Consider the following 288,358-nt stretch of genomic DNA (forward strand, 5'->3'; position numbering starts at 1 on the left):
TGTGTGAGGGGGGACCCCTACGTGAGTAGGACCTCTCTGCAACCTTCGTAAAATCGTTACTGGGTTGTTTGTAGTGTAGCCATACCATATACTCTTAACCGCATTATAAGTTATTGCGTCATCGCTGTAACTTGGGAATGGCTACACAGAACCATATCGTGTTTGGTGTCAAACATGAAGGAATCATACCCCCAGTCCAGCCATGGGCATGAGGGTACGATTCCCCCTTGCTAGAAGGGTGATATGGGAAAAGCGGTAGAATTTAGACACCAATTTAAAAGTGCACATGTACCACAAAATGGCTACTGTCCGCCACCTTCACGACTCTGGCTGGCTGTTGCTGGGGAAAACCCCAGCCTCGCCATCTGGACAATAGGGCTCCTGTGGCAGGGAGGTGCCAGCACCTCCCCAGACAGGATATGTGGATTGTAACAGGGTGGGTGCACCAAATGTCCTTTCAGAGTTGCACGTAGGCAGCTGCACAGCCCCAATTCTGCATACACCGCCTAGAACCGGTTCAGGGGCATCCTGCCCCTCGCCCAGGCGGGAAACACACAAAGGGGAGTGGGTGTAGCCACCCTTTCCCGCCTCTACTCTGATTGGTAGGCTCTATTTTGGACCATCCCCTAATCTTGGGGATATATGGGAATAACTTTGCCCTAGAGCCTTAGATTCGTCCAGACCTTCACAGAACTGACCTTCGACGAGCTGCTGCCCAGCTGACTGAAGAAATCTCCCTTGGGATAAAGGAGTTATCCCCCTGCTTGGCAGGCACCTAAAAGACTGCAAGATACCCGGTTGGAACTTCGCTGCTCTCACGAACTTCGACGCCTTCCATCAACCTTGAGGTGGGTCTCCAGTGCATCCCAGAGTCCTGTGAGCGTGCCCAGCAAGCCTGAGCACCGGGGACCACGTGGGTGCCGAGATCCCTTCATACCCCGAGACCCCGGCCATCTCTTGCATAGCACCCGACCCCGAGCAGTGGGGAAGTGGTGCTTTAGCCCATTTCTGAGCCAACCTTCCAGCAGCATCTGTGCCAAAGCTCAGCTCCCTAGCCCGCTCCGGTGGCCCGTGGGAGCCCTTTTACGCACTCCATTTTGCTGCCCTCCGCGGTCCCTTGTCTCTCGACTTGTGGGCCCTGACGGAGGAAAACCTATCTTTCCAAGAGTTCCCCTGGTTGCTCCAGGCCTGCTCTACGCTCCCTGCAAAGGAGAGCACCCTCAGACCTCGTGGGTCTGCACCAGCAGCTGCTTTGTTCATCTTGCGTGGGTTGTGGTTGCCAATGCTTAGTGGATCCAATCGGGACACTAACACCGCAGCGACCCTCAGCCGACGTGGGACAGTCGCCCTCCAGAAGCTGGCCTTCCTTGAAGCCTCCCGGAGCCCGTGACTGCAGAGCCCAGCTGTACCTTCAACACCTGAAGCACCCGACATCCACGAGCTCCTTCCTGTGAGCTCCCTGGTCACTTTGCTGTGACCCAGACTCTGTCCCCTCTGCTTTCAGGTTCATCTTTATCTTCTCTTCAACTTTAATCTTCACAACTTCAACGACGCTTTCAGCTAGCAGCAGTTTGGACTACTTTTCCATAGAAAATCAGCCCGCGACCCGACACCAGAATCGACCTATGCACCCGGCTTCCCTGGGGCAGGTAACAGTGGTACTTCGGTACTCCAGTGGTGGTGGGCTCTCCAAAGCCTTTAGTCTCAAGTCTTAACTTTGTACTGTTGCTAGAAGTGTCCTTAAACTTTAAATATTCAACCGCGACATTCTCCATAGGCTAACATTGCGATCCCGATAGCAGCTCTTTGCACTGCACGCGTCTCCCGTGGGTCCCCTTCCTCTTAACTGTGGGTGGATTCTGAAGGGGCAAGCGATCCGGAATGCCCTAGGCATTTCCTGTAGAATTGTCGTGGTTCTTATACCACTATTTTAGTATATGGTTTGGTCCCCCCCGGGGCCCATTGATTTCTGTGCTATTTATTGTGTTTATAAATGCTTGTTTGAATTGTAACTTTGCCACTAGCCACATAAAGTGACTGTGGGATTCTGTCTAGAATAAATACATATATTTTATATATATACCTGTGTGGGCTACTCTTTCATTTGGTTATTCAAGAGGTTATTATGGTAAAACAATAAGCTTAACACTCCTTCAAGACTTAGCCTGAAGGCTGCTCTCCACAGCAACCACTAGGATAGCTTTCTTTAAAGGTTGTCTTAAACCTATCATCAATAGGAGTCGAATTGGACTGGTGCAAGGTGTCCCTATAACTAGGAACAGCATATGCCAGGCCAACTTCTCACATTGATGTGCAGCGGTTGGATTCAAGCTTGCCATTGTTTTACCAGATAACAAATTGAATTTCTAAAGTGAAAGCCACTAGGTACCAAAGGTACATATAAAATTCAAGCTAGAATACAATAAGTTCTACTGAACTTAGAGTTGTGTGTAGAGGGTTTAGCACACCTTGACTACAACTCAAGAGAGGGTTCAGTAGGCCACACTCAGTGTAGGTAGATACACCACTATCACTACACTAGACATGTCTTCAGGAGCAGGTGCCACTAAGGCTCTGGAAGGACCCCAAAGGGTCCCAGTAGATAAGTATGACCATCTCTCCTTTGCTGAGCTCAGGGAGATGTGCACCCTTAGAAAACTGAAGACAAACAAAGGTGCCAACACCCAACGTCTCAGGGAAATCCTGCTCATAGCAGACTTTATGGAGTCCATAGGGTCCAGTGGGGTAGACAGAGTGGGTGGGCATCCATCAGAAGAGGACACTCCCAGAGTGGACTCTGATGAGGATCAGGAAGAGGATGAAGATCCTGACCTGGAAGAAACAAACCACTCACAACATGGAGGTGATGGCTCAAGAGGCACTCCCTCCACCCTTAAAAGGAGAGTGGTGGATCCAAGAAAGAACAGATCCCCCTCAGTGGGATCCAACCATTCTGAGAGATCCAAAGGGTCCTCTGCCTCTTCTCAGAGAAGAGAATCCTCTCATGAGAGGAAATGCAGACTGATCAAATTTGAGCAGGCTACGCTTCAGCTTAAAAGAGAACAGTTAGCTTTGGACAGGGAAGCCCTGGAGCTTCAGAAAGCTTCAAAGAAGTGGGGTCTAGAGACCCCTGGTGGCAGTGATGAAACCCCTAGAGTTAGAGAGAAAGTCCCTGACAATAGGAACCTCCATAAGATTGTGCCCCCCTATCAGATTGGGGATGATATCCACAAATGGATATCTGCTCTTGAAAGGGCCTGTAGAGTACAGAGGGTCCCAGTAGAGCAGTGGGCAGCAATCCTGTGGCTCTCCTTTTCAGATAAAGGTAGAGACAAGCTCCTCTCTGTAAGAGAAGAGGATGCTGATGATTATTATATCTTGAAAGCTGCTTTAATAGATGGGTTTGGCTTAACCACTGATCAATACAGACTTAAGTTCAGAGACACCCAGAAAGCACAGAATCAAGATTGGGTAGACTTTGTGGATTGTGCAACCAAGGCACTGGAAGGTTGGTTAAATGGCAGTAAAGTTAATGATTATCAAGGATTGTATAATCTCATAATGAGGGAGCAGATTCTTAATAATTGTCAGAACCAACTTTTACACCAGCACCTGGTGGACTCTGATCTGACCTCTCCCCAAGAATTGGGAAAGAAGGCAGACAAATGGGTCAGAACCAGGATTAGGCCTAAGAACCAAGTGGGTGACCAGAAGAAGGATTCCACTAAGCCCAAAGAGAAAGGTGGGGATGATAAACAAGAAAAGTCCTCTGAAGGGCCCCAAAAACCCAGTGCTGGGGGTGGGTCCCAAAATACTTCCTCTAATAACAAGAAACCATATTGCCATGTGTGTAAGCAACCTGGCCACTGGAAAACTGACTCCAGCTGTCCAAAGAATGGCAATAAAGAAAATGTTCCTCCAAAAGCAGCTCCAACACCTCCTGTTGCTACTAGTAGTAATCCTCCAGGTGGTGGGAGTGCACCCAAAAATTTAGTTGGTATTTCTTGGGGAACTCAGGGGGACTCTGGCCTATCCAGGTCCCCTACTCAAGCAACTATGGTCTGTGATGGTGGCATGGGGTTTGCCAACTTTACCATGAGCCCCAATATTTTGGGCAGGTACAGACAAGAACCAATAATCAATGGTCAGAAGGCTGTGGCCTATAAGGACACAGGGGCCAGTGTCACCATGGTGACCAAGAGGCTAGTGCCCCTAGATCAGCTTTTACCTGGGTTTAGCTACCAGGTGACCAACATAGATGGAATCAGGACAGACCATCCCATGGCAGTAGTAAATCTCAGCTGGGGAGTGGTCACTGGCCCAAAGAGAGTGGCAGTGTCCCCAAACTTGCCTGTAGATTGTCTACTGGGGAATGATCTGGAAATCTCAGCCTGGGCTGAGGTTGACCACAAGGCCCATTTGAAAATGGTAGGAATCCCTGAGAGAGTGGATGAGACCCTGAGGGCCTCACCTCCACCCCAGGAGAAAATAGAAAGAGTGAAGCCTGAAACTATGGATCACTCTACCCAAACAGAGAGCATAGGGGAAGAGGAACAGTCCTCCCCCCACCAGACTACAGGTAAGGGTCAAGTTTCTCAGGGAACTGATCCTGCCCCTTGTGAGGTAACTGCCCCAGAAGTGGACAGGCCTGGCCTGCCCACCTCTCTGATGGCAGGGGACCCTTCCAAGGTGGTACCCAGTCTGGAGCAGGTATCCTGCCCCTCTCTACCCTGCCTCAGTCAGCCCAGGGCTGCAGAGGTCATGGAGGTCAGTGGACCCTTACTGGGCCCCTGTCCAGAGGAACCCCCTCATCAACAGATTAGGGACACCCAGCAGAGTAGTTTCAGCCAGGTTAACATTCCTCTACAAACTGAGGGATCCCCCTTACCCTTAGGTATAGACACCCCTCAAATGGATGTTGTTGGGAATAGGGAAACCTGGGGCCTAGTTGCCCCAAACCTTCCAGGACCCTCCACTATTCCAGCCAAAGGGATCCAACCCCCAGCTGTAGGCAGCCAGAGGTTGACCCTTAGGGCCAGATATGACACAGTCATGGGCAGAAAGGCTTCCATAGTGGCCAGTGATCTGCCGAGGTTGAGACCAACCCAAGTAGGGCCTCACTTCCAGACTCAGACACCCCACCAGCCCACCTCTGACCCAAAAACCAATACAGGTAATTTCCCTAGACCTTGGAGAAACTCTAGAACCCCTTGGGGTAGGATTTCCCAAGTGGACCATGACACAGGGAGCAACCATGTTAGTACAGGTTCTTCCTTATATGGCCACTCAGGAAATAAAGGCTTATCTGGACAAGGTTAGCCTTATCTCCTTTCGTTTGGGGGGGGGGGGGGGTTATGTAGGAGAGTGGAATCTGACTAATGGTTGCCCCCAACTTTTTGCCTGGTATTTAAGTGGTTTTTGACTAGTCTGGCTGGGATCCTGCTATCCAGGACCCCAGCCTATCTGCTTTCTCCCTAAAACTGATGTAAAGTACTCTAGGTACAAACCTAATTGGATGCTGGGCATGCCCTAGCAGTCCCTTGTAGATGGTACCCTAGGTACCCAGGGCATGGGTGCCCCAGTAGGCCTACCAGGGCTGCAGCACTTATTGTGCCACCCTGGGACAGCCACCCAAACTGACACCACCAGACCACTACTGTAGTCTGGGTAAGGTGGTGCTAGCACCCCTTACAGGGATGTAGGTACCCTATATCCTATACCATTACAACACATATGCTCTCATAGGTCACCCCTATGGCAGGCCCTGGTAATCCTACAGGGCTGGGTGCTGAGGTATGTGTGAGGGGGGACCCCTACGTGAGTAGGACCTCTCTGCTACCTTCGTAAAATCGTTACTGGGTTGTTTGTAGTGTAGCCATACCATATACTCTTAACCGCATTATAAGTTATTGCGTCATCGCTGTAACTTGGGAATGGCTACACAGAACCATATCGTGTTTGGTGTCAAACATGAAGGAATCATACCCCCAGTCCAGCCATGGGCATGAGGGTACGATTCCCCCTTGCTAGGAGGGTGATATGGGAAAAGCGGTAGAATTTAGACACCAATTTAAAAGTGCACATGTACCACAAAATGGCTACTGTCCGCCACCTACACGACTCTGGCTGGCTGTTGCTGGGGAAAACCCCAGCCTCGCCATCTGGACAATAGGGCTCCTGTGGCAGGGAGGTGCCAGCACCTCCCCAGACAGGATATGTGGATTGGAACAGGGCCCCAATTCTGCATACACCGCCTGGAACCGGTTCAGGGGCATCCTGCCCCTCGCCCAGGCGGGAAACACACAAAGGGGAGTGGGTGTAGCCACCCTTTCCCGCCTCTACTCTGATTGGTAGGCTCTATTTTGGACCATCCCCTAATCTTGGGGATATATGGGAATAACTTTGCCCTAGAGCCTTAGATTCGTCCAGAACTTCACAGAACTGACCTTCGACGAGCTGCTGCCCAGCTGACTGAAGAAATCTCCCTTGGGATAAAGGAGTTATCCCCCTGCTTGGCAGGCACCTAAAAGACTGCAAGATACCCGGTTGGAACTTCGCTGCTCTCACGAACTTCGACGCCTTCCATCAACCTTGAGGTGGGTCTCCAGTGCATCCCAGAGTCCTGTGAGCGTGCCCAGCAAGCCTGAGCACCGTGGACCACGTGGGTGCCGAGATCCCTGCATACCCCGAGACCCCGGCCACCTCTTGCATAGCACCCGACCCCGACCAGTGGGGAAGTGGTGCTTTGGCCCATTTCTGAGCCAACCTTCCAGCAGCATCCGTGCCAAAGCTCAGCTCCCTAGCCCGCTCCGGTGGCCCGTGGGAGCCCTTTTACGCACTCCATTTTGTTGCCTTCCGCGGTCCCTTGTCTCTCGACTTGTGGGCCCTGACGGAGGAAAACCTATCTTTCCAAGAGTTCCCCTGGTTGCTCCAGGCCTGCTCTACGCTCCCTGCAAAGGAGAGCACCCTCAGACCTCGTGGGTCTGCACCAGCAGCTGCTTTGTTCATCTTGCGTGGGTTGCGGTTGCCAATGCTTAGTGGATCCAATCGGGACACTAACACCGCAGCGACCCTCAGCCGATGTGGGACAGTCGCCCTCCAGAAGCTGGCCTTCCTTGAAGCCTCCCAGAGCCCGTGACTGCAGAGCCCAGCTGTACCTTCAACACCTGAAGCACCCGACATCCATGAGCTCCTTCCTGTGAGCTCCCTGGTCACTTTGCTGTGACCCAGACTCTGTCCCCTCTGCTTTCAGGTTCATCTTTATCTTCTCTTCAACTTTAATCTTCACGACTTCAACGACGCTTTCAGCTAGCAGCAGTTTGGACTACTTTTCCATAGAAAATCAGCCTGCGACCCGACACCAGAATCGACCTATGCACCCGGCTTCCCTGGGGCAGGTAACAGTGGTACTTCGGTACTCTAGTGGTGGTGGGCTCTCCAAAGCCTTAAGTCTCAAGTCTTAACTTTGTACTGTTGCTAGAAGTGTCCTTAAACTTTAAATATTCAACCGCGACATTCTCCATAGGCTAACATTGCGATCCCGATAGCAGCTCTTTGCACTGCACGCGTCTCCCGTGGGTCCCCTTCCTCTTAACTGTGGGTGGATTCTGAAGGGGCAAGCGATCCGGAATGCCCTAGGCATTTCCTGTAGAATTGTCGTGGTTCTTATACCACTATTTTAGTATATGGTTTGGTCCCCCCCGGGGCCCATTGATTTCTGTGCTATTTATTGTGTTTATAAGTGCTTGTTTGAATTGTAACTTTGCCACTAGCCACATAAAGTGACTGTGGGATTCTGTCTAGAATAAATACATATATTTTATATATATACCTGTGTGGGCTACTCTTTCATTTGGTTATTCAAGAGGTTATTATGGTAAAACAATAAGCTTAACACTCCTTCAAGACTTAGCCTGAAGGCTGCTCTCCACAGCTACCACTAGGATAGCTTTCTTTAAAGGTTGTCTTAAACCTATCATCAATAGGAGTCGAATTGGACTGGTGCAAGGTGTCCCTATAACTAGGAACAGCATATGCCAGGCCAACTTCTCACAACGGCACATTTTCCTTCATTGCAAGGTGCGCCCAGCACAATGAAAGAAAATGTGCCGCATTTATAATACGACCCCTGGCGGATTTGCAGACGCATAGGAACCCCTTATAGGGCCTACACCTGAACTGCCTTAAACCCCATTTGAGAGGTCTGAGGTGACCATGCTCTTGGCTACTGATGAAGTGGAAGAGGAGAGTGAACCTCTTCCTGACCTCCTGTCTGCCCAGGAGCAGGATGGGGAAGAGGAGGCTGTGATCCTCTCCCCTACACTGACCCTAGTGCAGCAGAGTGACTGTCGCCGGTTGCTGGGACAGTTTGCAACTCTGTTTTCACTCATCCCAGGAGTCACCCATTAGTGCACTCATGACATAGATACTGGGGATAGTGCACCTGTGAAGCACAAGATTTACAGGTTGACTGACAGAGTGAAGGTTAGCATTAAAGAAGAGGTTTCCAGGATGCTAACCCTAGGAGTGATTGAGCCCTCCAGAAGTCCTTGCCCAGTGGTCTTGGTTCCAAAGCTGCCCACCTGGTGTCACTCCTGAACAGTGATTCTGCATGGACTACTGTGATCTCAATGACGTCACATAGACTGACGTGCACCCCATTCCCCAGAGCTGATGAGCTTATTGATCGGCTGGGAGCTGCCAAGTTCCTAGTATGTTTGATTTGACGTCTGGGTACTGGCAGATTGTCTTGACCGAGGGGGCACAAGAGAGGTCAGTGTTCTCAACACCAGAAGGGCACTACCATATCCGGGTCAATCAGGTAGGAATCGGCCAGGTGGCGCCCCTACAACCCAAGATTGACTTTATTCTGGCTTGGGCACCCCCCAAGACCCAGACAGAGGAGAGAGCCTTCTCAGGCCTCACTGGGTATTACCGCAGATTCGTCTTGGGATATGGCACCATTGTTCCTTCCATGACAGAGCCGACTTCAAGGAAGCAGCCACATCAGGGGAACTGGAATGAGGCATGCCGGACGGCTTTTAACGTCCTGAAGGCAGCCATGTGCTCAAGGCTCCTGACTTATCCAAGGAGTTTGTGGTGCAGACTGATGCCTCAGAGCATGGTGTGGGAGCTGTGCTTTGACAGCTGAATGAAAAGAGACTAGATCAACCTGTAGCCTTCATTAGTAGGAGGTTACTCCCCAGAGAACAGGGGTGGAGCACGATTGAAAGGGAATCTTTTGCTGTGGTCTGGGATCTGAAGAAGCAAAGACCATTCTTGTTTGGGGCTCTGTTAGACTTGGCATCTTTTGGAGTGTTTCCCATGAGTTTTTGCTTGCTGACCTCCAGGTTTTTACTCTGTTTTTGCTGGTGTAATGATTGTGCGCACTTTTCTCACTGCTAATCAGGGGTAAAGTACAAGTGCTCCTGTAGTAAAATGTGTTATGGATTGGTTTTTCCATGATTGGCCTATTTGATTTATGTGCAAGTCCCTAGTAAAGTGCACTGCGCGTGCCAGGGTCCATAAATCAAATGCTGTTGGTGGGCTGCAGCACTGGATTGTGCCAACCACGCAAACAGCCCAAAAAGTGTAACTCTGGCCTGCGATTGCAGAGCCTGTGTGCAGCCTGGGACTGCCATGTCGACTTGGCAAGTGCACACACTTGCCAGTCCCTAAACCTTCCCTTTTCTACATGTTAGTCGCCCCTAAGGTAGGCCCAAGGTACCCCTGTGGGCACGGTGCATTGTATGTGAAAGGTAGGACATGCCCTGGTGTGTGTGGCATGTCCTGATAGTGAACTACAGCCTACTTCGTTTTCCACTATTGCAAGGCTACCTGTTCCCCATAGCCCAGAATGGGCAGTTTTATTATAACATCCTATAATCCTAACTGACCCAGGGAACAAGGTAGAAATTCGAGTTTAGTATGCCTGAACTCAGAAAGATAAAATACAACTTTTAGTGAAGATGGTTTTAACATCTGTGTTTGAAAATACCACTTTTAGAAAATAGGTATTTTCTTACCTAACCATCCAGCCTGCCTCTGCTAGGTTGTGTATAGTCTGTCTGGTTTGTGAGTGACAGGGGCTGGGGGAGACTCCAGGAAACAGGGTGAGTCAGCACAGGGCTGAATAGACCTATCTGCATGTAGATGGGCAGGAGGAGTAGCACCTGAGTCTTAATAGGGCTGTGCCTACCTTCCACAATGCTGGCTCCACCTCCTGTGGTGCGTCTGAGGACTCTGGCCCACACTGACAAAGGAAGAAGGTGCACACTGGCAGGATGCACCCAGAACTGGTTTGAAATAGCTACAGGACCCTCTGCCTGCAGAGGACAAAGGATTTACTAGTATAAATATTGGGGCCCAGACCCCAAGATTTCAGAACTCTTTAGGATCACGAAGACTGCCAAAGGAAGAGCTGGAGAAGCTGTGAGGAGGAACTAGCACTTTGCTGTGTGCTCTGCTGTGTTGACCTGCCGTGGCTGTTTCTGTCTTGGGCAGTGAAAGGACTGGACTGAACTTTCTGCAATCTACTTTTGTGAGTTTCTCCAAGGGCTTGAGGTAGAGCTTGCCCCCTGTGCAAGAAGTCTCAGGAACAGCAAAGACTTCAAGCTCGACGCCGTCTATGATGCTGCTGCCGACTCAGTGTCCTGAAGGCACCGCAGAGGGCACTGTCGCAACGTCGCACAGCGACCCTGGTCTCACCGACGACGCCTGCTGATGCCGCCACCGAGCCGCTGCTCGCACCGCGACCTGTGGGCACCGCACTCCGCACCGCCTTGCTTCACAACGACACCTTGTTATCCCCGACAGCGACGCCGCTGCTTGCACCGTGGTTCGAGGGCACCGCTCATAAAGTTACACAACGCACCGCCCTCATCCCACACCGCAGCCTTGGCCTACCGACACTGGTGCCATCGACTCCAGTTCATCAGCCGATGACAGCGCTCCAGCCATGACAACGCCGCTGCCTGCACGGTGACATGCCAGCACCGTGACGAGCACCGCCTTCATCTCACACTGCGACCCTAGTCTCACCGACGCCGCCATCTGACGCCGCCACTGAGCCGCTGCTCTCACCACGACCTGAGGGCACCGCACGCCGCACTGCTGCACTTTGCACCGCAGCACCCGACACCTGCTGACGTCAGCACTCCTGACTTCAGAAAAGAGGAGTTTGATCTGCAACGCGTATGACTTCGAGGGCCCCGACGACTCCTGCACCGACCTCCGGAACGGGCGCCTGCGGACGCCATGTGTTTGGAAGCTCAACGAGAGGACATCAACGCCCTGCATTTCTGAAAGATACTGTTTGTGGGTCTTTCCGATGCCATAGCTGGCCTGCGACGCCACGGTCAGCCAGAACAGTTTGGATTTGTTTGCTCACGACGCCGTGATAGCCCCGGACGGAGCTATCGACCTCAAGAAACTGTTTTACAAGGTTATTTTGATAACTGAAGATTTTTAAGTACTGTATTGTGGATTTTTATCGTTTTGGTCTTGTCTTAAGTATATAACAATATTGGATATTGTTCTAAACTGGTGTGGTGTCCTTTTGTAGTGCTTACACTGTACTACTGTTGGTTATGTGCAAATGCTTTACACACTGCCTCTAGGATATGCCTGACTGCTCATGCCAAGCTACCAAGGGGGTGAGCAGGGGTTATTTAGGAGTGTAACTCCTTTACCCTGACTAGGAAGAAGGGTCCATATCTTGACAAAGGTGCAGCCCTTGACAACTAGAGGCCCCCATTTCTAACATTGGTTGTCAGCGGTGAAGATAGGACTTGTGTTTGCACTTGACTTACAGTGATCGGTGTGCACTACTACCATATCGCAGACCACTACGTACCACATACTGGTTCTTTTTCTTTTTGGCCTATTTTTGATATTGCCAGTTTAAACTTGCTACTTCATCATGCCTGAATCAAGAGCAACATCTGTTGCATCCCTGAACATTGCCTTTGAGGAGGATAGGTTGGAATCCTACAATGTGAAAGAATTGAAAGTGATTTGCAAGAACCTGAAAGTCCAAGTCAGAAGCCTCACTAGGAAGGACGAGCTACAAAAGGCGCTGAGGGCCTGGATAGAAGCCAGACATGCCAGCAAGCAGTCTGGTATTCTTAGTGGAGAGGCGGAGGAGCATATTCCAAGGGTGGATGTGCTTTTGGGAGGGGGAGAACCCTCCAGGCCAGGCAGCAGTAGCTTGTCCCCAGAGGAGCTGGAGGACAGGAGGGATGCAAGGAAGGTAGCAACTGAGTAAGAGAAGCTCAAACTAGTTATGGAAGAAAAAAGAATGATGTTAGATTATGAAATCAGAATGAAGGAGCTGGATCAAAGGAGTAGACCCAGCTCCGATGGTGGCAGCAATTCATCAGGACAGGCAGACAGAATCGTACACATCCCTAAGAATGTGGGCAGAGAGTTCAAAAAGGGGGATGACATACAGAGGTGGTTTCAGGGTTACAAGGCAGCGATACACATGAATGGGGTCCCTGAAAAGAATTGGGGAGCAGGATTGTGGCCTCTGTTTCCAGAGGAAGCCAGGGATACTTTGACAGTTTTGGGTAAGGGGCCTAACCTCACCTATGCTGATATGAAGGAAGCCCTTCTCACTAGGTATGGTCTCACTCCTGAGAAGTACAGGGATCAGTTTAGGTCCAGTAAAAACTCTGAGGCCAACACTTGGTTGGAATGTGTGGATATGTTTTGCAGGTCGCTGAATGGCTTGGTGAAGGGCAGTAATGTGACAGATTTTCAGGGGCTCTACAATTTGATTGCGTGGGAGCACTTGTCTAGTCTATGTTTTGCAGATCTGTGCCAGCACCTAGTTGATAGTAAGCTGACTGACCCCAGGAAGCTTGCTATGGAGGCGGACCACTGGGTGAGTACCAGGTATCAAAAGAAAGCGTTTGGGAGAGACTCAGCCAAAGGTGGGCAGGGTCCCCAGAAGAAAAGTGGGGGGGGCAAGGGTAAAGCACAGGAGTTCTCTAAAGGGCCCCAAACTAATATCCAGGGTAAAGGTTCCCATCCCCCAGGAGATAAGAAGAAAGAAGTCTCTACAGGAAAGCCTGCTGAGACCGGCCCACGCAAGTATTTTTCATGTGACCAGGTGGGTCATCTGAAGGGGGACCCCGGGTGCCCAAAGGGAACGCAGCCACCCACCGGTGGGCAGACCAATGTGTTGGCTAATGTAGTGCTTGGGGAGAGGAGTGCCCACAGGAGGGTGGGGATCCCACAGAAATGACCCGCGTCGCACTAGGGGACAGTGAGATGGTTCCAGGAAACCAGGTACCCCCTAACACAAAGAAATACAGCACCTTGGTGACCATCAATGGGAAAAGGGTAGAGGCTCTCAGAGATACTGGAACCAGTGTGACCTCAGTCCGGTGTCACCTGGTCTCTGAAAATCAGGTAGTCCCAGGGGCATTCCACCAAGTAGTTGCAGTGACTCAGAGTGCCAGTGTATGGTGGCGCAGGTTCCCTTTGAGTGGGGGAGGTCTCAGGTCCCTTGAGGGTGGTTGTGAGCCCTACCATGCCTGTAGATTGTCTGCTAGTTAACGACCTGGAGCAGTCCTTATGGAAGGATGTTGAGCTAAGGTCTCACTTGGAGATCCTTGGGTTGCCAGAGTGGGCATGCGTGTCTACTCGGTCAATGGCAGCCAGAAAGGGTGATCAAGAGGACTTGGAGCCTGAAACAGTGGCCCAAATCCCTGCCAAGAAAAAGGGCAGGGGGTGCGGGAAACCGGCCCCTGAAGTTCCCACAGACCGGGAGGAGGCTGACCTTGAGGGGGACACCCGGTGCCTACAGGGGAACAAGTAGCCGAGCTGGGGGACATCTCTGAGCTGACCCATTGGCAGCAAGAAGGGGGTCCCATCAGTTAGGAATTCTGCAAGGAGCAGAAAGAGTGCCCTACTCTGGAGGGTCTGCGGTAGCAGGCTGCAGACCAGGCAGCTGGGGATCAGTCCGGGTCACATCTGATCTACTGGGAGAATGGTCTCCTGTATAGTGAGCCTAAGGTTGCTGAGCCTGTGTCAGCCCGTGTGCTGGTGGTACCCCAGCACTTCAGGACCTTTCTACTGGGTCTAGCTCATGACGTGCCTTTGGCAGGACATTTGGGGCAGGACAAGACCTTTGACAGGCTTGTCACCACTTCTTTTGGCCCCAAATGCGGAATCAGTCAGATGGACACTGCAGGTCTTGCCAAACTTACCAGGCAAGCGGCAAGAGTGGGAGGAAGGTCAAAGCTCCTCTCCAACCTTTTCCAGTTATTGGAACACCCTTTGAAAGGGTAGGGATGGACATTGTGGAGCCACTGGATCCCAAGACAGCCATGGGCAACAGGTACATCCTGGTCTTGGTGGACCATGCCACCTGGTACCCGGAGGCAATCCCTCTCAGGACAACGACAGCACTAGTGGTGGGCCGGGCGTTAATGGGGATCTTTTCCCGTGTGGGGTTTCCCAGAGAGGTGGTTTCTGACAGGGAAACCAATTTCATATCCAAGTATATGACATCCCTGTGGAAGGAATGAGGTGTAACCTACAAGTTCACCACTCCTTACCACCCACAAGGTAACGGTCTGGTGGAGAGCTTCAACCAGACCTTGAAGGGCATGATCAAGGGTCTAACAGAATCCATGCGGCATAAGTGGGACGTCCTCTTCCATGCCTTCTCTTTGCATACAGGGAGGTGCCTCAGAAGTCTCTTGGGTTCAGTCCCTTTGAGCTCCTGTATGGCCACCCTGTCAGAGGACCTCTGAGTTTGGTGAAAGAAGGCTGGGAGGCTGCTCGCAGGAAAACTCCCCAGGATGTGTTTAGTAACATGCTGGCCTTCAGAAACCAATCTGCCCGCTTCAGGAAACTCGCTCAGGCGGACCTAGAAGCAAGCCAGGAAGAAATGAAGAAGTGGTATGACCAAAATTCCACTCTGGTCGAATTTCAACCTGGGCAAAAAGTGTGGGTCATGGCCCCAGTGGAACCTTGTGCCTTGCAGGACAAGTGGACTGGACCATTTGAGGTGGTGGAGCACAAAAGTGACGTCACCTATCTGGTGGATTTGAGGACTCCAAGGAACCCTTTGCAGGTACTCCACGTGAACCGCCTCAAGCCCCACTCTGAGAGGTCCGAAGTAAGCATGCTCTTGGCAACAGATGATGGGGTGGAAGAGGATAGTGAGCCTCTCCCTGACCTCCTATCTACCAAGGAGCACGATGGGTCAGTGGAAGGTGTGGTCCTCTCCCCTACACTGACCCCAGAGCAGCAGGGGGACTGTCGCCAGTTGTTGGGACAGTTCGCCCCACTGTTCTCTTTGACCCCAGGTGTTACTCACTGGTGTACCCATGACGTGGACACTGGTGACAGCCCTCCTGTGAAGCACAAAATTTACAGGTTGACTGACCGGTTCAGGGCCAGCATCAAGGAGGACATCTCTAAGATGTTGGCGTTAGGGGGGATTGAGCCCTCCAACAGTCCTTGGGCCAGCCCAGTGGTTTTGGTCCCAAAGGCTGCTGCACCCGGTGCCACTCCAGAACTACGGTTTTGTGTGGACTACCGTGGGCTCAATGCAGTCACCATGACTGACGTGCACCCCATCCCCAGAGCTGATGAGCTCATTGATCGGTTGGGAGCTGCCCGTTTCCTCAGCACGTTTAATTTAACGTCTGGGTACTGGCAGATTGCCTTAACCAATGGGGCCAAGGAGAGGTCAGCATTCTCAACCCCAGAAGGTCATTACCAGTTCTGGGTGATGCCCTTTGGGTTGAAGAATGCCCCTGCCACCTTTCAGAGGCTGGTCAACAAGGTTTAGGCAGGACTGGAGGATTTCAGTGCTGCCTACCTGGATGACATTGCTGTGTTCAGTTCCAGCTGGGAAGAACACTTACAGCACCTCGGTAAAGTGTTGAGGGCTCTGCAAGGGGCAGGCCTCATGATCAAGGCCAGTAAGTGCCAGATCGGGCAGAGTTCTGTGGTGAACAGTTTTAAACTGCCATTTGGACCGCCCAAACCTTACCTTTCACTACATGCAAGTCACCCCCCTAAGGTAGGCCCAAGGCAGCCCCATGGGCAGGGTGCAGTGTATTTAAAGAGTAGGACATGTACTGTTGTGTTTTGCATGTCCTAATAGTGAAACACTACTAATTTAGTTTTTCAGTATTGCAAGGACTACCCCTCCCATAGAGTAACATGGGGATGGCCATGAAATCTATTAAGTGTCAGTTCCCATTGGGAGCAGATAGAGATTTGGAGTTTGTGGTCTCTGAACTTACAATTTACAAATACATATTTTGGTGAAGTTGGTTTTTAATTTGCGTATTTGAAAATGCCACTTTTAGAAAGTGGGCATTTTCTTGCTTAACAATTCTGTGCCTCCGTCAGTCTGTAGAATAAACATTTGAGTTGGCTGATAGTTGGGCTCATGTGCATTCACTCTGGTCAATCACACAAAGGGGGCTGAGGTATCTCTTTCATTTCCTGAATGGCCATCACCAGGCTGATGGGCCTTCCTGAGTTAAAATGATGGGAGGAGTTGTCACGGACACCTGAATAGGGCTGTGCCTATAATCATACAAAGCTGTGTCCACCCCTCTCTGCAGTGTGTCTGGAACAGGTCAGGGAAAAGAAGGGTCTTGTGCACTACAACGACTTTACTTTGGCATTTGCCTACTTGACAGGCAGAAAGGGGTATAAGTACTTGACCTCCGACACCTCAAAATCAGAACACTTCTGGACTGAGGACATTCTTCCATGAAGAAGGGCAGGATGCTGTAGGAAGGACTGTGACTCTGCCTGTTGCTTTGTTGTGCTGACCTGCTGCTTCTGTCCTTGGAGTGAAAGGACTGGACTTTGCTTTCTACATATTGCTTCCAAGGTTCTCCAAGGGCTTATGAGTGGTTGCCTATTAAGAAGTCTTAGGGCCATCAAAGACATCACCTTCCAGTGCCGGGGCTCTTCTGCTGAGAGTCGTGACTTGCCAAATGGGGTCAAATCCAGTTCCTGGGCCATTGGAAGTAGAATCTGGTGATCTTAATAGAAACTCCATGCATCAACTCCCAGCACCTGTTTTCTCAGCGCATCGCTGCAATAGATCGTCGCATCGCCGCGTCTTGCCCCGAAGCATCGTTCCCAATCGGCGCATTGACCACAGCTTTCACCACAGGCTACAGCCTAATGGTGCAGCATGTCAGACAATGGCTGCAGCGTGTCTCGAGCACAGTATCACCGACGTCCGTGGAACCCACTCGGACTCCGATGCAGCACCTGCTTCACAGCTGGAAAAATGAATGTAGTGCCTGCTTCGCCACTGTGGCAACAATGCAGCATGTCTGGATTTTCGACCCATCGTCACTCTACGCAGATACTTCATTGACACCTCACCACAGTAAGGAACCAATGGCACGTGTCCGGAAACTGACGAATCACCTCCCCTTCCAGTAAGGAACCGACTCATCACCTCCCCTGCCTAGCAGTAAGGAACCGATTCATCAACTGCCCTGGCAGTAAGGAACCAACATCACCTCTCCTGTGTAATAAGGTACCGATGCATCGCTTTGCTTTTACACTACCTCACCTCCCCTGCGCCTAGCACTGGCTTTGATTTTTGATGCATCTAAGGTACTTTGAGCTAAAACTAATGTTTCCATTGATTTCTATGGACTAAACTTGCTTATTCTTTATATTGTGATATTTTTACTTGTGTATGTCGGATTTTTGTTGTTTTGTCTTGGTTTATTCAGACAAATATCGCGTATTTTTCCAAACTGGTGTGGACAAATGCTTTACACATTGCCTCTGAGTAAACCTGACTGCTTGTGCCAAGCTACCAAGGGGGTGAGCAGGGGTTATCTTAGCTTAGTGATTACCTTACCCTGACTAGAGTTAGGGTCCCAATGTGGACAGGGAACAAATCACTGCCAACTAGAGACCCCACATCTAACAGGGAGGGACAAACTCAAGCTGAACAGCCTAAAGTAAATAATGCCAACAAATAGAAAGCCAGAAAATGTAAGTTACAAACCACAAATGCTGGTTCTGGTAGCTTAGTGGGCTAATGCGTCCCGCAGAGAGGCCTCTGTTCGACCTCATGGTCACAGGTTCAAACCCTGGTGGGTACACTCAGCCTTTCATCCTTCTGAGGTCGACAAAATGAGTACAATTGAATTCGGTAACGAAAAGCATCTTATTCAGCACCAAGATACCCTCGGGTAAATGTGTGCTTTACAAATACACATGTAATGTTAAAATCAATGGTAAGTAATGGGCGGAATGCATTCCTAGGTCAGCTTTCCGAATGCCCCCCAAGATGTCTTTATCAAACCAGACAGCTGTGCTGTCTGGTAAGCTGCGACCTAAAAGGCGCATGGTCTGCTCTGTCCCATGTGTTCGAATGTGGCTACGAAGAATACAAGCTTGTATCAATGAGTCCAAACTGAGCTACCAAGATTCTGCAGGGTCAGCAAGTCTTGTTCTTAGTGATTCCGCTTGTTCCCCTCCTTTTAGTATATATGCTCCTTGCCTCCCCTGATTCCATCTCTGTCCTTTTTAGGCCAAAGCCTACCAGACAGCACAACTGTCTAGTTTGCTGAAGACATCTTGGGGACATTCAGAAATCTGACCTAAGAATGCATTCCCCACCATTGCTTACCATTGGCTTTGTGGTTTGTAATTCACATTTTCTTGCTTTCTATTTGCTGGCTTTATTTGCTTTGGGCTGTTCAGCTTGAGTTTGTCCCTCCCATTGCCTGAAACGGGTTTGCTGTATTTTTCCACGAACTCACTTTCTAGTAACAGGCCTTTAAAATGTGTTCTTATCTTGTCACATTTGGTTTGATTCAAAGACAGAAGCCTAATGTCAAGCTCTCGCTTCCACTCCACTCTACCTCACTCCACTCTAATCTATACCACTCCAATCTACTCCACTCCAACCTACCTGACTCCACTCAATCAAACCCAATCAACCCCACACCACTCCAATCTACCCCACTCCACCCCAATCTACTGCACTCCACTAAAATCTTTGAGTCCTTTCTGACTAACAGGTCTTATGCAGTCAGCTCGGGAAAGTCCAGGGCAGAACCATTCCAGCTTCCCAACAGGGTCCCACAGGGGTTCTCTCTCAGTCTGACCCTTTTTTACATATATGTTGACCCCCTGGCTGACTGTTGAGGTCTTTTAGCTTTCAAGTGTTGTACAATGCAGAAAACATGCAAATCATTGTTTCCTTAACTGTTGATTTGCCTGGGATAGCAGACAAGTTGGAATTATGCATGGTCAGTGTCAGTACCAGGATGAAGGAGAATTATTTGAAATTAAATAATGATAAGCCAGAGTTCCTGGTCTTTGGGGCACAGCAATCGGTATGGTCAGAAATCTGGTAGCCTGAGACCTATGGCCCATTACCTACTCCAGTGGCCTCGGCCAAAAGAGTAGCAGCAGATATTTTTGTTAACAACATTGTGCCTTGATTCTTGCAATGCCTTATATTCAAACATCAATGTGTCCTCACTCAACAGACTGCAGGTTATTCAGAATGCAGCCACCGCCTGCCTCTGAATGTTCCCAACCAACTTTCAGTGAGGGAGGGTATGTGCTCCCTACAATGGCTGCCTGTTAGGAAGTGTGTGACATTCAAAGAGCTCTGCATGGCATTTCAGGGTTAATGCCAGAAAGGGTCTGTGCCTCTGAGAACAGCTTTTCATTGGTACACCCAAAAAGATATCTTAGGTCATCTTCCATCAGGAAGGCGACTATTCCAAGATTTCAGAAAGCTAAATGGGGCGGCTGCTTCTTTACTGTAGCTGCTGTGAAATTGTAGAACACTCCTTCCAGTCAAATTGAGAGTCTGGAATCTTTTGCAGCCTTTCGGAGGCAATTGAAAAAGTGGTTCTTTTCTTTTCCGTAATAGCAGTTCTCTTGGATTTAGCAGGTGCACCTTTCAATTGCATTCTAGCGCTCTGACGCTTTGGTATAATGCGCATTATAAGTTCCCTTCCATTCCATGCCAAGGGAGCTTGGTGCTTACATTTCTTTCACTGACTTCGAAGTGAGACAATTAATGTAAAAATGCTGCTGACTGTCCCTGTAAGAGGAGAGGGTGTAGGATGTTTTTTTCCTAACACACAAAAAAATTAACTGTGCTGATGTTTCAGAATATAGCAGAAATAGTACAAATGAAGCACACTTTTTTTGTAATTCTGAAGTGTGGTGTAAACAAATATTTGAATACGATCAATACACATCCATACACTAGGTGATAACTTTTTCACACATTATCGATTGTGTGCAGTAAAACCATAATGGCAGTGCACCACCACACCATGCATTCTCCACACTTCGGCACTCCACTCCATACCACGCCACTCCATTCCATTCCATTCTACGCCATTCCACTTCACTCTACACCCCTTCCCTCTAAGAGACTCTATGACACGCCATTCGACTCCGACCCAATCTAAGCAACTCACTCTCCAACACACCACTCTACTTCATACCCCTCCACTCTACTTACCCCACTCCAATCTACCTCAATTTATCACAACACACCCAATCTACCCCACTTCAATCTATTCTACCCTAATTTACCCACCCCAATCTATCACACTGTAACCTAATCTATCCCACTCCACTCTACTATGATCCAATCTATCCCACTCCACTCCACTCTATCTCAATCTATCCTACTTCAATCTACTCCACTCCAATCTACTTCACTCATCTCAATCTAACCCAATCAACCCCACCTCAATCCAATCTACTACACTCCACCTGAATCTCCCCCACTCTGCTCCGCTCCAATCTACCCCAGTCTACCCCATCCACTCCACTCCAATCTACTCCAATCCACCCCTACACCTATGTATCCCAGTCTAACACATTCCACTCCAATCTACCCAATCCAATTTACCCCACTCCATTCCAATTTACTCCATTCCAAACTCCACTGCAATCTATCTATCTCCTCTCCACTCAAATCTACCTCACTCCACCCTACCACAATCTACCCCAATCCAATCTATCACAACCTACCCCACTCCACTCTAATCTCGGCCACTCCACTCTATCACACTCCACTCTAACCAAATCTACCCACTCCAATATACCACACTCCACTCAAATCTACCATACTCCAATCTACCCCTCCCCAATCTACCCCATCTATTCCAATCCGATCTACTCCATGCCACTCTACCCCACTGCAATCTACCCAACCCCACTCTACTCCATTCCTATCCAGCCCACTCCAATCTACCCTACTCTAATCCACCCAATCTACCCCACTCTACATCAATCTACCCCTCTCTAATCTACCGACGCCAATCCACTAAATGTTGCCAACTCCACTCTACTCCAATCTATCCCACTCCACCCCTGTCTAATCTACCAAATCCAATCCACTCAATCTACCCCACTTCACTCTACTACAATCTGCCCCACTCCACTCTACCCAATCTACCACAAGCCACCCAAATCCACCCCACTACTGTTCAGCCTAACCTACTCCAGTCCCATCCACCCCACTCCAAACTACCCTACTTCAATATACCCCATCCAATTGGCCCCACTCCAATCCACCCCACTCCAAACTACCCTACTTCAATATACCCCATCCAATTGGCCCCACTCCAATCTACCCCAATATACTCCACTCCAATCTACCCCACTACACATCCAGTCTACCCCACTCTTCCCCACTCCAATCTTGATTCCACTCCAATCTACCCCACTCAACTCTAACCCAATCTACCACATTCATTCCACTCTACCCAATCTAATACACCACATGCCACCCAAATCAATCCCATGTAAGTCCAATCTAACCCACTCGACCAGACTCCAATCTACCCTACCCTACCCCATTCCACCTCAAACTACCCTACTCCAATCTACCCCATCTAATAAGCTCCACTCCATTCTACTCCACTCCAATCCACCCCACCCAATCCCAATCTGCACCACACTACTGTATTCAACTCCACTCCAATCTATCCCATTCCTTTCTATCTCACTTCAATCTACTGCAATTTAGTCTGCCTCACTTCACTCCAATCTACCCTACCATAAACCATGCAATCTATCCCACTCTAATCTACCCCACTCCACGCTAATCCAACCCACTCCACTCCAGACTACCCACTCCAATCTAACCCAATCTACTGCACACCACTCTTCCCCAATTTACCCCAACTTCACTTCAATCTACCCCACTCCGCTTATCTACCCCACTCCACTCCACCCCAATCTACACCACTCCAATCTACCACAATATATCCCCTCCATTCTAGCTAGTCAACCCCACTCTAAATCTACCCCACTCCAATCTACCACACTAATCTTCCCAACTTCCCCCACTCCAAACGACCCTACCTCAGTCTACTTCTCTATATCCCACTCCAATCTACCCCAAATCGCACCACTCCATTCTACCAGACTCTAACCCTACTCCACTCTACGCCAATTGACCCCACTCTACTACAATCCATCCCATTCCACTCTACCGGACTAACTTTTAGCCATGCTGAACAGCAGCCACAGTGGTATACATAATGGCTAAAACACATTGCCAAAGCCAATAGCACAAGCATGTACGAGACCTGTTGGCTTTGCCAATGCTTGTTCTCCATTTCTCCTCTCTCACAATGCATCCCTTCCTCCTCCATTGCTATACCTTCCCTTCCTTAATCCCCGCACTGTAGCCCGTGCAGCTCACTGTTTTTCAATTCCCCTATGCTATCCCCTTTCTCGTCGTTCGCCTCCTCCTTCCCACACCCTTCCATCATGTGATGTTTTTCCTTTCCTCCTCTGTGTGCTTTGGAACAGTGCCCTCCCTCTAGTGTGAGTCACCTCCCCTCCCTCACCTCATGGTACGCTCCTCCTCCTCTCTGTGTAAACTGCACCGGTTTCCTCTCCTTCTCTACCCTCTCCCCCTCCTCTTCCAATCTACTTTTTGTGTGCATTTGCCCAGCCAGAGCTCGCTCCCCCTCCCCCTTTTGGTGTCCTCTTTGTATATGATCAGCCCTCTGCCAGTGCTGCTGCACACTGCAGCGCCCCTCTCCTCCAATAAGACCCGAGTTATGGTATTCACTAATCTGATATAACTTGTTAGTAGCTTTAAGTAGCAGCAGAGCGTTGTGCAGAGGAGATCATTTTGTTTATTGCAGCAGGAGCAGTTCAAACACGAGGAACTGTACTTACAACAGTATGGTGGAGCGCAGATCACACAAAGCAGATGTGACGAGGTCAGGAGGAAGGGGAGGGGAGATATAATTAGGACAATATGGAAGATTAGCCTGAGCATTTTTTTCTTCTCATTTTACACTCTTAAATTATACACACTTACATTATTGTGAACATATTTGTAACGTGCGGCATTCCTCGGTCGTTTGACCTCTGCGAGTTTGATACCCACACAAAGAGACAAAGAGGAAACTGAACTCCAGGAAGTACTTTATTACTTATACTTAGGGTCACTGGAATTATGTGGATCCGAGGGGTTTTGTGCATAATTACGGATTTGCCACATAACCTCGTCAAAGGTTAACTGTCCCCATTTCAGCTGCTGATTGTTAGATTAGAGTGTTAAACTGATACTAATAAGGCGAACCCTTTGCCCAAACAGTGTTAGCATGTCTTAAAAACATACAATACTGCCACAAAATATGCCACATAATTAAACCCTGCTGCCCACTTTGGTATTCCATTGCCACATAATTCCCCCAGTGCAAGTGGAGGTCATAGTGCAGATATTGTATTTTGCACTGTCGTTTTAGAATTACTATTTCAAGTTCTAACCATATTTTTTTAATAGAGCTGGTTTTCATCTTCCTTAGTTTCGAATCAAACTTTGATTGGGGGGACCCTCACGAATTATGTTTGGGGGCCTTAAATCAAAGCAATTGTGTTTTCTTTATAGATCTGAGTAATTTTGTTTCGGGTTACGTTGCAACCGGTTTACATTGTCATACATTTGTGTTGTTGTAAGATCGCATCCCGCTAGCTTCGGGTGATCATAGATTTGCATCTTTGTAGATCCATGTAGTTGTTAGGATTGCATTTTTTTTAAAGTCAGGCCGCTGTAGCCGGAAGCATTTTTATTTTGAAAATTCAGCCATCCAGCTAGTCCTATCAAACACAAAAATGTTAAGGGCAATAAGCATAATTTATAGTGTCAGAACACCTTTCCGGGAGCCAGAGCAGGAGCTACTGGGCCCAACTGTTGGGGATGAGGCCTTTTTACTCCTGATGTCCCAGGGATCCTAAGCAACTGGCCAAGTACCCCCTTAGCATTTTATTCTCAGGACTGGCGTTGCCCAAGCAGTCCAAGGCTCCCTCAAAATACATGCAGTAGCAGCAATACCTTATTGGCCAGCCAAACACTCACTTTTATGAATAAACAAGTATTTTATTTTACTGCCAACAACACAAAAAGAAATATGAGATTCACAAACAACTATTCAATCTTCCTGAGGTCGGGGGTCTAGTGTTAAGTAGGAAGTCCCCTGTGTCGCACTCCCTCCTCGCTTTAGTGATAGTGGTTATTCCTTCACCGCTATAGGCAAAATCCAGGGTAAGTCCCACTAGTAATTAGAGTCTCGAGAGTCCAGTCCAACTCCGTATTAAAGTCAAACATGGTCTGTGTTCCAGCGCCGAAGCACTATCTAGCAAGGAAGTTCCCCCAGAGCCGACTTGGCCCAAATTCAGTCTTCATCATCAACAATAACAAGCTTAGGGGGTAAATGGGCAGGTCGCCCCCCACTCATCAACTAATTACAAAAGAGGACCTGCTCATGGATGTATCGAGTGAGAAACTTTCATCAGTACCCCTTCTAAATTCAAAACAACTTTGTTTCAAATGATCATAAGGCGGCCATCTTTTATGCCGTCCATAGATAGGGTCTGGTATCACTCAAATCTTTAAAAAAAAAAAAAATTGTGTCTGTATGAAATGCCTCCCCCACTTTCCCTCTACCTATTGTGTGTAAGAAGGAAAGACCATGTGCAAACAATATCTAATGAAAAAGGAAAAAGGATGGCTGTGCCTCACGGAAGTAACACCATGGAGGATACGCAGACAGGTTCTCGCCTGCTACTTCGCGTTCTCATCATTAGCAACTGCCACCCAGAAAACAATGTCAAAAACAACTAAAAGTAAAGACAACGTGTAGTGCTGTGTGTGAACACTAGGCTGCGGTATGTGTATCCGAGCTCAAAACAATATCAACCCTTAAAGGAGAGACGGGGTCTGATCAGAACCCTCGTCAATCCACGTTAAAACCGAGCTAAACAACACTAGCTATCTAATATTTATTTCATGCTGTGTGTTTGCTCACTTAAAAACCAACATGTTTCATTGCCTCAGAAAACTTGCGGCAATTTCATCAGGGCTAGGGTCGACTGGCCACACTGCACCTTTTATTAAACCAGTTTGCTTTTTATCAGCACCTAAGGGAGACACAATCAATAACACACAATCGGCCATCTCCATCGCATTAAATCGTGCTTTTAAAACCTGGCACCTGTAACAAACAGGAACATTTACCACGTGGTCGCTCTCCTTTTGCATACCTTTACCCCTCTAACTGGTGGGTATCTGTTGTGTGAGAGTGTACCCGTCCACTCTGTTACTGGCCGCCCGATAGCTGCGGGTGTGTAAATCTAAAGGGCAAACATCAAGATATCAAAACATATACATCGATGTCAATGTGCGAACAGCGTAACTAAGTCAATATCATCTGCTTGTTGGGTACAACTATTTATATCCCGTCGTGCCCATCTTTATCGTGTGTTAGCCACCACACCATTCAGTGGTCAATTGCTCAACCTCACATTAGTATCAGATGTTGCCATTCTCTTAACTATTGGGGTTGCCTTTCTACCACCCTAGGGACTGGTAACACTACATACACCTCTAAGTCACCGGGAACGGCGCGTGTAGACATAGCGTTTTCAACACGCTCAGGGAAGGGGAATAGCGCTAAGTCCACCATGTTTGAAAGTAGTGGGAAAAGGACCCATCTCTCTCTTTTTCAGTCATACGCTCACCTCGTCAGCCTGTAACCGCGGATTGCATTCAGCCTCGCAATGCAACTGAAAACCCTCGTTTTTTATGTGCGCGGCGCATTCGCGCATGCGCAGAAGCTTATTAACTTGTTGTACTTGTGTTGAGGGTACCGGCGGCCATATTGTGTACATTTTAGCATGCATGCCGGTCTGAATAACTGTTCTCCCGTTTACTAATTGCTGCAGGGGTCAAATAAATTGGATATGACCCATAGCCCACTCAAGAAAACATTTGAAACAATTTTAAACAAATTATGGTTATGAAAAAGTTACAGAGTTACGTTTTTAAGAAAATACCTATGTTAAAAGCAGGGGAGTATCTGCCTATATCTGCAATCCACTCCATTCGTGTATAAGTGGCAAGATCTATTCTCATGCCATGGGGCTGGTCGTTCACATTATTCATATTCCTTGTTTTCTTTTTTTCGAGGCGGTCTATTCTCATGAATAATGATACACAATATACATTGCTATGAAGTAAGGGGCAGGGGATCCTGAACCTCTCCTGTCTAACCTTGTCACAGACAGGGGCAAACAATGGAACTCTTCGCTGATGTCGAAGGGCTGAAGTTCTATGTAGATTCAACGAACCACAACCTTTTGCCATTCAATGTAGTCGTTCAGCCCCAGTTGGTCCACCTTCTCCTGGTAGATCCAACGTGCTTCTTTCATGATCAATCTTGTCTCCATATTATATTGATCACCCATCAGCCTTTCCAGTACAACCCATCGCAAATCCTTCGGACTATGTTTGGCTGTGCGAAAATGTTGCACCAGTTTCGTGGTCAATTTGCCTATTCGTAGGGTACTGAGATGTTCCTGCACCCTGATCTTAACCTTGCGTTTAGTGAGACCAATGTAGTGAAGTCCACATGGACACGTGAGTCTGTAGATAACATTAGATGTATTGCAGTTACTAAACATGTTAAGGTACCATGTCTTGCCTCCCACCAAGGTAACACTTTTAACCGGTGCAGTAAGCTCCCATACTGTGCACCCCCCACATTGATAGTGTCCCGAAGGGATCCCTGTGTCTCTGGTCTCTTGTGTGGGTCGTGAATGCACCAACCGGTCTCGCAAATTGTTGATCGCTTGAAGGCAAATCTGGGTTGAGGCATGGTCATAGTGGGGGTATTTAACAGGTGCCAGTGTTTTCTAATTATTTGTCTGATTTTAGTCGACAAAGGTCCAAATGTGGTAACCACTGGAATACAATCCCCATTGTTCTTAGATGTTCTTTCGAGCAATGCAGCTCGTGGGGTGTTAAGGGCTCTCTTTTTTGCATGTTTAATGACCTTTCTAGGATATGCTTGCACTTCCAATTTACGGGACAGAGCATCTGCTTGCTCTACATATGCCTCAGTTGAGGAACAATTCCTGCGGTATCGCAAAAATTGACCTACAGGTAAATTGTCCCTGAGGGCTCTGGGGTGGTAGGACCAGTAATGTAAAAGCGAGTTCTTATCTGTTGGTTTTTGGTGGACATTGGTGGTTAGTTTGTAATTAACCGCCTTGATGTCCAGGTCCAGATATGTTGCGGTTTACCTATTTATGGTCCAAGTAAACTTAAGACATTCATTAAGGTAATTCAGCCAATTCAAAAACCAGTCAAGGTCAATTTCAGAGCCTGAACAAATGCACAACACATCATCAATGTATCTCTTCCAGAGGACAATGTTCCCCTGGAAGAGATTGGTGGTATGATTGATGTGGTTTGCTTCAAACTGGCCCACATAAATGCAGGCCAGACTGGGGGCAAAAGTAGCCCCCATTGAAGTCCCGGACACCTGCAAATTCATCTGGTCCTTATAAGCAAAGAAGTTTTGCGTTAAGGCCAATTCTATACATTGCAGAACAAATGTTTGTGGAACATCATAGAACCATTTGCATTCCCCCAAGGCGCGGGCTAATGATTCTATGTCAAAGGTGACTAGAAACTGATGTTCAGGGTCATAATCAATGTTGTCCAAAATTCTTAAAACATCTGTAGTATCTTGTACATAGGAGGGCTGTGTGATAACACATTCCCTCAAGAAAAAATCTGAATATTGAGATAAGGGTTCCAGTACTGACTGGATACCCGATACTATGGGGCGATCCGGTGGGGGCCTTTGCACTTTGTGTGTTTTTGGGACAATATAAAAAGCAGGCACCCTAGGTTTGTCGTTGATCAGGAAGTCTGCCTCTTTGGCAGTCAGCCACTTTTTCTCCTTTGCCTCTGTGACCATTTTACTGATGGTCATCTATAGGTTTTTTGTGGGGTCTCTCATCAAGGGTCTGTAGTTATGACGAACATCTAGTAATCTTGCTACCTCGGTTTCATAGTCTAAGGTATTCATCACCACCACCGCCCCACCCTTATCGGCCGGTTTGATGGTGATGGCACGGTTCTGCTGTAAAGATTGTACAGCTTGCCAATCAGACTGTGTCATGTAGCTACGACTGGGACCCTGCTGATTTTCTTCCAAATCAGCAATTTCTTGTATTATTTTTTGCTCAAATACTTGCACCTCGGGGCCGATGGTGTTACTTGGAGGGCAAAATTAAGAAGGTCGTCGCAGATTAGTGGAAAATACTGATGGGGCATCTTGTTCCTTCCCTTCAAAGAATTTCCTCAATTTAATTTTTCTCATTAATGCATACAGTTCCCCACGCAGTTTAAAACTATCATGTTTCGGGGTCGGGACATATCCTAAGCCTTTGTTTAAGACTCTGTGTTCGTCTACAGTTAATGAGTGTGTTGACAAGTTCACCACTATATCATTATCGCTGCTAGCTATAGAGGTGTTCTGCCCCGGCTGCGCGTAATCCTGGGTGAAAATGTTTGCCATGTTGTGTTCGCATTCTGCCGCGGACGCCCTCTCCCTCTGCCCCTGTAACTGGCCCCTCTCTGGTCTGATGGATGTTGTCCTAAAAAAGTACGTAACATGACACCTAAATCTTCATTCGTTCTTTCTTCAGTGTTAAATCTCACCCTCTGATTTGTAGTGGATGTTTGTCCGTTATAGTCGTCATCTTCACTGCTCGTATTGTCAAACGTCCAATTGTTGGGAGTGCGTCTGCCCTGTCATCGCCCACCCCTGGGGCCTCGTGTATATAGTGGTTGTTCTGGGGGTTGTTGGTAATAACTATCTTCAACATAGGGGAATGCCCAATCATGGCTAAATCTGTCAAGATTCCTTTTTAAACCCTTCATTTTCTGATTCACCATATATATTTGATATTCCCCTAAATCGTTTTGGATCTGGGCCGGTTGTTCTTTAGTGTCTTTTATAGTGGTATCTGCTTTTAGGGTTTCCTCAAGGTCTAGTATTTCTTTCAGCAGTTCTTCACTCAATCTCTAGGCCGTGTTAATGATGAGGATAAGCCAGTGCCGGGTGCACTTGTTGGCTATATAGCTCCAGTCCACCCGGAACCTCCTATCCTCCAGGAAGATTTTAGGTTCTATACGAACCAAGAGACTGGCAGGGGCTGCACCTGCACGCAGGTACTCGGTCATTAATGCCACCCTGGAGCGCTATTCTGACCTGCCGTTTTTTGGTATTGGATAGTTTGTCCCACTCTTCCTAAATTCAGTCTTGCCCGCACCATAGGCGTGCCAGGGGTTCCTGAGCACACCCCATCTGCAGGTGTGAGTGGCAGTGGCCGATTCAGGTCAGTACACTGTAAGTGGCCCAGGTGGGCCGAGCTTAGAGATCCCCGAGCTCCTCACACATAACTGCGCTGCCTATGTGAGCGGAGGCTCCTTGCGGCTCCTCCTGGTAGGGTAAATCATTCAATCTGTTCCCCTGATGGAGAGATGGCTATGCGAAGTTCATGATGCTGGTTCTGCATCTCTATGTAGGTGCATGGGGGATCCCACAAAGGCCTCACTTCTCCGGTGACACTCACGGTCAGGTCATACTTCTTGCAAGTTTTGTCATACGTGGTCATCATACTTTTGCTATACACAGGCACTAACCTAATCAGCACAGCAGATGCCTGCATGGTTACCCCCCTTCTGCCCCAGCAAACGGAGTTGTGATTCCTCACTGCACTAGGGCGACGACCCACTCCACATGGCAAGCCATCCAAGGCAGCTCGTTCTAGCATATGGCGTCGCGGAAAACACACTGCACATGAGCTCTGGCGGATCAGCACAGTGATAAGGGTAGTTTGCTTTGAGGTGGCCCCTTCTGGTATATAGTGTCACCAACGACAATGCACACACGCACCAGCCTGATCAGCACAGAATATCCACAGCTCACTTCACAGTGGCCCTCCCTTGGCATCACACGGTCCCCGGCTTCGTCCTCCACACAGGCCACGACCAGATTGGTGCAGCAGCCATTCCTCACACAGGGAATCCACTCAACAGAATTTCCCCCTGGACCTCATTCCCTCCAATGCCCAGCTCTTCCTCACAGGGCACACTATTCTTGGCAAGCAAGCAGGCGCTGGTACACCAGGCTCCAGGGCAGGTGGTCTTGGATTCTCTGGCTGATGTTTCCATCACGCAGCAGGGAAATTAGCAGGCCTTCTCCCTCAGCCCAAGTTACAGCCAGAAATCTTCTCCTGCTCACACAGCCCAACGTGTTGCTTGACAATTTTTGAGGTCTCATGCTCCCTTTCTTATAGCCCATTTTCAAATCCCAAATGTGACTTAGCATTAGAGTATTTTAAGTTTATGTTGGAGGGAGGTCTGCTTCCTTTAGGAGTGTTCACTTCTCTACCCTCTCTTCCTCTTGAAAGCAGTCAGTCACTGGAAGAGCAACTCCAAATTTCAAAGCCCCGCAACACAGGCCATGGGAAGGACTCGAGTTCCCACCTGGACTTCAGCCACATTGATATGTGCATCCAAAGTTAGCCCAGGGCCTCAGCCCTACTCTTTATTCTTATCAGCCCCTGATCCTTTCTGGAATGAGCCCAGGCCTCTTCCTTGTGTCCTCTCTCCGAATCAAATAGCACCCTTTGAAGAGGCTAGACAGTGGAACCCTATGAGCCTCAGCACCTAACCTGCTATCCCTTGCTTATATGGGTATAACCCGGAACTATCCTGAGAGATGTGTGCACACTGAGAACACCCACTGTCACAATGTAATTCCAGGACAGGAATATAACAATTTAAAGAAACAGCACAGGTGCACCACAGATAAACTTAGACAAAGAATTTTATAAAATCCATGTCCACAAGGATTCTTCCAAATTCTTCTTTTATTTCAATGCGGTTTTAAAACATGATTGAGCTGAACAAAAAACACTACCGACGCATTTCGTCCTTATCAGAAGAACTTCTTCAGGGCGAAATAGATCTGTTCTATTATTGGCTTTGAAAAATAAAAATCCACATGGCAAGCCGAATAAAAGGTGTAAAATAGTTCTGTCATCAAACGTATTATGTTTGGGATTTAACCTGCACCTTATCTAAATTGAGACTGATGGATATGTGATAACTCCCAGTCTAAAAAATCCAAGGTCCCAGGTCAGGGAGCAAGGTATCAAAGGAGTGATTGCACACTTGCAACAGCTGGCCAGAATCAGTCGGAGTGTTCCTCTTTCATCAGTGGAAGACGGGACGGGTCTTCCCACTGATGAAAGAGGAACAGAGCGGATAACATTTAAGACTCTCGTGAGGGAGTCCTTGACCCGTTTTCGCTGCCTGCCTCTGGGAGCCTCGCTGGGCAATATTTCATCTGGTCCTGTGTGCTGGGAGCCCCGTTGGGCATCGCTGATTGTGGGGGGTGCTGCTGTGCAGGAGGACGGGACTGCGAGGCCCAGCAGGCTGTGCGTGTTCCAGCCAGCACACCTGCCGCCTCTTCCCGTGTCTCCGCCCCCTCTATCCACAGACAGCATAAGACCAGAGGATATCACGCGACTGCGGGACGCGTGTGCGGGACATCACCCGGGACAAAGCCCGGACTAAGGGCGGACCCTCTAAGACCCTCATAGACCAACAGAGACTGGACTGGGCCAGAACCCCTGCCCGAATACCGATCAACATAGAACTATTGTGTAAGTGTTTGGGGGGTTCATTATATAACTATTATGTCTATTGAAATTTTAACCCCGGAGTTACCTGGCCCTGCGAAGACGGTGGGTTTGGTAAATGGGAAATTAGATAAGTACTTCAAGAAAACCCTCTTGGATTCTCAAACCCCCCCCACCCTTGAAGAACTGCGGGCTGAACGACGACGGTCGATTGAAAGTCTAAAGAATAGACCCATCCCGGTGTCACCAGCGCTAACGAGCTTTACGGGGGATATTTGTACCCCCTCGCAGGACAGTATCCCTCTAATATTTAGAGAGGGAACATCTACGAGCGATTCTGGTTCTTTAGGCACTACTAGTAATCCGTCATCCACTGTTACTACTCCCTGTATAACTAAACCTATTGTTATAACTAAAGCACAAATCACCCCTATCCCTAAACAAACAAAAGAGGTTAATAGTAGGGTAAGAAAAGTCATGCCAGTTAAAATCCATGGCCCCCCTCCGACAAAAAGGCGTAAAAATAACCCTCCAAAGAGGAAAATCAATCATGCAGATTTTGGCATTAGAAAGAATGACAGTACCAGAGGAGGACTGGTTAAAGTAACAGATGAAGGAAGGATAGTTATATCACCAACGCATCCAGGTGTAACTCCCCTTACAGACCCTGTCATCTCCACCGCCGATAGCCCTCGAACGGTGGTGACGTTACAGGAACCCTTAGACAGAGCCTTGATTGATAGCATAGAGTCTTTAATGAGGACTTATTCTCTGGCTATCATAGATAGACTTAGCAAACTAGAAGTTAGACTTGGGAAGATAGAACATGAACTGGGGAAAAAGACTAACTAATAAGGTGTCGTTTAACCCCCCTATACAAGCCCCAATGGTACCCTCTTCATCAGGTATTTCTGCTATAATTACTATGCCTACTCCTGATCAGACTACCATTCAGCCTCAACCTTCAACTAATACGAGTGGAAGTACATCAGGAAGTAATCCTGATGGACCTAATAGTAAACCCACATTATTACAGGCTGTAACGTCTAATGGACAGCGGAATAATATTGGTCAAGTCCCAGGGAATATAACGAGAGAGAGAGGAAATGAGCGGCTGACTCGAGATAACTATAACAAGGGTCCCCTCCCAGAACTTCCACCAGAAGCTGTACCGTATGAAGTAGTCCTTACTGGGGTACCAGAACTGGAGAAGAACAAACGGGAGGACTTCGCCCAGTTGAAAAATAAAATATCACATTGGTTAAGTCTACATAGACCGATTGCAAACAATATCAATGGAGAAATTATACATGTTCGCCGCCTTCCATGGCTGGGAGGAAGATCCAAAGACATTGAGGGAGACATAGTGGTCATTAATTTTAGAGATCAGAATGCCGTCCATTTTATACTTAACTGGCCTTCAGACCACGGTAGTAAACCTATTACCCGCCGTCCCCTAACATATTTTTATCCTCGCTCAGTGGTGTTCCCATCAAATCATCTATCACGGCGAGCCCCTTCGCCCCCGTTACTGAGGCAAATGCTCCCAAACCCATATTGTCCACCTGTCTACAATAACGGCCATATATTTAGCGATAAGCAAAAACCCATAGCTGTAGATCTGTATGGGTGGAATATTATAGGCCCAAGGTATAACCCCCGAACACACAGGAGAATGGATCATCTCAAACCTTTTACACCCCTAAATACCACCAACAGGTTTGAGGTGTTGAGTGGCCTGGAAGACTGCGATTGATGCCATCGAGCCACAGGGGAGGGGGAGAAGGAATTCTATGGAGACACAGGGGGTGACACGGGTGTGGGCACGGAGGAAAAAGGTCCAACTGATATTAACTCACCCATTGGGTATAATGCTACATGTAGTTTTAGGGGGAATACATCTAATTCTGCCCAGCCTCATTGTAACTCTGTTGCTCCTACCTCGGCCAATGGAAGTACAAGCCCGACCTTACTATCTGAAGACCCCATGCCAGGGGAAGCAACCCATGTCCACATCTTACCCCCACCATCCATTGAGGCTGTTAGTCTAACAGAACGGGGATATAAGATGGCGAGTTGGAATATCGCTGGGTGGAATAACAAGATAGATTGTCTAGGATGGTTAGAATTTATAACCCAATTTGATATCTTGTGTCTCCAGGAGACTTGGGCGGCCGAAGATGTCTATCTTGATGGGTATGTTGCTTATAACTGCCACGCCCAGCCATCCAACATGGGGAGAGCCAGTGGTGGAATGGTGATATTGCTTTCTGTGAGGCTACCGGTTCGAGTACAAATCCACCGGACCGTCGGTCTGCATTCTCAGTTGTTGTGGTTACAAAACAGAAATGGGCGAAATGTTTTAGTTATAAACCACTACAACAATGCCTTTAACCACTCAAAAACAGATATGGTTGATGAACTTGAGGCGGAGGTGGAAAGGTTACTTGGGCGTAGTGATGTGGCTCCTGATATTTTGTGGGGCGGAGATTTTAACATTCACATGTGCCCATTTAGTGGCAATAGGGTATGTGGGCATGGGGATGAGGTGGGGGAAGACCAGACCCACTTTATACATTCGGTTTATGGGGATTCCCTTAATACTCTTATGCTTAAAATGGATTTATGTATTATGTTACCTGGCGCAGACAGCGAGGGTAATTCGGTACCAACCTTTACAGGAAGGAATTGTGCCACGGTTATCGATTACCTCATTGTCTCCTCCAGTATTATAGCTTTGTGTTCCTTACCCGTAATAGTAGACCCAGCCCTAAGTGATCATAATTGTTTAACAATGTATCTCTCCTTGTGGGGGGATAAAGTAAAGGTGTTACATGGTGAAGTGACAGATATAGTCCCACATAGACCCAATGGCCCTAGAATTAAATGGGGTAGGCAAAACGAGGAACATTTACTGTGTACCATTGTGTCTGCTTGTATAGATGAGGTAGAATGCTGTCTCGAACCCGAAAAGGATAATGATGATATTCTAGTTAGTTTCGACATTATTAATAAAAACATTGCAGAAATCTTAACTGGAAGAAAACCAAAGGGCCCTAGGACTAATGGGGGATGGTTTAATAGGGAATGTACCAAATCCTTACAAAGACTCAAAGCTGCTCTTAAGGATAAACCCAGAGATAAGGAAGCAGTTAAAACCCTTAGAAGGGAATACTCAATACACCTGAGGGATAGGAAACAGGAACTAAGGGAAGAGGCCTGGAATAACCTGACTAAGGCAGTGGATCTTAAGGATACCAAGCTTTTCTGGTCCACTGTCAATAGTCCCTTCCTCCAAAATGAAGAAGTCCCGGTAATGTCAGCCCAGGTATCTGAGGAACAATGGGTGTCTCATTTTACCAGTATTTTTAACCCCGAAGGACTAGCGGTAGGGGGGGATAGGGAAACCTTGGCTTATATCCCCATACCTCTCAATATTACAGTCTTAGAGGTGGATGCTGCCATCCGGGCCAGTAAGGGGGGAAAGGCGCCGGGCCCTGACGGGGTACCCGTGGACCTTTATAAAGCCGAGATTTCCATTTGGAGCCCATTGTTAACAAAGGTTTTTAATGCTGCTGCTATGATTGCGGCCCCACAAACCTGGGGAGAATCAACTATTATCCCGGTGTATAAAAAAGGGGAGAGGGGTGAGGCAAAAAACTATCGCCCGATCTCTCTCCTTACTGCTTCCCTAAAAATTATGAGTAGGGTATTATTGAGTCGTTTGGAGGAATGGGTAGAAGAAAAAGGGATCCTTGCAGATTCTCAGTATGGATTTCGCAAGGGGTTAGGCACTATAGAACAGTGCATTAATCTAGACCTTATTATATGCAAATATACACGAGCCAAGCAAGGCTCGTTGTTTCTTTGCTTTGCCGACCTGTCCAGTGCCTTTGACTTGGTTGACCATGGTCTTCTGTGGTCAACCTTGTTGGACATGGGTGCCCCTCAAGATATTATCTATTTCTTGGCCCAACTTTATAGGAACCTGACAGCTAAGATACGATACGGGCAATCGGGGGAGTGTACTTCTAGTGTTAAAATAGGATCCGGAATTAGGCAGGGATGCGTCCTTGCACCTCTCCTTTTCTCCCTTTTTATTAACGCAATTGAGTCGGAACTACGGTCCACCAATGCAGATGCACCGACTGCTGGAGGTTTGTCCATCCCAATATTGCTCTATGCGGATGACGCGGTTCTGCTCTCACAAACCCCCTTAGGGTTGCAAAAAATTATGAATAAATTTGCTGATTTTATTAAGGGGAGAAAATTAAAAATTAATAATTCAAAAACTTTTATAATGCCCTGTGGGAAGAAAATTAAGAACCTAAGACCGTTTACAGTTATGGACCAAACTATAAAAGTGCTCCAGGTTGAGGAAAACAAATTTGTCAAAAAACTCCTTTGTTTACCATCTTCTTCCTCAACAAAGCTGATCCATCAGGAGGCTGGTCTAGAACATCTATCTGACTTGATCAGACTAAGACCCCTGTTAGTATGGAGATCTATATGGTCTAAGGAACAGACTGGTTTCACAAGAAAGATAATTTTAGACTGTCTTTACATGGACAATTGTTCCCGCATCCCCTGGCTTAATTATATTACCCGAACATTTAATGATGTTTTTAACGTTACGGTGTGTGATAACCCTTCTTGTGTTTTAGATATCTCGAAGAGTGAGATTAAACATGAATTTCTGAGGGTTAGCATGGTAAAGCGTAACGTAGCTACTGCTCAGTTCTCCTCACATGTTTTTTATGACAGATATATTAAGGAAGAAATGGGGCTCCCAGGATACCTTAAATTGGTTACCATCCGATCCCACCAATATGTATTGACAAGATTACGGATGGGGATTGTTCATTTGCTTGTTGCGTACCCTGTAATGAAGACTTATACTACTGCCCCCTGTCCGTGTGATGGGATTACAAAGCAAAGTACGGAGCATTTTTTATTGCTATGCCCTCTTTATCTCCATCTTCGAAAAGTATATCTGAAACCGCTTTTTAGAAAATATAATGTATCCAATATTGTTTCGGCCATGGGGCTTTTATTTGGCCTTAATTCACAGGACATCTGTTTTTTTACTGCTGTATATATTTTAAAATCGATATGTCTGAGGAAAAGCAGTCTTTTTTAAACATGTGTTTACCTTATAATCTGCTGAATCCTCATGTTTTAATACCTATGTATGTATGTACTTTTATGATTATTAATTAATGATCGAATAAAGTTTTTTGAAACTTTGACTCTCTGAATGGCTCACAAGGCATTACACAAAGAAGGGCTGAAGTTTTTAGAGGACCTGTTCAGATGGTACTCTCCAAACAGAGCGCTGCATTCAGCTAATGCCTATCTGATGCAGCCAGCTAGGATCAAAAAGATGAATTGGGGGAGGGGGGAAGTCTTCCCTTTAATACCATCAAAGAATGGAACTCTCTCCCGTTATATGTTAGAAAAATCACTCCCCATTTGGAATTTAGGAAACAGTTGAAGACCTGTCTTTTTCAGCAGTAGCAGAACTCAGTACAGTATTTTATACCGCTAGCGCCAAGACACCCGAGGGTATTCGTGCACTGTACAAATTTCATGAACATAACATAGTTTGGTGAAGTTGTAGTAGATTGTTGTAGGCTCTCGCCTTGAGATTGCAGCTTCATATAAGTTTGTCTATGAGTGTCTCCTTATGTGTGCATTATGCGGTTTGCTTTGTAATAGGTTTGGATGCATGTGAAATGACAGGCAATGAGTGCGGCCCGATAGAAAGTCTGAGAAGGACGTTTATCCACGTCCTGTATGTGCGTCATTTCACTGCCTGACAACTCGATGCAGACCGGCGTGCGTCAGATAAAGAAGACCTGGCACAATATTTTCCTCATAGCCAATAACAAGAATACACCAGATTAGAAATTAGTTGCCGCTACCTACTGGCCAGGACGGAAGTACAACCGGCGTGGAGGTTTTATGAGATATATTGATTCAAGACTTAAACAATGTGGACGGACCCACTATGTGAGTGGAAATTAATCACTGTATATAGTGTGGACATGGACTCATTAGGTGCTTTTAAAAGACCCCTCACACACCAACCTGGTTGGTGTCATGCTTCATCATTGGGGTCCCAACCGGGCGGCTGAATGCCCCCCGGTTGTGCTACGACGCCTGATTACAGCGGAGCTGGTGTGGTGCTTAAGTGTGATGTGAAGTGATATTTTACAGTTAAAAATATCTGAGAATCCTTGCCCTAAATTTTAATGTTGGCGGCTCAGGATATGTTGAAAATCAAAATGAGTGATGCAACTAATCTGGAGTTATTACCGTTCAGTTGGCTATGTGTGGAGGTCTACATGTTTAAGCCCGTGAAGGATTTTAAAAGGGCTTTCTTCAGGACCAGGGGAGTGCAAAGTGAGAAGCAAAGGTGTAGGATGCCAGGTGAAACCTGTGCTATACCAGCACACGCGCTAAGGTGTGTGGTCAAAAATGTCAGAGTACTCACTGACACTTGAAAAATGAAAAATTCAATGAATTTAGAATATTAGCAGATATCGAGGCTCTGGGGGTAAGGGAGCTCGTTCAAGGGTCCGATTTGGATTCAACGAGCCATCCGCTGTAAACCAGGCGGGCAACTAGAGCCAAATTTCGGGGGGGCTGAAAAAGATTTCGGGGGGGGGGGGGGCTAAGTCTTCCAGCCATAGGCAGAGTGGCTGTAAGAAGGGGGGGAAACACAACAAAAGCCTCATTAACGAATAAATGGTATTTTAAAGACCTGTGAAGTACTCTGGTGCGGCTGCAATTAAACAGACGCCAGCCCGCAAGGCTGTCTCAGGCGGGCTGACACACATGACGGGGGGGGGGGGGGTCTGAAGCCCAGTGAGCCCAATGGGTGTTGCGCGCCTGCTGTAAACCTGCATAGGTCCCCCGTGGTCCCGGCTTCAAGAGAGCCCTGAGGAAGTCGTGGGTGAACTTCACCCACCAACGAAACACGTGTTGGCTGGATCATCAAAGAAGAAAATAAAAGCACTAGAAAATGTATATTGTTATGCGCATCTATAATGTATACCATTAATGTTTACTCTCATGTGTGCTCAGGCATCGAGTTGTTTCTATGTGTGATCATTAGTGAGACTATGTAGGTTCATGCAAATGGATGGTGTGGTAAAATAGCATTCCAATAGGTTTGTTGTGTCAGACCTTGCGTCGCTAAAGTTGTTGTATATTTAAAAACAAACGTAAACAAGTCATAAAAAGAGAAAGGAGGGTTTAACTAGTGGGGAATTTAGTAGGTGGTTAGCCGTGGCCCTTTAAGGGGAGATGTTGCAACGTCTTGTAAACACAGCACCTCGCCAAAGTCAAGCGGATGATGCAACGTGGGCGGAGCCATAGCAAAAGCTCGGATAAAAGGAGGCCACAGGCGGAGCGAGACAAAAGAGAGCAGACCGAAGAGAAGCCTCGGCGAACGGCGGCGCAGTGCGAGACTATTCGGAGACACACGAGACTACACCATCAAGTTATTTCTCGGTTCCTTCCCAGACACACCATGACCTCCCACGTCGAAGCCGAGAAGCTGCAGCCCACCGCTTTCGAAGGAGAGTACTTAGACGAGTACGACTACTACAGCCTGACGGATCGCTACTCAAGTGAGTATAGCTCCTGTAGCCACAGAAGCATTACTAACGTACCCACTGATATAAGCCTGTGACCTGCAGAGCGAACTCTGCAGCAGGCACATTAACCTACGTACTGGGAGTTTAAGGAGTGCCCCAGGCATTGAACACTCTTCTCAGCACAGCAGCACGTGCACTGCGTACATCTGGGCATTCCCCCGTCACATATATTATTTTGCTTAAAGTATAACGAGTCACCTTGTACAGCGCCTAGTACGCTCAGTGGTGCTTCAAGGACCTGCGTAGGCTCGGTGTTATTCAGGGCATAAGCCCCCCCCCCCCAAAAAAAATGGAGGGACGAACCAAGTTAGTAGGGAAGTGACATCGATTCATGGCGGTGGCATAACACAAAGTGGCGTAACACAAAGTGGCATCAAAATCCATTCCCTCACAAAAAGTGAAATCAGATCTTAAGACCTCACACATGTTTAGCAGGTCTATCATGAGTACATTTGAGCGCAATACAATATTTAACAAATGATTTTGCATCGGGAGTTGTGGCAAAAAAGTGACAACCTCTAAGGAAACCCTGGGCCTCAACGTGTATATGTAGCGGCTTGTTTACTAGTTGTTGATGCAGTGTGAGTGGGGGTGGAGATGAGTTGCTTCAGTTCTATGTTGGTGAGGTTCTCCAGGAGGGTGGTGGTGTTTTTCATGTAGGGCAGCGCAGCAAATCACTTTGCTCCTTCCCGCCCCAGCCCTGTTGCTTCTTTCCCTCTGCAGCTGGTGCTGTTATGTGTCTCTCTTTATCCCCCGCCTCACCCACCGCTCTTGCTTGTAGTTCTGTTCCCCCACGACCTTTGGGGACAGGAAACCAAAGATAAAGTTACTTTCTTCTTTAAATGGCTGCAGATGCTCATAATTTAAAGGGCATCACTGCTGACAAGTTCCTGCTGCTGCCTTAGTCTAGCAGGAAGAATTCACTAACTTGCATTTCAGGGAGGGTTGAGATTACAGCAAAGAGAAACAACATTGTCTCACTTCCCATCAAGGCTGCTCTATCAGCACTGCAGTAGATATGGTGCAGCAATCTAAACTCTGCAGAGATCACTGCAGAAGCTGGCCGTGAAGACAATAACCATTCAACTCCTCTTAATTCAACAGCAATTCCACAACAGCCAAATCCACACAAATAATTCCACTACATTCAAAACATTTAAGCATTCAATGCCATACAATTTAACTACACCTAAATCCATTCCACTCCATGTTACTTAATTACAATCCAACAAATTCAACTCCACATATTTCCACTCCGCTTTATGCCACATAATTCCACTCCAACCTACATAATTACACTTCATGCCACATATTTACACTCCACATTTATCCAATCCACTCAAACACAATTACACTGCACACCATCCCACTCCATGCAACATGACAATCCACATACTACCACTCAACACCACATAATTTAACTCCACATAATTACTCTACTCCTTACCGCATGTATCCACTCCACATAAATCCACTTTATGCCACATAGCAACACTCTACATCATGCCACATAATTATTCAACATTTTCACTTAGTACCACACAGTTCCAGGCCACAGAACTCCATTCTACACTACATAATTCCACTACACATCACATACATCCAACTCACACCACATAATTCCACATTATGCTACAAAATTCAACACCCCACCACATAATTCCACTCTACTTCATGCCACTCCATAATACCACTCTACATAATTACTCTCCACATAATTCTATTATACACAGTACCACATAATTACTATCCACATAATTCCAATGCACACTATGCCACATAAATCCACTACAGATAACACCACACAATTCCATTCCACACTACATATAGCCACTCCATAAAGCATGGCTAAAAGACATTGACAACGCTAATAGCTTTTGGATTGCTGCGACCTATTGGCTTTGCCAATGCTTGTTAAATTATTCCTGCTTAGTTTCATCCTTCAATAAAACATAGTAAACCCAGTCAGTGTGTATATGATCTACAAAGTATATAAACTGTACGTAGTCATGCAGTCCAAACCCCCCAACCGAAGTATCGAGGCTGTGTCCTCTCAGCGTGGTACAAGGCGTGGCTGCGCCATGCTGCTGTTCTCGTTTACAGTTGGGCCGATTCCCGCTCCTAAACTGTCCCTCACGATGTTTGCATTAGAATAGAAACAGCCCTTTCGAGCACTTTTCTATGTAACCGGGCCCAGGAAAAAGTTTGACGAGCTCCGTGTTGGGGACTGATTTGATACTGTCAATTTCCCTTTATTTATTTATTTTCTTTCTTTACCCCCAGCAAACTCCACAGTTACCCCCAGGTATAGTGTGTGTGGTTGGGGGGGGGGGGACTGTTTGGGTTTCAGCGTCACTTCCCTACAAGGCGATTGAATGCGATCCATTGAAGATTTCACATATGCGTTTGCAGGTTAGACATCGTCATCGGGACAAGGGATTGCAGACTGGGTATCTCCCTGCCCCGTCTGTGGTTGTGAGGCGCATTGCCTTTGCTTGCATTAGATTCCCATTGCACCTTGGCCACACCACTAACCGTGCACCCGGGGTTCTTCTTTAATTTGTGCCTTTGCCCCATCCCTATTGGCTATCGAGTGGGACCAACCTAGCATCGCTGCAGGGTTCGGCTTCAACGCTGACATGGGACGGACTTTGGAGTCTTCGCCCCAGCGCCGTGTATCCTCCCCGAGAGTCCCCGGATCCTGATATCCTCTCATAGGGGCCCAGGGCCCTTAGCCCCTAATATCCTTAAATAGAGTCCACAGCTCTATTATTCTCCCATAAGGTTCTAGCGCCCATTATCTTCCCATAGGGGCCTCCGCTCCTATTATCCTCTTGGAGGGCTTCAGCTACTATTATTCTTACATAGGGTCCCCAGCCCCGGTTATCCTCCGACAGGGACCCCAGCTCTGGTTACCCCTCCCACAGGGACCCCAGCTCTGGTTACCCCTCCCACAGGGACCCCAGCTCTGGTTACCCCTCCCACAGGGACCCCAGCCCCGGTTATCCTCCCACAGGGACCCCAGCCCCGGTTATCCTCCCACAGGGACCCCAGCCCCGGTTATCCTCCCACAGGGACCCCAGCCCCGGTTATATTACCACAGGGACCCCAGCCCCGGTTATCCTCCCTTAGAGACCCCAGCTCCGGTTATCTTCCAATAGGGACCTCAGCTCCCCTATCCTCATATTGGGTCCCCGGCTTATATTATCCTCCCAGAGGGTCCCTCAGCCCCCCACCCATTAATACGGTGAACAAGTCCGGGACAGTGGCAATCGCGCTTGTTTTGAGATGTGGTAAAAGCGAGGCACATCTTTCTTGCCCTTGCTGCAATAAAGCTACTTTGCCCCCTCCGGAATTTTGTTGCGGCCGTATTAGACTTCCGTCACTGCTTTCCTGCACGCGCGCTTCTCGTCCATATTGGAGCGAGCTACCTGACGCCTTTCTCCCTCTCTGCAGTGCCCGGGGGAGCCGCCCGCAAGGGCCGCACCAAGAAGGAGGCCAGTGACAACACGAACCGCTTCAACCCCGGCGGCCATGAGCGCAAGATAGTCGACAAGCTGCAGAAGACCGAGAAGAAGAAGCAAGGGCCCAAGGAGTGAGACCTCAGGTGAGCTCTGTGGGAGAGATACTCCTGGTAAGGGGCGGCAGGGAGGAGACGGGCGGCAGGGGACTGGGAGCCATTGAGTGAGGTCCCGTGTGAATGTCTCGCCTAAAGAGGACGCGTCAAGGAGCGAGACTTTCTAGAGTGGGGCCTGAGGAGTTCAAAATTCAGCAGAATACCAATGAGTGACACGTTACAACGTGGCAGATGGCTAGAAACACAAATGAGGCCCTGGGGTTATTTAGAACCCAGAGGTTCGGTGAAACTATAGGCGAGGGCCATGAACCGAGACCATAATGTTGAGATAACATGCCGAAAGGTTGCCCAGGGTCAGGTGGATCCGAGGAATTACACAAGGCTGAGCCCTGGGGGTCTCTGAAGCGACCCCCTGACGACAGTGCAGGTCTGCCACAGAGGAGACAAACGGGGCCCTTGACGAGGCTAAAGTCGAGGGACCTGGAATGACTAAAAGTAGATAAGCCAAGGAGTGAGCTCATTGGAGATGGTCCCAGAAGTCAAGGAGGGAAGAACACAGGTAAGAGGCCCGGGGAGGGCTGAGGCGAGTTCCAGGAACAAGAATCAGAGGGAAGTGCTCCTGAGAGCCAAAGAAATCAACTAGGCGTGAATGGTGTACAGTGCAACCACAAACGAGGCTCTGGGCGGGGGCAGTCAGTTGGACCAGGGCTTTAAGTGGGATGAGAAAACTGAGGAGTCTCTCAAAGGGTTGTGGCCGATGTAATTAAGGGCGTGGCTTAAAAACACAGAAGGTAACATTGTGCGCTTAGCATAGTTTTTCGCTCGAATGGTATTTTGCTGTTTGTCATTGCATCCAGAAATATGATACATCAAGTAACATAACTACAACAAGCCAGAACTATTGGCTTTGTCAATGGTTGTTAGTTGCATAAAATAAAAAAAGCAAGAACTATGGCTTTGTTGTAAATAATATTGGAAATGCTTAAGTTATGAAATGATAAGATTAAAAGAACTAAAACAAGTTTCTTTGAAGTTGCATCAAAGGCTTTAAGCAGTAGTACTGCTGCAGTCAAGATTTTATTTCATCCTGAGGGTGAGGCTAAAAATGGAGAGCCCGATAGGGACCCGTTTCAGCACCTGCTTTTAAGACCTGCCGGTGCTGAAAACCGGCAGGACCCGGCCTACTTAAAGCCCTGAATGGGACTCTAAAGTTAGAGGCCTCCTTGAGAGTGGCACCCGGCTGAAGAAACTGAACCGAACAAAAACGTCGGTGTGGAAGACATCAGTTAGAAATCCCATTGGTTAACTGTTTGAGGAACAGACGTTAATGGTCTACATCGCGTAAATGACCACCAAGGTAGGGGACGCGTGAAAGGTTCAAAACCCAGCGGTGGATGCATGCAGGTCCAAAGCAAAGGTCCTAACCTACCCTTGCCCATTCTCCTCTTGCAGAGCCGCGCTGGTTGGTGTTCACAGGCTCCCAGGAAACATGGCTCGGTCAAGCGGAATGCGACTTTGGACCCACAACGGCTTGGATGGTACAGCCGCACGGACGGCAACAGAGACGGCAGATGAAGATTCGACTGGGGTCCACCCTTCCCTAAGGAATGGTTTTTTCCAAGATGGCCCCCGTCGGAGACTGCAAGGATGGGTGTTGGCACTTCGAGAAACCACCCCAGAGCAAGTACCACGAAGCGCTGTGCTCAGAAGTATGGGGTGGTTTTGTTTCGTTTATAGATGTGCTCTTCTAGAAATTAAGAGCTAGCTGTCTTTTTTTCTAGCTGCAGTGTGATATTATAAAAGCGGATGACTTCAGTGTGTAGTTTTTTTTTGTGTAACAGTTGGCAAACTTCTTAAAGCTGTGCTTGGTGTAAGCAGATGGGGGAATTAATCCCTGTTCAGATAGATCCCGAGGACTTGGTGAGATAAGATTTCCGAAGAACTAAGGGGATACAACTCCCACTGCATGAAATGCAAGCTCTGCCAGGTGCTGAAGATTTTAAGATGTGGTGGATATAAAATAAAGGCATAAGACGAAACTTAAAACATGGTCGTTTTCTTCACATTTTTTTTGGGGGGGGGATGGAGAGGGGCTCTTTCTTTCGTCTTATGGTTGTACAAACCTAGCTAGAAGCGTCAACAAGCATTGGCAAAGCCAATTGGCCTCATCTTTCTGTCCCTATTGGTTCCAAAGAGAGACAGACGCAGGAAGAGGAAGACAAGCCATCGAAAAACCAGCAAGCAGCCGAGAGTAGCAATAAAGCCAACCAATGGTAAGCAGTGGTCCAGCGTTATATTTTTGGTTCACGAGACTTCTACCTTGACAGCTAAAGGTGGATGGAGGTTTTAAGGTGGGAGATAACTTAAAACGTCATCGCATTTTAGTTCACAGAATACAAACAGCAACGCTCATGCCATGCACACAGCCGGTAAGCTCCATCCAATCTTTCCGTAGTTCTCAGGCAACTTCTGCGATAAGAAACTTTTAAAGCATATATTTTAATGTATATTTTAATGGTGCTATGTATCGCTTTTTATTGGCACATGGTTATGGTTTTAATGAACTAAAACAAACTTTATTCGGATTCTGATTGTTCCGTAGTTCTCAGAGTGTGTGTGAATATGGGACGGGCAGGCAACTGGAGACCGGCTTCCAAACTTGCGTGGTAGTCATGTCTAATAAATGACGTTGATAATCGAGTGCAGTGCGTTCCGACAACTGATCATGTGATAAAAGCAGTTCGGGTTTTATGCAGGATAGGCTTGTAGGCTGCTACAACCGAGTTTCTGCATAGAATTGCTTTTTTATTCTAGTATCCTACCACTAGGAGACCACTGACCGTACTTCTGCGACAGAATGCAGTATTAGTGCCTGCCTTTAAATCTGCAGCAATGACCAGGGTAGGCCAAGATAAAGAGGCAGGGAGAGGAGTTGGCCTAACGGCTAGGGCGATCTGGGTTCGAGTCTCGGCAGTGACGCTGAACATCCTGTGATTCTGGACAAATCACTTAATCTTCCCCGTGCCTAACAAAGAATGATTGTGTGTCCTAATGTAACGTAACAGGTGCTATGTAAGGCGCTCTGATACCTGATTGGGTTCGGGTCAAGTCCGCGCTATATAAAAACTCTGCAAAAAAACAAAAGGGTCCCTGGTATCTAAAAAAAATAAAAAGTTTTTGGCTGACATGGAGGTGTGAGAACATAAGGGAAACACGAGGCAGACTGATTCACTCTTGCACTGTCAGGGCACCAACTACCAAGTGCTTTACGCTCGCCCTCGCATATTGGCTTGGGTCCGAGCCATAACCAGACTGGGACGTGGGACATGAACCCCCGTTCAAAATTCTACTTTCCTCAACCCTGCAGGATATATGGAATCTGGGACGTTGCAAAATCCCTTAGTTACTGCTCAGGCGCCAGCTTTTCCACTTCCTTGGTAATAGGATTTATTTGTTAGCACTAGGCAGTAACCTACCTTAAAAAGAAAAAAGCATCTGCAACAGGTCTCACATTTACATGAGTTTGACTAATGCATTGATTGCATAGCAGTTCTCACCCTTAGCGGCGAGTACCAGCATCTGTTTCAGTGGTTTGAAATAGTGTTTTGAGTACAGCCTGGCCCACACTAGCTTGTTGTTTTGCTTGCACAGCTACACAGTAGTGCTGACCATGTAGCTGCTTTGCAGATATCATCTAAGGAAATGTTCCCTAAAAATGCCATAGATTCCCCTAGTTTACGGGTGGAATGAGCCCTAGGGGGAATGGATAGAGTGAGTTTTGCTTTTTGGTAGCAAACTGGAATGCATTTAACAATCCACCTTGAAATCCCAGTTTTTGAAATGGGATTACCTTTGTGTGGAGGAGAAAAGGACACAAAAAGCTGCTTTGTTTTACGAAATGGCTTTGTCCTATCAATATATTAGAGGAGAGCTCTTTTAAAATCTAATGTATGGAGAGCTCTCTCAGCAACCGTTTGAGGTTGGGAGAAGAATACTGGCAACTCAGACTGATTGAGATGGAATGGTGAAATGACTTTTGGAAGGAATTTGGGATTTGTCCTTAGAAACAACTTGTTGTGAAGGAGTTGCAAGAATTGTTCTTGAATTGTTAGTGTCTGGATCTCACTCACTCTTCTGAGTGATGTAATAGCCACTAGAAAAGCAACTTTCCATGAAAGAAATTGTAATTCACACTTATGTAAAGGTTCAAATGGAGGACCCATGAGCCTGGTGAGAATAATGTTGAGGTTCCATACAGGGGAGGGTGGTACCCTGGGAGGAATTATTCTTTTGAGACTTTCCATGAAGGCTTTGATGGCAGGAACTTTGAATAATAATAGATGCTGTCTGTATTGAAGGTAAGCTGCTATAGCAGCAAGATCTAACCTGATTGAGGAGTATGCTAAACTGCATTTGTGGAGATGCAGCAAGTAGCATATGATGTTCTGGATGTAAACATCTAGTGGTTTGATTTTTATTATTGGTGCAATATATAACATCTTTTCCAGTTTAGCTGCGTAGCAAGCTCTAGTGGTGGGACGTCTAGCTTCTTTGATAACTTTCATGCAATCAGGTGGGAGGTTGAGATATCCAAATTCTAAGACCTCAGGAGCAAAATCGCTAGGTTGAGCTGCATGGGGTCCGGATGCATGAGCTCTCCATGGTTCTGTGTTAACAGGTGTGGTGAGAGTTGCAGTTTTTGATGTGGTACCACAGAGTTCCAGTAGTGTGGTGTACCACGGTTGCCCTGCCCATGTTGGTGCAATGAGAATCAGTGTGAGGGAGTGTTGCTGCAGCTTGCGCACCACTACGGAATGAGTGGGAGAGGAGGAAAAGCATACGCAAATCTGCCTGACCAACTCATCCAGATCGCATTGCCTTTGGACAATGGGTGTGGATACCTGGCGGCGAAGCTTGTGCATTTGGAGTTTAGGTGTGTGGTAAACAGATGTATTTGTGGCTGTCCCCATACTTGAAAGAAAGATTGAAGAACTTGTGGATGAAGTTCCCACTCGTGAATCAGTTGTCTCTGACGACTCAACAGATCCGCAACCTGATTTTGAACTCCTGGTAGATGTTCTGCTAGTAGGTAGATGTTTTAAGGAATGGCCCATCTCCATATGCTCTGCGCCAGCTGGGAGAGCTGTAAGGAGTGTGTTCCTCCATGTTTTTGAATGTTGTACATGGCTGTCATATTGTCTGTGCGGACTAAGACAGCCTTGCCTGATAGGTAATTTTGAAACCATTTTAGAGCTAGAAAAATGGCAAGCAACTCCTGATGGTTTATATGGAGTAGCTTCTGTTGTGGTGTCCACCTGCCCTGTACTGTGTGCTCTGACAAATGAGCTCCCCAGCCGGTGAGGGATGAGTCTGTGGTTAGTACTACATGTGGAACTGGCTCGAGGAATGGCCGTCCTTTGGAAAGGTTTTTGGTGTTCCACCACTGCAGAGAGCGATGTGTCCAGCCGTCGACCACCACCAGATCGGTTAATTGACCTTGAGCCTGGGGGCGCATCTGGAGTCTTGCATGCGGTACTACAAAATGCAAGATGCCATCATTCCAATTAGTTGCATGAACACTCGAGCTGGTAGTGAGTGTTGCGGTTGAAATTTTTGTAGAAGAGCTTGCATGCTTTGTAGTCTTATCGGATTGGGGGATGCAAGTCCTTTGGAGAGGTCTATTGTGGCACCTAGATACTGTTGAGACCGAGGTGGTTGGAAGTGCAACTTTGTTTTGTTTATAGTGAAACAGAGTTTGTGTAAGAGGTGAATGGTCGTGTGTGTGCTGGACGCATTGCTGGTATGACTTGGCTTTTATGAATCAGTCGTCCAGATATGGGAAGACATGGATGTTTTCCCTTCTCAAGTGTGCTGCTACTACCGCAAGACACTTTGTGAAGACTTGGGGTGCTGTAGTGACTCCGAAGGGAAGGACTTTGAATTGGTAATGCTGGCCATCCACTACAAACCGAAGGTACTTTCTGTGAGCTTGGTGAATTGGAATGTGAAAGTAGGCGTCCTTGAGATCTAGGATAGCAAGGAAATCGCCTAGTTTTAGCAGATTAAGGACCTGCTGTAATGTGACCATATGGAAGTGGTCTGACTATATGTAAAGGTTCAGGGGTCTCAGGTCCAGTATAGGTCTGAAGGAGCCATCTTTTTTAGGAATTAGGAAAAATAGAGAGTAAACCCCTGTGTTTTGGTGTAGTGGAACTGGTTCTATTGCACGTTTGTGCAGTAGAGCGACAACCTCCTGTTTTAGGAGTGAGATGCTCTTGTGACATGGGACGCTGTCTGGGTGGTATTGTTGGAGGAGTGGAAGTGAGCTTCAGGCAATAACCTGACTGAATAATTTGTCTCACCCACCTGTCTGTTGTGATGGAGTTCCAGATAGGTAGGAACTGTTGTAATCTCCCCCGACCAGAGTGGAATCGTCTGGGGGGAGGGGAGGGAAATCACTGCTTGGGGGCGGAGGCGGTACGGGTGTTACCTCTGCCTCTACCTTTAGTATTGTTGCCTCTGTAATAACCTCTATTGGGCGAGGATTGGGTGGGAGTTTTGTAAGAAGAGGAGGCAGCATTGGTAGGAAAAGTTGTTGAGGCGCCCCTGTACAAGGAGCGACGAAAGGACGCTCTGGGAGTTTGATTTTGTAAAGCTCCCATGGATTTTGCAGTGTCAGTGTCCTTTTTCATTGCTTCGAGAGAGGTATCAACCGTGGGACCAAACAGATGTTGGTCAAAGGGTTGATTGAGAATACTGGTTTGTACTTCTGGTTTGAAACCAGAAATACGCAGCCAGGCATGCCTGCGTAAACGTATGCCTGTCTTTATTGCCCTTGAGGCTATGTCAGCAGCATCTAGAGCGCAACGGATGGAAGTGTTATTAGCAATGACCTTACCTTCCTGTTATCAAATCAGTAGCCCTGGTCTTGTATCTGTCTGGTAGAGGTTGTATAAGGGTTTCAAGTTCATCGTAGTGAGCCCTATCGTAGCTTGCCAACAGAGCTTGGGTGTTAGCAATTCTCCAGATGGCTACTTGAGATGTCATACCATCTAAGAGTTTGGATTCTTTATCAGGGGAGTTAGCTCTTTTTCATGCGTTGGAGACCACTAAAGAGTCTAATGGTAGTTGACCCTTGATATAGGCTGGGTCAGTTGGAGCGGCTTTGTACTTTTTCTCCAACCTGGGATTAATTGCCCTGACGGGATCTTTAAATACATCTGGTGTGTGTTTTATAACCCCTTTAAGCATTGGTAAGATGGTTGTGGTTTTATGAGAGGGTAATAATGTGTCCATAAGGAAGTAGTCATCCACTGGGTCAGCATGGCGATCGACCCCATGAAAGGCTGCTGCTCTGCGCAGTTGTGTGAACCCTATGGTGTCATCTGGAGGAGATGGCCTAGAAGGGTATGCGTCATCTTGGGGTAGATCTGGGGCATCTGGTGCCTTGTAGTCTTCCCAAGGATCATCTGATGGGCCAGTAATATCATCGGGATCATCTAAGGGTTGCTCATCTTCTGCCCCCCCAGAATGATCATCCTCTTCTGCTGGTGCAGGGCTGTGTGGGATGAGTGGTGAGTGTGCAGGGGAAATGTAAGGATCTGACACTTCTGGAAGTGGTGAAGGTACTCTTTATGGGAGAAGTTTGAGCATGCGTTTTGAGAGTGACTGTGGAAGGAGGTTCCAGTTTCCTTTTAGCAGGTGTAGTGATGATATGTCCAGTCTTTGGGTGAATAGAAGAGTCTTTTGCTTTGGATCTGGACGGAAAAGCTCTTCTATGGGAGAATCCTTTCTCGGAACCGGCTTGTCATGTGTGGGGTCGAGCTGTTTGCTGGGTTTAGCAATGTTTAGTACAGTCTTAGGAGAAGATTGTGGTTTCGGTTCCGAAGACTTGTGGTCGGAAGCTTTTTTCGGTTCGAGTTTTTTCTGCAGATCGGAGATTTTTTTCGGATCCGGAGTTGTTGGTTCCGAAGCGTGTTTTGGGTTGACAATTTTTGGTGCCGAAGTTTGCTTCGATGCCGGAGTTGGCTTTGGTTCAACAGTTTTAGGTGCTGAAGTTTTCTTCAGTGCCGGAGTTTGTATAGGTTTCACTTTCGGTTTGAGAACCTTCTTTTTATCGGGACTGACTGGAGGCTGACTCGAGCCAGAGTCACCTAGAGGCTTTTTGGTAGTCTTCGTTGCCGGGCCCGAAGGCGGGGCATCGGAAGTTTGTGATCGGGGTGCACCTGGGCCCGGCGGTGGAGGTGGAACCTAAGCGCCAGCTGGTGTGGGGGTATCAAGAGGGTCGATGTCTGTACTTACGACCCGTTGGCAGGGGATCGTCATCTTCTGCCTGCTCGTCAGCGCTGGAAGCTGAATCCTCTGCTTCGGAAACAATGACGTCTTCCTGCTGTTCTTCTTCGGACTCCGGTTGGACTGGAGTCTCCTCGACGAGGGTGTCTGGTGCCGATGAAGACGATTGTGCCATGACTCTCCGGGCTAGACGGTCTCCGATTGTCTTTTTCGACCGGAACGAAGCACAGGCCTGGCAATCTCGGCTTTCGTGCTCTAGGGACAAGCACAGATTGCACACCTCATGTAGATCAGTGTGGGGGAATTTGTGTCCACACTGAGGGCACTTCTTGAATGGTGTTCTTTCAATGAGCCGAAGGCCGAATGGCACAGTTGGGACAGACGGCCCTCGACGATCACCGGAATCGAGAAGTGAAGGTTGTTCGAGACGGGTGTATAAGGAAGTCTCGATCGAAAACAATACCAACGGTAGGAATCAAGGAATGCGCGTCGAAATGAGATCGGTAACTAAACCAAGCGGGAGCGACATGCACATCCAAGCCCGAAGGCGGAAAAAAACAATCTGAAGATGGAGTAAATGCCCATGCGCACTATACTCCAGAGGAGGAGTCATCTACCATACAAAGACTCTTCCAGGACAACAACAAAGTATAATCATCCGGGCCCACCACCAGATGGTGATCTATGCACTAGTGTGTGATCTGCAGCCCATATGCCTAGAGCATATGAGTTACAAGCCACAACGCCAATTGTAAGAAACAGGCGGAATGCATTTCCAAGGAAGCTTTCTCAATGTCCCCAAGATGTCTTTAGCAAACTAGACAGCTGCGTTGTAGGTTAGGCTTGGACTTAAAAATCTAGTAAAAGCTTGCATAGAGAGGGAGGCAGCAGATCTGAAACACAGGAAGAAGGAAGATATGAATCGGGACAATATATGGACTACACAAAAGAGAGGATGTAGAATGCAGAGAGTGTTACAGTACAACATCCGAAGAGAGAATTTATTGTGATAGCATTCTGTTAACTCAGCGCAGATCAGTTTTATCTAGTCCAACAGAGACGTTTAAGCAACTATAAAAAGAGGACCTGGACCAACATAACAGAAAAGTGGTACAGGCGCACCATTCCCCATCAGTTTCCACTCAATACAAGTTGCACTACCAAGGACTAAAGTTACGTCCACTTCTGTGACAATTGAGGAGAGTTTGAGAGTGCTTATGCCCTGCCTTGGAGTAGACAACATCTTCTGTGACAGAACGCATTGTGGTGATGTTAGCATTTTGCTTTACCAATATTAACTAAAGACGCACAATTGATGGACGGAATGCCGAACAAATCAAAACATTCACCCCCAGTCGAGAGATCTGGGTTAAATCCATCATTCTTTTGCTCACCGTGCCACCCCAGTTTAGACCTGGCCATATGCAAATCAGTCTTGACCCTGTGCCTCATGGCAACAGTCCAGCCCGAACTGCCAAGCCAGGTCCTCCCAGGACCGGAAACAAGCATCCTAGGACCGGTTTCGGGGTTTCACCCTTCTTCAGCCAGGATAGCTGGATTCCAGTGGTACAGTGAGCCCGGGACCCACGTCTGGGCATACCCGGCGCACTTAGGGCGAGAAAGCAAAAGACACACAATTGATGGACGGAATGCAGAACAAATCAAAACATTCACCCCCAGTCAAGAGATCTGGGTTAAATCCATCATTCTTTTGCTCACCATGCCACCCCAGTTTACCAATATTAACAGGCAAGACATTATAGCATGTCCAAAAGCTCATGTCGAAGAAGGTTGCTGTGTTACCTCACAGCTGGAAAAGGGGTTTGAAGAAAAGGTAACTTACCTTCGGTAATGATAGTTCCGGTGGATACAAAATCGTTCCACAAATTCCTTATCCTATGAACAATTCTTCCTGGCTTGAGACTTTGCATGTTGGTATTTGTAGTTTTCTTTTTAAGTACAGCTACAATCAGTAAAATGCCAAAAGTGTTAAGGCTTTGTCTTTTTGATTCAGGATTTCCTGTTTTAAACAAATTCAAAGCATGAAAACATTTTCCCACAGCAATGCCTCGCCAGTGTTGCCATATTGCTAATCTGCTTCCGAATGTAGTGTTACCAAGTATATTAGAAGCTAAACTGTGCATTGACATCAGTTCCTGGTATTTTTCGACGCCACATGCAAGCATGTGGAAAAGAACAGAGGGATCAACTGAAGCTACAAATGCTGCACAAAACATATTTGCATACCATGTGATCCTCATGCGTGGGTGGCACTAGCTCATCTGGAGGAGAAGTAGTGGTGAGGAATCCGAAGGAAAATGTGTACCCTTCAAAAGGAAAGCCCAACTTGTAACAATGTGTAGCTGTCGTGCTATAGCCACATGCTGTGCACACTACTGCTATCTAGTGTCGAGGTTCTGAGGCTGCAAGTTATTTTTCTTCAAAAGTGGTTTGAGGTGACTTGTAATAACTCCCTTGAAAGCCACAATGCACCCAGAACACAGACTCTGCCTCAGATTGTGTTACACCCTCCAGGTAAGTGTATATGTGTAGAGGCGAAGCACTGTAGAAGTGTGAACTGATGAAAGAGCAAACATTGTTGAGTAAAATAAGGAAAATTATGTAACAACACGTCACTAGTGGCTTACATCTGGGAACATAGGTGATGTGTAAGTGAATCTACACCACAACAGGCTGCAAATCGATTTTAACAGGTTACATCTTCTGTTTGCAGCACATCCTGTTGTAGATTACATCCTGTGTATGTATATTCTGAAACAGCGGTACCCAATTCCGTAAATGAGTGGCCTACGGGCAAAATTGGAAGTGTTCAGTTCAACCTGCCCAATCCGTGGGTTTTGATGGGCTTGAATATTCACAGGATACTTGATGAATCTGTTAATCAGTAACAAAGTAGCAGTGTTACACATCGGCTTTGCTACCCAGGAAGGCCAGTGCTCTAGGTACAGAACGTAATATCCATTTGGCTTGGATATAACGAATAAACATTCTTTTAACAATGCCCCTGCCCAGACCAACTTTCGAAGTGGGATTGCGGAGATGTGGCTCTGCAAAAAAAAAAAAAAAAAAACGCAACTACCAGATGGTTGGTTTGCCTAATGTGCAGAGTAGAAGCCACATAGTACATAACGAAACCAAAGGGAATGATGGACGGAGTGTTGAACATTGCAAGCACTCACCCCCAGTCAACAGATCTGGGTTTAATCCATCATCATTCTTTAGCTCACTCCGCCACCCCAGTTCAGACATGGCCATATGCAAATCAGTCTGACCCTATGCCTCATGGGAACAGTCCAGCCCGAACTTACAAGCAATGTATTCCCTGGACCGGAAACAAGCATCCTGGGACCAGTTTCTGGCTAATGAGCCATAATCAGCCAGGCTAGCTTGAATTCAGTGGCAAAGTGAGCAAGGGACCCACGTCTGGGCATACCCTGCCAACTTAGGGCGAACAAAGCAAAACCAAAGGGAATGATGGACGGAGTGTTGAACATTGCAAGCACTCAGCCCCAGTCAACAGATCTGGGTTTAATCCATCATCATTCTTTATCGCTTTGTTCGCCCTAAGTTGGCAGGGTATGCCCAGACGTGGGTCCCTTGCTCACTTTGCCACTGGATTCAAGATAGCCTGGCTGATGAGGGTTATAAACCCGAAACCGGTCCCAGGATGCTCGTTTCCGGTCCAGGGAAGACATGGCTTGGCAGTTCGGGCTGGACTGTTCCCAAGAGGCACAGGGTCAGACTGATTTGCATATGGCCATGTCTCAACTGGGGTGGTGAAGTGAGCTAAAGAATGATGATGGATTAAACCCAGATCAGTTGACTGGGGGCGAGTGTTTGATTTGCTCAAACGCTTCGTCCATCATCCCCTTTGGTATCACATAGTACATAACGGCTCTTTTAACAGCAACTATAGAGCACTCTTTCTGCCCGTGACTCGGCGTAGGGGAAAAAAGACAAGTTCAATGGTTTGGTTGATATGAAATGGGGAAATTACTTTCGATAAAACAGATAAATAAAAGTGCCTCCGGGGACAACTCAGTTGCTGTCTACCTGCATAAAGGGTTTTTACACTGACAATACGAGTTCACGGACTACGAGAAGTGAAAGCTACAAAAAAGGCAGCTTTCTATGTATGAGAACTGCCGGTGACACAAAGGTGTGAATGAGGCCCATAGGCCTAGTATTATCAGTGTTAAGGTCCTGTGACAGGACTCACGGAACTCTCAGGGGGGGATTACTCTATTAAGGCCTTACACAAAATCTTTAACAGGACTTTAAAAAAATTGATTGGTGGTGTGCGTTATGTAGGTATGCTTTTAAGTGCACCCAAAGAGATAGTAGGAGAAGGCCTGATTTTTGGATGTGTAACCAGCAGAATAACATTTCGTACATTGACTGCATGGGTACAGTGTTATACACATCTCTTCCATTTAGAGCTTCAACACACTCGTACTATAGATTTTCTTTGGACTTTGAGTAGGTCTGTGAGTAGTCTGTCCTGTGTCTGAACTCAAATGCCAGGTGCCAAATTGCCAGGCTGAATGTCTTGAAGCTCCGATGTTCTAACTTGCCTTGATGTTGTGTGAGCAAATCTGGGAATAGTTCATGAGGGCGGTCAGACAACAGAGAATCATGGTTATCACATCAACTGTGGATCAATGAGAACCACTGGTGTTTGTTGCATTTTTCTGAATACATAAGTATATATAGCGTCAGTGGGATACGATTCTGCAAATATCCCTGACCAGTTGATTTAAAGATCATTGTACAGAGACTGTAGGTGAAGATACAGGATGGAAAGGTTTGGCATTTTGTGGGTTACTGTTACAAGGTGGTTCTGACCATCTGAGCCCCCCGGATGTTTCGTCTTTTGAACACCTAATTGTTGAGCTTTTACTGTGGGAGAGCCTCATAAGCTGGAACTCACCCACAGTGAACTCATGATGGAGACTGCATGTGGATTTTACTGGTGTTCCCCTGGTGAGAGTAGGCCGCTGGGCTGCAGCTGGAGTAAGGGGCATCGTACTGGTTACATGCAGACATGTGTGTACATGCGTGTGCACACGTGTAGGGGCTGCACATGGGAGATTCCTGTAGCAGCTACAGATTGAACGGTGTGGCAGGAATTATGCAGAGCTGGGAGTTGACATGGAATAGGCTTAATACAATGGGAAGAAACATCTAAGGGAAAGTCAGTGTGCTTTATTGTTTTCACTGAAGGACCACTCCATTATTCTCCTATGAGGATGGGGATCCCATTGGATAGTTTCACTTCCCTAGGGCCTACAAATTCTAGACACACACTAAAGTCCACTGTAACTTATGGGAAAATAAGTATTCTGCTGAGTCCAAAACCATATGTGTACTGCTTATTGGTCATCCAGAAATGTCATATTCCTCTGACTCAGCTCATAACCGGAGCCTGGCTGGGTCTGACCCTGCCAGGCTGGATTAATGACCTTCCTCCCCAAGCTATAGCATCAAGGGCCTAGCCTTCACTACAAGCATTACAAGGGTGAAGGTCTTCTCTCCAAGAGGGAGAGAAGGTGGGTGGAGCTACAGGTTATCCATCAGCAGCTGTCACCTGGTGCCAGGCACCAAGCTGCTCTGGAGAGATGGCAGCAAGGGAAGTGGGGGGGGTGGGGGGGGGGGTGGAGAGGCTTTTCAGAGACCATGTGGCATGAGACCCCTGGATGACGCCATTTTTGAACTATCAGAGACCTGGGCAGGAAGGAGGGAGCACAGGCAGATAGGTGATGTGTCGCTGCTTGATAGGGCAAGCTGAGCCTTCCTGCCAGGCCCCTCCAAATTCTTTAAAAAGAACTTGCAAAGGAAGAAGAGCTCTCTATGGGGTGTGGTTTGCTGAGGAAGACTGGTGCTGGAGCCTGGCGCCATGGGCTGTTGGAAGGAAGAACGCCCCCGGACGGTCCCAGGACCCTGGCTTGCGCAGAAGCCTGGGCCTCTGCGCAAGGAGAAGAGGCCCAGGAGAAGAGCCAGGTGAAAGGCTGTCACAGGGAGCCAGTGAAAACCGATCCCTGCTGAGTTAACCCTCCTTGAGAACAGGAGGGCGAAGGAAAGTGCTCCCAGTGGCTGGGACGTGACACCAGGAGCAAGAAAAGGCCTAAATGGTGCAAATCGGACAGATGGGGGCCAAGATATGCCCCCTCAGAAGGTAGGCAACCTTTGACCTCAGAGGACCGACAACAAAGCGCGTGGGGCTCCGTCACTGATCCTGGATGTGGCCCCGGGGTGGGTCTTGTCCTGGGGGGCTGCCCAAGAGGAAAGGAAAAGTCGGGTAGCACCGTTGCGCTCCCTGTGAATGAGCCCTAGGGGGGCCAGTAGCCTACCCTGGCCCCGGACGAAGAGTAAGTCAAGGAGCGCAGTCGCGCTCCCTGTGAGATGCCCAGGGAGTACCAAGAGCCTACCTTGGTCCCCGAAGAAGCAGAAGCCGGGGAGCGCCGTCGTGCTCCCTGTAAAGTGACCCCCAACTCCGGGCCCAGTGGCTGCAGTATGAAGGGAGGAACGCAATCCCACTCCCCCGAGCGATCGAAGCTGAAGCCGGGGGGGATAACTCACCTGGGGGTCCAAGTGGGACAGGACCCCCCCCCCCCGGAGAGCCGCTGCTATAATATGCAAGAAGAAAGTGAGAAAGCGCCCCATAATGCCCTGCAGGGCTCGTGAAGGGCTGCGGGGAAAACAGGCATGTGTGCCAAGGTGCAGGGGGAGCTGCAGGGTCAATGCAGACTCCCCACAGCACAAAGAGGAGAAGTCCCTCCTTAAGTCTCTGCGGGACTTAAAAGAAACAGCCCCTCAAGGGCTCAGCCAGCAGTCCACAGTATCCCACGGCTGGAACCTTTGTTCTACAGCTGGGGGTGCATAAGGGACAGCATCCATGTATGGAGGGTTGTGCTGGGGATGTCTGGAGAAGGGCATCCCCTGGAGGTGAAGAGGTGCAATTGCACGAGAAGTGCATTTACCAAGGTTATTTCTACTGAGGGACTGAAAGTCACATGTGTAATGTGAAGTCATAAGCAAAGTGGAGTTACGTTGCTGGTCAATCCTGCTAGGGTGTCTGGCTTTATATGCTTAACCCTGTGATCTTAACTGTGTTGCCTTTTAGGGGCTTTAATTGCAATGTATTATAACGGTTATCAACTATGATGAGTACTGTCATTCTAAGTGATGCCCAAACACGTATTCTTTCTACTTCGTTAGGTGAAGAACAACCCAGACTGTTAGCCACTAAGATGTAGAGGTGTATACTGTAGGGTCAGCATGAGATGCTCAGCTGAGGTTATGTGTCACCAGGGCAGGTGTGCCCATTTTAAATGCTTGTTGAGATAAAGGGGTGGGTCACCACTGGGATGGTGCCAGTGGACCAGGCCCTCACTCCAGGTTATGTTCAACCCACTGCATTAGGGGGCAAGAGGGTGTGCATACATGGGAGTGGTGGTACTAGACCCGCCCCCCGCGGAGGGGGGAGAGGTTATGCAATGTCACAAAGTAATTCCAACTGCTTACTTATATTTGTAAATTGGCGCATAGTATTTAGTGTGTGTGTTTAATAAATGTACTGTTCCTTTTATAAAGCAAAGTACAGACTGGACAATCCATTATTGAGTGTTATTTCTGCATACTGGTAAATGGTGATTACTGGTCCACACCACCTCCCTTAAGCCTTAGACTGCTATGCAACGCTACCCTCAGAGTCAAGGGATACAATGGGGTGTTTGGTTCACAGTAAAGGACAAATGTAGTCCTGTTATTTGTACAGACCTCACAGATACTGCCTCGTTTTCCAACAGTTACAAACAGGTGTACAGTGGTGTGCTCCAATGTTGGAAGTAACGGTTGAGTACTTGGGATTTGACCTCCCATACACCTAGGTGACCTGCAAAGACCTTGTATATTCCTGCAAGGTGTTTTGACATCAATGATGTGTGATAGTGAATTGCCCAATACCAGATCATTTCAGCAAGCCTGGACAATTGTATTGAGTGCATGCAGTGCTTAGTGGTCGTGTTGACCCTTTGAATGAACTACTTTGTTGCAAATTTTCATCTGAAAAGTTCAGAGAGCTAACTACACAGCTTCGAAATCCAACACAGCGATATATAACCAACACTTATGGGGATCACTGTCCCCAAAAAGGTAAAAAATGTGATCTCTTTAGCTCCATGAGAGAAGGCACCCGTATTGAGAGTCGCCTGCAGCTGTGGGCCGAGAAACAACCTGCCCAGTAACAGTTTGATCTTGTTTCACTACTGCAGTTTGTGCTGAAGACTGGGCTCCATTAAGACTAGATCCTTCTAATTTCCAGATACCTGGAAACAGCATCTAGAATGTTTTGGACAAACACGTTTAAAAGGCAGCGATCAAGGATAGGCCTCAAGCATCTTGTTTTTTGTGGAACAAGCAGTAAGAGAAGTAAAGTCCCATGCCTCTCTCTTGCAGAGGTACCAGCCCGGTTTGGTTCATTCACACCATCATTCACCCTTTTGGAGAATGGCTGCATCATATTTTCTGCCATGCTTATAACTAAGTTTCACCAGTGCCGAAAAAGGCATGAATTTATAATCCTAAAAGGTAGGTGGCATTAGCGGCCATACTGCCAGAGGCACAACTTTGTAAATCAAGGCTTCAAGTTTCTTGTATTGCATGTCGATGAACGCCAGTAGGAAAGGCACCATGATCCTGTTTTATATGACTAGATGTGAGCAACCAGACTCTAGTAACGGGTGGCAAGACAAAAATATGCTAGTCATCCACAGCAGGTCTATGGAGTCTGGCAATCTGCCTGGAAATAGCACGCCTGAAAAGTTTCTCCTATACAACCATGATATGGTCCAGGAATCCTTGTTAAAACAGAAGAAAGGGCTCACTGATGCTCTGAATAGTGCAAGATTTCCCTCAGGATGTAAATTTCACTTCCACTATAGGTAAGGTCAATTCAAAGGCTTCAGATGCCTTCCGAACAATTGTCATTAAAGATAATACCGCCTTCAAACTGGCCACAGATGTAGGAAATAGCACTTCTTGTGAATTATCTGTCTCCCTGGCATTTTGTAAGTACAAGTAGAAGCAAACAACAATATTGTAAGGAAGAAAGAGGTTAATCATCCTCTGAGTCATTCGCCTTCATCTGGCCACAGCTCATATTCTACACACAGCCAAGACACGTAAAATAAAAATCCCAGGCAGGAGAACCTTTGGTTCGTCCGTGTTCATAATAGCGTTCATTGTTAAAATTAGCCATGACCATATCTTTTCCCACAAGGAATCCCCTTCAACTCATTGGCTGGAGATAGTTTGCTCCGTGAGGAACTTTGCCTTTGGCTTCAAAATTGACAAAGAATGGCATAGGTGAACTGGAGTTGGTACCCTAACAAGTTTCAACTTAACCGTAGGTGCACAGACTGAAGCCTGTGGAGGCGAGGAATTGGGATCATAGCCGCCAGGGTCACCAAGTCTGCAGGAACTGATCCTCCTTATGAAGCAGTGCAAAGGGTTGCAGAGCAGTCATGAAAAGGACCAGCATCATTACAGAGGGCCTGTACTTGGACAGGGTCAGTCTAAAGACTATGAAATTCTGGTCTCAGCTTCTTATACACAAGGTTGAAGCACGGAGTTGCTGGAAATCAAGAAGTGTCTGGCTTCATAACTGAGGTTGAGACTCCAAACGGTGCCTGAAACTGGACCTTTTCCTCAAGGAGTAAGACTTTTCCTTCCAATGGCACATTTTCTGTGTCTTCTTTGTCTGGCGGAGATCTCTTAAAAGACCATTCCTTGGAAAGCAAGTTATCTTTGGGATCGAGAGTTCAATAGGGAATCTTCCTGCATGCCTTAACTAAAAATAACTTGATCTTGTGTTTCCTTAAGGATTTCTGGTGGAAGATGACCTAAAATTCGGAGGTCACTAGATACCACATAGACATCATGGGGGTCCAAAAGGGACATCTGTTTGTTGCAGAGTCTGCAAGGCTTAAACCCAGAGGCCTTCTGAAGAGACATTTCATCTTGTCACTGTTGAACCTGATAAACTGGAGGGTGACCAACGGAGCTTAGGGCCGCACTGATGTGGTGCACAAAACAGGAACTGACTCAGCGTACGGGTTGGCACCTAATACACTCTGGTCTTTACACGTCTAGAAGCGGAGTCATAGCCAGAGCCATATGACACCGCCTACAGCGCTGGAGAGTCTGTTGGTTAAACAAATTTCCAGACCAAGTTGAAGCCTGCAGGGAGTATTTATCAGGAATCTGGGGGAACTTTTAGCCACTAGAATCACCCACTTCCCATAACTGTTGCCAATGTCTGCCATTCCTCACCGTGGAATCACCAATCCTAACCTGGGGGGGGGGGGGGGGGGGGGGGGGGGGAAGATTGGGTATAGAAAAATACGCGTTTTAAATGTTTTTTTTTTATTTATTTTTTTAATAAAGACCAACTTTATTCTATGGTGGAAAAAACGAGAAAAATAAAAGAAATCTCCAAGTGGCAGCTAGGCAACTACTCTAAACAAAAAAAACATCCAGGAATTCAAAAAAATATGAGCAATTTAAGGGCAGACAAACATCGGAATCCAGTGTAAACAATTCTCTATGGGAGGAGCCCCCCCCCCCCCTTCATTTGTCCAGGCTAGGGCACACATTTTTATTAGCGGTCAGAGGGGCTCCTCTCTTTCGGCAACACTGGCAACCCACTCTCTGGGGGACAAGATTGCCTGTAACAGCTTATTGAGTAAACAAGTTGCCCGAGGGCAAAACAGCGCTACATTGAGAACATTTTAAATATCCAGCTTTAAATAAAATAAAAATGCCGTCCACAGCGGGGTTCGGGGGTTGAGAAGTTGGATGATGAAAAAGAGTTAAACTACTTCACGGTGAGCCCCACTGTACCCTAGTGCTTCAGTTGAAGCGGGACCTCGACTTGGGGCATAGATTCTTCATAAGGGGTGCAAGTCATTTTCACATTGACATCAGAAGACTCTGATGGGTCAGATGTACCATCACTCTCACGCAGTGTCAGAAAAAGGGAAAAGTTCAAGAGAAGTGGTTAAGGTACTACCAACTGTTAAACAGTGTCCTCTAGTGTAGTATCATGGCAATATAGAACATTAAACTTCTGTGTAAGTTTAGTATAGGGAAAAAGGTCACATGTAGATTAAAAAGTAGTTTTGGTTTAACGGAGAACAGCTGGTGCACCTTCACTGTAATGTAGTGTGGAGGTAAAAGGAGAAGAGGATGGGGGTCTCAGAAAATTGGGCTGGTTATCCAGTATTTGATTCCGGTCTACCTATTTCACAGTTCCATATAAAATGAACCACATAGGGTTCCCATTGAGCCAGAGGAATCCTGCAAGTGCTGCCCGTTTCACTGCTACAAAAAAGGCACTTCGGTGCTGGCTGTTAAGTAACTGCGCTTGATGAGCTCCATGGAGGTTCCTTCGAGAAGGGGAGGAAGACACTGGTGCTCAGATGAAGCTAGTCATTTCAGAGGGCAGGCTCCAGGAGGAACTGCTGGAGGGAAACAGTCTACATGGCCCAGAGGGTGATTGCTCATACGTCCAGAGAGGGCTGGCATCACACAGTTGGCCTTCGGAGGTTGGTTGGTTGGTTGGTCTGGGTCTTTAGGGCCAAATGGAAAGGAGTAGCATTTTCTTCCAACTCAGCTAATGTCATGGTCTCCAATGCTCTGCCGGAGGTACTCTTCATATAGCTGCTTCTAGAAAAGACACAGCAAAAAAGAATGAGGAGATTAAAGGGCCAGACTTAAGACCAGACACCCCCGAGTTAACACTGCGATGCATGAACAGAGCACCCAGAAACCAAAGAACCCCTTTGTAAAACCATCCCACCGGAAAAGAACTCCATTAAACTAGGATCTTTCACCAGCAAATACCATCCTACATTAAAAAAACTAGAATCCTTTATGCCAATACCGTCCTACAAGCCAACAGCATTAGGAGACCAGGCTCTTCACTACGAATACCACCCCGTGACGCACAGTACATCACCATCCACTTATTAATACCAAGAGAGGTCATAGAGACCAAATTCTTCTTCAGTGTATACCATTCCCGAGGAATAAAGCATCAAGAGGCCAAACGCTTTCTTACTAATCCCATCCTGCAGGAACACAGCAAAGGAGACCAGCTTTTCCCTGCTAATAATATCTCACAAGAACACAGTGCAAAGGTGACCAGAACAACAGCTCCACCAAATACAAAATAACAGAAACAGAGGACAGGTTATTCCCCGCTAATACCATTTCACAGGAGAAGAGCATCATGAGATCAGGTTATTGCCAGCTGATAACATCCCACAGGAACAGAGCACCATGGAATCAGGCTCTTCCCCAACTTGTACCACTGTACCAAAAGAGAAATATTACCGGGATCTGGCATCTCCTATCATAATCGGATTACTACACGAATAGGCTGTATATGAAATCTACACTTTTGAGCCACGTCATCCCTTCTTTCCTCGTATATCCAGGGCCACCTTCCTAGTCTGCTGTTCTTACCTTCTTCTGCCGCACCACCTCATGCACATACTCTCGCCGATCCAGGAGGTATCGCTTCTGTTTTTTAGACAGAGTTTCCTTAGTCCTGGTGAGAAGCAGGGTGTAGATATCATTAATGGCTAATTCGAATGCTGCAATGTTCAATCCATATAATAAATGGAAAATATCACTATATTATCACACTTATAGCCTGAAAAATCAAGCGCGTGTTTGGGACACAGTTTTAACAGCAAGTCAGACAAAATTATAAGCGCTCTCCCATCAGAAAAGAAATTGCCTTAAGGCTGCATTATAAGCCATCATTAGGATTCACACCATGCTTTTTGTAAGAGAAAAGGTGTAGTGAGCAATTAGCGAATGGGCAACTGTCACTAACATCTTGTTTGGAAGCACCAGATCTTGCGAGAAATTGATCTGAGCTCACCCTCACAAACTATCTAGAGAGGTACAGCTGGTATCAAGAAACATGGACGACAAGCCAAAAAGCAATTTGGCAAGAGACAAGCATTCTGCTTTTTTATTGTGGGCATGGAGAGGGGAATTATGTGTTGCAACAATGAAGTGCCATTATTCTATGATAAAGAATTTGATTTAGGACAATACTTTTCAGTCCTACAGCTGGGGAATCCAGGTACAGAGTAATCAGCTAAGATTGGGCTTGGCTTTCTTTAGGGTTTCTACAGATTAGATCATATTTTGAGGACAAAAGCAAAGCATTGATAAAAAATATTAGAAACTGATAATCAGTTTAAAAAAAAAAAAAAGGGCTTGCATCAGAAATACAAGGATCAGAGGTCTACTCAAGACAGACAGACCACTTGAGTTTGTCCGCCCTGGCATTTAGAGAACCAGCCCAGTGGTTTACTAGTGGAGAAAGTCCTTGTGGTCCAGTTACTTCCAGAGGCCCATAACCTTCTAACCCCACCCAAGTTTGTTGCAGTACATCTTGGCAGTGGGGTTGTCCGTGAGCAAAGTCACCTTCACTTCTCTGATGGTGGGCAGAAAGGCCTAAAACACTTGTTAAACTCTAGGTAATTGGATGTGCCTAAAAGTATATCTCTGGGGTCTTCAGGTAATGCCGTCCCTAATACTTTACTCATTTCTAGGAGCATTTTTTTGCCATTGTGTGTGCATGGCAGAGCATGTCCAGAGTGAATGAAAAAGGTCTCCCTGTTGTCTCCTGCACCTCAGACACTGCAGTGAGGCCACACTTCCTATTTTACAGAGGCAAGCTCTATCATCATAAATCCCGTGAAGGATTTTGAGCTGGATGAGACTCAGCCTGGAATTCATTTCTACCTCTATTGGGAACATAAGTGCAGCGCCCCAGTCCAGATTATCCAATTTGCGCAGATCGTTCCCGCATTGACCTTTAAAGTTTTTTTAGGGTGTGGGGCAGATTATTTATTTATTTTTTTTTTTATATACGAGGAGACTGCTTTTTCCATTAATTCCTCCATCAAAAGTCTACCTTCTAGGGGTGCATACTCCGGGAGATCTATGGGAATGTTTTCTCCTCTCCAGGCATGTTTAAGCTGTAAATATTTATAGCGACGCGTGTCATTTAGTTGAAATTCTCTTTGGAGGGACGAAAAGGGTATTGGGGCACCTCTTTCAATCAGGTCAGCCACCCTGGAGATACCAGTACGGTCCCAGGCCTCATACCCCTTCAGCCTCCCAATTTCTTTAAGGTACTTTCCCACCCACGGCAGAGTTTCCCAGAGTGGTTAATTGTGTCCACCACAGACTTTTATTCACCTTGCACCAACCCATGAGGGTTACTTGGGAAGCAGGTAATAGGCATCTCATTCCTTTCCCTCCGTAAAGGTAGTGATGGTAGGGGTGTGTTTGAAATTGTGTTCTTTCCAACGCGTAGATGGGGTGGTCACCATCTGGATGTCCCCATTCATTTATGGCTATCAGATTGGAGGCCCAGGAATAATCCCGGACATCTGGGAGGGTTATTCCTCCGTTATATGAGAACTGTGGTCCAAAACTCATTTTCCCCAGTGTTTGCGTAATAAAAAGCCAATGTACACCATCAATGGTCTTTTCGGCATTCAGGGAGGAAAAAAAACAGGGGGTCACATCTAAATTGAACCTCTGCCATCCAGGTATGAAGTCAGAGGAGGTGTTTAGGCACAAAGACAGATTGACTCCTATAAGTCTAGTAGCCAGAATGGTAGCCAACACCTTAGTTTCTATATTGAGTAATGAGATCAGCCAGTAGGAGTCACAATCAGTAGGTGGTTTTCCGGCTTTATGAATAACCACTATTGTGGCTTTGCAAAAGTCAGGTGGGAGGATACCTTCCTCTTGGGCTGCTATCTAAAAATGTAAGCAAGTAGGGAGCCAGGATGTCAACCTGTTTTTAAAAATATTCTGTCGGGAGATCATTGAGGCCTGGATTTCCCCCCGAATTTGAGTTACAGAGGCCTGAACTTTGGCAAGGGAGATATCCGCTTCCAAAGCCATGCAGTCCTTACTAGGAAGGGTCAGTAAGCATACTTTCGTCAGGTAATCTTCTGAGTGGAATCTGCTAAGGGACTGTCCTAGTAAAGGACCTCATAATATTTCGGTAATTCCTCAGCTATTTCTCTACCAACGGCATACAGTGTACCCTCAATCCCTTTAATTTGGTGTACCCATTGAGTCTCCATTGCACATCTGATCAACCATGCTAGTAGCTGCTTAGCCTGGTCGCCTACGTCATAAAGACAATGCTGTGTAGCTAGCATCAGATTACATGATTCGTCATTGGCCAGTGTTATATATTCAGTTTGTACGGCTTCAACCCTTCTTACCATCTGGGGACTCTGCGTGTTCACGTTCACAGCCTCAGACCTTATGAGCAGCTTCTCCAGATCCTCTATATCCAACAGCTTTTTTTTTTCTCTTTAAACAATATTTTTTATTCTTTCTCAAATTACTGCATTATACACCTCACACAGTACAACAGCTGAATCAGTCTATTTTCTGAAAAGTAGAGTTCACACTCTACACTTATGTCCCGTAATTACCAGGCATTCAGTCTTCATTCCCTGGCGGCCCGCTGGGTTTCTGTCCCATTGTTATCCAAAGTGGGAAATGGTCAGAAAAACCTCTAGCTAGAATCTCGGCGTATTGTTCCCACTTCTCCAGCTGGTGTGAAAATATAGTCTAGTCTGGAAAATACTTTGTGCATCCCAGAGTAGTAGGAATAGCCTCTTTAGTGTGGGTGGTGTCGGTATCAGAGATCCGAGAGCCTCAATGTGTCCACAAATTGAGCTAGTAATGTGTTTCTAGCTGTGACGGTAGCTGTCCCTGAACTGTCTAGGTCTGGCGACATCACATCGGTTAAGTTTTCCCACAACGAAATGAAGATAGGATTCAGTGTCCACAAGATTTTGGTGAGTTTGTTTAGAGTGGATTATTGAAGACGTGAGGGCACGTAAACACGAATGATGGTGACATTGTCTCATTAGGTAATTTTAATCTAGATTTTAAGATCCCACAGGAACATAATATCAAGGGCTAATCCATGAGAAGAAGTTGAGCTCGCCCAAGTGTATCTATATTCTGGGGGAGGACTGAATGATAAAAATGCCACAGAATAGCTGTGAGTGAGAGTCGTTATACACCATTCTTGCAGTGGTACAGGGTTCATACTAGAAAAGTAGTGAGCAACCTCTTACGTCTTTGTGATCAACATAGAGAACATCGCCTGACTGTCCTGGACCGTCTGCAGGAAACTCACAAATCTGCACGTACCCATCTATAGCACAGGTGAAGGGGAGCGTCTGAGTTCGGTCTGACTTCGGGACACTGATAGTAAACCCCACAGATTTTCAGAGGTTCCCAGTTTGGAGGTGGTTGACAACTGCCTGGCGTAAGCCCACCTTCAACAGTCAGTCGTCGAAGTAGGGGGAAGGCTGATAGTTCGACCTCCGAAGGTGTGCTGCAAGCACCACCATCACTTTCATAAACAGCCAAGGGTCACAGATACGGCTAAAATGAAGCACTGCAAACTTAAAATGCTCCTGGCCCACCTTTAAACACAGGTAGCGGTTGTGGGCCAGGAGGGCAGGGATATCGAAAGAAGCGTCTTGCAGGTCCAATGAGCTGGTCTCTGTGAATCATGGCAGATGGGACCTGGGCTAGCATGAGCATCTTGAATTTGTACTTTTGCAGGAACGCATTGAACGGGCGAAGATCCAAAAATAGGAGGAAGGCCTCCATCCTTTTTTGACACAAAGTAGATGATGGAGTAACACCTAGTTTCTACTTCCAAGCCGCAACAGTCTCTCTGGCACCCTTAACAACAGACTCCATTTCCTGCCACAAGATGGACAGTTGGTCCTCCAGGAGCCAAACTGATGGTGGTGGAAGATATGGCGGGGTAGGAAGAAATGTGAGTGTGTAGACACACTGGACAATTTGGAGGATCCACTTGACTGAAGCGATGGGCTGACACCCCTTAAGGAAGAATCCGATGGTGCTCCCTACAGGGTGGCTGAGGACACTCTAAAGTTTATTTAAGGCAGCTGGAGGGGTTCAGGACAGAGCTGCACATTGTTCCTGCTGTCCTGGGTGTGGGCTGTGTGAACCGCAGCCTTGTCAACAAAAGAGCTGAATCGCCAGCTAGGCTGGTGTAGGGGTCAGACAGTGGAAAAACAGAAAATCCTGGCCGTAGAAAGGGCATAATTGTTGGTGGAAATCTCTGGTGGGAACAGAAAGACCGAAGGAACGTGCTGTGGCCTTCCTCACCTTAAAGAATTCCATTGCAGAGTACGATTTTTTACCAAAGCGTTGTCCAGTAAGGACGCTTGGACATTCCCAGAAAAACCCATAGATCCCATCCAGGCATTTTACAGGAAATACCTCAAAAAGAAGAGAAAAAGTCGAGATTTTGAGTGGACACCGACCACAGACATGGCAACCGGAGAGAAAATCAGAATTCCGAGAACGACATCGCCAAAATAGAAGACATCAAGTCAACAAATGGCGAGGTAGGGGGCCATGGAAAACACCCCCTTCAAATTCTGCCAGAGTGCCACCACAAGTTTGCACAACGTTACCCACACAACGTGTGCAACCTCATCCTGCCCAAAGACCATAAGGACAAGGACTGTGAGGCCTGCACGGTGTTCCAGTCGAAAATCCTCAAGACCCGCTGGAAGCAAGGAGAGGCCCACTACGCAACAATGTCTCAGGCTTCGAAGAAAACTTCCCTGAAGGACCAAGGCCTTTCCAGTGATGAAGAGGACCAATGCGTTCCAGCAGAATCGATGCATAAAGCATCGGGAAATCGAAAGTCTGGAAGGAGACTCCGAAAAAACACAGGCTCACAAGAAGATGAGGGATACTGAGTAGAAGACGGATAAGGTAAGATACCATACACTAGTACACAAAGGGAGTCACTATTCCTTGTAGAGGATGAAAGAGGAAGAAACATTTGTCGTGTGATACTCTGTCTGTGGGGGACAGTGTGTCCTCATCATAATGCCCTCACACACCCCGAAGGATGTCATGCTTCATCATTTGGGCTTTGCTCCTAGTCAGGCCGGCGCTGCAATGCCAGATTGGAGGGAGAGTGGGTACTATTTATTAGGGTGATCCCTCTGTCATTGGTAAAACAAAATGTGTGGTGCTGCTTTCGGGGATAGGATGTCCCTTGTAGCTGGGTATATATCCCTAATGGACATAAATAACAGGTCAACATGTTTTGCGCTGTATGTGGCCTCAGGAGGAGATCCAGAGCTCTTCTTCGGGACCAAGGGAAGGTCAATTTTAATGTCAGTGGCGGCCTGAACTAGCCAGTGCCACCAGTGGCTCGGCCCTGCTACTACAGGAGAACCTTCTCGAGAGCCCTCACTGATCTCATGAGGTCCTGACTCTAATATCAAGGGAAACGCTACTCCCTTTTACAAACTTGGTGGCACTGGTTAGTTCAGGCCGCCACTGACATTATAATTGAACTTCCCTTGGTCCTGAAGAAGAGCTCTGGATCTCCTTATGAGGCCACATACAGCGCAAAACATGTTCTCCAGAAGAGGAGGAAGCTTCAGAAAATTAAGGACACATGGAATGACCTAGACACAAAGCCAAGAGGAGAAGATATGCTGCTATCCCTCAATGGCATCCTCACCAGATGATATAGCCTTCTGCAACGGCCGGGTTAAAAGGGCGGAAGACACTTTCAGAGTCCCCCTCGAAGAGGAAAAGGGAGACACATGTTTCCTTTTAGAAACACAAGCCCCAGCCAACAAGGGGACACAATACCTGCTTATACTACCGAGCACCCTAGACCAAGGCAAAGCAGCCTTTAAGGAACCAGCCTCAAGCAAAGGGGTAACACAGTGCCTGATTCAATCATGGTCATCACGGCCAGGAGGAGAGCAAATGCCCTCCCCAACAGTGGACCACCCCCAGAGAGAAAGCAAACGTATGGATAAGGTGGGCAGTAACATAGAAAAAGGGGCAGCGACACAGTGGCGCATCGCAAACTCTAATGCCCTGCTGAACCGGTGCGGACACCAGTAATGGGATGACAGAGGAGCTCATCAATAAGTTTCCCGAGGATGACAAGAAAAGAGCTAAATCTATTGTCCAGGTAGGCAAAAACATCACAAACACATTCCTTAAATCAGCACTAGATGCAGCAGACATTGCCAGCAGACAACTGTGCACAGGCACCACCTTAAAAAGGTATGCCTGGCTTAGAATTTGAGGGTTTAAGCAGGAGGTTCAAACCTCCATCATTAACCGGCCTTTTACAGGGAGGCACTATTTGGAAAGGAGGTGGACAAATCTCTGCAACAGATCAAAAAAGATTACGAAACTGCAAGAGCGATGGGAGCCCTGCAGCAAAGAGGTACCTTCAAAAGAGGTGGCTTTAACAGCAGAAACCCCACAGTAAGAGGAACATTTGTCCAAGGACAACAAATGTCACACAAACAACAAGGTCTTCAAAAACAAGCAATAGAATTGTGACCAAGACAAGACCTTTTCAAAGGAAACTACCCGCCATATGTCCTAGTCCCCAAACAGGACTTCTCACTAAGACCAATCCTGGAACCAAGGTTAATAAACAAGTTTAACACATTTCAAAATGACTACTTTCCAAGAGATAATCCCACTAATTCAAAAAGGAGATTACAAAGACACCTATTTATTTATTTATTTGCTTATATAGCGCCTGAATCACCCCTGGAGGGGAATCTCTGCACTTGCGGGTAAATGGAGGAAAAAAAGACGATGCTGAGGCAGACATCTAGAATAAAAATGTTTTCAAGGACCTTCTGAAGCGGAGGTAGTCCGTGCACTGCCTCAGTGTTAACGGGAGCGAACTTCCAGTTCCGAGGGGCAAGGTAGGAAAATGCTTTCCCCCCCCATCCTAGCTTTGTAGATGCGCGGAACTTTGAGAAGTGATTTTGAGCTGGATCGCAGGTCTAAGGGGAGTGTAATGACACAGCTTCTCCATCAAGTATGTTGGCCCGTTGCTGTATACTGCCTTGTGGGTAATGCAGCAGATCTTAAATACTATTCGCTTGCGCACCGGGAGCCAGTGCAGTTTCCGCAGTAGCAAGTTCGACGGAGATCTGTAGGGGGCGTTCAATACCAGACGCGCTGCTGTGTTCTGCACCACCTGCAAACGATCCAGAGCAGCCTCATTGGCCGATATCAGTAGGGCATTACAACAGTCAAGTCGACTTGTGACAAGAGACTGGACAAGGGTCTTCCGTGTTTGATCAGGAAGAAACGGAAACACACGCCTGAAAGGATGAGCTAACCATTTGAGAAACCTGCTCCTTCATGTTTAATCTCGGTTTGATGCGCACCCCAAGATTCTTTACTGATGCCTTTGGGGCGGGGAGGGCGCCTAGCTCCCTGGGCCACCATTCTGGTGTCCACAACAAGGTGGCTTCTCCAAAAAACATTCTCTGTTTTCCCGGCATTTAGTTGGAGATAGTTGGTACTCATCCACTGAGATATTGCTAGCATGCCGGCAGAGAAGTTAGTCTGTGCTGTAATGGAGTGTTTATCAAAGGAGAAGGTAAACTGGGCGTCATCCGCATAAGATATTGGAACAAATCCAAATGTCCTCATAAGGTTGGCCAAGGGAGCAATGTAGATGTTTAATAAAGTAGGGCTTAAACAGGATCCCTGTGGTACTTACTCCCTTGGACAACTTCTTAGACTTGGACATATACGGACCCAAGCTAGCTGGTCATCCACTGCAATACCTATCCTTTTAGCCCGGACTCCTCTAATATTCTGAGCAAAATGTGATGGTTTACGATGTCGAATGCTGCCGAGAGGTCTAAAAGCACCAATAAGGTGGATTGACCTCTATCTAATGATAGCCTAATATTGTCCGTGACTGCCACTAGGGCTGTCTCCGTACTATATTTCGGCATGAAGCCAGATTGTGACACATCCAGGCAGTTTGACGCTTCGACATATGCTGATAGATGTATGTTGATGTGTTTTTCCAACATTTTGCTCAGGAGCGGAAGGAGAGATATAGGTCGCAGGTTAGATAGATCTTTCATGGAGGCCTTGGTGTTTTTACGTAGTGGGATGACCTGTGCTGCCTTCCATTCTGTAGGTAGATGACCTTCCTTTAGTGATGCATTCAAAAGGGAATAAATAGGGGCAGACAGTTGTTTTGAGAGGCTCGCCGATATTTTAGCTGGTACAACATAAAGGGGGTGGGGGCGAGCATGATCTGACGATATGTAATAAGGCTTCCACCTCTTCACAAGTCAGAGGAGGGAAGCTCGTCAAAGGTGTCCCCTTTGTGTCTGGAAGATGTTCATGGGTTGTGGCTGGACTCAAATTGCTAGCTGTAATGATTTTATCATAGTTAGCCTCTATTTTCTGTTCGAAATATTACCCAATCGTGTCACATAAGGATTGGGAAGAAGATTCCTCCAGATCACACGCTTTAGGGTTTGTAAAGGTCTTAAGGATCTGGTACAATACTTTTGGGGCACTCCCAGCCTGGGTTAACTGCAATGCGATGAAAGTCTTCCGAGCAATTTTAATATTTTTGTGCTATTGGGCAAGTATAATCTTATACTTTTCTTTATCACCAATATCTTGGGACCGTCTCCACGACCTCTCAAGGTTTTTGCAGTGTCCTTTCTCTGTGCGTAATTCCACGGTAAATCAAGCTGCTTAAACCTGTCTTGACTTACCCATAGAAGTTTTCAAAGGTGCAAGCTTATCAATAGCAGCTTTTGCTAAAGCGTTAAAGCGACCTAACCCTTCCTCTACCTTTTCGTATTCCCCATCCCATGGGGTGGGAAAAACGGCTGAAAAGGTTTCAGGGGTGACTTTATGCCACTGTCTGAATGAATAGTTAGAGACAGAGCCCGACTTTTCCAGGTCTCTGGGTCCCCAAATCTTAAAATCAATGAAAGCATGGTCTGACCAGCTGACTGTCCGAGGAGATACACAAGTAATACGGGGTGAATTTGTAAGAATAATATCCAGGGTGTGGCCAGCTGTATGAGTAGGACCATCATTGATCATAGTTATACCTAGAGCTGTAAGGTCGGCGAGGAAAGCCATTGCTTCGGCATTGTCCGTGCACTCCCAGTGTATGTTAAAATCTCCAAGTAGGAGACATTTTTTGGTAGATATAGCATGTGGCGCTATAAGTTCCAGTTATAAACAGAAGGATCCACCTTAAAAAGGAGGTACTGAAGAAACTAAATAGTAGGGGTGATGGTGAGTGAGTGTCCCTAAACGTGGTTGGGCACACTCAGTGTTGTTTAAATACCCCTCACACACCAAGAATGGCCCATGGTGTCATGCTTCATCATAGGGGTCTTCCCGTCCCGCTGCGGGACGGGGCGTGCTGCGACCACGTGGGAGCACTTTTGATGAAGTACTATGTGTGGTGTAAAGGGAGGGTCTATTGTAGTTGTGGATATGTGTGTATTAAAAGGCAACTGGCCCAAGGAGACAGAGAAAACTTTAATTAGTCCCAGGAGGGCTGGTGGTATTAAAAACAAAAGTGCGGAGTTTGCCTACGTAATGTGTGGTTTACTCCTTGTGGGTCAACATGTTTCGATGCGGAGCATCTTCATCAGGACAGGAAAAAGATCCCTCCCAAATAGGAGCATGTGCTTAATTATATGCAAAAGTGAAACAGATGCAGTAAATAGTGCACGTATATACAATACCTAATAGTATGTATGTGAATCTGCAAAACAAGGAAAAAAATAGAAGACTAAATAAATTTCCCTAGCAGGAGAGCATAGTACCTGTAAATGCAAAAAAACGCCGCAATGTGACTTAGATTGCGTGCTTCAGCTGTAACATTAGCGTTATCTGGAAGGGGTGCAGTGACCTGTAAAAGGAAGGACAGTACAAGACACTACAAAACAGAAAACACACACTCTAAAACTAATCGTGAAAAGTTATCAGCATTTCAGGTGAGAAACGTGGTTTAGAAAACGAAAATACATACTAATATGTATATGAGGATAATGCCTCATGAACCTAGAACGGGTGGGATCGTAATGGAGCTTCAATTCTAATGGTGAGAGAAGATAAAACAAGGGGTCAAATTGTTACCTCCGTTGACAGAAGTGCCGGGCGAAGTCTGCAAAACGGAGCTTTGGCTCCGTACTTACGTGCCCTGGCTGAAAATCTCAGCTACGAGTCTGTCCCTCCCGCGGTTCCGCTGTGTGATGGAACCAGGGCGGGTGGAATGCTTTTAAAGCTCGTGATTGGCTCGGAGAATGGATTCAGCTGGTGGCGACGGGTTGCATAGAAGTGCTTCCGGGTCGGGGTATCAATGAAAACTAGACTGCGGTCTCCGCGTATTGAAATAAGGAAGTGGATGAACAACTCTTCGTGGATATTAATAGTGAAGAGATGTCCGGAAACCAGTGTAAACGAACAAACGCAATATCTACGAAAAGGGAAATTTCTTAATATTAACGGTGCGTTTGGCGGAATAAAACTGAGCTCATAATTAAATGTAAAAAAATATATATATTTTTACCCTTCCAAAATAGATACATATAGCCTGCTGCTAATCCGGTTCGCCGAATAAAAATGATTTAAAGGGGTAATGGAGGGCTTGTCGCACCAAAGGCAGGAGGCGTAACACACCACGGGGGAAATAGAGGAAGGTGTGTTGGTGAACATAATATTTCCTTAATGTTTAAGGTGCGTCAGTAAAATCGATGCTGAGCTCGTAATCAATGTTAGAAAGATGTTTATCCTAAGCTGGTAACAATTCAAATATAGATATATATGGCCCACTGTTGACACTGGTCGCCAGTTAAAAATGAGTCAATGAAGTTGATTGCACCAAAAAATTAATTGCACCAAAAAATTAGGGAGAGTAACACGGGGGAGAGAGAGGAAGGTGTGCTGGTGTAGGCGAGTAAACCTACGCAGTAATAGGGGAAGCTGTGTCCAAATGAAGGGGTTATTAGGGGTAAAGGGACAAAAACTGGCTTTATGCACCAACTCGTTTCTGATAAGTGTTATGTCAATTGTGCCCAAGGTATATCGTCGTTCAGGCCCATTATGTGAGTGCCCAGAAGATTTAGTTTCTTCAGTACCTCCTTTTTAAGGTGGATCCCGTCTGTTTATAACTGATACTTAAGTGGAGGACGTATCCACCTTAGCGCCTACGTAGGCCCTACCTCTACACTCCCTAATCTTGTTATATTTAGCGCTATAAGTTCCACCAACTTAGTTGAGAAGTCTGCAATGGGGCCTGGGGGTCGGTAGACTGAAGCTCCCTTCCAGCTCGACTGAGGGGTAAGATCTAACCGAAACACAAGAATCTCAATTTTTAGTTACTTAGTTCCTCCAGAAGAGTAACGGTCACCAAATCTCTATATACAATGGCTATTCCTCCTCCCATTTTATGTTGTCTATCTAGTCTTTGTAACTTATAGCCTTCAGGGAGAGCCACTGGGATTACAGGGGTGGAACTGGGCTTTAACCAGGTCTCGGTCAGAAAGCCAAGGTCCGGTTTCTCAGAGTCCAACCAGTCCCATATTTCTAAGGCGTGTTTCGGCAATGACCTAATGGTGCCGAGAAAGCCTTTCCACTGTAATGATGTAGATGTGCTAGTATTATTAAGCTTCTGTTCTGTCTTCCTAGCACGGGTGGTCTTGGTGGGTGGATTGGCATGGCCTAGGGTAGAGAGCACAGAGTCACTGTCCACGCTTTGGAATCTGCATGCTCTGCACGTAAAAGGTCCCTCTACATAACTAGGATTATCCACGTGTTTATGCCAATTACATCCTGCTTGTAAATGCCCTCATCTTTATTAGATCACTACTGGTATAAACTATCTTAGTAGTTCTGTCGAGAGGTGATGTTGAAGGAGCAGGGTGTCTTGCTCCTGGCGACGGAAGGGCACGGACGGGCGCAGACGGGCTTGCCCGCTGCGCGTCGCAGAGTGCATCCGTTGGGGGAGCCGAGCCGCTAGAACGCCGACCTCCCTGCAAAACTGCAAATGGCTGTAACTCCCTCCACAACAATCGAATTAAACTCGCGGTGGACCGGGGAGCGCCTAGCAAGGTAGGAACAATTAATTTGCTCAGGAAAACGAACAGAGTGCTACAAGTTAAAAATTGGAAATTTTAAAAATTGTGCAAGAACAGTGCATTAAGCAGAGCAATATTTACTCCAACATCAGTCACACTCACACATCAGCAATGACCTACGCGCGTCCCTATGAACAACAAGCATTGGCATAGCCAATAGGCCTCGCTTTTGGGACCTTATAAGTATTTAGTTATGCAGCATAATATCCTTGGTGCAACAACAAACTTTTGCATGGCTAAACACTTGTAAGGTCCCAAAGGCAAGACCTATTGGCTATGCCAATGCTGGTTACTGTGTGCATTTAGTACATGTCAATATGCTACTCCACTTTTTCACTGTCTTTCTGACCTGATTTCACTCTGCTCTTGGATATTTTTTTTACACTTGCCTGCTAAATTGGGCTAATAATTACGCTGAAAAAAAACACACCTATCAAAATCAATTGATTTTTTTTTTTTTTTTTTAGTATTTGACAGGCAACATTTTCTTTTCTCCATCTTCACTAAGCAACATTTTCTGACTGATGAAAAGTGAAGTGAACCCGCCACCGTGATTGACTGGATATCTAAGACAGAAATAGTAGAAAAAGATCCTATAAACCTCAGTGATGCCAAGTGGATAAGGAAATGAAAAAATAAAGAAAGGTCAATCCAGGGTGAGACATCGAGATCATGAGTGAGGAAAAAAGCTGAAGCATTGTCCAGAGTTCCACTTGTGTAGTAATGACTGAAGGATATGCTTGAGAGTGAACAGATGAAAATGTCTGCCACCACGTGTATGAACCAAGTATAATAGCAAACTGTGAAGCAATGAAAGTAAGAAATTGAAGTGCTTAGAGGGTTGGAGTTCCAAAATTAAAATACAGTTCCCAATATATCAAAACAGTGAAGGGACGCGCCTTTTGGAACCTGGGCATTACGTACCTTTGCCTTCCGGTCTCCTTTTCCTGCCGTGAGGGGAACGGCCATCGAGGGGGAGATTTTGCCTGCAGCACAGTCTCGCCGACGCCGTGAGGGGAACGGCCATCTAGCCTACAAGCCCCAGAATTCCTGGCACTGGGCACATGCCGATGACGATCTCCGGCAGCGCCTAGGCCCTTCAATAGCACTACAGGTGCCCCGCAGCGCGGGACACGCCTTTTGGAACCTGGGCATTAAGTACCTTTGCCTTCCTGTCTCCTTTTCCTGCCGTGAGGGGAACGGCCATCGAGGAGGAGATTTTGCCTGCAGCACAGTCTCGCCAACGCCGTGAGGGGAACGGCCATCTAGCCGCCAAGCCCCAGAATTCCTGCCACTGGGCGCATGCCGATGACGATCTCTGGCAGCGCCTAGGCCCTTCAAAAGCACTACAGGTGCCCTGCAGCGCGGGACACGCCTTTTGGAACCTGGGCATTACGTACTTTTGCCTTCCTGTCTCCTTTTCCTGCCGTGAGGGGAATGGCCATCGAGGGGGAGATTTTGCCTGCAGCACAGTCTCGCCAACGCCGTGAGGGGAACGGCCATCTAGCCGCCTAGCCCTTGAATTCCTGGCACTGGGCGCATGCCGATGACGATCTCTGGCAGCGCCTAGGCCCTTCAAAAGCACTACAGGTGCCCCGCAGCGCAGGACGCGCCTTTTGGAACCTGGGCATTACGTACCTTTGCCTTCCTGTCTCCTTTTCCTGCCGTGAGGGGAACGGCCATCGAGGGGGAGATTTTGCCTGCAGCACAGTCTCGCGGACGCCGTGAGGGGAACGGCCATCTAGCCTACAAGCCCCAGAATTCCTGGCACTGGGCGCATGCCGATGACTATCTCCGGCAGTGACTAGGCCCTTCAAAAGCACGACAAAGGCCCCGCAGCGCGGGACGCGCGCGGGCGGCGCCCGGGCCCGTCCTTGCCCGTCAGAGGCCGGGCAGGGATACCCCATTGACATCCCCTTATTCGGACCCATCCTCCCATAAGGTACTGTTGTAAAAGCACATAAGGTGGATATTTTTGTCTGTTGTAAGATCCAGGTATTGTCTATGTGATAAAACGTATTTACTATCGGACTTTACATCTAACTGCTTATCCTCTTTAATGCCCTGCGTTGCCTAAGATTCTAGGGAAGAATCTTAACAAATTTTGTGATTGTCTCTTCCCATCTGTAAACATGAAAGGAAATGGTAAAAACTGTAAAAATCCTAGTTCGTCCATTTCCCGCCCCGCAACCAGGCACCAGACAGCAACGACGCAATCTCTCCCAAGTCTGACAGCCATTGATAAAATGCTCCAGCAAACAATTGGGGTCGTGGCTTCAGCTATAGAAAACACGGAGCGGCGTTTGTCAATCACTCCCGCAATTCCTTTTTCTTCCCAAACAGTGGAGGACGCCTCAATTGTTACCATCAATCCCCCTGATTTTAATTCCTCCCTTATGTGTTCTTTTGCTGAGTTGCCCTGCGCACAGCCCATTTCTAGTGATACGCATGTTTTAGAGGTTGTCAATTCCCCATCCTACTCTACACTAAACAAGGTTTCTGCTACCCGCACTGTAATTAAGAAACCTAGGACTGGGAAGAGCAAAGCAACAAGCAAAACCAAGCCTCTAACCAAATCCACTATACCGATTGACGGTTCCCCTACCATGTCCCCCATACGGGCACCTCTCTGGGCTACTCATATGATACTTGACCTTCAGGCACACATAGAACAGTTACTTGGCTCGCATTTTAAACCTTTGCTATCTAGGCTGGACAGACTGGTTTCCACTATTAATAATGCAGGCCTTGGTAAAGCCCAAACGACTAGTTCCCCTGCAAACCCCTGTTCCAGTTCCGCTTCCACCTACGACAATCCCCCTGCCAGTTCCAAGACCATACCTGTACCCCTCCAACCGTTGGTCAAGACTGTTCCTGACACTATCACTCCTTTGCCCAGGGATATAGACAGTGGAAGTTTTAAAACTCAGAGGGGAGTCACTGAAGTGGGGGAAAAATGTTTAGACAACTAAGCAAAAGCGAACAGAAATATTGTCAGAGAGGGGTCCAACACCGTGTTGCCCTGCATAGATCTGCCGCCCGAGTCCCTACCATATGTCGTTGTGCTTGCCGGTGTCCCCCCTCTATCCCAAGGGAAGAATGAGGACTACTTGGAATTAAAAAATAAATGCATGTACTGGCTCAATTCTAATAGCCCTCTTCCCCTTAACATTTCTGGAGAAATACTGGGTGTAAGGAGAATAGACTGGATTGGGCCTACACCTAAATCCATTGCAGAAAATTGTGTCATTATCAACTTTAGGCACACGCCTGCTGTAGATTATATCTGCAGTAGGCCACCCCCCAGGTCTTACACCCAAATCATTCCACTGCACTTGTCATACTTCTATCCAGTATCTCAGCACAGAACAGGGCAAAACAGAGGCATCAGGTGGGAGGGGGGGGGGAAATAAATCGCATACCAGACCATGCCAAGAAATGATAATTCGGGAGGACCGGTACCAGAACATCCCCCTACTGTCACTATTCCCCCAACAAAATAGATTTAGTGTGTTGGAGGAGGTTGACTGACCAGTCGTGATCCGGAGTCCTGTTCCCCAGTTAGATAATACCATGGGTACCCAAATAGTTGTAGATAGGGGTAGCTGTGAGAGTAGTACTCTAGAATATGTATTAACGCCCCGCCACACGAGTATAGCTGCGGAAGGTCTGGAAGCAAGTCAAATAATCGATAATGGTGGGGCTTTTCCCCTCGAGGATCTGGCGCCGGGAGTCAACCTTGGGGACACCATATTAGAAATCAACACCCAAACACGAGGAATCTGCCCAAATCCAAACGATGGTGACCTATTGGATAAGAATAGAGTAGTAGACGGGGAAATAAAAATCTTGTCATGGAATGTGGCTGGGATAAAAAGCAAGTTATCTATCCCAGAGTGGAGTAATTTTACAGCCAGGCATGATATCTGTCTAATGCAAGAAACCTGGGCTACGGAGGAGAATCCGAGGATTGGCTATGCCACTTTTGATATCCTGGCAACCTCAAGTGGCAGAGGGAGGCCTTTCAATATGGGTGGGGGCGCATTTGGGCGTTCAGGCAGTTCAGATTCCAACAAACTCCCTCGACGTCCAATGTGTACTCCTAACACTAAAAGATAAGTCAAGGGTCGCCCTAATAAACGTTTATTCCAGACCAGTTAAGAACGGTCAAGAATCTGGCACCATTGACACACTAAAGCACTTCATATTGTCTCTTGACCCCCAGCCCCCATATTAGTAGGAGGCGATTTTAACTGTCAATTCGAGCCCCTTGAGTCCCCCGACACGGGAGATCTGGACGTTGAGGACCAGTTCTGGCATGTCTTGGATCCACAAATTTCTCCTGTCAGAGCTTGGACCCTTCTGGTCCTCCAAATTAAATCTTTATCTCTTGCATTGTCCCATAGGGCCTGCAATGGGAGACTGAAACCCGATCGCCCGGGGCTGGCAACGTTTAATAGACCAGGCCAAAACTCTAACATCGATTATATGCTAAAGGAAACAAGACACTGGGATAAGCTACAGGAGTTTAACCCCTTGAGTGCCCATGACGAGATGGTCTCGTCATGGGCCGCGGTTGCTACTGAAACGCCCGGCACAGGGCGTGGAAAGGGCGGGGCACTCAAGGGGTTAAAATCTACCCTAGACAAGACAGTGATCATAACGCCCTCGTTTTAACACTCAAACTGGGAAGCTTTGGACTAACAAACCCTTCCCCCAATCCAAATAGCTAATCGCTTCCTGTGCTGCTTTCTAACAATAGGAGGAGGGTTAAATGGCCCTACTTCCAGAATTCCCCCGCTAAACTTGCGAAAATATACCAGATAGCATTACCATTCCTTTCTGCAATGGGGGATGTAAGTGTAGACAACCCAAGTTATCCCACCGAGATTCACATACACTTAGTTGATAAGCTGGTGGATTTGTTCAATCCCGTGGGGAGAAAACCGCAGCAGGCTAGGACACATTCCTGGTATGATGACTCTTGCAGAAAAGCAAAAAAGGATTTGCTTTCGGCAATAAAAGACGATGACAGGGTTAACCTTAAGAAACTACGCCTAGAATACAAGAAGGCTATCTTTAGGGGAAAGAAGGACTGGGAGGAGCAAAGATGGGAGGAACTCAGGCTAACCCTTTCTCGAAGAGACCCCAAGGCGTTCTGGGCCATTGTGAACTCTGGTGGTGAGAGTAGGGGAGCCTTGACCCCAACAGCAAATATAGCACCACAAGTGTGGGAAACGCATTTTGGGGAATTGTATGGGGACTTGGGCGACCCTCAAAATCACGATCCACCGTTGGAGTGCAGACCAACGAGAGGGAGCGACCCTGTCCTTGGTGTTATTGAGATCTGTTTCCCATTTGCCGCCCCTGAGCCCCAACAGAAGCGCCAATTGTTTGGACCCCTGGGCGGCGGACGGAATAAGGATTCCTTGGTGGGCGAGGGTATTCCTTTCCCAGAACTGCCCGAGGCCATTACCCTTAAAGAAGTAGAGTCTGCAATAGTAAGGCTTTTACACAATAAAGCTCCCGGTTTGGACAAGATGCCCCCGGATTTATTTCGCCCCCAACCAAATATCTGGGCCCCGTACTTGGTGGTACTATTTAATTCAATCCTTAAGGGGGCTGATCCGCCAGATACCTGGTTGGGTGCGGAGATAGTCCCCATATTTAAGAAAGGCTGTCCGCTAAAACCGGTAAACTATAGACCAATTAGCCTTATTGACATCTCCCAGAAATTAATGGGCAGAATTATCTTAGATAGAATCTTGGGATGGATGGATGAAAATAAGATATTGACTACACTGCAGGCCGGTTTTAGATCAGAGATCTCAACCATATATCAAATTTTCCAGCTACAGCTTTTATACTGGAAAACGGTGAGAGTGGAGGGTGGCAGCCTCTACCTCATCTTTGTCGATCTGCGCCCTGCTTTCGACCTTGTCCCAAGAGGAAAGCTGTGAAAAGTCTTGGCAGATATGGGTCTTTCTCCCTATCTACTGAATATTTTAACCAGACTCCACAACGGCAACTATGCCCAGGTCAGGTGTGGGAGGCATGGCGATTTGTCCGCACGCTTTCCTGTCAGGAAGGGCGTGCGCCAAGGGTGTGTTTTGGCCCCAACACTGTTCAGTCTCTACATTAACGGTCTCGTCGACCATTTAGCTGACGTAAATGATAACGATGCCCCCAGGTTGGCTACTGGAAGAGTGCCCGCTCTGATGTTTGCGGATGACACTTTGTTGTTATCCAAAACATCATCGGGCATTCAGCGTATTTTGGATGGTTTTCTTGCATTTTGTATTGCCCGAGGCTTGGAGATCAACTTGGATAAGACCAAGTTCATGATTTTTAATCCCCCAAAGCAGACTCGCCCAAACCCCACCCTAAATGGCTCTCCTCTTGAGAGAGTCAGGACTTTTGTCTATCTTGGGATCACTCTGACAGAGAACTTTGATTGGGGCCCTCAAATCTCGAAATCAAGGCTTAGGTTGTCCCAAATAGCGGGAGGGATTAGTAAGGTCCAGCTAGCCTCGGTCTTTAAACCAACAGCCCCGGTCGTCGAAATATACCGACTGCAAGCCAGAACTGCTTCATTGTATGGAGTCGAACTATGGGGTCACAAAAATATTTCCAAGCTAACTACGGTTGAGCAGGGTTTTATGAGAAGTCTTGTGGGTTTGCCAATAAGCACACCGCTTATTCCTTTACGATTTGACTTGGGGATAGAACCAATTAAAGATTTAGCAACTTTGCGGCCCATGCTCTATTGGAAAAGACTCTGGTCGGTGCCAGAATTGGCACCTTACAGAGAGGAATTCATAGAGGTCTGGGCCCTAATTAAAAATAAGAACATCGCATGGTTATCCCACATCAAGGATCTTAGTACAAAGATCGGCAGGACCGGTCTTTGGGAATCCCCAGAGGTGTCCTGTAAAAGGACATCTAAAACGGAACTTACAGGCCAGATAAGGCAACAGAAATTACTTGCCCTTCATGGTTCAAGCTCCCTAGGGAAACTTACCAAAGAGTTTCTCCCAATAAAAGCCGAAACGCGAGCAGAGGTCTTCCTAGATGTAATCTACCCACCCCTCGCAAGGAAGCTCTACTTGCAGCTAAGGCATGGTAGCTTACTGCTCAGGGCATTTACTTACAAATGGGCAAAATCAGAAAATACTGCCTGTCCTGCTTGTAAATACAATCAAGAAGATGTATGCCATGTTATGTTTTTCTGCCCTGCGTACCAATCAATAAGGAAAAAGTGGCTCATTCCCCTTTGCAGGAATCTTGGGTTCAGACACTGCATGCAGGCATGCAGGGTCTTAATATACGACACTCACCCCCCCCATTGTCTTTGCTGTGTCCCGTTTTTGTATATGGTTTATGGCGAAGAAGGAAAAGCTTTGTGTAAATACTCTCGCCTTTTTTTACTAACTTTGTCTTCTTTGATAACTATCAGTTTAATTCATTCTTAACCATTGTATTAACTTGATCTTATTTTTTGTTTTAATGAAATGTGTACTCTTGTATGTATTTTTATTTGTTCTTTTATGGTCTCCGACCGAAATAAAGTTATCAAATGAATGAATGATAAGAAAAAATATGCAAGAGGGAGAACTACTTTGATTGGCTAATATTAACATTTCTTCAGACAAAGTCAGTCTGCATTAAACAACGTTCTTCAAAAAAGCCAGCACAAATGTATACCTGCCTTTTTTCCGGGCAATTCTAAAATAGATATTTCAACCCCCCGCCATCCCAATCCCCAAATTAGGATACTGGTGGATAGAACATAGCCAGGTCAAAACAATCCGCGTTGTCATCGCTCTGAAGTTAGAGCAATTAAGCAATACTTCAATTATTTCCTGCTGCTCCAAACTCGGGCACAGGAGAAAGAGCCCATGAACGGTGCGTTATTGTAGGCTTTCCAAACAGCACTGTTTTAGTCCCACGTGATTTAGATTTTATTGTCAGTTGCCTGCCAGCTGCTGCCAAGGTTCAAATTTGGGGAGCCACAAAAACACAGGGAAGTTCTGTTAGCGCTCAGCAAAGCAATGCTTCCTGAAGGTATTTTATTCACTAGCCACACAAGAGACATTAGTAAATCACCAGGTAACCATACAATAAAGCTCAACCAAAACGTAAAAGGCAAGACATTTTCACACATTAGAAACAGAAACAAGCATTGGCCACGCGCGCGCCTCTCAAAGTAAAAAAACACAAACAAGCTGCGAGACGCGCTCTGTGGTGGGGGAGGGGCATTGAAGCGAGGCGCGCTTGGCTGAGCGAGAGGAAAGCCTTATGCCGCCTCTGCTCATGCCTGTGCACGTGAACGCAGGCAGAATGCCAGCAAAAAGCGTACGGTTGCACTTTTAAAAGCCCCGTTTACGAAATGTCTCGCAGCGTATGCGCTGGCTCAGGCAAGACCTAAAAACCACCGAAAATATCTCCGGTTCCTACACAAAGGAACACACTATCAGTTGAAGGTACTCCCTTTCAGAATAAAATCAGCACATGTGCCTTCAAGTGCCTAGCCGCAGTCACGGCACACCTGAGAAAAGATTAAATGCTTGTCTACCCCTACCTGAAAGACTGACTTATAAAGGCAAACAAAAAACAAAAATGTCTCAGCCACATTCAAACAGCAATCCACACGCTACAAAATTTAGGCTTCTCAATAAATCACAAGAAATCCTTCACAAAGCCAGAAAGAGAAAAGACGTTCCTGGGTGCAAGACTAGACTCAAAGAACGTGCGGGCTTACCCTACGCAAAAAAGGAGACAAGCTTTCAAACAAGACGTCTCCCTCTACCGGAATGGTCAATCTCTGACAGTGAGAAGAGTCATGAAACTTATGGGCATGATGGCGTCATGCATCCCACTCATCCCTCATGCCCGCCTACATGTGCGCCCCTTCCAGGAATGTCTTACCAACAACTGGTCACAAGCCACAGGGAGTTGGGAGGATCTAGTGGTTGTTACGCACAGGATGCAAGCAGATACACAATGGTGGGCATCCAACAACATAACACAGGGCAGACCTTTCAAAAACCCAACTCTTAATGTGACAATCACTACAGATGCATCCGTCAACGGATGGGGAGCGCACTTCAAACAACTGAAAGTACAAGGCCAATGGAATAACCAAGATTCAATAAAATACATCAACTACTTAGAAATGAAAACAGTGTTCCTAGCATTGAAGGCGTTCCAGAAACACATTAAAACAAGCATTGAAAATGCAATGGGTCTCGCCTTTGATTAAGTTAAAGCCATTTGCTTTGCTAATGGTATTTTATAGCAAAGCAAATGACTTTAACTTGATGAAAGGCGAGGCCGATTGCATTTTTAAAGCTTGTTAAATATGGGAGTGTGTCTTCTCCTCAAAACCAGTCTTGCAGCGGCATTCTGTAATAGCTAAAGATGGTAAATACGATGTTTCAGTGCCCTTACCCGAAAGGCATTACAGTAGACCATCTGTGAGATGATGAGAGCTTGGACCAGGTCTCCTCTTGCTGATTTAGAGATGAAAGGGAGAATTTTTTGATTACATTAAGCAAGCAAGCAAGCGAGCGGGAAAGCGTGAGGATTTTAGGGAGAAGTGAGAGAAAATCCAAAAAGGATTACAAGGGTGAGAGGGAGAGAAGAGAAGAAGGAAAAGAGCTTGTGAAACGGAAAGATGAAGGTGGAACGAAGGAAGAAGTGAAAGATGCAAGGAGGGTGCTGAATCGAGGGAGAAGATGGAAGATAAAGAAAGGATAGAAAGTTAAAAAGGTTGAGGAGAAATTCGATTGAGACAGTAGGAGCGGGGAGATAAAAGCAGGGCACTGAAGGGGTGGATGGAAGCAAAAGCAAGAGAGCAGGGATGAGACAATGAGGTAGAGAAGTATGAAAGCAAAGGATGGAGAGAGGAGGCGTGAGAGAGTACTAGGAGTGTCCTGGTCTGTAAAAAGGAAAGAGGATAGTGCCTCAAACATTTGGCTTCCTTGTGCTCTGTCAGAGTGAAGATTTGGGTTAGAGGCAGAAGCCGATGGAGAATCACCCAATTCTTTTTAAGGCGGGACTACGTTTGAGGGAGAAATGATGAGGTTGGGATTCCTAAACCATAATTTTAATACCACCTGTGTGCTTTTAGTATCAGGCTGTCCGTCATTTCCACAAGAAGGTACATTAAGAAAATAAAGATCTGCTCTTGCTCTGGCAGAATCAGTGTGACAAATCTGTAAATCACCCCCCCCCCCCCGCGCAGTAAGGGAGACTGGGTGGGGTTGCAAAACACCACATCTCTGACTAGAACACTATCTCAGAAGCGACCTCTCAAATAGGTGGAGGTTCTAATGGAAAATAAACGGACCCGACCTTCTGCCGCCCCAGATCGGTCTGCCTGCACTCACCCGGGCTGGTGGGACTGTTCCTTAAAAGGAGGTTGGGGGTGTGAACTGTTCGAGGATGCCCCTTTGTATTCCAGCATATAGTGTTCTAACCCGAGGCAGAGGGAGCCAGTGTACAGTGATCCCCGACAGCGTCTGAAGCACTGGGGGCTCCAAATAAGGGCGGTAGCGAACCGAGGTATGTGTGGGGGGGGAGGGAGGGGGGGTGGGAGGGGGAGCATAATTCTACTGAGTTGTGGGGTTTTAAGAACTTTGAGTAGCGCACACCTAACTGCCAAGAGCTGTGGAGCCCTTTATGGCGAACATTTTATTGTAACCGGAGCATTTACACAGGAGGTGTAGTCGAGGATCAGACACTGCTCTGAGGCCCTTAGGGAAACCGAAAGGGGGCGAAAGTCAAAGGGAGGGAACCAGCTAGCGCCTGCACGTTTTTCTCCTCATTGCCAATTCAAAACACCAGGCAGTCAAATAATTTGATCTGAATCGCACATTTGGTTAAATGAGAATGCCATCAAAAAGCAGCCAATTCTTATATTCCTAAGGCCGGCAGCTCCGTCACGACTACACACTTCGCATAAGTGGGAGCGAAGCAACAGGTGCAAAAATTCTACTTTAAAAAAAACCACCCACAAGAACAAACCAAGGTGGCAGAAAACAAGCCAAGAACACACAAGGGTGGCAGCGGGTTACACCAGATGACACAATGTCCACTCCCAGGCATTGCCTTCAAAACCAAGGTAATAGCCCCCCCCCCTCTCCCGATGCATTTCAAAGGTTGTCAGCTACCACTACAACTCCCAGAATGCAATAGACTAAAATGATAACTCCGAATTCACCTGTGGTATTCCAGGTCTGACAGACCCGGGCTCTGCCCCAAATCCCAGCAACCTGATGTGGCTCCCCTGTTCAAAGTGGCGCTATACTCCTAGTTTCTACCCCAGCTGAGAACCGCCCAGATAACAGAAACGTGCTTTACTTCAGGGGTACAGCCATGCGACCTCAGCACAAAGTGCAACCATATCATAGGCACACGAAAGCGCTAGAAAGCCGTTTCTGGTACTAACTAGCGCTACAAAAGACGCAATAAATCGAAGCCTTCTGGTTTCCTCCGAAAAGACAAAAGGGTTGTTGTGGCCCAATGTTTATCACAGTGCTGTTCACTCACAGTCGCTATGAAGCAATAATATACAATTGACTTCTAAACAGACCTAGAGACATTCAGGTTAAAACGGCATTCGCCATTTCCAACAGGAAAGATTGGGTGACAGTCGTGCAGCGTTCTTAAATACAATTAACAAAAAAAACAAAAAACTTCGCCCTTCCCCCAAGGAGCGTACAAGAAAATGTGAGCACTAGTCTGACCTTTTATCACACATTGGTTACAGATGAACTGCCCTTTGCACGGAGCCCTCGCCTTCAAGCGCGTCTTATAGGGTCTATTCTGCAGGCCTCGCTTCATGCCCCTGCACTCCTGGGGCGGCCCCCACCCCAATGCAGCCCAGGGCTCGGCGGGAATTCAAGGCTCGTGTGTGCACCCGGAGCCAAGAACAAAACAGCATTCAAAATCAAGCCGTCGTGGCATTCGCACTCGGTGAAACTTTAATACTCAATTCTCCCAGTCAGTACCAAACCCCATAACACAATATAAACGACCTGATCGTCTGAAACATAATTTTTTAAAATCGGTAAACCACCGTGATGTCCAGTGCACACTGCCTCACCCCCCCCACACAGTTCGCCAACTCAAGCCAATGTATAAGCGTTACACCATTCAACCTCTTTAATCGGCTCTCTCCCCTCCATATAGGACTGACCCCCAATCAACCCACTCTCCCGCTGTGCACCACCACATAAGAGCTCTTGTGTACTTGCATCAAACTCGCGGTTCAAACGCCGGGCTAACGACAAAGTATCCAACTGCAGGTTAAACCGCTTTGTGTTACAAGAAACTGCCGGTCCGTGTATGGAACATATATGTTGGTTAAATCGCTCTGGCCTTCATGCAATGAATCTTTTGGATCAAACAATAATTCAAATTCAATTCAAATAGACTTTATTCGGATTTCAAAAACCATCCATAAAAGCACAAAATAAATTTTTAAAATACACATATAATACTACAGTTTTGGGCCACAACTTATCATTTACAAATATAATTTATAAAAGCAACAATGAAAACTCAAATGACCTTTATACTGTACAGTGCACAAAACCACCTTAGATACAATATATGGCAGTATATAGAAAAAGGATAGCTATAGGTATTATGAAAACAAGACGAATACGTTACATTACATTAGGTTAGTGCAAATCGTGTATTAAAGTGCAGAATGCATAGCTCAATATAAAATTAATCAATTCTCAAAGACCTGCGTGAACGTACGATAGCATTAAGAAAATTACTGACTCTAAAAATTAATTCATCTGATCCCAACATTAAAAAGTGTCTATAAGCATAATTGTGATCGGTCATGTCGTGCTTTCTACAGTAGGGGATTAAGTAATGCCTTGTAAATTTCTTGTAGAAACCACAGCCAAAAATAAAATGTAACATACTCTGGGTTCCACCATGGTCACAAGGGCAATTTAATTTTTCCAGATTTTTAATGTAACCCAGTGGAAAGCAGATGAGATTTACAATACTCCGGTCCCTAAATCTGAATAGTAAGGTCCTGTTCCACCTGCCCAGTTTTTTACGTAAATAGGGCTGTGGTAACATCGGGAATTCGGGGGATGGTTCCTGGATTTGTAAGTGATTGGTTGTAGATTGTTTTGCAGAATCTACTCTTTACCTCTCTTTGTGGAAATGCTGATAGAGTGCCCTTCTCACCAAGTTTTTGTGGGAGCCATCGATCTGATCGGGGTGTGTGAAAAGATGACCATAGTTGACACTCACGAGGCTCTTTTCTACCGCATTAATCCATGGAATTAAACCGACATTCTCACTATTCAGACAGTCCATAATAATCTCACGGGACAAGGAAGCTGCCGGGTTTTTCCAGACCCTTAACCAGAACAATGCGGGTCTGGCTCTTATAAAATCCTCAACATAGTGTAGTTTTAATTCGTTATGGCATACGGTGGTTGGTGCACTAATGACTCCCCCCAAGATTTTCCGACAAAATCTATTCTCTTCTCTCTGTAATTCGGAACAGTTCGAGAACCCCCAGACTTCAGCACCGTATGTACCAGTTGGAAGGCATTGGGTCCGGTAAATTTGTAGTAAACTGGAGACCACGTCCGCCTGGCGCGGTTGACGGAGAGAGGTAACAGAGTTAATCGATTTGGAGAGTTTATTTCTCCCCATTGCAACGTGGGGTTGCCACGAGCCGCTATTGGAAAATAGCAGACCCAAATATGGGAAAGTGCAAGTGCTTTTTAAAGAGTTTTGACCTATCACAATCTTTGGGATTTTATAATTTTTAGGGCCGCAGGTCATTATAAAGGATTTACTAACATTAGTGCACAAACCTAAGTCAAACATGTAATCAACAAATCCCGATATTAAAGTACGCAGGGCATTCGGAGTGCGGCCCATGAGTACCGCATCATCCGCGTAGAGTAACGCCGGGATTGGTTTCTTATTAATGATAGGGACGTCTTTTGTCAAGTTACATAAAGAATGGGTTAATTCATTGATGTATAGTATAAAAAGCAAGGGGGCCAGAACGCAGCCCTGTCTCACCCCCTTGCCTATTAAAATTTCGTTTGAGACCTCGCCTTCATTATTTATTCGGACGCGGGCCTTCAGGTTGCGATGGAGGTTGGCCAAAAAGTGGACTAGTGGTTCGTCTAAACCGTAGTTTAAAAGAATGGACCATAAGCGAGAGCGGTTAACAAAATCAAATGCTGAGCTTAGGTCCATAAACCCAACAGAGGGGATTGTTTGGCTCTTGTGTATTTAGCCATTATAAGGTTGAGGTTCAGACATTGTTCCACCGTGCCAAGTTTGCTCCTAAAGCCTAGCTGGCAACGGTGGATAATAGAATTATCATCTGCCCATGTGCTAATTTTATCAAATAGGACCCTACCAAGGACCTTCAGGGTATTATCGATCAATGATATTGGTCGATAGCACCCCGGGTCCAACCTATTTCCCTTTTTAAAAATAGGTACGATGGTACTACTGGACCATGTCGAGGGGATGGATTTCTTACTCAGATTGTTAAAAAGGTTACAGAGTAAGGGGGCCCAGAAGCTTGTATTGGATTTAATCTGGTCAATAGACAAGCCATCCGGGCCTGGTGCCTTGTTACCAGCACTATTTGCAATGGCTTCCTCCACCTCCTCTAATGTTATGACTATGGTACTGTCGGGGAAATTATCCTCGGTGGGATCTCCAACTTCCGCATAAAGTTTTGAGAAGTGGGTGACCCATGAGTTTCCTGTGATGTTGCAATTGATCGGGGTGATGTTACTTCCCAGGGCTCTCAAGTTCTTTACATCTCTCCAAAACCCAGTTGAATCTTTTAAGGCAGCGGATTTCGTGAGATTATCCCAGTGACTTATTAAAAGCTCCTCAGTTCTAACTTTTAGTGCATGTTTGTATTTGGAGCGTAGTGAACTGACAAGGGACACATCTCGGGGTTTAACTGCTGGATCAAACAATAATACGAATTTAAACCACTAAGTTGCAAACAGTTCGAAATAAGGCAGTTAACCAACCCGCTCCTACTTCCAAGCTGGACCCCCACCCCAAACAATCATTCTTTAACCTTTAAAAACACAAAGATCCTACGCGAACGCAGAAACCCAAGAGTCGCTTAATCCGCGCTGTCCTACATACTGTACTAGCGCCAAGACGCAAGGGGTCACATTATAAGGGGTTAGATACGGTGGAGTAACTAAAAAAAACGAAAATAGGAGAAAATGATTCTACCACCGGCAATAGCATTCATTACTATTTTCCCATAATTAGAGTGAGAGAATTTAAATTGCTCGCAGTGTTAACATATAAACGGATGTTCTAATCGAAGACCACAGGGCACTGATCAAAACTCCACTCGCGGCATTGTGCCAGTGCCCCAATGCCAACAAAAAAGTGCGTCAGGAGCAATAAAGGGGAGAATGTCACGCCGCCGGTAAAAGATCAAATCCCGGCGGGCGTGGCTAAAAGGAGACAGGGTGGCAACAAACAGCGATTGACATGCCTTGCATGCAATCATTGCACTGCCTTCAGTATGATTTGTGACGCCAAACGACGCACACAAATCAACACTGAAGGCGGAGCTGGGACAAGGCTTCTTGGAATCTTATCGATTCCAAAAAGCCTCGTAAGACGAGAGCAGCGCATGCGCTGCTTAAGTCACGAGACCTAAAAAGGACCCTCTTGATTCAAATGGACAACATCGCCACTATGTTTTACCTCAACAAACTAACAAGTTACTTACCTTCGTTAACGCTTTTTCTGGTGGATACAGTATCTGCCTGTGGATTCCTCACCTTTTATATATCCCCTGCGCCAGCATTCCGCAGAAACTTTTTTCCTAGCTCTCCACGCCGATGAGGTTGTCACAAAGCCACGGCTCCGCTTGTGACTCCGCATGACGTCACCGGAGCCATAAGAGAGCCTAGTCGGCGTGAGGACGTCAGTTCCACCCATTTTTCCGTGCCTCCGAGGTGATCAGGTGGAACGACAACAGATTCAAAGTATGCACAGTACACAATATCCATACAAATACACACAGTGTAAAAACTAAGAAGGAAAGCCAAAGAACAAAGCATTTCCTATAAAACACACAAAGGCAAATAGAAGAAACAATGCAAAACAAACATGTTAAAGAATGCCACTTTTAAGGTATACAAGGGTGGACATCGGGGAGGAGGGTGGGTCAGTGAGGAATCCACAGGCAGATACTGTATCCACCAGAAAAAGCGTTACCGAAGGTAAGTAACTTGTTCTTCTGATGGATACATCTGCCTGTGGATTCCTCACCTTCTGAATAGAATAGCAGTACCACTCCCGAAGGAGGGTGTCCGCCCTTCTATACCAAAAAATCCTGCAGGACAGAGCACGCAAAGTGGCCCTCCCTCCTCAGTTCGAAATCCAAGCGCGGGGACACGCCGGGGCGCGTAACCATGCGCTTTACAAAATTCCATAATAATAATAATGCTTTGCAAAAGTGTGGAGGGAGGCCCAAGTCGCAGCCTTACAAATGTCCACGACAGGAACACCTCTGGCCAAAGCAGAAGTGGATGACTTGGCTACGGTGGAATGAGCTCCAATACCTTCAGGCGGTTCCTTACCAGCCAGGGCGTAGCAGATATTGACGCACAAGATGATCCATCTGGAAAGAGTGCGCTTGAGCACAGTCTTGCTCTTCATGCGTCCAACGTAGTCCACAAAGAGCTGATAGTCCAATCGCAAGCCTTTAGTCCTATCCAAATAAAAGGTAACCGCTCTTTTAGGATCCAGACGGTGAAGTCTCTCCTCCTCCTTGGAAGGGTGAGGGGGAGGATAGAATACAGGAAAAGTAATGGACTGCCCTAGATGGCAGAAAAGCAGCCCTGGTCCTGAGGACCATCCTTTCAGCATGAAGGGTCAAAAACGGGGGTTTCGAACCGAGAGCCTGAGCTCACTTACCCTCCTGGCCGAGGTAATAGCCACAAGAAAGACCGTTTTGAAAGACAGGAGTCTCAAAGGACAACAATGTAAAGGTTCAAACGGAGAACCCATCAAGAAAGTCAGAACAAGATTTAAATTCCATTGAGGCATAATAAAGGGAGTAGGCGGAAACCTATTGGTAAGGCCCTTAATAAATCTTAAAACAATGGGAGATTTAAACAAAGACGGCTGATCCGGCAAACAAAGAAACGCAGATAAAGCCGACAAATAGCCCTTAACAGTGGCCACAGCACAACCCCACTGCGCCAAGAACAGCAAAAACTGAATTATATCTGATAAGCGGGTCTTTTAAGGATCAATGGATCTCTCTCCACACCATTTGACAAATCTAGACCATCTGGAGGAGTAAATAGACTTAGTGGAGTGTCGCCTGGATGATAAAAACATCCACCACATCCGGCGGGAGAGAAGGAACTCAGATTGCCTCGATCAATCTGCAGGCATGAAGGTGCAGGCTCTGGAGGTGGGGGCGTAGAGCTGGCCCAGCGACTGCGAGAGAAAGTCTGCCCTGCAAGGGAGACGGAGCGGAGGGTGCAATGAGAGGTGAAGTAGATCTGTGTACCACACCCTTCTTGGCCAATCCAGAGCGATCAATATGGGCCCGGTCTTGGCGAATCTTCCTCAGAACCCGAGGAATTCAGGGTATGGGAGGAAACGCGTAAAGGAGTTGCAAACTCCAATCCAACTGAAACGCGGCCCCCCAGAACCCCCTGCATCGGATACTGGAGACTGCAGAACAACAGGCAGTGCGCATTCTCGTGAGTGGCAAACAGGTCCAACCGAGGAGACCCCCACATCTCGAAGATGTGATGGACCACTTCTGGATGAAGTCGCCACTCGTGATTGGCCGAGTAATGCAGACAGACTGTCCGCACGAACATTCAGCACACCGGCTAGATGATTTGCAAACACACAAATCTGATGACCCTGAGCCCAGGACGAGAGTCGCAGAGCCTCTCGACAGACGATACGACCCTACACCTCCCTGTTTGTGGATGTACCACATCGCGGTAGTGTTGTCCGTCAGGACCTGAACTGACGGACCGCCAAGGGAAGGAAGGAAAGCTTTTAGTGCCAAACGTATCGCCCGCAATTCCAGAAGGTTGATGTGAAGCAACCTTTCCTCTGGAGACCAAAGACCTTTGTCCTCCAGATCCCCCAGATGAGCACCCCACCCTAGAGTACAGGCATCCATGATCACTGTGGCCACCAGTGGAGGAAGCTGAAATGGCTTTCCTTGGGAGAAGTTGCCTTCCGCGCTCCATCAAGTCAGTTCCGCTGCAGTGTCTCTGGAGATCCTGACCGTCTCCCTGAGATCCCTGTTGTGTTGAAACCACTGCCTGCGGAGGCACCACTGGAGTGCCCTCATGTGCCAGCGTGTATGGTTGACCAACAGAATGCAGGAGGCGAACAGAGAGCAGGCGAAGGACCATCAAGACTGGAACAACTGGTCCATTGTGAAACAAAGGGATAATTTCCTGAATGTCGATAATCCTTTGTGGAGGTGGAAAAGCTCTACACACAGTATCCAGTACCGCCCCTATGAACAGGTTGCGCTGAGAGGGCACCATGTGAGATTTGGGCACATTTATTGAAAAACCCAAGTTGAACAACAGCTGAGCTGTTACTCGCAGATGATTAAGCACTATCTCCGGCGACTCCGCTTTGAGTAGCCAGTTGTCCAGATAGGGGAAAACTGGAATCCCCGACCTCCTGAGATGAGCTGACACCACCACCTTTGTGAAGACTCCAGGTGCAGTAGTAAGACCAAACGGGAGGACCGAAAACTGGTAATGCTGCAACCCTACCATGAAACGGAGATACTTCCTGTGCGACTTCAGGATGGGGATGTGAAAATACGCATCCTGTAAATCGATTGACACCATCTAGTCCTCTTACTGCAGCGCCTGAAGAACCTGAGCAAGGGTCAGCATCTTGAAATTCTCCTGTTTGAGGTAAAAATTCAATACCCTGAGGTCCAGGATCGGACGTAACCTGCCATCCTTTTTGGGAATCGGGAAATACCAGGAGTAGCATCCCTAACCCCTTTCCTGCTCCGGGACTACCTCTTTCGCACCTTTTTGCAATAAGACAAGGACCTCCTTCTGGAGAAGAAGTAAATGATCTTCCGAACAGAATCCTTGGCAAGGAGGGTAAGGAGGAGGGAATTCCCGAAAGGGAAGGGCGTACCCATTCTCCACAAGATTCAAAACCCGAAAGGTCAGAAGTGACAGATTTCCAATCCTGTAGAAAGTGGGACAGTTGACCCCCCCCAGGACCCACATGCTCCAGGATGGAGGATCTAGGGCTGCTTTCCTCCATTACCTGGGGGAAGAGGAGGAGGAGAAGAAGAATGGATGGGTGGGTGGGTTGACCCTTGCGGGCGACCCCTGTTTTTCCCTCTGTAAGATTTGTAAACAGGGTTTTGTTTATGCGGAGGCTGTCGCAGACTACAAAAGGAAGACCTTCCAAATCCTCAATACTTTCTATAACCAAACCCTCTTGATTGAGTTTGCAAACCTAAGGACTTTGCTGTCCTTGAATCTCTGAAACGCGAATCAGCCTGCTCTCCGAACTTTTTTGATACAAACGGAAGGTCAAGGAGGGTAGCCTACACATCTGGAGAAAACCCAGAGGATCTGAGCCAAGCCTTTCTCCTGGTAACGATGGAAGTGCTCATAACCGTGGCCACCGAATCAGCTGTGTCAAGACCAGACTGTATAACCTGACTAGCTGCAGCCCGTGCATTCGTCAGAACCTCCATAAAAGTACCACGTTCCTCTACAAGAAGCTTGGGTGCTAATTGTTTAGCAGAATCCATCAGGGCGTGTATGCATCTCCCCAGAAAACAGGTAGCATTGGTTGACTTTAACACCATGCTAGAAGAAGAAAATACTTTCTTGGCCGATAGCTCCAATTTTATTTTAGAGTCCCTGTTGGCAGGAGCTTGAGGAAATGCGCCTGTAGACTGTTTAGAACATGATGCTTGTACCACTAAGCTTTTAGGGGATGGATGAGATAAAAGGAAAACAGGGTCTCCTGGAGCAGACCTGTATCTCCTTGCCACCGATTTCGAAACCGCAGGAGCAGACAGAGGTGTACGCCACACTTGAAGGATAGGCTCAGTTTAAGCCTCATTAAACGGCAACAGTGGCTCAATTATAGATGGAGAATGTAAAACCTCTAAGCAAATTTGGTTTGTACTCTGCTGTAGGCAACTGCAAGTCCAAAAGCTCCGCAGCCTTTCTGATGACCGTATGATAGGGAGCCACCTATTGAGATGGTGAGGCTCTAGAGGAAGAAAGCTCCCACTCCGGGGAGGTGTCCAGGCCACTAGCCTCTTGAAGACCCTCAAAATCGTCGACAGACGCCTCGATTACGCCTTCAACATCCTCTTTTCAAAACTGTTCTTCCTTCAACAGTCTCTGTGCCTCTCTTCTCGAACGCAACTTCGGTTGTGGCACCGGCAGCGCCACACGTGGCCCCGATAGCTCATGAGCCGGCGTCGATTGAGGATCCGATGCAGGAATCGGCGCCGTATGAAGTCGAGAGGAAGGACCACCAGATGGTGCCGGGGACTGAGTATATGGCGTCGAAAACATTGATGCCTGAAACTGCCAAGACAGCGCCATCGGCATACAAGGCTCGAAGGGTGCCTGGGCATATTGTTGCGGCACGCCCAAATTGAAGGCAAGCGGACCCACAGGACCCGAACGTGCTCCGGAGGGGCAGGCAGCATTGGCAAACGTGCCATACATAGCATTTAATAAATGCGTGGGAAATGGAGGATACGGAGCAGAGTCAGGATCCACACGAGGAACATCTGGCGCCGGAACAGCCGGATCCACAGGTGGAGCACAGGCACAGAAGGTTCGTCCTGAGCCGGTAAGCCCTCCGAAGCCGGAGAGCCCCTCGGCGTCGGTGACCGCCCCGGGGTACCTTTAGGCAAAGCAGAATGAACCGGAGTCGCCTGAGGAGATGGCGAAGGCGATGAGACACAAAGTCCTTTTGTCGACGTGCCTTCAACGAACGACGCCGAGAGCCATGCCTCCTCTTCTTTATCTGCTTCCTCGACTTCGAAGCACGCAAGGTTGAAGACTTCGACTTCTATTTGGACCTTTTCCGGCCCCCCTTCTCCTTCCTTGCTCTTGCCATAAAGAGCTTGGCCTCACGCTCTTTCAAGGCTTTTTGGTTTATCTTAAGACAGCATGAACAGCCCTCCATATCATAGTCCGATGACAAACACCACAAACAGTCCTTATGGGGGTCAGTGATGGACATATGACCCCCACACTCTCTACAGGGCTTGAATGCAGACTTTTTTGAAGTCGCCATTGTGCAGCTACAGTTATAACTCGGACAAAATACAAAGTAACTCGAAAACAGTATGGAGAGTCCCAGAAAACCGTTGCGCGTCGAGGGCGCGGAAAAAAGGGAACGGACGTCATCACGTCGACGAGGCTCTCTTATGGCTCCGGTGACGTCATGCGGAGTCGCGAGCGGAGCTGTGGCATTGTGACGACTTCATCGGGGTGGAGAGCTTGGAAAAACGTTTCCGCAGAATGCTGGCGCAGGGGATATTCAAAAGGTGAGGAATCCACAGGCAGATGTATCCATCAGAAAGGGAGGTATGGAAGCATTTCCGCTAAGCATGCTAGCACAGCAGATCTGGCAATGGGCAGTCTCTCAAGGAATCATTCTGTAAACAATACATCTACCGGGGGTATACAACACAACAGCAGATCTTCTGAGCAAGCAAAACAACTGCTCCCATGAGTGTGAATAGAAGCACAAGACAGTACAATACATTTTCAAACTCTGGAGAACCCCAGTGATAGACCTGTTTGCGACAATACAGAACAAGAAATGCCAGTTCCTTGCATTGAGGATTCCTCACTACCTGTCAAAAGGGAATGCCCGGTCACTAAATTGGTCAGGCACATTTGCATACACTTTTCCACCAATACCTCTAACCCAAAGACTACTGGAAAAAGCAAGACAACCAGGGACAAACCAAATTCTCATTGCCCAACAATGGGCCAGACAGACATGGTATTCAAGTCTGCTAAAACTGTCCAAGGGACAAATAATTAAAATCCGAGCGAAGAAAGACCTGTTGACAATGCAACAGGGCTAAATCTTTCATCCAGAACCAACAACGCTACACCTAGTGGCTTGCACCTGAATACGTAGAGTTTGGTCACCTCAACGAACAATGGAAATTCTAAAGGAAGCAAGAAAGCAAACTGCAAGAAAAAACAAACAAGAAAATGCTATGCCGCAAAATGGAAGCAATACACCACTTGGTGCACAGCTAACAATCAAATAAACTCAAACAAGGCACGAGAAACAGTGATCATATATCTAACTCATCTCCTAGACAGTCATAATAACTACTCAAGCATAAATGGTACACTGCGCTGCCATCGTAGCTTACACCAGCAGAAAATCATGCAAGAGCTTCTTCACAAGACCCGTCATAAAACAATTCCTAGAGGGGGTCTAAAAGAATTGCCCCCCCTAGAACAGCTCAAGTTCCCATGTGGATTCTAAATACAGTGCTCACACAACTTATGGCAAAACCATCTGAGCACATGCATAAGGCAGAACTCAAGCACATCACTTAAAAACAGCATTACATCCCTATGGAGAGTAAGTGAGTTACAAGTGTTGACCATACAAGAACCATACATGCAAATCCACAAAGACAAGCTTATTTTAAAAACAAATCCACAATTCCTACCAAAAGTGGTATCCAAATATCACTTAAATCAAAGTATTCTCCTTTTGGTTTTCTACAAAAACCCCACAACTATAGGGGAAAAACCCTCCATTCCCTGGATGTAAGGAGAGCACTACTGTATTACCTACAGAAAACAGAACAAACTCGCAAACCCAAACAGTTGTTTGTTGCCTATGCACATACTAACACTGGGACGCCTGTCACAAAGGCAACAATCTCACGATGGATAGTCCAAACCATCCAACTAGGTTATACCACCAGTAGCAAGGAATTAAAGGTACAACCAACAGCTCACTCTACTAGGAACAAGCATTGGCATAGCAAATAGGTCTTGCCTTTGGGACGTTATAAGTGTTTAGGGAGAGAAATTGGCAATGATTTTAAGGTATGTTGTAAAGCAATGTTGTAGTCAGTCTTCAGAATCGCTAGTGAATGGTTACAGGACACCCTAGCATGGTTTGAAGACAAGTCTTCAAGCACCCAGGCAACTTGGGGCGGAGAAGTGTAAATAGTCATGTCCATGCTGGATGGAAGCTAATAGGTACTGGGAAGGGGCAAGCAGGTGTGCCACAAAGACGAACAAACAAAGCAAATGCTGGTGAAGGGAGAGAGTATTGTTGACATGCTGCAGCTGGGGGCACTACTCTGATCACTTGCAACAGACATGGATCTTGGGCAGCCCACTGCAGTCCTCGGTGTGGAGCAGTCAGGGCTTCTTGGACCCTTTGTTTGTGTCTTTGGACCTTGGGCTGGCAGGGGGCGTTTTTGTAGGCATAAAGGCTGACCAGCAGAGCTTCATCAGAGCTCCTAATGGAGGGCAAGCAAGGAGCATGTGAAGTGCCCATGTGAAAAACACTGGACCCTCGGTGTTCCAGCAGATTTCACTCCAGCAGATCTGCGAATTACAGAGCACTCGAAGTGATGCGCTCTAACTGGATGGCTTAGCGTTCTGATCTCACTGACAGATGCTGCAACTTTTTTTAAAGTGAAGTAGTGGGGCATTTACACAGGTATACCAGGATCATCCAACTGGCATGGGGGAATAAATATAGCACTGCTATATAGGAGAATAATGCTTACTGATCTGTAATTTTATCTTTCTACTGAGTACCTCCTTATACTGTTGTCTCTACTTCAAGTAAGCATGTATTGTACTTAAGTAATTATTTGCCCTCTCGTGTGGGTTCTTCAGCCAGCGGTAGAGCATGGCATTCACAGAGATACATCGCTGCTTTTTAGTTGAAACTTTACATTTTATTAAGCCATTTATCGATCTCATCAGCCCCCAGTCCCCTTCTCTGGTTTGTGTTGCAAGTGCTGCTTTAACGTGCCCACCTTATATAAAATTCTGGTACCAGCCACACGGTTCAGCAACTTTAAGGCTAGGACACACACTACTACACAGCATGTAATCGTTTTTAATTCTTAAGTACCAGATAACGAGTTGTTTCGGATGTGTACATTTTTTGCAGGATATATTAAAGAGGAACACTCGCCTGTCAGCGCCCTAGAAGACGGCAACCTTACAACGCAACATTCGCTCCAAAAGGCAAAGAACAGAAAACCTAGGTTGCAAGGAGTCTTCAAGTATCTGACCAATAGGAGTGCACAACGTCAGCCTTCGGGAGAGTAAGCAGCCAGTGGCGTAATGCCGCCAGGAAAAATAGTATTGAAAGCGACAATGCGTAAAGATATCGCCAGTACCTACATACTCTTCAATGTTTGGAAATCTGACACGCCTGTGTTCCTTCTGATTGGAGGTTTTATTCTTGAATTGATTTTTAAAATGAATGTGATGTATACTTAGGTCGGTGTTTACTGTCAGCCTACAGCCTCTGGTGTAACTAGCGGGTGCCATTCCTTTGCCATCTCGAGCTCCACTGTTAAAACAAGCACGCTAGCGAAAGTGAAAGCGACTGTTAATTTGTAACATGATCCACAACAGATGGCACCCTGCGTGCCGCTGCTCGCTCCTGACAGCTGGAGGCTGTGGGAGTGAACCTTTACAGAAAAGGTGGGACATGCACCCACCTTTGGCCATTTGCGTGCTTTCATTTTTGAAAGCCACACGCAAACGCCAATAGAATGTGTGGGAAATAAAAAGCCACACGCAGGAGTTTAGCGAAAGTCTGGAGTGATTCCAAGAGGCCCTCTCCTAGAGTAGTGCATGCGCGCTGCACTAGCCTCGACCTAAAAAGGAAGCGACTCCAGCATTTATGGCCAATGGGCCCATACACACTATATGGGCAGCAGCTACATTGGCATCACCACACACCTTCACCAAACATTACAGTGAAGACATACAAATGAATAAGGAAGCACAAATAGGACAGAAATAACTTCAACACCTGTTCGCAAGGTCTTCCTCTTACAACAGCCTCCCCAAGATGGGGGAAACTGCTACGTAATCTGATGCACAGCTTGGGAATCCAGAAAAGGATTCACGTAGCAAAACGAAATGGTTACTTACCAGTAGGAGTAGTTTTTTAGCTTGAAGAATTTTTGGGATTCGCATGCGACTCACCCGGTCTCCCCTACAAGGAATGCAAACAGGTGGCGAAGCAAGTTATAATAATTATCTAAAGGACCATCTAAAGGAGTAGACTAAAAACACATAAGAAAAAAAGAATCCGAAGATGGCTACCACGCACAACGACCTCCAGGGCGCCGTCTGATGTCACACAGGGGACGTACCTGGCGAATATAGCATGCTACAACGCATGCTTTTACATCACGTTCCGTAACAACGCGGTCGTTCCAACGACCGCGTTGTAAGAACAGATGTCATTACATCGCAAGTCATTAGATCGATTTGCACTAGATGGTGCTCCAACATTAGGAATAGTGTAATTAACTATTCCAACTCCACCCTGCGCAACAGTAGGGAAGGTGTTGGAGCGCCATCTAGTGCACGTTGTTCTATTGACTTGCGATGTAATTGCATTGCGTTCTAACCGGTTGTTGTAACGACCGCGTTGTTACGGAACACGATGTAACAACCGCGTTAAGGTTGTTTCCCGTACCTGGCACCAAATGGTGGTCGACAATGCCCAAAACAAGAAAACAACAACAACAACAAAAAAAAAAAGACTACTCCGGACCCAACCACTAGATGGTGGAATAATGCAAAGCATGTGAATCAAGAAAATTCTTCAAGCTGCAAAACGACTCCTACTGGTAAGTAACCATTTTGTTCCAGTTCACACTGGACCATCTGACAAATTTTGTGTGACTGTCTTGAATAGCCTGTGTAGGGGACGCCCAATGTATCTTAAGGCTCAGACTAGAAAATCCATTATTCAAACGGCTCTATTCTTCTAGATTGATGATCAGACAGAGCTGAAGGAAAATCATTTTGAATTACTTTGATTGTGGATGCCTATATCACTAAGCTTTCTGGGGTCAGATGGTGTGTAGGAAAAGCTAGGTTGCCTGGAGCAGGACAATGGAGTTGAGCGGCCTACCTATTAACAGCTGTACTTGAACATGGCTTCGATCCACATACCCAAAGGTACCTCATTATGTGGTAACAGGAGCTCTGTAGGGGCCTGACCTGGTGGAAGTACCTCAGTTCACACAGTCTCAACTCCATAGCGGGTAGCTGTAAGTCTAGAACTTCTGTAGCCCTTCGCCTAACTACAAAGGTGGAATTTTCATCATTGGGAGGACCCGTGTAAGACATGGCCAGAGTCCGGAGAGGTATTCAGACCAGTGGCATCTCAAGTCCTTCATACCCCTTTTCCTCAACATATTGGGGATCACAGTTCTCTCCTTCATCGCAATTGTATGAGTCTGGGTCAAAACGATTCTGTAGAGTTTGGACCCACCCACGTGGTAAGAACAAAGTATTGGAATATGAAGGATTGCAAATAGGCTGCATGCCTGTCAGAGCCGGCGCAATCTCAGTTGTGGTAGATTCTGCTCAGAGCTGGATAGCATGATGGGCTACCCTTCCTCCTTGGTCGTTGACGTGAAGGGAAGCAGCACAGGGGTTGATGCAAGGACCAAAATCGGCATTGGAGTAAGGTCTGAAACACATATATAGGCGCAAGAGGTACAGATGGCACCAAGGATGGACCTGCCAGTGGAAGTCCGAAAAAACCTGCTGATCCTCTAGGCTCAATGCCACACCAAAGGGAGCAGCTAAAGTGCAGAAAATGGGCAACATGGCCTCAACTTGCTCTGACAACGCAGATGGGGGTATGCCAGGATCAGACTCTGAATTTGCTCTGTTGGAGATAAGGAGTGAGACCAAGAGCTATAGCGATGCCCTCTGAAACAGAGTGCTGGGAAGGGACTGATTCCTGCTTCGACTTTTCATGCTTTTTCTTAGACTTAACTGATGCTAGGGTAATATTCACAAGGTGGAGAATCTGCAGTTAGAAGTATCCTTTATAAAGATATAATCAGAAAGAAGGTGATGCTAGGAAAGGGCAGTCTACAGCCTTTTCAGGAACAGAGCCCATATAAGTGGTCTGGAAAGAAGGCTTTATTGGAGACCAAATGCAAATAGTATTATGGCCATCATCACTTTCCTTTTAGAATGTACAATGGAATACCAGGGGAAGAAATATACTTTTTCTCAAGCTGCAATCGCGAGAAATGGCTGGACAGCCTGTGTTGCAAAAATGGTTGACTCAAGATATTATTTATGTGCCTCTTTTATTTTAACTGATGGCCTGGTCTGGGTGGACCAGGGATGTATCAGCTTCAGGAGAAAATAATGCAGAGGTTATATGGAACTGGCTTTCATAAGATTTGTATGTCTATTTCCAGCTGTTCCTCTCCGCCTTCACTTTTCATGTGGCAATATATCCTACTATCAATCAATTAATCAATCAATCAATACATTTGTAAAGCACACTACTTACCCGTGAGAGTCTCAAGGCGCTGGAGGGTGAGGAGTGCTGCTACTGCTCGAAGATCCAGGTCTTGAGGAGTCTTCTGAAGGTCAGCAGGTATTGGGTCTGCCGTAGGTGGATGGGGAGGGTGTTCCAGGTCTTGGCGGTGAGGTCGGAGAACAATCTGCTGCCGGAGGTCGCTCTTTGGATGCGGGGGGACTGTGGCAAGGGCGAGGTCGGCGGAGCGGAGCTGGCGGGTGTGTAGGAGCAGAGTCGTCTGTTGAGGTACGCTGGTTCGGTGTTGTGGAGTGCCCTGTGTGCGTGGGTGAGGATCTTGAAGGTTATCCTCTTGTTGACGGGGAGCCAGTGCAGGTCTCTCAGGTGGGGTGTGATGTGGCTGCGGCGAGGGATGTCGAGGATCAGGCGTGCAGAGGTGTTCTGGATGCGTTGAAGCCGTTTCAGGAGTTTAGCCGAGGATCCTGCGTAGAGGGCGTTTCCGTAGTCGAGCCTGCTTCTGACGAGGGCCTGGGTGACCGATCTTGTTTTGGTGGGGATCCTCTTGCGGAGCATGCGGAGGGTGTTGAAGCAGGAGAAAGAGACGGCGTTGACCTGCTTAGTCATGGAGAGGGTGGAGTCGAGGATGACCCCTAGGTTGTGTGCGTGGTCGGTGGGCGTTGGAGCGGTTTCCAGTGCGGTCGGCCACAAGGAGTCGTCCCAGGCTGAAGGGGTGGATCGGAGGATGAGGACCTCCGTCTTGTCAGAGTTCAGCTTCAGTCGGCTGTTCCTCATCCATTCGGCGACGGCCTTCATTTCTTCATGGAGGTTGGTTTTGGCGGTGCGGGTGTCCTTGGTGAGGGAGAGGATCAGCTGGGTGTCATCAGCGTAGGAGATGATGTTGAGGTCATGCAGTCAGCGACGTGGGCGAGCGGTGCCATGTAGATGTTAAACAGCGTTGGGATGAGCCCTGGGGTACGCCGCAGATTATCTTGGTGGCTTCGGAGCAGAAGGGGGGGGGGGGGGGGGGGGGGGAAGGCGGACGCTCTGTGTTCTGCCGGAGAGGAAGGAGGTGGTCCAGTCCATGGCCTTCTCTTGGTTCCCGGCGTCGTGGAGGCGTGTGCGTAGTGTGCGGTGGAAGACCTTGTCGAAGGCAGCTGATAGGTCCAGGAGGATGAGGGCCGTGGTTTCTCCGTTGTCTAACAGGGCCCTGATGTCATCGGTGGCAGCGATGAGGGCAGTTTCGGTGCCGTGGTTGCTGTGGAACCCGGACTGGGATGGGTCCAGGATGCTGTTCTCCTCGAGGTAGCGGGTCAGTTGTTTGTTGACTGTCTTCTCGATGACCTTCGCCGGGAACGGGAGCAGGGAGATGGGCCGGAAGTTCTTGAGGTCCTTCGGGTCCGCCTTGGGTTTCTTGAGTAAGGCGTGGATCTCGGTGTGCTTCCAGCTCTCCAGGAAGGTTGCTGTCTCGAAGGAGATGTTGATGGCTTTCCGGAGATGGGGTGCGATGGCGGTGCTGGCTTTGTTGAAGATGTGGTGTGGCCATGGGTCTGACGGAGATCCGGAGTGGATGGTGTTCATGATCTTGATGGTGTCGTCACTTGTGTTGGTCCAGGAGAGCAGGCAGTTGGTGCGGATGGTGGTCGTGGGGGCGGAGGTCTCAGTGGTTGTCAGGGTGGTCGTGGCGCTGAAGCGGTCGTGGATGTCTGCGATGGAAGAAGGTGGCCAGCGAGTCGCACAGGTCTTGCGAAGGTGGGATGTCGGTGTTGGACCTGGGGTTGGAGAGTTCCTTAACGATGTTGAAGAGTTCTTTGCTGTGGTGTGTGTTGTTGTCTAGGCGGTCTTTGAAGGCCCTTTTGGCGGATCTGATGGTGTCTGCGGGTGGCGTTCTTGTGGGCTGCGTAGCTGTCCGGTGTTTGTTCATGGAGCCAGTTCTTCTCTAGCTTTCGGCAGGTTTGCTTGGAGGCCTGGAGGTATTCAGTGAACCAGCTGGCTTTCTTGTTGGTTTGGCTGTTGGAAGGTTTCTTGAACGGGGCGAGGGCGTTAGCCCAGTAGTCAATCCACTGTCTGAGGTTGCGGGCGGCGGTGTCTGGGTCGGTGGGTGGGCTCTGGGCGAGGGTGGTGGTTAGGTAGTCTTCGGTGACTTTGTTCCAGGAGCGGTGAGGCGGTGCGGTGGTGCGTGGTGGGCTTCCGGAAGGTGAAGTGGATGCAGCGATGGTCGGTCCAGTAGAGTTCGGTGGTGTGGTTGAAGGAGATGTGGGGGCTTGCGGAGAAGATGGGGTCGAGCGTGTGGCCGGCGGAGTGGGTGGGTGTTGTGACGAGTTGTCTGAGTCCGAGGTTGGCGAGGTTGTCGATCAGGGTGGTGGAGTAGTTGTTGTTCTCGAGGTGGAAGTTCAGGTCTCCGAGGAGGATGTAGTCTGTGGAGGTGAGGGCGTGTGTGCTGACGAAGTTGGCGATGGAGTCCGGGGGGGGTCTGTAGACAAGGCTTTCTCTGAGGGTGGTGTTGGGGTCGGTGTGGATCTGGAAGTGCAGGTGTTCGGCAGTGCGGAGGGTGTCGTCGGTGTTGGTCGAGATTCTTAGAGTGTTCCTGTGGACGATGGCGATTCCTCCTCCTACTCCGTTGGTGCGGTCCCTGCGGGTGATCTTGTAGCCATCCGGGATGGCTATGGCGCCGAGGAGGGGGGTCTCCGTCAGGAAGGCGACGTCTGGGGTGGTTGAGTCGAGTAGGTCCCAGAGTTCGACGGCGTGTCTGTGGGCGGATCGGGTGTTGAGAAGGATGCAACTGAGGTAGTTTGGTTCCTTCCTGGTTGGTGGGTTGGCGGGCCGGATGCTGGTGAAGCTGCAGCTCCAGCAGGAGAAGGGTCCTTGGGTGCGTTTCGGGGCGGCCAGGCAGCAGGTGCGTGATCATCCGGCACTGAGTGCGTGGAGGGTGCTGGAGTCGTAGCAGTGTCGGGTGTCGTGGTGTTCGCGGGGGCCAGGGGTTATGGCGCTGGGCGCGGACGGGCTTGCCTTCGGGGCGCCAGCGGCCGCCATATAAGGGGAGGTGGGAGGGAGGAGCAGCTGGGAGCGGGGTGGCGAATGGGCACTGAGGGGGGCGGGCCTCAGGGGAGAAAGCGGCGGGAATACGAGCGCAGCAGAGAAAACAGTGAAATAAGGCATAAATAACATAATACAGTTAAGTACAGAAAAAGGCAATAACAGGAGCAGGTAAACAATTAAAACTGAAATTACAGGGGGCACAGTGGAGCATGCAAGACAGAAAATACAGGGGGAACAATAATGACACCAAGAGCAGCGGCGAACTTGCGGCAGTGGCGGGCTGGGACACACCAACACACTGGTGGTGCTGTGCGGCGTGGGGAGCAGCCTACCCTGAAAACAGGGTCAAGGGTGGCTTTGTGTTACATGCATGTCAGTAGGGTGGAATAAGTCACTGAAAAGAATGAAACGGTTGTGTGGAACTGGCTTTCAAGAGATTTGCACATTTTTACTTTTATATCTAAGTATTCCTCTCAGCTTTTCCTTTTCATGGGGCACTATAGGCAGTTGTGTAGCTGTGTGCTCCATGTATGTCAGTAAGGTGAATTAAGTCACTGAAAATAAGCCATTTTCCCGTCTTCTAGGTGGAGTCATTCACTGCAGGTTTGAATATATTATACTTCCAAGCTTGATAAACAGAAATTTGACAAGTCCGATTTCATAAACCAGATTACAATATGCAATGCAATACCACCTTAAACTCTCCAAGACAGATGTGAATTGTATGATTGATCCATCATACTTGATAGTTTGATGACCACACAGTGTTAGCTCATCCAAAGGCCTGTCGTAGATGTCCAAGCCTAATAAACTCTAGAAACAGACAATGGTGCACAGTCCTATACGACACTGGAGAGTAGAACTCATTGTTGGTGTCTGGACACAGTCAGCTCTCATCCGGCCTCTACAAAAGCAAGAGAAGCTCAGAAATAAACCCTGAAGCTAGTACTCTGGGGGGAATAAATGAAAACCCTTGGACTACAGGAACATCAAAGCTTATCAACTTAGAAAACTGCTTAAACTAAAAGCATTGCTTTTATATATACTTTGTAGTAAGTCGACATAAAGCCTTAAACTACAGCAGTTTTATAAATCCATAGTGGGTACACAGTTTTTGTTTTAACCCCAATACAGCAAATGCAGAAAACCTGTTGGGTTTTGCAAGACTTCTCAGCTAAAAATGGTCTGACCTAGTAGACCGAGCTCAAGAAATCAGTAAAAACAAACTGACTGAAGAACATGAATTTTGAAAGCCGCAGGCTCTGGCTTTTGCCACTGACTAAAGAAGGTGGATAGCTACAGCCCCGGCAAACAAGTAACTTCAACACGGACCTAGAGAAAATCCCATTGACAACACTATTGCATAAACACATTGCTAGTTACAGAACTTCTGCGGGAAGCGTCCTAAAGGCTGGGGATCAGCCTGGAATCATGGAATGCTTTCCTGCTGTAAGCGTTGAGAGGTGTACAGAAGGAATGCCCAGCGAGAAGAGATGCTGCCCTGGACTGCTGAAAGATCTACAAAAGGCCCAGCTGACTAAAAATCTGTCTGGAGGGTGACTCATCTAACCAATACCATGTAGAAGGCACAACTTCTTGTAGGTCAGTAGGTCTCTCAGACAAAGAAATATATGTATCACCTGGGTTGAGGAGCTGCAGAGCTGTTTTACTACATCATTGATGGCAAGTTTAACCAGTTTTTCCTGCATCGATGGTGAGCCTAACTTTTTCCCCGCATCACTTAATATTCGTACAGGGCCTGTTGCTGCCCTTTTTGAGTCCTAGGTGCCAGACCCAGAGATCTCACTGTTCATACACCAGACATGGGGTCAGGTTCCATTTGCTTGACTCAGCCATCCCAGTTTCTATCATCTTTGCAGCAGATACCATTTTAGAGATGTAACTGTTTAAAACTGTGGCTAGTCCCCAAGTGTAGTTACTAGATGGAAGTCCGTAAACCTTGGGTTCAACTGGGAGCCCTCAGGCCCATGGATACCTGTGACAGCAGAAAATCAATGTTACTGGCCATTTGAGATACAGACACTTAAAGCTTGTTACCACCAATAGATGTTATAGTGATGTAGAGGAGCGGTCAGGGGTGGTTTTGCTGGCAAAACACTTGTTAAAAACGGCTGCTATTGCCAAATACTACTTCAAAATAGCCACCATTAACAAAAAACTAGTCAAAGATGGCCGTTACAGCTGAAATCCTGTGATATTTGGCAATTCTCACATGACTACGTGAAGGTTCGGCGGCCATCTTGTGTATAAAATGTGTATCTAGTTTGTCTATAAATGCAGCAGGCGCCCACCAATTTGCCCCTATTTTTGAAGGAGTTTCTGGAGGACTATGGCTAGTTAGCGGAGATCAGAGATGAGCAGCATTGCAGTTGAGAGCGACTGAGAGTTGCACTTCAGAATTTGCTTTGAGATAGAAGACGCAGATGTACTTCTACCAACAGGTAGGAAACACATTTTGTTTAAAGGTTACAAAGTAAGATGAATAGAGAAATTTGCCAAGAACTTGACAGAACTGTTGAGAATTGTGCATACCTTGATTTAAACAATGAATGACGGGCAATTCAAAACAAAGAACCCTGATTAAAAGTGGATATTTCAAAGAGTAAAAACTTAAGTGCAAGTGCAACAAGAATTTAGGTATGAGTTAACACCGTGTTGTGGAGATTTATTAGTACATTTTGCTTAACAAAAACAAGAGTATTTGCAACAAGGCTCTTCAAAGGTTCTCCTTGCCTGAAGGTAATACAGACATAAGCCTTGATTCTCGGATAATCAATTCCAGTTTTATTCACCAGCCACGAGTGACATAGAACTAAGATTCTTACACAAATTCTATACAGATAAATCCCGATTGGCAATATTTTACGGTTATCCTAAGAATCTTATAACTGCAATCATTTGCGGTTTTCTCAAACTTTAAATGACTTATTGTGCCTTCCTCCATTACAGATCAGCTTTTCCAAAGTACCCTCCCTAAAATCTCTTCCTTTCATCTAGCCACTTTGATACTCTGTGAAGTATCCAATCAGACACAGAGCTGCAAGAAGGTGAGCTTCTGTGAGCTACTGTTCGAGGATCCTTCGACCTGACAAAACACCTTCGGGAGACTCCAAGACAGGATGGGGAAAATTGGGCAAAGTCGAATCTGAGAAAACAGATTCTGACAGTGGAACGGAGCTCGGACATTTGGCGATGTGCCTACTATGATGGTGAAGAACATCAGAAGTCTGATGAAAGCAGTTCTACAGCTAAAAAAAGTGACCGCCATAATTTCTAGTTGTTCAAATCAGATAAAGTGAATACGACTCACTTTACCTCATCCTACTGAGGAAGCCGGCACTCATCTATCGCAGCACTAATCAGGTCTTGCCTACTGTAATGCTCTTCACCTTAAATAAGACAACATTTTACTTTGTTGGATCCAATATATTTAATGTCATGCCACTTCATTACTAAGAGGGAGTAAGACTGCAACAGGCTAATCGGTATGATTGCTTTCAGACAGAATGCAGCAAGGGATTAGAATATGCATGCTATTACATTGATGAGGATGCAGGCAAGTGTAACTGTTGAACAAACCAGATTGGATGCGCTATTCAGAACAAACCAGATTGGATGCGCTATTCAGAAGGCTATGTAAAAAAAAAATGAGATCTTGTATTAGAAAATAACGCATGTTATGACAAGCCTGTGGTAAGGTTTAAGTGGTTGAACACATCTAGGCCACGCAAGAGAACGTTGGAGACAACCACTGGCAGCTAGCTGCATCACAGTGGAAAATTACTACAGATCCTTGAACAGTAACACATCCCTGAAAAGTACAATCTGAATAACCCTGGCATGCACCCACATCTCAGAAGTGACTCTAGGATTCCCATGAGGAAGATGCACAACCCCCTCTCCCCCTGCCATAACACCAACAATACTCAAAGTTAGAGAAAATGCTGTTTGAATAGAAAATAGGTTATGGTACTGGGCAGGAATCCTCAGCTTTGAGGACCTCAGCATTGTCCGGTCTCGCTGGGGGTTCTTCCTGTACCTACCAACAAGGTGAAGAACCTCAGTTTTTAGCTAGACTATACACTGTCAATACAGCCCCAGGCAGCCAACGTTGCCACCTCATGCTTTGCTATCATGAAGTGGCTTAAAAAGATACTGTGGATACTTCCTTTCTGTGCTAAAAAAAACAGTTTTTCAGGTCCCAATTTTGGTGGGGACGCGTCATTTGACTTGCATCAAGCAGTACAGTGCTTATATAGCATTCACTTCCAACATACGATGCTTAAAGGATTTTGCACTTCACCTGAAATAGAATCTGGCCAGGAGCAGCAGGGTCAGGGATAGGAAGAGGAGACCCAGGAAGACGTAGAGTGTTTGCTCCTCAGGAATTAAGTTCCACAATGCTGCCAATGGGCTCTGAAAGACAGAAGAGTGTTACACGTTTCATCAAGGCTATAAAACCTCGCTGCTTTAACACTCTTTAAAAGGAACTAATTCAAGCGCTAACTGAGTTGGAACACCTCTCCTTGCTTTGCTGCTTAAAGAAATTGTCTCCAATTTTATGCCAGCATGCAACATCTCCACTGGAGAATAACATTCAGCTTCCATAAACACTGTATATACCCATTTCAAATACTACTTAACGAGAGCTTCTATCCTCATTAATTTAATGCCCGTCAATCATAGTGAAACACTAACTAGGAACCCAAATTCCTATACAAGTAGAACAAACACTACCCAGAGTTGGGCAGACACTGGAGAATCTGCCTGAATCATTACATATATTTAGATCACATTACCAAGAGATCCAAATAGGAATACAACATACCAGCCAATGTCTTTTCAAGTTGTACTTGTAACACAATTACACCAAAAACTCTTAGTAAAGTCAACCATGTCATGGGCTACTGGGAGGGACTGGAATGTAACGGCTTACAGCCTTGTGATACGAGTAGATTATAGGGGAGCTAGTACAGCCCAATCCGTCAGCGTGAAGCAAACAGTACATCAAAGGCAATTCATTTTATAATCTGAATAACAAATTATAATCTTATTTTTTGTCCGTCAGTTACAGTTACCAATTAATTAAACCAGCAATTAGGAAAATTATTGGCCACTAAACCAAGATCTACATTACCTTGGTTACACAAATTTTGACAAACATGCTGTGCTTCTTGTTAAATAACGCTATTATCTTTTCGGGATTCTCGGACTAATTTATGGCCTGGGCTAACGCCTGCTGGAAATGTTAACATCTACTAAATTAGTTGCATGCTATAGGGAAGAGCTACAGGAGATCATACAAAGGCAGACATCAGTTTTTCCAGGGGCAAATCCACTTTCGGATGCACTTAAAGCAATTACAAATGCGGAGTTTCTCTTCAAGAAATTCAGTGAGAACATGTTTAGATGTCACCAAGTTCTCAATCAATCAAATATGATGGATGCTGCTATCAGTGGGGGGGAAAAGGAGATAGGGTTGCACTGAGGGTACTTACAGAGAAAGTAGATCATGCTTTACAGAACGTATGGCAAATTGCATAGCCATAAACAGGTAAATATTGAAGTAAAAATTTGGAAGTTGGTTCATCCACATTTCTACACCCCTGAGAAATGACATTGATTCGCAAATTTAGACTGTATCGAAATACGTCACATTTGCAAAGTAGCTAACTGGCTAACAATAGCTATGTTTTAGAATGTGGTCTTGAAATTGTTACAGATGTTGGCTAGAAGAGAAAAGGTCCACTTTTTTCTTGTCCCCCACCCTTTTATGAGCAGCTTAACAGTTAGTTTGGTTGTATAAGTGAGGGGAAAGAAAAGATTTCCTTTTCTCGTTATATGTATACAACCATATACAACTTTTTTTTATTTTTTAAAGTAGGCAAGATTAGGATTCCATTGAAGAATCTGCTTTGCTGATACACTGATTGATTATATAGCCAATCATGGATGCTTTTGACTGGTCTGAACACCATTATTTTTTCATCTTTACATCAATAGGATGTGCAAATGAGCATTTGGATATGATGGTTCATCCTTGCTTTTAGAAAGGATTGACAAAATGTTGAGCACCAATTGTTTTGGCATAACTCTTCATGCTACACTCAACCCGCTTCTTGGCACTGTAATAACAAATTATATGAATACCCAACTAAAAGTTAAACAAAAAACAGCTCGCCCTTTCTCCCACCATGATGTAGATGCCATGCACATACTATGTATATCTCCAGGGTTTCAGTGCCAGTATCCCCCAACAAAGCCTTCCAGAGTTCACGAGAAGTGGTGCCGAAGATGACTGTGATGAGGAGAAAAAACGGCAGCACAAGTCCCAAGAGGCCAAACAGGAGACCCTTCACCCAGGTCCGGCGGTTATACCTTTTGGTCTCACTGGAAGAAAATAAAAAGAGATTAAACACAGGGGCACACATCTAGCAAAGAACTCTTCTCAAAGGTGCTATTCAGTTATAAATTGTTGTAATCACCAACCAAATAAAAAACGTACACTGTTAGGAAGGCTCGCTCACAGACCAAAGAAACGGAGCATGAGGTGCAGCTCAATGACCAAAGAAAACAATATACAGACAACATGGAGGGGGTCTCATTTGAAGGTCTGTAAGTGTTACACCACAGACATCCCACTTGACCTCCACTCTACCGTATCCAAAAGAAAACCAGATTAAAAACAAGATTGCTTTGCCTGCGGTTAACTGAGCAGTATTTTGGGAAAGATGACATTGTAGATAAACTCATTAACTCAGTGTTGAGTCTGCCTGTCCGTATAGCTTTGCTCCCTCTATCCAAGCTAGCTCTAAGCTACAGTCCTATCACACTCTGGCATACACATGCTATTATAGAACTCTGTTACTTCATGCCTGCTACACTCACTCATCTTGCCACAGCATCCTCTCCACTGTGCTGTCAATCAGTTCACAGTCCTTCTCCAGGGCATTGAGGGTGTTCTGCACAGTCTGGTTGATCGTTTTCTCGATAGTTTTGCACACTTCATCGATCTGATTAACACATCGGCTGGGCTGAAAAAATAATGCCAGAAGGCCCAGAAAACAAATCAGTTACAATCTAAACAAGGGGCAGATAGGAACAGGAGAAGCATTGATATGGCTGAGTGAATTTGGAGATCAGGGTGGGTGGGAGATAAAGAGGAAGAGAAAATAAATTTACTTGAGAATTAGTAGACATTAATGTGACTTGAGTTGGCTCTCAGACAAGGCCTGTGTGCACATTGGAGAAGCATACTTTTAGGCTCCACACTCCACACATCATTTATGTGCATTTACATCTAACCTATCTATTCAACGTGTGCCTTAATTCATTAATCCATGTGTTTGACTTTAATAAAACTGTAGTACGTTAACACTTTTGAGCTAGTTAAGAAATCACATGTAGTTGTACTGAGTAGAATGAGGAGTAAATGCGTTTGCATTAGTTAATATTTACATTACAATAATCGTTCAACTGAAAAATGATTAATATTACTGTAATGTGCTTCTATTTCTACACTATTTAATTTAGCTTGATGTTAGGCCTTAGCTGAGCACTCCACATTTAAAGTTTGTCAGTATGCGCTTTTTCTTTAATCTGCAAGTGTGTTATCGGGTCCCTCGTTAGTTAAAGAAAAGGTTTATTATTATGTATTAGGCTGACAGGGAGGCCTGAGAATGGAAAGCGGTCAGCAGACAGGCAGCATGATGGTGAAAGGAGCCTCCTGAACCCGCCATACTAGGAAGATGTACCTCTAAATAACAAGCAGATGTGTACCTAATTTTGTGAGGATGGGAATTTACGGAGTTTACCGGCTCCCGGCAAAAGAGACATGGATATTCTTGAACCTCCGATTGCATCTTAATTAGTGTTCCCTAGTTAGTTAGAGCAGACTTCCTACTCGAACTTTGAGGGGAGCATATTTCTGTACCAAAGTTAACCTGAGTGGAAAGCTTCATTCTAGACACTCATTTCCTCTGAACCTCTACTGAGGAACACATTATGCGGACACCTTCTTTCCTTATAGAAATAACCCTTTTATTGCTTAATTTAGACAGGACGAGTTTCTTTAAAAAACACATAATTTGGATAATTTGCATTCTTTACATATAGATTGTTACCATTATGTACTTCATAATACTTAAATGTAGAGGGCTTGAGCATCTTAATATTTTGGCTGTACTAATATATTTCCTTAATCATTGCCAATTTCGTGGATTGTGATTGGACAAATAGTTGGAAAATAAAAACAATGTTTGTACACCCTTTGTACAAACTTAAAAGAAGTGCACGTACACATGGAAGGTAGGCATTACTCAGTAGAAGAATTGAATAAAATGTAAGAGTGGTATTTTCTAAGAAAATATTCGAATATACACACAGACACGTTCATGAACGTGATTCTACCTCTAAGTCAAGCAGTGAGTAGTAACCACAAGGCCCTTCGCCAGCTCAGTTCTCTCAGTTCAAAATCATGCGCTTTGGAAAAAGATACAAGAGTAACAACTGTTTATTCTGGGGCACTTTCCATCCGAATAGTAATTTGTTAGCAAATGTTTTCTATAATGTGGCACTTTTTCAATGGTTTTCCTTTTTTGTTTTGCATTTCTTTTTAATGAGGAAAGAAAGGTAAAATCATTACAAATACATAAGCATCCAATCAGCATTATTGTCTAGAGAATCTTATAACTCCAGTTATGCTTATTTCACAACATAGTAATAAGCGATTAACAAAATGTATGTTGTGATATACAATTTATTGCTATAAAGGATTGCTTTGAAAATTTTAAGCTTACAATGATACCTCACATACTGTGATCAGCTCTCCTTGTCTAAAACTCCTGCCTATCCCGAAAGACATTAATCCAGCAACAGGTAACCAGACATCTGCACTTCTAGCCATTTCCCTCCTGCCTTTACAGAGATATAAACTCTTTTCTAGATAGAATGTTGTCAGAAATTTAGTGATCCACCGCCGAAAGAAGAGGAGTTTTGGGTCCAACCATGCTGGTGCGATGCACATTTGTGCTACACCAACAGCGATGAAAAAAAAGATGCGCTTTACCTCTATCCTTCATACAGTGAGGATCTACGCCTAATAGCACTGTTGGGGTGCAAGATTAACCGGAGCAATTAAAATCCAGCTCAGGAATTGAAATTGGTTTCCACAGCCCTCCTGATTTCACACGAGAAGAACAAACACGATATCTGCATTGCCCAGCTCTGCAACGTGTATAATTAATAGTCCGTTCTTTTACCCCAACTACACATTTTCCAAGAGGTATTATAAAGATTATGCAGCATGTTAGAATGCTGAATTTTCAACCTGGCACTCCATAATATCTCCTGTCCGATAATTAAAGCCTGATGAAAACATATATCCTTTGGGGCAAGACCCAACCTTCTACCCAATTTCCCTTGCTATATATCTAAATCATCTGAATTAAGCTCCATGAGTAACCTATAAACAGTTTTAATTTAAGTTCCGCCTTCAACTATTAGGATCTCAATTACTAAAAGAACTGTTGATGGACAGAATGCAGAACAATATCATACATTCACCCCAGTACAGAGATCTGTGCCTAAATCCATCGTTTTTTTGTTCACCATGCCATATGCAAATCAGTCTGGACCCTGTGCCCTATGGGAACAGTCCAGCCCGAACTGCCAGGCAAGGTCCTCCTTGGACTGGAAACAAGCATCCTAGGACCGGTTTCGGGGTTTCACCCCTCTTCAATTAGTTTTCAGTTTTAGAATGAAGTCTCTTATTTTTAAGTATTTTAAGACATTTTGCTGCAGCAATCCATATATTGGCTGCAGAGCCACGAAAGAACAAAACTGACCATTGGAAAATACATCCTCTAATTTCCATATACACGCCTTCTGCCACAATGTGCAGTATTCATCATGGAGGACTAACGGAAACAAAGGAGATCCCTGGAGTGGAGTATACATACAATACTGGGCAATATCAAGTTTGCCCTTCAAAGCTACCCAGATCTTATATGCGGCTTCGACCGTTAATAAAATTGTTTTTTCAATAATAACTGGGCTCTAGATTTCTTAGAAAACATCTTTTAAAAACCTTTTCCAAAGTTAACTGATAAATGCTCAGTAGCCTACCTGGCTCTTGATACGGTCCATTAGAGCCAGTTGCTACCGGTTCCAGAAATTGCAGCAGAACGGCCCAAAAATAATAGTTAAGACAGGGTACAGCCCAGTCATGCATGTCCAATGTGGTGGTGGTGGTGGGGGGGGGGGGGGGGGGGGGGGGGGAGAGACGGCCAACAGGCCACTCTACAGACCCTTACTAATCTTAGTAACAATAGGTATGATAGTATTCCTCTATCACAGACCACAATAGACCCCTTAAGATCACTGCTAGGGATCCAAGAATAAGGGGGGAGGGCATAGTCAAGCCCCCAGTTATAATTAACAGGCCTTCTTCGCCTCCTAGGAATTTGGTCGACCAGGGCAACACGTCAGGTGAATTTGCACAAACATCTATGTGCTCCCTCGTGGAGCTCAAATCGACTGCAGTTAATAAGATTAATGGTCAACCACATGACAGCAGAAGCGGTTCAATAGTAATCCCCAAATTAGGGTAAGAACCCCCTCACAAGCTCATACGGATGGTGATAGGGGTAAACAAGGACCTTGGATGGATAGTAGATCCCTCCATCTACCGCCGGCTGCAGCACCCTTAGTGGTTATTTTGAGCAATGTGCCTCAGAGTCAGAATAGACACCTTGAATCCACTGGGCAACTTCTTTCCAAAACCAGACACTGGCTTAATTCTAAATTAAAGGGAGCCGGATTTTGGGATGAAGATATCCTTAATCATATGATCATGGCCAGACGTACTTTGTGGGTAGGCCCCCTAAGGAAGGAACTGAAGGGTGACTGCGTGATAGTCAATTTTGATAACATACAGTCTCCCAGAGTAATACTGGATATCTTGGGTGGGCCATTAAGGCCTAATGACGACTCAATAGCGGTCTTACCACTTGGGGTTTTTTTATAAGCAAGGTCCTCAATTATCTTATCCTCGGAACTTCACTATGGGGTATGGACCACAGAGCAAATTTGAGACCAGCCCCTAGACTATTTGAGGCCCCTGCTCAGAATAGGTTTGCACCACTATTTGACTTAGATGCTTGCGATTGACCATCACAATGTACCCTTCCTGTTATGGATTCCATCGAGGAGTGTGGAAAGGGCCATAGCCATCAGATATTTTCCCCATTAGCCCCAAAATTTGATCAAGGATCTAAATTAAGAGTACAGCTGACTCCTTCTGCTATGGAAACACAGGATTTTAAGGAGAATACACTCCGTGCGAATCTTTCTCTGATGTCCTGGAATGTTGCCGGATTGTCCTCCAAACTTCCATCTACTGACTGGTCGAATTTGGTGGACAGCCATGATTTTATTGTGCTACAAGAGACTTGGTCGATGACCATTATTCATAGCCCGGGCTATCTGGCTTACGGGAAAGTGGCTACCACTAAAGGGAAAGGCCGACCTAGTGGGGGATTATTAATCTGGGTCAGGCAGCACTCATCCCTTCATATTAGGGAAATGTCCATGGATGATGGGGACACTATGGCCTTAAAAGTAACGAGGGAAGGCGAGCTAGCTTTTATTTTAATTAACATCTATTCGCGAGGGCTAGTGGGGGGTAGACCATCTCCTATTATCCAGCATTTGGACTCTTTCATTAACAAGTTAGTAGGCCCCAAACCACTGGTGATTATGGGTGATTTCAATTGTACTTTTGAGCCCCTAGGGTTCGAAGATGGTAATCTTAGTGCCGAAGAGGACTCTAACTGGGGTGTTCAATTTCTGTCCATTGCCCCTATTAAAAAGTGGACTGAGGCGGCCCTCCAACTCAAAAGTTTTTCTTTGGGGTGGGGCTTGAGAGCCGCAAACGGGAGAAATTTATCAGATAGCAATGGTAGCAACACCTTCTCTAATGGTAAGAGTGGCAGCAGGATCGATTACATTTTTGTTAGTTTGGATTTATGGTCTACTTTGCTGGATATGGTCGTGATCAATAGACCAGAAAGTGACCATGATCCTCCATCTATGAGGTTAGCAATGAAGCTATCTGTGAGTATTAGTCCTCCTCGGGTAATGCTGGAAGGAGTTATTGTGTTAACAAGTGATCTTCGTCGATTGAAGTGGGCTCTAATATCTGAAAATGCAAGTACCCAAAGTCTGCTTCGAAAGACTCTTGAGGAAACACTTATGACCCTCTCAGCTTTTAATTTCCTAGAAGTACCTCCTCAGTGTCTTGTGGGAGAACATGAGGCTCTTTTTGTCAAATTGAAATTATTACTCACTACTAAAAGGAAGGAAAGCAGACCCACCTTATCTAAATCAGCCAAATGGTACGACCAAAATTGTTCAGCAGCTTTCAAACTGCTTTCCCTAGCGATCAAATCAAATGATATTCAGGCGATTAAAACAGCTAGGGTCACGTACAAAAGGGTGCTCTTTAAGGCAAAGCAGAGCTTTGATGAGGATAGATGGGAGGAGTTAACCAAAGCTTCCCAAGAGAAGAACTGGTTGAAATTCTGGCATTTAATAAAATGGGGTAGTGGGGCGTCCGAGCCTACTCCCCATAATAATGTCCCTCCTGATAAATGGGTTTCTCACTATCAAGCCCAGTTCACATGCCCCTTAACCCCTGTGTCTGGCTACAATGATATAGCAACTACGGAGGTTTTAAACTTCGGCCTGGCGGAGATCGAGGCAGCCATAGAAGCAGCACCGGTAGGCCGGGCACCCGGATTGTATTGTATTCCTACGGATTGTTTTTTTAAATCAGATAAAAAAAACTGGGCTAATTACATTCTTATTTTGATAAATGCCTTGGCACGGGGTGCACCATTGCCTTCCTCCTGGCAAGGTGCGGAAATTATCCCTATCTTTAAAAAGGGAGATCGTTCTTGTCCCTGTAATTATAGACCTATCAGTCTAATTGACTCTCTCCAAAAAATTGTGGCTAGGACCATATTATTTAGAGTTAATGAATGGATTGATGAGCTTCAGGTACTATCTATCTATCAAGCTGGCTTTCGGTCACATGTAAGCACAATTGACCAGGTATTTAGGTTTACAATGTTTTATTGGGGGGGGGGGGGGGGGGGGGAAACTTTGTTTGCAGCTTTTGTAGATTTAAAATCTGCTTTTGATTTAGTCCCCCGTAGCAAGTTGTGGAATTCTCTCAAGGAGGCAGGTATGCCTCTGGCGCTCCTATCCCTTATTGTCAAACTCCACACCTCTAACTACGCACAAGTTAGATGGGGACAACAGGGCGAGTTAACTGACAAATTCCCTGTAAATAGGGGCGTAAGGCAGGGGTGTGTTTTAGCACCCACACTGTTTTCTTTGTTTATAAACAGGGTTATTTCCTACTTCGCAAATTACCCAACCGACGCTCCTTCATTAGATGGCTCTAAGGTCCCACTCCTCATGTTTGCAGACGATACGCTTCTATTGTCCAAAACACAATCAGGTTTGCAGCATGCCTTAGATAGATTTATGTTCTTTTGCAACAATCATGATCTGGCTATTAATGTTGATAAGACTAAGTACATGGTGTTGCACAAAAACAAAATAAAGAGTAAAGTGTCAATGAATGATATACCCCTAGAACAAACTGACACATTTACATATTTGGGGATCATCATGGGCAGAAGGTTGACCTGGAAGTCACAAACAGAATCACTTGTACTCAAACACAATCAACTAGCTGGTGCCTTACTGAAAGAACATAGAGCTTCGTACACAAAACCGGTGGGGCCTGACATTGCCCTGTATAAAGGGAAAATAAGAGCATCAATTATATACGGGGCGGAGATGTGGAGTTTTGATAACTTATCCCCCCTGGTCATAGCCCAAAACAAGTTTTTGCGCTCATTGACCGCCCTCCCCCAGTCAACACCCATTCAGCCTTTATTGTTAGACTTGGGCTGTAGGGCGTTTGACGACGACGCTGGATTTAGACTTCTCTCCTACTGGAGAAGGTTGTGGACTACACCTGAGCTACTATCTTATGCTAATGCAATCTGGTACATTAAGGACCTAGACAAGCACAGGAGAATAGTCTGGCTACAACATATTAAAAGTGGGTTGTATGACATGGAGCTGGGCCACCTGTGGTTAGATCCTAGGGGCAACCAATTTACTAACAAATCAGATTTCAAAGCCCTACATTGGGAATCCAGGTTTAGGAAATCATGGTCAGTGACAAATAGCAGCTCACTATCTGGCCTCTTTATGGATCACAAGTATACAAGTAGTTTCAAACCTTACTGGAATTTTATTTCCAGACCAGATGACCGCAAACTATACCATCAATTCAGAGTGGGGACTCTCCCTCTCAATTTTTATAGGTACAAATGGAAGGGTGGTTAGGACAGGTTCTGTCCTACTTGTATAACACAGGAAGAGTCAACCACTCACGTTCTGTTTGTGTGTCCTGCCTTTGCTCATCCTAGGCACAAATGGCTTAAGCCGATATGCTCTAACCTAGGTACTAGATCGCATAAAATAGCTTTGCGTATCTTGAGAACCAACACTCGAGAGGATATGGTCATCGCAATGGCCAAATTTCTTAGCTGGTCATGGGCCATACGCAGATCCATCGAGAAGAGGATTATTCCTGCAGAACTTTCTATTCTTGATATTTAATTGTATAAGTGGCCCTGTTTTTGTTTTTAGTTTTCATCATGTTACGCAAAGACCGTTATGTTGGTTTATTTCTGTTTTAGTAGTTTTCTCTTGGGCTGGACCCAGTTAGAGATATTTAATATTTACAAGGACTTTAGACTCTGTGTCTTCTCTATTTTAATTTGTATTCTTTTTTATTTTTCTTCTTACTTTGTTGTAGTGTATCTTGCATGATGTAATAATCGAATAAAGATTTCTTGATGATGATTATTTAAAACAGCTGCACTTTTTTGGTAATGGGCTTTATGGTAAACACAAACTAAACAGCTGTGTGCACCAGGCCCTTTATTACCGCAACGGCCCAATCGTCTCTTATCAGCGGGTTAACATTCATCTGGCAAGTATTACCGTATCCTGGAAATTTATCCAAAATGTAAATCAACAGCAGCCCAGACGACCGAACCACCCAGGGCTTTATGCAGGATGAAAAAACTAGGGGTGGAAGGTCTCTCAAAGGGGCGTGGCTTGATGTATTGACTTAAGGAGGTGATGACGTTTTAAAGAGCTTGTAGCATTGTCTTGGTCCTCGCATTCAGATTTTGCCGCTCTGTAACCCGGCCGTTTTTTCCGTGATGCCATCGCAGCAAGAGAATGACTGTTAGACCTCAGCACATCTCCTGGCGTTGTCACTCATTCTACTCCTCTCACAAGCTCTTCTAGGCGTTAGTTTGTAAATACAGATTCTGGCCCGGCATACAAATCTTACGCCAACTTTGCTTCTGAATAGTATGGTGCGGTTTTCCCTTCAAACCTTTTTAACGCTCTGTGGCTTAGGATGTGGCCTAACGGACATAGCTGCCGGCTTTGGTGCCAGGGAACCAGGTTAGAGTTACAGCGTCACCCTAACATCCTGTGATTCTGGGCAAAGCACTTAATCTCTCCGTTGCTTCCAAAAATGAATTTGTCCTTGTGTAACGCAAATGTTTCCTGCTGAAACAAGAAGGGAGTCGATGGGAATCCTAATCGTACCATTTTTTTGTTTTAGTTAGACCTCCCATCTGAAAAATCCATTGTTATTTTCTTTTCCATGGCATCAAATGAGCTATTGCACAAGATGCAAAAGTGGTGCAGATAAGCCTGATAATGCTTCAATCCACGGCGGGACAGCACCCAGCATAATGTACTGCATGACTAACCACTTATAAGGTCCCAAAGGCGCAACCTATTGGCTATGCCAATGCTTGTTTTTACTTTGCCTGTCAGGCATGATCATAGTCATAGGGTTCCTCCTGGTTTCAGCCATGTAAAGGAATATGCTACTTACCAGTATGCATCTGTTCTTGGCATTTAGAGCTGCAGATCTATACACTGTGCATAGATCGCCATCTGGTGTTGGGCCCGGATGTTTGCAGTTTGTTTTTCCTCTTGGAAAGTCTTTGGGAGTCACGAGGTTGGTGACTCCTCCTCTGGTTAGCATTGCGCATGGGCTTCGGCTCCATCCTCAGATTGTTTTTCGCCAGCAGGGAAAGATGGAGCGTAGTAGTAACAGTAAAGAAACCCATGTGTATTGTATCTAAATAAGATAAGACTGGAACGGATACAGGTAGCCGGGGAGGCGTGTATAGATCTGCAGCTCTACATGCCAAGAACAGATGCATACTGGTAAGTAGCATATTCCGTTCGAGGCATATGAGCTGCAGATTATACACTGTGCATAGATTATATAGCAGTACCCAACCCTAGCGGCGACCACCGGCATCCGTTGCAGTCGTTTGAAACTGTGTTTTTAGTACAGCTTGGCCCACACTAGCTTGTTGCTTGGTTTGCACATCTACACAGTAATGTTTTGTGAAGGTGTGCGGTGTTGACCATGTCGCTGCTTTGCAGATGTCATCTAGTGGTATGTTCCCTAGGAAAGCCATAGAAGCCCCTATCTTCCTTGTAGAGTGGGCTTTAGGGGGAACCGATAGCATTCGTTTTGCTTTGTGGTAGCAAATCTGTATGCATTTTACAATCCACCTAGCTATCCCTGATTTGGAAATAGGGTTGCCTTTGTGTGGTGGGGAGAAGGAAACAAATAGCCGTTTGATTTTTCTGAAAGGTTGTGTTCTCTGGATGTAATAAAGTAAAGCCCTTTTAACATCCAGTGTGTGTAAGGCTCTTTCCGCAACTGTTTGGGGTTGCGAGAAAAAGACTGGTAATTCTACCGACTGGTTTAGATGGAATGGAGAAATGTCTTTGGGAAGAAATTTGGGATTGGTGCGGAGTACAACCTTGTTGTGATGCATCTGAAGAAAAGGTTCCTGTATAGTGAGTGCCTGTATTTCACTAACTCTTCTGAGGGAAGTGATGGCCACTAGAAAAGCTGTTTTCCATGTGACAAAATGCAGCTCGCACTTATGTAATGGTTCGAAAGGGGGTCCCATTAACCGTGTGAGGACTATATTCAAGTTCCAAACAGGTGAGGGTGGCACTCTGGGTGGAATTACTCTTTTGAGGCCTTCCATAAAGGTTTTGATGGCAGGCGCTTTGAAAAGTGAGGGGTGCAGCGAGGTGTAACCGAATGGAAGTATATGCTAGGTTACACCTTTGTAAATGGAGTGAATAACATATAATGTGCTGTATGGATACATTTAAAGGATTGATTGCGTTGTTGTGGCAGTAAACAACAAATCTTTTCCACTTTTCTGCATAGCACGCCCTAGTAGTAGGGCGTCTAGCTTCCCTGATAATGTTCATGCAATCAGGGGGAAGGTTAAGGTATCCAAATTCAAGGACCTCAGGAGCCAGATCGAAAGGTTGAGTTGAGCTGGGTCCGGGTGCCTGATCTCTCCATGGTTCTGGGTTAGGAGGCATGGCGAGAGGCGTAGCTTTTGGTGTGGTACTACTGAGAGTTCCAGCAGTGTGGTGTACCACGGTTGTCTGGCCCATGTTGGAGCTACTAGGATCAGTTAGGGAATGCTGCTGTAGCTTTCGCACCACTAATGGAATTAGTGGGAGAGGTGGAAAAGCGTATGGAAATTTGTTTGACCAGTTCATCCATATCGCATTGCCTTCGGACAATGGGTGTGGATATCTGGCAGCGAAGCTTGGGCATTTTTTGTTTTCATGGGTGGCGAATAGGTCTGTGTGTGGATGCCCCCACTTCTGAAAGAATGGGTGAAGAACCTGTGGGTGAAGTTCCCACTCGTGGATCTGCTGTGTCTGCCTGCTCAGCAGATCTGCCACGGTGTTTTGTACTCCTGGGACGTGTTGGTCTAGGAGAAAAATCTTTTGGAATTGCCCATCTCCATATGCTCTGTGCTAACAGAGAGCTGTGGAGAGTGTGTGCCCCCCTGTTTTTGAATGTAGTACATGGCAGTCATGTTGTCTGTGCGAATGAGGACTGCCTTGCCTGAAATCTGCGCCTGGAAGGATTTTAGGGCGAGGAAGATCGCCAGTAACTCCAGATGGTTGATGTGGAGTAACTTCTGTTGCGGCGTCCATGTGCCCTGTGCTGTGAGATGTAACAGATGAGCTCCCCAGCCGGAGAGCGATGCATCTGCCGTTAGGATTATTTGTGGGACCGGGTCCAGGAACGGTCGACCTCTGGAAAGGTTTGTGGTGTTCCACCACTGCAGAGAGCGATGGGTGCGACAGTCTACCAACACCAGATCTGTCAGTTGTCCCTGGGCCTAGTTCCACTGGCGCGCCAAGCACTCTTGGAGTGGGCGCATTTGGAGTCTTGCATGGGGCACTATAAAGATGCAAGAGGCCATCATCCCTATGAGCTGCATAAACACTCTTGCTGGGAGAGAATGTTGACATAGGAATTTTTGACGCAGCGCCTGTATTTTTGCAATCCTGGCAGGATTGGGATAGGCTATGGCTTTTGAGGTGTCTATGGTGGCTCCGAGATATTGTTGTGTGTGTGATGGTACCAGGTGGGATTTTTGATGGTTCACCGTGAACCTAGCTGGTGAAGTAGTTGGACCGTAGCGGCGGTATGTTGCACACATGGTTGGTAGGACGTGGCTTTTATCAGACAGTCGTCCAGATAGGGGAAGACGTGAATGTGCTGTCTTCTGAGGTGTGCAGCCACTACTGCCAGGCACTTGGTGAAAACCCCTGGTAGTGTTGTCCGTCTACCACAAACCTGAGGTACTTTCTGTGAGACTGGGATGTGAAAGTACGCGTCTTTTAAGTCCAGAGTGGTGAGAAAATCGTTCTGGGAGAGAAGTGGAAGAACCTGTTGGAGGGTTACCATGTGAAAATGGTCTGAATAAATGTAGGTGTTTAGAGGTCTGAGATCTAAGATAGGTCGTAGGGTCCGGTCCGTCTTTGGAATTAGAAAGTACAGGGAGTAGACCCCTAAATTTTGTTGATTTATGGGGACCTGCTCTATTGCTCCTTTTTGCAGGAGGGAGATCACCTCTTGTGTTAGTAGCGCAGTATGTTCTTGCGACATAGGGCAGTGCCTGGGTGGAATGTTGGGGGGGGTGTAGATGTTAATTCTAGGCAATACCCTGACTGAATAATTTGTGTCACCCATCTGTCTGAGGTAATTGTCTTCCAGACGTGAAGGAAATGTTGTAGTCTGCCTCCGACCGGAGTGAAATGGTCTGGAGGTTGCGGGGGAAAGTCATTGGGCAGGAGGTGTGGCAGAGCGGGCGGTATTTGTTTTGCCTCTGCCCTTATTATTATTGCCTCTGTATCCGCCTCTTTGATAACCCTTCGTGAAGGTAGATTGAGGAGGGGATTTATAGAACGTGGATGCACTGTCCGAGGAGTAGCCTCTGCCCGTGCCCCGAAAGTAAGAACGGCGAAAGGAGCGCCTGGGAGTCTGTGTTTGTAAGGCTCCCATAGATTTCGCTGTGTCTGTATCTTTTTTCATTTTTGAGGGCTTCTTCTACTTTAGGGCCAAATAGATGATCTTGGTCGAATGGGCGATTTAATATAGAGGCTTGAACCTCTGGTTTAAACCCTGAAACCCTGAGCCAGGCATGGCGACGGAGAAGGACACTGGTGTTTATGGCCCTGGAGACTGTATCTGCTGCATCTAGGGCACATCGTATCGAGGTATTGGTTATTGTTTTTCCCTCTTGAATAAGTTCATTAGCCCTAGTCTTGTACTTTTCAGGGAGATGGTGCATGATGGTCTCTAGCTCATCATAATGCGCCCTGTCGTATCGGGCCAACAGTGATTGCGTATTGGCAATACGACATATATTGGCCGCTTGTGACGCAGTGCGCTTCCCTGACGCATCTAGGAGCTTGGACTCTTTGTCAGGTGGGGGTGCCTCGCCTGACGCCTGAGAATTTGAGCACTTCCTAGCTGTAGATACCACTAGGGAATCTAATGGTGCAGGGCCTTTAATGTAAGAAGGGTCTGTGGGGGCGGCTCTGTATTTCTTCTCTATCCAAGGGTTTAGGACCCTGGCCCTGACTAGGTCTTTAAAAACCTCAGGGGCATGTTTAATCACGCCCTTTAACATAGGTAGAATGCCAGTGGACCCATGTGTATCGTCAAAGGTGTCTAGGAGAAAATCCTCCTCCACTGGGTCTGTATGTAACTCCACCCCGTGGTAGTGTGCCGCCCATTGTAACAAATGGTGAAAACCCAAGGAATCTTCAGGAGGGGATGGCCTAGATGGATAAAGGTCATCCTATGGGACATCTGGGATGTCCGGATTGTTATAATCATCCAATGGGTCTGGAGATCCAGTAGGGGTGGGATCTTGTGGCACATCTGCTGGATCATAGTAGGGGTCCCCCAGATCGTCTGGGACAGGAGACAAGGTGGGGGAACGATGAGGTGGAGGAGGTGGGGAAGGCACCCTGAAAGGAGAGGTAGCAATGTCCTTTCTCTTTGGAGGTGGAGCTGGCTTGTCAAAGTGTCTCTTTTTTGAAGACAATGTCAAGTGTCCAGTCTTTGGATCCTTGGTGAGGGTTTTTTTGCAAGGGATCCGGTGTGAAAAGCTCCTGTGACACTGGTTGTTCGGTCGGCGCCGAAGGTTTCGGGGCCGACGGCTTTTTAGGTTTGTCGAAGCCGTCCTTCCGTGGAACCTCCGTTTTTTTGGTCGGTGCCAAAGAAGGTCTCGGCACGGGAGTGTCGGTGCCGAGGGTCTTGTGATGTTTGGTCGGCGCCGGAGGAGCAGGTTTCGACACCGAAGACTTCGGTGCCGGGTTTGGAGTGGAGGACGATTTTTTCTTCGGTGCCGAAGGGTGTTTTTCGGCACCGGTGGTCGGCTGGCTCGAGCCCGAGCTGCCGGAAGTCTTAATAGGCTTCTTTACCGGTGCCCGAAGGTGGGGTGTGAGAAGCAGTGTCCTTGGTCTTGCCTAGGCCCGGAGGCGAAGGTGTGACCGAAGCCTTTTTCGGTATCGGCGTGGGAGGGGGAATTGTACTCACGACCCGCTGCGCCGGGGTGATTTCCTCCACATCTGAGTCGTCGGCCTCGGAAGCGCTGACGAGGTCATCGTCCTCCTGTTCGATGTCCTGCTGTCCCGGAGTTTCGACGTCGTCCCCGAAGATGTCGACTGGAGCGGAGGTCGAGGAGTGCGCCATGTTGCGTCTAGCCCATCGATCTCGAATGGTCTTTTTTGAGCGAAAAGACTTGCAGGCGGGACAGTCTCGGGCCTCGTGTTCTGGGGAGAGGCAGAGGTTGCACATCTCATGGAGATCGGTGTGGGGAAACTTGGACCCACATCGAGGGCACTTCTTGAAGGGAGTTCTTTCCATCAGCCGAGACCAGAGCCGGAATAGGCCCGAAGGCCGCCGTCGACCACCGGAATCGAAGAAGTGCCGAGAGAAGATGAATAAGATGATTTATATCTTTGAAGAAGCTCGATGAGCGAGGATTCGTGCGTCGATCGGTGAACTGGGAAGTTCGGAACCGGAGCGCGAAGTATTACATCTGAGCCCGATGGCGGAAAAAAACAATCTTAGGATGGAGCCGAAGCCCATGCGCAATGCTAACCAGAGGAGGAGTCACCAACCTCGTGACTCCCAAAGACTTTCCAAGAGGAAAAACAAACTGCAAAAATCCGGGCCCCACACCAGATGGCGATCTATGCACAGTGTATAATCTGCAGCTCATATGCCTCGAACACAAAGTTATAGCTGGTCTAATATGGTCTGTTGTACCTCGACCAGAGATCAACCCGTGCTGCCAAGCAGAGACCAATCTGGCAATTACCCTGCTCATCAGGGTCGCTAACATCTTTGTATAAATGATAATGTCACAATTATTAACAATATAGGCCTGTATGAGCTAGGATTCAGGGGAATGTTTCCCTTTCCTAAAAAACACAAATAGATTAGTAATTGTCCATTATTCTGGGGACAGATTCCACCTCTGAGCATCCCAAAACGTACTAAGCATTTCGACTGACAAATAATATTTGATAAAACACTAATGGAATTTTATCGGGTCGTCCAGCTGCCTTCCCAAGTGTTAGATAGTTCACTACTTCCCTTAGCTCATCTGCCGCAAATGGTAAATCAAGATCAATTCTATCCTCTTACCCCAGAGCTTTGACAGTTACTTGGTCCAGATATTGCTTGATGATATTCACGGAGGGATCTAGCTCCTCCTGATACAATGTGCCATCAAACTCAAAGAAAACTCCAAAAAACCCTTTGAGATGGACTATCTGGCTTTTTCTATCTTTGATCGCAGTAATTCCACATTGTGTTTCTTCATGCTTAACCCTCTTGGCTAGCTGCTTTCCTAAGCTATCACTGTATTCATAACTATCAGCCTTGTATACCTGATATTTCTCTGCAGCCTTCCTGACAAAAAAAACTATTGATCTCAGCTTTAACGGCTGCTATCCTAAAATAAATATCATCCTCCGCCCCCTCCCTTTGTCTGCCCCGTCATATTCACCTTATGTGAGCCCCTTCCAGGCTGCCTCATTTTTCATGGAGTAACTTAATTCTAGGGTAGCTGACCCTCCGGCTGTTGAGGCTGAAGCTAGGCGTTTCACCTCTGATCCTGCACTTCAGGGCAACCCATACTAACGCTGTTGAGGCACTTTCAATTAACCACCGTCTCAGTGTCTTACATAATGAGGGTTTTACAATAATCCTCTAACCAATGACCAGGAGTTTCTTGATATAGCCCTAGCAGCATATCCGTTTCAATTGACCATCCTTTATGGGTAAGAACATGGGTGATTTCTACAACTTTTCCTTTCCATTTTTGCTCTTATTGCTCAGCTGTCGCACTGCTGAAACTACAAGGGATTATGGGAAAGAAGGAAGAGCATCCTAAAGCTAGTTTTGCCTTTCTAGTCACCACACTAGCATCTATGACCATGTCCACAGTGGCAGGCAAATCAAGATTTTAAAATAAAGCCACAGGAGACTTTTCCTGCAGAGAATGTTGCAACAAAGCATATGTGATATGCATTTTGTGCAGTCTCCCACCACTTTTCTATGCATTTCATCTCAGTGGAAATCTCTACCCTAATTGAGGGAGGGGCTAAATGCGGCATGTGGTGCCTTTATATTTTTAAATAAGGAGAATCTCCTGTCCCATATTCTAGCCACACTGTCCCACCCTAGATGCCTGCAGGTCTCAAAGGGACCTGCTGATTCACTACCCACACACCAATCAGCAGCCTCTTCCCTTATAACGTTTGCTTCATAATGTACACTAAAACAGGCTAAAGTTAGCAGGGATTTGCCAATAAAAGCTCCAAATTTGTTTTCTGTAATGGGACAGGAGCATCCACTGGGCGATGGACCTGCCCACCACTGAACAAAAGTAAACGGTCATTCATGTTTCAGCCTCTAAGAAGCATTTTCACCTTTCATTTCTGTAGAGTCTTCACCAGCAATTTTAGAGGCTCTCAGAAGTTGCTATTATTTGGTAGTCTACACTGACCATTACACGCTTCAATTTCATGTATTCTACAGAGTTTTCTTAATTGAAACAGCACCTGACAAGGTCTTTTAGGTGCAGATGATTGGTGTTGATAAAGTGCTAGTTGTAGATGGATTGCGCAGCAGAAAACCACTCCAGCTACACACTTCTGATCCAAAAGCCTTTCTGTACTGCTGGCGACCGCCTTTGAGAATCATACAAGTTCTGGAGAATGGAAATGCATCTCCACATAACCAGGCATTGGCTTTGTAGGAGGTAGAAACAGCCAGTCTATCTCATCAGCCTAATTAGATTTCTGTGGGATCAGCCTACCCTGCGCTTGAAGGAAGATATTTAGATTGGGAACATGTGCAGCCTGGAAACAGATTGGTTTGCTCCATAAAGAAATACTGGCCCAAAACAAAAAAACTAAATTCTTCTACTTCGTTATCTAGATACACCCTCACCACAAAAGGGGTTTTGACACATCAACCTGAAACACGATGTCGAGTGTTTTACAACTAAAACGTGCCTCAGTGGCTAACAGACCGCCGTAAGAGATGATAAACATCAACTCCTCCAGACACTGGAATTTTGATAATGATGAATGTTCTGAAGCTGAAGAATTAGAAGAATCCAGTGAACTACAAAGTCATTAAATTATCCTCTAATGAAATATATTTTCAGGTGCTAGAGCTCTAGCCAAAAATACAATTGCACTTAAGGAGGGCATTGGGTAACCAAACACAGCACCCTCATCACTTAAAAGAACAACTTCATTTGTGAATAAATTCCAGGTGGATCTCACCAACCTGGCAAATTGCAGACCTTTTAAATCTACCTGGAATGGCAAATTCGTTGGAGCAAGTCATTTAGGGACAGTTGGAAACAGTCTTAGAGGGAATAACCTTTATTACCTGCAGGCATGATTCTATGTCACGAATAACACAAGAACAAGCCAGAGAACGGTCATACATTGAAAGTATGGCAGAGCCCACAAAGGCAACACCGCGCTTGCACTCTACCAAGGCTTGACCACTTTTAATAAATCGCAATGGTTGTAGGGCCAAAAGGCGGACAAGAACAAATGATAAGTAGGGAAATTAAGGATTTTGACATAGTCTTGTATAGCTCAGGCAGATCCTATGTGACTGCTAGTGTGGCCAGGAAGTGATTACCCAGTAGGGTTCTCAGGTTCACATTTGCATGCTTTCATGTCATACTGCTCAAAGAACAATCGATGGACGGAATGCTGAACAAGTAATGTGAGTAATAGTATCGTTTTGCAGCATAGACATCTTCTAGATTCACTTACTGTGCATGGATTGTGTAGCGGTATTTAGCGATTGTGGAGGAGGGCGTGAAGTGTAGTTAATCTCCACAGGATGATAAAAATGAAAAATGGCGTATTGTACCACTTGTTTTTGTGAGAAATTGTGTTCTTCTGTTGAGTGTACATAGTAGATATTCATATAGCTGTTTCTTTTAGGAGAGTGTACATATAGTAGATATCCATTTAACTTTTCGGTTAGGAAGCTGTACAGATATATACACCGTTATGCATATTTGCATTTGCGAGTGTTCTAAATATTTATAGATGCGACCTGGCCAAACCCCTTTTATTTTATAGGCCCATTCATCTTTGTGTAGATTAACCCTCGATTTGCTGCTTATTATTTTGTGAGTGCTATTTTAATATGGTCTTTACCAACCACTAGCTCTTTTTTTTTTGGATGCAATGGGCAGGAATTAATGCCTTGTGTAGATCTGGCTTAAGGGTTTTTTGGGGTGCCTGCTTGCTTAATGTGTGTATGTATTGGTTGTTTGATGCTCGCTTTTGGTAGAGACACAAAAACGTTATGCGTATGCTGCAGACGTGTTGAATGCAGCTGTTATCTTTCCCTAGTATGGTATTGCAGAATGTGGATGGTATTATTTGATTACGTGGTCTGTACATGCCTATTGAGGACATTGAGGGGAGAGGAAAGAAGGCTTTACCTTGTTATATGTAGAGTACGTTTGTATAGTAAGGCACTGCTGATTGATGTTGGGGCCCTTTAGTTTGAACATATAAACTTACTTATACGTATACCAAACATATTAAAATAAATATATTTATACACACACATACACACCAATATACAGGCATGTAGATGCATGCATATTTTTCCTTCTGGAGTGTACTGAACCCCCTTTGTATCCCCAAGATGCTGACGCTTTAGCTCGAACATTTCAACTTACTTATAATTATACTATATATATCTATTAATGGATATGAACATGGTAAATAAAACGGTGGTAAATCTATCTAACAGACTTTTAAGTGATATTGAAAAAAGAACGTTATGTTTAGGCCTCTCTTTCTGTCCATCATCCTCATTTAATTACACAGACACTAGAATAGATGTTTACAAATTTGTAAGAAAACTAAAACTCAGAAAGTGGCACAAATTGAAAAGATTGGGGTTCTATCAGAGTAGTAATTCTAACATCAGAACCCATGATAATCTGACTATTGGGGATATGGACACTCTAATTACCATAGCTGAATTAAATGAAGAGAATAGCTCAAGCGACAATGTAACGAACACCACACAAATTCTAGACAGTATGGAATTAGACACAGGAGCATCGGCCAAAACAACGTTCAAGGTGAAATCTACTTTTGTACCACTAATGCCACACGATAACAGACACGTTTCACGATTGCACTATCAAGGCACTCGTGGATCTAAGAAAAAGAAATGTGAAAAACAACAACAAATCTAGAAAGATTAACAACAACTTATCTTACAAACAAAGGGAGGCCTTAAGATCACTTCAGGAAGACAAAAACATAGTGATCCGTCCAGCTGACAAAGGGGGCAACATTGTTGTCCTCGACAGGAACGAGTACATCAATGAAGCCTTACGTCAACTTAATGACAACAAATTTTACATCATTATCACACAAGATGTTTATGACAAAAGTATCACTGAGATTTGGGAAAAACTTGTAAATTGGAGAGACAAAGGTCTCCTTGAATGGGAGGAATTTTGTTATCTGAAAAATGACCATCCTAAACTACCAATTTTGTATTTGATTCCCAAATTGCACAAAAATGATAAGAAACCACCAGGACGGCCCATTGTTTCGTCCATAGGTAGTGTGTGTCAGCGAGAATCACGGTACATCATAGATTTTCAAACCAAGAGCCCTGGGGGATTAAACATAGCTGAAGAATTATCAATTCATCTTAAAGTTGGGTCATAAATCCAGTCTTTTTACAATCATATGGTGTTTTTCTCCTTTATCTATTTATGGCTGAACAATGTTATTGACCTTTTATGTAACATTTTATTTGTTGCTCTTCCGGTTGATGTTGTGCACAGTACATACACAGCATGTACTTTTTTTATCGTTAATCATGTTTTCTTTCATTTACAGGAGAAAAGGAAGGTACCCACCTTGACATGTATTCACCTTCACGGGCAACCTACCCTTTTCTTCAAATGCACGTTTGTTTACTCTCTATCACCTAAAAACTGGTAGGTACACGATCCATGCACTGAACTACCTGGACAAAGTCATACCCAGATGTCACTGTACGGGACTATGTAGATCTCTGATCAGTTTCCACGTTCTATCCTGCATTAGACCAACTATATGTGTAGTTCATTGTTAATACAACTAACACACACTAAGTCACAGCAAGAGGTTCCCATCAACCCTATAAGCACAGTGGGTAGGAACGGATCCCATATTTGAGGACCACCATATAAGTAGCAGTTATTATTCTGGATGGTATGTTTTTGTGTTAACATATAAGCCCATATTTCACACTGTACTTCGATAATTATATGCAATGGTTTGTATGTTAACATTGCATTTTAAGCAATTTTCATATCAACATTATATTTTATTTGCATCATGTGCTTTTTCAGAGTTTTCTAACATTTAATATGTTAATAAGCACTAACCACATTAACATGTTTGCTTCAATCCACCCTTGGATGATATGCTCCAACTTGTTAATTTCACATATGGAAATGCCGAGGTTTTCATTGGTTTATGTTTATGGTTTATGTGTTAACAACGCAATTTATGCAATTGTAAAATCAACATTATATTTTATTTTCTAAAATGTAATATGTTTACAAGCGCTAACCACATTAGCATGTTTACTTCAGTCGAACCATCCTCCTTTAGATGCTATGCTGCAACTTGTTAATCTCACCTATGTAAATGTCGAGGTTTCAATGATTAACAACAGAGTATGTTTTTAAGGCAATTGCTTACCTTAATCGGCAGCAATATTGGTCAGCACTATCGATGAGAACTTCTTTATCAGAACATAATTCGTGGAACACATTAGCATGTTTACTTATGATTGTATATACCTTTCCAAGATGGATGCCATTAACATGTTTACCCGAGTTTGTATATACCGCTCCAAGATGGATGCTATTATCAACAACCTATCGGTTGAACGCAGTCCCATTTCTGTTTCTATGTCCAGGTTCTTGGATCAACTGTAACTTTATCAGTATAGTTTTTTCATTGTAACTCTACACGTGAACAAGGCTGTCGCCGAAACGCGTTGTGTAGGATTAAATTTGGATCACCACTCTTGATTGTTGTCTGGTTTTTCCTGAGAGCGTACGAACACGAACTTTTGATGTTGGTTGGATATTCTTTACCGGCACGCTCCGCCGGAGTGTACGCCACCTTCCCATGGGGCCCAGTATTCCAGTAGGAGCTACGTGACTTTTGTATATTATATATATATATATATATATATATATATATATATATATATATATACACACACACACACATAGAGGCATATATAGATGCATGTATATTTTTTTATTATGGTCTTATGGGGCGTACTGAACCCACCTTGTATCCCCAAGACGTTGACGTGTATACGTATAGGCATGTACCTATGTAGGTATATACCTACGTATGTGTGCTGCGGCTATGTTTTACCTTCGTGGGTGTGGAGGTATTTTGGGGATATGACGATTGCCCTGGGTTGTGGATGAAGGGTGTGCTCCTTCTGTATGTATGGGACATTATTGGCCCTTGACTTTTGAATCTTGGTTACGGCCCTTAATGTGTACTGTGTACAGTGGGTCTTTGGACGACTTTTTGTGAATGGGCTCCCATATTTTAGTAGGCTGATGCCTGCTGTTAGTGGTATTGCGCTCCCCGTGATAAAGTGCGAGGGAGGGATACCGGAACATTTGTATGCTGTGTGCAGACTTTGTGTACTTTTATAAATCAGTAAAGACGCCTGCAAATACACATTGTTTTGTCTTTATTCTGCTCTAACGCCGGTTAAAAGCGGTTGGCAAAGAAACCCAACCTTGTAAGGGGCTGTGTTCCGTGTGTACTTGGGGGGGTTGTTGAGAATACATTCTGTTGTGATAGGACGCCTTATGTGGTGGACTAGATGTGAGGTATGGGCCTTACATTTGTCCCAGTTAACCTTCTTTGCTATATAGTATGCATATGCATCTTTAAAGGTGCTGATTATTTGTATTTCACTGTCTGCATATGGGATACCTTTGGAATATCAGGTCAACTTTTATAGAAGAGCTGCCATCTCCCTTACGGTGTCCAGAAAGGTCACGGTCAACCCCAGTTGCTGGCCTTATGAGGTATATCTGGAAGCTGCGGTTAACTCCCCTTGAAGAGTTCCCGGCTCCCTGATGGTGTGAAGATCAGTCTCCGTTGTAGGGGCTGAATCTCACTTCTTGGGTTCGCCATGCCCATACTGTGTGTGAGATCAGTGTTCTTGGTGAGGCCGTCTCAAAGAACGTTCTTTCTTTTGATATTATGGGCTGGTTGGGCTATGCTCAAATATATGTTGGCAATCAGCTCCTTGTGAATGAAGCGGACTCGCCTTTGTTGTAGGGCAACTTGAAAGTTGGGTTGCAAGTACATGCCGTGTTGGTTAAGAACATGCTGTGTAGCATCTGAAGACTTGTACTTGTATGTTGGGGTTTGTAAGTCTTTGCATGTGAGACTTACTTCCCTATTAGTAGTATCCCGGACGCGAGTATAATTGTGTATATGGAGTTATGTGCAGCCCCTTTTCCTTTGAAAAGGAAGAGGTGCGAAGGATTTTTCCCTGTGCCCACAGGGTTGTGAAGTCTGTTTTTTGGCGAATGGGGGAGAAAATTTGGTATGTGTTCCCTATGTTGTGTGATTTGCTTAATAAAGGCAACGTATGTGCTCTTTAGGATTAAAAGTTGATTGGGTTCTGTATTAACCCGAGGTTAATGCGATATGTGTCACTGGTCCATGACGTGCACGTATATATAGCCAACAAGTATACATATGTATATACACCTTTACATACCTAATTAATGATGTGTTTCCCCCCCTAAATATATGCACATTTATGTGAATATGTATATATATATGCATATATCTACCTATATAAATATTATGCATAGGCATGTATTTAAATATGTATAAATATCCTGTGATATTTTGTTTCATTGTGCCTTTTTGTTAGGGAATATATCCCAATATTTGACCTGTAATCGCTACATATTTGCTTGTCGGGTGTAGTACAGATATAAACCTATATGTAGTATTACCCTGCTTATTGAGGGCTAGTTTTTAAAAGGATATGCATATGGCCCTATGTAAAGGTAAGCTTAGCCCATGTTCTTTATGGGTGTGCGATAAACCGCATTTGTGTTTGAGATAGTGTATCCTGGTGATGTGTGTTATTTTGGTATATGAGAATTAATGTACAAAGTACCCTACCATTGCAATCTTATAGTATGTAGTGGCTTAGCAGGTAAAGCTGCACTTGTGCGCGTATTAGTACTTAGTGCTATTTTGCAAGCGAGTTATTGAGGCTGTTCTTTATTGTATGCTATATGCTTTACCGTGAAGTATTTTTCCCAGTTCCTTTGTTATGTTATCAGCGCCTTTCTGGTAGTGCGATCCTTGAGGCATATGTACAGGATAGCTGTGAACCCTTGATCTGTATTGCTTGAGCAAAATGCTTTGCAGTGAATCATTATAGTCAGGTGCTGTAGTAACTGCTAAATGTTGCAATATTACCCTTTTTTATGCGTTCTTTTTTGAGATGTGTTGTTGTATTGTGGTTGCTATATGTGATATAGCATGGTCTTGGGAATTGCAGAGAAACCCTTTAGCCCCCCCCTCCAGGCCCTGTTCAGAAGGTCGTTAAGGAATGGGCTTCCCGGAGATAAGGCCCTAATTTATGAGGTCTCTGTGCTCGACACAAAGGCCCCTTGAAGCTTACCATTCTTGCGTTCGGCCGGAACAGGGAGTTTTATTGCCTTTACAGTGGAATGCTAGAAGCCTCCTCGATGTTATGTGCATCAGGGGAGGCAATCAAGCTGCTTTGCTCAAGATTTCTCCCTCATGCAACTTTCTTAGTACCACCCATCTCCTTGGAGTTTCTGGTGGGATTCCTTTCTTGCATGCGTCTGCTGCTGCATTTTCACCAAAGTCTTCGGGGCACCTCCGATCTCGATGGCGGAAAGAATAATCCGAGAACTTGCACACACACAAAGGGGGTTGGAGCCTGACCAGGGGGATCAGGTGTCACAACCTCCCATCACACAAAAAAAAACATGCATTGGCATAGCCAATAGGTCTTGCTTTTGGGACCTTATAAGTAGTTGGTTATGTTGCACCAAGGATATTGTGCTGCAACATTAACTGTTACATGACTAAACACTTATAAGTTTCCAAAGACGAGACCTATTGGCTATGCCAATGCTTGTTTAATTTTGCTACTGTTTTGCCTTTCCTCTATTTTCATTGTTATTTGTCCAATTTGTTTTTTATTGTATCCAACTACCCCATAGCTCTTTGCAAAACACCTCTATGAATGATGTAAGTATTCATACAATGTGGGACACAGCATTACATAATCACCATTGAACAGTTCACTGCAGGATCACTTGTGACAGTGTGATCTAGCATTATAGGGTTGTTGCAGACATTGCAGCACACTATGATATATCACTGATGACACTTGGGGAGGGTTGTTGACAGTGCAGTAGACCATTATATTATCACTGATGAAACTTGGAGAGGGATGTTGATGACATTGCAGCACATCATTGTATGACCACTGATAGCACTTGGGGAGGGGTGCCGACATTGCAGCACACCATCAAATGATCAATGAGGACACGTGGTAACGGGGGTTCCGTATCTTCAGCTGCCACACGTCATTATATAAGCTAACGTGGGGCACAACATTACAAAATTAGTATGTACGCTGTGGGACTCTGCATGACGTGTCACAAGTAAGCTCAAAGTGATGGGACTGACATCCATATACCCGCCTGTTTAAAAATGTAAACATTTATTGCCCCAAAGTGACTTTCCAAATTATTTCTCTGGCAAATTAATTTCAATTGCAACTTCAAGCTTGTCGCTGCCAGAGGACCACAGTGTTAAGTATGACGATCCACGAATTTAGTTAAAGTATTTATTAATGCTGGAAGCACCAAATACAAAAGGAGACAGACAACTTGAACGTGTAACCTGTATACCGATGCCACAGCATGCATGTCTTAATGTAATTCTCACTGTGAGAGGTACTATGTCCCATCCATGAAATACGGACACACTGTACATTCAGCAACCTTTATAGTGACTGCCAAATGGAGGTCGCCAGAAGGTGGCGCTGCCATAGCAGAGATGGAAGATATACTTCATTGCACACTTCTCCAAAGTATGAAGAGAAACCGTATTGATGCGGCTGCCATTGAAACCCCATTATCCATGAAAATAAGACATTACGGAAGTAAGGGAAAAGACAGAGAGCAGTGTTGGGGGGCGGCGCATTCCGACGAGATAGAGGAAGAGAGGGATAGAAAAGAAAGTGTAAGAATAGGTGCGAGAGGTGAGAAAGTATAAAGAGTAGGGGAATGAGTGAAGGAGGTGCAGAGAAGGGAAGAGAGGAAGGGTGAGAGAAAGAGGAGGAGAGAAATGTAAACGCGGGGCAGAGCACAAGAGAAAATAAAAATAAGTGGATCGAGAGGGAAGGGTTACGAAAGGAAAGACAGAGAAATAAGCGGTTAGAATATCGATAAATGGGTCAGAGGGAGAAACCAGAAAAAGGCAAGGACAAAAGGGTCAGAGACAAAGAGAAGGGACAGAGAGTGAAAAAAAAAAAAAAACGAAAATCAAGGTGGAAGGGAGACGAAAGGAAGAAGAAAAGACAAATGCGGACAGAAAAGGAAACGGTGCGAGAGCAGAAAAAGAAAGGCAACGGAGTTAGACTGCCTTGGTGGCCTGTCCAAATTTCGAGCCAGGTGTTCGCCAAGGTCACCACTGGAGTGGACAAAGTTAGAGTGTAAAAAACAAATGAAACAAGCGCGCGCGCCTCGCGCTGCAGTGGGAGAGAGGCAGAGGGGTGCACCCACGAGTGGTGCGCACGCGCTGGAGAGAGCAGTCTGCTCTTTTTCAAAGCACATACTTGTGCTTGTGGCGCGCCACTGCGCACTCCCGCAAGCTGTATGCCGCCACAAGCACAAGTATGTGCTTTGAAAAAGAGCTGTACGACAGCTAAAGGTCCTCTTATGCAGCGCATGCCTGCTGCGTAGGCGAGACCTAAAAAAAAAAAAAAAAAAAATTTAAAAAAAATAAAGAACACAAAACACTACTCCAACCACTAGATGGCGGAATATGCACAGTACGTGAATCTAGAAGACGTCTATGCTGCAAATACATTTAAAATGCATTAATGGACAAAACAAGATCATGCTGCTTGGCACATGCAATTCCTTTGCCTCAGCCAAATGGTGGCCAGACTAGCCACCCCACCTCCCGCCAGTGTGGAGGTTGTTAGGAATTTGAGAGCAAAATTTGACACCGCCCTGTCTTTCCGTCCACAGGCTGGCATGTGTTTCAATTTAATGAAATCTTTGTGAAAATCTACTGCTCTTCTTCCACTGACGGCCAGAAAGACAGTGGCCTGTGCACTTATAAATTTCAGATTGGACTACTGTAACAGTCTGTATGCTCGATCCTCTAAAACAGACTGGTCAGAAACTCCAATATGTTCAGCATGCAGCTGCCAGGACGTTTTTGAAACTTCCCAGAACATCATCTGCTTCAGTGAATCTGAAAGCACTACTCTGGTTGCCAGTTCACAATAGGGTGCAAAGCTACGGGTCCGAAGGAATATGCTACTTACCAGTATGCATCTGTTCTTGGCATGTAGAGCTGCAGATCTACACACTATGCATAGATCGCCATCTGGTGTTGGGCCCGGATGTTTGCACTTGTTTTTGTTTAGGAAACTCTTTGGAAGTCACGAGGTATGTGACTCCTCCTTTGGATCATAGTGCGCATGGGCATCAGCTCCATCCTCAGATTGTTTTTTGCCAGCAGGGACATGGAGCTTTGTAAGAAACAGGAAGGATGCCCATGTATGGTGTATCTAAGTAAGATAATACTGGAACAGATAAAGGTAGCCGGGGAGGCGGGTGGGCGTGTGTAGATCTGCAGCTCTACATGACAAGAACAGATGCATACTGGTAAGTAGCATATTCCGTTCGAGGCATATGATCTGCAGATTACACACTATGCATAGACTGTATAGCAGTATCCCCTCCTAGCGGCGACCACCAGTATCTGTTGCAGTAGTTTGAAATAGTGTTTTGAGTACAGCCTGGCCCACACTAGCTTGCTGTTTAGTTTGCACATCGACACAATAGTGTTTTGTGAATGTGTGCGGTGTAGACCATGTAGCTACTCTGCAGATATCGTCTAAGGGAATGTTCCCTAAAAATGCCATTGAAGCCCCTATCTTTCGTGTAGAGTGGGCTTTAGGAGGAACAGATAATGTACGTTTTGCTTTGTGGTAACAAATCTGTATGCATTTGACAATCCAACTAGCTATCCCAGATTTTGATATGGGGTTGCCCTTGTGTGGTGGTGAGAAAGACAAGAATAGTTGTTTGGTCTTACGAAAAGGTTGTGTTCTCTCTATGTAGTACAGCAGTGCTCTTTTGATATCTAAGGTGCGAATAGCTCTTTCTGCGACGGTTTGTGGCTGCAAGAAGAATACAGGCAGCTCCACAGATTGATTGAAGTGGAAGGGAGAAATGACTTTAGGGAGGAATTTAGGATTAGTTCTGAGTACAACCTTATTATGATGCATTTGCAGAAAGGGTTCCTGAATAGTTGGTGCTTGTAGTTCGCTAACTCTTCGTAGAGAAGTAATAGCTACTAGGAAAGCAGTTTTCCATGTTAAGAATTGCAGCTTACATTTACGTAGAGGTTCAAATGGCGGCCCCATTAGCCTTGTGAGACCGATGTTTAAATTCCACACGGGAGAAGGTGGTACTCTGGGGGAAATTATTCTTTTGAGTCCTTCCATAAAAGCTTTTATGGCAGGTACTCTGAAGAGTGAGAGATGTTGTCTATTTTGTAGATATGCTGCTATGGCAGCAAGATGCAGTCTAATAGACGTGTAGACTAAGTTGCATCTTTGGAGGTGTAGTGAGTAGCCTATGATGTGTTGGATAGACACATCTAGGGGATCAGTGTTGTTGTTATGGCAGTATATTACAAATATTTTCCACTTGGCTGCATAGCATGCTCTAGTGGTAGGCCGTCTAGCTTCTTTGATGACGTTCATACAGTCAGGAGGAAGGTTGAGGTAACCGAATTCTAGAACTTCAGGAGCCAGATTACTAGGTTGAGCTGAGCTGGGTCTGGGTGTTGGATCTCTCCATGGTTCTGGGTTAGGAGGTGTGGAGAGAGGTGTAATTTTTGGTGCGGATCTACGGAGAGTTCCAGCAATGTGGTGTACCATGCTTGTCTGGCCCAAGTTGGAGCAACTAGGATGAGCGTTAAGGAGGGACATGTTGGGCTAGGAGAAAAATGTTCTTGAGGTATAGCCCACCTCCATATGCTCTGTGCGAGCTGAGAGAGCTGCAGAGAGTGTGTTCCGCCTTGTTTTTGTATATAATACATGGCTGTCATGTTGTTGGTGCGGACTAAGACAGCTTTGCCTGAAATGTGTTTTTGGAATGCTTTCAAGGCTAGGAATATGGGTAGTAGCTCCAGGTGGTTGCTATGGAGTAACTTTTGCTGAGGCGTCCACCTGCCCTGCATGGTGTGATGTAGTAGGTGAGCTCCCCAGCCGGAGAGCGATGCGTCCGCTGTCATGACTATTTGAAGAACCGGCTCGAGGAACGGTCACCCTTTGGATAGGTTCTTGGTGTTCCACCTTTGCAGAGAGCGATGGGTATGACAGTCTACCAACACCAGATCTGTTAGCTGACCTTGAGCCTGGTTCCATTGGCGTGCTAAGCACTCTGAGAGGACGCATCTGGAGTCTTGCATGAGGCACTATGAATATGCAAGAGGCCATCATCCCTATGAGTTGCATGAACACTCGAGCTGGAAGAGTGTTGCAGTTGAAATCTGGTGAGAAGAGCTTGTATGCTCGCTATCCTGACGGGACTGGGATAGACTAGCGCCCTTGAGGTGTCATTGTGGCACCGAGGTATTGTTGTGTGTGGGACGGTTGCAGCTGGGACTTGGCGTGGTTCATTGAGAACCCCAGGTCGTGAAGTTGTTGAATAGTGGCGTGAGTGTGTTGTACACACGGATTGTATGAGCTGGCTTTTATGAGTCAGTCGTCTAGATATGGGAAGACATGGATGTGTTGTCTTCTTAGGTGTGCTGCCACTACTGCTAGGCACTTGGTGAACACTCTTGGTGCTGTGGTGACTCTGAATTGGAGTACTTTGAATTGATCGTGCTGACCGTCCACTACGAATCGGAGATATTTTCTGTGAGCGCTGTGAATGGGAATGTGGAAATAGGCGTCCTTGAGGTCTAGAGTAGCAAGGAAGTCGCCCTGGGAAAGCAGAGGGAGGACCTGCTGAAGTGTGGCCATGTGGAAATGGTCTGAATGTATGTATAGGTTCAGGGGTCTGAGGTCTAAAATAGGCCTTAGAGATCCGTCCTTCTTTGGTATGAGAAAATAGAGGGAGTAAACTCCCTTGTTTGTTGGTGCAGGGGAACTGGTTCTATTGCACTTTTTTGTAGGAGGGAGAATACCTCCTGCTTTAGCAGTAACAGATGTTCTTGTGACACTGGACGGTGTTTGGGTGGTGTTTGGGTGGTATGGTTGGGGGGGGGGGGGGGGGGTAGATGTTAGTACGAGACAGTAGCCTGATTGAATTATTTGGTGCACCCACCTGTCTGAAGTGATGTTTGCCCAGGCAGGGAGGAATTGGTGGATTCTTCCTCCGACTGGAGTGGAATGGTCTGGGGGAAGTGGAGGGAAGTCATGGGGTGGAGGCAGAGCGGGAGTTGCTGTTTTTGCCTCTGCCTTTGCTGCTGTTCCCTCTGTAACCACCATTTTGGTAACCTCTAGTAAAGGTGGATTGGGTGGGAGCCTTGTAAGAGGTGGAGGGGCTATCAGAGGAGTAGCCTCTATGGGTGCTTCTGAAGGATGAGCGGCGAAAGGACCGTCTGGGAGCTTGCAACTGCAACGTTCCCATAGATTTGGCCATGTCTGTATCCTTTTTCATTTTCTCAAGTGATACGTCCACATTGGGGCCAAATAGGTGTTGCTCATCAAAAGGCTGATTGAGTATAGAACTCTGGACTTTGGGTTTAAAACCGGATATGCGTAACCAGGCATGCCTGCGCAAAAGGACACTGGTGTTTATTGCCCTTGAGGTGGTATCGGATACATCTAGGGCACAACTGATGAAGGTGCTGGTGATGGTTTTACCCTCCTGTATGAGTCCATTGGCCCTGTTTTGATACCCGTCAGGGAGGTGCTGCATTTTGGACTCAAGCTCATCATATGTTTGCTGCCTGTGACGCTGTGCGTTTGCCAGAGGCGTCCAGTAGTTTTGATTCCTTATCTGGTGGTGGTGCGTCACCTGATGTTTGGGAATTTGCTCTCTTCATTGCATTAGAGACTACTAAGGAGTCTAGTGGTGCGGGGCCTTTAATGTATATTGGGTCAGTAGGAGCAGCCTTATACTTTTTCTATTCTCGGGTTGATGACTCTAGCTCTGACCGGGTCTTTAAAGATCTCTGGTGCATGCTTAATGACCCCTTTAAGCATGGGCAGAATTGATGTGGACCTTTGTGTTGTATCAAAGGTGTCCATAAGAAAACCTTCCTCTACTGGGTCTGTATGAAGGGCAAGCCCGTGGTATTGGGCAGCTCTGTGAAGGAGCTGGTTGAAGCCGATATTGTCCTCTGGAGGGGAAGGCCTGGAGAGATAGATGTCATCTTGTGGGGTGTAAGGGACGTCTGGGACACTAATCATCCCAGGGGTCCGGAGAGCCAGTAGGGGTAGGGTCCCCAAGGGGTTGATCGTCCGCACCTCCCCCTGCATCATCTGAGGTGTTATCATCATCATCATCATCATCATCATCATCATCATCTACTGGGGTAGGTTATGGTGTAGGAGAGCGGTGTGGTGGAGGAGGAGGAGGAGGAGGAACTGGAAGAGGAAAAGGGATCCTTAATGGAGAGGTAGCAAAGTCTCTCCTTTTCGGTGGTGGTGCGGGTGCAGGCGTTTCCAGGGGTCTTTTCTTGATGCTAAGCATTAAATGACCAGTCTTAGTATCCTTCACAAGAGTCTTTTGGGTAGGATCTGGACGAAACAGTTAGTCTGTGGGAGACAGATCCTTCGGAGTCGAGGGCTTCGGTGCCGTAAGCTTTTTCGGCGTAGTCGGTAGCGGTTCTAGGTTTGGCACCGTGTAGTTTTGTTATGTCTTTATCCGATGGAACCAATTGTTGTTTTTTCGGTTCAGAGGTCTTTGGCTTCGAAGATTTGGGGCCTTTTGGTGGGTGCTTTTTAGTCGGCTCTGAGGGTGTTGTCGGTGCCGAGGAACCGGTGCTAGCCTTCGACGCAGAGTGCTTTGATGTCGAAGCAGCAGTCGGTGTGGATAAAAAAAGAGGACGTCTTCTTCTTCGGTGCCTGAGTTTGTTTTTTGGCACCGAGGGTAGGCTGAGTTGAGCCCGAGTCACCTAAAGGGTTAATAGGCTTCTTTACCGGGCCCGAAGGCGGGGCATGGGAAGCAGTGTCTCGGTGTGCACCTGGGCCAGAAGGTGAAGGTGGTACCGAAGCCTTTTTTGATAGTGTCGAGGGGGGGTGTGGGTCGGGGTCAACGTCTGTACTCACGGCCCTTTGAGCTGGAGTGATGTCTTCGATGTCGGAATCATCTACTTCGGAGGCGCTGACTATGGCTTCTTCGACCCGACCCTGCTCTGGAACATAGACGTCGTCTGGGATCGAAGATGACGAGCGCGCCATTGTTCTTCGAGCTAGTCGGTCCCGGATCGTCTTCTTGGAGCGGAAAGAGGCACAAGCTGGACAGTCTCTGGCCTCGTGCTCCGGTGAGAGGCAGAGGTTGCACTCCTCATGTAGGTCGGTGTAGGGAAACTTCGACCCACAACGAGGACACTTTTTGAATGGCGTGCTTTCCATGACCCAGAGAGGAGGCCCAGGTAGGCCCGAATTCCTTCGACGACAACCGGAATCAAAGACTTCGAAGTTGAAGGGTCACGTGGATTGGAAAACGCGATCGAAACAATACCGTCGAGAAGGGAAGGATTGCGCGTCGAAAGAGAAAATAGTTAGCAGTTCCGAACTGGAACGCAAGAACACATCCGAGACCGATGGCTGAAAAAAAACAATCTGAGGATGGAGCCGATGCCCATGCGCGCTATGATCCAAAGGAGGAGTCACATACCTTGTGACTTCCAAAGACTTTTCAAGACAAAAACAAGTGCAAACATCTGGTCCCAACACCAGATGGCGATCTATGCATAGTGTGTAATCTGCAGCTCATATGCCTCGAACATACCTATCGGCTAGGTTTACTAACTACACTTAAAGCAGAACCCTGAAATCCACTCATGCCAACTTGCTTAAGTCGGTCCCTTTCAGATTAAGAATTAGGGAGGAAATCCTTTGCAGTTTTAGGCACCAAGGCCTGGAACCACCTCCCTAGTCCTTTAAGACTTATTGACTCAGAAGCAACCTTCAGAAAGCAGTTAAAGAGGTAGATCTTTGAAGCCCCAGATACACTATGTTATCCTCTGAGGAAGTTGCCCTGTAGGCTTGATCTTGCACGAGTTGCATAGTATGGTCTCCACAATAACGCCAGGATGATCCTTTGGGAGTGCTAACGTGCTATACAAGTAATCAATTCACTCACCCCAGCACAGAGCTCTGGGCCTATATCCATCAGTTAGGTCCAAACTGGGCTGGCATGGCGAGCAAAAAAAACGATTGATTTAACCCAGATCTGTTTGGCAATGTTCAGCATTCAGTCTATCATCTTTGTGTTGCTATAGTCGCCTTAAGTGGGAAGGGTATGCCCAGACGTGGGTCCCATGCTCACTATGCCAGTAGATTCAAGCTAGCTTGGCTGATGAGGGGCGATACCCTGAAAACAGTCCCAGGATGCTTGTTTTCTGGTCCAGGGAGGACCTTGCCTGGCAGTTCGGGCTTGACTGTTCACATGGGGATCAAGGTCAAGTCTGATTTGCATATGGCTGGCTTCAAGCTGGGGTGGCATGGTAAGCAGAAAAACAATTCATTTAACCCAGATCCGTTACTGGGTTGTGAATGTTTGACAATGTTTAGCATTTCGTCCATCATCTTTTTGTGTTCCTATAGTCATGTAATACTGCAGCATATAAACCTCTGCGCCTCCAGTTTCTCCAGTGCTCCAAGAAAGTCCAGTCTCAGTGAAGTGCTTTTTTTTTTTGTTTTTAATATAACCGGATCTGGGTTCCTCCATTTGACTCATGGTCTGTACTTAAACCCCCTATTAGATTGCCTGTGGTGAAAAGAATGGCGAGACCCAGCACTAAACATGGACACATGTATGGTCCTGGACCTGACCTTCATTTGTTTTCGTACATTAAAACACTCTTCTGTGTTTATTCTTAAGTAATTTCTGAAAACTGTCACTGCCAGACTACCTTATGATTTTACGTTAACCTTGGTCTTAATTTTTCAATGGCCTAATTTGGACAAGGTGTCTTGACTCGGGAAAAACATAATTCATTCTTTTTGATGTGATCTTTACTGCTTCAGAGCTTTTCCTCATCTAAAGGAGGCATGCTGTGAGCCAAAAGGTTTCTGTGTATTATTTGCTGACTTTATCCAAACAAGTCATGTAGGTTTCCATCTCAGCTGTTGGAATGAATAACTAGTTATTTTATCCACATTTCCACCTATCTCCCCTTTAGCAATTACATTTGCAGACTGTGGAGTCAGTGAAGTGGGCTCAGTTTCCATGGAAGCTTAGGGATTCCTCACAAAACTACACATGCTAGTTATCAAAAGAGCTTATCAGATATACAGACAAACCAGATATCTGACATACTTACATCATTGCTTTTTAAACAGAATTAGGGCAATACATATAATGCATTGCCTGGTGGATTGTGCCTTGTTGGAGACAAAAGTAAAGAAAGCAAAACATTCTCCACTTAAAAAGCAAAAGGTGATTTAATCTGAGATAGTGCCGCCGCAATGGCTCTTGATGGATAGATCCCCATAGCAAAATTGAGTGCAACAATACAAGTCATTGAACAGTTTTAGCAAGCATTATTATATGGATTCTGATCAATGCTTAATTTGTGCTTCTGGTTGAGGTGGGAATAGAAGCAGGAAACAGGAATTTGTATTCATCATGAGACTCTGTTCTAGATCACAGTAAAAGGTAGGAGATAGGAGGAAAAAAAGACTGGAAAACAGTGAGAAAGCTGGTCTGAAAACACCCTGCAAATGTGAGATAGAGAAAACGTGTTGAGCCGTTGAAGAAATGCCCCTGCACTTTTTTCATAAATTAAGCACCATTCCCGATACTGAAGATGGTAGGGCTCTGAAAAAACACTAGTTTTTTTAACTTTTGATATCCTGGATTACGCCCTACCACATTACTTTTGTGTATGCATTCATGAATATATAAAAAAGCGAGATAGCTTTAATCATTATACATATTAAAAAGCATTCCTGAAATTCCTTGGACAAAAACAGAAATTCTAAACTATTATGAATATGATAATGAAATACATCACCGAGAATTACAATTGCCTAAAAGCAATCTTTCCCATTGTGTGGACCACAAATGCTTTGGATGTTCCTCAGGCTCTTAGATGACAAGCGTGTGGATGGATTTCATCTGTACCTCTATAATTTCTTTAATCGAAAGCAGAGGACAGGTGTGCACGAACACTAGAATGTTAGCGCTGCATTCAACATTCCTCAAGATGTGAAAGAAGACTGTACTTGTGGTTTGACTCATACCTTGAATTGAGTAGAGTTAAGATGTAGCACATTGAGACAGCTCCTATTTGTTTGAGTTGGGAGAGTAAACAGAAGGACTGTGCAAGTGCTTACTAAGTCATGTAAATTTATATCTGAAAGCGATACATTGGCTCCAGGGAAGCTTCTTGGTTTTGATAGTGATGTGCCGACTAGTCAGGTGTAGTGCAGAAGCACTAACAGCAGGCTAGGTTTAGGGCAAGCCATGTGTTCAATGTACATCTGGTATAAGGGGTATTGAGTAGAGCAACATTCCTGAAAGATCTGACTCCGAGGCAGAAACTGGACACCTGCAGAACTAAAGAATTTGATGATCAATGAGTTCTATTAGATCAATAGCGCTGAAGTTTCTGGCAGAGAACCAAGCCCCTGTTGCAATGAGTGCCTCCTGGGAGATGCACGCATTTTATGAGTTCCCCAACTGAAAGCCATTCAAGTCTGCACTTGGAGAGATGAAGTGGCATTGGTGAGTTCCCGCAAGTTAATGCCACAATCTTATGCAGCTGCATGATGTTACAGAACACAGTTTCCATTCAGGCTGAATTAGGCCACCCTGGCATAGTGCACAGCAGAGAGGCTCAAGGCCACCCTGCATTCATCGTTTCAAAGTATGTCAAGTAGGAGAAGCATTTACGAGATTGTGATGGAAGACATTGCATTTGTGGGTGTGAATTATTTTGTTGTAAAGAGGAATCTTGGTTAACTAAGGTACCAGGATTCGTCACTGACGAGGCTTAGGTAATGTAGCTACCCATGGTGACAGGAGGCTGAGTCTACGAGAAGGGATACGCTTTCTTTATCAATACCGCCTTTCGGTGTCTTGAATTGTAGTCTGTTAGGTTGTAGATACACATTTGTCTTTTCGTGCATGGTTCCGGATGCTCTCTACTATATAGCAAGGGCTCTGGAGGTAGTTAATGGGGATGCACATAAAGCATGTATTTTAGCAGGATGTCCTTCTTGCCTGTAAAGTGTAAGTAGATAACTTTGTGGCAAGTATGACTAACCGCAGAGTAACATACCTTGTTTGGGTTAGGGATGTAGATTGTCGGCATGTCAAATCCACACTTATTTAGCCCGGGCCTCTTGCACAGTTCCTGAACGATCTGCATCAACACGCGCTAGAGGGCAAGAATATTATCATAAGATTCACAAGTCACTGTAGTTAACATATGTTAGGCACTACTCTTGCTCGAACTAACACCTTATGACTAACTTTTGTGCCGTTTCATAGATACAACCCAGGTGGGCCAGGAACCCCATCACAAGCGGTTACAACCTCAAACTACTAAAAGAATTACCACTATACAAAAGATTATCGCCATATGTAACCCTCGGAGCTCCCAAAATACAAAAAACAGGAATGCTTCAAGTTCAAGTATATATTGATTCATTAAAGCTAGTCATTTGCTCAGAATACTCCCAGTACTAGCTGCATTCCATACGGAGGAGTGACTTTAGGGTGCTCTAAAGCATCAAATGTGCTGAAGGTTTAATGCAGAAAATGTCGCATTATGCCAGGTCTCTGTAAAGACCTGTGAGAAGGCACTATAACTCACACTTGCAAGGGAGGTAATTAGCAAGATAGGACCTTAGCCAAATTCCCAATGGGCACTCCGATTTTAAACAAAATACAACCACTTATCCGGATTCAGCAATACTTGACATTACTTAGGTAAGTTGCATGACAGAGTTTTGGCCTGTGACTTTAAGGTCAATCATGGTGAGATTTCCCTGCCCTCAGCAATATCAACCCGATTCTTCAGAAAGGTTAGACTCTTAGCCCACCTAGTCTACCACCACTTCCCATATTGTTGCTGCTAGTTGTACTCCAAACACGGAGATATCCATTAGTTTTTCTGAGACTGCTTTGTCTGCAACCCCCATTTTTACCCATAGATCTACTTCACCCCATGGGCACCTGTCTGTCACTCTCTGTGCCAGCCTCATCTGCCTTGCTGAGGTAGAAACGCAGTTTGTCCCCATGGTGCTCGTTGAGACGCTCCACAATGTTCAGGGTTCTCTTGCAAAGGGCTTGACCCATGGGATCAAAGAAGACAAAGATGAGGTCACATAGTTCGCCTGAAAGAGAGGGTAAACAACAAACAGGATCTTTAAAGTCAGAACCAGCTACTCTATGCAGGTCCTCAAATGAAAAAGACAGTACGAGACAAAGCAATTGACAGTGCCAAAGCTCACAGTGTGCCCAACGCAATCCTAGTTTTGGGACAAAGTGAGGAACAGATATCAGGTTGTATGTATGCAAGCCAATCTTGGTGACAGTGAGCTTGTACTTGTTACGCTCTTCCCTTGCTCCATCTGCCGGCAATCACACTGCCACTCACCTAACCATAGAAGGGCCTTGTCCACATCAAAGGGATATTTCATGTCGCCATCCACTAAGCCTGGTGTGTCCACAAACGTGACTAAACTGAACCTCTTCTGCTTAGAGGTGGAGATCTCAGTGCTCAGGTACTCGGATACACCTGCAGGCAAGAAAGCTCAGAAGTTACACATCACACTACTGAAATCTTCAGACCTCCTCAAGCCCTTTCTACCTCCAACCCGCTCCTTGGAGGAAGCATGAAAATAGGAGAACAAAATAATCGGATTAAAGGGAGAATAGCTTCCTGGACCTTCCAAAGGCCAACAGGTGCTTGCATCTGCACAACTATTTAGACCATTTTAAAAAGTGGTTAATCAAGACACATAAGATGGACTGGATGTGATGTTCTGATCATACCAATGCTTACTTTCCACAAACCCCACCCTCAATGTTTCCCTGTAAAACCATCTTTCAAAAGAAGACAGTGCAAGTCCATGGAAATCTCAAGACTATGCTCTGTGCCAAAGGATCAAGACATGACAACTGACCCACTAAGGAGAATATCACTGCGGAAAACTGTCCCATAATATACTACAAAAAAGAAATATATGTTGTGGGTTAATAGAAGGTTAATTTATAGGGTTAGTAATACATTTATAATTAAAGTTAGGTTCATGCTTACTGTGAAAATTAGGACTAAATGGAGTGAAAACACGGATGTTAGAGATCGGATAAGGGGTAAGTTTAGGTTGTATTTACATACGGCCTGTGAGCTGGGTTAGTGAAAGACAATTTCAGATTGAATCTTGCCGATCAAAGTTAGCAGAGACCATTTGTTATAGAGACTGCCGGTGTAACAGATGTAAATTAGATTGATTGCAGGGAATACCTCTATTGGATTAACTCTATAAAGGATTCAAATTCACCCTAAGCCTTGAATACCAAAGATCTGCAGCCCACATAGTAAAGATGAGAAATACAAAATAGCTAAAAAAACATTACTGTCTTTGAAAACCTTAATTGAAACTAGAATATTTCGCACTTTGACCAACCAACATTCAAAACTTGAAGGTGTTGCAGCTCATTTTTTGAAGTTCAGTTCGAGTTAAATGGGTGGTACGGAGTACACCAGTGCCATTACAGTGCCCCATGCCCGATGCCTTCTTTGAAGTACTCATTTTACCCACATATGAGAACTCTCACCTTCGAAGGTCTGAAGAGGTTTGAAGTGAGGGTACAGGTGCAACGTAGCATTGCCCTGGGAAGAAACAAATAAAGTTAGATATTTAAACGAGCTATTGTGACTTGTTAAGTTTACAACGAGAAATATTGTAAGAAAGATGCGCACCCCATGCCTAAAAGCGGTTATAACCTCTGCCTGAGAAACAGTGCAGGTAAATCCTTAGCTTGATGGCTGTGATATTATAGCTAAGTTAAGCTAAGAAGTCCCTAAGGCACACCAACTACCCCACTCCCACTAACTGAAATGAAAAAGGACTGTTAACAAAAGCTGCTATTAAACACAGAAAAGCCTCCACTGCCTGAGACAAAAAGATTTTACTGTTCGCAGGTCATGAGGAAAACTGAACTTAATGCTCACCGTCAATGACTCGCGCTTTCGACCGCTGGTGATAAAGGTGAAGCCCTGGGTTTCAATAGCCACGCCTGTCCGCTGAATGTGTTCTTCGATGTACCTGTGTGAGAACATGAGTCAGTAGAGTCTTGGGATGTCGATTCGCATATGCTTAATTCTCCTTCACCAATCATTTCCCGAATACTAACACATGCCTTGAGAGCCAAGTATTACAGGCAAAGGTCGGAAGGAGGCTGAGAAACTAATAAGCATCAAGAAATTCGTGATAGAACCGCAAGAAGCGGCCCCCGTTAGTATCCCAGGGTGGGCAGAAGGCTGCTCGACATAATTATCGTATGAAAATTAGTGGGACCGCTGCTCTCGCACATGCAACTTAAAAAATTCTTCCCAAAAGATGGGGCTGATTTGACACACGTGCATCATCAAGTGCAGGGACAACCAGATATGCTTTTTAAGTTCGAATCAGTATCCCTCCATGGAACAATCCAGCACAGTTCGTCAGATACAAGCCATTGGAAAAGATCACTTTTGTTTTTTTCAATCACTTTCTTAGTAGTTCACAACTCCTTTTCGGTCAAGCTTGCTGTAAATATGCCCCGCACTAAACCCTTTGTCCTTTATCTTGAACCTTAAGGTCAATGCAACTCAAATGATCAAATTCACATTCTCAATCTCAATCTCAATCTGATCCATGTGGTCTCTGGAATTCATTGCTTCTACCGTCACTAACGTACAAGATTTCATACAACTAATTTTCCCCTTGCATGATCAGAGTGTATCGTCAAACCCAACGTGAGTTCCATGGTATTTAGTAACAATCAGCCTTTCGCTCTCCTTCCTTTTGCAGCTAAAGTCATTACGTTCTCTGTAAATCAGTATTAATCCAGGTTTCCGGACTAGAACTCCTTTATTTAATAAAGCACCAGACAGTTTCCATCCAATTTAGTGCAGAAATTAGTTTTAGAATATGCCCAAGACAGCATTCAGATATGCTAGGATGTAGGGAGAATGGTTGCTTTGGTCATTCTCAACGTCTATGCCATATTCAACACAGTGTGGACACAACTGCCTGTTGTGGCTAACATAGGTGGCGGCAAGGGATGGTGCCATAGCCAGACTTGTTACATTCGTTCAAGATCACTACCAAGTGGTTGCAATCTGCTAACCATTCTACCAATTTTCCGTCCACCTTTCCATCTCTTGCATGTAGTGTTTTACAGGAAACATCATAGAAAGCTTCTTTATTTTAAATGTACTTAACCACTTTCGGCAAACAAATCATCCTTTAGCATTTTACTTGTCTCGATTTGCAGATTATAAGCAACGGATGATTAAGTTAAATAAAGAAAAGTCTACTACCCTGCTCTCTCTTTAAGACTGGTTGCTAAATTGAAACAGTGAAATGTTGCAATACCAAATACAGGTGAAACAGAAACCCTCCTGGTCAGGGGACCCAGTTTCTTCTTGACCTACTTGGACATCTGCCACCTTGGAGGGTGCTCCTGCAACCACTGAAGTTATCTGCAATTCGGGAATCGTGTCTGACACAGATCTGTCTTTTCAAAATGCAAATGAATAAACTCATCTACCTGTTACCTATATGTTAAAGAGTAGATCTTTCAGCTGCAGTGGACTGCAGGAACAGCTTCGGAGACTGACATTTAGTCTCTACTTAAGTAACTATTTCAGGCTATTCAAATAGCTGAACTATCTTTGGATCCTGCAAAATGTGGTCACATCGACCTTTTCTGGCAGAGTTCCCATGTAAGACCATCTTTTCAAACAACAATGGTTCGTGATTAAAATTTAAATATTTATGTATTGGTCATCGGGCCACCTATAAAAGTGAGCATCTTTTTTCACCAGTCTCGTTTTCATGGACATGTACGCTCCCGATACCCTTATTCTAGATGTGCTTATTAGCAGCATCTCCCTAAGAAAAGTCACCCCCTGCAGCAGGGGTAGATCATTTAAATCGACCCCCATGGTCTGATAGACTTTCCCCTCTGAGCTTACAGCCACTGACCATCATTTGTGATTTCTGAAAAGGTAAAAAACTTCACCTTTTAAAGAATCCTAGCTAGTTTCACTGTTCTTTTACCGGTGTATCCGGACACCCCCACCAGGTACCTATTGTGCTGGGCAAAAGGTTCTCTATCATTACACATTTAGACCAGAAAGCAAATTTTATGCTAAGACAATTTCTCCTGCTTTAAAAAAAAAAAAAAAAGAAAAGCGGCCTCAAAATTTAGATATCTTATCCTCTAACTTGAGAGCAATTTATACCTCCCTGGAAAAGCAAAACATAAGACGGGCCACTGGCAAATATTATAGTGTTCGAACGAACCCAATTTCTGTGATTGATTAAATACATATTTTTTTTTGAGGGGGGCTGGGGTGTCCAAGATGGGCAATTTTTTCAGCCTTCATTTCATGCCAGTCCTATTTTGAGAATTGCTAAGGAGCCTACGGCAAGCTGTTGTGCATGCTATGCTGTTTGAGAAGTGCTGAGCTGGCAAGGCCCTTTGTCAGGCAGCGATGGGGCCCAAAGGGGCGGTGCTAGAGAGGGAGGACTCGAGGCAGGCTCCAGGTTGTTTGATGCCCCCGGGTGCTATGCTGCAGAGGCACACCAGCTTGAGTGCCCGGAGCTCAGTCTGAGACAGGTGAAGACCACCGCCTCTTGGAGGCATGGTGAATGAGTGGAGGGTGGGTGGATGAAGGGGATGCATGGGCCTGCAGCCCACATGATGGGTGCAGATGCAGCACTCCAGGAGGATCGCTGGGCGTATAGACAGTGGCATTGCTGTGCGGCCTACTGATATGTGCGGGGTCGGCGATCTGCAAGGACCAGTAGCACATGGACCCTTGGGGTCTGAACCTCAACTGAAGGGGTATCCTAGTGACACCGTAAGAGTGGGAGCACCCCATGCTAATATTATTGGGGATTCCACCCACCTTGCCTGCGGATTACATTTGAACCCTCTTTCATGGGTCTGCCGCTGTAGGAACTCTGGAGCCCGCTGTACAAACGGGGGACCTTCCTATGCCCTCCAAAAAGAAATTTAATTATTGGACATCTCACTGCCAGTTTGATTCACACTTAACATTGTCCAGAAGGTGACCAAGTCTGAAATGACTTGCTCCAGCCGTGTCTAAGCCACCAAGTCCTGGTGAAATCAGACCTCATGGAAAGCCTCCACACCTTTAAAACGGGTCTGTGTGACAAACTCCACCACAATGTCGACAGGGGTCTGGTAGTCCTCAATTCATTCCTAGGGGCAAAACTACAGGAACTTCGCATCAATGTCGACTCAGTGGGTCAAAGAATATTAGAGGCAGAATCCAGATTGGACAGGCTGGTAGTAAACAACAAGTTTGTGATGACCACGAGTGACACCATGGAGGCGCAATTAAAGGTGCCTCTAAACAAATTGAAAGATTTATAGAAAGGCCCGAGAAAAGAGAACCTGAGGTTCCGGGGCCTCAGTGAGGAAGTCCCAGATGCAGAGCTTGGCGCTTTCATCACAGACAAGCTCGCCGACATCCTTGGTGACAAACAACCAGAACTCTTTATTGACAGAATGACAAACTGCTAGTGCCTGGGAGGCCAGAAAGAAGACACCAAGACAAGCACCCCCAGAGCACTTAAGGTGGGGGGTCAGCGAGAACCCCTGAACCGCTGATTGCGGAGGGGCAACACAGCATCTCTTATGACGCCACCACTCTCCCTCATTTAACCATCAAGCCAGGTGCCCAGCCCAGAGGTGCGGGTGGGACGCAAGACCTGCCTCTATGCCACCAAAAAAAGGACATCCCAACAAGGTCTTCAGCTACTTTGGGGCAGCCAAACCGAGTGAAGAACAGGTGGAAGAGGGTAATCAGGAGGCGGGGAGAAAGGCGTTTTTCCCGGGAAGACCTACTCACAACTCAAAGAATTCAAAAGGGAGCTACGGTAAGATGTCAAGGCGGACCTGGGGACTTCCTTTGAGTCCTTCAAGGCAGGAATGGGGACTTAATAATCGCGCTCCAGGCGGATGTGGACTCAATAGGGACACGCACCCCGGACTTGGAGGCAAAATGCCAGGACCTGGATGGGCGGCTCCAACCACTAGAGGAGGGTGCGGAATCCCTCTCTGCCCAGCTGAACTCAGCGCTACTCAAGTGCAAAGACCTAGAGAACCGCTCCCGAAGGGACCACATCAGAGTGCGGGGCCTGGAAGAAGGGAAAGAAGGAGCAGACCTGGATACATACATGGTGGGCCTGTTCACTAGCATCCTAGGTTAAGACACAACGGAAGTGAAACTGGAGCGCGTGCATAGAGTGGGCCTGGCCCTACAAGGTGGAATACACGCCCAAGAGACATCTTGGCTAAATACGCCTCCTTCAAGGTAAAGGAAATGGTGCTCTGGAAGGCACGTAACATGGAGGTGGTGCACTACCAGGGAGCGTCCTGTTCTCTTTTCTAGGATGTTGCCCAGGCCACGTTGATGAGGCGCCAACAGTTCTGGCTAATCACTATAACCCCGAGGGAGCGCCATATAAAATACCGCTGGACTTACCCATTCGGTCTAGCATTCTCCCTTAACAACAAACATCAGCACTTCACGGAGGTAGAGGGAGTGGCGGCCCTCCTCGGTCTGGGTAGAGCGTCGCCACAGAGGGAGGAATCACCGAAAGAGGCAACCAACAAGCAGGCCCTGGGGCGAGTGGCCCCTGGTAGACACCTAAGAGGGGAAGCAAGAAGTCGGCCTGATGAGGGCATACAAGTAGCTGGTTTTGCGCACAAGCTAAAGGGAGGCACCATCCAACCTACAGAGGAACACAGTTGCCTGAGGGGAACTGGTGTACTGAGGAGCTACCTCCGGGGTGCCCGTGCTCCCCAAGGGGGGAGGACAAAGATAATGGCAGGGCCCCCTCTTGTCTCTCTTGCCATCGTCCCGACCCGCCAGCAGACGACCGTCACTTGCTTATCTTAGGCCAAGGCCAGGAACACTCCAGAGTTAATGTCCAACAGAGAACCCTCACAGGGCTCTGGGAGCAGGAATGGTCTTGCCACAGAAACCATCGGAAGATGAAGTCCAACTGGACTCTGCGGACTCCCGAACTGTTCATGTTTCTTGTTCAACTTTTTTGGTTCATGTTCCACCCAAGGCGTTCAACTCTAAGGCAATTTGGAGGCCTGGGGGGGATGCTGCGGGGGGTTCCCCATGATGCGCATAACAGAGTCTGGGTAGATGGGGGTTAAACTAATGTCATGGAATGTTAGGGGTCTCAACTCCCCTAACAAAAGGCAAAGGTGGTGGCCGTGCAGGAGACATCTCAAGAAGGGGGAGGAACAGAGTTTGAAGCATAAGCACTTTCCCATGATAATCCGAGCAGCTAGCACTAGAAAACAGAATGGGGTTGCCCTGATGTTCCACTCCTCCATACAGTTTCACCGGAGGCCTCCAGAAGTGTCAAGGAGGGGAGATTCCTCATGGTCAAGGGGATGAAGATGGGTTGCCCCTGCAGGATAGCCACAGTGTATGCACCCAACACAAGACAGGCTGAGTTTATCTCTTCCTTTATTGCAACCCTGGCGGGATTTACCTTCGGGGAAATCATTGTAATGGGGAACTTAAATCTCGTTTGGGACGCACAGTTAGACACCACGCACCCGCAGAGGGCTACAGTGAGTGTTTAGCAAAGCATTAAAAGCGTCCCTCCAACAAATGGGGCTGCTATATGTCTGGAGGGAACTTAATCCTTCCACGCAGCACTATTCCTTTTTCTCACACGCCCCCAGAACGTATTCGAGAATCGACTACATCTTCATTAGTTACTTCTACATGCGTGCAGGGCCTACCCATTACTCTCTCGGACCACGCTCCCCTGACTTGCTTATTAAATTGGCCAGCCCCATGTTCCAAACTGACTAGATGGTACTTCCTCAATGCACTGTGGAAGGACGGACTACACAGAGACGATATCCGTAAGTCAATTCGAGATTTCTTTGCGTCCAACAACCCCGCGGATACATCCCTGGCAAACAACTGCGGTACCTTCAAGGCATTCATAAGGGGACACTGTATTGCACTCCCCACCTCCCTGAAAAAACTCCAGATGACAGAAAGATTGGCGTTGGAACAAGAGCTGCTTTAGGCGGAAAAACACACACTCTCCCTCGGTCCCAGCGCTTGGGAAAGTCACGCCTCAGGGGGAAACTGAACGCCATCTACACTAATAGAGCTGAACAGACTATCCTGAGACTCGAGACCTACGGGTATGAAGGGAAGGATAAGGTAGGCTTCACTGTTGGCACTACAATTGAGGGCTAAATAAGAAAAGGAGTATGTGAGGCAAATCATCAATGGGAATGGGGTCACTCACACAATCGAGGAGGGGAAGGCAGGAGCGTTCCATGATTTTTATAGCACTCTATACACGGCTGAACCACCCCTAGAGACAAATCAGACTCGATACTTAGACTCCCTTGAGCGCCCTCAGGTATCGGCAGCAGCCAATGAGGATCTGGGCCGCACCATATCCCAAGAAGAAGTCCCAGCAGCAATTGACTGCCTCAAACGACAAAGCCCCGGGCCCAGATGGGTTTACGGCGCTGTTCCTCCGAACCTTTGCCGCCGAGCTGTCCCCCCAGCTTACTGCCCTATTTAATGACATTGCGTCAACCCAAGCAGTGTCCCCCTCCATGGGGGAACCCCTGATCTCGATAATCCCGAAAGCAGGAAAGGATCCTCAGGAGTGCGGCTCCTATAGACCTATCACTTTGTTAAACCTGGACGCGAAAATGTATTCTAAAATCTTGGCTACTAGACTGGAGAGTCTCCTATTCAATCTTATTCAGCCCGACCAATCAGGGTTTATCAAAGGGGTTTATCAAAGGGCGGTAGACCCACGACAACCTCCGCAGGATGTTCCATCATAAAGGCAAGGCCCAGAAGAAACGGATTCCCCCGGCCCTCCTGTCACCTGATGCGGAGAAGGCCTTCGACCGAGTTGACTGGGTCTTCCTGCAGCTCTCCCTACATCGATTTGGGTTCTGCTAGACCTTCCTGTGGATGGTGAGGGCCAATTACAGTTCCCCGAGATCCAAAGTTTTGGTAAATGGGGTGGCATCCAACTTGGTTTACTTGGCTAGGGGCACTAGACAGGGCTGCCCTCTTTCCATGATGCTCTTTGCCCTTAGTATCGAGCCGTTTGCAGCAAAGGTAAGAGCGAATCCGAGGATTGGTGGCATAGGCTCGGGCCAGATGAATACAACATTTCGTTATGTGCGGACCACGTCCTCCTGCAGATAACCAATCGGACTGCTTCCCTGATGGAGATACAGCAGGAACTAGCTCAGTTTGAAAGAGTATCGGGGGTTCAGGGTCAACCTCTCTAAATCCTTCCTGTTGAATCCGACACTGCCCCCAGAGGTACAAAGAATTGTTGAGGGGACCCCCCCTCCCCTTTACGGTGTGCGCGTAAGGCAATCACATACCTGGGCATCCAAATCACTTCCAAGCTGAGCTATCTCTATAGGGCAACTTTTCCCCGCATCTTAGACAACTTAAATCTGACTTCAAGAGATTGAGCGCTGCATACCTCTCCTGGATAGGGAGGATTGACGTTGTAAAGATGAATGTGCTCCACCGCCTTATCTATCTCTTCCAGGGACTGCCTATCCCGCCTAAGAAGGGCTTATTCAAAGAGTTGAGATCCATGACCACCAATTTAATCTGGCAGGGCCAAAGGGCACGTCTTCCCCCACCACCTCCCGACGAGATAGAGATCGGAGGGGGGCCTTGCTCTCCCAGACTTCTGCTGTATTGTAGGGCCGCTCAGCTGGGGATCCTGGGCGAATGGTCGCTGAAGGAATCTCAGAAACTGTGGCTTCACATAGACAGACAGGTGACGGACATAACCATTTGGGGCTTGCCATGGAGACAGAGGACTGACCGACCGGCCAACGCCTATCTGAGCATACCCACAGCGTCTACCTTCCAGGTATGGGACACGGTAACCAAGACCCTTCCACTGACCACGTTCCCGTCCCCCTACACCCTCATCCACTTTAGCACTGCCTTGCCCCTGCGCTTAGAGAAGGGCCTTTTGATAAATGGAGGGAAGGAGGGAGTCTCATGATTTCGGACCTCTTCCTCAAAAGGAAGATACAAACTTTTGCCGACTACATAACACCCTTCCGTCTCCCACGCACTGAAGAATTCCAGTATGTGCAGCTAGTACATTGGGTCCAGCAACCACAGATGCGACAGGCAGCCACTAGAGAATTGCTCCCGATAGAAAGATACACCCAAACTGGCAATACAGCCAAGGGTTGCATCTGTTTCCTATACACACACCTGCTTTCACTCAGCCCGCATCAGACACTTCGTCACAAAAGATTTTGGGAGGGCGTCCTGCCGACCCTCAAAAGCGGCATTTTATTTTCCCTGACACTTCTGACCACTGCTGGTGGGGATGCGACCTACTGGGGGACTTTAAAATTATATGGTGGTACCTGTTCTCCAACCCTTCTGTCCCAGATCAAGCTGATTTTTGGGTTTCCGATTGCGGACTCTATGGAACATGTTCTCCTGGGTGTTCGCGATTAAATACCAGACCCATGGGACCGCTCAATCATGTGGCTTTGTCTGGGAGCGGCAAAGATCGTTCTGGCGGCAGCATGGAAGAAGTCGGAGGCCCCCCTCGCTTACACAATGGCACGCCCACTCGTGGCGCACCCTGTCCCTCGAGCGTATGTCTGATATTGTTGAGGATTCGTGTAAGGGCTTCGACTGTATCTGGAGGCCTCTGGTGAGCTATTTGTCAGAGGGGATTCCACTGTTAGCATGCGGTCCTAGGCTGAGGGCACTGCATCTCTTCCGGATATAGTGGATGGGGCTCTCCATGGGACTCTGTGGCTCTCGGGCTTTGCTCCCTCCCCGGTGTGGGCCCTCTTGCGCTGGTCATGCGGAGGCCCACTTCTCGACCCCCATCCCACACGCTAGAACGAAGGCTTCTGTGACTCCATGGGAATGTTTGATTTTGTCTTTCCTCTAGTTTTTTGGTTGCATTTCTCTTTTCCTTCGTTAGCGTTCAAGTCTATAGGTACTTGGATCTGGGGGCATGCTCCCCTCTTGAACACAAGTTAACATCTCTGTATTTATAGCCTGCACAAGGCCCCCACTTAGTTGATAACCGCAGAGGTAGTTCAGAATTTGTGACTAAACTGTACATGTCCTATAGCTATCTAAAGCACGGATTACGCTCCGGTGATGAAGAATTTAACGCAATGTGGTTTCTATAAAATATTTGTAACCTTTTTGTAAAAATAAAAATCAATACACCGATTTTTACATAAAATAACCAAAACAGAACAATAAATGCAACAGCAAAGTAAGAATGGCAAACAAGGAGGGGTAAATGAGGTCTCCAACCAGATCATAGTATCTGAAGATGAAGAAGAATCCAAAATGTCTTCGGCTGGGGGAGGGCGGGGGGGGGGGGGGCTAGTCTCTCCACCGCCAACTCTGGTATTTACCGGGTGGGACTCGTCCCTCCCCCGTGTCACCAGCGTGACCAGAAGCCCCATTTGGGGAGGGGGGGAGGGGGGGGGGGGAGGGGCTCTGCCTCCATCTGGGCCGGCCATCAGGGATATGGTGCAGTTATAGTGTGCCATTTGGTTTTTTAACTGCCACATTCTCCTGCCTATAGAGGCCCCACGGTGCAGTCAGGAAGGGTTCATCGGGCAATCACACGTCTGTGTGCATATATACAACATGCAGTTACTAGCTCGGGGAAGGTGCCATATCGTGGCTTGAGCTGTTCTTCATTGCTTGGGCCCCGCGACGGAAGACCATAATGACTTGGGCAGCTCCTACACATAGCAGCAATCCAATCATTACTCCCCACCCTCGACAGAGGGGCATGAACCAAGATTTTGCCTGCAACATAGAGATGCGGTTGCAGCATCACAGAGGGGCAAGTCCAACAGCTGGGCCGTCTGTGTGGCTTCCGTGACCAAAGGACAAAGGGCTTGGTCTATCTGTACCCAACTCAATCGTCACAGAGCTTTGTAATGATTCATGCAGATGTTGGAGGGTAGCCTGTGCTACGTCCTGGAAGACCTTACGGGAATCGTTCTGTAATCTGATGTTTCCCAATTCCCTCGGTTTCCATAAAATGTATGTCTTTTCCTAGTAGTAATGAAATTTCCCCTGGACATCCCAATTCCTTTTTTTGTTTTTTCTTCTGGGGCCCACTCTGCAAGTTCTGTCTCTGTACTTTGTGCTGGTTTCGCCGATTCCCTTAGGGGTGGATAATGGGCGCCATTTTAGGGTCAGGTATAGGACCTGGTAACCCTCCCGGAGCTCTTCATTCCCTCAAGCATGTGCAGCCTCCCGGTGGAAACAGCATGGGTGCCTTGCCGGTTTCCCTCTTGCCCCAGCCTCAGGATTAGCCCTTCAAGTGTCCCTTTGTTTGGCTTTCGTGGGGTGGGGTGGGGTGGGGGGGGGGGGGGGGGGGAGGGGAGGGGCTGCTCTTACCGCCCATGTGCTGCCGGTCTAGATGTTCGCTGCCATTCCACGAGCGCACTGCTTGGAAGCTTTTTCCGTTTTCGGAGGGGTCGGAGTTCTCTCCACAGCTCCAGTCCGCACTCCGGTGGCCCCCCCGCCCCTGGGGAATTACACTGGAGCAGCCAGTTGCTGCTGGGGATGGCCGCAATTTCACGTCTTCGGCGGCTCGTCTCGCTTCGATCGGGGGTCCGCTGCCATCTGGGGATCTAACAGCAATAGAGTGGCACCGGCATCTTTAAGCCATTATTCAGTGCTCCGGGCACCGCCCGTCGCTGGGTCCTTGCTTCTGGGGTGATCATCTCAGATTATCGTCAGCTTTCGCCCGGGAACGGTCGCCCTTTTGGCTCAGCAGCTCCGCTCCCCACGTCCTGCAGAGGGCTGGTACCAGACCACATCCTGTGCTCGAAAGCGGCCCAGAGTGTCCTCTTACTACTGCGAGTTCAATCCCAACATTTTGGTCGTTGTTTGCCCGGGACTGAGTAGGGATATTGTCTTTCTCACAGGGCTCACCGCAGAGCCAAACAAAGTTACGACCTCGTGGCCATGATGGCTGGCCACGTCCCCCGTTTTGGTGGTTTTAAAGGGGGGTAGGGGCCTGCCAAATTCTACGACTTTGAATCTCATTGCTCTGCACTCACCTCATTGGCCTTTATTACCAAAGGGCTAGACGGATAATAAGTCACCCTCAATGCAAAAGTTCTTAACAAGCCCGATAAATGGGGGCAATTAGGAAACACACTACAGATATAAGCCCTGATCTAATAAGTTTCCAAGAAAGACACTCTGTGGAGGACTTCGCAGGGGGGGTGCATGCGGCAATATCCTGACAGGCGATTTCATTATTAATTGGGATCATCGCCAAGATAGAGATGGTGGAGGAGTGTCACAGACAGAGGCTCTCTCTCTAAGCAATAGAAGACATTCCTACTGAAACTCTGCCTCAAAGATGCGTGGCATGAATTGCACCCCTTGATCCAGGTTCCAATTTGTATTCACATACTCACCGTACACACTCCTATATCGATTATGTCTTTTTGAGCAGTGCAATCACGGTCAGGGCGAATACAGTAGATGTTGGAGCAACCACATTCTCTGATCACGCTCTGGTTATAGTTAAAGTGGACTTGGGCTGTGTGACAGCTGGGGGGTGGGGGTGATCTGGAAGGGGAGGAGTCTCCATTCTTCATTATTAATCTGGGAAGAAATTAGACATCGAGCGGACTAGAGCACAGGGAGGTACCGTTTAGCAGAGTTTGACATGACATGCTTTTAAGGCAGTGATTATGGGACATTTTATAGCAGCTGCTGGGAAAAAGCACCAACTCGAAGTTAGAAGTAAAAAATTAGAATGGTAAATTAAGGATCTGGAGAGTAAAAGAATACAGGATCCATCCTGCCAAAATACACAAACGTATTGCCACCAGATGACAACTCTGTATACATTACACTACCGGAGAGTAGCTTGCCCTTCTCGATCTTAAAAAACACTTGTACATTAGTGGGGATAAAGTGAGGACTCAATTAGCCAAAATACGGAGAAAGAAAATACTGAGATTACGGCAATAGGGAAAAAGAACATATAAAAGACATTTCTGATAGCAGTGGTGTTATCCTTACTGAGATTTCAGATAAATCAGATGAATTTCGGTGCTTCTATTCTGCCCTTCACACTGAAGAACCAACACCAGAGCAGAGAGCTTCTTGTAAAATATTATGCTACCCAAGATAACACAACCAATTGGAAGGTCTTTAAAAGCCAATCCAGCTAGCGGAAGTAAAACGGACTATAAAATCCCTAGTATGGCCCCAAGACCGGGTGGGCTCATGTCTCAATTCAATAAGACATTTGCATCTCGGCTGGCCCCTAAATTGGTTTCACTGCGCTAGAGTGGGCTCAATCGTGCCTACCATGGTGGAAGCCAGTAATGCAGTTCTCCCAAAGGTAAGCAAAGACCCTAAAGCTTTGCGCTTCGCAATGACCAATCACATTACTTAATATTAAGGCTAAATTGTATACCAAAGTTCTAGCTACCAGCCTAACTGATTTACTCCCATCCTTGGTACAACTTGACCAAGTTGATTTATTAACGGATGTGGACTCATAACATCCATGCTACAGTCTTCCTTGTTGGAAAGGCCCACTTAAAGAAAATCCCAGAAATTCTTTTATACTTGGGCTACCAAAAAGGCGTTTAACTGGGTGGACTGGTCCTTCCTGTGCCTTTTCCTATTGAAGATGGGTACTGGCTCTGCTTTCATGAGAATTATATTTTCCAATTATGCAAGGCAGACGGCGAGCGTGACCCTGAATAGCCAGACCCCAGTGTCCTTTACGCAGCCCATGGGCACTAGACAGGGGTGCCCATTGTCCCAACTCCTATTCCCCCTTTTTAGGTTTGAGACTCGAAGAGCAAGTACCAGTACGTGTCTCGCTTGCGAGATGCTGTGGTTTACAAAAAGGGCTTAGAGCCCTTCCATTGCTTACCATTTGTGTGCTTCAGCCTCACTCTTCTTTTCAGTGTCCCTAATTGGCTAATCCAGCCGAAACATCACTTCCAGTGCTTGCAGTGAAGCACGGACCGAGCACAGATTGATCAAACTTAATCAGTGCCCATGCGCTGCTCCCAACGTAATTGAGGTACTATTTCGTCCCCTTCCCTGTTGCGCCCTCTTTAGTGTTTTTTGTTTTTTTTTAGTTTCCCCATTGCAGGTGGGCAAGATGGAGTACATCATAACTCTTTCCTGCTCATTGCGATCATATTCACACATATTTCACTTACAAAGAAATCAATTTTGACATCAACATATACCATTTTGAAAAAGTAAACAGGTTACATAATATGGAGTTTAATTTTATTTTCGTAATACAACAGTGCCTTTTTATATTTTTTCTTTGTACTATAATACTGCGCAGCGTTCACTGAGAAAGTCTTCCCATTTAAGATGGCACATTATTCAATTGCAAAAGGAAGGATTTCCAGTTTTTCCCTTTTTCGGTTTCATTAGTTGTTTTGCGGGAGTGCACTTAGAAGCACGAGCATTTTCCTGGCTTCCTTTGATTCTTCGTTTTCAACCTTCACTCGATTTTTTTTTTTTTTTTTTAACAGTGGTACAGCATGTAAGGTAACTTTGTTTTCTTAAGGTTGCTTTTTTGTTTCGCATGTTTTGTGAGTGCTACCCTCGGGTGTCGTGTAATTCCTGTTTATGTCTTCTTCTCTTAAAGAAGCCCAAAAAGAGCACTTTGGATTTTTTTTGTTTGTTTTCAACACATGAAGTGTGTTTACGCGGTCTATAAAAATATTTAATGTATGCTTTCAATACTTTTTTTTTTGCAAAAACAATTTTTATTGCTTCACACAGTTACAATTACCATCATTAAATAGCATCATGCCAGTGGTCATATCCAACGTTTAAGAGCCAAAACAGAATACAAACTAATCCACTGCCATCTAGTATTTCACTGTCTATCAGCATTCTCATATGCAAAAACACCCTCCTCCATCCCACATGTCAGTGTGCCATAATACCAGGTACCAGGATGATCCTCACTGTGTAAGTAGCCGGGTTAGTTGCTGCGGGCTACTCCCCACCCCCATAGTCAGGCTCAGAGCAGTAAGGAGAGGTGAAGCACTCCCGCCCTCACGTGTGTTTTACCAAGCACCTCTCTACGACTGCGCTTCTGCAGGCTGCTCCAGTGCTCCCTCGTCCTCAGCCACATCCGTTCCCCACCCTTGGAGCTCCACCACTAGCGCTTCCCATGCCTGCGCCATGCCCAGCGCCTTTTCATCGTTGCCCCGCAGCGCTAGCTGCAGCCGAGCCGGAGTGTGCCCTCACTACCCACCCATTTGGTGAAGGTCGCTTTCCATCTCTTAAAGCTGGGACCAGCTCTCGATTTCCAGTGCAGGGTGATTTCTCTTTTAGCCACAACCAGCCCTAAATCGCAAAACTTGCTCGTGGTTTTCGAGCGTTGAGTGTGGGGAAACCATAGCAGCAGACAAACTCCCATTTCCACCCCCAGGTCATGCCCTGTCACTTGGGTCAAGCAATCGACAACCTCCTCCCAATAGCAACTTAATGCGCCACAGGACCAGAACATGTGTTTGAAGTCAGCCCCCTCCTCCCCACAGCGAGGGCACTGCGGCGTGGGGCCCCCAAAATACTGAAATAATTTAGCTGGCGTCAAGTATGCCCTATGCAAGATGAAGTACTGCACTAGTTGAAACCGGGCATTACGTGTGCTCTTCCAGGCCCGTCTCTGCAGCTTGGGCCACGTCAGTGGTGGGATAGGTTTCCGGATATCCATTTCCCATTTGTCCTTCAATGCGTTCAAAGGGGCTAGATGTTCCGTCGCCATTCTCTGGTATAGGCACGTAATGGCCTTGAGTGTGCCCGCCGCCATGACCACATATTGACAGCCGGCTGCCGTTTGGGGTTCAGAGAGTCCCGCGTTCCAGTGCTTCTGGAGACCTGCCACCAGGGCTGCGTGGAGTAGATAGTCCCCCCTCGGGATCCCAAAGGAATCCTGCAGCCCCTGGAATGGCTGAAGCACTCCATTTAGATGCTTTCAATACTTAGTGTGTGAAGGTCCGTCCGCAGTAACTGTAGTGTTTTGTGAGCGCCTGCCTAACGGGTGGTGCCATTCTGATCCTTATTTTCTGGTGAAATGGAGATATTCAAGTTACTCATGTTTCACCAAGGTTTCAGAAGAAATGTGGGCTTTATTTAGTGCATCACAACATTTTACAGTGTCACAAAGTCGGCACTCCCCACTCCGAAGCATCAGATAAAAAGGGAAAAGTACTTATGGACGAATGGTGATCTGCCCCTGCTGAAAAACAGTCTGCATTCGTTGCAGCCACCGGACTGGAGCAGCGAACACGGCGCATCCTGGGACCCATATCTTCCTGTTTTGGAGCACTGTCTCTATAATGCCTCCGAACCTAGCGAATATCCCGCCCACGGAGTATGACGTCCTCAGCCCTGAACCAATCCCGTGGAATCTCAGCTGGAGGAGCGAGACAGAAGAACCCGGAAGACGCGAGACCGGCGTGTTCAGGAGTTCAGCTCAAGAACGGACGGAGACACCAGAAGGTGAGCAGCGGCCGCAGAACCCCTCGGAGACGAAACTCTGTGGAGAGCCAGGAGGCCAACGGTCCCACGATCCGCCCAGCCACGCTTCAGGAGGAGCGTGGCTACACCGGGTACGGGATCGTTTTGCGGGGTGAGTCGGGAGGAGGGAGAAGGAAGAGTCGTAGACTTCCCTCACCATACCTGTCCTCTCCCGGTAATACCTCTTCACGTGCACCAAGCCCTAAAGCTAACATCCTCCACCGGTGATCCCACACTCCCTTTTTCCTATCAAGTGAGCTACAGGCAGTTGTCTCACGTATTGTCTATTGTTGTCTTTTCTTTAGTACCTGCTTGGCCCGAGTACCCCCTGCCTCTGAAGAAAGAAGCAGACGAGGAAAAGTTGCAGACCTAAAGCAGGAAGATCAGGAGAAGAATGATTATCCGTACTCATTATACAGAACTCTGGCGACCCATAGGAGATATATATATTATATATATATATATATCGTACAATAAAGCCTAAACTCACTAGACGGGGAGTGGACTCTTCTTCATATCCAGCCCCAGAGTCCCCTACCCCGTTACACAGTCTTAGCACACTGTCTGGCACAGTGCATTTTTTTTTTTTTTTTTTTTTACAGAGAACGGGTGCCTTACTGAACTAAAGAAGAGTAAAATTCGCTTTCTGAGTTCAATTTCTCAGGCAGCGCTTTGTCACTTCTTTTATACTTTTACCAATGTTGAGCAATCTTTTCTTTCGCAACTCCGAACACATTAATAAAAATGATACATTGTCTTTTATCTAGTACTCCATAAGGCACCAATACATTTAGTAAGAGTTGTAAGTACATTTTTATTACTATTTATTAAATGGTACTCGTTTTTCCAGAATGCCCAAGAGTGGAAAGGCAATTGAGTGTGGCCATCTTAAGTCATGTCAACAAGGACACGGTTCATGTCCTAGAAACAATCAGAAAGTGACATGAAAGCCCAGAGCTTGAACGAGTGTCTGTAAAGACATGGAGTGTAGAGGGAACCCTGGGATAAATCCTTGTGAGATCCCAGCTTGTGAACTCTAACACTGCACAGTTTGTAAGTGGCAAACATTTAGTTTATTGAGCCATTATGCTAGTAATACAATAACATGCTTCCCTAGGATTCCTATTCATTTTTCATACTTTAATACAAAATATTTTGATAACTCACATTTAAAATTCTGTATACAATATCAAAACATTACACACAAATATACTAACTAGAGGGTCAAGGACAGACGTTTTTGCTTTGCCAATGCTCGTTAATCAACTGTTTCAGGTAGGAACTAGTGATCCATTCTAGTCCCCAAATATTTTTCAATTAAAATCTTTTTATTATTGAGATATTTGGGACGATATCAATTTGCTCAGAGTTTTTAAACTGAGTACAGTTGCAAAACCACCTAAATAACACTTCACTTCTGTACCTGGGCTGGTAGGCATATCTCTGCTCACATGTTGACTTGCATTTAATGTTTATTTGTTTGGCTTTTTTTACTTTGAAAACATATGCACACTAGATGTAGACAGCAAAATGTTTATCTTTTCGGATATGTTTGATAAGACAACCTTCAAGATCTTCTTGCGGTATAAGGCAGAATTTGGCCTTTCAGAGAAAGGACGCCTCCGCTATGCCCAGGTTCACACAGCATTCATTCGTTCCATGGATAGAAGGCATAAAACTCAATTTGAAGATTTCCCAAAGCTCATGGGCCCCAGAGGTACAATCACTAGTTTTTATAAGCTGCTCTTCTGCAGGATCTACAGACTATGTAAAAATAATAAGGAATGGGAAGGAGTCTTAAGGAAACAAATCTCCCTTAAGAGTTTGGGAAAGGCTGGGAAGGGTCATTTACTCATACTGGGTCTTGGGAAAAGAAATCAATTACAAAATATGGTCCAGCTGGCACTATAGACCATCCCAACTTCATCATTATACCACAACGCGTGCCCTAGAGGCTGGGGAGGATGTAGAACGCTGGTAGAGGCCCTGCTCATTTGGGCAGGCCTGCCCTAAGGATTGAACATTTTGAAACAGGAAGCACAAACTTACAGGCATATTGGGTTTGTCTATACCCTTTACACCAGAAGTGACGCTGCTGAGCTCAAAACCAACCGACTTTCGGGGACTGCGGAAACAAGAGTACACATGATACTGCAAAGCTTAAGAGCCGCAAAACTGAATATCGCTTTTAACTGGAAAATACAGCCTGGCCGAATCAGTGGCATCATAGAGCCTGGTCTATTTTAGCGATGGAACACTTGATTATTAACATGTATGGTACTCACCTCACTTCAGGCAAAATGGAAGTCTGTATATAGTACACTGTGTGATGGGGTGTTCCGGTCTGCATTTTATCCCGGCTGGGACGGCTGTGGGTATTTTTCATTGAGTGGGGATAGTGAATTCTTCCAATGCACTTCTTTTTGTAGCTGTGCATACTGGAGATTGTTGAGCTATACCACCCGATTGGTAGGAGGGTTCCAGCTACTAAAGCTGGGGATTGGAGGGAGGATTGGTTTTGGGAGATGGGGTGCAAGCGTTGTGGTGAGATTTACACTGCATTAGACTTATCAAGGCCTACTGTAAACCCAATCGGTGAATTACAACGGTTCAGCTATATACTATCATTTTGTTAACTTTTTGATGGCCAGATGTTAAAACTCAAAAAGATTTACACAAAAAAATGTAAACATTGGAATTTAGAGAACAGCTAACACGGAGGATGTGCTAAAACTATAACATATATTCCTAGATGGAGGGAAGCACTCCAACCTGTTCACAGCTGCTCAGTCCTGCTAAAAACATACTGCAAGCCTTCCTGTTTCTACACAGCCAGATGCCTAGTACTGATCACAACTTAAAGTGAAGCTTCTAGAAGATTCAAACTTTGAAAATTAACTCAACCAATACCTTGAAAGTACAGGAGTTTCGTACGAAATGCATAAAAAATAAAGTTTAGAGGGCAAAAAAATAGCAGGCAACGTTTTTAACGTAAACCAGTATAAATAGAAACAACTGAGAAGAGATATTCCCATACAATGATCAGTACAATGAATAATGATCAGATAGGTAAAAGAAAAAAAAAAGAAAAAAAAAAAGAAGGCCAATATGCAAATTTTTGCAGCAACCACAGTTATAATGAGAACGTGGATAGGAACAGTTTCTGCTACAAATTCTAGTCTAAGGTTTCTGGTAAAAGGGATATTTTATGACAAATACCAAAGTGGAGTAGACAAATGCTTTTCAGGTACTTGAGCAGAGATGCTATTGAATTCTGTATTGCAAGAGGAGCCAGTGGAAATGACAAAAACAGGAGATATGAGCTTGCGTATCAAATGTGCCCGAAGAGGATACCAGACTTGGTGGATGGAGCCCTGGAAGGGGATCATACTCTACCTACATTAAGGCGATTGTCTGATTTCTGATCCTCATTTCAAGATCTGGCAAAGGAATGCATCTTCTCAAAAGAATCAGCTGGAAAGCGTGCGTCAGAACCAAATGAGCTTGGAAATTAAAGCGGAACCGTTAGAGTGTGTTTGGGGGAAGAGGATTGATTAGTAAAGGAATATGGAGGGGGAGCACAAGTGGGAGCAATACAAAGTGAAGGTCTAGACTAACTGGAAGTGACCCCAAATGAGTAATCGAAAAAAAATGTTTTGGAATGTTGCATTTTCATAGGAGGACATTCAATCTTTAAAAGCATACATGGATAGATGGACTTTCACAGTCTTATGTTATGTGTACTTATAAGATGCGCCGGGTCACTCGATAGGGCATCTTGGGGCCATAAGAAGGTCAGAACTGCCCTGACTGGGGCCCTAATGAAGAGCCAGGTTTTTGATTTCTTGCAGCATTCAAAGATCGAGCTGGCAGCTCTAATGTGAAGAAGGGAGGCTGTTCCTGGCTTTAGGAGCCAAGTAAGAAAACCGGCCTCGAAAAACTTACTCACCCACTCACTATGGCAAGTCAGATTTTATACGGTCGAGCTATCTCTAGGACCTACTCCTCCTTTCTGACGAGTAAACTTAAATTGGAAAGGAGCAGGTGTTCTGTTCATTTAGAAAGTGAATTAACAATTAAAACTCTTTAAATCTTGTTTTATCTTGACATATTTGCTGTCTGTTCAAGGACAGAGGTCAAATGGCAGTTTGTCTTTTTACGAATTGCTGCTTATCTCCTGGAAAATGGTGTTTACCTTTCTTTCTCTTATTACAGTTAGAGGTTTTTGTCAAGTGATTTGACAATCGTCGAACAAAAGGCTGGAAGATGTCAGTTGTTTTCTAACATACAACATTTAAACAGCTTGTAAATTATTAGTACAAATATTTCAAAATAGATCAGGAGTTAGGAAAGCACATTTTGTTTTGTAATTCAGAAGTGTGATGCAAACAAAGATCTAAATAGGAGCAAAACAAATCAGAACACTTGGTGGTGTGCAAATAAATATTAACAAAAACTCGATTTCTGATCATTGTACACTATCTAGTTCTATCAGTAAAACGGGATGTCAGTGGGACATTTTGTGGCCATTTCAATGGAAAATCTGCTGATTGCAAATGTGTGCTACAACTTTTTTTAAAACACTATTTAAGAAATATTCCTGCCCTCATCCCAATGACAGTCCTGTTAATGAACTAAGAGGCAAGTCAGCGAGCATGTGTATTCTATATGTGGCTAGATTTGTATAATATAAAGAGAGCAGAAGTTTAGTCTATTTAATCAAACAAAAGTGTGTTTGTACAGCAGACATGCTGAACTCACAGGTGCGGTCATGTGATAGAGAAGAAAATGGCAGCTCAGTGAATTAAAATTGGTGCCCAGGATCACATAATTTGAATACTATTTATGGGTCAAATGCATAATTAATTCGAGTAGATTATTTAAGGCAATACTTTTGCAGGTCTAGTAAAGTTTTTATGATTTTTAGAGGCGTGGAAATCGTGCAGCCACCACTTCCGGTTCCATGGATTCAGGAGACTAGGGCAAGCAGGAAGTGGACTGGTTGGAGATGTCTGGTGGGTGAGTGGAAGCTGATGCGGTTTTTCAAGTATGCAGGGCATAGTTTGTGAAGACCTTTACAGGTGCATGTGAGAAGTTTGAAGAGGGCATGTTCTTGTATGGTACTCCAGTGGAGATCTTTGAAGTCTTTGGATATTTGAGTGGGGGAGTCGAGTTTGAGCGCAAGTCTGGCTGTGGCGTTCTGAATCATCTGGGAGGATCTTGGGAGGGGATGCAGACGTAGAGGGAGTTTCCAAAATCCAGTTTGCTGGTGACCAGAGCTTCAGTGATGGTTTTTAGAGTTTGAACGCAAGCCATCTGAATAATTTTCAGAGGACTTTGATGGTGTGGACGCAGGATGAGGCGTCCGAGTTGACCCTGCTGGACATTCAGATTTGATGGTCGATCATGATCCTTCGGTTTATAGCGGAGTTTGACAAACTGTTATCAGTCCTAGTTCTGAGGGCTACCAGGCAACCAGAGATGGATGTCCTTTCCGAAGATTAACACTCCTGTTTTGTAGCAGTTGAGTTTGTAGCAGTTGAGTTTGTAGCAGTTGGTTCTCATCCATTTCACGATTTCAGACACGCAGTTAATGAAACTACGTGTTGAGGTGTCTTCGGAGAGGAAGAGGATGAGCGGTGTGTGATCTGCCTAAGAGACGATACAGAGTCTGTGGGTTCATACGAAGTTGGCAAGCGGGGCCAAATATATGTTAAAGAAAAGAGGAGTCGAGTTCACAGATCAAGTTAGGAGCAGAGGAGGAGTATGGGGCAAGGCTAACTGATCCTTATACAATATTCAGTTATTCAAAAGGCAACATTCCAGACATTCTACGGCATACCATTATATATGCCTTGGAACTGAGAGAGACATGTAACAAATTTGACTGAGTAAGACTCTCAAGGCACTGCATGAGATGTGTCTAAGTGATGGAAATCATTTGATGTATAAAAGGGTGTGGTCTATTGTTAGACCTGGCACCATTGGCGTGGGTCTCTCTTCCATTGTTTCACTGTTGCCTCCTATGTTTTGTTATGTTTTTGCTGGTCTAGATGCTTTGGGCACTTTGCCACTGCTACTCTGTGCCAAAGTGCAAGTGCTCCCTATTGTAAATTGTTGTATTGGATTAGTGACTCCATGGTTGGCTTATTTGATTTACTTGTCAGACCCTAGTACAGTGCACCATGTGTGCCCAGGGCCTGTAAATCAAATGCTGCTGGTGGGCTTGCAGCACTGGTTGTGCCACCAACAGAAGCAGCTTAAAAGTGTGGCTCAGGCCTGCCATTGCAGAGCCTGCATGTAGTTTGGGACTGCCATGTCGACTTGGCAAGTGCACCCACTTGCTAGTCCCTAAACCTTCCCTTTTCTACATTTTAGTCACCCCTAAGGTAGGCCCCAAGGCAGGGTGCATTGTATGTAAAAGGCAGGACATGCCCTGATATGTGTGGCATGTCCTAAAAGTGAATTACAACCAGTTTCGTTTTTCACTATTGCAAGGCTAGCTGTTCCCATAGGCCAGAACGGGAAGTTTGATTATAACATGTTATAATCATAACTGACACAGGGAACAAGAACTTTATTTTATTATGTCTGAACTCAGAATGTTAAAATACATCTTTTAGTGTGGGTGATTTTTACTTTCTTTGTTTGAAAATAACACTTTTAGAAAGTAGGTATTTTCTTGCCTAACCATCCAGCATGCCTCTGCTAGGTTTGTGTATTGCATGTCTGGTTAGTGAGCGACAGGGGGCTGGAGAGGGCGTTGGCTCCAGCAGTCTGATGGGTCAGGGCTGGGCTGAATAGGACCTGCATTGATTAGAGAGTAAGAGGCGGAGATTTCCTTTCACTGACCTGAGCCCTCATAGAATAGAGTAGGAGGAGGAGATTTCCTTTCAGCTACCTGGGCCAGGTCTGATCCCAAACAATGCAGTGTCCACCTCCTGCCAGGAAGCTGCACCAGGGAAGACATAACTGGTTTTGACTGGGAACAGACACTCTTGGTCTTCAGAGAACAAAGGATTTAGCAGTATAAATATTGGGGCCCAGATCCCAGAACTTTAGATCTATGAATCTGAGAATCAAAACGGACCTTTGTCAAGGAGAGAAACCAAGGAAGCTGAAGGAGGAGACTGCCACAGTGCTGGTTGCCGTCTGGGGTTGGCCTGCAGTGGTTACTCATTTCCAAGAAAAGGGAAAACGAACTTTGTATACTTTATCATCTTGATGAAGATCTCCAAGGGCTTGAACCGGAGCTTGCTGGGAATTCTGACTGCCGAGAGGTGCCTGCTGTTTTGGGCCCTCTGGAGACTGTGTGTTGCTGGGAGCGCGACGCATCGAGGAAGAAGCGTGTCGCCACCGCAGCAGTTGCCGTCGCATCCCCAAAAAAGTGTGTCGCTGCCGCAGCTGTTTGCTGTCGCATCACCGACGAAGCACGTGCATCACCGGAGTAGCGTGCTGCCACCGCAGAGGTTGCCGTCGCATCACCGGAGAAGCGTGTCGCAGGGCCTGTCGTGGCTCAAGAGTTCCCCGAGTCGCAGCACTGCCGTCGGGCGTGCATGCATCGCATCAAAGACGCCATTTTGTCGCATCACACCAGATCGTCACATCACATCAAGGCGCCATCTTGTCGCATCGTCACCGGGCCGCAGTACGAAACAACGCGTCAACTCCCCACACAGTAAGGAAGTGACGCATCACCTCCTCTGCGCTGCAGAAAGGAATGGTGCATCAACTTTCCTGCGACCCTTTTGTTTGTATTGCGCGACGCATCCCAGGTACTTTGAGAGTAAAGTGTTGCATTTACCATCTACATTGAACTAAACTATATTATACCATTTTAAAGTCATATTTTTATTACAGTATTGTGGCTTTTTGTCGTTTGGTCTTGTGTTAAGTCTAGTAAAGATTACTTATTTTTCTAAACTGGTGTAGTGTCCATTTGCAGTGTTTTCACTGTAATTCTGTATGTGTTCACAAATGCTTTACACACTGCCTCTGAGATAAGCCGGTCTGCTCGTGCCAAGCTACCAAGGGGGTGAGTAGGGGTTATCCAGGAGTGTAACCCCCTTTCCCTGACTAGAAGCAAGGTCCCCTACTTGGTCAAAGGGGCAAGTCATTGCCAACTAGAGACCCCCATTTCTAACATCTATTAAAAATGGTGAGGGCATTACTTGCCATCAAGAGACTACGGATAAAAGAAAAGAAAACATTTGAAAACAGACACGCACACTCCACCTGTAGTATATTAATACAATTTAGTACAATGCTCACATCAAAGCATGTACAAATATCCAAACTGCAATACTATGTACTTCACTGGTCCATATCATAATGTTCCCAGACCATCCAGTCAGGCGAAAACATGCTGGGACAGAAGCTAAAATATGCACAAGTGAAAGTTGGTACCCATTTATGACGAGCACTGGCAAAAACAATAGGTCTTGTCTAAACAATGCCTACATTTAATATTTTGTTTGTATACATTTTTTATTAAATGTTAGAGGCAAGAAATGTGAAGTGTTGCTATTTTAATTGAGTATGGAAAGAATGTGTAATTGAATGTGTGTGTAAGTGAATGTATGCATGCAGTAATTAATTTTTTAATATATAACTGTATGCATCTAGTAAGATTATGCCCGTATGGCTGAGCAGAAGTATACATTACAGATAGTTGTGCCACAGAAGGTAAAATAAGAGAAGGAGCTAACTTGAGTGTATATGGCATAGCACATATGTCAGTCAGTCAATAGATCTTTATTCGATTCACAGAATCATAAAAGCATTACACAAACAAGAAGATAAAATATAATAAAAGCTATTTACAATGCTGGTGCTAATCCTTCATAAAAATACACCTACCAGCATTTAAAGCCCTGTAATGATACATGGTGGAACATGTTTAGTCCCTAACAAAGACACATAACATGCTTGTTACTTGCTTGTGGGCTAAGTATCCATATATAAACAGAATTAATTTTCATCGAGAGAAGAGTGCGAGGTAGAAAAAACAAAGTGCAAGGTGCAAAGTGCTTTATCCTAAGCTTCTATGGTTTAAAAAAGTGTAAACATGACTTCGCTAGGAATTATTGCATTCAGACGTAAACTTTAAGTACACACTAAGTACAAATTTTAAAATTATTTAAAAAAAAAAATAAATAAAAAAAAAAAAATTCCACATTTCTCAATAAAATAAATCTAAAATCTGAGTCCCTTTTTAGTCCTAATAAAATAAACTGACAATAAGAATCTACTGGTACCAAATACAATGAGTCTTGATGAATCAGTTTTTAGGATGCGTAGCATTTCAAGGTATTTTCCAACACCTAATTTCCTGGCCAACGGTTTTATCCATTTATTTCTCGGTACTCTGTACACAGGGCAAAAAAATAAAATGTGTGCAACGTCCTCTTTGATCCCTGTATTGCATTGGGAGCACCTGTCATCAGCATCCCCTCTCTCGCTCTGGGCAAGCCCCCATTTAGATGTGAAAGACTTAATTTGGAGAGTGCCGTATCTGAATTTAAGGTATAAAACTTTAGCGAGCTGAGGCTCGATCTCATCCAGAAATTGTTCAAAGCAGGGGGTTGTTTTGAACATTATAAATTGAGAGGTGAGGGGGCCAGCATCACAATTCAAAACAACATTGTGCATTATAAAGTTCCAGTAGGTACTTTTTATTTCCTGTTTTGAGTCAGAATTGAGCAGATTCGGGTTAGCCCAGAATCTGCTCAAACCCAAGTCCAGCAACCATTTGCGAATGTGTGCCAACCATGGAAAACTAAGGTTGTTGTCTAGGGCCAAAAGTTCAATTAAGGCTTGTCTGTACACGTAGAGTTCCTCTGTCGTCCAGATTCTTATCCAGTAAGACAGGGACATCCACACAGCTCTATGGCCCAAGCATTTTATGCCTAGGTCCATCATGAAGGGGGTTAATGGAGTGTTTTGTGGAAGTGTAGCAAAACTCCTTAGTATCTTGTTTTCCCCCTTGGTTAAAACACTAAGCGGGCCCCCACCCCATAACTCTGAGCCATATAGGGCAGCAGTCTGGGCCCTTGCCTTATAGACTTCCAGTGCTGGGGTGATTGCCCTAGACATGGTTGCGTGCAGTTTTTTTAAAATTGGGACTGAGTTTTGCATTAAAATTGTACTTGATTTGGTGATCTGTGGATTCCAGGAAAGTTTGGAGTCAATGTTCACACCTAGGTAAGTAAAATTAGGAACACACTCTAAGCTCATTCCATTCAAGTTAAGGTTGTGCTTGAAGCATTTATGGGGTCTGATTGACATATATTTAGTCTTTGTGGGATTAATTTCCAGACCTTTTAAAGTGCAATAGTCGTTAAGTGTGTTCAGGAGGTTTTGCAGGCCCTTAGGTGTTTGAGATAATAATATTGTGTCGTCTGCGAATGTTAGAGCACAGACATGGTTCCCCCCCAGCTTCGGGGAATCGTGGTTAGATCTTTGGAGGAACTCCACCATATCATTGACATAAAGGAGGAAGAGTGTCGGCGCCAGGACACATCCCTGGCGCACGCCTCTGTTGACTGGTATTTCTTCGGTGAGATCACCCGCCTGTCCCCAACGTACTCTAGCGTAATTGTTCTCATGGAGCCTGACCAGCTGTATTAAGATATTTTTGGGAACTCCCTGTTGGAGCAGATTTGACCACAAAAGCTCTCTGGGAATTGAATCGAAAGCGGCCTTTAAGTCTATAAAGGCCACATATAAATGACCGTCTCTTAGTAATAGCCTGGAAATATACCAGGCTATTACTATCAGACGAAACACCTGATCTATGGTGCTTGTCCGTTCCCTAAAGCCTGCTTGATAGGGGGAAATGATGTGGTTTGCAAATATCCAGGCTTTTAATTTTCCCAGAATTTGTTTTGCATAGAGTTTTTGTAGTATGTCCAACAAGCTGATAGGCCTGTAATTAGCCGGGTCGTCTCTACCACCCTTTTTATAGATTGGGACAATCTCTGCTCCCTTCCAGGAATCAGGAATTGGCTGGCCTCCTGCAATTGCATTACTTAACAAATTGATGTATGGAACCCATACATCTGGTGCATGTTTAAAAAGGTCACCTGGTATTTTGTCAGGACCCGGGGCTTTTGAAGATTGTTGAGTCCAAAGCCAGTCTAGTTTCTTCGATGGTGAAGCACAATGGGGCAATCGTTGTTAGTGCTATAAGACTACCAATGGCACTGCTATGACCGCCCGTCATAGGAACTTGGGAAGCGTATAAATGAGCAAAATGTCTATGCCATGTGCCTGGGTCCAGGTTGAGGTCAAGAGCCGGGGTACCTGGATTCTTACTCTTAGCGATAATTCGCCAAAATGCTGATTGATCGCCCAGTTTTGCTGCTTTTAGTAGTTCTCCCCAACTCTTCCCAACTCCTACGCGCTGCGTTCAAGGTTTTGTTATATAATTTCCTTGCATCTCTAATGAGCAAAGGATCCTTTGTGTGGAGTGCCTTCATTAGAAGTTGTTTTTTTTTTTTCTGCACAATCGTTGTCGAACCAGGGATTAGATTTCATCACCTTAAGAGGGTTTTTTAGTTTAGCAAGCCCAGGTTTTGTCAAATCTGGTTCGATTCTTTTTACCAGTTCTAAGTGGGTCTGTTTTATCAGAATAGACCCTGGGGGTTCGTTTAAATGCAACGACATAAGATCACTGAAACTATTGTAAATATGAGTGAGTGATTCAGTGTTCCCCATTATAGACGGCCATTTCACCGCCCTTCTGTTGTTACTCACAATGGGCTGGATTATTTCGTGGCCAGATCCCAGTTGGGTCGTTAGATGTTTTTGAAAAGATACTTCTGCGAGATCTAGGCAGAGTGGGAAGTGGTCACTTTCTCTTCTAGCGTCTATTTTGAAGTCTTTAACATAGGCCCAATAAGCTGCGCTCAGCATAATGTAGTCGATCCTGGATGTTGCGGACCCCCTTGAAAAGGTGTTTGATCCAAGGGGGTCCGAAGGTGTCCTACCGTTACATGATCTCAGGCCATTTGCTATGGTAAAGTTCAATAGCTGTAATGCAGATTGAGAGGTTCTAGAAGGTTTGGGTATACCCAAAATGGGGATGCCCATTGCAGTGTCTTCATCTTCAAAAATTTCTTTCAGGCCTGACAGGGGTTCGTAACAGCAGTTAAAATCACCTCCAATTAGGATGGGGCCAGAGGGGACTAAAACATCTTCCAGTAACTGTACTGTCGTTGATTCTTTTGAGTTGTCTCTAGCACATATGTATAATTAGGATGGATCAGGAGTTGCCATCAGGAGGGAACACGGAGAACATGAGGGTGGTGGACGAGTTTGATGCTATAAAGGGAGATGTAGGGGAAAGGAGATAAAAGTGAGTAATTGGAATGAAGCACAATAGGAAAGTATTGTAAATTGGACAAACGGTCAAGCAGATCTGTGTAACATGGGCAAGACACGATTTGACTAAAGGAATGAACATAAGAAAATTGATGAAAGTACTAGGTTGCCTGGAAGAGAGGCGCTGAGTGCAATAAATATTAACAGGGCAGCACCACGGGGTAGCAAGAGGGGAGAGGCTGAGCAACAGCGAAGGCGACAGATGTTTCACCATCGCAGCTGCAAAACTATGGAACTCCCTTCCTTTTAATATAAAATCCAGTCCAACGCTGATCATCTTTAGAAAGCAGCTAAAGACATGGCTGTTTTCTCAACGACATGATTATTCATAAATCACTTTAAAACTGCTTCAGAGATTTACTTTACTGGTACCAGATATAGCTCTCAGCGCCGAGACACCTATGGGTAATTGCAGCGCTTTAAAAATCGCATACATAAAAATAAATAATTAAATAAAGTGGGCGTACACCTAAAGATCAAGATACATTGAGATTGAGAGCTGCTGGGGGAGCACATTGGTGGGGAGGGTACAGTTGGGGGAGGGAAGGGATAGTAGTTTTGGGGTTGGGAAATTTAGGGGACGGGGATATTAGGGGGTGCTGAAGGGCTAGAGCTTACGGAAGGTCGGTAACGAAAGAAAGGGAATAATGTAAACCTAATGATTGCACAATATGACACCTATGTGCGGGGGACGGGGAGAGCAAATTGTATCTGTGTTTGGCAGGCAACTAATGTGCTGAAGAAGATGTAGAGATGTGAATGGCGAATAATAAAAAAAATTTAATAAAAAAAAAAAAACAGGGCAGCAGCGCTAAGTAATAGAAGAAGGACAGGAAGTGAAAGTGTAATAGAAAGGAACTACGTGCATAGTGTACACAATAGAGAAGAAATAGAACGGCCTGTCCTAAAGAACGGAAAGATGTATGTATATGTAGGGAGCAATCAAGTTAAATGTAAAGTTGTGGGAACTGCAAAGTGAGTTGGAAGAAAATGTTGGATGAGTTATATTGAAAGTCATGCCTTACTGAAAGAGAAAATCTTGGCACCGCCTTGAAGTTTTCAAAATCAAGTGAGACTTTGCAGTAATGTATGTTGTGAGAAGTTGGCCTGGCATATGCTGTTCCTAGGTATAGGGACACCTTGCACCAGTCCAATTCGACTCCTATTGATGGTAGGTTTAAGACAACCTTTAAAGAAAGCTATCCTAGTGGTAGCTGTGGAGAGCAGCCTTCAGGCTAAGTCTTGAAGGAGTGTTAAGCTTATTGTTTTACCATAATAACCTCTTGAATAACCAAATGAAAGAGTAGCCCACACAGGTATATATATAAAATATATGTATTTATTCTAGACAGAATCCCACAGTCACTTTCTGTGGCTAGTGGCAAAGTTACAATTCAAACAAGCATTTCTAAACACAATAAATAGCACAGAAATCAATGGGCCCCAGGGGGGGGACCTAACCATATACTAAAATAGTGGTATAAGAACCACGACAATTCTACAGGCAATGCCTAGGGCATTCAGGATCGCTGGCCCCTTAAGAATCCACCCACAGTTGAGAGGAAGGGGACCCACGGGAGGCGTGTGCAGTGCAAGAAGCTGCTGTCGGGATCGCAATGTTAGCCTATGGAGAATGTCGCGGTTGAATAATTAAGGTTTAAGGACACTTCTAACAACAGTACAAAGTTAAGGCTTGAGACTTAAGGCTTTGGAGAGCCCACCACCACGGGAGTACCGAAGTACCACTGTTACCTGCCCCAGGGAAGCCGGGTGCATAGGTCGATTCTGGTGTCGGGTCGCGGGCTGATTTTCTATGGAAAAGGAGTCCAAACTGCTGCTAGCTGGAAGTGTCGCTGAAGTCGTGAAGATTAAAGTTGAAGAAAAGACAAAGATGAACCTGAAAGCAGAGGGGACAGAGTCTGGGTCACAGTACAGTGACCAGGGAGCTCACAGGAAGGAGCTCGTGGATGTCGGGTGCTTCAGGTGTGGAAGGTACAGCTGGTCTCTGCAGTCACGGGCTCCGGGAGGCTTCAAGGAAGGCCAGCTTCTGGAGGGCGACTGTCCCACGTCGGCAGAGGGTCGCTGCGGTGTTAGTGTCCCGATTGGATCCACTAAGCATTGGCAACCGCAACCCACGCAAGATGAACAAAGCAGCTGCTGGTGCAGACCCACGAGGTCTGAGGGTGCTCTCCTTTGCAGGGAGCGTAGAGCAGGCCTGGAGCAACCAGGGGAACTCTTAGAAAGGAAGTTTGTCCTCCGTCAAGGCCCACAAGTCGAGGGACAAGGGACCGTGGAAGGCAGCAAAATGGAGTGCGTAAAAGGGCTCCCACGGGCCACCGGAGCGGGCCAGGGAGCTGAGAGTCGGCACAAATGCTGCTTGAAGGTTGGCTCAAGAATGGGCCAAAGCACAACTTCCCCACTGGTCGGGGTCGTGTGCTGGACAAGAGGTGGCCGGTGTCTCGGGGTATGCGGGGATCTCGACACCCACGTGGTCCAGGGTGCTCAGACTTGCTGGGCACACTCACAGGACGCTGGGATGCACTGGAGACCCACCTCGAGGTTGCTGGAAGGCGTCGAAGGTCGTGAGAGCAACGAAGTCCCAACCGGGTATCTTGTAGTCTTTTAGGTGCCTGCCAAGCAGGGGGATAACTCCTTTATCCCAAGGGAGATTTCTTCAGTCAGCTGGGCAGCAGCTCGTCGAAGGTCAGTTCTGTTAAGTCCTGTACGAATCTAAAGCAATAGGGCCAAGTTATTCCCATATATCCCCAAGATTAGGGGATGGTCCCAAAGCGAGCCTACCAATCAGAGTAGAGGCGGGAAAGGGTGGCTACACCCACTCCCCTTTGTGTGTTTCCCGCCTGGGCGAGGGGCAGGATGCCCCTGAACCGGTTCCAGGCGGTGTATGCAGAGTTGGGGCTCTGCAGCTGCCTACGTGCAACTCTGAATGGACATTTGGTGCACCCACCCTGTTCCAATCCACATTATCCTGTCTGGGGAGGTGCTGGCACCTCCCTGCCACAGGAGCCCTATTGTCCAGCTGGAGAGGCTGGGATTTTCCCCAGCAACAGCCAGCCAGAGTCGTGTAGGTGGCGAACAGTAGCCATTTTGTGGTACATGTGCACTTTTAAATTGGTGTCTAAAATATACCGCTTTTCCCATATCACCCTCCTAGCAAGGGGGAATCGTGCCCCCATGCCCATGGCTGGACTGGGGGTATGATTCCTTCATGTTTGACACCAAACACGATATGGTTCTGTGTAGCCAGTCCCAAGTTACAGCGATGACGCAATAACTTATAATGCGGTAGAGTATATGGTATGGCTACACTACAAACAACCCAGTAACGGTGTTACGAAGGTTGCAGAGAGGTCCTACTCATGTAGGGGTCCCCCCTCACACATACCTCAGCACCCAGCCCTGTAGGATTACCAGGGCCTGCCATAGGGGTGACCTATGAGAGTATATGTGTTGTAATGGTATGGGACATAGGGTACCTACATCCCTGTAAGGGGTGCTAGCACCACCTTACCCAGGCTACAGTAGTGGCCTGGTGGTGTCAGTTTGGGTGGCTGTCCCAGGGTGGCACAATAAGTGCTGCAGCCCTGGTAGGCCTACTGGGGGACCCATGCCCTGGGTACCTAGGGTACCATCTACAAGGGACTGGAAGGGCATGCCCAGCATCCAATTATGTTTGTACCTAGAGTACTCACAACAGTTTTAGGGAGAAAGCAGATAGGCTGGGGTCCTGGATAGCAGGATCCCAGCCAGACTAGTCAAAAACCACTTAAATACCAGGCAAAAAGTTGGGGGCAACCATTAGTCAGATTCCACTCTCCTACATAACCCCCCCCCAAACGAAAGGAGATAAGGCTAACCTTGTCCAGATAAGCCTTTATTTCCTGAGTGGCCATATAAGGAAGAACCTGTACTAACATGGTTGCTCCCTGTGTCATGGTCCACTTGGGAAATCCTACCCCAAGGGGTTCTAGAGTTTCTCCAAAGTCTAGGGAAATTACCTGTATTGGTTTTTGGGTCAGAGGTGGGCTGGTGGGGTGTCTGAGTCTGGAAGTGAGACCCTACTTGGGTTGGTCTCAACCTCCTCAGATCACTGGCCACTATGGAAGCCTTTCTGCCCATGACGGTGTCATATCTGGCCCTAAGGGTCAACCTCTGGCTGCCTACAGCTGGGGGTTGGATCCCTTTGGCTGGAATAGTGGAGGGCACTGGAAGGTTTGGGGCAGCTAGGCCCCAGGTTTCCCTGTGCTCAACAACATCCATTTGAGGGGTGCCTATACCTAGGGGTAAGGGGGATCCCTCAGTTTGTAGAGGAATATTCACCTGGCTGAAACTACTCTGCTGGGTGTCCCTAATCTCTTGATGAGGGGGTTCCTCTGGACAGGGGCCCAGTAAGGGTCCACTGGCCTCCCTGACCTCTGCAGCCCTGGGCTGACTGAGGCAGGGTAGAGAGGGGCAGGATACCTGCTCCAGACTGGGTACCACCTTGGAAGGATCCCCGGCCATCAGAGAGGTGGGCAGGCCAAGCCTGTCCACTTCTGGGGCAGTTACTTCACAAGGGGCAGGGTCAGTTCCCTGAGAAACTTGCCCTTTACCTGTAGTCTGGTGGGGGGAAGACTGCTCTTCCTCCCCTATGCTCTCTGTTTGTGTAGAGTGATCCATAGTTTCAGGCTTCACTCTTTCTATTTTCTCCTGGGGTGGAGGTGAGGCCCTCAGGGTCTCATCCACTCTCTCAGGAATTCCTACCATTTTCAAATGGGCCTTGTGGTCAACCTCAGCCCAGGCTGAGATTTCTAGATCATTCCCCAGTAAACAATCTACAGGCAAGTTTGGGGACACTGCCACCCTCTTGGGGCCAGGGACTCCTCCCCAGCTGAGATTTATCACTGCCATGGGATGATCTTTCCTGACTCCATCAATGTTGGTCACCTGATAGCTAAACCCAGGTAAAAGCTGATCTAGGGGCACTAGCCTCTTGGTCACCATGGTGACAGTGGCCCCTGTGTCCTTATAGGCCACAGCCTTCTGACCATTGATTATTGGTTCTTGTCTGTACCTGCCCAGAATACTGGGGCTCATGGTGAAGTTGGCAAACCCCATGCCACCATCACAGACCATAGTTGCTAACGCAGGGGACCTGGCTAGGCCAGAGTCCACTGGTGTCCCCAAAGAGAACCCAACTAAGTTTTTGGGTGCACTCCCACCACCTGGGGGATTACTACTAGTAGTAACAGGAGGTGTTGGAGCAGGTTTTGGAGGAACATTTTCTTTATTGCCATTTTTAGGACAGCTGGAGTCAGTTTTCCAGTGGCCAGGTTTCTTACAGACATGGCAATAGGGTTTCTTGACATTAGAGGAAGGATTTTGGGACCCACCCCCAGCACTGGTTTGTTGGGGCCCTTCAGATGACTTGTCTTGTTTATCATCCCCACCTTTCTCTTTGGGCTTAGTGGAATCCTTCTTCTGGTCACCAACTTGGTTCTTAGGCCTGATCCTGGTTCTGACCCATTTGTCTGCCTTCTTTCCCAATTCTTGGGGAGAGGTCAGATCAGAGTCCACCAGGTGCTGGTGTAAAAGTTGGTTCTGACAATTATTAAGAATCTGCTCCCTCATAATGAGATTATACAATCCTTGATAATCATTAACTTTACTGCCATTTAACCAACCTTCCAGTGCCTTGGTTGCACAATCCACAAAGTCTACCCAATCCTGATTTTGTGCTTTCTGGGTGTCTCTGAACTTAAGTCTGTATTGATCAGTGGTTAAGCCAAACCCATCTATTAAAGCATCTTTCAGGATATAATAATCATCAGCATCCTCTTCTCTTACAGAGAGGAGCTTGTCTCTCCCTTTATCTGAAAAGGAGAGCCACAGGATTGCTGCCCACTGCTCTACAGGGACCCTCTGTACTCTACAGGCCCTTTCAAGAGCAGATATCCATTTGTGAATATCATCCCCATTCTGATAGGGGGGCACAATCTTGTGGAGGTTCCTATTGTCAGGGACTCTCTCTCTAACTCTAGGGGTTTCATCACTGCCACCAGGGATCTCTAGACCCCATTTCTTTGAAGCTTTCTGAAGCTCCAGGGTTTCCCTGTCCAATGCTAACTGTTCTCTCTTAAGCTCAAGCTTAGCCTGCTCAAATTTGATCAGTCTGCATTTCCTCTCATGAGAGGTTTCTCTTCTCTGAGAAGAGGCAGAGGACCCTTTGGATCCCCTAGAATGGTTGGATCCCACTGAGGGGGATCTGTTCCTTCTGGGGTCCACCACTCTCCTTTTAAGGGTGGAGGGAGTGCCTCTTGGGCCATCACCTCCATGCTGTGAGTGGTTTGTGTCTTCCAGGTCAGGATTTTCATCCTCTTCCTGTTCCTCTTCAGATTCCACTCTGGGAGTGTCCTCTTCTGAGGGGTGCCCACCCACTCTGTCCGTCCCTCTGGATCCTATGGACTCCATAAAGTCTGCTATGAGCAGGATCTCCTTGAGACGTTTTGTGTTGGCACCTCTTTCTGTCTTCAGTCCCCTAAGGGTGCACATTTCCCTGAGCTCTGCAAAGGTGAAATTATCATACTTATCTACTGGGACCCTCTGGGGTCCTTCCATAGCCTTAGTGCCACCTGAAGACATGTTTAGTGTAGTGATGTATCTACCTACACTAAGTGTGGCCTACTGAACCCTCTCTTGAGTTGTAGTCAAGGTGTGCTAAACCCTCTACACACAACTCCAAGTTCAGTAGAACTTATTGTATTCTAGCTTGAATTTATATGTACCTTTGGTACCTTGTGGCTTCCACTTTAGAAATTCAATTTGTTATCTGGTAAAACAATGGCAAGCTTGAATCCAACCGCTGCACACCAATGTGAGAAGTTGGCCTGGCATATGCTGTTCCTAGGTATAGGGACACCTTGCACCAGTCCAATTCGACTCCTATTGATGGTAGGTTTAAGACAACCTTTAAAGAAAGCTATCCTAGTGGTAGCTGTGGAGAGCAGCCTTCAGGCTAAGTCTTGAAGGAGTGTTAAGCTTATTGTTTTACCATAATAACCTCTTGAATAACCAAATGAAAGAGTAGCCCACACAGGTATATATATAAAATATATGTATTTATTCTAGACAGAATCCCACAGTCACTTTCTGTGGCTAGTGGCAAAGTTACAATTCAAACAAGCATTTCTAAACACAATAAATAGCACAGAAATCAATGGGCCCCAGGGGGGGGACCTAACCATATACTAAAATAGTGGTATAAGAACCACGACAATTCTACAGGCAATGCCTAGGGCATTCAGGATCGCTGGCCCCTTAAGAATCCACCCACAGTTGAGAGGAAGGGGACCCACGGGAGGCGTGTGCAGTGCAAGAAGCTGCTGTCGGGATCGCAATGTTAGCCTATGGAGAATGTCGCGGTTGAATAATTAAGGTTTAAGGACACTTCTAACAACAGTACAAAGTTAAGGCTTGAGACTTAAGGCTTTGGAGAGCCCACCACCACGGGAGTACCGAAGTACCACTGTTACCTGCCCCAGGGAAGCCGGGTGCATAGGTCGATTCTGGTGTCGGGTCGCGGGCTGATTTTCTATGGAAAAGGAGTCCAAACTGCTGCTAGCTGGAAGTGTCGCTGAAGTCGTGAAGATTAAAGTTGAAGAAAAGACAAAGATGAACCTGAAAGCAGAGGGGACAGAGTCTGGGTCACAGTACAGTGACCAGGGAGCTCACAGGAAGGAGCTCGTGGATGTCGGGTGCTTCAGGTGTGGAAGGTACAGCTGGTCTCTGCAGTCACGGGCTCCGGGAGGCTTCAAGGAAGGCCAGCTTCTGGAGGGCGACTGTCCCACGTCGGCAGAGGGTCGCTGCGGTGTTAGTGTCCCGATTGGATCCACTAAGCATTGGCAACCGCAACCCACGCAAGATGAACAAAGCAGCTGCTGGTGCAGACCCACGAGGTCTGAGGGTGCTCTCCTTTGCAGGGAGCGTAGAGCAGGCCTGGAGCAACCAGGGGAACTCTTAGAAAGGAAGTTTGTCCTCCGTCAAGGCCCACAAGTCGAGGGACAAGGGACCGTGGAAGGCAGCAAAATGGAGTGCGTAAAAGGGCTCCCACGGGCCACCGGAGCGGGCCAGGGAGCTGAGAGTCGGCACAAATGCTGCTTGAAGGTTGGCTCAAGAATGGGCCAAAGCACAACTTCCCCACTGGTCGGGGTCGTGTGCTGGACAAGAGGTGGCCGGTGTCTCGGGGTATGCGGGGATCTCGACACCCACGTGGTCCAGGGTGCTCAGACTTGCTGGGCACACTCACAGGACGCTGGGATGCACTGGAGACCCACCTCGAGGTTGCTGGAAGGCGTCGAAGGTCGTGAGAGCAACGAAGTCCCAACCGGGTATCTTGTAGTCTTTTAGGTGCCTGCCAAGCAGGGGGATAACTCCTTTATCCCAAGGGAGATTTCTTCAGTCAGCTGGGCAGCAGCTCGTCGAAGGTCAGTTCTGTTAAGTCCTGTACGAATCTAAAGCAATAGGGCCAAGTTATTCCCATATATCCCCAAGATTAGGGGATGGTCCCAAAGCGAGCCTACCAATCAGAGTAGAGGCGGGAAAGGGTGGCTACACCCACTCCCCTTTGTGTGTTTCCCGCCTGGGCGAGGGGCAGGATGCCCCTGAACCGGTTCCAGGCGGTGTATGCAGAGTTGGGGCTCTGCAGCTGCCTACGTGCAACTCTGAATGGACATTTGGTGCACCCACCCTGTTCCAATCCACATTATCCTGTCTGGGGAGGTGCTGGCACCTCCCTGCCACAGGAGCCCTATTGTCCAGCTGGAGAGGCTGGGATTTTCCCCAGCAACAGCCAGCCAGAGTCGTGTAGGTGGCGAACAGTAGCCATTTTGTGGTACATGTGCACTTTTAAATTGGTGTCTAAAATATACCGCTTTTCCCATATCACCCTCCTAGCAAGGGGGAATCGTGCCCCCATGCCCATGGCTGGACTGGGGGTATGATTCCTTCATGTTTGACACCAAACACGATATGGTTCTGTGTAGCCAGTCCCAAGTTACAGCGATGACGCAATAACTTATAATGCGGTAGAGTATATGGTATGGCTACACTACAAACAACCCAGTAACGGTGTTACGAAGGTTGCAGAGAGGTCCTACTCATGTAGGGGTCCCCCCTCACACATACCTCAGCACCCAGCCCTGTAGGATTACCAGGGCCTGCCATAGGGGTGACCTATGAGAGTATATGTGTTGTAATGGTATGGGACATAGGGTACCTACATCCCTGTAAGGGGTGCTAGCACCACCTTACCCAGGCTACAGTAGTGGCCTGGTGGTGTCAGTTTGGGTGGCTGTCCCAGGGTGGCACAATAAGTGCTGCAGCCCTGGTAGGCCTACTGGGGGACCCATGCCCTGGGTACCTAGGGTACCATCTACAAGGGACTGGAAGGGCATGCCCAGCATCCAATTATGTTTGTACCTAGAGTACTCACAACAGTTTTAGGGAGAAAGCAGATAGGCTGGGGTCCTGGATAGCAGGATCCCAGCCAGACTAGTCAAAAACCACTTAAATACCAGGCAAAAAGTTGGGGGCAACCATTAGTCAGATTCCACTCTCCTACATATGTCATTTCGGTTATTAAAATGACAGTGTGATTGGGTGAAGACACAATGGCACTGTCACCTACTAGAAAGACAGTTGAGCACCAGCGCACCTCCACACCTTTGTGGAAGAGTTAGCATAAAGCACTGCAGGATTATACATTTGTAAACGATCTGTAAAAATAAAGCTGTAAAAGCTAGAACTTTGTATGAAGGAAGAAACCGGTGTATCAGCACAAGTAACATGGATATATGTAACGTAAAATATGACAACAGTGGAGGAGCAAACAATGGCTATACGGCAGCGTGGGTGTCTATATTGCGCAGACGTGTGATGTGGAATGAAAATAAGACAAGGAGGAAACATAATTAATATGACAAAGCAGATGTGCACAATTAGGAAGGCTCTGTAGACCAAGCATTTTGTAATGGAAAAGTAAATGTAGCACTTAACAGAACAACAAAGAGGGATCATGTTGAGACTGAGAATGTAATAAAAGACTCATTATTGGGGAGGGTAACATTTACAGTTGAAAATAATGTAGGAAAACAGAATGTGAAGTACAGTTAGCAAAGCAGCATGTAAATTATATGGAAATGTCCCTGCAAAGAATAGCAGAAAAGGGAGGAGAATTTGGGCGATTAAGCACACAAGTGCTGGGGGACGAAACAAGAACAAGATAGAGTAAAATCTATGTGAAGTGCTGCGGAGGGAGTAATAGTGTACTTGTAATGTGAAGCCTTTAAAAACCCGATAAAGACCAAAAGAGTGGACATAAAGTGCACTGTGTATACATTTGATCTGTAAAACACGCAGCAAATGCTGTAACATTTCTGGAGGCGTAAACCTGAGAACTGTCGCAGGGCACATAGATAATTGTTCAGTAAAGTTTGACTTTATCTAAGGAGCAAGCCGTGTCCATATGGCAGAGTGGGTGTCTACATTGTACATACTTATGTAGTGGAATGTATAGGGATGAATAGAGGGCATATAGCATGTCCTATCTGTAAAAAAAAAAAAGGAATGATCCATGGGGCCCAGTATTTTGTAAAGGAAAACAAAAAGGAATACATTAACGAAAAACAAGGTGGGGGTGCATACAAACAGTCAATGAAAAACGCATTGGGCGGGGGGGGGGGGGGCGGTAAGATGTATTTGCTGTTGAAAAATAATGCAGGAACACAGACTGAGGTACAGGAACCAAGGCAGTCTGTGAATTATAAAAACAAAATGACACCACACCAAGTAGCCGGTCTACAGGTCAAGCAACAAGGGCGGAGGGGACAGAAAAGGCTAGAGTAGGGAGAGAGGGAGAGGGATTGGGTTAGATAGTTGTGGAACTGTGTGGCGTGGAATTAGGTGGTATGGATTTGTGTAGGGGAATTGTATAGTGTGGATTGGATGTATGTGGTGTGTTGTGCAATTGTGTTGTTGAATTGTATCATGCAGTTTGTTGTCGAATTATGTGTTGTGGATAGAAAATGTGAGGAGTGGAATTGAGTGGTGTGTAACTGTGTGGATAGATTTGCCATTTTGGTAAAAAAAAAACAAAAAAAAAAAAAAAAAAAAACTAAAAAAAACGTAGGAGCCAAGCTCGAGATGTGTGTGTTTGGTTGTTTGAAAAAACAGAAATAAGTTATAGCTATTGGCATTGTAAATGTCTTTAACCTATGTGTTGTGAAGTGGATGTATGTGGTGTGGAATTATGTGGCTTGGATTGGAATGGTTAGTTGTGGCATTGTGTGGCGTGGAATTGAGTGGGAGTTGTGTAGTGGAATTATGTGGCATGTTCTGCAGTGGTATTATGTGGATAGTAATTATGTGTTTTTGAGTGTTGGAATTATGTGGAGTTGGCTTGTGTGTGGGAGTGTAATATGTGGAGTGGTATTTTCTGTTGTAGAGTGTTATGCAGTTTTAGTAAGAGAGACACTCCTGTGGTTTGTCTCCCTAGTATGACCTTCAACTACCACCATTTTAACCGACTTTAGTAAGTTATTATACCCTAGCCTGGATATATGAGACGGTCCAGCATATGCCTGCACCTCTTCTTTCTTGTAATCTTGCTGTCTTTCAGTGGCAGCTGTCACGGAGTAGAATAGTCTTGCAAAGAATAAAAGATGTGGAATGTACTCTTTGGTTTCGAAGTGCAGTGTTGTGAGCGATGGTGCACACATGTGCTCGGTGTTGCTTAATGAGGAGTTCTTACTATTGGCTTTGACATGGCTTCATGTCATCTTGCGTTCCGACCTGGTCTTGCTTGTTAATTAGAAGTTCTTACTATTGGCTTTGACATAGCCTCATGTCATCTTGTTTTCAGACTCTGCCTTGCACAGCAGTGCTTGCAAATAGTTTGGGTTATTCACATTCAAGGTCTTTCTATTTTTCTAGCGATTGCTTTTGTTTAATGTACTCTGGAAGGCCTTGTGGGAGCTTCGTCAAGATAGAGGCTGGAAAATGTGAAAATGGAGGAAGGGAAGTGAGAGCTCCTTACTGCCATAGGGATGCTTGCTTGGAACTTGGCCAGTTCTGGTAAAATTCCTCCGGCGGTGGGAGGAGGTCTTTCGCGAATCTTCAAGTGTGTTTAAAGCGGAGGGTTGTAGACTGAGAAACTGGGAGTTTGGAATCCGAGCGAGGTCGGACGCGTCTATCTCGGAGTGTGGACCCTGGTTGCTGAGCTCTGAACCCCGGCTGTGAAAACTCCCCCGGCCAGAAGTGGGCTAAGATGCAGATGTAGTGTTTGCACAAGGTGATGTATTGCGTTTTGGTTATTGACATTGTGATGTTTAGCCAGTGGCTTTGATCATTTGAGGTGTTTTCTTTGTGGTGTGGGAGGTGCACATCCAGAGTAATCCTCTGATATATATCTTTCTGATTTCTTGCAGGACGTCCAGTGTGTCTTATCTTATTTCAGGTGCTGCTTGTTTATTAATCAGTATTGTTCATGCATTTAGATTATAGTTTGCTACATATATTTGAATATTGTGCATTTAGCATCTGAGACAGACTTTGTTTAGAGAGCATTGTGTAATAAACCTCAAGCCTTATTCTAAAAGAGAGAGAGTCCCTGCATTTTATTTTACTTGTTCATTTAAAAGTGTTTGATACCTGGGAATCTGCATTTATTGATATATTTGGCCTACCTTTTTCAAATATTGCATTAATAAACCCGTGTTAAATGCACCTGAATTTGTCTTTTTTGCCTCCAGAGTAGGAGTGCTGTGCAAACGTGTATTATTTAAAGGTGCAGTGGTAAATTTGCCTCCCAAAGTGGGAGTGCAGGGTTTGGGTGTGTCGTTTTAGTGAAAAGCAGATTCATTACATCTTGGCGTCATTCTCACAGGATTCGAAAATTAAAAGGAGGGGAAGAAATATGTTTTCTAGAAATTGAAAGCAGATTCACAGATCACAATTGATATATTTGGATGGGAGGTAGTCTCATATGGTGCGCTAGCCCATGAGTGGGCTAATTGTGCTGGATTAAGTGTGAATTGGAGTGTGTTTTTAGCGGATGCTGAGCCAGTGCAATTGGTTGCGTGTTTGCAAAAAGTGCCTGTGAATAAAGAAAAGGAGCTTGCTACATTAGGCATGATCACCTTAAGTGTTTATTTAGAAATGCATACAAAATATGTTCAGTTGCAGCGTGGATTTGAAACATTAGAGAAACAGTTTGTTGAAGCCAAAAATTTCTCTACGATGTTAATTTGTCAGAATAATTTATTGCAAGAAAAGTTGGAAACCTACCAGACTGTGGCAGAAAAGGCTGCAGTTCGTATTGTGAGAAAAGTGTGTTTAGCTATTGCACAGGTAGGAATTGACTGGGACCCTGAAACGTGGGATGGAAATATTTGGGATCCCTCTGAGTTTTCAGACTCCGGAGAAAAGTGGGTTCAAGCTGGCAGACGGGGTTGCGATGGACAGTATGGAGGATTTTACTCAGTAGATTAATGGTGTTTCAGACAAAGACAGCGGTGTCATTTTGAATGCTTTGTTTAGCATGTATCAAAAGTTTGAACATTTAGAACAGGAATGTAGTGAGCTCAAAAGTTTTGGCTGCTGTTCAATTTGAAAACAATTTTTGAAAACAGAATTAAGCATGTGCCAAGCTCTGAAGCAGTTTGCTTTGACCAGCGATGAGTCATATGTAAAAAATGTGAACTTCGAGAACGTGCCAGTTAATCTGCAGGCTTCACAGACTGTCTTAATTCTTTTGAGGAGGTTATTCAGCCAGAAAGGAATGTGCAGGGAGATGAACAGACCAGATTTTTAGACTTAACGATCGCTAGTTATAGGTATGAATCAGACATGGTAGTGAATGATGAATCTTGCTTTACATGGAAAAATGCTATTTTTAAAGAAGAAATGCAGCAATGTATTTTTTAATTTGCACAATAGACTGTGCAGAATGTTTCAGTCATGTGGTTAATTCAGAAGTATGACAGAGTATCTTGTGTGCGAGTCCAAGAGCAGTGTGTTCTTTATAGTTACTATGAACAGGGGGAAAAAAAAGAGGATACTTTTAAATTCAGAAGCTGGACAAATAGATGCTTTTGTGCTTTTGCCCATTGAAAGATACTGGGCAGAAGGTAATAGAACAGAATGCAATTTGCCAATGGGAGGAAGTAATGGTTATAAAATGGTGTATACAGACAGAAACTGCAGATTTGAATGAGCAGTTTGCGCAGGTCCCAATAGAAAGTTCAGGGATGGAGTTTGAGACACAGAATTCCCCAGTGAAGTGGCAGACTATACTGCAAAGTGCAGCTACTATGCATGACAGAACATTTAATTCCCTTGCAGATGAAAAGGCTAAAATCTTGGAGACAGAGGTGGTGACACACGATTCAGATTTGGTGCGCATAACTAAATACGAGCACCTAGGAGATAAAGACCATACAAACAGGTGGGCAGAAAATGAAGGGATGTAGATCTCCCTAGATTTGATCTGACCTGCGATTCTTTTGTGTCCAAATGCACAAGCCAAACCAGTCTTACAAAAGGTGAAGGGTGTGTTGAAGAAAGAAAAATAACCAGAGCAGACAGAGCAGTTGGATTGCCTTGGGCTTCTGCCAATTGATAAAGGGAGCACGTATTCAGCAGTGAGTGGAGAAATAGTCAGGAAGGAGACTGCCCCAGCTCTTCTTGCTGTGCAGGAAAAAATGAGTTTTACTCCAATACCAAGGATTCAGAGGCTAAAGTGTGGGTAAAATTCTCAGACAATTCCCCAGAGCCAGCAGAGAACAGTGCAGAGAGGAATGATAATATTTGTGCCTTACAGGAAAACTTATGCTTTTTGAAAAATATGTTTTGCAAGAAGAGTGATGCTGGTTTCTTTTTCAGGTCCTCATACTGCGATGTGTTGGTGTGCTTAATGCCCTGTCCCCCGTATGGGTGGGACCCTTCCCCTCCCCAAGCCTGGAGTGATCACTGGACGAAGCAAGCTGACGTCCTGTGGCTAAACAAACTAGACGGGGACCTACTTTGCCAAGACAGCTGAACCGTTTTATAAACATGAAGTTAAAACAAAATGCGTGAAGGATGTGTCTCTTTCACAAAGAAGAAATTTTTGTTTCAAAAGAAGGAGAACAACAAAGATGTTGGGAGATTTAAATTGAAGAAAATGTTATCTGAGTTAGAGACAGATAAAAAACAGACAATGTTGCTGTTACCTTTATTTTTTAGCACTAAATATTTAAGTTTGGCTGCTTCAACAGTAGAAGTTCCAGTATTAGCCATTTGAGACATTAGGAGCATTACTGAGTTCATATGCTTGCATCATTTATTTTGTGTTATTCTTACTGAATATCTGGATATGCTGGAGTTGTTTTTACATGCCTTGCATTGATTATTACATGCTTTTATGATTTCACAGTATTATGTTTGCGCTTTCAGTTTAGCACATGAGTTTCTGCTTCAACATGTGCTTTATTAATAGTTTGTGCTTTTAGTTGTGAAATTAGGTTTTTCACTTGTAGTGGTTTTCAATTAAGAAATGTAGTTTTTGAATAGTTTTTGTTCTTTCAGTTAAGAAATGTAGTGCTGCAACAGTTTTTGTGTCTTTCAATTAGGAAATGCAGTTTTTGTACTTTCAGTTGAGAAATGCAGTTCTTCACTCGTAGTTGTGTTTTTCAGTTAAGAAATGCTTTGGAGTATTATCACAAGCTTTTAGGATTTGTGTTTTTTAAATATAGTTGTGCCTTTAGTTAAGAGATTCAGTTTTTGATATATGTGAATGGTGATAGTTGAAGGTCATGGGGTGGAATGTAGTAAAAGAGCCACTATTGTGGTTTGGCACCCTATGATGACCTTCAACTAACACCATTTTAACCGACTTTAGTGTGTTATCATACCCTACTCTGGATATATGAGACGGTCCTGCCTATGCCTGCACCTCTTCTTCCTTGTAATCTTGCTGTCTTTCAGTGGGAGCTGTCACGGAGTAGAATAGTCTTGTCAAGAATAGAAGATGTGGAATGTACTCTTTGGTTTTGAAGTGCAGTGTTGTGAGCGATGGTGTACACGTGTGCTCAGTGTTGTTTAATGAGGAGTTCTTACTATTGGCTTTGACATGGCCTCATGTCATCTTGTTTCAGACTCTGCCTTGCTGCAGTTTTCTGCATGCACAGCAGTGCTTGCAAATTGTTTGGGTTATTCACATTCAAGGTCTTTTGGTTTTTCTAGCGATTGCTTTTGTTAAATGTACTCTGGAAGGCCTTGTGGGAGCTTCGTCAAGATAGAGGCTGGAAGATGTGAGAATGGAGGAAGGGACGTGAGAGCTCCTTACTGCCATGGGGGTGCTTGCTTGGAACTTGGCCAGTTCTGGTAAAATTGCTCTGGTCTGGGAGGAGGTCTCTTGCGAATCTTCAAGTGTGTTTAAAGCGGAGGGTTGCAGACTGAGAAACTGGGAGGTTGGAATCCGAGCGAGGGCAGACGCATCTATCTCGGAGTGTGGACCCTGTTTGCGGAGCTCTGAACCCTAGATGTAGATGTAGTGTTTGCACCAGGTGATATATTAAGTTTTGGTTATTGTCATTGTGATGTTTAGCCAGTGGCTTTGATCATTTGAGGCGTTTTCTTTGTGGTGTGGGAGGTGCACATCCAGAGTAATCCTCTGCTGTATTTATATATCTTTCTTATCTCTTTCAGGACATCCAGTGTGTCTTATATCAAGTGCTGCTTGCTTATTAATTAGTATTATTCATGCATTTAGATTATAGTTTGCTACATATATTTAAATCTTTGGCATCTGAGACAGCCTTTGTTTAGAGAGCATTGTGAAATAAACCCCAAGCCTTATTCTAAAAGAGAGTCCCTGCATTTTATTTTACTTGCTCATTTAAAAGTGTTTGACACCTGGGAATCTCCATTTATTGATATATTTGGCCTTGCATTAATAAACTGGTGTTGAATGCACCTGAATTTGTCTTTTTTGCCTCCAGATTGGGAGTGCAGTGCAAACGTGTATTATTTAAAGGTGCAGTGGTAAATTTGCCTCCCAAAGTAGGAGTGCAGGGTTTGGGTGTGTCCTTTTAGTGAAAAGCAGATTCATTAAATCTGTGGAGTTTGACTATGTGATGTGCTGCTGAATTTTGTGGTATGATATTGAATTATGTGTTGTTTATAGGATATATGTGGTGTGGAGTGGAATTATGTGGTGGGGAGTGGATTTATGTGGTGTGGAATAGATTTGTGTGGAGTTGAATAGTGTGGCATGGAACAGTGTGGCATTGAGTGAAATTATGTCGAGTGTAATTATGTGGCATGGTGTGAGTATTTATGTGGATTGTTATGTGGCACTGAGTGGATGTAAGTGGGATGTATTTATGTGGTGTTGAGTAGTGTGTAATTAGTTGGAGTTGAAATACGTAGTGTTGAGTTATTATGTGGAGAGTAATTATGCTGCATGGTGTAGAATTGTGTTGTGGAATTGTGGGGCGTATTGAATTATGTGGAGTTGAATGCTTGTTGTCAATCTACAGCAGTGCTGAGGGAGCAGCCTTGATGGAAGGTGAAACTAGGTTTCTTTTTCTGTCCTCTTACCACCCTAAAACTGGCAAAAACCGTGCTAATGGCTTGCAGTTTTTTCTGCCTCTCTTGCAAGAGCATTCTAGCCTTGAGAGGACATTAGCTTCAGAAGGTTGGATTTACGGCCACTTTAAAGTTTTAACGTGGGCTCTGCTGGGGAAGTAGGGCATGTTCATTAAAGGTAGCTTGAGGTCACTCCTTTAGGGATGTGTTGAATGAGACATGTATTGTCTCATGATGCTTTATTGGGGAAATTAAATTTCCTTGCCCTTCTTTGTTTATACAGGGCTTAGGAGGCAGTGGTGGAAGGTCTCAAGAGCCCAACCTGCCTTGGTTTCTGCTGACTTTGGTGACCTATTGACCTCTTGCAACCTCGGAGGGGTGGGTGGGACAGCATGGGGAGAGTAAATGATGAGCGAAGCTGAAGCCAATCAGATATAAAGCCGATGCATGCTACACCAGGAGCACAATGTTGACTAGTGTTGCATTTAAAAACAAGCAATGACGTGGACCAAACTAATATAATTTTTTTTCAGAAGAGGCAGAGTACGAAATGAAACCAAAGTTAGCCACTTCACCCAAAAAAAAAAAAAACACTTTATCTCTCTGTGCTTACAAAATAAATATGACCATGTGTAATGCAATTGGTGTTCTTGTACATTAAATACAAGCAGCGAATTTGGAGCAGTGGTGGTGGGGCAGGCAAGCAGTCTTGCGGGAGGGGTGAGCAGGCAGGCAGGATGGCACGAGGAGAGTAAATGATGGGCATAGCTAAAGCCAATCTGAAACAAAACACAAGCCCTACATAAACCCTTACAGCATCAGGTAAAAAAAAAAGAAATTGCGCCAACAAACTGGGAATAACCTAAAGAGTAGCGGCCAATACTCCAGGGGAGGAGCAACACATAAGAAGGTGGGATATATAACCACAAGAAACCATAGAGAAGAGCAACACACACTTTAACCGATTGGCAGCGAGGGCACTGTCAAAGCCCAGAGATTGAATACAGCACGTTTTGAAGACAGCACATGCGCGCTACCTAAACAATGTGCAGCGCAGCAGGGAAAGACAGAGAAACACACACGAGACAAGTGGAAAAAAAAAAAATCAACTTTCTTGAAAAAAAATAAAGAGAAAAAAAAAAAAGTAGTAATTTCCTAAAAGACAATGGAAGAAAAGAAAAAAGCCAGCACATGGGGTTATGCAGAATGGTGGTACATTAAGGACAGGTAGGCTCTCGGAACGCCCACAATAGGTGTTTGATGACAAGACTGTTGCGCTGTCTCGTAGCCTTGACCTAAAAAATTTCAACTGAGTCGGCCTCATCTAACCATACACACTTGTGCTCAAGTCTGTGTTTTGTTCTTCATCGATACTCCAAAAATAACCATAAATTGAACTCATACTTAATCAACTAAGAGTAAACTGTTTCAGTTCAGAAAAAAACCTATATTATTTATATTAAACTTTTATTTGCTGTGACTAGTTCAACAACTGTACACAGCCTCTCTCTTAAAGGGACAGAATCCACAACACTAGCTCCCAAACTTTACCCCCTCTATTGTCCATGGTAATGATGCGATTACTTGAGCTTATAGTTATAAAGTAGTGGTTAAGTGACTGCTCTGAAACTGGGAGACCGGCAACCTGGTTCAGGAACTTGCCCGTACCCCAAACAGACTATGAAAGCATTCCCGTTCTAGGTGGAAGGTGGATCTGGAGCAAGGGACAAGAAGCTGCTTACCAGTTAATGAAGCTGCTCTTGCCAGCGGAGTGGTTGCCCATCAGCATTACGGTGATCTTTTTGCGAGGCACCAGGAGCGACAGGTCCAGCTTGGATGCCACAGTGATAAGACCTATGACGGAAAGGACATCACTGTGATGAGTCAGATAGGCTTTACTGTTTTCAGTTTCTATTTTTGGTAAATTCGGGTGGTGTTTTTTCAGTGTTTCCAAGTGAATTCAATACCTCAAAAAACAGTGCTTTTCAGTGTTTACTAATTTTCACGCCATACAAAACAACTGAAACGGTGTTTATGGAACGCTTTGCTTTTATTATTGCTTGCTTTCTTCATTGACGCATGGTATATAGACAGTGTACGTACAGTGTATATGAAGTCCAAATACATTTTTACAAGTCGAAGGTTAAGTCAGCACTTTCGGAAATTTGCCTGAAAAGGGAGGCTCCGTGCAAGGCACACCTCTTGAACTGCGGGGTACAGAGAGAACTTTTTGGAAATGAGAGATTTCTGGGGGTGTTGGGCGTTGTAGGCAAGGCAGACAGTTCTCATGATTCATTTAGAATCAATGCGATGTCATTTGAAGAAAGTGTGAGCTGGGTGACATGCTCAGGGTTTTGGGCACTCCTCACAAATCACGTAGCATGATGGCACGGCTCGGAGTAAAGCTAGGCTGGGTTTCACTGCTGGTTTTTTTCCCCTCTGAGATTTATATAGTGATAACTCAACCTGAAGGTATTGATGCGCTTCGCATGAGCACCTGTTGCGTTACACAAGGGCACATTCATTTTTGTTAGGGACGGGTAGATAACGTGATTTGCCCAGAATCACAGGATGATGAGCGTCATTGCCGAGACTCTAACCCAGTTCGCCAGATTTGAGGTCCACGCCCTAACCATTAGACTACATCCTCTCCTGCTGTTATTTTCAAGGTTTATGGAAGAGTCTATGCTTTAAGTGTTTGAGTTTGTGAAGTTAAAATCTTGCCATTGCAGTATCACAATGATTACAAAAACATGTTTTGTTAAAGAATGATAACTGGTTTGCTATTTCAGCCGTAGGTGCCTATCAACATGATCAGTTAAATACAACCGAACAGTGCCAACAAAGTGCGAGCAGAAAGAAGCACTACCACAAATCAAACTCCTGCTCCCCTCATCTACTCCAGCCCCCGCCTGCTGGACAGCAGCACCACTCTCGGCATGAAGGATGGCCGGGTGCTCTGCAATAAGGCCAGAGAAAGACAATTTCATCTTTATTAGTGTGAGATTTCTCCTTAGTAACAAGCACACTTCAAATAATTAGCGTGCTTTACATAATAATGAAATTATGGAAATGCCAGACACTTATTCGAACAAGTCACCATTACTGAATTTTAAACTAGATAGAACTGTGGTTTTGGAGCCGTGAGAGAATGCCTTTCTGAACTAACAACATCCTTTGAATGGTTACAAGTGAATTAGCTTAAGTAGTAAATAAAGATGGAAACGTACCCCTGTACTTGTTATGTAGACACAAGGCTCAAAGAAAAGATGCTCTCAAAGAGAGTAGGCGATCAGCTATTTGAAGGGGAGGGTGTCTTGACCGATTCTACCAAGGAACAAGACCTGGTTTACAGTTTTAGCGAATCTAGATGCCCTGCGTCTGTTGTTGCACCACTTCCAGACGCCGAACTGGTCTTGCTGCCTCCTGAAAACCCCATTAAGATCCTGGTGTATCCGGGAGGTTGTCACTTAAGAAAACATGATTCAGTCCTCTTAACCATCTACATCCATATGGCCCCACAGGACAGAGTTCCGTGTCGAAATGCAGACAAACCTTCTGTTCTCTGCTGGGAATTGAGAGCAGATCCCATTAGACACGTGCCCTAGTTCCCACACCCTGTCCTAGGTGATTTAATGATGTCAAAAGTGGTCCACCAGTTTAATTAAACCAATTTAACTTGTCTCTTTATCTGTCAGATAAAGCGGCTTCTCCTGTCCTCATTGACTCCGTTTTAGTTCTTTCATAGAGAGGAAACTCAGAATGAAAATCTGACGGGAGTGTGCTTTCTACTAATCTTCTATCTGAACATTAGCTTCAACTTCCAAATTTTCCTAAATGTGTAGTAGGGAAAATATTGGTCTATGAAGTAAAGGCTTCGGCGGTTAAAATATTGTCTTTTTGTTTGGTTTTAACAAAACAATCGTTTTTTGCTAATTTTCATACTACAGTTGGTGACGAATATACTGTAGCTTTTAGATTTGACTGAGTATGTTATTGACAGTTACGCTGACGTTTTTGTTTAGGGACTTTTAATTGACTAATATTGGCTCTGGGTTCTTTACATGGAGAGGCGCCTGTGGTCAAAAGAAAATGACGGGAGAGGGAGAAAATATGTGGTCTTATTCCTAAATGAAACGTCACGGCTATTTTAGTTTAGTATGTCCATCGCAGACAGTCTTGTCGTTTCAAAGAGGAATTATTTTCTTTTTATATGCCCATGTATAAAATGCAACACTTTTCAACTAGGTGAAGTTTTAAGGGTTTCTTTTAACTTTATAAACAAATGAAGTTTGCTTCTCTCTGGGGTTTACCGGCAGCCAGGTCTTGGGTTTCGGTTGCCCTGCCACTTATTGTGCACACACGCGGAGATTTCTGCTCCGCTTTCCCAAAGTCACGCACTTTTGTTGCACTTTGTCCACGCCCTACCTCCACAGTAAACAAATCGTGGTACACCCCATCAGGCGCGCAACACCCATTGGGCTCACCGGGCTTCAGCCCCCCCGTGGTGTGTGTCAGCCCAGGCTGAGACAGCTTCCCAGGCTGGCGACTGCATTTTCACCCCATCTTAGAGCCACTCCGCCTATGGCTGGAAGAATTAGCCCCCCCCCGAAACTTGGCTTTAGTTGCCCACCGGGACCCCATCCATACTGGATGCCTAGGGCATCCAGAGGACATGCTGTGCCCATGACCACAGCGCTGGTCACAGTGTTGTTGAGGCATGCTCCTAATTAGAGCCCAATCAGGGAGGGGTAATTGGCTCTACAGTGCTGGCGGCTGGGGCCTTGATGAAGAGATGTGTGTCTGCACTAGCTGTCCAGCCACACGGCCCTGCCGCACCAGAAACAGGGCCCCAATTAATAATGATTTGCAAATGGCAGACAAGCAATAACGCAGAGAGATGCCCTGCACCCCCCCCCCCCAAGCGGCTCTCCTGCCCACCCCTTTCATTTCCTTTTCTCTAATATAGATTGCACAGGGACGGATCCCCGGCCCCCATAAATTCAGAAATTAGCTATTCACCGTAATAAATGGGTGCCTCGTGGGCTGGTTCTGTCCCCATCTCTCCTCGTTCCATCATGGAGGCAGCACACCTTGCCTCCCAAGTCTCCCTCATGCCTCCTGCATTCTAATATGCAAATGTGGTCATTTAGCGAACGGTAAAGTTGATTTTCTTGTTAACGTGATTATTTTGATTTCATGGTTGATATCTACTCCTGAATTACCAACCTTGCTGCCTTTGCCCCATTAATTTGATTTCTTTGGGCCCCTATGTCTATTCTTCTATTCCTGATGCCCACTTTCTCACTTTTGATAGTTGTTTCTTCCTAACTAGTCTTTCAGAAGTTGTGTGATTTATTAGCCAGCCTTAAGAGGGCAGTCCGTAGCGACGAAGAAGAATCAGGAGGAATATCCTCGGCCGGCCCGCTTTAATCACATGACGATAATGCAGCCCTAATTGACTCATTTGACTGCTTGTGCTTTCCGAGTGCCTGGCATTAAATGTTTCATTGCCTTAATTTTCAAACACATCATTATACCATCCTCAACCGCTCTTAATAAACACTTTGAGGATCTTGCAGGGCAGGGAAAAACATAAGCCTGCTGCTTCCTTCTCGGGCCTAAATTGCAGGTTGGTCTGCAATGCTTTGGCGCCATCAAGTGGCCAAGTTGTGCACAGCAATGAAAATCAGAGACACTCGGTTTAAACTGGGTCAGCTGATTTTCATCCGGTAGGGTAAGGTCGGGCAGAGTCGGTTTTAACCGATTTACGGACAGCCTAGTCATAGAATAGGATACTGTACTAGTGACAAAATTTAGACGTAGCCATTGGCATTCTTGGACTACACTTAAGATACTGGGCCAGGATTAAGAACAAGGATGTATGGTGCAAACTGGAGTAGCTCTAAATCATTTTACAGCTCTGGTATCCCTGCAGTATGTTTAGTCCTTGCAGGACTAGAGACAGCCTCACTTTCAAGACCACCTAGCAAAAAGGCAGAGCACAGACACAGGTGTGCATTAAACGGTTAGAGACTTACAAGGTAGAGCTCTGAGTGAGACGACTACAGCATTTATTTCCTTGCTAGGTAAGTGCTGCCCACTGTCTTTTTATTCTCTGTGACTGTCTTGAATAATCAATATATTAATTTTCTAGGGAGGGTTGCCCCAGTGTCAAACTAGTGAAGTCTACCTTCTCTATGAGTATTAATTTTCTTGGGATGTGGGGTGGATTAAAAAGTATGCATGGCACTGCTTGTCTTAGGAGTATCTGTGTCCTCTGTAGGTTGTTTTACCAGGGGTCTCCACTTTCTATGGCAGAGGTCTTCAAACGTTTGGATGCAGAGACCCCTCTGTCAACATTTTCAGGCGTAAGGACCCCCTCCTGAGAAAAATTTCCAAACCTGTATGGAGGGCTACGGGAATTATGAGGACCAAATTACGCAACGGGCTTAGCTGAATTGTGTGAGAAGAAAATGTAAATAATGTTATGCCGCATATTTTGGGATAGCATTGCTTCATTATTTTGACATTTTTTACACACAGTAACACTGAGGAAAGATTTCACCCCATCAGTACCAGTTTATAACCAAAATACAGCAATTAAACGTCAGAAAGAGGTCTAATCAACCCTTGTGAAGGACCTTCCACTCCGCAGGAATACGTGCTCCCACATTAGAAGCTCACCTGGCCCTGGCTGGAAGCAGCAGGAGTCCCTTAAAACCCTAGCGGTCTTGTGCAGAGTTAAGCAGTTTACCCATGTGGCTTTCCTCTCACCCCCTCCCTTCCACCCCACTCTCCTCTCCCAACCCCAGATCCCTCTCTCACTTTGCAGCCCATTTTCTGTCACCCCTTTTCACAACTTCTGAACTCTCCCCATTCAACCTCTCACTTCATATTTAATCACCTCTTGCCATTCTGTCTTTTCACTGCCCTCATCTCTTTAACAGTCTCTAGCATTTATCTCATGGCCTCTCTGGCCCTTCACCTCCTATGCCCCTTAGCACTTCTCATTCACCTCAAGTATCTCCATTCAATTTTTTGTCCATTTGTATCTTACACCTCTCCAGTCCCCCCATTCATCTTTCACATCTCCCCTTTGTTCTTCCACACCTTCCTGAACCAACAACCCTCTCCCCTGTTACCTCAGCACCAGTGCCTAATTTGAGCTGACAGAAAAGTCACATAACGAATGAATACATTTTTTTTTTTTATTTACAACTCTATTTAATTTCAATAAGAGATCTTTGCAGGCTCTTTAAACACATGGCAGGCATTTTTCTTTAGGAAACCCTACTTTATATTCCTTTTCATGAAATGCATTCTCATACTACAGCAGTAAATGTAAAATACAAATGTAAGGAATAGGCAGAGTGGTGGTCCAGGGGGTACTGGGACGATAAAAAAAACTAAGCCTTGGTAACCAGTTTACAAAGGAATATAAATATGCAAATGGTCTTTAAAGACCTGTGAAAAACTCGGGCGTGCCAGAGAGAAGACTCCAGACAGTGCCCAGCCAAGCACACAGCAGCTCGAGCTGCACTGCTGCAACAGCCCGGGCTGAGACACACGACAGGGAAGGAGGGGGGCTGAAGCCCTAGTAGACCTATGGGCTTGGGCAGAAGTGTGACTGGGAATGCGCGATCCCCTTTGTATCACTCCACGGCCCTCCTGGGGGTTTGATCCCACAGTTTGAAGACCCCTGCTCTATGGGAACAGGCACTACATTTAAAAGTCTCCCAACAAGAGGGTACTTTCCAGCCCTCTGTAGATTCAATCTTTCAAAGAAGAAAACAAATATATAAAGGGGGAATAGAGTGTAAAGGAGACAGAATAAAGGATTGAGAGAAGAAATTAGAAGGGGAGGAGCCTGTTCTAAAAAGGAGGGGGAGATCACTCTCTCTGCATCTTTCCATCTCTACAGAGGCAGGAGCTCACATTCATTCTCTGAACTTGCTTTAGGGGTTGAGAGAAAGAGACTAGGTCCTTAGGAAACCTGGGTGGATCTCTTAACTAAGCTTGCTCTCACCATCTCAAAATTGGGGCTCCCTCGGCCGCCTAGGTGGAGGTCACGCTTTCAGCAAGGAAAGTGAGTGAGGTACTAATTCCTGTGGGTGTACGCTCTCCTGGATTAGGAAGGGGCTTCTTCCTCTAAGCAGAAAGTCCTCTATTGAAGGGTGGAACATTGTTGTGGGTTTAGTTTCTTGAACAGAAGAAAAAGTTACTTACCTTCTGCAACAACTTTGCGGGTAGAGACCATGTGTAGAAAAGTAGGATCTGCTTTCATGTTTACCCCAACTTTTTGCTAGTGTCAGTATGTTTTTGACTAGTCTGACTGGGATCCTGGTAATCAGGACCCCAGTCACTGTGCTCCATCCATTAATCTGACTTCGCAAGTACTTCTGTACTTCCACAATTGGCTACTGGTGTACCCCAGTAAGTCCCTAGTATATGGTAACCCAGGGCATAGGTACACCAGGGATCTCCCATGGGGTGCAAGATATATTATGTCACCCATGAGAGACCACTTAAACTGTGACTAGATGCCTGCCATTGAAGTCTGTGCTAGCACCACTTACGACAGGTATAGGTTTCCTTATATTGGAGGTCACTACACTTAAAACCTATAAGTCACCCCTAAAGCAGGCCTTTCAATCCTGAAGGCAGGGTGCTGGGTTAAAAGTATGAGGGTGCCCCTGCATGAGCAGGGCATCTCCTACAAACCATGCAGTAGATTCTCCAGGCTGTGTAAATGCGGTCAGTCATTTTGATGCATATAGTGGCCATGCGTCATTATGTGATGGCTAACTCTATAGAGGCTGTACTGAACCTGGTCAGCGATTTATGGTATCAAACATGTTGGAATCATACCCAAACTTCGTTACCAGTGTTGGAGGTATGAGTCCTTGCACTGGGGAGGCTCCTCTGGGAAGCCCCCAGCACTCAAGTTAACAGCCTTCCAGTGTCTGCCAGCAAGCTAGTGCTGCTGCAGACCACAGACACAATTCTGCTCTCCTTCTGCTGAGCAGAAGCAGGGGAAGGTAGAACAGGTTTCCTGTCACTGGGAGGTGTGACTACCTACCAGGCAGGATTACTGTATTGGGCTGAGGTGGGGGCGCTTGCCAGTGCCACCAGACTGCTTTGAAGGGCACATTTGGTGCCCTCTTTGCATACTCCAGTTGGAACTAGCTCTGGGAGCCCTTGGGTTCCCACTCTAGTGTGAAGCTGGACATGGGAGTATCCTCCCCTCGGAATAGCCCCTCTGGGAGGGGACCCCTGAATTGTCCTATGCCCTTTCTTAGGGTATAAAAGGGATTACCTGAGAGTGGGTCCTCAAATCACTGTGGGACAAGACTCAAGCCTGAAACTATGCACTCTTCAATCGCCTGGACACTTGGACTTTGCCTGGAACAGACACTGCATCAAGGAAGACTCCTGCTGCTCCTGATCTTGCTGTTCTGCAAGTCTTCGTCGTCTGGGTTTCTTCCAGAATCTTCAACAGACCTGTGGGCATCAAGGACACCCAAAGTAATCTCCCTTGGAGTGAAGGAGTCATCTGCAGGCACCACAATGAAGTGGACCGTTCTGCTGCTCCTGATATCCCACGAACTTCGAAAGGCTCAGCAACACAGGTGGGGGTTCGGCAACTCCCTCGAGGCCTGACCTGTACTCTGCATTTTTTAGGCCAGTATCCCTTGTCAAAACCGCTGGGACCGAACCCTGTGCACTTTGTCGACATGCCGTTGCCAGGGATAGTTGGCTCAGCACTCCAGAGATCTTTGGGCGCAAGAGGCTCCAGCATCTCTTCCTGACCAGATCAGCGTCCTCACTGCATCCACTGCACCGTGGGCCCTCTTCTTTGGTGATCTGCTCGAGGTCCTTTTGCAACTCCTGTGCTTTCGGCCTGTGGGTCCTCTTGAGGGTCTTCTCCAGCTTTAGTGGGCTCCCCTGTTTGCTCGGAGCCTGCTCCAACTCTCTTGCAATTGGTGAGTCACCTGCTGGTCCAAACGTTGCTCCTTCATAGTTTTCCACATCTGTTGCTGCTGCAAAGGATGGTTGGTGCTCCCGCCGGACACAGACGCCATGGTTCCCGACTTCCAACGTGGGACAGCTCGTGAACGTCTTTCTCAGCGTCGGTTAATCCTCACAGCAGCAGCAAGGTCACCGTCATCACTCCTGCACCTTCGGTCATAGGAGGGCATTGTTCTTCCATTCCTCCTGGTCACCTCTGAGTGGCATAGACTGTCTCCTCTGCTTGCAGATTCTTCTCTTCAAGAATCCATCCTTGGATTCCACTAGACTCTTGCACAGTCTTCGCAGGCAGCATCTTTACTGAAGTTCTCCATTGCGGTCTGTGGCGGTTTCTGACGTCACTTTGCACCTATGCACCAGGCTTCCCTGGGGCAGGTATCCTGGTTCCTGGGGCATCCAAGGGTGGGGAGACTCTCCAACCTTCTGTCTTTCACTGGATTTCTTCAGGGTCCACTGTGAAGGGTCCTTGTTCAAAACTGCAACTTTCCAGTTGAGTACACGGCTGTGTTTCCACTCTGCAAACAGCCTCTGTGGAGTTCCTGGGTACTTACCTTGGCTGGTTCCATGTGTCCCCAGTGCTTCTGAGACTCCTGGTTGAAGTACCGACTTCGGTCGCAGTTCGAAATCCACTTTCTCAGTATATGGTTTAGTCTTCCCCTGGAGACCACTGTGTATTTCGCCTACTTACCTCTTGGAATGGAGGTATTTTTGTGTATTTCTGTTGATATCTACAGGTAGGAGATATACCAGTGTGTTAGTGAGTGTTGTGTTATAAATATGAATTTTTATAACTACACTGTGTGGTTCTTTTTCGTTTCACCTACACTACAAGATTAGATCTAGTAAAACAAACTGCTTAACACTCATTCTGGACTAAGCCTGAAGGCTGCTCTACCCAACTACCACTCCGATTGCTTTCTATGGTTGTCTAAGACCACTAAAACCACCATAAGGGTTGTGTGGATTAGTGCAAGGTGCTTCACTTAAATAACTGCAGATTACTCACCTTGTGAATCTCCCCAGGCGCCAGACTCGATCCGGAAACTTTCTCTAGCAATTCCCTCATACTTCAGTAGGTGGTGTGTGTAGTAAGGGTGTAAGCATGTGTTACTCCCTTCAAAAAGGTCTGTTTTAGCCATTAGGGTGATTCCTTTTTGTGACACAGCACAGTAGTCCAAGTTGATTTGAGTGAAAGTAGTTATTTTATTATCATTCACCACTTTGTAGATCCAAATCACTCTTTTAGCTTATTTTATGAAAAGTTTTTAAGAAAAGGAACAGCCGACACTTGTTTCGCCCTATGTGGCAAGTTGAGCCAGGGCTTTCTCAAAGTTGTGAAGAAAGAGAGATACAATAAATAATAAGTGTGACAAGGTTAAAGGCCCCCCAGAGGAAGACACCAACTTAGTGTGCAGGTGAAGAAGATAAGAATTTGAGAGTATAAAATGTTTATTTCATTAATACCTAGTAAAAAAAAGCTAAAGATTGCTTTAAAAAAAAAAGCTTGTATGTTAAGAAAGTGAAAAGAAACAGAACAAAGCCTATTTTTACATACATAAGCTGTGAGAGATAAGAGAAAGGAAAAACAAAATAAAGTGCTGGCTAGGACGTGTCTTCAACATTGTTTATCCTAGATGTCGACGGAGCATTGAATAGCCACAAGACTAAGAATAGTGATTTGGGTGAAAAGGTAAAGGCCTCATTCTATTGACTTCATGAGTGAGGTTATATACACGAAAGCTTCACGTGCAGTCTTAAGTGAATTCATGCAATATGCATGCCATATGAGAGGGTTGCCTTAAAAAGGTGATGAGCTACAGTACCTAATCATTATGTTCAAGAATCAAAGTCTGACGAAAGTTGAATTCATTCCAATTTGCTTCAGGGCAACGTTTAAAAACATCCAAAATCTGGAGGAAACAAACATTTTTTGAAGCAAGTTCAAAGTCATGGACAGCCGATTGCCACAAATATATAAGAGATGCAAAGTCCATATCCAAGGGAGGGAGGAACACATGCTTATACCCTTACTTCTACTTGTTAATACGAGGCTGGAAAGGTCCAGAGCCTCGAGCAAAGTTCCTCCAGCACTTTTAGGAATTCATATCCAGAACCAGGATCCCTAGACAGTTTGTTTTCCTTTGCATCTCAGTAGGTGGTGTGTGCAGCACATATCCGTCCTGCCATAGATGTGAAGTCAGGATCTCCACATATGTGCAACTTCTGCGAGCTGACAATTTTATTTTTGCTGTCTGCCCAAGACAACAGATGTAGTGCTACTAATATCAGAGTACAGAGGTGTGCAGGCTTTCACATTTGGCATCCTCTAAACGGACTAAACAAGACTGTTTCTCAGAACATGGAGGAGAGTCCGCCTGTGAGGAATTCGTGGTTAGAGTCTCTATCAGAAAAAGCATTACCAAAAGGTAAGTAACTTGTTCTTCAGATCTAGACTTCTAACCAGACTCCTCACATTGTGAAGAGGTACCAGAGCATTAACACCTCCCCAGGTGGTAAGTTTGTGGAATGGCTCAGGCCAGGAAATTGTGCAGGACAGAAAGGGGGAAATGCCCATTCCGCCATACCTGGCTGTCCCGGCAATCGTGCTTTGTGAACGTGTGGTTGGACGCACCGCATAGCAGCCAGACAGAGGTCCACAACTGACACACAGTGCTCCAGCACAGAGGTAGCAGCTTTAGATGTGGTGGAATGCGTGTGTAAGCCTTCTGGGGGATGCTTTACAGCTAGCTCATAGTAAATCTTGATACATAATACGATCCATCAGGAAATGGTTCTCTTTTGCATTGCTTTGTCCTCTCTTTTTTGCTCCAAATAAACCGATTAAAAGTTGGTCATTTTGTTGGTCTGCGGTCTATTTGATATAGAAGCTCAGAGACTTCACAGAGTTCAAATGGTGTAGCCACACTTCCTCACTGGAGTACTGCGGAGGTGTATAGAAGGTTGGCATGCTGAGGCATTGCCATATTTGGAAGGGTGTTACTACCTTTGGCAGAAATGTCATCTTAGTACGAAGGACCAGCTTGTCTGAGAAAAAATTAGGTGCATGGCTGTACCACAGACAACCCTGTCAGTTTGAAGCCTTGTCTCACCTATGTTATGGCAAAAATAATTCCATCTTGATAGTGAGCAGACAGGGTGGGCAACTGAATTGGATAGAAAAGATCAAATTAAGGTCCCACTCGGCATGACAAACGGTGTCGGTGGGAACATATGCATCAGCCCCTTATGAAAACACATCATAACCAGTGATTTAAAGAAGGATGTCGGATTTGGCAAACATTAGACTGAAAGGTAATCCATAACTTTTGCCACAGCAAGGCCTTGCTGAGCTAAAGAAAAACAGAACATGAGAACATCAGTCAATTTTACATTTAAGGGTCGGATATCACGGAAGGAACACTAAACAACAAAGTTCTCGCAGCGTCCAGTATATACAGTCTTGGTGGAATGATGCCTGGCTGTCAAGAGAACACCAACCACTTCAGGTGAAAGGTCAGCAGCCATCATGTCGCTGTTCAACTTCCACTCATGGAGGTGCCATGCATCTGTATGTCCTTCAGAAGGGGCAGCCAGAACAAAGGACTTATGCTCATGGCCAGGAATTCTGGGTACCACACTTCTCGCTCAGTCTGGAGCCACTAGGATAACTTGGGCCCAGTCGTTCATAATCTTTTCCAGCACTCTAGGCAGGAGAGATAGGGCCAGAATTACATAAAATGAGTCCCGACCTCCAATGCAGACAGAAGGCGTCCCCGAGGGAGCCTCGTCTTGGAACAGCAACACGTAACATTTTGACAGTGTACATTCTCTGCAGTGGCAAATAGGTCAAGCAAGGATACTACCATAAGCCGGAAGATGCCCTGTGCCACTTTCAAGTTTAACTGTCATTTGCAATCCACTAGGCAACTTCAGCTGAGTCTCATCTGCACTGGTGTTTAAACATCCAGCCAGATGCTGTACAATCAGGGAGATGTCCTTAGCATTCAGCCACATTTAGAGGAGCAGGGCCTGCTGGTACAAGGTCCGCGACCCTACTCTGCCCTCTTTGTTGCATTAACATATGCCTGCAATCCCTGGTGACATAACACCTATCCACTGCAGAGGAACAATGTTATGCCCTCCGATGGAAGCTTATCCCGAGCACAAGGACCACTGCTCAAAAACCGCTCCAAGCGCTGAAAGTAGGTATAGGATAGACCACAATGTTGAAACCTTGGACTCATGCAGAGGAATCCCCCCCCCCCCCCCCCCAAATTGTCAAATGTGCTTTGCTTACTTAGACAAGCGGTGATATTCCACCCGTTGTGTAGGGACATGGCTTAGTTGTTTAAGATAGCAAGTGGTTATTGATGAAAGATAATTTCAAGGTAAACAACACTGGGGGATGAGGTGGGGGGGCAGTATTCTTGTGAGGCAGATGAAACACATGCACTCACTGGGAGTACTTACCCCAAAAAGAAAAAAAGTAGTGATTCAGAAGTGAGCAGTGAAAGGACAATGTGTCCATGTTCCAGGAGAAGGACACACACATGAGAAGTAAAGCCCACACAAGCCAATGAATAACAAGCATTGGCAACGCCGATAGGTCTCATCTATTAAATTGATTGCCATTGCTAATATTTGGAAAGGAAGAAGAGGAAAAGAAAAAAAGGAGTTGCTGTATCATTTTGTAAGTATGTGCATGTGTTCAACAGTCTTTTTTATTTACTGGTATGAATCTGTAAACTAAAAAAGTAGCATGAAAATGAGGTTTTAAAATATAGTGTCAAATAATTTTTTGTTCGAATTATTGAGTGAACATGATTGGGGGGTGGGGAGGGGGGGGCAGCAACCCAGCTTTCATGGGAAAGAAACAACACGATGGGAGAGAACATGGGCGAAAGAGAGTAACATGGAGCACTGGAGGTGTGTCAAACCACACGGAGAGTGCAACACTACTGTGGGTGAGAGAGGCCACCATGGGCATAAGATCAGGGAAGATTGGGGGTAGGGTGAAAAGCACACAAGACCGTTGTAAAAGAACAACAACAAAAAACAAAACAAAAAAAAACAGACATGCACTCTCAGGTAGCTGTAAAAGGAAACCGAGGAAACACAGAAGCCAGCCAATCAAAGAGACGGTAAAGAGGATATGCTCAATAGGGGGGGACAAACATATGATGGACAGGGTGAAACAAGGAAAGCTATCAATAGAAAGCAAGCAAATAAAAGTGATAGTCATGGCAATCAGTGCTGAGCTATGGCTGGGCTGCAAGCACCTGTATGTTTTTGGTAGCCTAAAACATGTCTTTTGCAACATACAACTTAATAGGCCCGACATAAAACAAGCAAATGGGTGACATTAAAGTAAAATCAATGCCATGAGCTCAAGGTAAGCAGTCAATGGTTTTTTCGCCAACAGACACCTTACACCAGGCTTCTCCAGCGAGTAGCTCATGAGCTACTGGTAGCTCTCCAGCTACCTAGAAGTAGGTCTTCCGTGTGCACTCCAGCCTACTAAATTATAAGAGTTTGCCAAGTTGAATTAATATATGTACACTAAAACTGAAAAGCATGTATTCAAGACAAAAATATGTACATTTTCAGAACTCAAAGTGATGTTTAGAGCACAATAGAATTTGCTCAATTTAAAGCGGATTTTGCAGTGAGAAACCATGAGGTCTCAGGGAGACTTACAACTAATATAATTACCTTGATGCAAGTGGCATTACAGCTATGGCTTTTAAGTATTACACATGCAGAGGTATTGCACATTGCAAAGCCTTTTCTGCATTAAAACTGGTAAACGGGCCTGATGAACTGAGGCGATCAGTACCGGTAGTCTTGCATATTGTGGTTACTAATTTAATAGTCTGTGTTGTCACTTTTACAACATGTGCAATATTAGTAGCTGGGGAAGATTTTCATTTAACTCAAGTAGCTCCTATTGCAACAAAAAAAAGCATTGGCAAAACCAATAGGTCTTGCCTATGCCAGAGCTATTGACTTTGGCGATGTGTTTTAGCCATGCACCAGCATCACTGCTGTTCAGCATTGTTAAAACTAGCATAGATTATAGTGGTGTGGAGTGACAGAGGAATGGGAACAAGTGGAGTAGGGTGGACTGATGTAGAGTGCACTGGTATAGGGTGCTGTAAAGTGCAGAGACTCAGATTAAAGTGTTGCATAACTGAGTGCAGTAGGTGTTGTGCAGAGTGGATTATAGTGCCATAGAGTGCATGGGCATAGAATGCAGTGGCGCAGAGTAGAGTGGTGTACATTGCACTGGCATACAATGCAGTGACGTAGAGTGCACTGGCACAGAATGAAGTGGCACAGAGTAGAGTGGTGTGGAGTGCAGTGGTGTGGAGTGCATTGGCATAGAATGCAGTGGCACCAAGAAGAGGGGTGCAGATTAGAGTGCAGTGGCTTAGAGTGGGCTGGTGTAGAGTGCATTGGAGTAGTGTTGCAGAGTATAGTGGAGTAGAGTGCAGCGGCTAATAATTTAGCGGCATACAATGCAGTTTTGTAGAATGCAAGCCTTTTAGCATAGAGTGCAGTGTTGCAAAGTAAAGCGACAGAGTGCAGTGGCATACAGTGGAATGATGCAGAGTGGTGTAGAGTGGAGTGGTGTAGAGTGCATTGGCATAGAGTACAGTAGTGCAGAGTAGAGTGTCGTAGAGTGCATTGGCGTAGAATTGAGTTTCATAGAGTAGAGGGGTGTTGAAAGCAGTGGTCCAGCGTAGAGAGCAGTTGTGCTGAGGTGCAGAGTAGACCATTTCAGACAAGAGTGAGGTGGTGGAGGGTGGAGTGGAATGGTATTTTGCTGGAGTGTTCCACCAAAGTTGGTGCAGATTAGTGCGGTCATCTCTAGACACAGCCAACTTTGGTGGAACACTCCAGCAAAATACCAAGTAAGCGTGCACTACAAACTGCATTTACCATAATGCTAAGGGACGAACAGTGCTGTGAGGTCAGCAGTGTGCTCCCACCCCTTCCTGTTTAAAAAGGCTCCCTTGAGCCATTGAGCTGACGAGCAAGTGGAGATGCCCCTATGCGCCTGTGAGAGGTACTGAGACCTGTAAGAATTGTGGCAGCCTACTCAGCAGCCCCAGAAGAAAATAGTTTTTGATCTCTACTGATGACGGATAAAATCCAGAAACATATGTCTAGAGATGTACAGCACTAACCTGCACCAACGTTGGTGGAACACTCCAGCAAAATACAAAAGTAAGCGTGCACTACAAACTGCATTTACCATAATGCTAAGGGGCTAACTGTGCTGGGAGGTCAGCAGTGTGCTCCCACCCTTCCTGTATCACTGCGACAGTTTCATTACTGAAACGTTATTGGTGGCCAGGTCTTACTAAACAGACCACGGCTTTTGTCCATAAATGCGACATCTGCCAGCAGATGAAGGGTTCCACCATAGACATCCACCACAGACACCTTTAGTGATATTAGACAGACCTCTTGCATGTGTCTATTTGGACCACTGCAGCCCCCTAAAATCTGACAGGGCTTACAAGTACATCTTGGTGGCAGTGGATTCATGCTCTTGATTCCTGTGGGTTTGGCCTCGGCACTCGGCTGATGCCCGAACTGTTATAAAGAATTTGCGAGTCTCCATAGGGACATACACAATTGCTGCATTACATTCTAACCTTGGCCCCGCATTTAGCTTTCGGGCTTACAGGGAAGCCTTTGGAGGTTTGGTTGTAGCATTGTGGTACACCTCTCCGTATCATCCCGAGGGAAATTCGATTGTGGAAAGGAAAAACCGGGACTTAAATCAATCCTTAACAGCAAGGGTATTAGGCTCGGTGGTAGTTTGGGTCAACCATCTATATGGATTCAGAGAGCACTTAACATGCCAAGAAGCTCCCTGGGAGGCTGTACTCCTTACGAGGTCCTTGTTGGGACAAGAATGTGGGTACCTGACCTTGATTGCGACAGCACAGTGGCATATGGAAACACATTTGACATCAATGATAGTTGGGCTGTTTTACAGGAACTCAATGAATTCTGTGCATTACAAAGCAACGTCCAAGTGAAACGCGCCGCCACTGGGAAAGTGAAAGCTGTTCCGGCAAGACCTGCCTGTGTCCCAAAGATCGGGGACCTGGTCATACAAAAGATTGTGGACAAAAATACATTTTGGCCATCTTACAAGAACACCTGTACCTGTCCTGGCTGTCGAAGGAAGAACAGTACTTCTTTCGCCTCTTGCCGGCAACAAAGATAAGAGATTAGTTTTCATTGATCTGATCAAACCACACTATGTGGCCGATACTGAATAGCAGAACGCATAAGGTTTGTGGGTAGCCGCCGATCTCCTCGAGCTACCGTACAGGAATTGGAGACAGAAAGTCTAATGGAACGGAATGGAACTCATGCCTATTGAAATTTAACTGCAATATATCAAAAGGGGGGGGGGGAGGGAAAAAGGAATTTTAAACACCACAGTTCACAGAGCACGAGCACACCCTCGTACTACTATATCTGACCACTACTGCACAACCAGTTGGTCTTCCTCCATGGGGAGGTTAGCATTTGGACAATAAAAAGCCCAATGATCATGCTATCACGATACACTACGGCGGAGAATCAAGATATACCGCCTTACGCCAGTGTACCTATATGAGGGTTTTTTAAGGACGTCCAACCACGCAAACCAAAAGACCCTGGTGCACAGGACAAGTGGTCCATTCCCCCCCACCCTGATTTTGTTATTGAAATTTAACAACAACAAAATTCAAATGAAACACTGATCTCAATTTGGCCTAATACCGAGATCTATGTGAATATGTCTCAAAATGCGTCAACTGCCAGTTCAAATAAACCTGCTGAGCTACTAAAGATAGATCGAACAGCACATGGCTACTTCATCGATTGATTCCTTCTCACTATATCCCAGTTAACCCGAGTCGCCGCCAGCTCCAGTTTCCCACAAATAATTTTTTTATAATATCTACCTTAAGCTGAAAAAGACTTACTTTGTTTCTCCCTGGCTACAGCTCTGGATTGCAATTGGTCTACTGTTCCTAGTCCTCTGGATAGGAGTCGTGACGGTCTTTTTCTTGCATCTGAATGGACATTATCTCCCAGAACGCTCTGCGGTATCACATGTGAACATGGTCCTGAAACCACATGCATCATCTCATCGTGAACAAAGAGACCTGTCCTTTGTGAATATTACAGCAGTTCCGATTCCGGAAGGAATAGTTTGAGATAGTGTTTCATATGATGTATTTGGTCCTACTGAACTTTAGAAAGTACTGCATGTATTTAACATTTTATATCATCTCCCCCAGTACATACTCTGACAATTTGGACTTTGAAACTGTGAATGGCATGCTATCTGATTTAGAACAAAGTGCTGTTTTTTTTCCAAAAAAGAATTGTATGAAGATACATCCGATTTTGAAACCATGTATTGTTATCAATATTATGGTCATCAATTTTTGCACAAAATCAGTATCCCACGTAATGCGTTTTCTTACCATCAATGGGAACATTGCCTGACACCACCGAAAGGCAGTTCAAAAACATTTGCACACAAGTTTGCCTATTGTTCTGGGTTTAACACTTCAGACCCGACCTCATTTTATTACAAGGTTGCACCTAAACCTGCAAGGAAAAATATGCTTACTAACACAAAACAGATATATTCTGCTTCCTTTATTTCCCAGCTGTCTTAACAAGGATTCGACCTTTGGAGGGACACTATAGACACCAAATCTGTCTAGGGGACTAAAGATAGGCAAGTTCAAGGAACTGAAGCTTTGTTTAGAGGATGTCTCATACCACAACAGATTATTTTTCTGAACGATACCGGGCAACAGAACTCTTGTCTTGGACTAGCCAAGATCAAGGACTTGAACACACCTCGAACTCCCTCACTTACACATGCTATACACAGCATAGTGAGGATAAGCTAGATAACATACATGATGGTTTATACAATTTATTAGACCCTAATTGGAAGGGATGGCAGGTATGGCCTCACGACACAAATAGGTGTCAGTCAAGATTCAGGGGTACCACCAAGGGGTTTACTATTCATAGGCCTGATCAACGCTATGTACAACAAGAACATCCGGTGGTGGTGACATCCTACAGTGTTGGGAAGTTATGCCTAGATTGGCTAAAAACCTCAACACTGTCCCAGGTGAAACAACACTTATCCTTACTTTCAGATGACATAAATCTATGGGATTTTTTGTTAGGTCCCTGAAAACCACATTGAAAACGCTTCTTAAACGTTATTTACAACAAAGTATGGAAGATCTCTGAACAGAAAGCTGCGGAGAGATTGTGTGAAATTGATTGGGCTAACCTTGAAAATGCTTTGACAGTGGTCGACAATGGCATGACCACATTAACATCAAGGATTTATTCACTGGGCAACATTTTGTCTTCTGCTAGAGATATTATGGAACAAGATTTGTCCATTCTGCAACATGGGCAGTCACAGCTACGATCAATTCTGTTACTAAGATGGACGTTAGATTCATTGCGCTCCGGTCACGTGCCCTGGCGATATCAACAGTACATCTCTGTGTTCTGCTTATAATTTAACGAAAAGGCAGACTACAATGGCACAAAGAAATGCAAAATATACAATGTTGCACATTGAAACATTAGACCAACTACCCTTTACAGTGGCTGAATCCCTTCCACGGAATGGTTAGTACATGGCCATATCACGTTGCCAGTAACAAAATTTCAATATCAGTATTGTCTGCAGTACCACCAGGTAGGTTGGTATGAAGCGTTGGGTGAGGAATACATCCATGAATTTGGGAGTTACTGTACAGATTAAGATGCAGAAATAGCGACACTGAAATCTTTTTAAGCGGTTCAGACTGCGAGAATTTGTTACGTGGATCTTTAATTTGTTAGGATATTATGCTTCACCGAGGTTGCAACGCTTCAGTTGCTGTGATTCATCCGGTGTTCAAACTACTCTTGAATGGGAATTATTTGATGTTGAATAATCAAGGTTGTTGCGGAATGCTGCCAGGCACCTCATATCTGGTCACAGTAAGTTCCTTGGTTACTTGTATGCAAATATTGTTTCAACCAACCCACACAGTCGGGGAGGAGCCACTATGGCCTTCGGTGAATGTTTCCCTAAGAAGACTGAAATCCATACTTTTACAACAAAAAAAGGTGGCCTTAGCCTCAACCCGCAAGACTTTTGATCTACAGGTTGCATGGTCTTCAGCTAAGATACAGGCCCTTGTCCGAACTAACTTCCCTCTCCATTATGTGGAAATGGTACATTGTATCTTTAACATGTCTGATAAGAGTGGGATAGTACACCTATTTAAGACCCTGGGTTCTGGGCTATTAAGCACCTTTCAGACTATTTTCAGAGTTATTCCATCATTGATACACTTCTTATTTGGAAGCATTTTTGGAGCTCTTCCACTGATCCTGCTACTTCTAGTGGGTATTCTGGTTTAAACTCTTCTGCTACGCAATGGACGTCCCCAATACAAATAGAACAAGTATTTGCAATGCAATAGGTCTCGCGTTTACGTGAGTTTGAGCTAATGACATTGCAAATAACAATGCCTTTTCTTTTAAAAGGCATTGTCATTTACAATGCAATTAGCGTAAACTCGTGTAAATGCGAGATCTATTGCATTGCAAATGCTCGTTATTTACTGCTCCAAAATAGGCTTCGGACATCTTTGAATGGTAAATAAAAAAAACAATGACTACACCCTGCCATATGCATGTATGTGTGGTCAGATATACGTTTTCAGACATCATGCCGGGCAGCTGTACTGTGCTGACCTATACATGTGCAGTGCATGCCTGATCATGCAAGTGCTTGTACGTCATTGCACTTTTTTTTTGCCAATGTTCGGCATTGGCAAACATTTTTTTTTTTCTCGCTGATGTGGAGCAGCATTGACAAATGCGTTATAAAAGCAATGGACACCTATTGACTTTGCTAAGCATGGCTGATTGGCTTTGCCAATGCTTGTTGTAGTTTTCGGTAGCTGCCTGTATGTGCTTTGATACACCGAAGGGAGAGGGCATAGCCAGCCTGGCAGCAGTGAGGGCTGCAGGTGGGCCTGGTGAGCTCGTGCAGGAGGGTTTAAGGGTAAGTGCAGTGGCAAAAGGTGCTTGGGCTATTAACAACGGTTAGAACCTTGCAGGCGACAGAGCACACATTGCCAAGGGGGAGAGTAGGCAGAGTATTTCCACACCATAATCTTGCGCCCAAGGTGAGAAGTGTTTTTCACTCTGTGAAAGCCTGCGCTGCGCAAAGTAGCAGGCTGGGGAAGGGTGAGAAACAAAAATTCAAGGCATGGTAGTAACATAGCGAGTTGCAAGTGTCTTGGGCTCACCATTTCAACAATGGGAACTTCAAGAAACAAGCATTGGCCGCGCGGCCGTGAAATTGAAAGTGAGCCACACGGTAACATGGAAGGGGGGAGCGGTGAGTGCTAAAGCAACACAGGGAAGGCTGGCATATGGTGATCACTTTCGCGGCCGCTTTGATGTTCTCAGTGGCCGCGCCGCTCACTCAGAACATCAAAGCAGCCATGAAAGTGATCAGCAGGCTGACAAATGGTGCGCGCGCCCGGCGCACATGCACTGTAGTTGGTGGCCTGAAAAGCACTAGTTTGCACTTCCAAATCCCGCTTTCTAAAGCTCTCGCCAGAGCAGCGCTAAAGCGCTGGCTCAGGCGAGACCTAAAAAGCGCCCTTGGAGCGACGTTGCCATGAACGCATGGTACTCCATCTGGGTACAACGCTGCTTCAGGAAATAAGCGAGCATTGTTTCGGTCATTCACATCAGTCTGGGTTGACTGCGCCTTGCCTGTACTCCGCTGCTTATTCTGCGGACAATAATGCGTGTTAGACATGTGTCAAACACTTCCATCGGTTGCGCCTCCGAACGTAGATGTACTGCTGGACCCATTAAAGGCCCATGTAGTGCAGTGCCTTCAGTGTATTCCAATCCTGATGTTAGCATTCTTAGATCCACCACAGGATGCTTTAGCTCCTCTTGGAATGGACATCGTCTCTGCACAAGGCTTACAGGCATCAAAACCTTCCTCAGCACTGGCTGTGGGGACTGGAGAAGATCACCTTTGCTCCATTGACCTGATCCAAGAGGTGTTACAGGGACCATCATCTGCGAAGGCAGGCAACAGTGATTTATCGGCTCCCGCACAGGGCACACAAACATTTGGCTGTCCATGTGCTGGGAACAATTTGGCTTTTTCGAAAAAAAATAAAACTGGAATTCCAAAACATCATTTGTAGGTCTCGCCTTGCTATCGCGTAAGCGATCGCTAAGCGAGACTATAGTAAGGGGCTCCCAAGAGTGCTCCGAAAAGCGGATTGCATGGCGAGCACGCGCACAATCACGCGCATCGTGCCGCCATGCAATCTGCTTTTGGCATCGTACTTCAAAGGGTCCGCTCCCCCGCCTGGAATGCGCTCCCCCGCCCAGCGCGCGCGCCACGCTCCGCCGGGCTGGTCTTGTTTTCATTCTTTTGGTGACTCATCCTTCTTGTATTCTGCATTGTAAGAAGCTTTTGATTGATAGTCTCTACTTTGTTTTTTAGTACGAATTACTAGACCTTTTAAGAACTTTCTAGTCAATATTAAATTTCAAATGTTCGGACAATGGCAGCCGATTTTCTTATAGGGCTTTTAATTGTATGCTGAGCACGGCGTCCACTTTTGGGTCACCGCGCTCGGTTTCATTTTTTGTTTTTAGGTCTCGCCTTGCTATCGCGTAAGCGATCGCAAAGCGAGACTATAGTAAGGGGCTCCCAAAAGTGCTCCGAAAAGCGGATTGCATGGCGAGCACGCGTACAATCACGCGCATCGTGCCGCCATGCAATCCGCTTTTGGGAAGCGCTTCAGCCCACTGGCGCCCTCGGCATCAAACTTCAAAGGGTCTGCTCCCCCGCCTGGAATGCGCTCCCCCGCCAAGCACGCGCGCCACGCTCCGCCGGGCTGGTCTTGTTCTCTCTTGTTGTAAAAGACGCCATCTTAAGAAACGAGTACCGGCGCCCACGATCTGCAATTGCCTTCACAAATGCGCATATTTACAGGCAGTGGTTCATTCACGCAAAACTCGAATTTATTACACAGATAGAGTATTTAATATGACGATTTACATCTATGTTTAGTTCGCTCCCTACCATCTCCTTGTATGTAAAGACACAATCTGCACCTTTATCTCTACAATAATCTAAACACAGACAAAAATATATTACTTTAGGTCACTCACGGAGGGAACGCATTCATTTCCAAATAATCCAAGGAGATCTCATTTAGCTTGCCTTTGTTACAAGCCTTTATCAAAACACATTTTCTCCCAAAAATTCAATCTGTAATTAGTTTCCAATCGCCACAAACTGTCTTTGAAGAATGCTCGTAAACTGACGCTGCGTTTAATCCAGGCGGCCCACAGTCAAGCCTTTATCACGAATCTGCGGATTAGATTTACATTCGAGCTGGTGTAGTTTTCAGCGCGTGCTCTGTCGGGGACCGTTTGCCGTCCTGTTGTGGGTCGCACGCGCTGTCGTATCTCCCCGCAAACAGACCTCTGGGTTAATATACTACCGCGGCGCCTGCCGCCCTCGGCCCGATCACTCCGACAAGCAGAGCGATAACAGGTCGGAGGCAGCGCTAAACAAGCATTTGCAATGCAATAGGTCTCGCAATTACGCGAGTTTGAGCTATTGGCATTCTAAACGACAATGCCTTTTTTGTTTTGCTTATTAAAACATAAATAAAAGGCATTGTCATTTACAATGCCAACAGTTTAAACTCGCGTAACTGCGAGACCTATTGCATTGCAAATGCTTGTTATTTTTCCTCTTCTGTTCTCACTGAGCACAATGAGCACAATGACTTTCAGCGTGCTCAGTTGGTCGGACAGTATATTGACTTTTTAGAAGACTTCAAGCTTTTTACCTATACATAATTTTTAACACATACCATGTCTTTAAACCCATTTTAGCAATGTTTTTATGCTTTTTAAACAGGCATAGTTTAACATTTAATATTATGTCATCCAGTTGGATGAGGAGTGGGTGTTATGAACCCCAATATAGGCCTAGGTAGTTACACGTCCTTTTACCTACATCTGTCCTACCATTGTTCTACATAAGGGATCCGACGCTGACCTTTTACCTGGTTAGGTGCTACATGACTGTCGTGTGGTTTTCTCCAAAAACTAGCCTCATGTATTATCACAGCAGGATTACCATCTTCTGCATAATAACTCTGTATAAGGGTCACCTCTAGCGTCATCCTTGCTCGACATGCCCATAGAACGCTTCTAGGTAGAACCCTTGAGGGTACCTTTCGGGTATATAAGCACTATATCTTCGCTGTGCAAACCAGAGGAGAAAGACTTCCATGCTGACACGAGGCACAGAGGTCATAGCACGCAGATACTACAGCACACAGTGGTCTGACATCCTTTGCGGGGTGTCCATCTCGAGACCAAGACGAGGTTCTTTTCTCTCCCACATCAGGTAATGGGGTTGGCTCTATTTAAGGGGATTCTTCGCTATACAGCTACTTACATGATAGGTACATCTAGTTAGGGTTTGGGTTTGCATCGTAGGAGTATGCATTATTACTGTTATGTGTAAATATGCCTGCATGTATTCATTGATTTAGCACTATGGTAGAATTCTATTACAGGACCGGAGGCTTCGTATTATGCTTCTCTTTCTATTTATTGCTAATCACAGCAGCCAATGAAAACTTTTCTTATGCAAACAAAACTACGTTTCCCATGATGCATATACCATATCACTTCCTGCAGAGCCCCATAAGAGCCAGTAACACCGGAACCAGTCCTCTTTCTTTGCTGCTCACGCAGACAGTTAAGTTGAGAGCTCCGTTACTTGCAATTATTGATTGTTGTGATTTGTATTGCATTTTAAATGCTTTGACTGTGCAAGCGACACGTGTGAGGGGTATGCGATATTCGCTTATGGACGCGCTTGTATGCATATGAACCGCGTTGTGCTGCCGCTGATAGCGGAGTTGAATTGGGGGCATTTCTGATGCGAGCGATGCACCGCTGCTTAGCGCGGTAGTTGGGTGACAGACGCGGCGCTCGTCCGCTTTATCGGTGGCACCTTCAGCGCATTTGCGCTTGATTTAATTCTCTCAGCACACGGTACCGCCCCGCCTTCGGTGGGTGTATATTTCACAGATTGTTGGCGCGAAGGCTCCCCTGGTCTGCCTGTGACGCCGGGAGCCTGCTACTTTCGGTTTTGGATCGTGTTTCCACGTGCGTAGCCCAATTGGGCTGTTTTGGTAGGATTTGGGCTACGCATGTCGAAACGGCCCGTTTTAGGTGTTTTACTTTCGTTTTTTAGTCATTTAGGCTGCGTTTTTCACCTGAGAGCACTGCTGACGCCTGGCTGGCTGAAAAAACGACCTGGGCCTGGAGGGAGCACACCTCCTTGAATATTTATTCCTGCTCTCTGGCTCCACGACACCCTGAAGGGCTGTAATAATAGAATCACAGCTGTTGCTGAGGAGCTAGGTACCGGTGTTGTTGTGCTTGGGTTGGCTCCCCCTTTGGATTTTCCCTCCTGGCTGTGGCCTTATGAGCAGATACGTTTACAAGTTTGGTTCTGCCATGGAAAATTGGGTGCGTTATGAGGAGGATGATACCTTGTATGAGGAGGAGGTAGGGGGACCTGCCATTGAGGATAATATTGTTGAGGCCCTGGACGCTTCGGTGCAGGGCCACAACAATATTATAGCCGTATTCCGATACTTATGAGTCGCTACCGCGCCCGGCCAGGGAGCGAGAGAGGGTACAGGATACTGACTCGGAGTCTACTTCCACCTCTTCTGACACCCCTGATGACTCCTCCCCCCCCCCCCCCCCCCAGGAAGAAGTCTCTGAAGGTTAAACATGTGGAGCCTTCTCCGCCGGCCCCCACGCCCTTTACATTCAACCCCTCGGATATCATTCACCCCAGATCCTCGGACTGATTGCCTGCCCCCGAGGTGGCTGCGTATGTACACGAGAATTTGCGCAAGGGCTTTGATAAGGAGGTGCGCAACAGGCTGCGGTCCGAATGTCCCAGACCGGACCTCTCGGTCAAGGTGGCGGAGACGCCGGACATTGATCCAATCATAATTACTTTCCTTAAAAAGTTCGCCAAGGACCCCAAGAAGGGGCTAGATCGCGCTTGGCGAGGATGCCAAGATAAGCTACTGGACGTGGTCGGGCACCTAGCGAAAATATTGGAGATGGCTCTGGAGGCACAGGAATCGGGTACCACAATAGATTCCCATGCGCTGGCAGGCTGGACCCAACGGGCTATCTGCCTGCTCGGGAATGCCAACTGCGCGATTTCCACAGAGCGCAGGAAGTCCATTTTGATGCGCATGGACTCTAATCTTACAGAGTTGGCTGCGGCGGAACCTGGGCCGTTGGCGGACGGAAATCTTTTTGGCGAACGATTCGTCAAGGACGTTGCGAAATATGTGGGCACATTCACGACCCTGGACAAAGCTCAGGCTGGGATCAAACGAGTTTCCACGCCGGGGTTTTCAACCGGGCCTGACGAGGTCGGGGACGCTCGTTTGGCCGTCAGCATTCCCAAGGTCCTCAACGAGGTGATTTCGGACGCGGCAGAGGAGATTGGGACTCCACCCGCGGTGGCACCTTCTACCCCACCAGGCAGCGCTTCAACAAGCAACGCTTTAACAAAGGATCCTATCGAGGAGGATTCCAAGCCACCGAGTCTTCAGGTGAGCGCTCCAGATTTATTTCCTCTTCCCTTGGGGGGGCGTATTCAGCATTTCTATCACAATTGGGTTCAGATCTCACAAGACGCCTGGGTATTGCAAACAGTTCAGGGGTTCCGCCTAGAATTCTTTCACACTCCATGTCAGGTACATCGTCCCAGACAGCTTTCTTTTTCCCAACTAGAGTGCGATTTTATAGATTCAGAAATAGAAGGATTGCTGCAGAAACGCGCGATAGCTCCTTGCAAAGAGGGCCCTCGCGGTTTCTGCAGCAATATTTTTCTGGTGCAGAAGAAAAGAGGTGGTTACAGGTTGGTACTCAATTTGAAGGATTTCAATCGCTTTCTGACTTACAAGCATTTCAAGATGGAGGGCATCCATCTGTTGGCAGATCTACTGAAGCAAGGGGACTGGTTGGTCCGTCTGGACCTGAAGGACGCTTATCTGTCCGTTCCCATATATTGGCCCCATCGCAGATTCCTTCAATTTCAATGGCGGAACCGGTGGTACAAATATTTGTTCCTTCCTTTCGGACTTTCCTCAGCACCGTGGTGCTTCACCAAGGTTCTGAAACCGGTCGTTGCCTATCTCAGGGAACAAGGGGTTTGCATGATTGTCTACTTGGACGACATGCTCATTATGGCGCAATCACCAGAGTTAGTAGCTCAACACTTGCGCATGACCATTCATATTTTGCAGAATCTGGGGTTCGTGATCAACGAACCAAAATCGGTCCTATCCCCCACACAGACGATAGATTTTCTGGGGTTCGTCATAAACTCTCAGACGGCCCAACTCAGCCTTCCAAATTTCGGGATATCAAGAAGGAGCTTCGCTCGTTCCTGACCAAACAGATGGTCTCGCTCAGGGGGATTGCCCGGATAGTGGGCCTTCTTGCGTCGTCCATTCAGGCGATATTTCCGGGTCCCCTACACTACAGGGCCCTTCAGCGACTCAAAATTCAACATTTGCAGAAGGGCCTTTCTTACACGGACGTGGTCCCTCTTTCCCAGAAAGTGAGGGAGGAGATGCAATGGTGGTTGGCCCACGTTGAGGCGTGGAACGGCAAAGCAATCTTTGGCTCTCTACCAGAGGTGGTCATAGAATCCGACGCCAGCCATTGGGGTTGGGGAGCGCGCTGCGGAAATATTTCCACAGGGGGACAGTGGTTCCTAGAGGAGTTAGATCTTCACATAAATTGTTTAGAGCTCCTCGCAGGATCGTTTGCGATCCAGACATTAGCTCCCAGGCGGATCTCATGTTGCATCCTTCTTCGGATGGACAACATATCGGCGGTCCGGTACATCAACAAATTGGGGGGCACGAGGTCCTCAATGTTGGTGGAGATAGCGAAGGCCTTTTGGCACTATTGCCTGAACCATCAGATTTCAGTGATAGAATACATTCCGGGTCAGTCCAATGTGGTGGCGGATTGGAATTCTCGCCACCTCAGGGACTACAGCGACTGGCACCTTCTCCCGTGCATGGTTCGGTGGTTACAGGAGATTTGGGGACTTTGCGAGATCGACCTGTTTGCCTCCAGGCTGAACCATCAAATGACTACATTTTTCAGCTGGAGGCCGGACCCTCTGGCGCTGGCGACGGACGCCTTTGCGCAGGAGTGGACTCAGACATTGAATTACGCGTTTCCACCATTCATCCTCATTCCCCGCGTGTTCACTCAGGTGATGCGCCAGAAAGCAGAAGTGATATTAGTGACTCCCTTGTGGAAGTCGCAGCCTTGGTTCCCGTTGTTGCTGGAGGAGAGTTGCGACTTCCCCAGGAGGATTCCGTGGTCCTCGACGATGCTCCAGGGCCCTCAGGGGGAGAAACACCCGATGGTTCTATCGGGGCACCTGTCCCTGATGGCCTGGAGACTTTCAGGCAGCGCTGGCAAATGCCAGGATTTTTGGACCAAGCTTCGAGCTTTATCAATCAGACGTGGGCCCCCTCTACCAGGAAGCGATATTCTTCAGTCTGGGGATGCTGGGTTCGTTGGTGCATGGGACAACATGTGGATCCCGTGGGGGCGGGATTACCCTCTATTGTAAATTGTCTATCAGAGAAGGCGTCGGAGGGTTTAGCGTACTGCTCTGTTAATAACTTCCGTTCCGCCATCCCGGCAGGCCACTCTCAGATCGAGGGCAAGCCTGTCGGAATGCATCCTTTAATATGTAAACTCCTAAAGGGCATCAGAGTAGCTAATCCACCCAAACCAAAGTACTCTTCTTTGTGGGATGTCTCACTGGTTCTGTCAATCTTTAATGGTTGGCCCGACAACAATAGGTTGTCCAGGAAACAATTGTCGGCCAAGCTGGCCATGTTGCTTTGCCTGGCAGCTTGTAGACGTTCTTCGGATGTTAAAGCTCTTGATATTACAGGTAGAGTATTTACTCCGGAGGGAGTTTCGTTTTCTATTACTTCTAGAACTAAAACAATGTCACGCAGTGTGGATTATCATGCTTTTCCCGATAATGCTAAACTTTGTGTGGTTCAATGCCTCAAGGCTTATGAAGAATGTACCAGGTCTACCAGGCCTGATGGGGTGGCACAATTGTTAATTGCTCTGCAGAAACCATACAAACCTGTGACAGCGGCTACCATAGCCCGATGGCTCAAAGATGTCATGCAAGAAGCAGGTGTCGATACTCAGGTCTTTGGTGCACATTCTGTCCGAGGCGCTATGGCCTCTAAGACTTTCATGTTGGGTTCCACTGTGCAAGATATTATGCATTCTGCAGACTGGTCGTCTGAATCAACGTTTAAACAGTTTTATTATAAACCGGTGGGTGATATATCCTCTGTTGTTTTTAATAAGCGTTAAACTAGCATAATACGAAGCCTCCGGTCCTGTAATAGAATAAAAAATTAGCTAGCATTCACGCCAAGAATTTTCAATTCTATTAAGGACACGGAGGCGAGGATTATCCCACCCGGTTAAATTACTGTAATGTAATTTTTTGCCCACCCGTTTGTGTATATACTCTGTTTATACAGAAGTTACGGGTTGTTTTGTCTCGTCTCTGTTTTTTTCAGGATCTGACAAGAAGATGGATTAATCCAGTGTGCAGATTGACGTTCTTCCCAGCTGGTCTGGTTTTCTTCCACGTTGGAAGCTGTTGTTGAACTTTATTATACTTATTGGACTTTTTGTTCGGAGCAAAGAAAGAGGACTGGTTCCGGTGTTACTGGCTCTTATGGGGCTCTGCAGGAAGTGATGTGGTATATGCATCATGGGAAACGTAGTTTTGTTTGCATAAGAAAAGTTTTCATTGGCTGCTGTGAGTAGCAATAAATAGAAAGAGAAGCATAATCCTCGCCTCCGTGTCCTTAATAGAATTGAAAATTCTTGGCGCGAATGCTAGCTAATTTTTTATTCTACCCTTTCTTTACTCTATTGGTACTCATAACCAGATATATCCGTTTGTGTCTAATGGTTGTTGCAGCACCCGTATTTTATGCTAGAATGATGCTGGTTCCATAAACACTATTTGAAAACTTCCCCACCGTTTAGTCTGTGTATCTCTCTGAGACAAAGTGAGCATGAGTGACTGAGCGAAAAGTACTGTACTGTTTCCACGATCCCCGTGGGGACAGGGTTGTCATGTTCAATAGTTGCCAGAAACTATTTGCTCCTTGGTAAGAGGGGCTCATGGTGGCACTTTGAGCTAGCTGGTCTACAAACTAACATATCCTTTGGGGTGTCTAGAATCAGTCTGGATACTAATCCCCTAGTTCATGTTGTCTAAACGAGCAGATCCTATATAGATTTGTAGGAACTACACGGCAACCCATGTCTTTGAATGCACAACTAATGTGACAATATAAGAACAAGATTTACAGACCTGTTAACAGAAAGGAGCACTCGTGGAGGAATACAAGGAGAGGAAGTGTGAAAATGCGTTTCCCCTTGGGAAGGACAAACCCACACTGGCCAGCCTAAAACAAATAAAGCCAGCAAATAGAAAGCCAGAAAATGCGTTTTACCAACCCCAAAGCCAATGGTCAGCAAAGGGAGGAATGCATAACCAGGGAAGCTTTCTGAACGTCCCCAGATGTCTTTAGCAAACCAGACACCTGTGCTGTCTTGTAGGCTTCGACCTAAAAGCGTTGGAGACTACTAGCTTATGCTGTCTGGGAAGCTAGACCTAAAAAAAAAACACCCTTCCAAGTACCTCATTTGCAAGCTCTAACAAGATTTGCAACTAGTATTGCTACTTGACCAGCATTTTACATACTGGACAAGCAGCCTAATGGAAAGAAAGGTTAAAGAATCAGGTCCATAGTTCAAAACTGGAATTTTTCCTACTCTTTAAAATACAAACTTAAAGCAACAAATACAACGTGAATCTAAGCCATATAAGCAGGGCCACGGGAATTATGATATTGTGCGGCCACATCGGTTTTCGCATGATCATAGATTTGCCACAGATTTAATCACTTGCTGCATTATCTGCAGATTTTCACAACAAAAATAGTTTCTAGTTCAAACGGTTCAAAAGTTACTAATAATGCAAAAACATGTGTTGCTGCACAGTGGAAGGCCCAGTTGCAAAGCTTGACTGGTTAACTTTCTGTTGCTTATTCCTATATTCGGGTGTTAAACTGGTACTAAGGAGATACGCTCAATGCCCAGATAATTTAAACAAGTGTAAAAAGTACTACATAATGAATACTATCAAACAATAGGCCGCATTACGCCACAAAATTTGCCTATTCTTGCTGCATAATTCACCCAACCCTGCTGCATAATTTAGCCCTCCCCTGCTGCATAATTCCAATGGTCTTTACCGCTGTTTAAACTATTCCTACATGGATTTTAAGGAAGGGAATGGCTATCTGTTAAAAGAGAATAAAGAGGATTTTATCATAGCTGCTATTCGAGTATCAGTTCCAGGCTTTTCCAGAACACGAATACATGCACGGCTCGTGCGAATATTTATCGGGGTAAAGGGGTAATGTATCCGCACCTACCCACTACCCCCAAAATCCACAGATTCCAATTAAAAAGCACTCGACTAAATGAACGACTCGTGAGAATTTTTCTCGGGGGTAAGGCGGCAACTTATCTGCAATTCCACCCCTCCTCCCGCTAACACAAAAATCCACAGATTCAGAATAAAAAGCACACAATTGAAATACTTTTAGGCATTCAACATGTTTGCACAGGGTTCCATAGACGATCATTTAGTCCAGTGCCTCGCCTGGGGCAGTAAGCGCTGTACAGATACCATTACAATGCTGTATACATTAGTTGACACGAGAAGGAGAGGTGTCCCTGTCACAGAGTACGTGTCTCTAAGTTCCAATAGTGCTCTCACCGCTCTCAGGCTCTGTGTACAGCCCATGCACGTCCCGCAGGATCCTCTCACTCACGGATTCTCCGCACGCCATGGACGCCGCGTTAGCTGCTGCGCGAGGCTTGACACGGCCCGACATGGTAAACACCGGGACTGGAGGAACAACCACGCCAGCACAGCAAGGACTGAAATATTCAAGCTGAGCAAAACCTTTAACCAACAACGAGTTCTGCGCACGCGCAGAATCCCACGTAGTGCCAACCTCTGAAGCTGCTGGTGCGTTGTACTTTAAATCTTGCCGGAATTCGCTGCACAGCGTAGTGACGGCCAAAGATTATACGAGGTTCAGACGTCTAAACGTAATACGTAAGGTCACGGAACGTGCTATATTTTGAACTGTGTACGACGCAGCCGCAGAATGTTGGCAGCGTCCAGAGGCGATGACGGAAGCGCATTTCCTAAACAGTGCGATGGGATGACTGTCGAATGGGCCATTTTAGAGGAGTATGGACATTTGATATTTTCGTCAAACGTTTTAGAATAAAAAGGTTCAAAAAGGGGCATGTCCGAAACTTATATTAAAGTGAAGTCAAGGCATGTGTTTGTACACAACAACTTGTCCTGGGGCAATATGTATGTGTTTAGTGTGTAGACTATTCTAGGGTGACCAGATTATCAAACCAAACAAGCATTGGCATAGCCAATAGGTCTCGCCTTTAGGTCCTTATAAGTATTTAGTTATGCAGCTCAATATTCTTGGTGCACCAACATCAACTGTTGCATGACTAAACACTTAAATCGTCCCAAAGGCGAGACTTATTGGCTATGCCAATGCTTGTTTACGTATTATTTTGATCTAGATGTTGCCAGACAGTAGAAGCTGGCAGGCGAGACAGCACAGACTAAGCCAGGACATTCCCAGCAAAGTATTAGGTTTTAAAACGTTTTGTACTTACCAAAAACAGATTGATTTAAAAAAAAAATAATCCTTGCCCCATCTTTGTTGCTGCCTGTGCCGTATTTCTAAGTAATATGTGCAGGCCTCTCCGCTAACGTGTTAGTAACTAATAATGTTTAAAAAAGTAAAATTTAAGCCTGCTCATCAGACATGTAGGAGCTGAATGGCTCGTCTCCTCTCTCCATTGTTAGGAAACGATGCTTTAAAGCACATCTAAGAAACATTCACTGAGGGATTTTGCAATACTTCTTAAATCATAATTACAAAAATATATAATTTGTACTATGAAGTAGAATGACTGATAAAATTAAGGCAGCATATTATACAAGGATACAAATATATGGTAGTGCACCGTGGCATAGAATGTCACGGTATGCCCTACACATACACGGCATGATGTACGGTGGTACAAAAATATTATACAATGCAAATATGGACTAACAGGCGCAGCATGGCTTGGCATAGCAAAGCAAGACCCACGTAGCTATAGCATTAAAAGGAGACCGTAGTTTGGCGTAGAGAATATAATTAACGTATTATATTATAGAAGTGTCCGAAAACGACTTAAAAATTAGAAATACGGTCAATACCATACAAAAAAAATATGTGATGCAAACCGTAAATCATAACATAGGACATACATATTTTACAAATGTTCAGTATACCGCATTGAAAGCTCGACATACCAACACAAAATATGTCGTAAGCTAACATGACGCAAACGTATTACGTGATAAAAGGCAAAACATGACACAATTGCGTCGTGTGATTTAAATGTGCTGCAGCATGGCATGTCTTTTACATGACATACATATGCGTTAACACAAGATTATACATACGTCGTATGATTAAAATAGCAAACAAATGCACGAAGACTGAACGGTATTAACATAGATGAATGACCATAACCTAATAACTATGTATATACATTTGCTCAAATACATCACATAACTTTATTGTATTGTTGGAAAACTACTCCATCATATAAACAAGCATTGGCATAGCCAATAGGTCTCGCCTTTGGGACCTTATAAGTGTTTAACCATGCAACAGTTGTTGTTGCACCAAGGATATTGTGCTGCATAACTAAATACTTATAAGGTCCAAATAGCGAGACCTATTGGCTATGCCAATGCTTGTTTTTAATGTGAGCGGCCTACTTAGGACACCAAGCAAGACATACCGAGGGGAGTGAGAGGCCTTCTTAGTATGGGAGCAATTTTGTGGGTGGATGCACTTTTAAATGTAAAACTTTTCTCGGTGAAAACCTCCCATTGCCGTCTCCATACTGTCTGCAACGGTTTATCAAAAAAGTTTAGACAGGTTATTAAAAGATAGTACATTTGTATTCGAATAGGGTAACAATCCATTTAGCAACCTTGAGGAGGAGACTAGGCATTGAGCAACTAGGGATTTGCCCTACTGACAAAGGAGAGGGAACTGCAAAGGGCCAGGTGGCAAGACAAATGGCGGCACCCGTGCTTTAGCTTAAACATCTTAAGCTAAAGTCGGGTGCCAAGATTGCTTCAAAAGTAAAGCATTGTCTATTTCTTTACTATTGAAGCAATCTTAGCACCCGACTTTAGCCTAAGATGTTTAAGCTAAAGCACGGGTGCCACCATTAACAGAATGGCTCACGGAGAACATCAAAGCGGCCGTGCGGCCGCGAAAGTAATCACGATCGCGAACAAACATCAAAGCGGCCGGGAAAGTGAAAGTAATAGCGATCAAGCCGGCGCGCGTGTGGAGCCCTACACCCCACTGCAACACTTCTGCTGCAATTAGTCGTGGCTTGGGAAGAACGACCACACCGCATAACATGCGACATAACGTGGCTGTGACGTATGTTGATCGTGATTACAGGTCACACAGATCCCATTCAAGTAACAAGGTGAACAACATGACGCGCAATGTGATATTACAGTCTAATGCTCAGCGTAGCATAAGTTTTCAAATATATAACACTAGAAGGTACAGCAATCAGCGCGCCTTACTGAAAATTATATAACATGTTACCTCATAGCACCGCACAGTTTACAGCAGAAGCTGCCTGAGGTTCTGATTAGTTTAATATCAGCGGCAAACTTCATTGAAGTCAATCCATGGCCACTTCTGCAGAATCAGGAAATAGGCAGAAGTAAGAAGTTAGTGAGGTTTATGACTAGTTACAATAATGCTAACGACAGGGGTAGTAACAAAGTAGGAATTAGAAGAACAAATACTCTTCATCAACAAGCGCGCGCACCTTGCGCTGAAAGTTAAAAAAAAAAGGCACGTGTGGCGAGTGGTGTGCGATGTGCGCGCTGTAAGGGTGCCCGCAAGGGATGCGCTTGATGAGCCATGATGCGAGAGGGAAGCCAGATGGCACCTGTGTGCGTAACCGCACGCTTTAGTCCACACAAAAAGTGTGTGGTCGGATTTTTGAAGCCCACTTACTAAAAGTCTCGCTAGAGCAGCGCATGCGCTGGCTCAGGCGAGACCTAAAAACCGGGACAGGTCATAAACACAGAAGTAGGACTACAGTTTGCAGTAACTGTCAACATAAAGTAGGACTATTTAACAGCTGTCATAGACATAGAATAAGGACTACAATTACAGCTGCTTCCACAGACACAGAGGAAGAATACAAAATTTGCTAGCATTAGCACCAAGAGTTTTCAATTCTAATAATGACACGGAGGCGAGGTTTATGCTTTCTCTTCCTTTACTGAATTTTAACAGCAGCCAATAAAACAAGCATTTGCAATGCAACAGGTCTCGCATTTACCTGAGCATGAGCTATTGGCATTGTAAATAAAAAGGCCTTTTATTTATGTTTTGTTTTTTGAAATATAAATAAAACGCATTGTCATTTACAATGCTAATAGCTTAAACTCGCGTAAATGTGAGACATATTGCATTGCAAATGCTTGTTGTTACCAGTCATTGGTACATGCTTTTTCATCCTTGCCTCATCTGTCGACGTTCCATTTATAACCAAAAATTATTCCACCGGTTTATCTACTCATGTTCTGTATTTTCTGTTAACTTAGCTATCTGACACATGCTGGTGATCCAACATCCTTAAAATTATTAGCTGATTTTGCTTCAACCACAACCATAAATGTTTTCTTAATGAGCATTACTAACCCTAATGCTGCCTAGGCGAGACCTAAAAAAATATGTTTTTTGGTGCTAAGAAAGCAGTTTATATTCACTTTATGCTGTGTAAAAAGCATATTTGAGGAAGGTTGTTAGCAATGTATGGTTTACCACATTTTGGAAATCAAGCATTGGTTTTGTAGCCATGAATACAAATTAGAGACTGAATATTTTTTACATTTTGCATTTTTTCCATCAGGGAGCAATCACAAGGAGGCAGTGCCACCTATCGCACCACCATAAGTTTAAGATGTGGTTATAAATATATGGATCTCGGGAAAAAGAGTGTGTGTGTGTGTGCGAGAGAGAGAGAAAGAGCGAAAGAAAGAGAGAGGGGGAGGGAGAGAGAGAGGGAGAGAGAGAGGGACAGAAAAAGTGAGAGGGATAGAAAGAGATGGAGAGAAAGAGAGAGGGAGAGAGAGAGAGGGGAGAGAGATAGAGAAAGAAAGAAAGAGAGAGAGGGGGAGAGAGAGAGAGAGTAGAGCGAGAGGGAACGAAAGAGAGAGAAAGAGAGAGGGAGAGAGATAGAGGGGGAGAGAGAAAGGGAAAGAGAGAGGGAAAGAGAGAGGGGGGAAAGAAAGCTAGAGTGGGAGAGAGAAATAGAGAGAGAAAAAGAGAAACAGAATGAGAGAGGGAATGAAAGGGAGGGGAGAGAGAGGGAGAGAAAGAGAGGGAGAGAGAGGGAGAGAGAGAGAGAGAGGGACAGAGAAAGAGAAAAAGAGAGGGAGAGGGAGAAAGGGCGAGAGAGGGAGAGAAAGAGAAAGAGAGAGAGTGAAAGAAAGAAAGAGAGAGGGAGGGAGAGGGGAGGAGAGAGACAAAGCACAGTGGGACAGCAAGAAAGATGGAGAAAAGTCATCATGGAAGAAGCGAGGGGGGAGAGAGAGAAAGAGAGTGGGAGAGAGAAAGAAAGAGAGTGGGAGAGAGAAAGAGCGAGAGAGAGGGAAGGAAAGAGAGAGAGAGGGGGGAGAGAGAGAGAGGGGGGAGAGAGAGAGAGAGGGGGGAGAGAGAGAGAAGGAAAGAGAGAGAGAGGGGGGAGAGAGAGAGAGGGGGGAGAGAGAGAGAGGGGGGAGAGAGAGAGAGGGGGAGAGCGAGAGAGAGAGCGAGAGAGAGCGCGCGAGAGAGAGAGAGAGAGAGAGAGAGAGAGAGAGAGAGAGAGAGAGAGAGACACTGACAGGGAAAGAAGAGGGAGAGAGAGAGGGGTAGAGAGAGTGACAGGGAAAGAAGAGGGAGAGAGAGAGGGGTAGAGAGAGTGACAGGGAAAGAAGAGGGAGAGAGAGAGGGGTAGAGAGAGTGACAGGGAAAGAAGAGGGAGAGAGAGAGGGGTAGAGAGAGAGCGAGAGAGAGAGGAGAGCTAGAGGGAAAGAAAGAGAGAGAAATGAAGGGAGAGAGAGAAAGAGAGTGAGAGAGAGAGAGGGGGAGAGAGAAAGAGAGAGGGAAAGAAAGAGAGAGGGAGCGGGAAAGAAAGAGAGAGGGAGTGAGAGAGAGAGACAGAGACAAAGGGAGAGAGAGAGAGAGACAGAGAGAGAGAGAGAGCGCAGTGGGACTGCAAGAAAGAAGGGGAAAAGTTATCATGGAAGAAGAGGCTGAGATAGGCAAAGAGAATGAAAGGTAATAAAAGTGGAGAGAGAGAATGGCGGGAAAAAAAGATTTGCCTATTAGCTGAAAATATAGACTAGCATGCCAAAGACATGAGACAAAAAAAAGTACTAACAAAAAAAGACAACAGTAATAATAACAAGTAAAATAATAACGCCAATACAATAATTATAGGACTGCAATAGTTATTATTGATATTAATAATGATAATAACTATAAGAAGGATTTAATGTTGATACCACTATAAGTAAAGCTATTTTATCTTTCTATTTATTATTTTACTGTTTTAGTGAAATGGTCTAATTCTTAGATATGAATGGATTCAGGTGTGATATAATTATTGAACGTGAGGGGCGCCTTAAACTATTGTGAAATCAGGCTGGTTATCTAAACAAGTGTTCATTTCTGTTTATGGCTTCATCAGTGTCACAGTAGGGTCAATATTGCATTCGTCTCGGAGCCGGTGTGCCGATGTTTAATACTGGCACTGCCCACTGTGTAAGCAAAGAGGAATGGCCTCGAGAAGCTGCGACGTCACCAAAACAGGAAAATGTAACATAACCTCGTGTTTGGCCTTCAGTTTTTTGTAACGAGTTAATAATCCCTTTGTTTATATAATACATCGATCACGTGTTTTGATCTGTGCCGCCGTTGCTGTAGACGTCATGATTAATGTTCCTATTCCAAAGTGTGTTTCAGCAGATGCTGGTCGCAGACTGACCACTGGCCCAATGGTGCTAACAGTGCTGTTGCCAGGCAGGCTTGGTACTTTAAAGGCTTCTTTCTTCCCCCTGTGTGACCCCTCTCTCCCCTGCACGTCTTCGCACCGCTCTTCATTAGAATAATTAAAGGTTACTGTCTTCTCCATGTCACCTTGTAGAGAAAGGCTGGCCTCTGAAAGACACCCCTTCCACACCATACTCCCAGTGTGCAGCTGCCTCCAGCCTGGGCCTCTTCGTGTGTTTTGGTCCTCTGCTGCTGTCGGCTTTGAAATTCAGCAGCCAGAGAGAGAGGAAAACTGGAGATGCACTTTCAGTTTATTTAATAAACCGACTCAGTATTATGCCAGTTGCAGTGTAACGTCATAACAATCACATATGCATTCTTTACATCTGGCTAACTGTGAAAAGTTTTCTGTCTTGTCATCAAGACATACATGCCTCTACATCTGATGCCATCACATTTAGTGATCAGCGAGGCTGGTAAATACTTAATGAGACGTGCACTCAATTCCCCGTACATAATGTTGGTGCAGTAGAAGCCCTTGTCTCTTCATATAGTTTTTCTTAACAAAAGTGATCAGCAATCACTATTTATTCTTTTACAGAAATTATTGTACATTCCAGAAGTTAACCGCGAAGTGACAGAATCTTGCCAAATTGCATAACGGGAGCTTGTTAAAGTGCGGCCGCGAAAGTGAAAGTGATCAAACATCAAAGCGGCCGAGCGGCCGCGAAAGTGAAAGACAACGAGTGCTTTCAGGCTGCCAAATGGTGCGCGCGCCCGGAGCACATGCACTGTAGTTGGCGGCCTGAAAGCACTCGTTTGCACTTCCAAAAGTGCTTACTATAAGTCTCGCCAGAGCAGCGCTAAAGCGCTGTCTCAGGCGAGACCTAAAAACGTTTCAAATACAATAAACGACATTTCCCACAATGCTTAGTAGTACCACCAATGACCATAGAGACTGTCCCTGTATAAGACACTTTTTGCCATGAGCACTTCCTCTTTCTTTGTTTTACACGAGCAACATCCATGTAAATACACAACTTGTTCCAATGATGGCAGAACCTTGTTGAAGCAAAACTGGAAACCACTTTGTAGTGTCCTGCTGGACACGTTCTAGTGTTTCACTTTGGATTACACCCACACTGTCCACCCACTCATTCACAGGCGTCACCGGTCAGGTGACTGCTAATAAAAGGGCCCTAGACCAGTTCCAGTACAATATACTCTGTGTCTGTGTGGTTCTTTGCACAGCACAAGGGACTAGGCCCAAGATAACACACTCTTGACATAACTGATTCAACAGAAATCTATATATATGACAGATGCGGAAGTAGCTGTCCACGACATCCAAATAAGCAATCACTTATTCACCTTTCTGCTCAGCTCCTGAAACAGAAATATTATATTGTAACAACTGTGATGGGAGAGTGCATTGGGGTGGGTAAAATAACAGTCGTAGCATGCATCATACCCTTGGCGGGATAATCCTCGCCTCTTTGTCCTTAATAGAATTGAAAATTCTTGGCGCAAATGCAAGCACATTTTTTATTCTATTACAGAAACGGAAGCTTTGGATTATGCTATTTTAACGCTTTTCCAGAACTACAGAAGAAATATAGCCCAAAGGTTTATAATAAAACTGTTTAAATGTAGAGTCTGATGAACAATCCACTGCTCTAATTATATCCTGCACACTGGTACCTTGCATAAAGGACTTTGACACCATAGCGCCTCTCACTGAGTGAGCACTAATATTTCAGTATTAATACCAGCTTCATTCATGATATATCTGAGCCATCTGGCAATGGTGGCAGAGGTAACAGGTTTAAAAGGTTTCTGTAATGCAATTAATAGTCTTGAACAACCTTACGGCCTGAGGGGTCGGGTACTTTCTTCATACACTTTAAGGCATTTGACCACACACAATTTATCATTAGCAGGAAATTAAATATACTCAACAGAATGAGAAAAAGTCATTGTTCTTGCAGAGATCACAAATTAAACCACTTCAGGGGAGAAAACTCTACCTGTTAGGTCCAGTACTCTGACATCAGAAACATGCCAGCAGGCATATAGACATAAAAGCATAGTCAACTTAGCTATTAATTGTTTTCTAGATAGACATGAATTATCTGGCCAACTGTCAAATAAATTAAATACTTTAGAAACATCCAATAAAATTGAATACTTAGCCTTAGGGGGATTCACCACTCGTATTCCCTTGAGAAGTCTGCATACCATAGGATGCATACCTTCCGGTCTACCATCCACCCGAGAGTGCCCAGCCGAAATGGCTGATCAAAAGTTGTTAACTGACCTGTAAGATAACCCCTCGGACGCTTTCTCAGAGACAAAATTCAATACTTGTGAGGGATCTGCCTCCACGGGATCCACGTGTTTCTCCAAGCACCAACCCAACCATGCTTACCACACTGTGGGATATCCTCTCCGGGTAGAGGGAGCCCAGGCCTGCTGTATGAACTCTGAAGCTTCTTTCAAAATTCCTGGCAACATCGACTATTGCCTGAAACCCTCCAGGCCATCAGGGACAACTGCCCGAAGTGACTAGTGGGTGCAGTTCCCCCTGAGGGCCCAGGAGCATCATCGGAGGGCATGGCAGGAGCAGCGGTAAGTCGCACGCTAGCTCCAATAGAATAGGAAACCATGGTCGTGCTTTCCACACTGGAGTGACTAAGAGTATCTCTGCCAGTTGGTGAACGATTTGGTTCGCTACCCTGGGAATGAGGACGAAGGGGGGAATGTGTAATTCAGTCCTGAGTGAAGGCATCTGTGGCCTTCGCTAGAGGGTCTGGTCTCCAACTGAAAAAGGACTCCAATTGACAATTAAGTCTGGAGGCAAAGAGGTCTATCTCACAGGGAGGTGGAATGGATCATGTGAAAAAGCAAGGGGTGGAGTTGCCAGTCACTGTAGTCCCTCAAGTGACAGGAATTCCAGTCCGCAATTGTATTGTCCTGACCCGGAAGGTACTCCGCTATCACTGTAAGCTGTTGAGACAGGCAATAATGCCAAAAGTCCTTGGTGATCTCTGCCAACATCCAGGACCTGGTCCCTCCTAGATTGTTCATGTATCTCACCGCTGATATATTGTCCATCCTGAGAAGGATACAACAAAATACCTTCCTGGGTGAGAGAGTTTGGATCGCAAAGGATCCCACCAGGAGCTCTAAGCAATTGATATGCAGTGCCAACTCCTTGAGAGACTGTTAGACTTGGCATCTTTTTTGCGTGTTTTCCCTGAGTTTTTGCTTTCTGACCTCGCGGTTTTGACTCTGTTTTTGATGGCGTAGTGTTTCTGCGTACTTTTCTCACTGCTGATCAGTGATAAAGTGCAAGTGCTCCTGTGGTAAATTGTGTTATGGATTGGTGTTTCCATGATTGGATATTTGATTTACTTGTTAGTCCCTAGTAAAGTGCACTGAGTGTGCCGGGGCCGGTAAGTCAAATGCTACTAGTGGGCCTGCAGCACTGATTGTGCCACCCACGTGAGTAGCCCGGAAAAAGTGCCTCAGACCCGCCATTGCGGAGTCTGCGCGCAGTTTGTAACTGCCATGTCGACTTGGTCAGTGCACACACTTGCCAGTCCCTCACCTTCCCTTTTCCTACATGTCAGCCACCCCTAAGGTAGGCCCAAGGTACCGCTGTGGGCAGGGTGCAGTGTATGTGAAAGGTAGGACGTGCCCTGATGTGTGTGGCATGTCCTGATAGTGAATTATGGCCAATTTCGGTTTTCGCTATTGCAAGGCTACCTGTTCCCCATAGGACAGAATGAGGAGTTTGTTTATAACATCTTATAAACATAACTGGCCCAGGATATTAGGTAGGAAAATAATGTTTAGTATGCCTGAACTCGGAATCTAAAGATGCATCTTTTAGTAAGGGTGATTTTTACATTCTGTGTTTGTAAATATCACGTTTAGAAAGTAGGTATTTTCTTGCTTAGTCATCCCGTGTGCCTCTGCTTGAATGTGGATTGCCTGTCTGGGTTTTGAATGACAGAAAGCTGGGGAGCAGGAGTGTCTCCAGATAGTCTAGGGGGCTCAGGAAAGGGCTGAATAGACCTGGGCTGCAATGGGGTAGGAGATTTCCTTGCACCTCAAACGGCCTGTTCTGCCTCGGACCATGCCGTCTCCACCTCCTGCCAGGAAGTCACACCAGAGAAGGCAGAACTGGTTCTGGTTGGGCACAGAGATCAAAGGATTTTGGGATATAAATATTGGGGCCCAGACCCCAGAACGTTAGAACTCTTTTGGACCAAGAAGACTGCCAAGAAAAAGAGCTGGAGAAGCTGTGAGGAGGAACTATGACTTTGCTGTGTGCTTTGTTGTGTTGGCCTCCAGTGGCTGCATCTGTCTTGGGCAGTGAAAGGACTGGACTGAACTTTCTGCAATCTATTTTTGTGAGTTTCTCCAAGGGCTTGAGGTAGAGCTTGCCCCATGTTCAAGAAGTCGCCGGAACAGCAAAGACTTCAAGCTCGTCTGCCCTCAGCACTGGGGACTGTGTGTTTTGTGCTGCAACAGAAGAAAAAGCAACCCGATGACGTCTACGATGCTACTGCCGACTCCGTGTCCTGAAGGCACCGCAGAGGGCACTGCCACATCGTGACCCTGGTCTCACCAACGACGCCTGCTCACGTTGCCACCGAGCCGCTGCTCGTCCCGTGACCTGTGGGCACCGCACTCCGTGCCGCCTCGCTTCACGACGATGCCTTGGTATCCCCGATGCCGACGCTTCATGCCGAAATCTACACTGCTGCTTGCACCGTGGTCAGAGGGCACCGCTCATAAAGTTACACGACGCACCGGCCTCCTCCCACAGCGCAGCCTTGGCCTACCAACGCCGGCGCCATCAACTCTAGTTTGTCAGCAGTTCACAGCGCTTCAGCAACGACGATGACGCTGCTTGCACCGTGACCTGCCAGCTCCGCGACAAGCACCACATTCATCTTGCACCGCGACCCTGGTCTCACCGACGACACCATCTGACGCTGCCACCGAGCCGCTGCTCGCACTGCGACCTGAGGGCACCGCACTCCGCACCGCGGCACTTCGCACTGCAGCACCCGACGCCTGCCAACACCAGCGCTCCTCACTTCAACAGAGAGGAGGTCGATCTGTAACTCGTGGGATTACAAGGGCCCGACGACTTCTGCACGACCTCCGGAACCAACGCCTGCGGACGCCGTGCTTTCGGAAGCTCAACGAGCGGTCGCCGATGCCCTGCATTTTTAAAAGGTACCGTTTGCGAGTCTTCCCGACACCGTAGCTGTCCGGCGACGCAGCGGTCAGCCAGATCTGTTTGGATTTGTTTTCACGACGCCATGATAGTCCCGGACTGAGCTATCAACATCAAGGAACTGTTTTTCCAGCATATTTGTTAACTGAAGATTTTTAAGTACTGTATTGGGGATTTTTTATCATTTTTGGTCTTGTCTTAAGTATATAAAAATATTGGATATTTTTCTAAAATGGTGTGGTGTGCTTTTGTAGTGCTTGCACTGTATTACTGTTGGTTATGTGCAAATGCTTTACACACTGCCTCTAAGATAAGCCTGACTGCTCGTGCCAAGCTACCAAGGGGGTGAGCAGGGGTTATTTTAGGAGTGTAACTCCCTTATCCTGACTAGAGTGGTGATTTCTGCCTACCAAAAATCCAATTTCTAACAGAGACCATCTGCCTCCTGTCGTTACTGTCACGAATCGTGCCCCACCGGCATCACTTCGGGGCGAGAGCCGAATATGGCTCGGCCGTTCCAGGTATCCACATGAGCTAGCCACCAATTGAGCTCTTCCCTGGCCTCCTCCGAAAGGGGAACCTGATCTGAGTATGAGAGTCCCTTCTGAAGGCGCTGTATCTTTAGCTGCTGAAGGGCCTGGTAATGTAGAGGGCCCGGTAAAATTGCCTGTATTGATGAGGCTAGAAGCCCTACCAGGAGAGCGAAAGCTCTCAAAGACATGACTTGTTTGTTCAATGTTGCCTTCAACTCTTTCTTCAGGTCTCTCAATTTGGATTTGGGCAATTGAAGTTGGACTGTCTAAGAATTGATCACAAAGCCCAGAAACTCTATCGACTGACTCGGGCATAGGATTGACTTGGACACGTTGATCACAAAGTCTAGATTCTCCAAAAGCTGAATTGCCATCTGAAGATGTTGGGCTGCTAGGTAGGGAGTTACTGCAATGATGAGTATGTCGTCTAGGTAAATTATCAGGTGATCGCCCTCTTCCCGGAGGTGTGCAGCCACTGGCTGCATCAACTTGGTGGAACACCAAGGAGCTGAAGAAAGACTGAAAGGAAGGACCAAATATTCCAGCCATCTGTCCTGCCACCGGAATTGCAAGAAACGCCGTTGGGGAGGATGGATCTGCACAGTTAAATAGGCATCCTTGAGAGCCAAACGGACCATCCAATCCCATTGTCTAAGAATATCTGTCAATAAATGGATACTCTCCATTTCGAAATATCTGTATTGGACAAATGAGTTGAACTCCTTTAGATTTAAAAACAGCCTGTGTCCACCTCCCCTATTTTGCACCAGGAAGACATTGCTGCAGAAACCCACGGGACTGCTGTCACAGTAAGCCACAACATGTTTCTCCAGCAAGTCTGCAATTTCGTGCTTTATAAAGGTTCTGCCTTGTTCGGAAAAAAAACAACTGTTGTCAGATGAACTCTTGTGCTGGGGTCTGGAAAAACTAAATGTGAAAACCCTGGACGGTTTGTAAGGCCCATGCATCTTGTGTAATCGCTGACCAATTGTGTAGAAATGAAGTTTTGACGCAACAGACGGTATGATTCTAGACCAAGCACGCTTATCTGAGGCAATTTGGGGCTGGAAGTTGCGCCTCTGGCCTCCTCTGTGATAGCAGCGATGGGAGAATCTTCTGGTTGGGTAGAAGGTACCGTTCCTGGTGGAATCATTCCAGTCCCCTCTATCATGACCGTAAACGCCTCTGGGAGGGCCTTGATGGTATTGGCGGCCAGGCGAGCGGCCCCTGCCTCGCCCGGCCCGTCCAAAAAGGCCAGCCTGGAAGACCCTTATGTTTGTCTGGGCCTGGTCCAACGACCTGAAGGTACCCACATATCTCGTCACGTCCTTTGCAAATTGGTCCTCAAACAGAAGACCTTCCACCAACAGCCCCACCTCTGCGGAGGCCAACTCCGTCAGGTTGGTGTCCATCCGAAGTAATAACGATTTGCGCAGCTCAGCTGAGATGGTGCAATTTGCATTGCCCACAAAACAAATAGCTCTCTGTGTCCATCCCGCCAAAATATCAGGGTCCACCGGGACTCCAGTCTCCCTGGCCACTAACGCCATCTCCAAAGTCTTGGCCAAGGGCCCTGTCATATCCAGCAGTTTGTCCTGGCAGCCCAACCAGGCACGATCTATCCCTTTTTTGGGATCTTTTGCGAATTTCTTTAATAACGCAGGCATGCTGGGGTCAATATCTGGTATGCTGGACACCTTATTTGGTATGTCCGGGCAGGGACACTCGTGCCACAGTCTACTACGTACCTCCTTATTAAAATGTTTGCGGAGATTCTGGTGGAAATACTCTGGGACCTCCGGAGCCCAGTCCGAGGACCATGGATGGACAACGTCCAAGGGATTAAAATCAAAAGGCCTCACTGTTCGGAATGAGGCGGGATCGGGGGTATTACATGCGCCCTCTTGGCCTTCTTATTTCTAGGAGGGGACTTGTGGGCCGAGGAATCTGTGTGTGTACCTGCATCTGTATCTTGGGGTTTAGTGGGCGCGGACGGCGCTGAGGCTGGCACAGAATATTGATGATCTGTTATGGAGGTCTGGGGAAGGGTGGCCAAGGCCTGTGCATGAGGCCATGAGGGGGCTTTGGCTTTGCCCAGGCTGTCCAATGATTTATGCGCCAGGCCTGCAGTATCGGGCCTGGAAACCGTGCTGCTTTGCACATTTTTTTCAGTTGAGCAGTGATAGGCTTAAGGGCTGCTGCTAACGCCTGGTTCACCGTTTGAGGGACTGCAGTTTAATGGCTCAGTTCATGGACTGTTGCACTGATGCGTCGAGAGCATCCACCATCCTGTCCTCCAAAAGGGGACCCTGCTGCTCCTCATAGTAATCATCATCTTCGAATGTAACCCAGTCATCCATAATGGAGTTTTTCACGAGGAAGTGCAGTTAGAATGCGTAGAACACAGTTATTCAAATAAATTCCAAAGGAATTACAGGGGGAGAGCCAACCACCATGCACAACTTCACAGGCTCCTCTGCCCAGCTGTAGTCAACTATTATTCTAGCCAGGTAGGGTGTAAACGAGAGCCAGACTTGATATATGGAATACTTGGCCTGCACCTGGCCTGGGCCTTCCAATTTATTTCAGCCAAAGAGGGGCATAAGTCCTGACAGAAAAAAGGCACTGCCCGGACAACTCCACGGTTTTGTGAAGCTATTTGGGAGAGGAGTTGGCCTAACGGCTAGGGCGGTCGACCTCGAATCTGGGGAACCAGGTTCGAGTCTCAGCAATGACGCTAAACATCCTGTGACTCTGGGCAAATCACTTAATCTCCCCTTGCCTAATAAAAAAATTAATGTGTCCTCATGTAACGCAACTGGTGCTATGTAAAGCGCTCTGATACCTTCGGGTCAAGTTTGCGCTATATAAAACTCCGTAAAAAATACAAATAAAATATTTGAACTTCCCTGCGTTTATTTTGGGCGTCACGTAGCCCAAACTAGCCCAACAGTAGCCCAAATGGGCTACACGACAACCGGCTCTCTTGTAGATGCGGGCCCGACGAGGGAGGGACACCGCTGCTGTATTAGATGGAGGCGTACGTCCTGAGGTAATTCTTGGTTGAGACGGGTTGTGGCGGGTCGGAAGATGCACCGGAGCTGCCCCCATTCCTGCCACAAGCCGACTCCTTGACAAACAAGCAGAGGATCTCCGCAGGTATACAGGAGAGCATGTCCACAAAGAGAGGGACGGAAAGGGCTTGATAAAGGTCCAATGTACATGCCCTCAATTAGATCAAGAAACAGAAAGGTACGGAGTTCCTTAGGTGGTCTACTGGCCTCCTGTGTGTACTCTAGGAAGTGAGGAGGTGGGGAATACCTCCTGTCAGAACTACAACCCTCACACACCCAGCAAGCTAGGTGTCATGCTTCATCAAATGGATCTGCTCCTCGTCGGGCCGGCACTGCAATGCTCGACGGGCACCCATAAAGGGGCTCTTTTTCGGAGATCTTTTGTTCCTCGCCGTATTGGTGGTGTGGGTGTGAGGGGCCTAGGTAAGTGTAGATGTGGGATGTGAATATAAAACAGGTAACAGGAACCTCTGTGATGAGTTTTATTCTGTAGGGGTCCCTACCTGGTTAAAAGGAAAGGGAGGGGGGCGACTATTTTGTTATAATGTGACAAAAATTTGATCAACCCCCAGATGGTCAACATGTTTCTCGCCTCAATAAGTCACGGAAGTGATCAGTTGGCGATTCTTTAGGACCGAGTGAAAAAATAAAAATAAAAAACTATCTACAGTGAGTGACAAGGTGCAACGCTACCTTCCAAATGCTCTAACCGTGGGTCATTACCCCGGAAAAAGAAGCAGCCAACCTAGAGTACAAGAAAGAGAATTAAAAACCATGAGGTAGTGGTAGAGAATGATCTCAGTAGAATGCAATACGATGTGTCGCAAATTACTATTCTAGAGTCAAACATTTATTAAAAAACACACAGTGCTATCATGCAGACTATTCAAGCTCTGTGTATCCTTTTGTATATAACCCCTGTGTATACATGCCAAAACGTTGTGAATTAGATCGTAGTGGTGAGTTGACAAGGGCTCATCTATTCAAGGTGTCTGGGTCTGCCTCATCAGTTAGCAGCGAAGTATAAGGACACACAAAGTAGTGTCAGTATGTAAAATGAGACATAAATAGCCAGGCTGTAATCAATGGTTATATGCACATTAGCTGGATGCTCACTTGCTGGCCCCAGTACACTAGGTTGTAAGGAGCAAGAAGGTACGGGTCAGGATGGTAGTAGCCTGTAAAAGTGACCCCAAGCCAATGACACAATCATTATTTATTGTTGAGTGCTCATACAAGTCCGGTATGTTTGGCGCTGGCGCCACACTCAGTGTACCAAGCCCGGGAGTTCGCAGAGCTACTCCGGTAAGAGATGCATAGCGTGTAGGCCCCCAGGGACCCGGCCATGTGCTGGGCTAATACCACGTAGAACAACGGAAAAAAGTAACCAAGTGTCCGCTTTAGAATTCAATACTTAAGCAATCGTAGCCCCTGTTCCCAGTACCTCTTAACTCCAAAAGTCGCCGGTGACAGAAAGAGCCTCCAAACGGAAAGTGTATACTCACCTGCTCCCGCTCGGAGCTTCGTGGCTGACCTACCCACTCCGCTGCAACAGGAAGGTATCGTGTCACAGCAGGAACCTGATTAAATACCTACCGGCGAGGCCGCAGAGCAGGTGAAGTGGCCACAGCTGGGATCGAAGACGCGTTAGCGTGTTTGGTGAAAGGGTGATGTCATTATAGACAAAAATCAGGGCGGCCATCTTGGAGTGTGTTTGTTATTAACCACAATATTGTTTTATGGGGATTAAATCAATGCGTGACCTCTATTAAGCATTTGTAGAGTCCAAAACGGAAGATCGTGGCAGTTTAGCCAAGTGATCGTTGAAACTACATAGGTCACGAGTGGTTAGGAGGTGGTAAAAAACGGCATCATGTTGCGATTGGAAGGTGATGTCAGTATTAGCAAAATCATGGCGGCCATCTTAAAGTGTGTTATAATTATTAGCGGCCCTCTTAGTATGGTCATAATATGGACAATGCCATATAACTGTAGTGGTCCACAAGGGTGTTGGGAGTGGTATGGAAAAAGTGGACATTGTATAGGTACCTCATAAAGGTCGCAAATGAGTCAGAAAAAATGTAAGAAAGTTTGCCGATAAATTTTGTAAAGGAAGGGTCAGCAGAAGCAGGAGTAGCGAGAAAAGCTGACGTCAGAAAGACCGCGCTGGGATTGGCCAGTCAGTAAGAAACGTAGACGCTCCTGATTGGTGCGTTAGTGTATGCCGCGCTGAGAGTGGAGAATTACAGGGTGACGTAGACGCTCCTGATTGGTGCGTTAGTGTGAGTCGCGCTGGGATTGGAGAATTACAGAAGTGACATAGACGTTCCTGATTGGTGCGTTAGTGTGAGTCGTGCTACGATTGGTTAAAACAACAGAATAGTCATAGGGAAATCTAGCGATACTGAAAAGACAAAATTATGTATTACGATCCACCAGAAAAAGAGAAAAAGTCCTGGTTTGGAAAGATCAAGAGTTTATTTAAAAAGGACAAACCGATTGTGACTAGAGAGGGACAGTTGCTTCCCCCACCAAAATCGCCCGCATCCTTCATGGTTGCAAAATACGGATATCATACATGTATTTGGTTGGACAATTGGGCAAAGTATACAAAAGATGATGGAGTCTTAGCATTTCCGGAACATGGTTCATTTAATTTAGCGGTTTTGAGAAATTTGAGAAAGAGAGAATGATGAATCTAAAACCGAGACCTAGACCAACTCAGTTTGAAGCATTGACAGAATGGGAAGACGAGATGCATGACAGAGAACGGCAGAGGAGTGGCGGAAGATACAAATATATGTTTGGTAGATCATATGGACAGGAGAATCATGATGATAGAATGAGGAGATGGCGAAGCGCAAATATGACTGAGGGTTTGTTTCCTGTGAGAAGTGCTGAATAGATTAGCAATAGAAAATGTATGGAAAAGAGAAATAATACCGAGTCAGGAGGATACGTGCTGCATGAATCGGAGGATGATGTTCTTGATCAGATGTTTTATAAAAATCCACCCCCATAGCAATCAGATTCCACATTATTGACACCAAGTGCCCCAATGAGAGAGACTCCACGAAATATAAAATTTGAATCAGTACCACAAGAAGTAGGAAGAAACAATCCTTTTAGAGAACTAGAGAAAACACAACATGGTAAAACGGGTAATGAAAATTCAGCTGAACTAGCGAAAACCACTTTAGAGTTAACTGAAAAGATTAGGGAATTGACCAAAAATTTGGAAGCCAAAACCGTTCCTGTAACTATAGGACCTGTAATGCCTATTTTTGATAAACAGAAGGATAGTGAGCATTGTCTGACGATTCCTTATAACAGTAATAAACAGACCGAGAGGCCAGGAAAAAATTCAGATGAGAACCCATGGAGACAAACAGCAGGTATTTCAGAACAAGGTACGCCTAAAAATTTGATAGTAAATCAAAGTTTAGTGGATAGAATAATAATGACGACAGAATCAGTCCCAGGATCACCAATGAGTTCAGAACAACCAAGTAGTGAGAAAAATCCTGTAGGACCTACTTCAGAAGAATTAAGTGAATGGTTGAGGAGTTTACAGCGGAAAGATACAGAATCCCAATGTATAGATGTGGCCAAGCTGAAGATTGTTTTGGAAGAATTAATAGTAGGGACTATCCCCACGGAGAAGTTAAAAGCATATCAGGATGAAGAATTATTCTTTTTATGTAAAAGTATAACCTGGAGAGCAAGGAATCAAATATGAAAGACTAGAAGAAGTGGCTGAGTAGATTTTTCTGAAAAAGATATTGAAAATCTGAATACCGCAGGAAGAACAACTCAGATTAAAGACATAATCATTTTGTTAAGAAAATGGGGAGATGTAGATAAATGGAAAAGTGGGTGGTTTCGAAAACAAGATGATTTCTTAGACAAAACGTTTGCAGCCTTCCCCTTGAGAGAAAAGGAAAAGATAGTAACAGAATGTCCCATGAGAGAAATTCCAGTTGGAGGATATGTACATGTCCATTGGACTAGACAAGATATTTTGTCATTTACCAATGATTTTCCTCGATTGCGCGAAAAGCCAGTCGAGTGGTATAGGCAGGTAGATAGGTTTGTAAAGTTATCAAAAGTTTTATGGATTGATTTAAATAGTCTTTTTGACATAATAGTACCAGCAGATTTATGGACAGAATGTAAAATAAGGATCAGCTGGCCTACACAAGAGTACCCTAGAGACCCAAAAACTGGTGCCCCCGATCCTGAAGTAATGAAAAAATATTTTAATTGCCCTTCTGAAAAACAAAGTACCTCCCAAGGAGACTGATTGGGTAAAAATTGACCGAACTCAAAAAGAAGCTAAAGAATCGGTACATGCTCATTATGAAAGGTTAATACTCGCCTTTAAGCAGTTTAGTGGTGATGAAAATTTGAGTGAAAAAGATTTAAGTCACTTTGTATATCGATTTGTATATGGGCTGCATCCAGAAATAAGTGAAATGATTAAACAGCATACAGTGAACTGGCAAAATAAGAAAATAGATGAAGTACTGAGACATGTAGAATATTTTAGTTATGAAATTGAAGCAAAACAGCGTAAGTTAAAAGAAAAGGCTATGTGGGCACAGGTAAAAGTGGCAGAAGGACAGGAAGCTCAATCGATTGAACAGGCAAATGGTGCAGGTATGAAACCTAAATTTAATGTTGGAAAAGGAAAGGGACAATTTAATATAGAAGAAGCCAAAAAGAAATGGCCATGTCATAATTGCGGAAGAATAGGGCATTGGAAAACCAAGTGTAAATTTCCCCCGAGTGCTAATGGTGATAATGCATCATTGAATTTGCAGGTGCAGAAAGAGGTGAGTTGTCAACCACAGCGACAGCAGCAGGTTGTTGCCCAACAGAATCAGGCGCCAAAACCGCCTTTTCCACAGAGCGTAAATCCTCAGAAATACAGTAATGAGACAGGATTCTACAACGAAGAACAGGTAACTAAGCTGCCGCGCGCTTGTGCTGTTTCGCAGTATTGGCTACAACACGATGAGAGTGAGTCGGAAGAAAGCTATTGACGGTGCCGAGGGGAGGAAGAAGAGTGCGTACTAGGCGCAACTCTAGAAGTAGACCAGACAGGTCCTTTTGTGGATGGAAAGGTAAATGATGAAAATATTACTTTCCTAGTAGATACTGGTGCTATTCGTTCAACTGTCAGGTCAGCTGATGTTAAAAATCTTCCTCTCTCGGACTAAACAATCCAAGTAGTTGGAGTATCCAACAGTCAGATTAAAACATATCTCACTGAACCAGTAAAAGTTAACATAGGGAAATTTTCTGAAATGCACCACTTTGTCATGTGCGATTCAAGCCCTGTAAATTTGTTTGGAAGAGATTTACTCTGCAAAATGAATTGCACCATATTTTGCACTCCCGATGGTATAGCATTTGAGACCCATGATGAAGATGTACTGCATAAAATGACTATGGCTATTATGGAACCTGAGATTACTGAGGCATTTTCTGTATTTAATCCTGAAGAACTACCAAAAGACCTGAAAAAGACAGTAAAAGCGGAAGTCTGGGATTTCACAGGAGAAGATGTGGGATTAATGAAAAATGTAGATCCTGTAAAAGTGACTGTAAAGGAAGGAATACGTTACCCAAATATTCCTCAGTACAAATTGACACCCGAAATAATTGAAGGAGTTACTCCTATAATAGAGAAAATGATTAAACAAGGTATTTTGAGAGAAATAATGAGTAGTCCATGTAATTCACCAATTATGGGTCTGAAAAAGCCTAATGGAACGTTTAGAATAGTGCAAGACTTGAGAAAAACAAACAAAATTGTTGTGTCATGTTGTCCTATTGTACCAAACCACGTCCTGATATAAAAGATGTACCTTTGACAGAAAGGGACTATGTGATGTTTGTGGACGGGTCATGCTTGAGAACAGACAAGGGAATTCTGAGTGCAGCATATGCAGTATGCACCGTAGAAGCGGTAATGGAAGCGTCTTACCTAAAGGGAGTAAAATCAGCCCAGGTTGCTGAACTTTTTGCGTTAACCAGAGCATGCAAGTTGGGAAAGAATGTAAGAGTGACTATGATAACCGATAGTCAATATGGCTTCGGTGTAGTGCATGATTTTGGCCAAATTTGGTCCCAAAGAGGGTTTTTGACTTCAAGTGGAACCCCTATAAGGAATGCCGAAGTGGTTGGGAAATTGCTTGAGGCGATACAGCTGCCTAAGCAATTAGCTGTTGTGAAATGTGCTGCACATACAAAGACTGGAGATTATATTTCAGCTGGTAACCAGTATGCTAATGATATGGCTCAATATTGTGCACAAAATCAGAATTCTATAAATTGGGCAAAAGAAAAGGAAATGAATTCATGTCCCTTGTTGATTACTAACATTGTGAATACATGGGAAGAAGTTAGGCAGTTACAGGAAGAAGCAGGAGATGAGGAAATGAGACAGTGGGTAAAAGCAGAATGTGCACCAAGGGAAATAGATCATGTGTGGGTTTATCGAGATGGAAGACCAGTTATGCCTGACAGAATGGTGTCTGCCATGGCACGGATGTATCATGGACAAGCACATGTAGGGAGAGATGCAATGCTTAGATTGTTCAAACAAACATGTTATAATGCAAAATTCAGACTTGTAGCTGAGAGCCTTTGTCAAAGATGCCTTAAATGTCAACAGTTCAATCCTGGAAGAAAAACAGTGGTAATTCTAGGAACGATAGGTCGAGAAGGAGGGCCTTTCACCAGAATGCAAATTGACTTCATTGAAATGCCCCCCTGTAACAGGTTGAGGTATGTTTTAGTGATGGTCTGCCTGTTTTCTAGATGGGTAGAAGCATATTTCACAAGAAGAAGTGATGGAATTTCAGTAGCCAAACTACTATTGAGGGAGTTCATCCCTAGATTTGGGTTTCCAGTCACAATTGAGTCAGATAGAGGAAAACATTTCCATAATGAAATCATGAAGCAAATTTGTGAGGCATTGAATGTACAACAAAAACTACATTGTGCTTATTGACAAGAGGCTTCTGGTGTGGTGGAACAAGTAAATGGCACTATTAAAAACAGATTAGGGAAGATGTGTTTAGCCACAGGTTTGAAATGGCCTGATGTCTTGCCTCTGGTACTCATGACTATTAGATCAATTCCAGATAGGAACACAGGTTTGACTCCCCACGAAATTGTGATGGGGAGAGCAATGAGGCATGTATTCATACCAGTCAACAAGCAGTTGCCTATATTTGATGACTTGGTGTTGGATTACTGTAAGGGGTTGGCTGACTCCGTTCATTCTGTGTTTCATCAGGTTGGATCGGATGCCACCACCCTTGAAAAGAAGCCAGCTCATGATCTAAGCCCAGGTGACTGGGTGAGAATTAAAGTGCACAGAAGAAGGAACTGTTTGGTCCCACGTTGGGGAAAACCACGACAAGTAATTTTAACTACGACAACAGCTGTGAAGTGTGCAGGAGTAAAGAACTGGATTCATGCTAGTCATACCTTGCAAATTCCAAACCCAGTGGATCACAAGGAAGGAGAGTACTTTGAAGAATCAGACACTAGTTCTGAATCTGATACTGAGGACACCAGAACAAGACAAAATCCTGAAAGGGGCGGGGGGGGGGGTCAGAACCAAATACCAAATTTGACCGTTGCCCCAGAGAACATTTGTGAGAAGTTGACCTGGCATATGCTGGTCACTAGTTATAGTGGCCACCTTGCACCAGTCCAATTCGACTCTTATGGTAGATAGGTTTAAGATAACCGTTTAAAGAAAGCTATCCTAGTGGTAGCTGTGGAGAGCAGCCTTCAGGCTAAGTTTCTGAGGAATGTAAAGCAGCTTGTTTTACCTTATAATCTCTTGAATTACCAAATGAAAGGACACCACACAGGTATATATATCAAATATATATGTATTTATTTCTAGACACACTCTACTAATCTCTTTATGAGATTAGAAGTCAGGAACACATTCAAATATCAATGTTACACAATAAGTTAAGCACAAATATGGCTGGGGCCCTAGGGGCGTACCAGATCATATACTAAAAAAGAGGTTTAGGAAAGTCGACTTGCAGAGGGACAAGGCCTAGGGCCTGTAGAATCACTGGGGCATCACTAATCCACCCAAGGCAGGTAAGTAAAAGACCCACGGGAGACGCGTGCAGTATGAGAACACAGCCGCGGGTTCCCTATTGATTTCAATGGAGCAAGTCGCAGTTGGATTTTTAAAGTTTTACGGTACTTCGAGGAAGTCTACAAGCAAGCCACTTACAAGGTAAGTAATTCGAGGGCCAACACACCATAGGGCACCAAAGTGCACGAGTTACCTCACCCAGGGAAGCTGGGTGCATAGGAGTCTTTTGGTGTTGGGTCGCTTCGTTGTTTTCTATGGAAGCCAAAGAAGATTTGCTGCTTGCGAAGACTGAAGAAGTGTCCGGTGGAATCCAAGGCTGGATTCAGGATGAAGATGACCTGAAAGCAGAAGGGACAGTGTTCACAGTCACTTGCCAGTGACCCGGGGCCAGGAAGATGGATGCTCACGGAAGTCGGGTGATTTCAGGTGATCAAGGGTGTTTTGACTCTTCGCTCACGAGGACCAGGAGGCATCGACGATGACCAGCAGCTGGATTCGGAGTGTCCCACGACGTCTGCAGCTTACTGAGGTGTTGGCAACCGGATTGGAGCCAACAAGCCTTGGCAACAGCAAGTCTTTTGGAAAGTGAATAAAGTCAATGGTGCAGACCAGCAAGGTCTGAGGGACTCACCCAGCAAGGGTAAGTGAGGGCAGGCCTGGAGCAACCAGGGGAGCTCTTTGATTTGATCAGAAAGTCTTCAGAGGACCCACAAGCCAACGGGCAAGGGATCGCAAAGACACCTCGTGAGGAAATGCTTTACAGGAGCCCACGGTCACTCGGAATGGGGTAGGCCTTTGATTTTTGGTGCACAACCTGCTGGTGGCTTGGGCCACAAATGGTCTAAAGCACAAGTTCGTAGAATGTTGTGAAGGGGTTGCACTTGACAATAGTGCACGATACCCAGGTATTGCTGTTCCTCATCACTCGTGGGGTCCACTCGCCTCAGCTATGCTTGGGACTCACAATGGCCATCGAGAAGTCAGGAGATCCACTTCCGGGGCTGCAGGGACTTGGGGCTCCAGCGGGAGCGGGAAAGTTTGCGACCGTTGATTCAAAGTTTTGGTGCCTGCCAAGCAGGGGAGTCACTCCTTGACTCCAAGAGAGATTCTTCCGTCTTCCAAAAGTAGTGGAACGTCGAAGGGCCAGGATTCTGCTTGTAAAACGTCATCCAGGGATATCTAGTTTGCAATGGCAAGGGTTACCTATCTTATACTAAAAGAAAGGGAGGGACTAGCTTTATGACCACTCCTCTGGGAGGGTCAGGGTAGGGGGTGGTTACACCCAATTCCCTTTGTGCAGTTTCGTGCCAGAGCAGGGACAGGTAGCCCCTGAACCGGTTTGAGCTGGCATATGCACAGAGGAGCCTACTGCTCCCCCAGTGCAGGACTTCAAAGCACTCTAGGAGTGCACCCACCCAGCCCCAATACACTAAATCCTGTCTGGAAGGTGGTGACACCTCCCTGTGACAGGATGCCTATTGTTGGGCCTCCTCCACTGCGAGTTTCAGTCAGCAGCAGGAGGGCATCCCAGTGTCTGTGCTGGTGGCATCCATTTTGTGATGCCAGGGCTCTTTCAGATTTCTACCGTGTTTCCACAGTGGGCACATGTCGTCCCCTCTAGAAGGGTGGGATCATATTCCCACACCAGTTACTGGTGTGGGGGTAAAATTCCAAGTTATTTGACACCAAACACGACATGTTTTGATGCAGTCATTCCAAAGTTAGCATTTACCGGTAGGTTATAATGCACTTAAGAGTATATGGTTTAACCGCATCCACAAACAGCCTCAGAGAATAGACTCTGCCAGCTGCAGAGGGGTCCTGCTCATGCAGAGGCACCCCCTCACATTGTAAACCAAGCACCCTGCCCTCAGGATTGATAGGGCCTACCTTAGGGGTGACTGATAGGTTTTTATGTGTGTGTATGGTGAGATATAGAAACCTATCCCTCAGTGAGGAGTGCTAACACTACCTCACCCAGGCTGCAGTAGCAGGCCTGTGGTGTCAGATTTAGTCTGCTTCCCAGGGGTGGCATAATACATGCTTCAGCCCCTGGTAGGCCTGTGAAGTACCTATGCCCTTGGTACCTAGGGTACCATATACTAGGGGCTCATAAGGTACCACAGTATCCAATCACTAGTGCATCTAGTATGCACTCCAAGTTGTTTAGAGAGAACAGAGAGACTGGGGCCCTGATTAGCAGGGGCCCAGCCAGACTATAGCCAGAAACCAGTGTTAACATCAGATAAAAAGTGGGGGCAAAATAAGTGCAGATCTTACTCTCCTACAACATTCCCTTGAGGAGGAAGTTGCAGATTTCTGACACCAGCTCAGACTAAGAGACTGAACAAGCACAGGTACATACTGGAAAAGATAAAAGCAGTGAAAAGACAATTAAAGAAATTTTCGATAAGGAAGTTCTTGATGGAAAGTTGAGAGAAATTCCACCTGAAGTAACGAAAGTAGATGGTCAGGTGCCAGATACAGAAAGTGAGGGAAAGATTTTTGCGGAAGACCCCCGAGGAGTTGTAGAGAATTCAAACATCCAGTTAGAGGAAGGGACGGTTAGTCAGCAGGAAGATTGTGGGGAAGAACCACGATGAGGGACAGAAGTAGGGAAAATAAAAGAAGTGGTGGAAAGAAAAACAGTTGAAAGTAAAAGTCAAGTTGAAACAGAATCAGAGGACAGTGATGAAGAAGCACCAGAAGGTCAAGTCCTGAGAAAGAGAGCATGGAGAGCCGAGAAAAATAAAAAAAGGAAATAAATTGAAAAGATCAGCAAGAGATGAAATTTGGCCAAACAAAATAAAGAGAGTACGATACAGATTGACACGAGTGAGTTAATCTGGAGCTGAACAAGTAAACGAAGTATATAGTCAAGAAAAATTGAAAGACGGGGAAAAAACGACAGCAGAGGAAAATAAGAGAGAACGAGAAAACCTAACCAGAAGTATAAGTCGCAGGAATGGTCATATGTGGCACTGCCTGAAATAAAAGAAGAGGCGGATAGCAAAGAGAATCCAGAGGTAACTGTACGAGAAGTGGTTGAGGAAGACAAAGAATCGGAAATCCTGAGAGTTATCTTGTCCGACATTGGAGAAGAAACGGATGTTCAGGAAGTTCTGTATCAAGATTATGAAAGAAAAGTGAAAGACGATAAAATGGCAAACTGAAAAGACCAAAAGTGATTCCAATGGAAAGACAATAATTTACTGGAAAAGATATAACTGATACAACCAAGTAGATGCTTAGAGCCTTGGGTTAGACACAACTAGTTGTGAAGTAGAAGAGGCTAAGTCAAAAGACACTGATCATTTTTCGAAATGGCAAACACAGAAAGTAGAAAAACTAAATGTGTATTTCTTAGAAGATGGTTTAAAATGTGTTGTTGTTGTACAGGATTACTAATGCTTCTACGGAGTGTGTTGGCTTTAATGATTTCGTTTAAGGTTACACAAGAAACAATAGAAGGACATAGTGAGAATAAAACTAATGTAGAAAAGATTCAGAAAGTATATCCGACTAAAATAGATTGAAATTATTTGTTGTACAGGATTACTAATGCTTCTACGGAGTGTGTTGGCTTTAATGATTTCGTTTAAGGTTACACAAGAAACAATAGAAGGACATAGTGAGAATAAAACTAATGTAGAAAAGATTCAGAAAGTATATCCGACTAAAATAGATTGAAATTATTTACACAAAGACAAGTCTATAAATGATTTCTCTAATAATGTATTTTCAAAATTACTATATGAATATGTAAAGACTATGGACGTGAGGGACTGCTATGTCTGCATGCAGTTACCTGCATCTGTGTCTGAGGGAGTGACATATCATCACCTCCCAGTAACATATGGAATAACATGTAGTGTAATAGCAAGTTGGTTTTACAAAATAGGGAAATTAGAATATTATTTTTCAGATGTAGATAACATATTTTCACAAGTACCTGTAGTTAACAAATTGAATAAAGTGAAGCCTGCAAAGGTGTTAGGTGAATTTTTCCTACAAACTAAAGAACTAACATTAGAGTCCATATTTAGAAATAATCTAACTTGCAGCTTAAAGAAGGAGGAAAGGATTTTCTTAGATATGGTTGAAGAAAGGAGATTGAAGATGCAAAGGAAAATACCTGAAGGAAAAGAAGAAAAGACAGTTTGGGATGTTGAAAGAGAAAAACATTTGAAAGTAGAAGCTAGTCCAACAATGGCTTTAGATTGGCCTCAGAAAGGAAAGTTGTGCATTAGAAGGAATCAAACTGCATATGATAATTATTTTGTAGGCACAAGTGATTGCCATGATACATATCGAATCATGGGTGGATGGGGATTTAAAGGAGGAAATGATCCAGTTTTTCCTGGATTATATTTTATCTGCGGGAACAAAGCATATTATCGGTTACCAGACCATTGGTTTGGCGCATGTTATGTAGGCCTGGTTTTCCCAAAGATATTCCATGTGGGAAGGGGAAGAGATGGTGTACATGAGTTAGGTAGTCAACTAACACGTAGAAAAAGAGAATCTTGGTCAGAAATTGTGGGAGACATTTTTGGAGCATTGATACCAGCAGTGGGAATATCTCTGAATGCACACAAAATTAGAAAATGATCAACAGTAGTGGATCGCTTGTCAACAAGCACCACCGGAGGATTTTTATTAGTAAATACAGAAATGGTTGCCATGTGTGCCATGGTAATGCTGAATCGCCCTTGATATAATTTTGGCAAAAGAGGGTGGAGTCTGTGGAATGCTGAAAGTTCAACATTTCCTGACGAAAGTCAAGATCTAAAGACATACATTAAAAATATAACTGATTTGCATGAAGAAATTGTACCACTGGAGGTTGTAGGTGTTTGGGAAAAGATTGGAAAGAAATTATCCTCTATTAAAGATTTCCTATTAAAATTAGGTAGTACATTTATAGGTAAAATCCTATTTCCATTAACGTGTGATATTTTTAGTATTAATTTTAAGACTAGGATGTTTATGTTGCAAAAGAAAGAAAAAACAGAAAAACTTAAAAAGAGAAACTTTGAAAAAGAGAGAGAATAAAAGACGGGAAAGAGAATTTGAAGAAGTAGAATTAGAAGAAATGAAAGATAGTATGTATAGAAAAGCAAGAGAAGAAGAGATAGATGAAACGGAAATGTGAACTAACAAAACTGAAGAAATTTTGAATTCATTTCTTTTTATTAAAATTTTACAAAATGTTAGGTAGTGTGGTGAAATAATCACCAAAGGGGGGATCGATGGAGCAGGTAGTGCAAAATATTGTATACCTCCTCTATTCTTGCATGAAAATACTAATTATATAATCTATTAATTATAATATTATTAAACGAGTGTTGCATGTATACTAATCAACATTATAAAAACATAAACTACACGTGGGATTTGCTATCTGCATGGCTAAATAACTCTTATAACTAAAATCTGTACGCATATTAATAATAGTATATGTGGTAATAGAATGTCACATGATATGTTGCTTTGTGACGTTTGCATCTTCGTGGAGGTTTGAAAAAGGTGAATATAATGTCTTTAAATGTCGCTATATGCTAGATAAATACAAGCACATAGAGGGATTAGTAAGGGGTTAACATTAGAATCATAATTTCTATGAATTAATTATTCTTTTGTGTTTGTTTCGCTTAAGTTGACATCTGGGCCTAATTCAAGATGGTGGATGACACCGCACGCAGAAGTGGCCACCGTATCGAGAGGCGCAGAGTCAACTGCGCATGTACGAACAGTATCGTGAACTTCTTAGCGACCTTTACTCATTATGTTCCCGGTCGAGGATAAGAATTTGGTGGTCTGCCAAGATAAGGGAACAATCAACCTTACAGTAAACCGGAGCAAGCCGACACTAGAGCGGACAAGTGACCTCACCCCTCGAACTGTACTGAGAATCTGGGAAAAAGAATCGGACGATCCCAACCAGCCAATCATCACTGTTCTAGGCCTAAAAATGTATCATGTTAACCTGGTTTTCGTTATAAAAAGGATAGTGGGATAGTGAGAAAAAAAACTCTCTCATCTGACAGCGACGCCTTTTTCTTGATGGTCCAGATGCTGCCAGACCGCTTGATGACTGCAAACTTTTCCAAACCCCACAGGCTATGATAGATGCTTGCACGATTTCTGGTCCTTTGACAAATTTGGGACTTTAACGTGCTGAGCAGATGACTTTGGACTTTGAGCCTAGGCCTGCTTTATTCGGACAATTTACGACAAACTTGGTTATACAGAGCCAATTAATTAGAGGATCCCAAATAGCCAGATTAGGTAAATATGATGTTTTGCGATTTACTTAAATTGATCTAGAAATTCTGAACTTTGACGAGACAAAATGCTAATATAAATTATTATGAAAATTTAGATAAACAAATATTGATTAACAAGAAAATATGAGTTTGTGGTTTTTCATTAACAGAAATAAGGATTCTGATTCTTAAAATGTGTTTTAGCTGGTTCTAAATCCCCATCAAACAATCCAACTAATTGGTTCGCCGACCAACTGGGTGGAGTGCCTTGATGTGTAAGATTAGGGATCTATAGGCGACGGATGTTAATGTATATTTTGTAGAAATAACTTTTCTCTCCATATAGGTTATAAGGTGTTCCCCCACATGTCCAGCGCTTGAATTATTCATCCCTCCTGTGTGTGTAGACTCGTGAATGGTGACGTGTGTAAGTTGGTGTTATGGGCCCCACCAATGAATGCGTGTATGAATGAGTGTGTGTGACGACGGGTCTGCGACGCAGGTAGGATATTGGTATATGTTGTTCCCCATTTCCCAGTCTCGCGCTGGATCACTTGTTTAATGCTTAGCCATCACAACAGAAGCCACATCAACAATCGATTTGTAATAAAACGTTCTACAAGAAGTCTCTGCTGACCAATCGGCCACATTCATGACCGATTGTTCAGACCGCTAAAGGTAGCAACAAACGTGGTCAGTTCCTTAAGAAAAGGTTGCCCAAAAAGAAGGCCTTGGGCTACAGGACCAGCCTCCGAGGAGGAGAGTTCAGAAAGCTTGGGCTATAATTTTAGGAGAATAGAGCACCGTCTTTCACCGGACATTGTGCTAGCTGGCAAATGGCCCACTGAGCCCAATCTTTAAGCTCCTCTGGGTCTATCGCCATAGCCGATTATTTTGCCCGATAACTCAGCTCCAGGATTTTTGTTAAAGGGCCAGTCATGTCGAGGAGCTTGTCCTGGCAAGAACGCCAGGGCCTGTCTATTCCCCTCTTGGGGTCCTTTGAGTATTTCTTCAGGTATGTCACCATAGTGGGGTTCACCTCAAGGGTGTCAGCTGCCTTCCCTGGAAGATCTGGTCCTCTTGAGGGGGCAACCATGCTGTGGAGTTGGGATCTATGATCTCGGATGGCTCAAATGTAAGTTCTTTGGGGTGCGCGGGAAGATCAACATGATGCTCCTTTTTTGAGCGTTTGCTAGGTCTGGGAGCATGTGTGGTCGGACGAGGAGTCCTCATCACCATCATGGATGGATTCAGCCATCGCAGACTTTGGGGGAGCGTTATAACTGTGCTCATATGCCAGCTTGGCGAAGTCTGCTGCGTGAGGACCCTTGGGAACTTTGCCACTGGGTTTGGCTTGCCTAGCAGGTGTGGAAAGCCAGCCCTGTTGTTGTGCGTAGCCACAAAGGTGGTGCTTCAAACGTTCTATGGTTTGCACCAGGGCCCTATTAACGGACTGCTGTACTCCTGCATCCAGTGCATTTACGAGCTCTTGCTCCAAAGAGCCTGAGTGTTCCTCATCAAAATACTCCTCCTCCTAATATTCTGCCATAGTAAGAAAGTTTAAAGGGAAGAAGTATTATCCCACTAAATGGAAATCAATGACCAAAAACAGGGGGCAATACCCCAGATCGGTAGCAATTTATATATATAGGCCCGTGAGAAAGGAGTGACAAAACTCCGAAACGCGCTGGGACCTAGTGTTGCAATAAACACGCTTTGAATTGTGGCCACGGCTCCAGTGTTTTTTTCGTCACACAAACTTACTTCATTGGATTTTGTGTGGATATTTGGGGGTGGCTACCCCTGCCGTGTTGCCCGCGTACAAACAGGCTTGGGCTCAGCCGAACTGTGCTTGTGGATATATGTATATATATATATATATTATCTACTGGTGGTCGCCAGTAGATAGTTATAGTTAGGACCGAGTTCCCATAGGAAATCTGAAAATTCTATTTTGAATACCTTTGGCGCCGGTTGACGAATCCTCGCGAAATGTTCAAAACTAATGGGGCGCTCCGCTCAGCTCCTACCCTGAAAGTCTCGGGGTGATTCGTCAAGCGGGGGCTGAGAAAAAAGGGGGGTCCAAAAACGCGTTTTCCCCATGCATTTTCCCATAGGACCTTTAGTCGAAGGTACAGCCCGAACGGCTGAACAGAATTACTTGAAATTTGGCAAAGAGGTAGTCCTCAGGTCAGGGATGTGCCTTTTGCATATATGGTGTCAATCTGTTCAGTAGTATCTGAGAAAATTGCAGTTAAAAGTACATAAATATCTATATGCGCGCACCGTGCGCGCACGGTGCCGTGCGCGAGCTTAATTCTGATTGGTGGTTAGATGTCAGTCAACATTCGAATCGGTCGAAATCAGGAAGTGTCGGACGCCATTTTGTGTGTGGCAGTGAAAAACAAAGGTGGAGAACGTGAAAAGGGGGCAGGGTAGAGAGTTCCCGACCCCCTAGCCTTTGTCAGGGGGTCCCTGAAGGACCCCGAAGGGTGAAAAAAACATTTTTTTTTTTTTAAAAATCGCGGGGTGCGCGCACGGTGCGCGCACGGTGAAAAACCCTTAAAAAAAAAAAACATTTTAAACAAGCCATTCCATATTACAGGATACAGTCAATCTATAACTATATACATAGGTAGTTTATTGTAAAATAAATATATAAAAAAATATAATAATACATACATAAATTAGCATTTAAAAAACCTTACAAATTCACTAAAAAAAGGTTTCACACACATTATAGTTAGAAATTAGCATTTAAAAAACCTTGCAAATTCACTTAAAAAACCATAGGTTTTACACACGTTATAGTTAGGCATTAGCATTTTAAAAACCTTGCAAATTCACTGAAAAAACCATAGGTTTCACACATGTTATAGTTAGCTGGACATTTCACTCGTAAAAAACCATTGAAATTCCCCCGTTATAGTTAGTTCAGCTAAATATAACTCGCGCGACCGCAATCCACTGCTGATGATGTCACATATTACATCATGTTAATAAGTCAGTTATACAATTAATTTTACAAAAAAAACCATCCATTTAGACACTTATTTACCCATTTATTCTTCCATTAATCTTTAGATGTACATATATAAAAAATATTTATTTTTCAGAAAGACACATATTCACTGGATGATGTCATCAGTGATGTCATCAGTGATGTCATTTGAGATGTCATCAGTGATGTCACTGACCATGTCATGAATGATGTAATATGTGACGTCATCAGCAGTGGTGATGTGTTGGTGAACAAGCCTGCAGGTCAGGCGAAACGCGTCCAGCAGCTGACAAATAAATCTACTATCAGTACAAGACACGGCGTCGTCATCCTTTACCAGAGGAACTTTTTGTTAATTCAATGCGGACCTTGCTTGGTTGGTCCGTTAAGACGACGCGCCCTTTGGTTTGGAGCCGCGGCAGTGACAACCGAGCGTTCTCGCATTGTTTAATGGAGGCTGCCGCTGTGACACGAAACGCGTCTGGGCTGGACATTTACCTTGGTGTGACATTTCTCCTGAGACTCAAAGCAGCTGCCTCCATTAAACCATTGGAAGCAAGATCAACTTGTGTGGGCCTTTCGAGTGCGGGTAACTTTGCGATTTGTGATATAACGGCTGACTCGAGCCGTGGAAGGAGCCCTGCTGCATGGAAGCAGACCCGCGGAGCCGTCATTCGGCGGAACCACTATGCGGGACAAGAGCAAAGTATGGAGGCATTAGAGTGTTGCGGAGGATGAGGAGATTGCCCTACCACTCACTGGAGTTTCATTTGGACGGAATTTAGCTAGGTTTGCATGGCAACTCACCCTAGTAGGAAGAATGCACTGCAGATACCAGGAGGCCTTGCGAGCGGCCACGCCCATCGGGGCAGGTATCAGTCTGAATCCAGGAGCATTTAAACTGCCATGACAAGCCTACGTTGTTGAAGCCTATTGAAAAAGTGTAAGAAACACGAAACGCGTCTGGGCTGGACATTTACCTTGGTGTAACATTTCTCCCGAGACTCACAGCGGCAGCCTCCATTAAACCATTGGAAGCAAGATCAACTTGTGTGGGCCTTTCCTTTGCAGGTATCTTTGCGATTTGATATATATCTCCTTTCATGTGTCTCTGAGATGAGGGGAGGGGAGAAAAGAGAGAAGGCCTGTCTGTGCCTCAGAGATGAGGGTAGGGCTGAGGGAAAGCTTGTCTGCGCCTCTGAGGTGTGGGATGGGTTGTGACTATAGGTCTGTCTGTGCCTCAGAGATGGGGGGGGACTGTGACATTTCTCAGGTGAAAGGCTAACTCTAAAATAGATGCAGTATGTTACTAGTGATGTCCGCTCTGTGCACACTGCTGTCGTACATAAGTGTCTCCTGTTGAGAAGCTTTAAAAAAACCTCTAGGCACTGTGTATGCATCAATTCTTTGCTGTTGTAAAATCCATGACATCATAGTGCTTAAAACATTTCTCCGAGTGCATTTCGGGGAGTGCCTTTCTTCAGTGGGCAGTTACTGTCCAATTACAATCCAGCATTTCTGATCATCTGGTAGAACTGTCCAGCGCCCAGCTTCCTCCCAGGTAGGTGGTCTGAGTAGTGCAGAGAAGAGTACTACTGCACAGACGTGTTGTAGGTCACAGCAGGCAGAGCTTGCCTCTGACCCTGTGTATAGCACCCAACCATGTCTCATGAGACAACTCCACCCACAGACATCTCACCGCTTCTACGCCACAAACGGCCTTCAGATGTAGTAGAACTACTACCTGAGCAGGCTCGGAGGCTGCAGTAACTTTACCAAATCACCACTCGAGCACGACTCCTGACACTTACCCCCACAATCTCTTCAACCACTCATGCACCTTGTGCCCTCCCAGCGCTCCCAAAAAAAGGCAGCACGCTGAAGTCCCAAACAACGCTCTACAAAGACCAGGTGATATGACAGAAGTACCCAGGCTGTAAGTGGGATGAAAACACTGAGAGGGTCACTCAAAGGGGCGTGGCCGGAGTAATTAAGGGCATGGCTTAAAACACATAAGCTAAAAATCTGTGCTTAGCGTAGTGTCATGCCCCAAAAAAATGCTGCTTCTGTCATTGTATCCAGATATGAAATACAACAAGTAACAATACACCTACAACAAGCCAGGACTATTAGCTTTGCCAATTGTTGTTAGCTGCATAAGCTAAATAAGCAACAACTTTGGCTTCATTGTACATAAAATTGAAAATGCTTTAGTTCTGAAATGATGAGACTGTGAAAGAACTATAACGAGTCTCTTTGAAGGCATTGAACGGTGGTACTGCTGCAGCGGTAAGATTTGTTTTCACCCTGAGGCCTAATAGAAAGAGACCTGTCTCAGCACCTATGCGAAGTAAGCATGCGCACTAAGACACTCTTTAAAAAATCGGACATTTCTCTGTTTAATCCAGGCACTACACAAAAACTGGGACATTTCTTCAACTTCGAGCAAATTGTCGGACACTGGGACACTGCTTCAAAAACCGTGACCGTACGGGGAAAACCAGGACATCTGGTCACCCTAGACTATTTCTTGGCGAAATTTTAATTACACAGGCATCATTCCAGGAATTTTGTGTTTAGCTTGTTATGCCTAATTCACAAAACGCGGTGCCATTCTTAGTTATAATGTACCACAAATATCGTTTCTTGAGGATAGGCTTCGTGCTAAAATATAGTGCAAAGGGATGGATTTGCATTTCACATCGTTATGCGTAATTTTGTTGAAAGTTTTACGTTAATATGCAAAAGTAAACGACACAAATTAGGCACATCCCTAGGTAAGATAAATACACTAGCTACTTAAACATCCTTATCACCTGGTATACTCATACCTGCCAACTCACAAGGGCCAGTGTGTGACACGATATCGGTACCCATCACGCAGTCTCCCGGTGAGAAGCTGATATAACACGGTAGCAAGAAAAATGAGCTGAAAACCACTGCAAACACTGGTTTTCCAGCTCATTTTCTGAGGCTTTGAACTGCTGACGCCCATTAGGGGTGTGAAAACACCCCAGGACATCGGCACCAGCTTTAGTAAGCTTTTTTTCCCTTTTTTTGTTAGGGAGGAGGGGGTTTGGGGATGGGCTGGGTTCAAAATTGCCTTGTGGATGATTCCCGGCACATGGCTATGCCCCCTTAAAGGCCCAACCTCCTCCATGCACAGTGAGATTGTTCTTCAAGTTGGCAGGTATGCTTACCTGTGGAAAAGCCAAGCTTTGAGCATGAGAACCAAGGCATGTCCTAAACGCTAGTGTTCTGTGGGTAATTCATCATTCTAAGTCCTCTAGACAGTGCTGCAGCTGCTTCTCTGGTCCTGTTTGTAATTCCCACATTTTGAGTTCTCTAGGCAGTGCTGCAGATGTGTCTCTGTTCCCGGTTATAGTTCCTCATTCTAAGTCCTCTAGACAGTGCTGCTAGCTGCCTCTCGGGTCCCAGTGGTAATTCCCCATTCTTAGTCTCCAGAGAGTGTTGCAGCTGCTTCTCTGGTCCCAGTGGTAATTCCTCATTCTTAGTCCTCTAGGCAGTGCTGCTAGCTGCTTCTCTGGTCCCAGAAGTAATTTCTCATTCTAAGTCCTCTAGACAGTGCTGCTAGCTGCTACTCTGGGTCTGTTGATAATTCCTCATTGTTAGTCTTCTAGGCAGTGCTGCACAGATATCACTAACTTTTTCTTCTTAAATTTCTCAAAAACTACTCAACAGATATGCACTAAATAACAAAAAGCTTAATCTGCGTAACCAAATCTACCTTTAAACCAAATTTTTGTTAAAAAATCCGTCCAGCAGTTTGGGCTGTAGTCGCGTTGACAGGTCCTATGGGAATTAACATAGCAAACGCATCCTTTTTTTCAACCCTATTTTTCTCAGCCCCTGCTTAACGAATCACCGGAAACTATCCATGCGCAACAAGATTCACCAGGGCACTTTTCTTTGAAAATTGCATGAAGATTCCTCAAATGGCACTAAAGATATAGGCAAGTCAAATAACGCTTTTCCTATGAAAATATGGTCCTAAGTATAAGTACCTACTGTTGACCACCAGTAGATAATGTACCCGTCTACAGACTTTAACTGTAGTAACACTCCACCCTTAAAGGCTGTGTCAAAATTACCGTTGGCAAAACAATATACAGCAGTTTCTCAAATGACATAACTAGGATTCTCGAAGTGCAGATTGTCTACCCCTAGGGATTGTCACAGCGGGTAACCAACTCCAAAACACTGGACTACTGTGGTAATTTGCAAAATTGCCTGTAACAAAATACCTGTCTAAAAGTTTTAAAACAGTACACTAGCAGCTCACCCTTAAAGGTCTATTGTCTTTTAGTTATTCTTCTCACAATAATTAAGCAGGCCTACTGCCTGTGTTGGGACTTTTCATGATAATTTGATAGATCTACTGCCTCGATCAATGGATTGTCACTATAACCAGTGTTGAGCACAGGGTTGGATTGAGATTAAAAATCGGCCCGGGCACGCCCCCAAAACAAGAGTGGCCCACATTTGCATATTGTCTTCCACAAAACACTGCTTCTGCAAAATTTTACTAAAAAAAGGGGGGAGGGGCAAAAGAAAAATGCACGGATTAGTTTACACTGGTGAAATACACCTAAAAACAAGTGAGGCCACTTCTGCTCAGGCCCCCTGCCCCCGCTCAGTATGCACACATTATTTAGCCGGCCCAATGAGAGAAAGGAAGTGACACCTCTGCCCTTTGATAAAAGGGAGGTAATGGACGCCCATTTGCCCCCAGAAAGGCCACTCAGGCCCCCACTGGGCTGCTGGCGGTATGCGAACTACTCAGAAATCAGCCAAATCGGCCCCCCAGACTGCTCAAAAAAGCAGCCCACAGCTGGAACTGGACACCGGCCCCTCGGGCATTGCCCAAGTGCCTGCGTTACCAATCTGACCCTGATTGAGCATATGCTTTCACAAAAGGCAAAAACTGCAATACAAGCACTCTTTTCCAGTGGAAGCACATAACTTCTGTCCATTCATAATCTGTACTGGAGGTACCCAACATTTGTACTCCTGAAAGCTCTTTTTTCTGTTTATCACAATAGTTGCACTGCCAAGCCAGACCTAAGAAGGTTATTAAATAGCAACTATTTGTGTTGTGGATAAAATGAATACAGTGTAAAACCCAAACTCTAAGTCAAGATACAACTCTAGGCAGCCAGTGATGATAAACGTTTTTGGCAGAATCACTTTATCAGTTGAGGCACTGCACAATTGACTGCCATGGGATGAGTGACTCTTTGTGCTGTCAGGATGATATGACAATTGCTTGCCTCTAAGCTCTCTGCAAAAAAGATATCAGAGTCTGACCTCTGGGAACGAATTCCCTACCTTCCAAACGTAAGTCGGTGTTCCTGTGTTTCTTGCACAGTACAGCAGAGCACAGCCCTATGGTAGGTTCTGTCTAGAAATAGCAATGGTGTGCACACTACAAATGAAGCCTGGGCCCACATCGTGATGCTAGGGGACAGGCCCAAAGCTTAGTTCTTTGCTCAAACCTCTCCCTTTCTCCAAGCATCCCTTTATTGATTTCTGAGCCCTAGAGTGTCCCAGTATTTTGATCTGCATTTGTAAAATGGACTTTTTGGGTTTCAAGAAAAGCTGGAGTAGGGGGGCGTGGCCACGCGGGCAACCAACATCGCTGCACTGCTCTAATGCTTTGGCCTCGGTGGGACCGAAGTGGCTGAATTATGGGCTTTATCTTTATCTTTCCCAACTCAATCATCCGGTGCCTACCTGCATGTTGCGTGCAGCTCCCAATGACCTGCAGGGACCCTGGAGCTGAGCGGTGAGGATGATGGGCAAGTGGTGACACAGCCTAGCCTTCCTCGGAGGCCCTGCAGCGACAGGGGCTGCGGGTGAGCCTGAGGATAGGGCTGCTGGGCCTTGCTGGGCCGGTCCTGCGCACCTGGCGGCAGCAACGACCAGCTGCTGGCCCGGCTGTCGTCCTCACTGGTTGTGGGCTCCTTTAACATGTGGAGTGGTTCTGCGACAGGTGACTTAGGTCTGAGGCGCCTACCCCTGGAAGCGAAGCTGAGGTAGCCACACACGCAGTAGATGATGAGCCAGATGTATTTATTGCTGCTCCCCAATACAGCTTCCAGAGAATGACTGTAATAACGTTAACCCCTCGAAGCATGCACATTCTGATATCACCAAGGTGACATCAGAACCATGTCCACAGTAGATACTACAATCACTCCATTTCTCACCGATGAAGAAAAATAAACGAATTAAAAAACAAATGATAAAACAAAACTAAATAAAATAAAAAGACAAAACAGAATCAGAGAAAACATAAGAGAACAAAAATTAACATTCCTAAAAACTAATGCATATCATAACCCCAAACATTTGGGAACAAATCAATTTAGAATTCCTAATAACTAAAGTACTTCATAAATCCATACGTTTAGGAACAAATCTCATACGGCTGCTTTTCCTAACAGATGGAGTAGTAAACATATTTTGACATGAGCCATTTCCAGTAGATCTGTTACTACTCAAATCAATCTCCATCTTGTCAATTGATGATTTACTAGTAGAGCAATCAGGATTGATTTTTAAACCCATTTGATGTACAACTTTATCAGGTATTGTATAAATTCTGGAAACATTCCACCAATTTTTCCCATTTACTCTCACCGCTAAACGCGAAACTGAATCAACACACATTGGTTGACTGAATTTTGAAAGGCCTTTAGGTACATTGTGAGGACTTTTAATTTTAACCTAATCTCCCACCATGATTTTGTGGGACCATCCTTCTCTGTTATCCGATTACGCTGGATGGTTTAACTTGTTTTCTTCCACATTCGGTTTTTTTCCAGAAAATATCTGCGTATCTCTCTCCATTTCTCCTTGAGAATACAACACAGACAACCTGGACGATAGTCCCCATTGCCTCATCCGAGCTGGACACATACTAAACATAGCCACTCTCCCTCTCAACAATTCAAAAGGACTTTTCCCAAACTCAGTGCCTGGCGTGGTCCGATGGGCCCATAACATACTCTGAACAGCTCTTTTAATGTCAAAGTTTCCGGCAATTGCCCATTGCACACAGTCCACCAAAATTCGATTCATGCGCTCAATGAACCCATTCCCTTGTGGGTGATAAAGAGCCACTCGCCGATGGATAATACCTGATTGATTTAAAAAACTGGTCATTTCTTTGGAGACAAACTGTACACCATTGTCTGAGACTATCTCCTTTGGAAAACCCTCCCTTGCAAACAGGCTTTCTAAAAACTTAATAACTTCATTTGTGTTAGGATCAGACATAAAACAGACCTCCCACCATTTGCTGTGGTAATCAGCAAAAACCAAAGCAAACTTGTATTTGTTGGACAACACATTGAATGGCCCAATGAAGTCTAATGCCAATTTCATCCAGGGACCAGACGGTAAGTCAACTTTCCCTTTGGGTGGAACAACCGTCTTAATTACTTTGTCACTAGCGCAACAAGTAAAGCACCTTTCAACCACACCCTCAATATGGCGATCCATTGCGGGCCACCAATAAATCGACCAAATTCTACGTTTGGTGCATGTTTGCCCAAGATGACCCCCATGTCCAGCCAAAATTATACGCTCTCTCAAGCTTCCTGGGGGTACAAATCTATCACCACGTAGGATCATCTCACCCCCTTCAAAAGACAACTCATCAGCCACCTTCGAAAAAGGTTGTAAATCGCTCTCTAGAAGTTTTTCCTTTGGCCAACCTTTAATAATGCATCTTCTCACTTCTTTGAGAACTGAATCGGACTGCATTGCCTCGAACCACTCTTCCTCCTTGAAACACCCCTCTTTACACACATCAATAGATGCTATCAAACATTCCTCATCTTCATCCCCATCCGATACACCCTTTGTTTCGGGCAAAGGTAGTCTGGAAAGTAGGTCAGGTCTTATATTTTTCCCTCCCGGAATATGTTCAATAACGAAATTGTATTGGAGAAGTTTGGAACTCAATCTGGTGATTCTAGGATTATGATCCTTTACTACAACGCCATTGAGAATAGGAATGAGAGGTTTGTGATCTGTTAATAGCTTAAAAGATCTACCCCATAGAAAACTTTTAAACCTCTCAATTGCCCAACAACAGGCCAACAGTTCTCTCTTGATGACTGAGTAATTTTTCTCACTAGGACGTAATGATCGAGAAATGAAACCAACCGTGTGTTCAACACTACCTTCCATTTGAGTTAACATACCACCAAGTCCATCCAGGCTTGCATCCACAGATACTATGGACTCTAAAGAAGGATCAAACGGAGTCAAAATTTTACAAGAAGCAAGTTCACTCTTGATGTCATCAAAGTCAGTTTGACATTTTTGATCCCATGCAAAACAGTCCCTCTATTCAAAAGTTCCCGTAAATGAGCAGTTCTGGCTGAAAAGTTGGAAATAAATTTTGAATAGAACTCACACATCCCTAAAAACGAAAAGACTTGCTCTTTGGTTTTGGGAGAAGGAACCTTAACAATAGCTTCTATCATACCAGATCTAGGCAGAATCCCCTTTCCGGATATGCAATGTCCAAGATATTCAATGGACTCCACACAAAAAACACACTTGCTCCAATTTCCTACAATCCCTTTTTCCTGTAATCTATTTAGAACTTCATGCAAACTTTTGTCATGTGAAGATCTACAGACTCCTGCCACTAAAATATCATCTTGGAATACAACCGTGTTTTTAACACTCATCAAGACTTTTTCCATTATGCGTTGAAACACGGACGCCGCCGAAGCTAGACCAAACGGCATTCTTCTGAACTGGAAAGACCCAGATGGAGACACAAACGCAGTTAGATGTTTGGATGTAGCATCCAATTCAACTTGATGATAAGCCGAAGATAAGTCTATCTTCGAAAACCATTTGAACCCCTGGAACTTAGCTACAATGTCATCAATACGGGGTAGAGGGTGTGAGTCCACCCATATATTTTTGTTGAGACAGCGCAAGTCAATGCAGACTCTGATATTCCCATTTTTTTTCCTCGTGACCACCAATGGACTTAACCAAAGAGAAGACTCAATGGGCTCGATCACACCTGATTCACACATTTTTTCTAACTCCTTCGCTAAATCATCTCTAACACTCAGAGGTACATTTCGCAATTTGTGTTTAACTGGAGTACCTCCTTTTTTCACTTTGATGAGATGTTTAAACCCGCTAATGAGACCTAGTGTGTCACAAAAAACCTTAGGGAATTCCCTTCCCCAACTGGAAAGATCTTCATTACTAGAAACTTCACTTACAATAGACACTGGTTCCTTTGTGCCAGGTCTGAGGGTCATTCCAAATAAACCTTGGTGATACCACCCTAAAATGTTCAATCCTTTTATAGCCACATAAATCTTGCCAGTTATAGATCTCTCTTTGAAAACTAATGTGCTTTCAAAAACCCTTTTAATTGAATCTTCCTTCCTTCGTATGATACAGGACTTCTATTAGGGGGTTCAAGGGGCCTATCCCCCCACACAGATTCAAACAATTCTTCAGTGATCATTGTCATACGTGCTCCTGAATCAGCAAGCAACTTCAAACTTTTCCCATCGACTATAATGTCTACAATGGGATCTACACATTCCTCGCCATCGTCTTTGACCACTAACATTAAATCGCTCATGGAGCTTACCACTTCAGTGTCATTCTCCACTTTGTCATTCTCCTCCCACACAACATTGATATTCCTCCTGGCAGCACATACTTTGGCAAAATGACCTTGCTTCCCACAATTTCTACAAGAAGCATTCCTAGCAGGGCATACGCGTGAATTGGGAAAATGCGAAGGAAAACCGCATTTGGAGCACACATTTTTCTTTTGGTTGTAAATTTGTTTTTTCTCTTGTCTGAACATAGGTGATTTCCCTTTCATATCATTTATGTTTTTATCAGACCCACTATTCTTGTCTACACCATTCTTCCCTTCATTAACTACACCCACCATTGCTTTTTCTGATCTAAGTTCATTTGAGGACGTTTGAGAAAGTTCTATACTCTTGACTATGTAAATAGTCTCCTCCAGCGAGGGTTTTTTAGCGTTAGTAGCTTCTGTTGTACTTTTTTATCTCTACATCTTACAACTATTTGATCTCTGATGAGTTGAGAGGTAACATTTTCAAACTCACATTCAGATGCCAATATACGTAGAGAAGCAACATAAGACACTATACTCTCTGATGTTTGTTGTTCCCTCGTAAAAAACTTGTGTCTAGCTACTACCAAACTCTTTTCAACATCAAATTGTTTTTCTAACATTGATATTGCTTGGTCAAAGTCATTCAGTGGTTCCTCCCCCTCTGCTACTATAGGTAACGGTAAGTGTTCTAACACAGCTTGGCCCTCAAAACCAAGGTTGTGTTCCAGAATAAACCTTTTCCGTTCCGTGCTAAATCTAAGACCACCAATGGCTCCTAAATATTTAGTGAATGCCCTATACCATACTTTCCACTCTACTGGTGGGTCTCCTGGAAGCTGTAGGAAAGGGGACGGTGCTTGTACATTCTGCATGTTTAAACACAAAAAATGCAATTTGAGCACACTCTACAATTTTATAATAACCAGCAACTGATCCTCCTTTCCCAACTACTACTTCTTATTGTAATTAGTAAACCTATTATATTTTTTTTAGTTATATCTCTCCATGCTGATACATGCTACTCTGCTTGTTGAACTTATCTTGTAACGTGAGAAACACAAAAACATATGCCCTTTAGACTGCACTTTAACCGAGTCTCTTAAATATCTTTTAATATCCACCAGATGGCGCTCAACCACTGTTAATATCCTGAAAATGGACACTCGTTCGTTGCTCCGGTGGGTTGATTCTTTAGGAATAACGAGCTGCAGAACAAGACAAAAGTACCTTGGCTGGTAGACCTCTTCGTAAATGTCAGGCTGTGTAATGAGTACCTAGTTGACTGTCACAAAACAATGCCACGTGAAACACCTCAGAGCGCTTCACAGCTGTTCAGGAACACTCGAAAGATGTGACACGGCATGAAACGTTTCAGAACGCTTCACCGCTGACTCTTCATAGGTGACGTGATGAACGTGAACTCGTCATCGCCCTCGCGCATCACACGTCATCATTACTTCGTCCGGCATCAAAGAGTGAAGACCAACTGCCCGATTGAATCTCGACACCCTTCACTGCGATGCACCAATCCTAGGACAACCAAAACTTCACCGGGAGACCAATCGCCAACCTGACAGTAAGGTGAAGCCAATTAGCACCGCTTGATACTGCGCCGTGAACGTTCTCTTATCACCTGTGCAGTTCAGTTGTTTTTCAGATCAACTTGACGACAGCTGTGAATGCCGAGACCGAGTGTCCCATCGGCAACTATATGTCCTTGTAAATAGAAATAATACTGTTCCGATTCCACTACGATTAGGCAGTTAAAGGTTCCCAAAAAAATAATTTAAAAAAAAAATTATTTCACCAACACAGAGCCTCAGCTTGAAAGATTCCGCACTCATGGGTTCGTGGGTGAGCAGCCAGATCCCATCGCGTCGCCAATTGAGGTAGCCACACACGCAGTAGATGATGAGCCAGATGTATTTATTGCTGCTCCCCAATACAGCTTCCAGAGAATGATTGTAATAACGTTAACCCCTTGAAGCATGCACATTCTGATATCACCAAGGTGACATCAGAACCATGTCCACAGTAGATACTACAATAACAGTAGATACTACAGAAGGTCATGTCTGCGGATGGACTGGGGCTTCTCTGGGACCTCATTACCTATGCTGCCGCCTGGAGAGACGCAATCCGGCTCACTAAACCTGGTGCACCGAGAGGATCTGAGGGTGTGGCTTGGAAGCTCCCCGGCCGGCCCACGGTACGATCCTGCGGAGGTGGCCTGCTACACTGGAGGTTGCAGTGGGAGGTGAGTGCCCACACTTATGAACCTCCCTCGTCTGCGGCTGTTGGAACCTGCTCCCTCTTCTGCAGTGCTCAGCTTGAGTCAGGAGCTTCCCTATCTGCGGCCTGACTCTTCCTGAACTGTGATGTGCATCCAGGGTGTGGACCTGTAGAGTCTAAATCATTGAAGTACCTCTTCTCACTACTTGCCTGCCTTACTCATTGCCGATCATAGACTTGCCTCTTGCCCTGTACAATTCGTATCAGCACCATCAACAATACTGGAAAACCCTTGTAGGGGTCAGTTAACCTTGCTTGAGACATGTCTTAGGACACCAACATGGGTAAAAGCAACCCCAAACAGCGGAAACTTCCCTTCTACTAGACATTCAAGTAGGCATGACACCACATCTGACGTGGAGGAGGGGGAGATGGCTTGCATAGCGGGGGACAGGGCGACTGGTGTGGGAGCCATTATGGCAGAGCTGAGGGCTGGGTTCCGCTCCATTGATGCCCGTTCGACACTCTGACATCCTGCTTAGACCGAATAGAGGAGAAGATTGAGAGACAGGGGACCCACCTGGACGGAGTTGTGGAGCGTGTCTCTGGTCTGGAGGATGGCACCACGTCCATTACGAAATGCTTAGACAAGATGGAGAAACTCCTTTAGACTGTTGTAATTAAGAATGAAGATCTTGAAGCGAGGTCCCGCAGAAACAATATCCGTATTACAGGAATTGCATAATCCATGTCTATGGGTCGTCCTGGCCGCTTTTATGTTTAAATCTTTTTTTATTAGTAACCGAGTATCATCAACGGTATCAGCACCCATCGCCTACAACCCTGCGGGCCGGCGGGTTACTGCACATGTATATCAGCATGTCGCAAGCCCCATCGAGATCATTGCGGTCAGATCATACTTAAACACAGCATGCCGCCTACAACCCCTCGGGGCCGGCCGCGTCTTAAACTGGAAAGGACGGGAAAACCCCCTGTCTACTGGAGGCTGATGCTGGAAAAACCATCCACTAGGTGTAACACATTCCTTGAGTATACCATGTAAGAGCAGACCCAAAGGATACCGGCCACTGAAGTGTGCCACCACCTGGCAGTCAAAGGTCTGTACTGGGCGGAAGGCTCCGCAACTATAAACCGTCAATTAAGTCTTCAAACCGCCTCGATACTCAGATAGAAAAAAACAAATTCCTTCCCCAGAAACCCCCTCCCTAAACCCCAACTCCCGACCTCCCCCTTCCCCTAGCCCTCCCCTCGTCCAGTGCGCACCGCCGATCAGCCCCACTTTTCCCCGTTGTCCTCTCCCAGGTATCCCCGTCTCGAGCTCATTTAGGAGGCCAAGCCCTCCGGTTTGGTGAGCCTTAAGAGTCGAAGATATCTCGGGCAGGTCAGTTCTCTGAATTCTGTGACCAGTAAGGACTGGAATGGCTGCCATATGTCGAGGAACTGCTCCACATCCCCTGCTACTGTCAACAACATTTTCTCCATTCCGAGCACATACCACAATCTGTGGAGCCATCCCGTGACCGTGGGGAGTGTGGGGGAACACCAGTGTATAAGAATGTTCTGTATGGCCGACCCCAGCGCAATGGCTATCTGCCTGCCCCTGTGGGATTTCAATGGATACATCAGTCTGTTCGGGAGACCTAATAAGATATAGGCTGGGAGGCGTGGCAGTTTCGTATCAAAATTGGAATCTACATTGTCTATCACCTCTTGCCAGTAGGTGTTGAGGAGGGGACAGTCCCATAAGACATGCGTCAGTGTACCTACCCGCCCGCATCCCCTCCAGCAGGTGGCTTCTTTACTATGGTCCATGTCGTGGACACGTTCCGGGGTATAGTACCAATATGTAGAGACTTTAGTGAAGGTTTCGGTGAGGCCCGTGTGATATGCCGAGTGTCTGGCCCTGTAAGCTATCTGTTCCCATTCTTTATGGCTCAGGGACCTACCCAATTCCCTCTCCCAGCGTTCCCTCCCTGGATTATAGAAGTGCGAAGAGGGCGTTTGGAGAAACTGATAAAGGTCACTTATGAGCTTAGCGTCAGACGTGCGCGATAGAAGCCAGCGTTCATAATGGAGAAATCTTCTATCAGCGAACTTGCATGTAGCGCAACCGCTCAGTCTCCGGGAATGTATATTCCTGTTGGAAGCACGTGAAGGGAATGACCCCTTCCAAATCATACACATGGCACAAAGTCCTACACCCCGCCGTGCGCCAGTGATCAAATGCTCCCCCTTCCAGTCCCGGGGTGAAGTCAGGGTTATCCACCAGGGGCGTCAGCGGTGAAGGAAATGTCGTCAGGCCGTGCGCTGTGTTTGTGGCGTCCCAGACCCGCAGAGGCACTCTGGTGATAAAGGAGGCAAATAGATTTGCGGGGCGGTGAGTCCTGCGCAGGAAGGGCACCTCCTGGATCTTGGAAGAGCCAATGCTTGTCAGACTCCCACCTGCTCCATTCCACGAGATAGCGCAACTGTTTCGCTTGAAAGTATTTGCGGAGATCCGGAATTCCGAGTCCCCCAGCCTCCGGTGCCAGCATTGAGAGTGCCCTCCTCATCCTGGGCTTCTTGCCCTGCCAAATAAAGCGTGCCAGGGCAGACTGCATCTTCTGGATCCATCCGCCCGGTGGCTGCAATGGGAGCGCCCTAAACAGGTACAGAACCTGAGGTAAAATCGTCATTTTAACGGCCGCTATTCTCCCTAGCAGCGAAAGAGTGTTACGGTCCCACCGGGCTAATTCCTCCCGTATCTTCCTACCTAAGGCGGTATAGTTAGCCGTCACCATAGCGGGCAGGGTGGGGGCCAGCTGAATTCCCAGGTAGGGCACCAGATCCGTCGACCAGACTATCGGAACATGGTTTTGTAAATGGGTTCTGGCTGCTGGCGAGAGGGAAAGATCCAAGGCTACCGACTTCCCCATGTTCAACTTAAAGCCCGCGACCTCCGCAAAGGAGGTCAGCTCCTCGATACAGGCCGGAAGGGCATGAAGTGGATCCTCCAAGGACAGTATGACATCATCAGTGTATAAACTAACGGCATGAAGAAAGCCGCCAAACTTCACCCCCCTCACTGCCGGGTTGCTGCGCATCCGCTGCGCAAAAGGCTCCATGTATAGGGCGAAAAGTAGGGGCGACAGCGGGCATCCCTGCCTCGTGCCTCTTTCAATGCTAAAACTCTCGGAACAATACCCATCACCCGCACCACTGCTGTCGGGGACCTGTAGCAATTGAAGATCATACAGCGGAATTTGTCCCCCATCCCTACCTTCAGTAACACCTGTTTCAGATAAGGCCAGTGAACACGGTCAAACGCCTTTTCCGCGTCCACCGATAGCAACATTCTCTCCCCCGGGATCCGCAATGCCTTTTCTATGAGATGAGTAATCCTCTTGGTATTGTCCACTGTTTGCCTTCCCGGGACGAAGCCTACCTGATCCGGGTCGATAAGTCCCGGCAAATGGGGGGCCAAGCGGGCTGCCAGGATCCCGGTGTACAGCTTGAGGTCGATATTTAAAAGAGATATCGGCCTGTAAGAGCCGCACTGCGTTTTGTCCTTCTCCGGTTTGGGGATAACTACGAGAGATGCTCGCAACAGGTCCGGCGGAATGGCCCCCGGTTCAGCGAAGGTATTGAAAAGGCGCGTGAGGATCGGCGCTAGCGATGCACAAAACGTCTTATAGAAGAGGGACGTATAGCCGTCCGGCCCTGGGGATTTGCAACGTTTAAGGTTGGCATTGGCGGATATAACTTCTTCGACCCGTATCTCTTTGTCAAGAGCCTCTGCTTGTGAAGGTGTTAAGGATGGGAGAGAAACCGAATCCAGATACCTCTTCATTGCGAGTTCATCCGGGGGATCCCCGGCGTATAGGTCGGCATAGAACCTGCGAAAGAGCTCCGCTATGTGGGCGTCCTCCGTGGCCGTCGATCCCACGGAGTCGGAGATCTCTCTCACCAACTGTTTCTGTCGTGCCACCCGTAGCTTACTCGCCAGCAGCCAGCCGCACCTGTCCCCCCCGTGTAATAGGCGTGTCTTAGGCGCAACGCTGCATATTCTGCGCGATCCATGTCCAAAGCTGTCAGGAGCTTCCTCGCCTCCTTGAGCTGCCGCCAGATCCGGGGAGCCCCTGTCCTGCAGTGCATTTGCTCCAATTCACGGACCCTCTGAGTGAGTTCCTCTCGCTTATGCCGTCTTTCTTTATTGTCCGCTGCGGAGATAGCGATAAATTCCCCCTGGAGCACCGCTTTTAACGCAGCCCATTGGGTTGCCCGGGATGTTTCAGAATCCTCGTTGTGGGACAAGTATTCCCGTATCGCTTTCGTAACATGCATGACCACTTCCCGCCTGTGTAGTAAGGTGTCCCGGAGACGCCAGACCCGAGGAGGGCAAGAGATTGGCGGCAAGCAAAGCGTAGCCATGACTGGGGCGTGATCCGACAGTGAAACCACCCCCATCTCCGCCGCTGTGGCCAGGGTGCACACCGGCCCTGTGACCAAAAAGTGGTCCAGCCGCGCGTAAGTTTTGTGAGCGTGAGAGTAATAGGAATAGTCCCTATCAGTGGGGTGCAGGCGTCGCCAGAGGTCATGCAGGTCCATATCTACCAGCTGTGCCTTGCACCCTGCCGAGAACTCCCCGGTCTGCGGTGAGCGATGTGCGGATCTATCGAGAGCTGAGTCAAAGACCATATTGAAATCGCCCCCAATAATAATGTGCCTGTCCTGTGTAGCCGTGACCTCCCCCAGAGCCGAGCTAAGAAAGCGTTCCTGCCTGTCATTCGGGCTGTAAAGGGACCCAACTGTGAAGGAGAGACCCGCCACTCTGAACCTGTAGACCAATAGCCTGCCCTTCTGTTCCGCCTGTTTATGGAGGACCTCCCCTCGAAAGTGCCGGGCTACCAGGATCGCCACCCCGCTGTTTTGGTATTGCAGGACGAGAAGAATTGTATCGGGAATGTGCGTGAGCGTAGTCTAAGGCAGTCCCGGGGTAAAAGGTGCGTCTCCTGAAGGAGACAAATATCCGCCTGGGTGCTTTCTAACAGGGACAGTACAGCGCGCCGCTTAACCGGGTTGTTGAGGCCCCTGACATTAAGCGTCACAATTTTAAGGGTTGTGGGCATCATGTGGAAGGACGGGTGTGACCGCGCTGGCCTTTAGTAGACCTATGGTTCGTGTCATGAGTGCCGCTGTCGCGACCGGAACCCCGATCACGCACTGGACGACTCCTCCTTCCTCCCTGGTTCCTCCCCCGCTCTCCCCCCTACCCCTCGGCCTCCCTCCCTCCCCCTCCCCCCCAACACTCCTGATAGAGCCCCTGAACTACCCGCCAACCCACCCACCGGCAACGTGCCAACAACTTTGGGTCCCCCCTCTCCGTCCCTCCCCTCCCCAGCCCCAAACCTTGGTTCACCCTAGTCCAAGTCAAGTCCCCAAGGGAACAAGTCTTTGGCAGTGTATTCAAGTGGATGTCCAGCCACCATCCCCGCCCCGCTAACCCCCATCCCTCCCCAGCCCCCAAACCTGCAATATAAAGTTGGCTATGGTGATCTCTCCCTGGAGTGTTCTTACGCTGTCAGTGCTATGTCGCCGGAGCCGGTGTTCCCGGCCACTTCCATCACTGCGTCTGCCATGCTGGCCCTGATGGTGGGCGAGTCCGGCCTCATGGAGCGTTCATGGGACCGTCTCCCGGACACCCGCTGCCAGCCATCTCTCCCTGAGCGCCCTCGTCGCTGCGTAGGCGCGTCGTCCTCCGTCGCTGTGATGTCCAGGACCCTGCATGTCTCCTGCAAGGAGCGTAGTTGGTGCATAGCGCCGTTCCACCGAAATATAAGGCGAAAGGGGTGACCCCAGGCGTAGGGCGTTCCATGTTCTCTCAGAAAGTCAGTAGCGATTTTGAATGCTTTATGTTTCTGAAGCGTGATGGCAGATAAGTCCTGATAAAGGGCAACCGGGTGTCCCCGGAAGGTCAAGGGCTGCCGCTTCCGTGCTTCTGCTAAGATGCGTTCTTTAATTGGAAAGTCTGGGAGAAAGGCCAGAATATCCGGGGGCGGCGCCGACGCCCTTCGCTGCGGCCCCACTCTGTGCGCTCTGTCGATCCGGATGGGGAAGTCCTCCGGTTCTCCCAAGACTTCCCGAAACAGGAACCATAGATAGCTCGCTGCATCTGTCCCCTCTTCTTTGGATGGAATTCCCCGAACCCAAACGTTGTTACGCCGAGATCTGTTTTCGAGGTCCTCGGCATGCGCCTGGAGGTCTATCTGTTGGTCTCTGAGGCGCAGCACCTCCTGCTGTAATTGTTCGAACTCTTCGGCGCTTCGCTGGCCTGGATCTTCCACTGTAGCCACACGCTCTCCCAGGCCATCCACCTCCCGCGGCATCTCCCGCACTTCACTGGCCACCTCCTTTTTCAAGGTTTGGAAATCATCCCTGAGGGAACCAAAGAGGGACTCTATAAAGGACCTGGTGACCGGAGGCTCCCCTCCGCCATCCTCCTGTGAACCTCCGGGGGAGCAAGACGACAGCTGCCCCCTATCCACTCTCTGTTGGTGCCTGCCCAGTAGCTCGGGGAGAGTGCGATCCCCCTTCTTCCCTCCTTTGTTGCCTGCCATTGCTGTGGGGACGTAAGGGCGCCCGAGCCGTCGGCGCCACCAGCACCCTGCAAGGTCCTCTGTCCACTTCTGCTGCCTCCCGGCCCCTCGGGCAGCCTCCACGTACGCACCCCTCCGCAGCTCCCTCTTTCGTTCCCCGGTGGCTCTGTGCGCCAGACAACAGGATTCTCTCCAGGCCCCAGCCTCCCGGACCAGCGTTCGCTCGCCCACTGCTGCGGCAAGGCCCCACACTCTGCTCTGGCCCGTCCACAGCCGGTTCTGGGCCCCCCGTGGGTGGTGCCACTGTATCTTCACCCGCTGGCGTCCGTGCTCAGCCACTGGGGCAGGTACAGGCCTCTGTGCCCTCCACGTGCGCCAGGCCCTCCGTCATCATGAGCCGCGGGCCCCAGTCTACTCCGCTGCTCTCTCTTCGGTGCCCGTCTGGGGGGGTCCCTCACACCCCCTTTCTCCGTTATGCGCTAGGCTGGTCCCCTCAATAGCCCCTCTCCAAAGTCCAGCCGCAGGCCCCAGAGACCTGGTCACGCTCGTGTGGACCCCCGACGGGTCCCACCACCACTGCTCCTTCGTCTCGTGGGTCGTCCTACCCCCAAGCCGTGAGCTAGAGCCCCGCCGCCTCCGTCGCCGCTTTCTCCTGTCCCCAGTTGCCCTTCTCCTGAAGGTCCGGAGGTTCACCTAGGACCGCAGCACCTTCGGTCATCCGCCACGCCTTCTGCCCACCAGATGCGCCAACCGTCGCTGCGTCCCCCGCGTACCTCTCGCCGAGTTCTGCGCCTGTCTCCGCTCCCCCGCCGGTGCCTCAGCTCATCTCCGCAGCCACCCAGGCGTCATGCATGGACCATGTCGCCTCCCTTATCTGCGGCATCTCCGGCCATGCGCGGGTGAGCAATGCATGCCCCGGGGCTTAATGTCCCCTCCGATCGTCTCCAGCCGGTGCCGCACCCCGCAGATCACTCCGCGGTCCTCCACAGCCTGCCTCAGGCCTGTCACGCCTGCCGATTTCAGGCCCCGGATGAATACGTTCCCTGTCCAAGATGGCCGCTCCCGAGTGCGCAGGCGCAACATGGTCAGGCGAGTTGAAAAGCCTGACTTCCGGTTTACTCGGAGCTTCGCGTTCCAGTGGGGCTCCTCAGGCTGTTGCGATACTTACCCTCAAAGTTCTGAGTTCCTGGACTACAACGGTAGTCGCTTTGTTCCCGTGTCCTTTGCCCAACCTCTTTAGAGGATTCCGCGGTTGCTTCATTTTTTCACCGCAGCCCTCTCTGTCAGAGCTCTGACACCCGAGCCTGTTTTCTCCCGCTCGGGGGCTCCTTTTTGTTTCGCGTCGCTTGGCGCCTTGTTCCTTTGCTCTGTCGAGCATTATACAGCAGGCAGCAGTGTACTCCGCCCACCTTACCGGACCTTGTCCCGTGGGCCGGCCGGGTTTAACTGCTCCTGCTCCACTGTCATTCCATGAGTCCTTCCCTGTTCCTGTCCTTGTCTGCCCTATCCTCCAGAGACCCGCTTTCCTTCGTTCCCTGACTCGGAGAGCTGGCCCGATTCACTACAGCGGGCAATCCGGACTCCATCCAAGGCTCCTCTCTTCACATCCCAAGGTACTGTGCCGGGGGAGCACCGAGGGAGGGGGTGTCAGTTCCCATATAACGAGCATTTCATCCTTATCTTGTTCCCTTTCTGGTTCCGTAGATCCAAACCAAAGGTGTGTCTCACATAGTACCCGGGGCAGTTCCAGTAAACTTCTTAGGATTCCCTTCACAACCATTCCAATTCCACCGCTAGGTAGGCGAGCCTCCTGCTGGTTAGCAAGGACAGGTGGGAGGGGGCTTTTAGGTACATTCACATCACTTCCCTCTATTATTATATGTTCTTTGTACCTTTTTCAGACTTCCGCTCTCTAAGGACCACAGTGACGAGAAAGAAGGCAGTTCTCTGGATGCTACCCTCCTTTCCTTGTTTTGTCTCCCCCCTTTCCCTTCTTACCCGTGTGTTCTAGGGTTTGATAGCCACACGGTGTGAGAAGGGACGGTTGGGAATTAGCCTCTGCATCTAGCAACAGCAGCGTGGGGACTCGGTGGCGCTCCTGCAGAATCCCTTCCGGTAAGATCCTGACAGGCCTTGCTGCCACGCGGTGGTAGGCCGTACTCATGGGCCCGGGCACTCGCGAAGCCGATAATCCGGTGCTGCCTCTGCCGGGCCCGGCCCGCTGCTCCGCCTCCTCCCTGCTCCGTCTTTCCTTGGAGAGGCCGGGCGCCGTAGGTGTTCCCCAGGAAGCTCAGGCTCCGGAATACCCCCCGTCCTCACTTCGCCGCCTCCTTCGCCAATTCCCCCGCAGAACAGGGGGAGATTCTGCAATTAAACCCGGCCTAGGGGCTTAGGGGTCCGGGAGCCAGCGGGGAAGTCGACCGCTCACCACGCCATCTTGGCCACGCCCCCCCTGGCCGCTTTTTGAGCAACTCCTCACCGACCTCTTTGAGAGCAAAAGCTTCACAGATATCTTCGTGGTGGAGAGGTTGCATGTGGGCCCCAGTCCGCTGCCTGGAGCTCCCCCTCAACCCATAATTGCGTGCCTTCTGAATTTCAGAGACAGGGACATGACATTAAGGCTGGCTTGCGATCTGAGTCCCCTGTAATACCAGGATTCTACCGTGTCTTTATATATCAACTTTATAGTAATGGTGCAAGAAGCACTTTACAAATTCAAGGACGTCAAGGTACTGCTCCACAAGAAAGGTCTGAGGTATGGCATGTTGCATCCAGCCAGACTTAGGGTGGATGTAGAGGGCAAGTCACACATTCTTGAGTCTCCGTCAGAGGCTCTCACCTTCTGCAAAACATTTAGACCCAGTGAGGTGATGTACTCACAGTATGTGGATCATCTCCTTATTCACTAGGTCCTCGCTTCCACACAGGCATAAAGGTGCCCCTGGGAAAGCTGCAAGGGATTGACTCACCTAACCTGCTTGGTGGCTTCCTCCGTATAATTGACTCACTAACTGCCTGTATTTACCCTTATTATCATAAGCACCTCATTTACATAGGGCCCAACTGGTCGTCACACGACCCCACCCCTTGGAGTATACCGATATGTTAATTGGGGGCATATGTTTTTCTGTTGTTCCTTCAGGGATTCAGAGGGCTTGGGTTGCTCGGTGTGGGTGGTGGGATCTGTTCTTGGTTGCAAGTGTATGCCTCTTTTTCTGCTTTTCTTTTTTCTTCCTTAAAACATTCTCGGACGCAACAGCATTTCTATATACAACTACTGCATTAAGACAATGTTATGATTCATGGTGGATGAACTGGCAAGAAGAAACACGATAGCTGAGATCCCTCTTTAACATTGAATGTGCGGGCTTAAACAACCCTCGTAAGAGCAAACAGGTACTTGCATACCTCCATAGACATGGGGTAAAAATAGCTTTCCTTCAAGAGACACACCTCCCATTGCAAAATGTTCCTGTGTTTGCCAAATCCTTGGGTTCCCACAGATACTTCACAGGATACAGTACCTACTCTAGGGGAGTTTGTATCCTTTCACATCACAGTATTCCCTTTCAACATCATGCAAGTCATATAGATAGGGACGGTAGGTATGTTATTGTAGGTGGCCGATCAGCTGACCATGATGTACTTTTGTTCAACATGTATGCCCCCAATGTTGACAACCCCAATTTATTTCACGATCTCTCTTCCGCACTGGGCAGATTTGACACCATCACTGTCTTCTTGGAGGGAGATGTGAATTTGGTACAGAACCCTCTCTGGTATTGATTACACAACCCACATTTCTTTAGGTACCTACAGCTACGCCATGCCCTGTCAGCCCATGACCTTCGTTGGGCTCATTGCCTGAGTTTAGCCCAGTGGAAACAAAGATCTTTCAAGGCAAACTGGGTAAAGGGGAAATATCCATGATTTATCAGTCGTTGGTGATTCAGGCGGCCATGACAGGGCCCGGCAACGATGGGAGGCCTGGGTGGGAGTGTTAGATGAAGATGATTGGAGGAAGGCTTGCATGGCACCTGGGAATTGGTGATCTCAATGCAGCTAAGTATGATCCAATTTATTACTTGCATGCGGCACACCTCGCGCTGGGGCGGTTGTGGTACAAGTCTTTGAGCACACATGCGACATGCGTACAATGCGCCCTTCAGATGGCAGACCTCTTATCATGTTGCCTGGGAGTGCCTGGTGCTGCGATCATTTTGGGAAGAGGTGGGTCGCACACTCTCTGATATCCTAGGCCGCATTCTGGAGCTCACCCCCCCGGGGCATTGCTTGGGCAACTAAAGGAAGTGGGGGGTCCAAAAGCTGAACGTGCATTCTTGAAAGTAGCCTGTTTAGTTGCTAAGTGGGATGTGGCTCGTGCATGGAGGTGAGAGTGACCACCATTGATTAGTATGTGTCGAGCAGGGATAGATTGGTAGATTGGTATGCCCATCAAGAAAAGCCTGTATTTGAGGCATGTGGCTGACCTCAGAATCATGCGAAGATATGGGGTAAATGGTATAATTATTATGGCATGTCAATTTGAAATGGTGATGTTGTATGTCCTGCACAACAATGCCCGCCACGATGCTACTAATGTATTTTCTTCATATTGTTCTTTGTGTGATATGCTGTCATGCAATAAAACCTCAATAAAGTTGGTTATTAAAAAAGTATCAAAGACCTGTTTTCTTCAATCCAGCTATTTTGCAAAGTACTTGCCTGATTTTGCTGATCTTGGTGCCTTAAGTTATATAAAGATAAGTGTTATTTTTATAAATTGGCGTGGATCTCCTTATTTAGTTGTGTGTTTCATTTATTGGCTGTGTGTGTACAGCAGATGTCTAACATTCCTCTCTGATAAACCTGAGGCTGCCCGACCACACTACCCTCTAGAAGACAACCTTGGGATTGCTAGAGCATGTCCCAGTCCACTGCTAAAGGGATACCTGGACTCTTTGTATGGTATTCCTCTTTTTGGTATTCCATATAAAGAGTCACCTTCCTTCATCTCCTCCTGAATGTGAAGATGGTGGGCCATTCTGAGGAGAGAGTAGATATGGAGTTTAGTGTTCTGAGTTAGTAGCTGTTTAGCAACAAAGAGAGTCATGCACATTTATTCAGACTACAACCACCAACTGCTGCAAACGTTCACTATGTATGTGAAGTGTCTATATTTGTATTAAGAATATTTAAAAGCATCCTGGAAGATTACATCAGCACTGTGCAACACTTCAGCTTTTATAAGAATTTGCAACATCTGTGTCTATGGTATTATTCTAC

General features: G+C 46.0%; 2 protein-coding genes across 4 annotated transcripts; one reads left to right on the plus strand and one right to left on the minus strand.

Annotated features, from left to right (window-relative positions):
• The first annotated feature begins 39,054 nt into the window (after positions 1-39,054).
• NUPR1 (nuclear protein 1, transcriptional regulator) lies at positions 39,055-198,164 on the plus strand. Of its 3 annotated transcripts, XR_014966799.1 has the most exons (4): positions 39,432-39,662; positions 43,146-43,296; positions 134,286-134,386; positions 196,092-198,164. XR_014966799.1 is itself a non-coding variant. In XM_085618877.1 (3 exons), exons 1-2 carry the CDS (start codon positions 39,383-39,385, stop codon positions 43,286-43,288), a joined length of 423 nt encoding a protein of 140 aa, XP_085475003.1. In that variant the 5' UTR covers positions 39,055-39,382; the 3' UTR covers positions 43,289-43,296; positions 44,719-45,312. The 3 variants fall into 3 exon arrangements, 2 of the variants coding, with proteins under 2 accessions (XP_085475003.1, XP_085475002.1); XM_085618877.1 differs by lacking the exons at positions 134,286-134,386; positions 196,092-198,164 and adding an exon at positions 44,719-45,312 and having other exon boundaries at positions 39,055-39,662; XM_085618876.1 differs by lacking the exon at positions 196,092-198,164 and having other exon boundaries at positions 39,423-39,662; positions 134,286-135,470.
• On the minus strand, positions 61,988-232,195 carry LOC146811914 (uncharacterized). Its single transcript, XM_085618875.1, has 12 exons — positions 231,907-232,195; positions 200,522-200,633; positions 153,111-153,204; positions 152,714-152,768; positions 151,530-151,670; positions 151,106-151,266; positions 150,207-150,305; positions 114,216-114,361; positions 113,546-113,717; positions 111,631-111,743; positions 64,108-64,192; positions 61,988-63,306 (listed from the first exon to the last, which is right to left on the minus strand). The coding sequence occupies exons 1-12, from the start codon at positions 232,022-232,024 to the stop codon at positions 63,250-63,252; spliced, it is 1,353 nt and encodes a 450-aa protein (XP_085475001.1). The 5' UTR covers positions 232,025-232,195; the 3' UTR covers positions 61,988-63,249.
• Positions 232,196-288,358: the final 56,163 nt, after the last annotated feature.

The sequence above is a fragment of the Triturus cristatus genome, chromosome 7, assembly GCF_964204655.1.
Source record: "Triturus cristatus chromosome 7, aTriCri1.1, whole genome shotgun sequence".
Classification (NCBI taxonomy): domain Eukaryota; kingdom Metazoa; phylum Chordata; class Amphibia; order Caudata; family Salamandridae; genus Triturus; species Triturus cristatus.

Bases quoted from the DNA above. Each gene is read 5' to 3' on its own strand.
- NUPR1 (XM_085618877.1), top strand. From the start codon at position 39,383: ATGATGCAACGTGGGCGGAGCCATAGCAAAAGCTCGGATAAAAGGAGG. The intron at 39,663-43,145 runs GTGAGTATAGCT...CCCTCTCTGCAG, and splicing joins CCTGACGGATCGCTACTCAA to TGCCCGGGGGAGCCGCCCGC.
- LOC146811914 (XM_085618875.1), bottom strand. From the start codon at position 232,024: ATGTCGGGCCGTGTCAAGCCTCGCGCAGCAGCTAACGCGGCGTCCATG. The intron at 150,306-151,105 runs GTGCCCATGGGG...CTTGCCCTCTAG, and splicing joins GCACAGAGAGTGACAGACAG to CGCGTGTTGATGCAGATCGT. The intron at 64,193-111,630 runs GTGAAGTGCAAA...GCTTCTCACCAG, and splicing joins CTGGCCAGATTCTATTTCAG to GACTAAGGAAACTCTGTCTA.